Source organism: Podarcis vaucheri, assembly GCF_965113315.1.
Source record: "Podarcis vaucheri genome assembly, chromosome: 14".
Lineage (NCBI taxonomy): Eukaryota > Metazoa > Chordata > Lepidosauria > Squamata > Lacertidae > Podarcis > Podarcis vaucheri.
In genome coordinates, this window is record NC_138752.1 from 5136740 (window position 1) to 5425097 (window position 288358).

General features: G+C 46.8%; 1 protein-coding gene and 1 pseudogene across 6 annotated transcripts; one reads left to right on the plus strand and one right to left on the minus strand.

The window, feature by feature from the left end:
* Window positions 1-23381: 23381 nt before the first annotated feature.
* LOC309518676 (C2 calcium-dependent domain-containing protein 4C pseudogene) lies at window positions 23382-25664 on the minus strand (annotated as a pseudogene). Its single transcript, XR_014224616.1, has 2 exons — window positions 25581-25664; window positions 23382-24839 (listed from the first exon to the last, which is right to left on the minus strand). The product of XR_014224616.1 is annotated as a C2 calcium-dependent domain-containing protein 4C pseudogene (transcript).
* A 27710-nt stretch (window positions 25665-53374) lies between these two features.
* Window positions 53375-241151, plus strand: TLN2 (talin 2). 5 transcript variants are annotated; one of them, XM_082197996.1, is made up of 57 exons: window positions 53375-54132; window positions 117783-117954; window positions 121167-121264; window positions 123189-123318; window positions 125456-125608; window positions 135152-135294; window positions 137314-137441; window positions 142894-142957; window positions 145271-145375; window positions 156126-156281; window positions 157654-157755; window positions 158399-158475; window positions 160209-160389; window positions 161624-161737; window positions 162674-162782; window positions 164109-164317; window positions 166171-166269; window positions 167295-167462; window positions 168584-168876; window positions 170466-170637; window positions 170892-171020; window positions 172469-172582; window positions 175520-175633; window positions 176426-176560; window positions 177424-177552; window positions 179074-179176; window positions 183066-183274; window positions 185506-185625; window positions 186320-186517; window positions 188639-188778; window positions 189993-190086; window positions 197399-197488; window positions 198327-198449; window positions 198960-199103; window positions 200375-200536; window positions 202621-202761; window positions 203419-203600; window positions 205076-205208; window positions 206759-206860; window positions 207824-207994; window positions 210715-210861; window positions 211468-211569; window positions 211758-211877; window positions 213320-213466; window positions 213878-214044; window positions 217912-218095; window positions 219445-219570; window positions 219956-220072; window positions 221361-221546; window positions 222537-222644; window positions 225776-225881; window positions 226620-226744; window positions 233000-233125; window positions 233753-233815; window positions 234843-235025; window positions 236261-236386; window positions 237170-241151. In XM_082197996.1, exons 2-57 carry the CDS (start codon window positions 117819-117821, stop codon window positions 237296-237298), a joined length of 7632 nt encoding a protein of 2543 aa, XP_082054122.1. In that variant the 5' UTR covers window positions 53375-54132; window positions 117783-117818; the 3' UTR covers window positions 237299-241151. The 5 variants fall into 5 exon arrangements, with proteins under 5 accessions (XP_082054122.1, XP_082054124.1, XP_082054120.1 ...); XM_082197998.1 differs by lacking the exon at window positions 53375-54132 and adding an exon at window positions 54334-54571 and having other exon boundaries at window positions 233003-233125; XM_082197994.1 differs by lacking the exon at window positions 53375-54132 and adding an exon at window positions 54335-54571.
* Window positions 241152-288358: the final 47207 nt, after the last annotated feature.

The window sequence follows — 288358 nt, forward strand, 5'->3', positions numbered from 1 at the left end:
TGCTGTTCATAAGAAAAATCCCTCCACACTGCGGGAAAGATCTATGGGCCTGATAAGACGTCAGCATGCATCAGAAAACAGCTCTTCAGCTTGGCTCTCTAAGGGTTAAAGGGAGCGAGATGTGCTTTCTGAGAGAAAGTGAGGGCCTTTCTTCTTGTTTCAATCAGCTGGTGGAGAGAGGAGGGAGCTGGGATCAAAGCAGAAGGTGTCAATTCAAGGCCATTATCCTACCTCTCCCACAGGTTGCACAGTGACTGCCTAGGCATACTGTATTATAATAGGGCTGACTCCATGCAACTGCATTTCGCCCAGAAAGGAAACCCGGACATTTTGCCTAATTTTAAAATCCGCCCAGACACAATTTTTTATCCTGAAAAAGAGGATGTGGGGGGGCAGACATATGGCAGCCCAACACACAAACACACAGGCCCAGCAGGACGAAGCCACCCCTGGGTGCCCTGCCCTCCTTGCCACTTCCACCACCTGTGAAGAAGCCAGGCCAGCTCAGGCACTGATTTCCAGCAAGATCTCACAAGAGAGAACTGCTCTGCTGGCAGGGTGGGGGGCACACCATGGGGCAGGGCAGGGCAGGACTTCGCGTTTCACCTCAAGCAGCAAAATGGGACATGCTAGCCACCCACTTGGGACACGGGTGGCGCTGTGGTCTAAACCACTGAGCCTAGCAGTGGTGTAGTGTGGGTTGTCAGCACCCAGGGCAAGGCAAGTAATTTGCGCCCCCTAACCCGTGGATTTGCGCCCCCTAACCCTAATCCCCAGATGTTGCACCCAGTGCGGCCGGCCCCCCCTGCACCCCCCACGCTACGCCACTGGAACCTAGGACTTGCCGATCAGAAGGTTGGTGGTTTGAAACCCTGCAACAGGGTGAGCGCCCGTTGTTTCAGTCCCAGCTTCTGCCCACCTGGCAGTTCGAAAGCACTCAAAGTGCAAGTAGATAAATAGGTACCACTCCAGTGGGAAGGTAAACGGCGTTTCCGTGCACTGCTCTGGTTCGTCAGAAGCGGCTTAGTCATGCTGGCCACGTGATCCAGAAAAACTGTCTGCAGAAGTGGACAAATGGCGGCTCCCTCAGCCAATAAAGCGAGATGAGCACCGCAACCCCAGAGTCGTCCGCGACTGGACCTAATGGTCAGGGGTCCCTTTACCTTTACCCACCCACTTTGTGTTCAACCCAAGGGCCTTAGACTGCGGGTGCCACCATTCTGTCTTGCCTCCCGTTTTTAATACCTGCATAAAACCTGATTTGTAGACAGGAGGGACACAACTCTTTTGTGGTGGCTCCAAATCTATGGAACACTCTCCCAGGAGAAACCTGGCAGGCTCTCTCACTCCCAGCAGTAAAGGCTTTCTTATTTAGAGAAGGTATTTCATAATAGTTTACCTATCTTGCTTTGAAACAGCTTTCAGACTTCTTTTACTGCTGTTTTGTTTAAATTTTCTTTTGTAACTGAATTTTGTTTTTAAAGGGGGGAGGTTGTTTTTGTACACTGCCCTGGGTACATTTTTTTTCCTGTGTAGGAAAGTGGAATTTTAAAAAGTTCATTTATTCATTATGTCCCCATAAGAAAAAAAAATACAACCCAGAAAGCCTTCTGTGTATGATTTGAGCCCCTTACCTCATAAAGGCAGTGTGGTGTTGTGGTTAGAGTATCAGCGTAGGAGTGGGGAGACCCTGCTTCAAATCCTCATCCAGGCATTAGACTCGCAGAGAGGATCTTCAGTGGGTCAGTCTATCCCGGTCAGGCCTGACTCACAGGACTGTTGTGAGAAGAACATGGGTCGGGAACCGCACACAGTGTCTTGAGCTCCTTCCCCCCCCCCCATGATAAATTTTTATTAGTTTTACATATATATACATATAAACATATACAAAATCCATTACCTAACTTGCACATATTATATCCACTCCACAAATCATAAGTATTATACAATGTTTTTACAAATCATAAGTATAATACAAAATTGTTTTAGGCTCTGCCGAGCCTTAAACTTCCCTCCACTCCTTTGGTAAGTATCAGATAAATTTTACGGTCACGTATTTTGTCTCTTTTACCTAGTAATCGCTTGCTGTTAGAGTTAATCCAACCGTCTGAAATTTAGTTCCAATATACATCAAACATTTATTCCAATTATCATGAAATTTCTGTTCGTCTTGATCTCTTAGTCTTCCTGTTATTCTAGCGAGCTCAGCATAGTTTATCACTTTAACCTGCCAATCATTTATATTAGGTATAACCTCCGTTTTCCAATTTTGTGCTAATATGATTCTTGCGGCTCTTGTGGCATATAGGAATAAAGTCTTATCTTCTTTTTTAATTTCTTTACCCGTCATTCCTAGCAGGAAAGCTTTGGGCTTTTTGAGAATATATATTTAAGAATTTTTTAAAGTTCGTTATAGATCGATTCCCAAAAGCCTTTCACTTTGCTGCATAACCACCACATGTGGTAGAAGTCGCCTTCTACCTCTCCACATTTCCAACATCTTTTATTCTTCAACCTGTAAATCTTAGCTAGCTTCACTGGTGTGTGATACCACCTATAGATCATTTTCCACATATTTTCTCTTAGTGCCGTACACGCCGTGAACTTCATGTTAGTATTCCACAATTCCAACCACCTGTCAAAGTCGATGTTATAGCCGATGTCTATCGCCCATTTAATCATGGCCTCCTTCACCTCCTCGTCTTTTGTGTACCATTCCAGTAAAATATCATATATTCTAGACAGTATTTTATTCTTCCCATCTATAACTTCCACATTAAATTTAGAATTTTTGTCTTCAAACCCTAATTTCTTTTTATCTTCCTTTAACAAATCATTTACCTGGTGGTATTGCAGCCACCCTGTAAATGAGTTTTTTATCTCTTCGTACGGTCTGAGTTTAATGCCTTGATCGATTTTCCGCGTAAGTTCTTCATAGGTGGCATTCTTCCCTTCCATATTAGTTTTTTTAACAGTTAGCACCTCTATTGCTGAAATCCACCAAGGAGTTTTCCTTTCCAATAGGTTTTTATTTCTTTCCCATACTTGAAATATTGGTCCTCTAAAAATATGGTTTAGAAAGCCTCTGTGTACTTTCACCTTTTCGTACCACAGGTACGAGTGCCACCCGTACCTGTTATCGAAGCCTTCCAAATCCAAGATGTCCCTATTTTCCAATCTTATCCAATCTTTCAGCCACAATAAACACGCCACCTCATAATATAAACTTAAATCCGGTAGGGAGAAACCCCCTCTTTCTTTTTTATCTACCAGTATTTTCATTTTTATTCACGGTCTTTTCCCCTGCCAGATATATCTCGCCAAGGCTCTTTGCCACTCTTTACACTGCTTTAACCCTTTAAGTACAAGAATGGTTTGAAATAGAAATAGCATTCTGGTTTTTTTTATATAAAATATTTATTAAGAGTTTAAGCAATAAAACACCATTCACATACACAACCCACAAAAGAAAAAACACCATCACCGTCAATCAGTAAAGAAAAAAAAGAAAAAAAAGAAACGAAAAAAGATATACAAAAAAAGACAAAGAACAAAAAAATCATAAAAAACATGAAAAATAATTCAATTTCATAAATAAAGTTTCCATGACCCTCTTTTCTGACTCCCTCACATCTCCCTTCTCTGTGTTCCCATTTCAAAATCTTATTCAGCAATACTTCACCTTCTCTCAAAACTTATTTTAAATTATACGTTTCAACTATTATGTCTCCAATTTTTCCCTTTGTTATCAAATATTTAAGCTTGACATAATGTTATTCAAATTTCACCTTTGTTCTTATAAACCAATTATTTTCATCCTTTCAGCTATGTCACTAATGCCATATTATCTTTGTATCCTGCATCATTCTAACATTCATACAATTTACAATACTTTTGCAAATAGTCCTTAAATTTCTTCCAGTCCTCTTCCACTATCTCTTCTCTCAGGTCTCGGATTCTGCCAGTCATTTCTGCCAGTTCCATGTAGTCTATCAGTTGCATCTGCCATTCTTCCAGGGTGGGCAAATCTTGTGTCTTCCAATATTTTGCGATGAGTATCCTTGCTGCAGTTACTGCATACATAAAAAAAGTTCTGTCCTTCTTTAACATCATTTGGCCAACAATGCCCAAAAGAAAGGCCTCTGGTTTCTTAGGGAAGGTATATTTAAATACCTTTTTCAGTTCATTATAGATCATTTCCCAGAAAGCCTTAATCTTTGGGCATGCCCACCAAAGGTGAAAGAATGTTCCCTCAGTTTCTTTACACTTCCAACACTTATTGTCTGGCAAATGATATATTTTTGCGAGCTTGACTGGGGTCATGTACCACCTGTATATCATTTTCATAATATTTTCTTTCAGGGCATTACATGCCGTAAATTTCACACCGGTGGTCCATAACCGTTCCCAGTCAGCAAACATAATATTATAGCCAATGTCTTGCGCCCATTTTATCATTGCTGATTTAACCGTTTCATCCTGAGTGTTCCATTTTAACAGCAAGTTATACATTCTTGAAAGTACCTTAGTTTTTGGTTCTAACAGTTCTGTTTCTAGTTTCAATTTTTCCACCTGGAAGCCTATTTTTTTGTCCGCCTTATAGGCCTCCCTAATCTGACCATAATGTAACCAATCTCGCACTTTGTCCTTTAGTTTCTCAAAACTCTGCAATCTCCAAGTGTCTCCATCTTTTTCTACTATCTCCCAATATTTTGGCCAATTGGCCTCCATACTGAGTCTTTTCTGAGCCTTGGCTTCCATTGGTTAGAAATAGCATTCTTGGCAGGACGTTCATTTTAATAACCGCTATCCTCCCCAAAAAGGATAATCTCATTCTCTCCCAGATTTCTAAATCTTTCTTAATATTCTTCCAAGTGACCTCATAGTTATCCTTATATAAGTTAATATTTTTAGCTGTAATCCACACTCCAAGGTACTTCACCTTCTTTACTATCATGATTCCCGTCTTTTGTTCTAGATCAGGGGTCTGCAACCTTTAAGACAAAAAGAGCCACTTGGACCCGTTTCCGAAAAAAACAACAACAACTGGGAGCCGCAAAAACATTGCAACATTTAAAACAAATATAACACTGCATATATTGTTTCTGGCCTTAATGCTATATATAAAGGATCGTGCAGTCAGCTGTCAATCTCAAGAAAAAAGGACAAATTAATAGCTAATTAAAATATTTAATTTACAACCAGGTAACCAGGTTAATGGGACTTTTGCTCCTGAACCCCAGTGCTCAGTGTCTGCACATCAGGGCTGTAAGACGTCACCTTCATTTTCACACAGGCTTGCAAGCTGTCATCTGTGAGGCGTGATCGGTGTTTGTTTTTAATATAGTTCATGTTGGTGAAGACCTGCTCACATACATATGTGGAAGAGACCACAAGGGCCCTCGAGTCCAACCCCCTGCCAAGCAGGAAACACCATCAGAGCACTCCTGAGATATGGTTGTCAAGCCTCTGCTTAAAGACCTCCAAAGTAGGAGACTCCACCACACTCCTGGGCAGCAATTCACCAAACTTTCACCAAACTTTCCCCTGCTTCAAGCAACTAAAAAGGGGCTTCAGGCAACTAACTCTACGTGGAATTCCACGCGACCGCGACTGCATAATCAATGCCACAAAATGCCAAAGAAAATTAACCAGGGCCCCAGTGAACCATAAATCATAATCAGTGCCTGATGTAAATAATAATTAATAATGAGGGCCCAATGTCATCCTCGTCATTATAAAAATAATCCCTCTCTTCGCGCCGCCCAGCCTCCCAAGAAAAAAACCCCACTTCAAACGGTCACAAAGCACAAATTCCACGCGACCACAACTTGCTATGCCCAATAACCAATGCCCCAAAATGCCATAGAAAATTAATCAGGGCCCCAGTGTACCATAAATCATAATCAGTGCCTGATGTAAATAATATATAATAATGAGGCATTCGTCATTATAAAAATACCTTTTTTGGCACTTTTTATTATTTCTTTGTTTGACCCCTCAGAATTACTCCTCCTCATATAAATAAACATTAAATTAACAAGTTTCCTTTTTTTGAGTGTGTGTTCTTCACTCCCCTTCAAAACAGTGACCAGTGTATATGCCCCCTTTCAATGCAGCCTGCTTACAAAGGCGGGACGACAAAGACCAGCAATAAGCTGTTGCATAACGTTAAGGAAAACAATTCACCAAACTTCCCCCTGCTTAAGTTTAAAAAGGGGCTTCAGGCAACTAACTCCCACGTGGAATTTCCTATAGTAAGATGGCGGCCGCCTCAGAAGACCACATGGGCAGATAAGATGGCTGCTGGGACGATCCGGTTACCCAGCAACAGCACAGCTGATTCCGACGCTTTTGAAAGCAGCCGGCAAAGCAAGTGTTGGAGCTCCGAAGCCACACTGCTGCGCATGTGACCAAATAGCGAGGACTTACTTTGCTAGAGACAAGCCCCGACGCTACCACAAGCCTCCCTCTCTTCGCGCCGCCCAGCCTCCCAAGAAAAAAACCCCACCTCAAACAGTCACAAAGCACAAATCAGTAAACATAATAAACATTAAATTAACAAGTTACCTTTTTTTGAGTGTGTGTTCTTCACTCCCCTTCAAAACAGTGACCAGTTTTGAACAGTGGCTTCAGGCAACTAACTCCTCCGCCTCCTCCTTCCCTCGCGCCCTCCCCTCGACCCCACCCCTCGCCTCCTTCCCTCGCGCCCTCCCCTCGACCCCACCCCTCGCCTCCTTCCCTCATGCCCGCCCCTCGCCTCCTTCCCTCGCGCCCTCGCCTCCTTCCCTCGCGCCCTCCCCTCGACCCCGCCCCTCGCCTCCTTCCCTCGCGCCCTCCCCTTGACCCCGCCCCTCGCCTCCTTCCCTCGCGCCCTCGCCTCTTTCCCTCGCGCCCTCGCCTCCTTCCCTCGCGCCCTCCCCTCGCCCCCGCCCCGCGCCTCCGCCCCGGAGCCGCAGCAAAGGCTTTAAAGAGCCGCATGCGGCTCTGGAGCCGCAGGTTGCCGACCCCCGTTCTAGATCTACAATATCTTCTTTGGTTAAATTTTTGGTTAGCATTTTGGTCTTATTCTTGTTAATTTTAGGCCTGACACAGCACCGAACTCTTCAAATTTTTGTAAAGCTTCTTTTACACAGTGTCTTGAGCTCCTTGGAATAAAGAGATGTAAATAGTGAGTGGCAGGCCTAGAAGGGAGGGGGGCGAGCTTATGTCAGGATTTGAATTTGCTGCACTCTGAATAAAAACCTGAGCAGCAATTCAGTTGGTGTCCCCCTCCCCAAAAGACTCCAGCCAAAAGACGAAATTGTGGAAAGAGAAGTTGCCTGGGCCCTTAATGCATCACCAAAATAAGAGGAGTGAAGAGGACACATGTTTGCATATAATTTGCATATGCTAATTTCTACCAGAGATACAGATACAGAAAGGCTTACTGCAATGTTAAGTGGGAATCCAACACACACACACACCCATTGTGGAGAAGACCAGTTGAGCTGTGAGTTGCTGTGCCTGCTTTCAACCAGACTGGCCCTGGGCAGCCCTTCCAAGAAAGAAACTCTCTCAAACAGAGATCTGTCCTCTGTCAAGCAGGGCACATGGCCACCCTTCAGAAAAGCCACCCCAGCCAATGAAAACATTATTGCGTAGGTTGGCCAAAAGAGGCCACTGCTCCTCCCAGACCCTCTCCAAGCTGGCCCAGTAGGCTGAGAAGCGTTTGCTCAGAGGCCATTTCCCCCTCTGCCTTCCCCACAGGAGCTGGATGGGCAAGTTAAGAGGGATCTGGGCTGAGCCACCAGCTACTGGCCCTGCAGCACGTTCAAGATTTTGCTCTGGGCCCACAGAAAAGCTCCCTGGCTGGACATCCTCTCATGCAGCGCCCCCACCTCTCCCACTCCCTTCTTCTGATCCAATTTCGTTCTCTCCCACCCACACTTCTCATTTGCTGCGCCTCCAGCCAGCTCAAGCCCCTCGCCCAGACTCTCCAGGCTGTCATTAGTAGCCTGGCAACCTCCTGCATTGGCTTTTAGGCACAGGAGTATTTGTTTGTCAGGCTGCCCTATTCCTGGTTCTTCTGGGAAAGGCAGCAAGAACCCCGGTTATTTCAAAATAAGACACAGGGGAGATGCACCATCCATCGTCGCCCGCCCTCCCCAGCACGCTTGCCTGTTTCCACCAAGCCAAAGACCCAGAAAGAACGTGGGGTCTCACCTTCAGGTCACTTGTCAGGGGGATGATCTACGGCTCAGATCAGTCTTTAGAAAAGGTGCCCAGAGAGTAAAAGTGACTTACAATACTTTTAATCTATAAAATTATTTTTATTTTTATTGAAATTTTCTCAAATAATGTTATTATTTCTTTTTGTATATTAGAAAATGAAAATGAAAACAATTACAATATTTTAAAAAAACCATGAATTTGCTGAGTTTGTGGCTAATGAACTATAGCTCATTAATGTGCTGCCACCGTTCTGCTGATGGATGGTTTTCTTGTTTTAAGAACTGTTTCCTTCACTATTTATTTACAGCAATTTATAAACTGCCCAAAAACAAAAAGGCCTCTCTGGATGATTTGCAATAAATGTGTAAGAGAACAATTTGACTACACAGGGAACAAAAAATACCCTGCAAAATCAAAAGCAGCATAAATTCAGCAGGGAAACAAAACTCATGGCATTCCAAGAATTAAAATGAACAAACAGATTAATACAGCGAGAGGCTCAGCCTGCATCAGTTATTTCCAAGAGCTGGACCAACAGAAAGGGGCCTCCACAACATGGCAGCAGAGAAACACGACAGCTTATGGAAGTTCATGGAGTTTCCACTGATTTGTGCATGTTGACAATACCCACAACAACTGAAATTAACCCTTGCACAGTGGCAGTGTTTTTGGAGTACCAAGATAAAAGCATTTATCCATATCAAACAAATTCCACGAAGAGACACAGGGTTTCTGAGATCAGCAGCAGACAAATAGATGCCATGGAGCACTTCCAGCAAAATCAAACTGGGCTACAATGGCGAAGGCACCCTGAGCAAATTGCTGAAGCCCATGGATGAGTGAAGCCAAGAGCCAAGGGTGGGAAGTGGGGGTGACAGTGTATGTTATTAAAAGCAGCTGCAGTTGGTTTTATAGATCAATAGGCCATTTTACTGCATATTATGTAACTTTAATGTTTTTCAAATTGCTCTGGAGATTTGCTTCTGTGAACCCTTGAAAGCCTGTTTATCTTCCCAGAAAGGAAACCTACGTGCAGTTGCCACCGCTAAGCTTTCACCTGTTTACATCCTTTTGTCCAGCGCAACTGGTGCTGACGTACTGAGGACGCTGGCAGTCAAACAGGCAGGAGGGAACCTTTGCCCCTGAACCATCAACCCTCCTACCTGCATCTGAGCGTTGGTGATGGTGGCTCAGCAGAGCCCGGGATCAATGGCGTTTACATGGCCATTTCTAAGGAGGGCAGGGTGGAGATGAGCTGGAGGAAATGTTTTAATTCTATGAAATAATTATATCTCACCTCTAGGGTTACCAGACCTCCAGGTGTGCCTGACCCCCTCTAGGTGGCAGCAGGAGGGCTTTAGGTTCCAGGTGGGTGAGAGTGGCTTTAATTTAATAAATATATATTAAGAAGACTATATAAATATGTGACAATAAAATATTTGGGGTGGGGGGAGAAGACTGTGCATGCGGCTTGCAAGCTTCAGCCCAGCAGGAGCTAACTGCAGGTTATACCATAGAAGGGGGGGGGCTGCCCTCTCTGCTTCCCTCCCCAATTTAGCCTCTAGGGCTCAGTGGTGGGAGGGCATGCAGGGGAAGAATAATAATAATAATAATAATAAATTTTATTTATATCCCGCCCTCCCCAGCCGAAGCCGGGCTCAGGGCGGCTAACAACACTAAAATAGTGCAACATTATAAAAACATCATAAGAATTAATTAAAATCAGAATTGATGGCAACCATAAACTAAAGTATTGTAAGGATTGCCAAAGGAGGGAGTCAGGCTGTGCCCCAACCAAAGGCCTGGTGGAACAGCTCTGTCTTGCAGGCCCTGCAGAAAGATGTCAAGTCCTGCAGGGCCCTTGTCTCTTGTGACAGAGCGTTCCACCAGGTTGGAGCCGCAGCCGAAAAAGCCCTGGCTCTAGTTGAGGCCAGCCTAACCTCTCTGAGGCCTGGGACCTTCAAGATGTTTTTATTTGAGGACCGTAAGTTCCTCTGTGGGGCATACCAGGAGAGGCGGTCCCGTAGATACGAGGGTCCTAGGCCGTATAGGGCTTTGAAGGTTAAAACCAGCACCTTAAACCTGATCCTGTACTCCACCGGGAGCCAGTGCAGCTGGTATAGCACCGGATGAATGTGATCTCGCAGCGAGGACCCCGTAAGGAGTCTCGCTGCGGCATTCTGCACCCGCTGGAGTTTCTGGGTCAGTCTCAAGGGCAGCCCCACGTAGAGCGAGTTACAATAATCCAGTCTGGAGGTGACCGTCGCATGGATCACAGTGGCTAGGTCAGGGCGAGAGAGGTAAGGGGCCAACTGCTTAGCTTGGCGGAGATGAAAAAATGCCGCCTTTGTTATAGCTGTAATCTGCGCCTCCATAGAGAGGGAGGTATCGAAGATTACACCCAAACTCTTGACGGACGGTGCTGGCACTAATTGCACCCCCGCAAGAGATGGGAGTTGCCGCCTCAATCCCATATCGTCCCGTCCCAGCCAGAGGACCTCTGTCTTCGAAGGATTTAACTTCAACCGGCTCCCACGTAACCATCCAGCCACAGCTTCCAAGCATCTGATCAGTGTGTCTGGGGCCGAGTCAGGATGGCCATCCATCAACAGATAGAGTTGGGTGTCATCAGCATACTGATGGCAGCCCAGCCCAAAACTCCGGACAAGCTGGGCGAGGGGGCGCTTAAAGATGTTAAAAAGCATCGGGGAGAGAATCGCACCTTGAGGCACTCCACACACCAAGGAGTGGCGGGATGACAGTTCCCCCCCAAGCGCCACCCTCTGTCCCCGACCAGAGAGAAACAAGCGCAGCCATTGAAGGACTGTGCCCTGGATCCCCACGTCGGCGAGGCGGTGGTCCAGAAGTTCATGATCGACCATGTCGAAAGCTGCTGACAGATCTAGAAGAATCAGCAGCCCCGACCCGCCTCGATCCAGCTGTCTACGAAGATCATCTGTTAGGGTGACCAGAGCCGTCTCGGTCCCATGACCAGCGCGGAAGCCGGACTGGAATGGATCCAGAGCCGATGTTTCATCCAGAAACCTACCAAGCTGTTCAGCAACCGCTCTCTCAATCACCTTACCCAGGAATGGAAGATTCGAAACTGGGCGGTAATTGGATAGATCTAAGGGATCTAATGATGTTTTCTTTAAGAGCGGACGCACCACTGCCTCCTTCAGTTCCCCTGGGAATGTCCCGGTGCCAAGGGACAAATTGATGATATCCCCCAGGGGGGCCCGCACCTCGTCTGGACATGCTCTAATCAGCCAAGATGGGCACGGGTCAAGAGGACAAGTGGTGGGCTTTCCAGCTCGGAGGAGTCTGTCCACATCGGCTGGGGATATCCGGTCAAAGTGGTCCAGTACTGGACCCGAGGACAGTCGAGGGGCCTCCAGTTCCTTTATTGTATCCAAATTGGCAGGGAGGTCATGGCGGAGCGACAGGACCTTCTCCGCAAAAAAGCTCGCAAATGCCTCACAGCTGTGTGTCGAATTGTTATTTAAATTTGGCTGTCCTTCGAGGGACGTTAAAGACCGAATTATACTAAATAATTGTGCCGGGCGAGAGCTAGCGGATGCAATGGAGGCCGAGAAGTAGGACTTCTTAGCGGCCTTCACTGCCATCTCGTAGGTTTTCATAAAAACCCTATAAGATGTTCTTGAGGCTCCGTCACGGGCACCCCGCCATACTCGCTCTAGCCGTCTGAGGTCCCGCTTCATTTTCCGGAGCTCCTCAGTAAACCAGGGAGCCCGGTTTCTGCGGGGTCGCAGAGGGCGCTTAGGTGCGATCTCATTGATGGCTGCCAGGAGCTGGGTATTCCAGCCCTCAACAAGCTCAGTCAATGAGTCGCCAGGGGGAGAAAGGTCCCGCAAGGCTTGGCGGAATCTATCAGGGTCCATCAGCCTCCGCGGGCGAGCCCAAATCGGCTCACCACCTAAGCAGGGTGGGGGTGGAACATCAATCCTGGCTTTCATAGCATAGTGATCAGACCATGGCACCTTCATCGAAGGAAACATGATCACATCTATACCAGCGCCAAAGATCAGATCCAGCGTGTGGCCTGCTTGATGTGTGGGGCCCGAAACAAACTGGGAGAGCCCTAGTGTCGCCATGGAAGACACCAGGTCCAGAGCCTGTGAGGAGGGAGTGGCATCAGCATGGATGTTGAAGTCCCCCAATACCAATAGGTTAGGGAACTCCAAGGCCCAGCCGGCCACCGCCTCCAGCAGGCCTGACAGGGTGGCTGCTGGTGCGCTAGGTGGCCGGTACACCAGCCAGACAGCCAAGCTCACCTCGGAGCCCCACACTAGGCCAACACATTCAATGCCGGGGATCGATGGCGGTGGTAGAGCCCTGAAAGAACAATCTTCCCGGATTAATAATGCCACCCCTCCCCCCCCGGCCCACAGTCCGTGACTGGTGGAGGACGGAGAAACCCGGGGGCGCCATCTCTCGTAAGGTAACAGTTACCCCTTCGCGCACCCAGGTCTCCGTCACACAAGCCAGGTCGACCCCCTGCGAGATGATGAAATCTCGCAGGGTGGCGGTTTTGTTGCCTATAGACCTGGCATTGCACAACACCAGTGACGGAGGTGAGTAATCCTTTCTCACCCTACCCTCGTCTCTCGGGATGGGGCGCAGATTGGAAGGGGTACGAGCATATCCGTATCTCGATCCCCTTCGCCTATGCCATCTGCCCCCACCGCCATACCTCCCTCGCCCCTTCACAGTAGGAATCCCAAGCCTCATACTCGCCTCCATTTACAGAATATAAAAGCAAACAAAAAATACACCGAAACAAAACCAATCCCCACCCCACTCAACAAACCATCCCACCCCAACCCAAAATAAAACAAAACAAAATAAAAATACATGGATAAAAAACCACCGTTTCTGGTGGTACAGCAAAATAAAAAGTAAAAACACCTTTAAAACATTTTAAAATATATAACACGCTTAAACATTTGCTGCCACAGCAGCCACCCCCCCCCCAGGACATCACCAGGGGCCACCCCTAGATCTCAGGGTCCGGGATGCTCCTGACCAGGCAACCCCACCCATCATGACTCAGGGCAGTTTGCAACAACTGAAAATCTCAGTACTGTCCCTGGCGGAGCAAGTCCCATCGTTTCATTCTGTGCTGCGTAAAAAAGTCCTTTCTTTTATCTGTCCTGAATTTTCCCACATTCAGCTTCATTGGACCCCCAAGGTCTGGTGTGAGGAGAGAATGGGGTGCTAAAGGGGTCAACCTGGAATTTTGGTGTGCCAAACATGTTTTCATTTTTCTTGTGCATCCTTTCTGTGCTGATCATATTTTTATGATTGGCCACCTCACTTTTACCACAGACAAAAAGTACAGCTCCACCACCACCACCCAGTCAGGCAAAAGAGGAGGGTGCAGAGCACAGCAATGCCAAGGGGGAGAAGGCGAATGCCCTGGATGGCGAGGGTCTGGCTGATGGTCAGAGGCTTTGTAGGGTTGCGTTTCACCCCAGGAACCCTCAGGTTCCTCAGCTGTATTCTACAAGTTGCCTGATTTTCCAGGGATAGTCCCAGAATTACAAAATCAGAACCAGTGAAGGCGGTGAAGGTCCTGTGTGAGTGCCTGGAGGCGGTTGGAGGATGGACGGCGGCTAATGGATTGAAGTTGAATCCTGACAAGACAAAAGTACTGTTTTTGGGGGACAGTGGGCGGGCTGGTGTGGAGGACTCCCTGGTCCTGAATGGGGTAACTGTGCCCCTGAAGGACCAGGTGCGTAGCCTGGGAGTCATTTTGGACTCACAGCTGTCCATGGAGGCACAGGTCAATTCTGTATCCAGGGCAGCTGTCTACCAACTCCACCTGGTACGCAGGCTGAGACCCTACCTGCCCGCTGACTGTCTGGCCAGAGTGGTGCATGCTCTAGTTATCTCCCGCTTGGACTACTGCAATGCGCTCTACGTGGGGCTACCTTTGAAGGTGACTCGGAAACTACAACTAATCCAGAATGCGGCAGCTAGACTGGTGACTGGGGGCGGCCGCCGAGACCACATAACACCGGTCTTGAAAGACCTACATTGGCTCCCAGTACGTTTCCGAGCACAATTCAAAGTGTTGGTGTTGACCTTTAAAGCCCTAAACGGCTTCGGCCCAGTATACCTGAAGGAGCGTCTCCACCCCCATCGTTCTGCCCGGACACTGAGGTCCAGTGCCGAGGGCCTTCTGGCGGTTCCCTCATTGCGAGAAGCGAAGCTACAGGGAACCAGGCAGAGGGCCTTTTCGGTGGTGGCGCCCGCCCTGTGGAATGCCCTCCCATCGGATGTCAAGGTGATGGACAACTACCTGACATTCAGAAAACATCTTAAGGCGGCCCTATTCAGGGAAGCTTTTAATGTATGATATTTTAGTGTTTTTTGGTTTCTGTGGAAGCCGCCCAGAGTGGCTGGGGAAACCCAGCCAGATGGGCGGGGTACAAATAATAAATTATTATTATTATTATTATTATTATTATTATTATTATTATTATTATAAAAGCCATTATGACTTCCGATTTGATCCCGGAATGTCTCTATTTTCTTCACCAGACCAGCTGCTGAGCTTGGGGCTTGGCCTGAGTGGCGGCTGCAGCAGCAGCAGCAGCAGCAGCAAGGGAGCACCCTGTGGACACTAAATGGCTGCAGCCACTGACCTGCTCCCTTGTGCAGCTTGTAACGGCTGCTGGCGTGTGGGAGAGGAGGAGGAGGAGGAGGAGAGACCGCTGCCACGAGGCCCAGCTCCACATGATGCGCCAGCTCTGAGGGGCAGGCAGAGGGCAGGGTCGCCTTGGGCACAAATAATGGGGGAGTGGAGCGCAAGGAGACTCAAGCTTGTTTGTTTAAAAAATGCTTTGTGCATCCACATCTAATCTTGCCCCTTTCTAAAATTTACCGTATTTTTTGCACCATAACACTCACTTTTTTCCTCCTAGAAAGTAAGGGGAAATGTCTGTGCGTGTTACGGAGGGAATGCCTGCGGATGACGGGGGGATCTGCTGCAGTGGTGAGCAGAGGATCCATGGTTCCCCTTCCTTCCATTCTCTGAGGCTCACTTTGGAACAGCAAATCAGGAGAAGAGCCGCTGAGTGGGGAGGAGAGATGGACAGAGAGACTGCTTGCTTTAAAGGAGCAAAGTGGGAGAGGAGAGGAGCTGCTTACATGAGTGTAAGTGGCTCCTGTCCGGTTGGCTCCTTTAAAGCAAGCAGGCTCTCTGTCCCTCTCTCCTCCCCACTCAGCTCGCTAAATAGCAGCAAAGTTTTTCAGCTCGCTAAGCCGGGGATGAGCGGGGAGGAGGGAGAAAGGCAGAGCCTGCTTGCTTTAAAGGAGCAAAGTGGGAGAGGATAGGAGCCTTCTCCCTTTATACCCCTCTTCTGCATTATTAGCAGCATCCTTCTCCACCCACCCCACACATGCTCCTTGTTCCTTGAGTGCTTTTCCTCCCCTCCCCACTTAAAACATGGTTACAAAACACGGATCCACATGGATCCTCAGGATTTTTGCACTGGGTCACCCCAAATTCACCATCAGATCACATAGCATGTCCATCTTGCACCAAAAAATCATGCACCCACTGTTGCCTGGTGCAAAAACGTGGTTACAAAGCATGGATCCACATGGATCCTCAGGATTATTGCATTGGGCTACTCCAAACTCACCGTCAGATCACATGTCTGTGGCCACAGCATGAACCACAAAAATCATACTTCCACTGTTTCGTTTAGAATATTTTTTTTCTTGTTTTCCTCCTCTAAAAACTACATGCGTGTTATGGTCGGGTGCGTGTTATAGAGCAAAAATACGATATTTATTGTTGTATACTTTTCTTTTTGTAAATCTACCAAAAAATAAAATAAAATTGGGGTTTTATGAGGACGATGGAGGGCGTGTGTGCTGCATCCATGGGCATAGCCAAGGGGGAGCAAAAATACATAGCTAACTGAGGTTCTGCCCCCCCCCCCAACTCCCTGGCTACACCCATGGCTGTGTCCAGTTGGTGCAACGGTGGCAGCACTTGCCCTTCTTCTGATCAGAAATCCTCTGCTGGGGGGGGGGGGCAAAAATGTGAGGTCAAGGGAATAAGTTGTGGGAGAGTGAGAAATTTTCCTCTTTTCACCTGAGGACTGTGGAAGGGTATGAGGTTCCTATATACATACATACATACATACATACATACATACATACATACATACAGAACAAATGCTTAAGAAAAGAAGATAAGCAAGCAACAGGAGTAAGGGAAGAAGAATCGCTTTGCTTGTTTGCCAATGTTTTTCCTTTGAAAAGTTTGGGTTGTTTATATTTCTGCAGAAGAAACACTTCCTGCCGGCAGCTCTCTAAGGGACTGGTTGGATGGGGACAACATTTTTTCAGGAAGAGACTTTCCCTTTGCTCAGAGGGAAATGGGGAAGGTGCAAAGACAGATTTAATGTCTTTATCTTTATTACAGGAAGATGGTGATAGAGGATTTTCTGAATTCACTTTCTGCAGGACACCAGGCCCTGAATTACTCTCAGGAAGAGGAAACCAGCAGCCTTGGCTTCTTCACTCTTTAACATTTTCAGTTTGGAATCTATTTGTTTCAGCCCATATTACTGACCATAGTAGAATCAGCTGCTGCATCAAAAATAGCATAAAGTAAAATAAAAAATAATCAGCTTCACAACATTATAGATATACCATAAAGAACCATAAAATTGTAGAGTTGGGAGGGATTCCAAGGGTCACCTAGTGAAGTCCCCTGCAATGCAGGAATCACAACTAAAGAGTCCCTGACAGAGGGCCACCCAACCTCTACTTAAAAACTTCCAACCTGGGAACCAGTGAAGGCAGGTATGAGTGTCTGGAGGTGTCTGGAGGGTGGATGGCGGTCAATGGATTGAGGTTGAATCCTGACAAGACAGAGGATGGGCAGGTGTGGGGAGTTCCCTGGTCCTAAATGGGATAAGTGTGCCCCTAAAGGACTGGGTGCACAGCCTGGGAGTCATTTTGGACTCTTAGCTGTCCATGGAGACACGGGTCACTTCTGTGTCCAGGGCAGCTGTCTACCAGCACCATCTGGTATGCAGGCTGAGGCCCTACCTGCCCACAAACTGTCTCACCAGAGTGGTGCATGCTCTGGTTATCTCCCGCTTGGACTACTGCAATGCGCTCTACCTTTGAAGGTGACTCGGGAACTACAACTAATCCAGAACACGGCAGCTAGACTGGTGACTGGGAATAGCTACCAGGACCATATAGCACTGGTTCTGAAAGATATACCTTGGCTCCCAGTACATTTCCGAGCAGAATTCAAAGTGTTGGTGCTGACCTTTAAAGCTGTAAATGGCCTTGGCCCTGTATACCTGAAGGAGCATCTCCACCCCCATCGTTCATCCCGGACACTGAGGTCCAGCTCCAAGGGCCTTGTGGCAGTTCCCTTACTGCAAGAAGTGAGGTTACAGAGAACCAGGCAGAGGGCCTTCTCAGTAGTCGTGCCCACCCTGTGGAATGCCCTCCTGTCAGATGTCAAAGAGATAAATAACTATACAACTTTTAGAAGACAGTCCTTTTCAAGAAGCTTTTAATGTTTAATGTTTTGTTTTATTCCTTTATATTTTGTTGGAAGCTGCCCAGTGTGGCTTGGGAAACCCAGTTGGATGGGGGGGGGGAATAAGTAATGCTACATCATCATCACCACCATCATCATTAGTATAGAAATGCAGTGCATCTCTCTGTAACAGGGAAGCCTGTGACCAGGTGCCTGCTCAGTCTGCTGCCCAGATGGTGCCAGGGGGGCAACTTCAAGGTACCGCTTGCTCTCCCTTCATCTTTAAGCCTTGATCTTTAAGCCTTCCAACTGAGGACACTTTCAGACAGAGGACTCTCCTCCTCTCTCCTCTGTAAAGTACAGCACAGGCGCAAATCCCACTCTTTCTGCCTTGCTTGCCATCTGTGCAAGGGGAATGGCAGAGGACAGACACCCCAAGCCCAGAACACGTTAGAAGAGAACATAAAGTGTTATAAATGATGCAAGACAATTCAATTAAGTGCCGTCAGTGCAGTTTGGTACACCTCACAACGAGGCAGCAAATTTTACAGCCAACCTTCTGCTGCTTGCATTTAAGATTAAAACCTGAGTGTTTTTTTAATCCATTGCCATACCATACTTCTAATTTTACTACTAACTGGACCAAGAGACCATATTCAATAATAGGCAAGATCAGATTAAGTCAGGGTGATTGTAGCTTGTCTTTTCCTCATCATCTTCTGAAAATGGATTCTACTCCCATCGCCCTCAGCCTCATCACGTAGACACTTGGAAGCGTTATATAATTCACCAATAGGTGCTGCAATACAGTTGACAATGCTCCCCCCCCCCCCAATTAAGTGATTGAAGCTTTCCACATATTGTATTTTGCAGTGACCTAACAGTACTGGAACTGATTTATTTATTTTTTAAGCAAAAGACATACAGTATAGGGAAGTGCAAGCTGCAAAGTGCAAGTGACTCTGTCAGCCTGGGGTTGTTGCAAGGATTACAACTAGATCATGCACAAGAAATAGCTGCAACACTTTAAATAGGTAACTAGGAAGCTGCCATATCTCACCATCGTGCAGAAGACTATGTGACTGACCAGGGAGGTGCCTGCCCAGCTAGGCTGCTGCCCAACAGGTGCAGTTGCTGAGCAACTTCCAGGCCCCTCCTACTCTCCCTCTGAAAACTCTCTGGTATTCAGAGGCAAACTGGTCCTGGCAGTGCACGACCATCAGGGCTGGATTTAGGTTTGATGAGGCCCTAAGCTACTGAAGGTGATGAGGCCCTTTATATGTCCAGCTGTCCTTTGTCAACAACAAATTGCCACTGTTTTTTGTGTTGCATATATGCTATATGGTAATTGATGGACCTAATAGGTCCATAAAGGTGAAGGGACCCCTGACCGTTAGGTCCAGTCGTGGATGCCTCTGGGGTTGCGGTGCTCCTCTCGCTTTATGGGCCAAGGGAGCCAGCGTACAGCTTCCGGGTCATGTGGCCAGCATGACTAAGCCACTTCTGGCGAACCAGAGCAGCGCACGGAAACACCGTTTACCTTCCTGCCGGAGTGGTACCTATTTATCTACTTGCACTGCATGCATACACAACACAAAACACTGTTGTTGTATGTAGGTTTTTTAAAAAAATTTTATCTTATATTTTGGAAATGTACATCCAGGGGTTTTTTTCTTTAATTTTTTTTGGGGGGGGCAAGAGAGTAGGGCCCTAAGCTATAGCTTGTTTAGCTTATACGTAAATCCGGCACTGACAGCCATCGCAACCAGCAGCCCTTGAAAGCCTGGTCCTCTGTAAATTTGTCCAGTCCCCTTCTAAAGCGATCTTCATTGATGGCCATTGCTACAGTAAACTCCAGAGTGTTATAGAAAGAGTGTTCATGTGCTATGGGAAGGACTGCTTTTGGGGAAGGGATGTAGCACAGTGCGAGAGCATCTCTACTTTGAATGTAGAAGGCCCCAGGTTCAGATCCCTGGCAGCATCTCCAGGTGGGGCTGGGAGAGCCCCCTGCCTGGAATCCTGGAGGGCCACTGCCAGTCTGACTCAGTGTAAGGCAGCAGCCTCTGTGCGCTCCTGTTGCCCATCATGAATTTCCCACCTTTCAGCTTTACTTAGGACCACAGTGGAGTCTCATGTTAAGATGAGAGCGCTCCCTCCCTCCTCCTCATCCAGTTTATCCACCGCACAAGGAGGTGTCCTGCCCTGAGTGGCTGGCAGAAGGAAGACATCAGGCAGGGGACTAGAGAACGTATTTCAGTTGTATGCAGTGCTTTTTTCTAAAAAAAAATAAAAAAATGTTTAGGGGTATGCGTACCGCCAGAAAAAATGCATTGGTTGTATGTACCCAGACTTGGGAGGGAAATTGCGGTAAAGGAACGAGTGCAGTGGTGCCCCGCAAGACGAAATTAATTCGTTCCGCAAGTTTTGTCGGCTAGCGAATTTTTCGTCTTGCGAATCATGAAATCCCATAGGAATGCATTGAAAATCAATTAATGCGTTCCTATGGTCAAAAAAAGTCCAAACAAAGCCAAATTTGGTACAACAACAGTTTATTAACTGCTCTTTAAAGTCACACATACTGTAAAGAGCAGTTCAAAAATTGAAGGGAAAATAAATTAACTTTATAAACAAAACATGTCTTTGTTTTTAGACAAAGAAAACAAAGTCGCGAGACGTTTTCGTCTTGCGAAACAAGCCCATAGGGAAATTCGTCTTGCGAGGCAAATCGAAAACGGAAAAACCTTTCGTCTAGCGAGTTTTTTGTCTTGCGAGGCATTTGTCTTGCGAGGTACCACTGTACTTCCTAAGGGCAAACCTGCACAATACTCCTGTGCCCTGTCTCAACCCAGCTCCAGGATTTGGGGCACCCTCAGCCTCAGGCAAGACACTTAAGAATGTAAGGGCCTAGGCAGAGCCTGTTGCTGGATCAGACCATAGCACCCTGTTCTCACAGTGGCCAACCCAAAACCTGTGGGGAACTCTTAAGCTGGACCCAAGGGTAGAATCATAGAATTGTAGAGGTGGAAGGAACCACGACGATCAATTACTGCCACTCCCTGCAATTCAGGAATCCTTTTGCCCACCATGGGGCTCATGAGAGCGCTCTCCCTGCCCCCTGAGGCTCCTGTGGACATGTAGTGGCTCCCCTTAAGGTGGGGCTCTGCAGGACTGAGAGTTCTCCCACAGGACCTCTGGCCAGACTTCTAGGGTGCAGGTGCAAAGTTCATTGTTTTTGGGGATCTGACAATTAGCCACACTCACAACTTTCCTGATCTGGCCTGTCGCACCCCAGAACAGGGCTCTTTGGGGTGTGGAGATGGCACTTCCAAGTGGGAAATGGGGTAGTGACACATGGCATGGTTTCACTTCTTCTACAAATGTTGAGGCATGTGGTCACTCAGTGCCACCAGTATTTGCAATCAGGCAGGCTCATTTAGGACTATATAGAAACTTTAGTGTCAGTAATGATGGAGCCCGCAGATGGAAAATACTTTAATTTTTATAAATCTTCATTATCTTTAAAGGGAATCTTTCTGTCAGTTCATACTGTTTTAGGCCACCGCAGTCTCCAAGCAGTGTGAGATTCCAGGGGTTCCAGGCGCTTCCCCAGGGTTGGAATGAGGGACAGCAGAGACTGTGGTCCCTTTAGGATATATGGTTTATTTACAAATGTCTACAACCTGAGCCTACGATGGAGGGGTTCACAGCATTAACACCCCATAAGGGGTCTTGCTTCCCCCATAGCCACAGCCTTGGATTCAAGTAGATATCAGGGATGGTTGTCCCCTCAGAGACTTCAGCCTGCTTCTTCCTCCAGCTTCAAGCTCACACACACACACACACACACACACACACACACACCTGAGCTCAGGCCTTTGGCTTTTCTAACTCCCAGTGAGTTGAGGGAGCGGGCCGCATTCATTTGATGTCTGGCACAGAGCCACTTCCTTTGCTACCTTAATGACCCATTACCAGGAAGCTAGCCTGGATATTCCAGGAATTTGAATTATTGCTTAACACTTGCTGGATCCAGGAATTAGAAGGGTCTTGACAGACAGCCTACTCCTCACCCTCAGCTCATGACATTACATTATTATCCCTTTGGAGCTGTGATGTATTATTATTAATATTATTATTTGTGCTTTTGTATAATTGTGCTTTAGGATGGGAAGGTTTATTATTTACATTTTTCATTCTTTGTTTTCTTTGTTTTTGTTATGTGTGCACTTAAAAAACAACAACAAATCAATAAAAAAAATTAAGGAAATGGGGTAGTGGACCAAGTCAGCCCCTCCCCAGTTAGGAACCCACTCAACTGCAGCATTGGATTTTGGCTCAAAATACACGTCCAACCTCTCCCTTCCTGTTCCACTCAGACTCCCTCACAGATTCAGCAGGCAAGCTGCCATGGCCATTATCACATAAGATTTCCAAGCTGTTTGCTTCCTTAGTGTTCAGCTAAAAGCAAGAAACCTTTACATTCTGTTTGATGGAAGAGTTCTGTTCAGCTGAATGTTCACATATTGCCACAACTGAAGAAATGGGCTCTTGCTTGGATTAATTTGTACACGTTTCTTCTTTGATTCAATTCCTGTTGGGAACTTCTGGGTTAACTCTTCACATCAGTGCCTCTTACTGAAACAAAACCGAACAATCCAGCCAGTGCTATATTTACTCAAAATTACAGCCCCCAAACATTGTGGCACCCTCAGATCTAATAGATGGACAGTGCAATCCTTTACCCATTACTCAGAAGTAAACCTTCGTGGGTTCACTATAGCTATGTATTAGGTAAATCCCTTTGGGATTGTAGCCTTGTTGTGGCTTAAATTGTCATGGACCAAGGCCCACTTCATCAGAGGCACTGAGTGCTGGCCTCAGTTGGCAATTATTTATAATGGGTATGAACTATAAGCTATGATGCTATAGGGTCATGAAGTGCAAGAGGTACAGTCTGCCGTGTTCCTATACAAAGCTCACAGGCATTTGTATTTCACACTGCAAAGTAGAGCACTCTGTACTGGAAGGGTCCCAGACTGAGGAAGGCTAATGTACCCTGATGGCATGATAAAAATGGAGCTAGTTTTGTGTAACAGTGAACTAAAAAAAATTCCAGTTCAAATATCCTCTCTGGCCATGGACTCACTAGGAGGTCTAAGGTAAACTGCTGCCTTTCACAGCACAACCCTGTGTGTGTTTACTCAGAAGTAAGCCCCACTGCATTCAAATGGGAGAAAACTTTCATAATTTACATTTTAAAGCCACCCTCCGAGGCAGGAGAGGCCCTGAGAGAGTGAGCTCTGTGGCTGAGCAGAGATGACCTGGGACTCTCCAGTTGTAGGTTGAAACTAGCCAGCTTCAGCCACCACCACCCTGTCACCTGCCCTGTGGGGGTTGTTTTAAGGATAATGTAAAGCACTCTGGTTGCTACACAAACACTGAAGCTGCAAGTCTGTACACAGCTCCTTAGGTGCAAGCCTCATGGAGAGCTCAATGGGACATTGCCAAAGCACAGGTGCACAGGATTAACAGAACCATGAATTGTGCATTCCAGTAGGTAACTTGCAGGCCTTGCTCAAGTCAAACCTGACCTAACAGATACCAAAAGAGAAGCATTTGCAAGTTTCAGTAAAAATTATATTTATTTTAAAACAAAAAAAACCCACGAGTATGAAAATAAATAAATAAAGTATCTCAGGTTGCAAGGGAGTTCTTTCTCTCTTTTTTAACCCGCTAAAAGCTTCATCAAGGGAACCTCGCTCTCCCCCAAAAGGAGGTCCCTTTTCAAGCTGCTCCCCTTATTGACAGCCTTCATCCTGACGGCGAGGCTGCCCAGGTCGCCTTCGGCAATGCCCACGAAGAAGAAGTCCTCGTTGAAGATGGGGTCGCGGCTCCTCTTGATGACGGTGCTGCGCTGCTTCTGGACCTTGCCGGGCACCAGCGAGAAGGTGATGCAGCAGTTGATGCTCTTGGGCTCGGCCGCGGGCTCGTACAGTCCTTCCACGCTGATCAGGCGGACCCGCAGGCGCCGGTTCTCGGGGCAGTACTCGCAGGACAGCCGCAGCAGCCCGCCCCGGCCCAGGCCCACCGTGCTCTCCCGGCCCAGCCTCTCCGGCGGGAAGAGGGGCAGCGGCGAGAGGCTGCAGGCGCGGCAGCTCAGCGGCTCGAAGAGGCAGTCCGAGGAGCGCCGCACGGCGCCGGGGCTGCTGTCGGTGGAGCTGCTGTCCTCCGTGGACAGGGAGCTGGCTCGCCCCGCGCTGGACAGCTTGCCCCGGGAGCGCCAGGCCCTGCCCAGCAGCCCCTCCTGGCTGCGCGCTTTGGAGAGCAAGCCGGGCCCGCGCGGCAGCGGAGGGGAGCGGCCCAGCAGCGGGGAGCCGAAGGGCGAGGACTCGCTGGAGGAGGCCGTGTCGCTGTCGCAGGGCCGGCGGAGCAGCGGGGGCGCGCAGGCCGGCGGGCGGCCGGAGGAGAGCTCTCGGCCCGCGTAGCTGCTGGCTCGGGGCCGCGCCAGGCTGGGCGAGGAGTCGCGGTGGAAGATGGACTCCTTCCGGCGGGTGTGCGGGCTCTCCAGCAGCGTGCAGAAGCCGTAGGAGGTCTGCGCTTTGGGGAAGTGGGGCAGCGAGAGGGCCGCCTGCGACCGGGGGTCCGAGTTCGTGCCGCCTTCCTCCTCCTCCTCCTCCAGGTCCGGGATCTCCTCCACGCTCTCCACCTGGATGAGGTGGGGCAGCGGGAACGGGCAGGGGGTGCGCTCGGCCCCCACCCCGGCCGAGGTGGCCGCCTGCTGCAAGCCGGGCTCCGTCAGGCAGCGGTGGGGCTGGAAAGTTGCGCTGGGACTCTTGGCCGGAGGAGGATTGGCCAGTCGGGGAGGGATGCAGAACTCCGGGATCCGGTCCGGGGTCAGGATGTTGGCAAAAGCTGCAGCAGGCCCCCCCGGCTTGGCTGCGATAGGGACGGGGTGGCTGGGGGGCAAGCCCAGGAAGGACGGGCCTTCTCCAGGGGATGCCCCCACTTTCTCCAAGAACCACATGGAGTCCAGCTGACTTCTCGGGAGTCCCACAGAAGAGCTGAAGGAGATCAGAAGAACCTGCCAAAAAAGGGAGAGGCGAATACAAAGGCGTTAATATCTCTGGGTTGTTCGCAACTCTTAAAGACCTCTTAAGTGTAGGCAGCAGGTGATGGGGGGTACTCAGCTTCTTTTTACTCAGGAGTATACCCACTGAAATTAACAGCCATGTTTGTTCCTTCCAGTGGGTCTACTCCAAGTAGGACGTAGCTGAATGCTACTTTTGTATAGCTAAAGCCTTTTTGCACACCACAGCTGCAAAAATCCAGGCATGCTTACTTGCGAGTAAGCCTCACAGAATCAAGTGCGCCTTACTTCAGAGCCAACAAGCACAGGATCGGGCTCCAGCAAGCCTTCCCAGCCCCCACCAAACTCCTTCCCTTGTGCAAAAGAATTCCTGGTAGTTTTAGATAGAATTCAATACATACATTCCATTTACTAAAACGGGTTTCTTTACTTAACAAGGGAAGAACGAGAGAAAAGGGGGAGGGAGAGCCCCCATGAAGAGCTCCAAAGACCAGTCTGTCTTTGGCGCGTCCGTAGATTTCCATCTTGGCCGCCTTTTCAAGGCTGCGATCCCCAGCACACTTAGGTGCCAAGCCCCATCGGAGTCATAGCTGTCAATTTTTCCCTTTTCTTGGGAGGAATCCCAAGGGAATTTCCCTTTAAAAAGGGGAAACGTTGACAGCTATGACCGGAGTCCCCAGCCTCGCTTCTGAGGAAGCCCGTAGAGTCCGCGGGCACAAACAACCTCGCGCCTACCTTGCAGGGTCGGTCGCTTCCCAAGAACTGCTTCAGGATGCCGCGCACACAGAGCTGCTGCGCCCTGCCAAGCGCTCGAGCCGCTACTCCTGCGAGCTTGCAGCCCGGCGCCGCGGGCGCGCTCTTTATGGGCAAGCGGCGGCGCGCCGAAGCCAATCGCCAGCCGCGGAGGCAGAGGCAGCTCCCATTGGCCGGCAGCCCCGCTCCCGCCTCCCTCCTCCGCGGTGCCAGCAGCTGCCAGGCGCGTAAAGGTGGAGGAGCCGCGCTGGCGCCGCCTGCTCAGGGGCGCTCCTGCCCGGGGCACGCAAACAAGCAGGGCACTGCCAGCCAGCCGCCGCCGCCGGCTTTAGCAGCAGCCAGCACCACGTTTCCCCGTCTTGTGTCGTTTTTCTAGCCCGCAGCCCCTCTTGAATCAGGCTCAGCGCAAAGGGAGCCCATCCTCTTGTCCTGGCGGTGCCCACTGTGGGAAGCCCACGAGCAGGACGGGAGCCCAGAGCTGGGGATGCCCAGCCAATGGTGGGGGGAGGCACCTTGCCCGTTCCTGGATGCAGGTTCTGCCCATCATTCCTGGTAGCCTTGCAGTTCGAGCGCTTTGCCTTAGGAGAACAAGCTGATATTCTTTTCCCAATCGAGCGCCCTTTAGAACATCTGGACCAGTGGCGTAGCGTGGGGGTGCAGGGGGGCCGGCCGCACCGGGCGCAACATCTGGGGGTTAGGGTTAGGGGGCGCAAATCCACGGGTTAGGGGGCGCAAATTACTTGCCTTGCCCCGGGTGCTGACAACCCACGCTACTCCACTGATCTGGACCACAGCCGTGGGCCATGCTGGGGAAGAATGGGTTAGAGAAGTAGATCTGAATACCTGGAGTTTGATCCAAATTCAATCTCTCTCCCTCTCTCCGTGTGTGTGTTTCCTATTCTGCTGGTGACACTCACAGGAAGGTGCAAGGCTTCCCATCACACACTGAGATTGCATAGCCTTAAGGACTATCACCTTACAGCAGTTGTTTTAAAAACTGAAACCCCCAAGCAAGCACTGCTACTCTACAGCGATCAATGCAGCTGCTGCTGGAACCTGCAGGGCAATACAGAGAAATGGCCAGTGAGGAACAGAATCCCTGATGTCCTTTTCAGAAAAAAATTCTTGCAGGTATTAATTGGACTTCTAACACTCCCCCTTCCTCTAACCAAGCTAGCTTAGCACATCCCTGATGGTGCCAATTGAGAAGCAGGAAGTAATACAGAGAGATACCTGCAGGAACTGTACCTGTTTAACTTCCATCACTTCATTTCTTTCATTAATTCCTCACCTGAAGAACCATCTTCTGTTCACTTTTCCTTTTGGAGAGGTACGTTGTCTGAACTTTACCTCTGTATTCTGATTTTCTACTTGGTTACTTTAACCCATGTGGAACTGGACTCATTTTACATGCCTATTTTATAGTTTTGCTTTCCCCTTTTTGATTTTCATCTGTTGTTATAACTGTTCTTTCTGTTTCATATACATTTATAAAAGGAAAGGAAAATATTTTTTAAAAAGCTGGTTTGGATTTTCTTTATTTAGATATCTTGTCACTGGCTCTCACCAAATCTTAAAGAAGGTTGCTGTTAGCTTTGCTGACGAGATGGACCCTATGTTTGGCATTTATAAGTATATTATTCCCAAAGTACGTAATGAGGACGCATGGTTCACGTACGTATTTCCCATCCCCATGCGGTCTTTGGAATGTTTTGATTGGTTTATATCAGATTTTAAAGTTTTGTCTGCAACATTTTAAAAAATAAAAACTGTTATACTGTGAAGGATTCAATGAAATTTGTAAAAACGAAAAATTAAAATGCAACCGTTTCCAGAGCTGCCACACACTGGGTCCATGTTTTCACCTCTGTGCAGAGACTTCATTTCCAACTGTACCTGCTGAACTTCCACCACCCCCGTTTCTGACCTAGACACCAAAGCTCCTTCCTTTCCACCCGGCCTCCCAGGAGAAGTCACTGGCTCGCCCAGGCTGGGGAGCTGCTGCTCTAGTAGGTGGCTGAATTTGTAGGTGGTAATATCCAGTAATATGCTCGTATCAAGTATCCATCCCTCCTGTTGACAAGCACTGTGACCTCTGAGGCACACATCTGAGGGGAGCTTTAAATGTCCAGGTGGAAGCAAGGATTGCAGTCCCCTTGTGAAAAAAGTCATGGCCGTGTTAATCCACCCTGAGTCATCTGCTTTCTGAACAAGAAGCCATCACAACCTTCTATTAGGGTGATTTATAACCAGCATAATAAAATAAAACCATCTTTTTAAAAAAGTCAAACCATCACAACAATAAATCTCATTTCCATCACTGCACTGCAAGACAACAAAACATCACTTCCAGCTGACTAACCAGCCTCTTCCAGCCTGGGGCATCAGCAAACCTCTCTTGGCCTAATTCTGCTTGACGCTGGACCTGGTGCTGCCTCTGTCCTTGCAGCCTAGGACTGACAAGCTGCAGTTGTAGCTGCCTTCCAGGTGAGCCCAGTAATTGATTGCAGTGCGCCACCTATTGGCCACTCTTTCAGAGGAAACCACACCATTCTCTCCTACAGAATTATCCAGGGCTACATCCCCACTTGTGACTTTCGCTCCACCATCACCCCTTGTCCAAAGGCCTGCTCCCTCAAACAATTCCCCCCTTTCCTCCTCTTGCTCACCTCCACCTGTGCTTCTCAATCTGTCCATAATTCCAGGCTGTAACCCTCTATGCATTTAATGGGGCTGACATCTGAGCAGGCATGCTGAGGATTGAGTTGGCAAGAGCGCACACAGCATCATTATTACTTTCAGTATTCTCTGTGCTGTTTTGAGAGCTTTGTGGGTTTAATTTTAAGAAAACCACATAGAAGATTCACAGGGCACAGTCACAAGGTTAGACAGCTACAAATGGAGATTCAACAAATTCATGGGAAAGAGATATGGTAACCAGAGGTATGGAAACTACGGTATAGAACCTCCAGACTCAGAGGCAGTCTATCACTAAAAACAGAAATAAGTATTTACAGAGTTACTGGGAAATAAGAATGGGAAGCGCACAGGAACCCTCTTGTGCTGCTGGTGGTCTTTCCCATCTGGGTGCTGACTAGAGACAGCAAAGGGCTACCCTGATGTGCTTATACTGTACATCAGGGGTGGGGAACCTGCGTCCACAACTCCCTTCGTCCTTGATCTTTGGCCTTGCTGGCTGGGGCTGCTGGGAGCCAGGGGTTCAACAGTATCCAGGCGGCACCAGGCATCCCAGCCGCATGATGATGATTAATAATAATGATATTCGATTGATATACCATCCCTTATCAAAAGATCCCAGGGTGGTGTAAGAGCATGTATTTTACAGAGCATAATAATTAAAACATAATACAAAGCATAATAATAGACAGCATAATAATAAAAGAATCGTAACCGTGCCCCCCCCCCTTTAACAGGCCATAGATCATTTAATGACTGAAGGCCTTGGTAAAGAGGAATGTTTTTGCCTGGAACCTGGAAACACATAATGATGGCACCCAGCGAGCCTCTCTAGGGAGAGCATTCCATAGGTGGGGAGCCACCACAGGAAAGGCCTGTTCTCATGTGACCACCCTCCAAACCTCGCAGGTAGGAGGGACATAGAGAAGGGCCACGGATGACAAGAGCTGGATCCGGGCCATTGTATAGGGAGAGGCAGTTCTTAAAGTATTGAGGTCCTGAGCCGTGTAAGACTTTATAGGTCAGCACCAGCACTTTGAATTGGAACTAGAAATGAATTGGCAGCCAGTGCAGTCAGGCCAGGACTGGCGTTATCTGCTCAAACCATCTTGTTCTGGTAAGGAATCTGGCCATTGCATTTTGCACCAGCTGAAGTTTCTGAACCATCTTCAGAGGCAGACTCACGTACAACACACTGTAGTAATCCAACCTACAGGTTACCAGAGTATAGGCCACAGAAGTTAGGCCATCCCTGTCCAGATAGGGACATAGCAGGGCCACCAGCCGAAGCTGATGGAAGACACTACGTCCCACCAAGGCCACCTGGGCCTCAAGCGACAGTAATGGATCCAGGAGCACCCCCAAGTTATGTAGCTGCTCCTGAAGAGGAAGTGTGACCCCCTCAAGAGCAGGCCACCTCCCAACAGTGCCACTGTCTTATCTGAATGGAGCTTCAGTTTATTTCCTCTCATCCAGTCCACCACTGAGGCAAGACTCAGTCCAGCACTGCCACACCTGGAGATGTAAATGAGAAATAGAGAATTATACACACCACCATGCTAAAGGCACCTGATGATCCCACTGAGAAATCTACAGCCCTCCCCACTCCACAGACCCACCACTAAGACAGAGGCTGGCTCTTTTGGTGGAGAGGTTGTCGGCTTCCTTATACAGACAAAGGACTGGACAAGCCGTGACCCCAGTGAAGGACATGGCTGAGTGATGAATGGACATCTTGTTGTGCTCACTGCCCATCTCAAGGGAAAGTTCTCTGATTCCAAGCTGCACATTGGAGGCCTGGTTCTTCCTGAATTCTTTCTCCTGCCACTCCCCGTGGTCTGGAAAAGGAGCTGGTTGCTGTCCTCTTGAGGAAGACTCATTCTGATGTTTTGGACTACAAGCCCCATCAGCCCTGCCCCCGTGGCCTAGTGTCGGAGATGATGGGAGTTTACGTCCAAAACAACTGGAGGGCACCAGGTTGGGGAAGACTGAGTTTTCCTTCGGCAGCCTTGCTAGCAGAAGCTTTAGCAGCTCTGGAGATGTTTCTTCAGTTGGTAAGCCCCTTCTTTCATAGGAAAAGTGACAAGTGGGGGATGATCGCTGGTTCTTCCTTCCAAGAAAGGTCTCAACTTTTAGAGTTTCCAGATTTACCACCACCACCACCAGGGCCCCTGTTCCTTGAGTGGCTGGAGAGCAAGCTCAAATCACCGGGGCTCAGGACTACATTCCTTCATTCTACTTATATTCCCCTTTCCTCCAGGAAGCTTGTTTCACCCTCACAACAGCCCTGTAAGGTAGTTTAGGCCAGTGTTTCCCAACCGGTGTTCCGCGGCACACTAGTGTGCCGCCGGACGTTGCCTGGTGTGCCGTGGGAGGGAGGCGGGCGAGTCGGGCTAATCCTCCGACGAGCTCCACCTCCAGACCCATTGCTCAAATCCTTTAACCCAGGAAGGCAGGAGGGCGGGGAGGGGGGGGGAGAAAGAGAAAAAAGAAAGGGTGGAAAAAAAGAAGGGGAAGAGAAAATATTTTTTAAAAAAAAGGAAAGAGAGGGAAAAAAGCGAAGGATGGAGGAAGGGGAAGGGGGAAGAAGATGGGGGGTCTTTGTGTATAAACAGAAGGGGAGGACAATGAAGAGGGGCGGGGCTTGGCAGGCAGCAGATAACTGGGGAGGGGGGCGCGGCTGGCGGCGGCTCAAGGCAGAAAGGGAGGAGCTGCCTCGCGGAGCGTCTTGGGCTGCAGAGATTTCCCGTTCAGGAGCGCGGGAGGCCACACCGTGGATGGGAATCTCCTCCTCCTCTTCCAGGAGAGAGGGTGGTCCGCCCCACCGAGTCGGGCCTGCTCAAGCGTGGGAGCCTATAGTTAGAGCTCAGCTCCTTTTCTTGCCTTCCCCGCCCCCCCCCCCACGGAGCACATTTTCCTCGCCCCCCCCAACCCCCGCATGTAGAATAGAAGCCCTCCAGCCTCCACGGTGCACAAACTCTCCCCTCTGCAACGAAGCGCTTTGTTGCATATCTTTGGTGAGGTTTTTAGGCAGTCTTGGTGCACCTTAAATCAGCGCTAATTGCGCCTGGACGCAGTATTTACTTCCGAGTAGGCCCCCTTCCCCCCCCCCGTAGCACCTGACGTTGCTATTCGTATCATCAGGTTTGTTTGTTGATAATTTAATTGTTTTAAAAGCATCATGCTAAAGAGCTCTCTCCCACCCCCAGACCCTTGGGCAAAACAGAAACACACACATACACAAACACTGGGATTGAGCCCTGCAGGTTTTATGAAATGAATGGATTCTGAATGCCTGTTTCAGTGGCTTGTCCGCCTTAGGCTGCTGGGCCAGACACCTGTTACACTGTGCAGTCCGTAAGCTGTGAGCGCTGCTACCTGCCGCCGAGACCACGTAACGACAGTCTTGAAAGACCTACATTGGCTCCCAGTATGTTTCCGAGCACAATTCAAAGTGTTGGTGCTGACCTTTAAAGCCCTGAATGGCCTCGGCCCTGTATACCCTGTATATATCTCCACCCCCGTCGTTCAGCCCAGACAAGGAGGTCCAGCTCCCAGGGCCTTCTGGCAATTCCCTCACTGTGAAAAGTGAGGTTACAGGGAACCAGGCAGAGGGCCTTCTCGGTAGTGGCGCCCGCCCTGTGGAATGCCCTCCCATCAGACATCAAAGAGATAACCATTACCTTCTATGCTGTTACTATTTTTTTATTTTTTTTTACATAAGTAAAAAGTGACCTTTCCCCATCTGGCATGGTGGTGTGCCTCGAGATTTTTTTCATGAAACAAGTGTGCCTTTGCCCAAAAAAGGTTGGGAAACACTGGTTTAGGCAGAGAGACGGTGACTGGTTCTAGGTCACCCAGCGCGCTTCATGCCTAGAGCAGTAGGACGTGTCATTTTAGGGGGTGAAACTTATTTTTTGCAAATTTCTTCAGTGAGTGGTCTCAATAACATGGGTGTGGGGAATTCAAATCTGCTATTAGTACTGTGATTGGACAACATTTAATTTGGTAAGTCTACATTTGATTAAGAAGCACATAAACTGCTCTTAGAAAACCAAATAATTTAAATTTTACCTTCCGAAAGTCTCAGGTAATATACAGGTATGTATAACCAGGGTTTTTTTCCAGCCAGAATTCACCAAAACTCTGTTCCGGCCCCTCTCAGGTAGGCGCCATTGCCATTACAAGAGAACCAGGGAGGCGTCCACGATGAGTTCCAGCACCTCTTTTTCTAGAAAAATAGCACTGTATATAATACAGTGGACCATCTGGATATGAATGTAATTCATTCCAGGGGTCCATACGTATCCCGAAAAATCTGCAAGTAGAGGCGCTGCTTCTACACACATGCGCAGCGCAATAAAGCGCTTCTGCGCATGCGAGCATGGCGAAACACGGAAGAATACACTTCTGGGTTTGCCACATTCGCAACCCGAAAGTTACGTCACCCAAAGGTAACGTAACCTGAGGGTCCACTGTATATAAATAATATAAATATATAACTACAAGTACGTGACAATTATTTTTAATGATTTCTATACAATTTTACACACGTGTTATTTACCAAGCAAATCTAAATTATACTAATTTAACCTTTTTAATTCCCAAGTCATGTTACAACTTTTTGCACCCCTCATTTTTTGAATTTGAAAGTTGAAAAATTCAGCACGCCCTAACAAAACAGGGATTTGAAACTAGGTCTCTCTCAGGTCCTTGTCTGATGCTCTAACCACTACACTCTCCTTGACTCTCAGATCTGATTCTTCCACAGGAGCATGTGAACTACTCTGTCATGCAAACAAGAAATTTGCTAACACCCTGCTTTGGTAATTTGATCAGGACCTGCTTCCTCTCCCTCCCCCCCCCCCCGCCTGCTCCCTGAACATATGCATGGAGCCTCAGAAATGCAGAAAAGGTGTCACAGACACAAGGAGGCTGGTGAGTCTTCAGCCAGATGCTGAGTTTAGCCTTGGATGGGAGCAAAGTGTTCCGAACTCTTTCCCCTGCAGGCTGGGAAGGAAGGGAGAACAATGTTATTTTTGAAACATTCTAGAAAGGCTTATATAAGTCCTGAGCTGTTTGGCCACCAAAGTAGGCCAAGGACCTTCAGAATCACAATAACAGATTGTGCCGCTCCCTGAACTGAACAAACCATCCCAGAGACAGGTTGTGAAAGATCTGCAGGTGTAGAAAAGCACCTGTACATCCATGGTCTTCCCATGCCATGGCCAGAGACAGCCCCTGAGACAGCCCAGGAACTTTGGATTTTACTGGGATGCTCAAATTGTTGCTTTCATGTCCTGATTTCCAGACAGAAAGACAGGAATGGATTAAAATGGTTGGTCCCGTTTCTTCAGTAAATAGGGTGGGCAGGATCAGCTGGGGCTCCTTCACCAGAACCACTACAAAACCATGGGTGGGGCACCATGGAGAACGGCTGCCTACACATCACGGACAGAGGGCCTCCCCAGCTAGTCTTAGCTCTCTGGCAGGACTATGTCAGGATATACTGTATTTTTCGCCCCATAGGACGCACCGGCCCATAGGACGCATCAAGTTTTTTGGGGGGGAAATAAAGGGAAAAAAATTATTTTCCCCCCCCCCAGGCGCTTGTGGGGCAGGCAGCGGGGAGAAGCGCTCTTCTCCCCACTGCCCGCCTTGAGATCAGGTCCGGGGACAGTGGGAAGACGCGCTGCATCTCCCTGCTGTCCCCAGATCTTGTGGGGCAGGCAGCGGGAAGAAGCGCTCTTCTCCCCGCCGCCCGCCTTCAGATCAGGTCCGGGGACAGCAGGAAGACACGCTGCGTCTCCACACTGTCCCCGGAGCTTGTGGGGCAGGCAGTGGGGAGAAGCGCTCTTCTCCCCGCCACCCTCCTTGAGATCAGGTCTGGGGACAGCAGGAAGATGCGCTGCATCTCCCTGCTGTCCCCGGAGCTTGTGGGGCAGGCAGCGGGGAGAAGCGCTCTTTTCCCCGCCGCCCGCCTTCAGATCAGTTCCGGGGACAGCAGGAAGACGCGCTGTGCCTCCCCACTGTCCCCAGAGCTTGCGGGGCTGGCGGCGGGGTCTCCCCGCTGCCAGCCTCCAAACCACTTTGGGAGACAGCGGGATGGCGGTGTTCCACCTCCCTCTGTCCCCCGACCTTGTGGGGCTGGCGCTGCGGCTCTCCTGAAGCCTGGAGAGTGAGAGGGGTCGGTGCGCACTGACCCCTCTCGCTCTCCAGGCTTCAGTGAAAGCCTGCATTCGCCCCATAGGATGCACACACATTTCCCCTTCATTTTTGGAGGGGAAAAAGTGTGTCCTATAGGGCGAAAAATACGGTATATATTTGGATCAATAGCTGCACTAGCTGTCAGTTGCAGAAATAAATTTCTGCTTGGTTCATTCAAGTTCACCTGAAGTCGTGCAACGTACAATCATATTACCTGGCATTTGTAAGGAGCTTTTAGGGGGTTCAGTCCTTACAGCAATCCCATAATACCCCAATCCTTGAGAAACATTCCCCAATGCTCTCCTTTTAAGAGTGGGTGGGGCCCAGCTATACACGCAGTAACCATCCTTAGTCTTGGGACTGGGCAAGTAAGCAAACACTCCTCCAAGCTGGCTGAGCATGTTGGGGGACTGGTCTGTAGGATCACCTGTGCCTCTCCCAGTTCTTGGGCTCCTGTTCCTGTGGCGCATAAGGTATGAGAGCAAAAACGAGTCCCTTGGTCTAGTCAATGGTTGTGGCCAGCTAGTTAAGCACCATGATCAGCATTCCCAAGGAGTGAGTTGAGTTGCAAGAGCTACAATAAGTGATTGTGCCCTCTGGGCAAATGGGTGAGCATTTCCCCACCTCACCTGGTCTTGGGAGACAATGAAGGAATCTGCCTTTGCAGGTGAAGTTGAATGGTTTGAAGGTTCCAGCGCCTGCTGTGGCTGTAGAGCCTAATATAGGACAGACATGTTTTACTGCAGCTGTGGCAGATGAAGTCATCAGCTTGTGCTGCTGCAGATGCACCATGGCGTTTCTTCTCTCTGCACTGGTTGATAGGGAACAGTAGGAGAAGAGTTGTGTGTGAGCTGAGCAAAAGCAGTCTGCAGGCTGAGAAGAGACAGAGACATGTTAGCTCGGTGCTGGGCTCTAGAACTCTCCTGGAAGCAAGGTATGTTAGGGTGTTAATGCTATGAGCACCGCTCCCTTTGGCTCTGGTTTTTGTATTCATGGGTAAATAAACCATATATCCTATAGACACCACAGTCTCTGCTGACCTTCATTCCAAGGAGACTGAACTCGGGGGTAAGTGTCCGCAACCCTTGGAATCACTCACCACTTGGGGATTGGGGTGGTTCTAACAACACATTCACACTGGCACATCCTTGGAGATGGAGATGTCAAATTCACCCTAGCACCTCCCCTGAAAAGGAGGGCTCCCCACTGACAGGGGAAGGTGTCTGAGTCACCTAGTCTGCGCTTGGGAGATGTCATGGCACTGAGGCAGGCAGTTCTGCTGACAACCACTTGGTCCTCTCTCTGCATCAGAGTCTCCACCCCCAGGACCGCTGGGATCCTCACCAGGGGCGAACTTGTCCCGAGGTCCTGAATCAGCATACTCCAATCCTTTAGGACAGTGGTTTTCAACTAGTGTGCTGTGACACCCTAGGGTGCCTTGAATGATGGTCATGGGTGCTGCAGGCAACACTGGTCTCTGCCCCTCTTTCTTTCCCTCTTCCCTGGCTATAAGCTCTGCAGGTAAATGGTGCCTCTGGGAAGCACCTCTCTTTGGGGTGGGGGTGGGGAGGCAGCTCAGAGACAGCAGCAGCAGCAGCTGCTCAGAGGACTGCCAAGGAGAGAAGGCTGAGGGAACCCTCCACAAGGGAGGGGTGAGGGGCTGCCAGGTCTGCAGGAAAGGGGCGACATAACTGGGCTCCTGAGCCCCACAGGGATGCTGCAGAAAGAATGTAGTTGGTTAAGGGAGTTGTGGACTAAAAAGGTTGAAAACCTCTGCTCTAGGTGCTTCCCATGGGTCCGACTCCTGCGACTCCCTGATCTCCTCCCATTCCTCCTCATCTGACCCCCCTTTCCACAATTCCTCTGAGGGGTTCAGGATAGTGGCTCAAGGTTTGAACCTTCTGAATGCAAAGCGGGTGCTCACTCACCCAGTGATGGTCCCAGTGATGGAAAGGCAAAAGGGGAGATGACTTTGCTCCTCCTTCTGGACAGGGGATGGCCATGCTCCCTCCCTCCATGTTAATCAAGAACAGCCTCCAAGGGGGAGCTATGTGCATAGCAAATTGATTTATAATCAGATCCGATTATAGACGTGGAAGAATGTCCAGTTTGGCTCTGCTGTCCAAAAATGTTGGCTCCGTTGTCGTTTTACTGGCCACAGTGAACAAGTACGCTGCCCTGACTAAGGAAACAGGATCCCTTTCCTACATCAGTCACAGAGTTGAGCAGGGCAGAGGCACTGGAGAACCTCATTCACCAGACTCTGCAATGACAGGACAGATGGAAGCAACATTTGCTTCATATCTATGCACCATAAAAAGGGTTTGCATGCATTTAAAGTCTCCTTCCCCCCTTCCCCCACTCAGAAACAAATCTCTAAACAGCTTCTCAGAAAATATTACCATAGATAATGCGAAGGCCTCTCCTGCGGCAGCTGCCAACATCTGGAACAGCCTTCCTCTGCTTTCAGCAGCTCCACACCTGTTCTGGGAATTTAGCTGAATATGCAGCTTTCTTGCCCTCTCCAGCAGGCACTGGGTGTTTGGGAGACTTGTTGCCTTGATACTTCTGTGTCCGTGAGAGTCATTTAGAGCATAATCCACAATAGAGGTCTCCTGCAGAGGTCAAACTGAATCAAGGAAGCAGCAGTGGGCAGGTGGGTGGGGTTTGCACAACTGGAACTCCCCAGTAGATTTGATTCAAACTTATACAAGATTGTGCCCCCGAGATCAGAAAATCCTTACTTATCTCAACAAGACAGGTTATTTATATACATTTCTCTGATCAATCAGTTAGAATAGAACTATGCATTGTCTTTCCGGTTACTGAAGACAGAATATGGAAGCTGTGCAGAAAGAAAGCAAACCTCCGTGTCTTCAAAATAATTCCACTGAAGAGGCTTTTCTTTCCTCAGGCAAGAACACAGCACACATTTATTGATTCATGACATTTATACCTCACTTCTCCTCCAACGAGCTCAAGGCAGAGCACACGCTTCACGATAGCCCTGTGAGGTAGCTTTGGCTGAGAGAAAGTGACTGGCTTCAGGTCACCCAATGAGCTTGATGGCTAAGTGGGAATTCGAACCCTGGTCTCCCCGTATTAATCTGGCACTCTAATCACTATACCACACAGATGAGGGGGGAAATAAAGACACACACAAAATCCTGGAGCATCTGGGGCTCCAGTCCTGTCCAGCACAACCACAGACAACAGAATGCTAGACAGTCTCAGGTGCTCACATCAACTGTTTTGGCAGACACACAATGTCACTCAAAACCATGAACTCCAAGGAAACATTCCAAACACTGTCGAGAAAATTTATGACACCAAGACCTGGAATTTGGGAGGTGGAGAGCAAAGGACCCAATTTGCCAACTGCGCGTTAGACAGTACAAACAAACAAAAATGCTACTTCATGGTAGGCTTAAAGGTAAAGGGACCCCTGATCATTAGGTCCAGTCGTGACCGACTCTGGGGTTGTGGCGCTCATCTCGCTTTATTGGCCGAGGGAGCCGGCATACAGCTTCCGGGTCATGTGGCCAGCAGGACTGAGCTGCTTCTGGCAAACCAGAGAAGCACATGGAAACAGCGTTTCCCTTCCCGCCGGAGCGGTACCTATTTATCTACTTGCACTTTGACGTGCTTTCGAACTGCTAGGTTGGCAGGAGCAGGGACCAAGCAACGGGAGGTCACCCCGTTGTGGGGATTCGACGGTAGACTTAGGTGTGTTGTAATTGTAATGTCTGCACTTGGCTCAAGTTCCCATTCCTGGCAGATAATCCAGGCTAAGCTTTAGCCATTTCAAGTCTGGAAGATCCAGGCTGTGTCCCTCAAGCAAAAGGCCCGATCCCATTACTAATCACTGTAACCATCTGGCTCCCCAGAGGCGTGCTAGGCTCTCAGCAAGTCTGGGAGAATTATTCAGACTTCATATATTGGTATTTAAGGAACCAACACAGAAGGGACGTTTGGGATCAAAGGGAATATAGCTAATTTTAAAGATCTGCCAAGCCCTTTCCTCCACTCCATTATGGTCTCTCTCTGTGCTAAGAACGATGGGCTGAAACTAGTATCCTTGCTCCTCATTTTAATCCAAGAATGAGATCCTATGCTCCACTAAGCACAATGTGAGTAGGCTTAGTCTGCTCACAGTCATCCTTCAAAAAACCAGTCACCCTTCAAAATCCACACTTCCCTGAATTTTGCAAGGCAGTGCTCCAGACAAGAAATGGGTACAAAACCACAAATATTACAGGAAAGTGTGAAAATATCCCATGAAAACTCTTTATTTTCAGGCAAATTGCTTTGCAAAAATGTGCATGTCAGAAAAAATTGAATATAACAGCTTAGAAAACTGCACTGAAATGCTGATGAATTTCATGAGGACCTTTTAAAAAAATGTGGTAAAGTGGTGAACCAAACTTAAGACTGGAAAAATGAGAAGCTGTGAGAAACCAGAATTGATAGATTCAACCATCCTTGGATCACATTTGCCCTGAAGTTGGAAAAATGCAGTCAGGCCTTGTCTAAGACTAGGCAGCTAACACAGGTATTTGGATATTGGTCAGCAGCTAGAATTACAAGATTTGCGTTAAGGAGCAAACGTCACAGAAATCTGGGTCTTTCCTCCTTGCTTTTCTTTTCTGTAATATGTGCCATCCTTTCTCCACTCATGTCCAGCTGAAATATTTATGTGATTCATGAGTTGAAGCAGCAATGAAGATGAGCATCACTCCATAGTAGACGTTGCATTTCCCAGATAAATCTTCCAGCAGTGGACACAGCCAGCCCTGGCAGGAGATGCTGAGGACAGAAGCTGGGGCCTTCTGCAGGACAAAGAAGATGCTCTTCCACTGACTGGGAGGAACCCGGTGCCTCCTCTGACTCCCTAGTGCTTTATTGAGGAAGGTCTGACTAATGCTGTGGTTCCTGCTGCGCACTGACCTTAGAAAGTGATTTATTGCACAAGAGCAAATGAAACATCACAAAGTGGGTTTGTGTCACCTTTTCCTCTCCTAACTGTACAGAAGTACAAATAAATATTCATCTCAAATGGGATTTATAGGGTTTATGCAAAAGCAATACAGAGTGAGGCCTCCTCCTTCTTGGCCCTGCTGGAACCAGATGTTCACAGTTTATTAAACCTACACATACAGCAGGGCTTCTAATCATGAATCTCACCAATTAGCCCCTGGCAGGCCTCCAGGAATGAAAACCCGCATTTCTGCTTTGCAATTCTTTCCTTCAAAGCTGCTCAGGAACCAGACGATGTTCAAGTTGTTCATGCCTCCACCACTGTGGTGGGATAAATCCGAAGCAGGGTCTGCAACAAGGAATAATAAAACCACAAGACGGAAGGAAAGCCCAGATGTTGCACCAGCTACTGGAGCAGGCCTATAAATGTGCATCATCAGAACCCCAAGCTCTTGTTGGTAGCGGCTCCTCTGAAGAAAAGGGGCGAATGACGCAGATGCTGCTAAAGGCAAGGACTTTTACCCCAATGGTTTCTGTTTACAAATATATATGGCCAGCACTCCACTTTCATAAGGGCAACAAAAATGTAGTCCTGGTGAACATGGGGAATATAAAGTGGCTGGGAATAAAAGATGTGTGGTTGTAATACATCATCATTTATCATCTAAGCAAACAAACAGAGAGTAAATCAGACATTACATTTTTATGCTGGACTTACAAAGCATGCTGTTGGATGGAAGAAAGCTTACCATGCAGTCTGCATCACTGAGGGTGGTTGGACTTACTTCTGAAAATACCTAGAGAGGGTTGTATCATTAATTGATTAGGCAATTAAATGTTTTCCTGAAGAGGTTAGATCTGGCTACAGTGACACATGCTTTAGTCCAAGGTTCCCCAACCTGGTGCCTTCCAGCTGCTTTGAACTACAACTCCCATCAGCTGTGTGCCTGGCGGGAGTTGTGGTCTGAAGCATCTGGAGCGCACCAGGTTGGGCAAGGCTGCTTTCTGCCACATCTCTAGAGGTTCACTGTAATGCACTCCCCATATGAGGCTTCCCTGAAATAGCAGTGGCAACTTCAGCTGGTCCAGAATGAGCTGGCCAGAGTGCTCTCTGGTGAGGACGGTGGGTGCATACAAGCCCTTTACTGCAACAACGACTACAGCACTGGCTCGTCTCTCCAAAAGGGTAGGGAAGAATGTGGTGCTAACAAACCAATACCAAGATGAAGCTCTACCAGGCTTGCCTGCTGAACACGCTGCTTTATGGTAGTGCGTCGTGGGCAACTGACACCTGCCAGGAGCGATCCTCAATGCCTTCCACATGTGCTGCGCCAGGAAGATTTTGGGCATCACATGACAGGACAGAATCCCAAACAAAAAATCTGCTCTCCCAAGCCAACATTCCCAGCATGTTTTCCTTTCTGCCTCAGTGGCATCTATGCTGTCTTAGTCTTGTCCACAGCATGGAAGATGACAGTATTCCCAAGGATGTACTCTATGGGCAGCTGGCTTCAGGCACCAAGCCAGCTGGGAGACCAACTCTACATTACAAAGATGTCTGTGAATGTGACATGAAGGCTGGCAGCATCAGCCCCGCCAGGTGGGAATCTCCTGCAGACAACCGCAGTGCCTGGAGACAGACAGGTCGTGCGTCTATAGCAGTGACCAGAAGAGGAATGACCGCCAAGGTCTTAGGAAGCTGCTTTATACATCAGACCATCGGCAGGCAAACTAAGGCCTGGGGGCCGGATCCTGCCCAATCACCTTCTCAATCCAGCCCACAGACAGTCCGGGAATCAACGTGTTTTTACATGAGTAGAATGTATCTGTCAGGGAACTGACATCAGAGGAAAGGGAGGTGGTAGGGCTCCCAAAGACTGGGAGAGAGTCAGCAGCTAAAGCAGGGACAAGGAGGGGGAGCGAGGGGTCTCTGGAGGAGGATCTCAGTAATGCTGAGAGAGACGCAGCAGCCCAGGCAGGAAACAGCAGGGGAGAGAAAGGGGTGAGAGACACTTCCAGCGAAAATAGCGGGGAGGTGTCAGAAGCAACTGCAGGGAGACCCTTGCTTCGCCGGAAGCTGCCACGTCGTGAGTCCAGGAGACGCGTTTCCGTTAAGGAACTTCTTTGCTGGAAGCGCTTCCGCAGGCAGCCACTGTCAGACTCTACTAGTGACTAGAGCAGACATGTCTGAGGAGCTCTGTCACACACAGAGGTTTGTGGGGCCGCACAAACTCTGAAGGGGCACTATTTTAAGCACAAGCAGCTAATCATCCCCTGACAGCAGTCTGACAGTCTCTGTACGCTGCCTGTGCAGGAGAAAGCATCATGAGCGACCCAGCCGGAGACGGAGCCGGAGGAGCAGGGGGTGGAGCTGGTCCAAGCTTGGAGGAAAGATACCGAGCGTTGGAGGTCCAACTTGCGCTGCAGACGGCGAGGCTCGAGGAGAGAAGGGCTCAGGATGCTGACAAAAAGGGGAGAACCACTCAGTTCCCCAGAAAGGTACCAGGATTGGTGCAGAAGTTTGGGGGGGACCCCAAGGATTACCATGCCTTTAGGACTGAGATGCAATATGCCCTGAATGTGCAGTTTGATGAGTTCCCTGATGAGGAATCGCGAGTTGCTTTCGTAATTGGGCATCTTGAGAAGGGGGCGCGGGACTGGGTTCGACCCCTGATGGCAACGCACAACGATATCCTAAAGGACACTATGAAATTCTTTCGTGCAATGGATATCATGTTTTCCAGCGATATTGAGGAAGGGGTGGTGCGCAGACAGCTAATGGCTTGCAAGCAGGGAAGCAGATCTGTCCGTGAGTACTGGACTGAATTTACCATGCTGATTCACAGATTGGGGTGGGATTTATCGGCAGCACCAATTCAGATGCTATTTGAAGAAGGTCTTTCTTCAGCTGTGAAGGACGAGCTGGCCAGGAGCCCCAGGGCGGTGTCTATGGATCAGCTGACCAAATCTGCGCTGACCATTGGAGCGCGCCAGGAGGCAAGAGCCTTGGAGAGGCGGGAAGGGAGAGGGGAACGTTGGAAGGAGTTACGCATTCCAGACATTCCTGAGCCAGCTTTCCCGCCGGCAGAGCCGATGGAAATCGGAACAGCCCGCGCGCGCGCAGTTTCAAAGCCCAGTGAGGGGGCGAAGAAGGAGGGAAAGGGAGCCCGGAAATGCTATCTCTGCCAACAGCCAGGCCACTTTGCCCGAGTCTGCCCCCAGAGGAAGGAATGGCAAGGGATGGTGGGAGCAGTTGAGGGGGAAGAGCAGGGAGAAACGGAGCAGGTAAAAGCCAACGCCTGGTTGCCAGAGTCAGGGCACTGCAGCCAGGCCAAAGAGCAGTGAAAGTGCCCGTGCCAGAAGCTCCTCGACCTGCTCTAGTGATTGAAGTGTCGCTAGAGCTGCAAAATGGACACCCCCTAAAAATAAAGGCGCTGTTGGACTCAGGCAGCTCCTGCAATTTTATGAGCAAGGAGTTTGCTGCTGAACATCAGATACAGACTATCCCTTTAAGCAACCCCCTGCAGGTGACCACGATCGATGGCAGGGAACTGTTGGGAGGAGGAGTCAGCTTGCAGACCGTCCCAATGATAATGAGGGTGGCAAGGCACACAGAACTGATAGCGTTTAATGTGGCCACCTTGGGAGGCGCTCCCATTATTTTGGGAATGAGCTGGCTAGCCTTACATGATCCGCTGGTGGGCTGGCATCAAAGAGTGGTTTCCTTCGGTTCAGCACATTGCTTAGAACACTGCAGGGGGGAAAAGGGGTCAGCAGGGGCCCAAGCCACCCTAGCAGGGACTGAAGTAATGGAGAAGGGGAAGGTGCCACCACAGTATGCTGATCTCAGCGACGTGTTCAGCGAGAAGGAAGCTGACCAACTACCCCCGCATAGGCCCTTTGATTGCCAGATCAATTTACTCCCTGGAGCACAGCTTCCTGTAGGCAAGTTGTATGCCATGTCAGACAGGGAAATGCAGGAGTTGCGAGCGTTCATTGACAAGAACCTGAAGAGAGGCTTCATCAGAGAGTCCAAGGCAGCGGGGGGTAGCCCAGTGTTTTTTGTGGATAAAAAAAAACACGGACAAGCCGAGGCTGGTATGTGACTTTCGGCGCCTAAATGCAGTGACAGAGCCGGCGGCTTTTCCTATGCCCAGGATTGATGATATTTTGACCAGGGTGCGAAAAGGAAAGATTTTTACAAAGCTGGACCTAAGGGGGGCGTACAACCTGATACGTATAAGGAAAGGGGATGAATGGAAGACCACCATGTTCACCCCTTTGGGGGCATTTGAATACCTCGTTATGCCTTTTGGATTACAAACAGGCTCCGCGTGTTTTCAAGCCTTCATGAACCACGTACTGGGGCCTTTGCTCTACAAGAATTGCGTGGCCTTCTTAGATGACGTGTTGGTGTATTCGGAGAATGAGGAGCAACATGTGAGAGACGTCAGAGAAGTGTTGAGCAGGCTGCAAGCCAACAGACTGTGGGTGAAACTGGAGAAGTGTCAGTTTCATACCAAGGAGGTGGAATTCCTGGGGTACCGCTTGTCAGACAAGGGGTTGGCCATGGACCCCGGCAAGGTTCAAGCGGTGCTGGAATGGAAAACACCCAAGACCAAGAAGGATGTGCAGAGGTTCCTAGGGTTTGGAAACTTTTATCGTAAGTTCATCCGAAACTTCGCCCACCTGACGGCGCCCATCACGGACTGTCTCAGCAGTAAAAAGAAGTTTGTTTGGACGGGGGAGGCGGAGCGAGCGTTTGAGGAACTGAAAAGGGCCTTCGCCTCGGATGAACAACTTCTACATGTGGATTTACAAAAAAAGCTGAGGGTCGAAACAGACGCTTCTGACAGAGCCATAGGGGCGGTGCTTCTTCTGCAGCCAGGGAAGGAGGGGTCAGAGTGGCGACCGTGTGCCTTCTTTTCGCGAAAGCTGAACAAATCTGAGAGGAACTACACGGTGTACGACCGGGAACTTCTTGCGATTCATGAGGCCTTCCGGAGATGGAGGCACCTGCTAATTGGTGCACAACAGAAGGTGCAAGTGTGCACGGACCATAAGAATCTAGAGTATTGGAGAACTGCGCGAGTGCTCAACCAACGGCAGTTGAGATGGGCCCAGGAGTTCTCCAAATTTAACTTTGAGATTTGTTACGTACCAGGCCCGGAGAACGTTAGGGCGGACGCTCTCTCACGCAAACCTGAATATTTGGAGGGAGAGGGTGCACCCGAAGAGACCCATGTCATTCCCGAGGACCGCTGGGTGTGTGGGGCGGCATTGGTGGGGCAAAGGGAACTGGTAGAGGGAACGGTGCAGGATGAATACGCCCAGGACAAACTCAGGGGTCTCAGGAGGGAGGGAGACAAACCCGGGGGTTTTGAGGAGAGAGATGGGGCGTTGTACTACAAGGGAGCGTTATACATACCTGAAGGGGAATTGAGGGAAAAGGTACTCAAGCAACTGCACGATAGCCCCACAGCAGGGCATTTTGGGCAACACAAAACCATGTGGCTGGTTACCAGGGAATTCTGGTGGCCCAAGGTCAGGGAAGATGTGCGGGAATATGTGAGAGGGTGTGACCGATGCCAACGAGCCAAGGGGGAGAGGCGGGCACCGGCAGGTTTATTAGAACCACTACCCACGCCGGAAAGGCCATGGGAGGCAGTGGCAATAGATTTCATGACTGATCTGCCCAGGTCCAAAGGGAAAACAGCCATCATGGTTGTGGTAGACCTGTTAACCAAGATGGCCCACTTTATAGCCTGCTCACATGCGGTCACAGCGGAAGAAACCGCTAAATTGTTTGTGGAAAATGTGTTTAGGCTGCATGGCGCCCCCTTGAGGGTGGTTTCTGACCGAGGGAAACAATTTACTTCCAGGTTCTGGAGGAAGCTCATGAGCTTATTGCATGTAGAGGTGAATTTCTCTACTGCCCGTCATCCAGAAACCAACGGGCAGGCGGAAAGAGCTAATGGTGTCCTCCAGCAATATTTGAGGTGTTATGTGAATGACAGAGAGAATGATTGGGTGGAGAAGCTGGCGTTGGCAGAATTTGCCTACAACAATGCAGAGAACGTGTCCACGGGGATGAGCCCTTTTTTGGCTAATCACGGGTGTCATCCCCGAGCCTTCCCAGGGGGGGAAGGGGAGAACTGGAGCGTTCCAGCCGCAGAACAGTTCGTTGAAGAAATGGAAGCGATCCATCGCCAGCTCCAACTTAATTTAAACAGGGCGAAGGAGGAATATAAGAGGCAGGCAGACAAAACCAGAAGGGAAGGGGAAAGCATTAGGGTGGGGGACCAGGTGTGGCTGTCCACCCAAGGGTTACCATTTAAAGGAGGTTGTAAGAAGTTAAGACCCAAAAGACTGGGCCCATTTGAAGTCACGCAACAGGTCAACCCAGTGGCTTTCAGACTCCGGTTACCGAACCACATGAAGTTGCACCCAGTGTTCCACAGGTCGTTGCTGTCACCGTATATAGGGGACAGAGAGGGGAGGGTCAATAGGGGACCAGCTATGGAGGAAAAAGAACACAGCTACCATGTAGCGGAGATTCTCGATTCCAGGTGGAAGGGAGAGCAAGTAGAGTATTTGGTAATGTGGGAAGGGGAGCCGGAGTCGGAAAACACCTGGGTCAGGGCAGAGGATGTAGATGACGAGGTTTTGATTGAAACTTTTCATCAGAGATTCCCTCGTAAACCCCAGCCAGTGGCGAGGTTCCGGAGGGAATACTTCGCCACCACCGACGAAGAAGAAGAGTTGGAGGGGTTCTCTGATTCCGAGGTGGAGGAGGATTCAGCGAGTCGGAACGAAGACCGATGGAGGGAAATGTTCGAGACGTCTGAAGATGAAGAGGATTCTTTTCAGGGTTTCAGCTCCTCACCGCCCAGAGGAGAGAGTAGGGGCGGGGGAGAAGGGGGCCCTGGAGGGGAGGTGGATGTCAGGGAACTGACATCAGAGGAAAGGGAGGTGGTAGGGCTCCCAAAGACTGGGAGAGAGTCAGCAGCTAAAGCAGGGACAAGGAGGGGGAGCGAGGGGTCTCTGGAGGAGGATCTCAGTAATGCTGAGAGAGACGCAGCAGCCCAGGCAGGAAACAGCAGGGGAGAGAAAGGGGTGAGAGACACTTCCAGCGAAAATAGCGGGGAGGTGTCAGAAGCAACTGCAGGGAGACCCTTGCTTCGCCGGAAGCTGCCACGTCGTGAGTCCAGGAGACGCGTTTCCGTTAAGGAACTTCTTTGCTGGAAGCGCTTCCGCAGGCAGCCACTGTCAGACTCTACTAGTGACTAGAGCAGACATGTCTGAGGAGCTCTGTCACACACAGAGGTTTGTGGGGCCGCACAAACTCTGAAGGGGCACTATTTTAAGCACAAGCAGCTAATCATCCCCTGACAGTATCCTTTTATTTAAAATGCATCTCTGGGTTATTTGTGGGGCATAGGAATTTGTTCATTTTTATTTTTATTTTCAAAATATGGTCCGGCCCCCCACAAGGTCTGAGGGACAGTGGACCGGCCCCCTGCCCATGGGTCCGTCCAGTTCAGTATGGACATACAAACGTAATCTAGTCCAGCCTCTTGTTCTCACAGTGGCCGGCCAGGTGCTCATTCTGGAAGCCTGAAAGCCGGACCTGAGTGCAACAGCAGCACTCCCCCTCCTTGTGAGGTTCAAACAACTGGCGCACTGCGTCTGAAACTGGAAGAGGACTATAGCCACTGCAACGGGTAGCCATTGACAGCCCTCTCCTCCTCCATGCATTTGCCCAATCCTCTTTTAAAGCTGTCCAAGTTGGTGACCCTCGCCGCCTCCTGTGTCAGAGAGTTCCATAGTTTAACTCTGTGCTGTCTGTTTCCCCCCCTGTCCTGAATCTTCCAACATTCAGCTTCACAGGAAGCCTATGAGGTTCTACTATTATAAGTCAGGGAGAAGTTTTTTCTGTGTCCACTTTCTCCATACCATGTCTAATTTTACACACCTGTTATCATGTCTCCCCTTATTCAACTTTTCTTTTTTTAAAAAATAAAAATAAAAATGTGCAGTCCACCCCCGAGACCACTATCCATCGTAACTATCCAACCTCCCAACATTTCAACACCCCTTGCGATGGTTTGACCCCTTTCTGTTTTAACAGTACAAATTCTACAAATACCTTCCATATCTTCTCAAAATAATTTCTCCTCCATATTCTCCATCTTAGCTTGATAGTGCACGTTAATTTATCATTTATAGCTATATCCCACACCTCCTTATACCATTCTTCTATTGGATAGTCACCCTGCCCCTTCCACTTCCTAGCTATAGTATCTCGTGCCGATGTCAATAAATCTGTGAGCAAGTATTCAACTTTTCTGAGCACAGACTGGCAGCAACTCTCCTGGGTTTCAGACAGGAATTCTTTCCAAGTGCTGCCTGCAAGATTGGGGACCTTCTGTATACAGAGCAGATGCTCAGGCATTGAACTATGTTCTTTTCCTTATGGCCACAACCAAGATTTGGAACTCTGCACAGAGAAGTCTGCTTTTTTAAAAAAATATCCAGATGACGTTTAATCTGCTTCAGATGTGCATTTCATTATTGCTGCTTTTAAGTATTTAGAGTATTTAATCTGAGCTTGCTGATTTGTCTTTTATTGCTGTTTTTGAACTGGCTTTATATTTTGGCTTTTAAATATTTTTATTGTACTGAAAGTACTGCTCTGTTGCCCAGGAAAAGGCAGAAGACCAGAATCACAGGATGGTAGTATTGTAGAGTTGGGACCCCAAGGGTCTTCGGGACCCAACCCTCTGGAATGCAGGAATCCCTGGCAGGCGGCCATCCAACCTCTGTTCAAAAGGGGAGTCCACCCAGGGGCATAGTATCAGTTGTTGGTGCCCGGGGTGTGCATACGCGTGGCAGGGAGTGTGCACTGTGCACATGCACTGGGTGGTGGGGAGTCAGCCCAGCCCTCGCCTTCACGAGTGACCCCACCCCCACCCAAGCAAAGCAGGGCACACTGAGCTGCCTGGCTGCCCATGCAAGGGCCCCCCGGCTGAGCTGTGCTGGGGGTGCCTGCTTTGCACCCCCACAAAAACTGTGTGCCTGAGGCCACGGTCTCCCTGCCCCAGAGTCCACCCCCTTCTGAGGTAGCCCATTCCACTGCTGAATGGCTCTTACCATCAGGTCTTCCTAACGTTTAATATCCGAGAGGCCAACGCTGCTCTCTGCTTTGCCCTTCTGTACTTGAGGAGGGCAGTGCCACAATCGTTGCTTACCAGGGTAGGTTTCCCAGCTGTTCTTGGTAGAAGCCCCTGGCAAAGGAGCCAGGAGAGGAGGCTGCGAACAATATTTCACAAGGTTTGAGAAAGGCTAATCTAATTTAACTCTATCTTTGAACCTGCAGTGGATACTGTATCTGCATCAGTATCCACTGGTTTTGAAGCCATTATTTTCTGGACTGGTGATAATCTCTTGATTATATTTTCCAAGGCTATTCCAGTAGAAGGGTTGCAGTTTCATAGTTTCTGACCAGATAATTTTTCAGGGGAGTTTTATGAGTCGGAGCACACATGAAATGCCCTTTTAAGGGCCTAAATGCTTTAACGGTTAAACCCTGTTGCTCCCAGGGGCCCTCCATCTCTCCCATTTCTGTTATGCTGTCAGCTTTCTGACTGCTTAAAATCAGGCCCAGAAACAGCACTGAGCTTGTCATTTTTTTGCTCTTTGAAGTTTTGTTTTGAGGAAAGAAAATAAAATAAACCAGAGATAGAAAGGAAGTCTTCTGCAACTCCTGGAGTTATCTAGAATGATCAGCTGACTTTATCAAGGCCTCTTTGGTGCTGCAGAGAAGAAGTCATTATCCGTTATCCTTCCTTCTAATAACTGCTGCAAGCATCAGGCACTAAGCCATCTACCAGAAATAGGCCAGTCTTCCTCCGATAGGCAGTGGTCCTAGAGGAGGCCTGTGCACGTTGATCCGTAGCAGCCTTGGGCAACTGCCTCCTGCCCTGACTCCTGGCAGGAGTCTGCTGCCTGCTTTGACCCCTCCATGCCAAGAGACTGGACCGGGGAGCTTCCATTTAAATTCCCGCACAGCTAGGGCATCCACTCCCTTATGGAAAGTTACTCTGGAACAAGGGAAATAGAAATTGGACAGGAATTATGCTACTGGAGCAGACCAACCCTAACCCAAAAAGATGCCAAGGAAGTGGCGATACACATATGAAGGGTCTTGGCCAGGGATCCTTGTAACAAGCAAAAGTGGGGAAAGGGTGAGGCAGGAGAGACGAAAGTGCTGCAGGCATGTTGCCTCTTGGGGGTTCTTGGCACTGAGAGAGAACTGCTTTTAGAGACTGCAGGATGGAGAGCAAAGTCCTGTCCCACAGGATCCAGAATGTCATGGCCAAAATCCGTTTTCTAGGTATTGAAAAATGTCTCCAAATTGTCCTCTGTACATGCATGGGAACATCCATTACGTGGTCCGAGCATTTTTGCGTGCTGAAGCAGCAAAGTTCAGCTGCCTGTATCGCAGTTCCAGCTTGATCTTCACACCTGCTCACCCCACCCTGCCTCTTTGCTCTTAGTCTCTGAAAGCAAAAGAAAAAAAGGGGGGGATTCAAATATGCACACATGCAATGTATCCATTCAGCTATTTGGTTGTCAAGCAGTTGCTAAGGCTCCTCCTCCTCCTCCTCCAACTCTGAATTGCTTCTGCAGAGCTTCATTTAATATGCTAAGTTTTCATTCTCTCTGCCCATTACGGGAAGCCTGCCAGTTGGAAGTAAGGGCAACAGCAGTGCCCTCCCCACTTGCAGTCCTAAGCAACTGGTATTCAGAGGCATCAGTGGAAGGAGATAGCCTTATAATAGCCTTTCAGATTCCTTGGTTCAGATTCCTTGAGCCTCCCATCCAATCTGTTAAGTAGCTGTGGTCCAATGCAGAGAAGCCACACAAATGTAGCATCCCATCTTTCTAGGATACAAGCTACCATTACCATCAGGAAGCAGGTATTCATTACGTTCTGAATCATAGTTGTAGAGTTGGAAGGGACTATATAAAGGTCATCTAGTCCAACCCCCTGAAATGCAGGAATCTTTTGCCAAATGTGGTGCTTGAACCCACAACCCTGAGATGAAGTCTCACATGCTACCAACTTGCAAATATATTTTATTAATAATAATTTATTAGTTATACCACGCTCATGTGGATGGGTTTCCCCAGCCACTCTGGGCAGCTTCCAACAAAATATTAAAATACAATAGTGCATCAAACAGTAAAAGCTTCCCTAAACAGGGCTGCCTTCAGATGTCTTCTAAAAGTCTGGTAGTTGTTATTCTTTTTGACACCTGGTGGGGCGGGTGCAACAGGACAGGTGCCACTACCGAAAAGGCCCTCTGCCTGGTTCCCTGTAACTTGGCTTCTCGCAGCGAGGGAACCGCTAGAAGGCCCTCAGAGCTGGACCTCAGTGTCCGGGCAGAACGATCTGGGGGTGGAGACGCTCCTTCAGGTATACTGGACCAAGGCCATTTAGGGCTTTAAAGGTCAGCACCAACACTTTGAATTGTGCTTGGAAACGTACTGGGAGCCAATGTAGGTCTTTCAAGACCGGTGTTATGTGATCTTGGCGGCCGCTCCCAGTCACCAGTCTAGCTGCTGCATTCTGGATCAGTTGTAGTTTCTGGGTCACCTTCAAAGGTGGCCCCATGTAGAGTGCATTGCAGTAGTCCAAGCGAGCGATAACTGGAGCACGCACCACTCTGGCGAGACAGTCCGTGGGCAGGTAGGGTCTCAGCCTGCGTACCAGATGGAGCTGGTAAACAGCTGCCCTGGACACAGAATTGACCTGCGCCTCCATGGACAGCTGTGAGTCCAGAATGACTCCCAGGCTGCACACTTGGTCCTTCAGGGGCACAGTTGCCCCATTCAGGACCAGGGAATCCTCCACACCTACCCGCCTCCTGTCCCCCCAAAACAGTACTTCTGTCTTGTCAGGATTCAACCTCAATCTGTTAGCCGCCATCCATCCTCCAACCACCTCCAGGCACTCACACAGGACCTTCACTGGTTCTGATTTGAAAGAGAGGTAGAGCTGGGTATCATCATCATTTTGCTGAGATTGTGCTGCAAATTCCATTACTGTTTAGGAGGATAGTGGGTAATCATGCCCTATCTGAATCAATGCACCTATCACTTTAACTATCAGCAGGTGGTGCTGTCATTTCACTTTTAACTCCCTCCCCTTTAAGGAAAACTGGTTAAATGAATCTTAAATCCAGGTGCCCAGGGCCAGCCGGCCCGGCCCATGAAGCAGCTGCCTCAGGCAGCAGGATCTAGGCAGGCGGCATATCCAGCCTCCCCCAAGTGTGTTGGCCGCCACCATCTTGGTGACTTCAACCACTACTATGCTATAAGATCCACTATCCTGTAATATCACACATGAGCCTGTTCTACTGATGAAGCCTAGGATGGCGAAACAAGGCTAATATTCCGTAGACTCTGCGAAAGGATTCGGTGGATCTGTAACAACCCTGCATGTGGATTATTGGACTCTAAGAACAGACAGGTGGAATAGATACTTATACATGTATGGACCTTGTGCATGAACTGACTAAAGAATGAACTGATCCACTGGGTCTTCTGCTTTCTTTGTTGAACTTCATGAGACTTCCGTTGAAATCTACAATTTGATACATTGAATAGTATACCTTATTTATTCAAAAGTACAGCCAGTTACGTCTTGTGTGTTTACTGAGTATGTTTCACGTAACCATTGGTTTGTTGTTGTTGTTTTCCCGCAGCACACGGGCAGGAAGGCACTTTGGCAGCCGGCCTGGAGCATCACCTGTGCCACAAGAAGGAGGATTTTGGGGACAGGGGGCAGGATGGCAGCATAAAGAAGCCCTTGTGACTGAGCCTCTTTCCTCTCATTGATGATCTTCAGGGTCCCTTCCAGCTCTATGATTCTATGAAATATAAACTGTCCTTCCATCTGCCTACCTCATCCTGGTTGAAATTATTGAGGAGCGGTTGGCCAGGACTGGCCTCCTTGCTCTGACTAACCAGGCTCATGATGCTCCCTTGTGAGGGGGGAACAGTGGTGCCCCCAATCCCTGACTGGAGGCAGGGGGCAAGGGAGGGGCTCATCTCCATGGCTCCCGGACTACCTCAGCAAGCGAAGAAAGGAAGAAGCTGCCAAGTCAGAACACTATAGCTCAGAATTGCCTGCACGGACTGGCAGCAGCTCTCCAGGGTTTCAGGCAGGGAATCTCTCCCAGCCCTTCCTGGAGAGGCCAGGTTTGAACTGGGGGCCTTCTGCACATGAAGCCTGCGCTCCATCACTAAGCTATGGTCCTTCCCCTAAAGATGAACCAAGATTCCAGTCCTCATTGCCCTCTGAATAAAGAGCTGATTTCATAGAATCATAGAGTTGGAAGAGACCACAAGGGCCATCGTGTCCAACCCCCTGCCAAGCAGGAAACACCATCAGAGCACTCCTGGCATATGGTTGTCAAGCCTCTGCTTAAAGACCTCCAAAGTAGGAGACTCCACCACACTCCTTGGCAGCAAATTCCACTGTCGAACAGCTCTTACTGTCAAGAAGTTCTTCCTAATGTTTAGGTGGAATCTTCTTTCTTGTAGTTTGGATTTAAATAAGATCGTTGGAAGCTCCCCTGTACTAAGTCAAAGTCTTGGTCCTTCTAGCAGAGTCTTGTCTACAATGACTGACAGCAGTTCTCCAAGGTTTCAGACAGGAGTCTTTTCCCTGCCATGTCTGAATATACAGGGGGACTGAACCCGTGACCTTTTGCATGGGAAACAGGAGCTCAACTGCTGAGCTACAACCCTTCCCAAAAGAAGATTGCAGCCTCAATAAAAGAATGTTTTTTTTCTTCAATACCTGTAGTAAAAAACCTGTACACTTGGGTCCTACTGTGCAGTGACATAATCCTCAGGTGAGGATTTATAATGCCCTCCAAAATGTCATATAATAATGTGTGAGGTTTCAAGTTATCCAGAATTCTTCATTCAGTTAGGCAAGACCATGGGACATGCAGGGTGTCTGGAGAAACAGCCCTAGCTAGTAGTCAAGTCATCAGTTCCTGCATGTGCTGAGTCATCAGGTGGAATCTGGAGGAAGCAGACATTCAGGTGAGGCTTTCAGGGGCTGCTGTTCTGGTTTCAGGGTCTCTGGAGAACTCAAAAGCTGGAACGTTATTTGGTGAGATTTTGGTTTGGTCTCATATATGGATAATATATTGTTGCTATTTTTCCAGTGGGCAACCCTGACAAGTTTTGCTTTAAAAATATATATTTTCCAAAGTGCACCAAATCATCAATTACAGCATAGTTCAGGTCAGCACATAGCAAAATTACTCCATTTGGAAACTGATCAAGAAAGCATCCAAGCCAACACAGTGAGAGGTGAATAAGGTCGCCTGCCTTCCTGTCCACCAGCCTTGCTTTTAACAGGAAACTGAGGCGCAGAACAAGCAAGTAGCTGCAGCTTTCTTCCCTGCAAGGATGGAAAGAAGCCTCCCTCGCTTCACGATATTCTACACGTGGGGACCGCTGTTTGAAAGCAGAGGAGGAGCAGAACTAGTTTTGGGGAGGAGAAGGTGGCAGCTTGCCTGGTGGAGAATCACGCACAGTTCTCTGGCGCAAACGCATTTACTCGGGAGTAAGTCCTGCCCAGCTCAAGAGGATTGGAGCCTGCTTCGGCTGCAGCCTGGGAGATACCTTGGCTTTTGCTTTGGGAGAGGGATGAGCTAATTCTGGGGTGCGGCTCGCCTCGCCGCTGGGGAGCTCCGCCAGCAACGTGCAGCACAAGCCTGCTGGCTGGATGGTCGGTCCAGCCAGCTCGGGGTGAGGGGGAGGAGGAGGAGGAGGGGAGGAAGGCCAGCTGGCCGGTCGGTCCCGGGGTGATGACGCGCTTCCTGCTCTCCCTGGGCTGGGGGCTCTCAGCCTGGGAAGCAGAAGCGCCTTGCAAAAGGCTGGCAGAGACGCGGCGCCTCCGAGCAGGCAGGAGGTTGCTGCAGCCGCGGCGAGAGGAGGAGGAGGAGGAGGAGAGCGGCGCTCCGATGCCCCGCGCCATGCCCGGCTAAGGCTCGCCTCTCCCGGTAGGAGCCGCTTCCAGGCGTGCTTTTCAGGCGGATTCCCCTCCTTTCAGTATATATGCAGGTGTCTATTTATGCGCATGGTTTATGTGCACCTTTGCATTGAAATGCTTTCGGGAATATATTTGCACCATCGGCGCGCGCGGAGGAAGCAGGCGAGCTTGCCGAGAGGGCAGCGCCTCCTTGGATGGGCTGGATCGGACCGTCCCTGCCTCGCCCGCGCACGCCTCCCCCTCGCTTCCTTTCCCGGCCACCTGTCCTTTAGCACGGGAATGCAGCTGACTCTGCAAAAGGATTCCCCCGCCCCACCCTTGCTCCCTTGCATCTTGCTCTCTCTCTCTCTCCCCCCCCGCTTCCTGACCTGCTTTTCTGGCGGTCGGGGGCCCCAGGCAAGGCAGCGAGGCGATCGGAGGTGGGCCCAATCCTCACTGAGCAAGCCTGCCGACCCCTCCCCGCCGCTTGTTGCTTTCCGCCCCCGCCCGGCCCCCTTCGCAGCGTCCACAAGCAGGCTGGGCAACTGGGTGTTAGCGGGTGGGGAGCTCTAGAAAGGCAGCCGGGGGTGAAGCAGAATGGGATCGTGTCCATTTCAGATCCCCGAGAGCTCGGGCTCTTGCTGGCGCTGCACGGCACCCACCGCCGCACCCGCCCATCTTCCCAGCCCGGCTGCTGATCCGCGTCAGGTCCGACCCGCTTTGCAGATGGCTTGAGCTCAGTGCGGTTTGCCCAGACTTGAACCTTCTCCTCCTCCTCCTCCTCCTCCTCCCGTCCTCCTTCCCCAAGAATCCTGGTGTGGGAAGGAAGGAAGGAAGGGGGCTGCAAATCCAGCAGCCTCCAAATAAGCCACCCTTATCTGCTTGTGCGTTATCGGGGGAGCCTTTTTGGAGACACGCTGGGTCAGGGGGAAATTCCTTGCGCTGGGGAGCCATATTTGCTGCTTGGCGCGGCTTAGCCGGCTGGGTTCTCGCGGTGGAGGTGATGGTGGTGGTGATTTTAATAAACGGGTTGCATGTTCCCTGCAAGGGGGGCGGGGAGCCGCCTCCCTCCCTCCCTGCTTCAAATACCTCTGAAAGTTCAGTTCTGGGCTGTGGAGCTGGGCGAAGGCCCCGGCAAGGTGATCCTGGCGTGGCGTGGGGATGGGGGTCTTCTGGCGGATGTGACCTTTAAAGCACCACCGGCCTGGGGAGATGCGAAGGGAGCAGCCGGATCTCTGCAGAACTGGGCGTTTGCTTTAGGGAGCGAGGCGCGCCTTGGGAGATGGGCGGACGCGGCTGGGTGGCTGCCCCGCCGCTTGGCTTGGCTTCCCTCCTTGGAGGTGGAAAACAACCCGGCTGTTGGCCTGGGAGGAAGGCAGCTGCCAGGAGGCTGGGGGGGGGCGAGGAGGTGGCACCTCTAGGTGCAGCCTGGTTTCTAGCATGCAGCCAGAACAAGGTGGTAGAGCCCTGAGCTGGGAGGATGGGCTGTGTCACTTTGGAGTGCAAGCGGAGGGGACTGTTCCTTTTCTTAAAGTGCCATGACCCTTTGCAGGTTTTAGGGGTTTTTATTTTTACAACATCCCTGAAAGGGCTGGATTCCCCCTCCCCCCATGATATGCTTACTTTATATCTTTAGGGAGGTTTTCGTGAAAATAAAACAATTGAGGCTTAGGCTCAAAAGTAGCATCCCCCCCACCTGCATCCTGAAGTGGTACGCTCCATCCTACTCCGCCTCAGGGCTCTAGGACTTTGTTGCCCTGGCTTGATGATGCCCCTTTCACAAGTGTCACAGCGGAGGCAGAGCCAAGTTCTTATGGCACAGGAGGAAGGAAAATTCCACAAGTGCCTCTCCTTGGAAGTAATTATGATACAGTAAGTAAGGCATTAGATAGCTAATAATTTGATGTTCTTGCACATCACCTAAAACCAGCAACCTGATAAAGTCAACTTGCCTTGCCTGATGTTAGCAGCACCTAAGGCTTTTTCTGGATATGTTTGCATGAGGGCAGCATCAGAAGTGCACTTGAAAAAATGGAGAAGGGGTGCGCAAGCTTCATTTTAGAAACAGTAATTTTCTACCGTTTGTAGACTCTGAGGTATGCGGCAGAATGTACAGGCACTGTTCTTCTCAATTTTGTGTGTGAGTGAAGCTATCCTGCTCCATCACACTCCTTTCAGTGTTTTACTTTGCACAAACACCCAGATTGCAGGCTATTGCAAGGCATCACTGAAATGACCTTACAGGGTTTTAACAGCCTGCCTGCTACAGACAGGCCTCTGTGTTCATCTGAGAGAGCCTGGTATTTGTGCAGGAGCCATGGCTCTTGGAAGCTGTCAGTTCCATGACACGGTTTCTGTCCCTGCAGGTTGCTTGAGGAGGAGGAACAGGGTTTGATTCCCTGATGCCTGCTTGGGAAGGCCCAGGGCTCAGGCCTAGAGCAGCTGCTTTGCATGGAGAAAACTCATTGTTCAGTCTCTGCCCTCTCCTTTTAAAAAGGGTTGGGTGATGTGAAAACTGTTCTCTGCCTGAGGCCTTAGAGAGCTGCTGTCAGTTAGTGTGGAGGCTGCCCTGGGCTAGATCTGACTCAGTGCAAATGCATGGAGAGTAAGACTGTCCCTGGAGATGGGTTGTGGCTCCATGGCAGAACATCTGCTTTGCATCTAGAAAGGTCCATGTTCAATCTCTGGCATCTCCAGTTAGAGCTGGAGAGAGAGAGGCCCTGTCTGAAATCCTAGAGTGTCATTGGACACTAGTCTGTTAGATAATGCTGCTTGATTGGGTATTCCTGGATGCCACTTTTCCATAATGCGTTGCACTCAGTGCAGCTTACAGCAAATGTTCAAGGCATCGAAACACAGAGTGTTGGAAATACAGATATACAAAATACAGAACACATCAGTAAATTCAAAATTAGCAAAAACCAACAATTTAGCAAACACATAGTAAATTCAGCATTACTGAAAGAAAATAGTTATGTAGGTTTAAGTACATAAATAAAAAGCAAAACAAGAGTGAACCAACAATAATGTTTCTGTTACTGGTCTTGCTGCCCTGCAGGGAGCCTGGGTGGGTGATATGCAGCTGGCTGCCAGTGAGCCAGGTGGGCCAGTGGTCTGACTCCGGAGAAGGCAGAGTTTTGGGTCCCCATCGTCTAATGGCTGTTAGCCAACATGGCCAAGTATTTCTTCCTCTGTCAGGGGCTGTGTGCTAGGAATTGCAAGAGGAAGAGGGGCTGCTGCACTCATGTGCTGCTTCTGGGCTTCCCATGGCGGGGGGCAGGCTGTGGTGGAAAATGGGGTGCTGGCTAGATGGGTCTTTGGTCTGGGGGCCCTGGCGTGCTTGCTGGCCAATGTGCGGATGCCTCTGCTTGTGGTGGTAGGTTCATGTTGCAGGTGCCACCTGCTTTGCTCCAGCCAGTGAGTTTGCCTCTAAGCATCATGGAATGCGCTGCTCCCAGCCCGTGCTTGTTTGCTCTGACTGAATTTCTGTCTTCAAGTGTTATTCAAAGTCCTGTATGATACGTTGCATCTTGCAGTGCAGGGGAGGAGAACCACATCCTGCAGGTGTAGGGACCACAGAGGGATGGTGGACAGTAAGTGATTGACCTAGGCCAGAAGGATCTCTGGCCTCCCTGATGTTGCCGGGTTACAACTTCTGCCGCCCCTGACCTTTGGCACACCCAGACCGAGGCTCATGGGAGTTGCAGTCCACAACAGCAGCAGGAAGGTCACAGCTTCTCCATCCTTCACTGGAGGGTTTGCCCTTGGAACTAAACAGCCTAGATTTCATGTGCGGGGAATCTGTAAGAATGGGCCCACAACAGGCTCACAAAGCGCAGATCTCGCGGAGGTTGCTCTGTGACCTGTTGCTTGTCCCTGAGCCTGTTTAGTGGGAAAATGTGCCCCCCCCCAAACTGGGAGTTATCTAATTATTCCAGGCACAACTGAATTTCTTTTCTCCCCACCCCCATGCGCAAGCAAATCAAGGAAGGTGCTTCTCCCCCACACCCCATGTTTCTTGTCTAAACATTATCACAAGATCATGGTCAATGATCAGCAGTTGAGTGGGATATTGTCGTATTGTATTGTATTTTAATTTTCTGTACTGCCCTTTGTATGTCGATCTCAGGGTGGTTCACAACATAAAAATACAAGATAAAAACACAAAGTACACAAGGAAAAAAAACACACACAAACCAAAAAACACAAACCAAAAGTGGAGTAGATGGCTCTACTTTTATTCTTGCCTTAATAATGACATCGTCATGGTGTTGACATAGCTCTTTTTGGAGTGTTCAAAATGCTTCATGTCTGTCACCTTGTTATCCTAAATAGCTCTGTAAGGAGGAAAGGTTGCACAGTAAACCCATTTTGCAGATGAGGGAATGAGGTTGGGAGAGTGAGCCAAGCTCTTGCTGATTTGTAGCCTGCTTTCCTGACTACTCTGCCGTTCCTGTTCTTTGGCTGTGATCTGAGCAGCCCACCAAAGAGCAAAAGACTCTCATTCCCGCTTTCAGCAAGGCATTTTGCTTTGGAAAAAAGGAAACCAAAAGAACCCACTACACTGAAAGCTGGGTATGAATACCCATAAAAATATAGGACGCTGTTTTGTATCAGTTCAGACTATTGGTTCACCTGACCCGGCGTTGCCTCCTCTGTCTGGAAGTGGCTTTCCAGGGCCTTGAGCAGAGAAAGGTCTTCCCCCTTCACCTGCTACCTGAGGTTCTTTTAACTGGAGGTGTTGTGGACAAAAGGTAGCACCTGCGGCAGGCATAATGGCTGCTTTGCCACCTGGGCTTTGGCCCTCCCATGTTAGTTTTAAACCTTAATAATAATAATAAAAGCGCATCTAGCCACTATCCAGCCACCTTGCTGAAAGGCAAAAGAAGAAGAAGAAGGCTTTGTCATGTAGCCCCGATCAAGGAGGAAGCCATTTGTTTTGTTTGTTTTTTTTAAAGATATTTATTAAAGTTTAAACATTACAAAGAAAAGAAAAGAGAAACAAAAGAAAAATACAAGCAATAAACAATTACAAAACCTCAAACACACAAATAAATACAGTAGTACAAAACATCAACAATACAAAAAAAGAGGGGGGGAACAAAAGCATTTAAAAAACTCAAAAAAGAACAAACAAAAATAAAAAGGACCCCGTATTTTCATATCCTTATCTTTCATTTGCTTATTTCCTCGACTTCCTCACACCTCCTTTTTTGTATTCTAGTTCAATTAATTATTCCAGCAAGTCCTTTCCCTCTTTCTCAAACAAGGAGGAAGCCATTTGAATCTCCATCAGGAGAGAGTCGTGCAGTCTGGGTGCCACTGCTGTGCAGATCCTGCCTCACTTAGTCACTCACGGTACCTGATCTGAGGTGTTGGGAGTCTGCAAAGCAGGAGGGCTGGTTGGTTTCTTTGGCTGGGCCGCCTCTGCCTGTATCTCAAGCATACGGCTGCATTTCCTTGGTGTGCCTGTGATAGAATAACCTGCTAGGAAAATGATGGTCAGGGGTATATGGACTACAATTCCCATCATCCCTGAACATTGGCCATGTGGGCTACTGGGAGCTGAAACCCATCAGCATCTGGGTGTAGGGAAACAGGCTGAAATGGGTTAAAGATGCTCACATTGTATGCTTTTGAAGGTTGGCAATGGTCCAGGGAACCTTGCACAATTCATTCTCTGACATGTGTCCTGACAGTTCTCATATTACAGATTCGGCCTGATCCAGGTTCTTTCTAGCTATTTCTCTACACATTGTTCAAAATGCAAGTGAGAAAAGACAGTATTAGGAGCATCCCTCAAGTAACATAACCCAGAACTGACAAGGAAACAGTGAGGACAAAGAATTGATTTGCCAAACTACAAATCCTGGGCAAAAGCAAGAATTCTTGTGAGCGGTCTGGAGCCATTTCCATAAAGGCGAGGCCTGGCCATGCTTTGCCGCAGAGCACCCTGCCACACAGACACGGATCTCTCCCCCGCCCCCCAATAAATCATACAGATCTTGCAGCCCTTGTTAAACTTGCTTGAAATGCAAATCTCCATATTTCTAGACTTCACAAACCAACTTGCAGGCCAAAGACATGGTTTCCCCCAAGCAAGACCCATGGCAAAAGAAGCTAATTTGGAGTTCTACATCAGATTCCCCTTTTGCCCATCAGGAGCTCCTCACTGCAAGGCCTTGCGGAAAGGGTTATTCCCAAAGAGTGCTCAATAATGGCTCCTCATCATCCTGGAAAAAGTGACCAATGGAGTGCCACAGTGTTCTGTCTTGGGCCTGTTGTTGTTCAATATCTTCCCTTGGAGGAAGGAATTGAGAGGATGCTTATCAAATCTGCAGGTGACACCAAACTGGGAGGGGTAGCTAATGCTGCAGAAGACAGAAACAGAATTCACGAAGACCTTAACAGATTGGAGACCTGGGCGCAAGCTGAAAAATGGGTGACACATGCCTCGCAAGTACAGGCAGCCCCTGTTTACGGGCATTCAATATGTGTGCGACCATGTATATGTGCATCACACCAAACCCGGAAGTGACTTGGAAACATCATAAAGATGTCACTGAAATGTCACTAAAAGGGCGGAATGGGGTGGGGTGAACCAGGGTGTTTCCAGGCTTTTTCAATGGGTTTCAATTATACTCCATTTCACCAATGTACGCCTCAGAGTGTATCCCATGCATAAACGGGACTGCCTCTAGAACATGTGAAAAGGATCTAGGTGTTTCAGGAGACCATAAGCTGAACATGAGTCAACAGTGTGATGCAGCAGCAAAAATAGTGAATGCTATTTTAGGTTGCATCAACAGAAGTATAGTGTCCCAATCAAGGGAATTAATAGTCCCACTATATTCTGCCTTGGTCAGACCGCATTTGGAATTCTGTGTCCAGTTCTGGGCACCACAATTTAAGAAGGATGTTGACAGACTGGAAGGTGTCCCGAGGAGGGCAACCAAGATGATCAAGGGTCTGGAAACCAAGCCTTATAAGGAAGAGTTGAAGGAGTTGGGTATGTTTAGCCTGGATAAAAGAAGACTGAGAAGATAGGATATCTATCTTCAGATAAGTAAAGGGTTGTCACATGGGAGATGGAGCAAGCTTGTTTTCTGCTGCTCTGAAGGCTAGGACCTGAAGGCTAGGCTTCAAGTTATCACTCAATATCGGGAAGAACTTTCTGACTGTAAGAGCTGTTGGTCAATGGTACGGACTCCCACGAGAGGTGGTGGACTCTCCTTCCTTGGAGGTTTTTAAGCAGAGGTTGGTTGGCCATCTGTCATAGATGTTTCAGTTGAGATTCCTGCATTGCAGGGGTTGGACTCGATGATTCTTTGGGTTCTTTCCAACTCTACAATTCTATGGTTCTTTGATGGTGGGGTGGATGAGAACACAGTCGTACTACCTGAGGCTGATGAGAACTGTAGTCCAAAATATCTGGAATGGTTGGGGCGAGCTAATTTAAAATAATTGCATGTATCCAACCTACAACTTTTTTTTGGAAGAAAAATGTCTCCAGCAGCATGATGAAGGGTAACTGAGCTAATAAATTAAACTATCAGAGTTTGCTTTCATTTATCTATTTGAACTAATAAGACAGCTTCCATTCTAATCAAATAATCTCTGTTAATTAAATGGGGGCTCCGTTGGCTTTCAGCCAGTTCATGAATATGTATGGGGGAAACTTAACTTCATCTGTCATGGTGAATTATATGCCGGCAATCCTTATGGGGAGGGAGCCTGTTAATGGAGTGTGTGTCACTGCTGGTGTATTGATGACTCTTGGATGGAGATATCACATGGTGTGTACAGGCAGTCATATTCAAATTCCCATCTGGACTGTGTGTTTTTCCGTCCATCCAAGGAAGCTGGCTTGTGGAGCTCCCTTTCTACTTGCAGTTAGTGCAGAATGCTTCAGCACAATTGCTGTGCTGACAGGAGGGAGACCTTGTCAGCATATGGCAGTTGTGCTCTGAGATCTGCCCTGGTTGCTGATTTGCTACCAGGCCAAGGTCAAGGTGTTACTATTAGCAGATGACGCCCCTCAACAACTTGAGACTGCATTTGTAAGGAACACAATGAACTGCTGGGTCAAAATGTCCAATTTTCACCCAGTTACGAGAACTACTTTAAAAAAATTTAATGTGGCAGAAGACTGAGAGGTGACAGATAGCCATTTTCAAATACCTGAGGGCTGTCACATGGAAGACAGAGCAAGCTTGTTTCCTGTTGCTCCAGAGGAAAGGATTCAAACTAATGGATTCTAATGACAAGAAAGGAGATTCTGACAAAACACTAGGGAGCACTTTCTGATGGTGAGGGTTGTTTGGCAGTGGGACATACTGCCTTGGAGGGTGCTGGTTTTTAAACAGAAGTTGGATGGCCGTCTCTCATGGATTCTTCAGCTGTATTTCGTGCATTGTAGGGGTTTGGACCGGATGATCCTCGGGGTCCCTTCCAACTCTACAATTCAAACTGATGTGGAAATGTGGTGACCTGAACTTTCTTGGAAACAGGAGTTACTGAGATAAACTGGAATTGACAGATCTGCCCGTCCCAAATGCATTTATATCCTGCCTGGCCATGCCACTTGGCATTACCAGACCAGAGCATGCCTGTCCTCACACCCAGCAAGATCTGCCCAGGTGCCCTGCCACCCTCATGGCTCCTGTTGGCGTGTGCTGCTTTCATTTGTTTTGCCATGCACTGATGTGTGAGTCCTATGACCAGAACAACTTCCCATTACAAATAAGCAAGCAGAACTTTTAATTTTGTGATGGATCTGGTTCTTTTAATAGAAGGGCTACAGCACACCGTATATTGACTGCCATGAAGAGGTGAGAGGGTGGAAGGGAGTGAGGCCCTGGTATTTTCAGTCTCTGTTCCTACAACTTTCACACACATGCACAGCCATGTCAAGTAGCATCTCAGGGGTTTTTAATTTAAGGAGAGAAATGGCTTGAGCAGGAGGAATGCAAGTGCCCATTGAGGGGCACACTGGCAAAAATTGGGGAGGCGTATCCTCTGGAAGGGGTGACAAACCCGTGGCTCACAACCTCAGGGCTGTTTGTACTCTAGCTCTTCTTTCCATCAGACATTCATTTGATCTCCAACACTAAATCTATGCCCGTAATCTTCAGTGCTACCTCTCACTCTTTCTTCCACTATTTTGGAATATTTCTTATCAGTGATGGCCAGTGAAGTGGTTCAGTGGTAGGAACCACGAGCTGCTGATGCAAGGCATTCAAAACAATGTGAATTTGTGCTGTTATCAGTAACCAACTTGATGAAGTGATCATGCTGGGGACAAGGGGTGCCACAGTCAGAATCATGCAAGAGCTCAGTTCCTAAATGTTTTTGGCCTGCCTTAGATGGAGGATAGAGAAGCATCAGTGTGTATAGAAACTTGTCTACTGTCCAAAGGTAAAATTCGCACCTTCAGCCACTTTTGCCTCTCTGCTGCCCCTCACTGGCATGCTGCCCAGATGGGAATGTGACCCCTGGTCAGGAAAAGGTTCCCCACTGTGGGTTAGCTGATGCAGCTGCTGGTGCCAGATGTTGATCAGTGTAGGTGATTAGCCAGTCTGCAACCATGCACTTGCACAGTGCTGTTTGGGGTGCCTCCTCCTGCCAGCAGCATCCCAGGATAGCTGCAAAATCCATTTCTCGCCTCCCTTGATTAACCCAATGTGGCACCTAGCAATAAACTGGTTCCCATTCTTGTTTCTGCTTTCCCTCTTAACTTCTCATATCTTGAAAATGAATGCTGATAGATGTGCTTGTTTCACTCTCCCTCTTCTACTCCTCCATCAGCCTCAGCAAACACGACCAATGGTCAGGAAAGATGGAGGTTGTAGTCCAGCAACATGGGGGGGGGCACAGATTTCCCTGCCCCAATCAATCATATTTCATTTCCAAAGTTAAAACAATGCTCAAGGCTACTTACAACATACAAGAATTTAAATAACCACAAACATCACAAAACTAGTCACAAACAAAACATGAAAAAATATACAACCAAATTGAACAACCTCCACACAAATCACAAGATCCAAGATACAAAAAATCAACAGCAACATCTTCCCCAACAAACCCCCCTAAACAATGCCCCATCCCTAGACTAAGACTTCTGGGGAGTGAAGAAAGTGGAGGCTCCCTGCTGTGACTCTGAATGAGCTGCTTTTGTGTATTTATCAGGACTAATTAAACCAGGGATGGTGAAGCTGAGGTCCTCCAGATGTTGTTGGACTCCCATCAGTCCCAGCCAGTGTGGCTGATGGGGTGATGGGTGTTGTAGCCCTGCAAAATTGGGAGCATAGTTTGTGAATTTGGTGCCCCCAGATGTGCTGACTAGAGCGATGGGAGCTGTGGTGCCAAACATCTGGAGTGCACCAGGTTAGCAAATGTTGCTGACCATCGCCTGGTGGCTGGGGCAGATGGGAGGATGAGCTCACCAGCAGCAGCATCTGGAGGGCCATTCTTCTTCTTCTTTTGCTATCACTCGTAGCCGAGTAAGATTGTCTTCCATAAACATGGTTTTAACAGTGAGACCGTAAGTGACTGTGGAGACCAATTCTGGATCCCCACGCCCTTCCACAGTGGGGACATTGGTTTCCAAGCGGGAGTTGATCACGGTGTGGATTTGCCAAGCATGCCTTCCTCTTAGCACGTTTCTCCCTTGCGTCCTGAGTTTGAGTGTCTTCAAAGCTCATGACACCTTTGTTAAAGGCTGTTTTCCAACCGGAGCGCTCACTGGCCAGTGTTTTCCAGTTGTCACTGTTTATACTACATTTTTTTAGATTTGCCTTGAGACAGTCTTTAAACTTCTTTTGTTGACCACCAGCATTACGCTTTCCATTTTTAAGTTCGGAATAGAGTAGTTGCTTTGGAAGACAATCATTAGGCATCTGCACAACATGACCAGTCCAATGAAGTTGATGTTGAAGAATCATTGCTTCAACACTGGTGATCTTTGCTTCTTCCAGTACACTGATATTAGTACTTTCCAAGTGATGTGTAAAATTTTTTGGAGACACCGTTGATGGAATTTTTCAAGGAGCTGGAGATGGCATTTATAAGTGGTGCATGTTTCACAAGCATATAGTAAGGTTGGCAGTACAGTAGCTTTGTAAACAAACATTTTGGTTTCCCTGTGAATGTCCCAGTCCTCAAAGAGGACTCTCTCTTGCTTGCCCTACAGGGACAGTCCTGAGGAAACAGGAACTGCTCCTGGGCATTTGGGACAGTCGCAGTGACTTGTAGGAGGCAAACTAAGGCAAGGAAATAATCTGTGGTTCGATCTTGTGGAAGCTGCCCATGGGGTTGGCCTCCTGGGACGGAAATCTTGTAACATGGATTTGAGGAACAAAGCATATGCTTGTTTGCAAATGAATGTCAGCAAAATCCAGTTTGCTGCAACTCTTGTATGTGTGTGACATTTTATGCAGAGGAATTTCCATTCTCAAGAGAAGCGGGGGCGGGGGAGGCCATTGCTTTGTGGAAGAGCATGAGATCTGCATGCTGAGGGGTCCCAGATTCCGTCCTCAACAGCATCTCTAGGCAAGACCCCGGAAAGCTGATGCCAGTCAGTGCAACCAAGACTGAGAGCCTGGCTTGGTATAAGACAGGTCCAAGAGCAGACAAAGCTGTTCATGTACAGCCCCACTCAGCTCTGAGGATCTGGAGTCACCTCCTCACCCCAACATTAGTTTGGAACCCGCAAAAAGAAAAGAAAAAGCAATTTATTCATTCACACATCAGTATCCAACCCACCTCTCTCTACTACCTACACACACACACACACACACACACACACACGGTTTGCAAATTAGTACCTGCAAATGTGATGGGGAACTAGATGTAACTCAGTGGCTTTTAAGTTTACAGTCCCTATCAGACCAGCTCCATGTACTTGGCAGGAGTTTTAGGATGGGAGGTAGGAATCAGAAATGGTCTGAGTTCCCTGGATATCTCTTGATATAACTCACAGATATTCCAAGTCCTTTCTAAAGTTTGCTGGCATAGATTTTGTAGTTTGTTCATCACCTGTCTGTTATTACTTCTCTTGATTTCATCGTAGACTGATTCCCTGAGATTTGTTTTATTTCAGCTGTCTCTGTTGTTGTCCGTCTTATGTGCCTATCCCCAATGTGCGCTTCCTGCATTGAGAGGGTGGTCATGGGGTCTTTGTTGCTCTTTGGGTAGCCTGTCTGGGCCACCAGTGGAAGACGATCCTGCCTTCCACATAAAATAGCTGATTTTTTTTAGTAAATAGCATGTGACACAAAGATGTAATCCACCACACTGCCCCCATTCTTGGATATTACAGAGATTCTAGGATATCTTTTACAGAGCAAATAGCTCTACAATGTGTGATTTGCATGGTTTGCTTTCCTTCTGATGTGATTCTCTACACAGTGACTCACATCTGGGCCCAAGCACCTTGCCTTGTGTGCCAAAATTCTTGGCTTGCTGGGGCAGAGAACCATTGCGCCCCTGCTGCAGGTGGTCAGAGGAGGGCTAATGCAGCTGCCAAGTCAGAAGGGATCAGGTGATACAAGCAGTGTTAGAAACTCAGATATATAAGCTAATCATAGAGTTGGAAGGGACCCTGAGGATCATTTAGTCCAACCCACTGCAGTGCAGGAACATGCAGCTGTCCGATATGGGGATCAAACCTGTGACCTTGCTGTTATCAGCACCATGCTCTAACCAGCTGAGCTATCGCCAAATGGCACCTTAAACCTAGGTTACAGTCACCGCCATGGTATGTATAGGTGCCATTTCTACCCCCAATGGGGTATGGTTCATCATCATCATCTCATTTCTGTACCGCTTTATATTTTAAAGAAAAAAATCTCAAGGTATTTTACAACACATTAAAACATCAAATGAAACAATCCAAATAAAACAATTTCAAGCTTCCAGGGAAATATTTCAGATCCTTCTCTAATTGACATTTTGCTTTCCCCATATTTATTTACTTACTTAATTTCTATAGCTGCCCCATGGCAGAACTACTCTAGAAAGCCAGTGTGCTTAGACCTGGCAGATCAGGGTTCAAATCCCCACTGAGTCATGAAGCTCACTGCGTGACCTTGGGCCAGGCACAGCTATTAACCAACCTCACAGGGTTGTTATAGACCAGGCTTCCTCAGCCTCGGCCCTCCAGATGTTTTTGGCCTACAACTCCCATGATCCCTAGCTAGCAGGACCAGTGGTCAGGGATGCTGGGAATTGTAGTCTCAAAACATCTGGAGGGTCGAGTTTGAGGAATCCTGTTGTAGGGATTAACTGAGGAGGGGGTGAACCATATACCCCTTGGAGAAAAGAGTGGGATATAAGTGCAGTAAATAAGCTCTTCTACTTACCTGCTTAAGAAAGCTGGAGGGGCCAGCCAGACGGAGATGTCAGTTGGCAACCTGGCATCCATAGATCTCTATGTTGTTGCAATTGGACCCGTACCAGTCGCAAAATGTGCCTGGCACCTGGCTAATTTCTAACACTGGATGCAACGGACCTGTTGGACTCCATCTGGTTCTAGAAAACTGGTGGCTTCAAGCTACCTTGTCAATGTGAGCGACCCATCACTCAGGCTGCCTTGGAGTTCTTCTTCCTTTCTGTTCCTGCTGGCCAGTGTGGTGTAGTGGTTAAGAGTGGTAGACTTGTAATCTTGTGAACCGGGTTCGATTCCCTGCTCCTCCACATGCAGCTGCTGGGTGACCTTGGGCCAGTCACACTTCTCTGAAGTCTCTCAGCCCCACTCACCTCACAGAGTGTTTGTTGTGGGGAGGAAGGGAAAGGAGAATGTTAGCCGCTTTGAGACTCCTTAGGGTAGTGATAAAGCGGGATATCAAATCCAAACTCTTCTTCTTCTTCTTCTTCTCCAGACCAGTGGGAGGATCAGGCATGAGTTCTGTACTGGCAGAATTAGAGCAGTGTGGGATTAGCATCCTCATTGGGGGGGTGAGTTGTAGTCCATCATAACTAATTTACAAAATGTATCCCTGGGTGCCAGTTACTCCAGCTGTCCTTAGCTTCTAGGCTCTGCTTTTTTCCTTGCCTCTTTTTGGAATTCTGCAATACCAAGTCAGTTCCTCAGACCGCAGTGTCCTCAAACCTAAGAGCTTCAGTCTTGCAACTTTTTGGTGATGAATTTTGGAGAGCAGACTAGTGTAGAAAACTCTGCTGCTGTTTCAGCTCTTGCGTACATGCACAGATTTGGGGGAGGATTGTACCACGCAGCTTATCTCCCCAGTGCATGCTAACAGGCTTATTTGAACCGCTCTTTCTGCTCCAAGGAGACTGGCTTTTGCGGAGAGAGGAGCTTGTTAAAACCACAGAGCAAAGCCTCGGCTGTCTCTTGCGCACCCAAAGAGCAGAACCCGCCTGATGGACAGACAAGGAGAGTAAGCAGGCCTGATAGATTTTCGGGGGGGGGGGGAGAGGCAGGTTCCGTTGCAGCTGCTCAAGTCTTTGCCTTTGGCTGCAGATTTGGCCATTAGAAAAGGGTCTTGTTTTTTTTAAAGACAGAGGCAAGATTAAATTTCAGGTGCCTGTGGAAGTGTTCATTGCACCACGCATTCTTCTGCTGCCCATGTTGGCAGGGCTGGCCTTAGACATTTTGCTGCCTGAGGCAAAGATGGAGGAGACAGTGACTGAGGGCTACTAGCCTTGATGACTGTGCTCTGTCTCCACTGTTGGAGGCACAAATGCTTCTGAATGTCGATTGCTTGAGACCGGTTTCTTATGTTCTTACGCTCCAGCTCCATTCCATGGATGGGCAGTTGGCACTTGCGTCCACACTGGCGTGGGGTTGCCTTCTCCAGCCCACCTGATGCAACAGACTAGATGAAGGGCTCCAGAACAGGCCAGGGAGGCCACAGAGCCAGTGTGATGTCGTGGTTAGAGTGGGAGAGGCCAGAGTTTGAATTCCCACTTGTCCGTGAAGCTCACTTGGGTGTCCCAGCCTAACCTTCCTTGCAGGGCTGTTGTGAGGATAAAATGGGGAGGAGGAGAACAGTGTATGAGCTTTTGGGAAGAAAGGTGGGGAAAAGCTGGGCAGCTCAGGAGGAACAACTGGGGTTGGCCCTGCCACCCTGCCACCACTTGCCACCTGAGGCAGTTGCCTCTCTCTGCCTCATGGTAGGACTTGTTCTGCATGTGGGAACAAGATGCCAACTAAAATGCAACTGGGAGGCTTCACACACACATACCTTTTGTGTCTTAAATACTGTTCAGAGCAATAACATCATCATCATCATTATTATTATTATCATTATCCTCAGGATATGTCTGTAAATTACCTTGTTTACTTGTACCCAGGCTTTGCCCACAGGTGATACTGGCAGTAAAATATGAGGACTCCCACATGAGGACCAGCTTTCCTTTCTGTTAGGTTTGAGTTTTGTTGTTGTCTTTCCTCCAAGGTGTTCAGAACACTGTATTCAGAGTTCTCCCCTTTTTGCGCAGCAGCCTTGTGAGGTTGGCCAGTCATGCAGATGTGCAGGGAGGGGGCTGGTCCAAGGTTAATCAGCTGGCTTTATTGCTGACTGGGGGATTTGAACCCAGATACCGTTACTTGGAAAATCCCTGATGCACCTAAAATGTGGATTGAGCATTTGAACTTCTCACCCCTCTCATTCAAGCAAGAGAGGAACTGCTTATAATTTTCATTTTTTTTAAAAAAGTATCTTAAGCCCTCCCTTGAGGCAGTTTGCAATTTGCAATCATGCATCAAAAAAAGTTTAACCCCGGCTTGTAATTTTGACCATGTCATGGAAGTTCTAGCCAGTTTATTAAAGAGAATGGAATTATGTTTAGAGTTTGGTCTTGCCTCATTTTGAGTGGATGCAGTCGGGGGGGGGGGTTGATACTACATAACTGTAATTAAATTTTTTTTATACCGTGTCATGTTTCCCCAAGAGCAATCAGTTCTTTAATAACTTGATGAGCTGTAATTAAAGGGCAGCACACCTCAGTGTCCCTGGGTGGGCAAGAGATAGGTAGCCCTCTTTCTTCCTTTCTTACTTGCTTGGGAGAAGCGGGGGCGGGGGGAGCTGATTTAACTTGACACAACAGCAAGAACTGACGACTGGAATCCAGAACTAGCCTGCAAGTATGAATGGCACTGTGATAGGAATCTTCCCTGTTTGCCAAGGCAAGCTCATGACTGGTTGCTTTTTGCCCATATGACTTTTTTGCTTCGTTTTTCAAGCTAAAATAATGTTGCACTGCAACATGGGCTAAAAGTTGGTTTGTGTCATATGGTTGCTGTGTAACAGAGTGACTACAGAACATAAGAATGCGGCAGCTAGACTGGTGACTGGGAGCGACCGCTGGGACCATATAACACCAGTCTTGAAAGACCTACATTGGCTCCCAGTACGTTTCTGAGCACAATTCAAAGTGTTGGTGCTGACATTTAAAGCCCTAAATTACCTCGGCCCACTATACCTGAAGGAGTGTCTCCACCCCCATCATTCAGCCTGGACACTGAGGACCAGCTCCGAGGGCCTTCTAGCAGTTCCCTCACTGGAAGAAGTGAGGTTACAGGGAACCAGGCAGAGGGCCTTCTTGGTAGTGGCACCTGCCCTGTAAAATGCCCTCCCGCCAGATATCAAGATGTCTCCTCTTACTTGCCTTTTCTCTAAACTGCAAAGTCCCAAATGCTGCAACTGCTCCTCATAGGAGACTTGGGTAACATTAGCCCTGATCCAGCAAGCAAGGGAGCTGGGGAGCCGCATCTGCTTGAATTCCCTTCTTGGATCAGGACCCTCCCATGCAGGCTGGGTGTGGATAAAAGAAAGTTGTTCTTTACACAATGCATAGTTGAGCTCTGGAACTCGCTCCCACAGTGATGGCCACCACCTTGGATTGGATGGCTTTAAAAGAGCACCAGACAAGTTCATAGAAGCTGCTAGCCATGATGGCTGGCTATGCTTTGCTTCCACAATCAGAGGCAGCAGTGACTCTGCCTGTTAGTTGCTCAGAATTGCAGAAGGGGAGAATGCTCTCGCACTTTGGTCCTTCTTGCAGGCTTCTCATGGGCATTTAGTTGGTGAGAGCAGGGCGCTGGACTAGGTGGGCCATTGACTTGACCCAGTGGGACTCTGTGTTCCTAGATTCTTATTCAGGGCCAGATCCGTGTTGAGTATTCCCTGGTATGGCACAGATTGAGGGTGGCAGTGGCTTTGCACAGCCCTACCATAACTTTGTTTCAGTCCTCATTTAATACAAGAGAGCTAGGAGTTTATTTATTTATCCAGAACAGGAAAATCCAGCGAACAATGGAACAGCCAGGCCTTGTCTTGATTACTTAGGATTTCCTCTAGGTTGACTGACTTGCTGCCTCAATCGGCCCGCCTCCCTTGAAACGTTTTTAACAGCAATCTGTTGGAAGAGGCATTTTCAAGAGAAACAGCGCAGTGGCCCTTCCATCCCATTTGGCTTAAATTAAATCCCTGCTGACTACAATGCAAATGAGACTTGGAACTGATGTAAGTGGACACTCATTGCCCTTGTGAAGCCCTTGAATAATAGAATCAGCCCTCCAGAGCAAATGCAATTAATTGGAGAGCAGGATGGTGGTGGGTCAATGGAAGTTACATTTAATCAATAAGCCTCCGTCTGAAAAGTTATTGCACAGGCACTCAGGAATCAAGTGGGATCCTTGTCTTGACTTAGGGTAGAGCTACATAGCCATACCTGCCACACTGGCACAATGAAGGCTTTGAAACCCTCGGGACTTGGCCCATCGTTGTGGTCCTGTTGAGAGTGGTTCTGGTTCTTGTGCGGAAAGTGGGGTCTCCTAGCTGTCAGGGGTGGGATGACTTGAGGTACTTCCATTGTTACAGACTACAACTCCCATCAGCCTCCAGCCAGAATGGCCAGTGGTCAGGGATGATGGGAGTTGGAGTCAACCACCCTTGGGGTTAGCCACTCCTGTTTGGGCCCCCTGCCTTCAGCCACAAGAAAACCTCTGATGTGACCATTCCTAGGCTGCAGGCTTGATTTCATTGCAAAGGTTCTCCTTTCTTTTATTAATGGGGAGGGAGAGCTTTTCCCTAATTGCTCATGCAGGTTAAGTGAATGTGATTCTGCAAAGGGTAAGCGCTACTTATATATGAAACATGCTACACTGCATTTAATGCAACTTTTATGATGAAAATGTCATGCATTCTGAACAAATGCTCGCTAGGAAGAACAATTAAATAGAGCAGTGCTTCTTGAAATTCTGAGTTGTTAAAAGGAGCAGCGATTGAATATGGAGATTGAGAATGAGAATGTGAAGGTCTCTGGCAGAGCATGCGTAGTTCAAGAGTTATGTCTTGAGCATACAGGCTGTGTGTGTCTGTTTTGACAGCTCCTGATGGTGCAAAGCCCATTGATATACAGTGGTACCTCGGGTTAAGAACTTAATTTGTTCTGGAGGTCCGTTCTTAACCTGAAACTGTTCTTAACCTGAAACACCATTTTAGCTAATGGGGCCTCCTGCTGCTGCTGCGCCATCGGAGCACGATTTCTGTTCCCATCCTGAAGCAAAGTTCTTAACCCGAGGTACTATTTCTGGGTTAGCGGAGTCTGTAACCTGAAGCGTCTGTAACCTGAAGTGTATGTAACCTGAAGCATATGTAACCTGAGGTACCACTGTATAGATGTTGTTGGCATCTGTCTGTCTCGAGAGACAATGGAGTGTACCTCTGGAGGTGAAGCCAAACCTCTGCATTAGCAGCACTGAAGTGACCTCCCCGGGGTGCAATCCTGGCCAGTGTATGTGGAGGTTCTAGGTTGCCCTGAAAATGAGACACACACCCCAAGCCTCACTAATGTGGTTCAAAGAGAAGCAGAGCAAGACGTTCGGCTGCAGGAGTTGCTGGAAGCAGTGCTAGAAACTGGGGTAGAAAAGCTAGGAGCCAAATGGCTTCTAGGACCTGGGTTGTGGGCACCAAAACAGAATGTAAAGTTGCTGGGGGGGGGAGAGAGGTTGGCAACACTTTTAATTTATTTTTTTGATAAGCATGAATTAATACATGACACATTGTTAATATCAAATTTTTAGCAGAAATTGTTAATACGTGTGTAATTTGGTCTTTACAATAAAAACATTGGTACCATACTTTTCATAGTTTTCAAAACACTTTACTCTTTATTGTCTATCCTTAATATATAACAGATTTCATTATTAGTGAAAATAATATGCAGCGACTGATGCATCTAAGTATCTGGCCGTGGCTGTAGCAAAGAACTGAGTGGTCAAGCGCCTGGTTTGCAGGCAGGTCTCAGGTTCATTCCCCAATGGAATCTCTAGGTTGGGTGGGGAGAGCCTGACAGTGTTGATCCGATGCAGTATAAATCAGCTTTGTATGCTTTTAAGGCAGCCCTTTAGTCAAAACCATGAGGACTGGAGTCTTACTTTACTTCTAGCTCAGCTCCATGGTAGAGCTCCTCTGGCTTTGCCTGCGGGTTCAGTCCCTGACAATGTGGACAGTCCTGAGCTAAATCGGCCAGTAGTCTGACTCCTGGCTTCAAGCAGTGCTAACGTTTTAGTGGGAGCAGGAGAAATCCCAAATCTTTGCCAATGGCAACATTTTGACAGGTTCTTCTCAGTAAAGGTAAAGGTACCCCTGCCCGTACGGGCCAGTCGTGTCCGACTCTAGGGTTGTGCGCTCATCTCACTTAAGAGGCCGGGAGCCAGCGCTGTCCGGAGACACTTCCGGGTCACGTGGCCAGCGTGACGAAGCTACTCTGGCGAGCCAGCACCAGCGCAGCACATGGAAACGCCGTTTACCTTCCCGCTATAAAGCGGTACCTATTTATCTACTTGCACTTAGGGGTGCTTTCGAACTGCTAGGTGGGCAGGAGCTGGGACCGAAAGACGAGAGCTCACCCCGCCGCGGGGATTCAAACCGCCGACCATATGATCGGCAAGTCCTAGGCACTGAGGTTTTACCCACAGCGCCACCCGCGTCCCTTACTGTTCTTCTCAAAACACTCCTTTAATTTTCCTGGATTAGCTGTTGCATGCTGCAGGCAAGAATCAGAACCTCCATGGAATAGACATTTAGGTTCAGAGATATTTCCCAGTGGACCTTGAGAAATTCAGTAACAATGTGGGCTCAAGCAGGTGTTGCACATCAAGGTTCTCGCTACAGAAAAACCGAAAACACAGTCCTCCCAAGACCAACTAATCTGATGATTGTATATCCGGAACAGAGACAGTTTGGAATGGATTTCATGCAGCTGATGTTTGGAACAGCTGTGCTTTCTTGTAACAGTTGAAGCAGGAGGGGGGGGGAGAGAACAGTCCTTGCCAAAGAGCACCTGTGTGAAGCATTTAAACTGTCCAGAGAAGCATAAGCCATTTAGCAAGGTCTTTGCCAATGTGTCCATTTACCCATGAAGACGGTGTAACCTTAGGCTGCTCAACAACTTTCGGGTTTTGAATTATGGCAGCCTTAGCAGAGCTGCCCTTACAGCTCACAGAGATGTGCCCAGGCGGGGAATCTCTTTATTTGTGCCTAAGCTCTCTAAAGTCTGAAGACAGATTAAATTTTGCAAACTGGCAAATATGTTTCTTTGAACAACCTGCTTTGATTGCAAGAGTTGCTTTCCTGTGGCAACTAAGGCCTTTGTTGGCACAATACATTGAAAGCAGTATCATGTCACTTTAAACAGTCAGGGCTTCCGCCAAGGAATCCTGGGAACTGTCGTTTGTTAAGGGCAGTCTTAGAAATTAGCCAGGTGCGTTTTGCTACTGGCGCGGGTCCAATTGTGACCACATGGAGATCTCTGGATGACAGGTTAGCAACTGACATCTCCATCTGGCTGGCACCTCCAACCTTCTTAAGCAGGTAAGCAGAAGAGCTTATTTACTCCTCCAAGGAGTCCATGGTTCACCCCCTTCTCAGTTCATCCCTACAACAACCCTTCTAAGAGGTTGTAATTGGCTTCATGACTCAGTGGGGATTTGAACCCTGATCTCCCAGGTACTAGTCCAGCGTTCTCACCACTACACCCCACTGACTTCCTAGAGTCCTCCTGCTGTGCGGCAGCTCTATAAAGAAAGTAGGTAAATAAATATGGGAAAAGCAAAATGTCACTTAAGAGAAGGATCTGAAATATTTTCTGAGATTTTTTCTTTAAAATATCAAGCAGCATAGAAAATAATAGTAATAAATATCATTGCAAAAACAAAAACTGGGTCTAGATATTCAGTCATGGCAACCGTAACCTAAGGTGTCATTTGGCAGTTTATATATCATGAGTTTCTAAAATTGGTTAAGGGTGCTGAGGCTGGTTTAACAGCCAGGCCCTGTTCCATGGGACCACTGGGGATTGTAGCACTGTAAGGGGAACAGGGGTACATGGATGGCGCTGTGGGTTAAACCACTGTGCCACTTGGGCTTGCCGATCAGAAGGTCGGTGGTTTGAATCCCCGTGACGGGGTGAGCTCCCGTTGTTCAGTCCCAGCTCCTGCCAACCTAGCAGTTCGAAAGCACACAGTGCAAGTAGATAAATAGGTATCGCTCTGGCAGGAAGGTAAACAGCGTTTCTGTGTGCTGTTCTGGTTTCGCCAGAAGCGGCTTAGTCATGCTGGCCACATGACCCAGAAAAACTGCCTGTGGACAAACGCCGGCTCCCTCGGCCTTTAAAGCGAGATGAGCGCCATAACCCCAGAGTTGTTCATGACTGGATTTAATTGTTAGGGGTCCCTTTACCTTTACCTTTAAGGGGAACAGGAGTCTCTGAGCAAATGTTGGGGGTACTCCTAGCCACCAAGGACATCTGAACCTCCGCTGGCAGAGATGGAGCACCCCCAGCATTTGCTCAGAGACCCCTGTTGGTAAGGCAGCTAGCGTTGTCCCTGGGTCAGGATAGCTTGACCACAGTTGTCCATACAGTGGTAACCTCACAGTTGGATTACTGCAATGCGCTCTGTGTGGGACCACCCTTGGGGTTTGTCCAGAGGCTGCCTCTGATACAGAACACAATGGCTAGGTTGCTTCTGGGAAGCAAACTACACTCAGCATATAATCCCTTGCTTGTGGGATTTGCAGTGGCTGCCAGTCTCCTATTGGACCAAGTTCTGACACTAACATACAAGGGTCTCTACTTGAGAGACCCACTTATCAAGAACTCAGTAGATCACTGCAGTCTGCGGGAGAGTTTCTCCTGCAAGTTCTAAAGATCTCAGGCGCCTGCTCCTTAGTAACTCGGAGCAGGGCTTTTAGTGTGGCTGCCCCCGTTCTGTAGAGCAGCTTCCCTGTTGAAATATAACAGGCACCCACTCTCTGTACTTTCCAGAAACAGTTGCAGAAATTTTTGTTCCAACAGGCTTTCCCAGATGGATGGATGGGTCTTTGCCATGAGTGTCTGTTCTGAATTGGGGTTTGGTGGTTTTTAACTCCTCCCCTTTTGGCTGTTGTACATTGTGTTGAAACCATTGTGTAGAATGGTGAATTTATTAGTAATAATTCCAGGCTAGGCATGGAAGTCAGCTTCCACCTCAGTCATCTTCTATTTATCACTCTCTGTTTTTAGGTGCCAGGGAAAAAACATTCTTCTGCCCTTAGGTCTTAACTTCCTCTTTATAGGTGGAGTGGATGGGTGGAGATGTGTGTGTGTGTGTGTGTGTGTGTGTGTATATATATATATATATATATATATATATATATATATATATTGCATGTTTTAGATTGTTTTCTCTTTGTTTTTAAAGTTCATTTTTGTAAATCGCCTTGAGTTTTATTATATGTTTTAAGTAGGACAATTAAATAATTAACGTGAACTGGAGGGGCTCTATCCTTTTGGGGTATTTTTTGCCTCAGGCAGGAGTGGACTTAGGAGCAGATTTATGCTGTGGTTTTCCTTGGTTTCTAGTCGTTCATTTCAAAGCTAGTTGAATTGTGAAGTTCAGGGAAAGTGGATGCAGCTCAAAGTGAGGATTCACAAGGGTCTGTTTTGATTTGTTTTTTCTTAAGATGCTTTACTGGACGTGACGAGCCCCTGCAGGTTGCAAGAAGAGTGTCTTTCCAAAGTGCCATCAGTTCATATTTCCTCACCTCACTCCGATTGTCTTAGCATCTTGGGTCATTGACTAAAGCACATAATTGGCCCAGAGGTGCCTGTTAGCTTTATCCTTAATGGTGAACCAAAGACGACGCATGAGTTGGATTGCCTTTTATGGATGAAATTTTCATCTGCTGAGCTGGGAAAAAATTCAAAGGGAATAGTAACAGGCGGTGCTAAATCAGCTTTTTTAGAGTTTAAATGTTCAGTTTAACACCTATCAGTAAAGAGAACTTTCTTTATCTTGCTGTATCAGTTCTGTTGTTTTGCAAAATTGCACAGCTGAAATGTGTTTTTGTGTGTTCATATGCTGCCACTCTTCATGTGGAAATGAATAATGTAGGACTACTGTTGACAAGGGGTGAAGGCCGCATTTTTTGTGGGGGGACCAATTGTGCATCTTTTTTAAAAAAACTGTTCTTCACTGATGTAACGCTGTACTGTTTTTAACACTGATTGGGAGCCGCCCACAGTGGCTGGGGAAACTCAGCCAGATGGGCGGGGTATAAATAATAAATTATTATTATTATTATTATTATTATTATTATTATTATTATTATTATTATGAGCCAAGAAGAGGCTTTTTGCTAGCTCAGCTTTCTGTTTCTTAGATTGCAGCAAAATCCCTTTCTTGACCACTGAGAGATCACAGTGAACTATGACATGGGCATTTGAAGGACAAGTCTCTGCTTCAAGTTCAGCTGCTCCTTCTAACCAATTTCAGCGGTGCCAGGTGAGAAATTTTGTTGCTCACCAACAAATTAGTTGCGCAACAGGGGTTGGCACCTGACATTGGAAGCCCGCTGCGAGCTGTCAGTTGAGACCTCTAGCGAGGGTGGGCTGTCCCTCCCCCAACTCCCTGTTGGGTGGGGGAGGGGAATAAGCTAATGGCAGAGTGGAGAAGGGGGTTCCCCCTTTTCACTCTGGTCCCATGCACCAAGGGCTTCCCCCCTGCCCATGCTGTCATGGACTGGCTAGGTGCAGGGGAACGGGGTGGGGGCACCAAATGGGGAAGCCTCAAGAATACCCTTGGTGTTCCACTGCCCAAGGTGGCTGCCTCATGGGCGGGTCAGCCCTGAAGTTAGAATCCATCAGCTTCAGCCAGCATGGCCAGTGTTTAGAGAGGATGGCAGTAGGACATCGCGGTTTGGCGATAAACCGCGATGTTGAAACACGGTGCATTGGCCCCTGCTGACAAGGCGTGGGGTGAAACTGTCTTAGCTCTCACTGCCGGAGCTGAGGCACTTTCACCCCAGCACCTCGCAGGCGGGGGCCAATGCATCTGGCCCCCGCCTGCTGCTCAGCTGGGGGGGCAGAAGGCTCCTGCCTGACCTCAGTGTCCCTGGCGCTCATTCGCGAGCAGCAAGAATGCTGGGGCTCCCTTCACCGGCGCAGGGGGCAGGTGAGCTACCTCTCTCTCTCGCTCGCCCCCCCCCCATTCGCCAAAGACAGACCAGGCGTCACCTTCGTCTGTGTGGGTCGTTCACCCCCCGGAAGGAAAGACTCAGCCCACCCTCCCAGAGCAAAATCCGCAAGCAGGGCTGCCTGTCGCTGCTGGTGCAGCAGTTACACCGCCTGGCTAAGCGTGACCCCCATGCCAGGCCCTGGAGGCAGGGGCACGGGCCTTCCTCAGCCACAGCTGCCTTGGCAGAAAGGGTGGAGCTTAACGGAGCCCACAGCCCACTGCCGGCTTGTGTGAACCGGAAGCAACGTGGGGGATCCTTTAAACTTCTCCCTTGAGAAGGAACTGCCGCTGCCTCACTCAAAGGAGCAGTATGAAGGAGCTGAGCAGCCCCAATCCTGATCCTGCTGGTGTGCAAGCAGGAGCCATATCAGGGCCAGCTCAGCTGGGGAGAAGGAGCACCTTGATGGAGCCCCCACGCTGTCTGTCGCTGGCTCATGCAAGCCAGTGGCGGGTCGGGGGCTTTGTGAAACTGCTTCGCTGAGGCCAGGGCAACGGCACGCTCCTCAGCCAAGCAGTTTAAAGAGGCAGAGGGAGGAACAAGCTGTATAGGCACCTCGCCAGTGCAGCTTCTTTCTCCCTCTGCCGGTATGAGGGCAGGCGGTGGCGGTTTCACTCAGCGCTATATCGCTGGTGAAACCACCGCCTTCTGAGTCCCTCTGCTACCAGCGCCAAGGGAGAAGCAAGCTGCCCACAGCGGAGCCTTGCCAAGGAGCACCCGGCTGCAGCTTGTTTCTCCCTTGGCGCTGGCACTGATATGCTGCTGAGTGAAACTGTCATCACGGTCTGCCCCTCATACCAGTCCTGGGTGATACATTGCCCAGACTTGATGGGAATTGTGGTTCAACAACATCTGGAGGGCACCAGGTTGGGGAAGGCTCATTTATATAGATTATATAGATCCAGGCCACGCTTCATACTGGATGGGGGGCTCAGGATTTTTCCTCCTCCTCCTCCTCCTCCTCCTCCTCCTGCTGCTGCTGCTGCTGCTGGCTATAGGCCTGGCCTGGCCTTTTCTTATCTTCCAGGGTCTGACTTAAAAGCGTCATGGTGTTTCCCTGCACTGCCATTCTACTTTGTTGCATTCTCAGGAAAATATGCATGTCGGAAATGCTCTTCTCAAACTTCCTCTTTAAAAATTACTTTTTAAAGACAGACAATGCACAAAGCCATCTTTGACACTTGGCTGTGCATCTGGAATTACGGAAATGGGAAAGAAAGATCACATTGTTGGGATTCCGGAAGGCTGCACTTGGGCTGACGTCAGGATAACAATAAGGGGTCTTCGCCATTGTCCAGCCGTCAACAATAGCCTGTCTGTGTAGAGTGTGGGAGCCCCTGGCATGGCCTCCTACCAGGCTGATATTGATCCTTCTTGGAGAGTGTGGCGATCACACAGGGTTCCCTGGACATTTCACCGTCTATTGATCCCTGTGTCACCACTTTATTTCTCGCTGCCACCACCCAGGCCCTACCTGGTACAATACTGAGTCCAGTCAGGGTTAAATTGGAACATAAACTTTTGTTTATTTATTGCAGTTTAACAAGTGTGTGGTTTCATAAATGGTATCGGTCAATTACATTCATGGGCTGCCTATCCAGGCCTATAACTTCCGCTACCTGCTCTCACTCACTAAACCACCTCTCACATATTCTCTTGTCTTCCTAGCTCCTAACTGTTCCTGACTTAGCTTATTTCTCTACACTAACTCAACCTGCCCACAGAGACTCTCCCAATTCACTCCCACTCCAACCAGCCACCCAACGCACTCCTCCCTTCGCTCCTCCCAGAGCTTGTTTTATAGTTCCTCTGACTCCACCCCCTGGGTTCTGATATATATATTTTTTAATAAAATTTTTATTGGTTTGACAAAGTTTTGATAGACATAAACAAACAAACAAACAAACACACAAACAAACATGTATAATTTCATATCCTTTTTTCCCCTTAAACCTTACTTCATCGACTTCCCCATACCTCCCCTTTCTACATCCCAATTTCAAAAGTTATTTCAGCAAATCCTAACAAAACTTAATTTTATCAAATTTTTCCCTTGTTCTTTTCTTTTACTTAATCTTTTACAGCTGTAACCCCCATTTTCCCCTAGAACCTCGACATTTTAACATTCATTAATTTTGCTATATTTCTTAAGATAGATTTTGAATTTCTTCCTATCTTCTTCCGCCGTCTCTTTCCCCTGATCGCGGATTCTGCCAGTCATTTCAGCCAGTCCCTTATAGTCTATCACCTTCATCTGCCATTTTTCCAGGGTGGGTAGATCTTGAGTCTTCCAATGCTTTGCAATAAGTACTTTTGCTGCTGTAGTGGCATACATAAAAAAAATTCTGTCCTTTTTTGGCACCAATTGGCCGACTATGCCCAAGAGAAAGGCCTCTGGTTTCTTAGGGAAAGTACATTTAAGTACCTTTTTCATTTCATTATATATCATTTCCCAGAAAGCCTTAATCCTCGGGCACGTCCACCAAAGGTGATAAAAGGTACCTTCAGTTTCTTTGCATTTCCAACACTTATTATCAGGCAAATGGTAAATTTTTGCTAGCTTGACTGGGGTCATGTACCACCTATAAATCATTTTCATAATATTTTCCTTTAAGGCATTACATGCCGTAAATTTCAAACCGGTGGTCCACAACTGTTCCCAGTCAGCAAACATAATGTTATGACCAATGTCCTGTGCCCACTTAATCATGGCTGATTTAACTGTTTCATCTTGTGTATTCCATTTCAGCAACAAGTTATACATTCTGGACAAATTCTTAGCATTGGGTTCTAACAATTCTGTTTCTAATTTTGATTTCTCCACCTGGAAGCCAATTTTCCTGTCTTGTTTGTAAACCTCCATTATTTGGTAATAATGGAGCCAATCTCGTACTTTGGTCTTCAATTTCTCATGGCTCTGTAATTTCAATTTATCACCTTCCCCCTGGGTTCTGATAGGGTAACTTGTTTAACTATTTCACCTCCAGCACTCTCATATGTTAACGTCACAGAGAGATTCTACTCCACTTCTGTTTAGGTGCAAGCACTATGCATTTGAAGCAGGCTTCCTCCAAAAGCACCCTGGGAACTGTAGTTCATTAAGAATGGTAAGACTTCCTGTTCCCTGGGAACTTTGTGGATTGTAGCTCTTTGAGGGGGAAGAGGGGTTTCCTAACAACTCTGAACACCCTTAATGAACTACAATTCCCAGGATGCTTTGGGGTCCTGTCTCTTGCGCCGAGCCTCTTGGCTGCTTGAAGCAGGAAGGAGAAAACAGGCAAGGGGCAAAAAAGGCAGCTGATTTTGTGTGTGGGGGTGTCTATGGAAGGGGGTGAAGGAGGAGAATGATAAAGGTCAAATGAAGGATTTGTAGATTGGGGAAGACTCCAAGAAAAGAAAAATTGAGGGGAAAACTGGGCAGAGGTGAATGGGAAATGGAGATTTAAGAAGCCCTCAACTTACCTAAATACAGTGGTGCCCCGCAAGAGGAATGCCTCGCAAGACGGAAAACCCGCTAGACGAAAGGGTTTTCCGTTTTTGAGCTGCTTCGCAAGACAATTTTCCCTATGGGCTTGCTTTGCAAGACGAAAACGTCTTGCAAGTGTTCGGTTTTTTTCCGCTCCCCCCCCTTTTCTAAGCTGCTAAGCCGCTAATAGCCTTTTAGCCGCTAATCCGCTAAGCCTTTAATAGGCGCTAAACCGCTAATAGCGCTAATCCGCTAAGCCGCTAATAGGGTTGCTTCGCAAGACGAAAAAAAACCGCTAGACGAAGAGACTCGTGGAACGGATTAATTTCGTCTTGCGAGGCACCACTGTATTTCAAATAATAAGCTGTGTCTGCCTAATTAGAGATTCTTTGTTCATTGTGTCATTGAACAATCTGTTTGTGAGATTTTTGTTTTGCACGTATCTGTAGGAAGTCATTCCAGCATCACAGGTAATTTGACGTAATGATAAATGACTTTACTTAGAAAAGCCAGCAATTATAAACATTTTTTAAAAGTGTACTATGGAGTTTTCTTTAAGTCAGTGCTAGAAACTAAGATAAATGAATTAATTGCCAAATGGCACTTACACCCAGGTTACGGTTGCCACAACAGAATGGCTAGGCCCCATTGTTGTTTAAAATGACATTGATTTCTTTTACTATTAATTTAATTTCTATGCTGCTTGATATGTTGAAGAAAAAATCTCAAAGTGATTTACAACACGTTAATACATCAAATAAAACAATCCAGAATAAAAAAAACAAGCTTCCAGGGAAATATTTCAGATTCTTTTCTCTAAGTGACATTTTGCTTTCCTCATATTTATTTCTCTACTTCATTCATACTACTTCATTTTGCCCCATAGCAGAAGTACTCTAGGAAGGCAGACTAGTGTCAGACTAGGACCTGGAAGATCAGGGTTCAAATACCCAGTCATGCAGCTCACTGGGTGACCTTGGGCCAGTCACAGCCTCTTAACCTGCCTCACAGGGTCATTGTAGGGCTCAACTGAGGAGGGGATGAATCATGTGCTCCTTGGAGAAAAAGGTGGGATATACATGCAATAAATTAGCTCTTCTGCTGACCTGCTTAAGAAAGCTGGAGGGACCAGCCAGATGGAGATGTCAGTTGGACCAGCGCCAGTCACAAATGTGCCTGGTGCCTGGCTAATGCCTAACATTGCTTTAAATTCGTGAATTGTATGAAAATGATGTTAGAAAAGAATGAAAGTGTTGGATCCAGCCCAAAGTTGCTTTTAGGGAGCTTCTTCTTCTTCTATACTGTTCTATACTACTTCTATACTTCTTCTATACTTCATGGTTTACAACAATTACAACAGTTAAGCAAGTGTTTTCATTGTTCGTCTTTGGGACTTACCATGGATGGGCCCTGAAGGGGCGGAATGGGTCAGTTGAAGTCTGGGTCTCATAGGAAACTGTGTTTGTCTACAATTACTCTCCATGTGTGTATAAACTTTTTCCTTGCATTTTTCGAATGTTGATTTCCCACTACTCCTGTACAGTCATACCTCGGGGAAAATATGCTTCAGGATAAGTGTTTTCGGGTTGTGCTCCGCAGCAACCCGGGAGTAACAGAGTGTGTTACTTCCAGGTTTCGCTGCTCGCACATGCACAGATGGTCAAAATGCCGTCATGCGTGGAAGCGGCAAAACACGACCCGTGGGTGCGCAGTCGCATCTTACATTCTGTCCAGGATGCGAACGGGGCTCTGGAACGGATCCTGTTCGCATCCCAAGGTACCACTGTATTGCACTTCTGTTTTGCATATATAATGTAGACGAACCTCCTAACAAAAAGCAAACTTAAGAACTGCACCTTCCTACGTGCTCTTAGGTCACATCTTCACTTTGAGGGAATTTTCTTTGTTTCCTGGGCTGCCAGACAGTCTGATGCAAACAGTATTGCAAACTGACAGATGATCTTAAAGTGATATAATTTTTACTCTCTGGAGTAAGCCAAGCTGACATCACATTTGGATGCAAAATAAGCTGAAAGAGGCCAGCGGAGGTTTGGTCAGGCAGCTGGGTTGAGTGCAGCTTCGCTGCCCAAATTACTCCTTGATCCAAACAAGCAGAATCTTTGGGTGTAGATGATAATGTAGTTGTAGATAAGAAGTGCCTGCTTCCACTTTTCTGATGGTGGTATAGATAGTCATGCTTCTCTTTGTGGGGTCTCTGTGCCTTTCTGAGTGGGGTTTCTCAATCATCCTGTATCCAGATCTCTTGGCTTATCATCGTTTTTCTCCTCCTTGGCTCGAGGCCTTTGCTTTTAGGCCTCTGTTGTCATCCCAATAAAGTTGGCTCAAAGGGAGCAATCCTTCTGATGTCCTCTCCCATCCTTCCTCTTTTCTGGCACAGTCCTTCGGGGGGCCCTTCCACGCCTCGTTCTCAGAAGGTGAAAGGCAGTTGTGCAGAGACAAGATGGAGGAAGAAGCCAGCCTGGGAGCCTGGAGGGAGATAGTCCTTGACAAGCATTTTTCATGAGGCTCACCTGCTTGGCATTTCTGCAGCACCGTGAGGATACATGGTCTTTGGTTCTCCTCCTGGCTGTGTCAGGCTGAGAAGACCACATTTTGCAGTACGGTACTTGATTAGACAGGTGGTTTGTGGCTGTTAGCTATGGTGGTCTCAGCACCATATGGCCGTGTTGGCTTCAGCTGATGGGAGTTGTAGTCCAATTGGGTTGGCAAAGGCTAGACAGTGATAAGGAATGTGCAGAGGCAGAAATTTCTCCAGATCAAAGGTTGGTGGCCCAAAGGAGGGGAAGTCCATCTTGACTTGTGCTTGGACATTTTTATTTTTGTTTAACAAAATTCATATACTGTTTGATTGTAATAAAACCTCTCGGCGGCTTACAAATTTTAAAAAATAAAATGTTAAAATCACCCAAAAATGACTGTTAGAAATGGGTGTTGAAAACAAATAAAGGGCTGTACTCAGTAAAGCAGGATATGTAGCCACCCTAGAGTGGCCAGCCATGTCCCACCTGGTCAGCAGGTGATCAAACAGGGCTCCTCTGCAACCCACCCACTATTATGGCTGCTGCTTCATGCAGGATGAGGCTCACTCCACTGGGCTGATGCCTTTCCTACCAGACAGAATCCTATTTATTCCTGTCTGTCTCCGTGCAAGTTTATTTCCAGCTGCAGTCAAGTTATTCTGGGAGACCCCCTTTTTTGAAACAAGCCTTGGCAGACTCTGCTTCTTGACTGGTCCTATATCCATCCACCTTTCTTTGATTTCAGGACTGAACGTTCTATAACATAATGCACCAGGATGGTTTTTTCTGGTTGGGCTTTTCCCTTTTTGTTCCTGTGGTGCCTTCATCCAGCAGCTGCCATTAGGCCACCCTTCAGCATGACACCAGGTCCCCTCACACATTTTAGTTGTGTGAAGGGGGCTCTGTGACATTTTCACGTTCTGCGGGTGTATTGGAAAGAGAGGAGGCCCTCTGCGTAGAGGCTTTCTGGCACCCCGGGGTTCAGGTTTCAGGGAAGACGAATCATGCAGTGTGTACGAAGTTCTCCTCTCCAGGTAATTCATGGGCATTGGAAGACGGGGGGGGGCAGGGGGGCCAGTGCTGTGGGCAGAGTCAGTGGCTTGGCCTGAATCACCATTCTCAGTTTCATCTGCTTAAAGCCTTTTAATGGTGAAATGAAATCAAATAGCACATCATCATCATCATTTATTAAACTTACTAGTCTCCAAGCAACTTTCATTAAAGAAATGTATATGCACATAAATAACAGGAAGGAAAGAGGGAGGATAATATAATACATTAACATTTGGTATAACTTACGGAGAAACAATACACTAACCCCATAAACAGACGCAAACATTAACAGTATTCTAACAATAAAGCAGGAATTCCACCCACTAATCAGCAGATAAACAAAACCTCAATCTCCTCCCTAGGCCAAAAACCATTCACTTCGACCAATAAATTCCCCCCACCCCTGTGAGGGGCTCACAGCGCTAACCCTTCGAAAGATCTTGGCTTCACGTTAACAATCCAGCAGATGGTGTTGCCCTGTCCTGGGAAGCCCCGAGTCGCAGCTCTTGGGTTCAGCACAGAGCAAGACAAGCCTCTGTCTCTCCACCTTCCAGCATGAGCCAAACTCTTTCTCACACAGGCCCCCTTGGCCTATTGCTCTCCCTCCTAGGGTGGTGTGGCATCCAGCCAGGGGAGGGGATGGCCAAAATGCCCTCCCTCTTCCTGGGAGAGAACCATCACATCGTTGCCCCTCGGTAGCCTAGCTCACTCCTTCAGAAGCTGATGAGAGCACTTAACTGGCTGGTTGAGGCCCTTGTCTTCCAAAGAGACTAGTCTGAACTGTTCAGCAGGTTTCCTCTCATGGATTCTAATCTCACAAGTTTGGAAATGACCCACAGGCATCATACAGACTGACCCCCCACCCCAAAGTACCTACAGCGCTATTTCTCCAAGGAGTTCAAGGTGGCACACACTGTTCTCCTCCTCATTTAATCCTCGCAGCAGCCTTGTGAGGGAGGTTACACTGAGAGGCAGTGACTGGCCCACAAGGTCCCACCCAGGGAGCTTCATGGCTGAGTAGAGATTTGAACCCTGGTATCTCAAGTCCTGGACGCGGGTGGCCCTGTGGGTAAAAGCCTCAGCGCCTAGGACTTGCCGATCGAAAGGTCAGCGGTTCGAATCCCCGCGGCGGGGTGCGCTCCTTCCTGTCGCTCGGTCCCAGCGCCTGCCAACCTAGCAGTTCGAAAGCACCCCCGGGTGCAAGTAGATAAATAGGGACCGCTTACTAGCGGGAAGGTAAACGGCGTTCTGTGTGCTGCGCTGGCTCGCCAGATGCAGCTTGTCACACTGGCCACATGACCCGGAAGTGTCTTCGGACAGCGCTGGCTCCCGGCTTATAGAGTGAGATGAGCGCACAACCCTAGAGTCTGGCAAGACTGGCCCGTACGGGCAGGGGTACCTTTACCTTTTATCTGAAGTCCTAGTCCTGCTCTCTAACTGCTACACAATGCTGTCTGTCTGTGTCAAGGAAGTGATTGTCTGCAGCAGGTGACTGAACTGAATCCACAATTGCAGGCAGATACTGTTCAAAGGACCCGGCTGGTAGGCATGCGCTTATTGTTCTTTGTGAAACATGGTTGCGTAACCAAAGGCTCCGGTTTAGCTTTGCATGTGAATGTTATGAGTCCACACACAGCACTAACGTGAGCTCAGTAAAGAAACGGTCTGAGCGATGTATGTGTAGCATATCGAGGTGTGAGCAGGCCTTGGACAAGTAGGCCTGAGTGGAGTTCCGGTCATCTCTTCCCTACAAGATTGCACATTTAGCATAAGAGCTGAAACGAGCGCCTGCATTACTGAACAGACATAAATAGCATTGCAACCTGAGAACTGCCCCAGCGTACTGTAGTACAGCAGCTAAATCTACTTTGGCAGCTCCAGGACTCACACTTTGCAGAGGGAAAAGGGCACCCAGTGGAACTTCCTTAACACTGTGGAGAATATATCCACGATTGCTACAATATGTAAATGAATGTTATTGTCAGATTGGCTACCCAAAGCTGCTGAAGACCTGTGGGCTTAGAGCATGCAAGCAAAGCATCTTGATCCGGGGGAGGCAGCGCTGCACCAGAAGTAACTGATGGAATAGATGGCTGGGAAATCTTCTGAAGGGGTCTTACAAAAGCCTAGGATGCTGTTCTGTTGTTTTGCTCCTTTTGGATTCCTGATGCTCGCCTGAGCTTCTTATAAGAGGTAGGTGCTAATAGACTGATTACTTGGAAATTCCATAGCTGCAGTAAGATACTGTGTCACCAAAGTCTGATGAGCTGCATGATAATTAGGCAATTAAGTCCTGAGTGAAACTGTGTGTGTGTGTACAATAGCTGAGTGGCCCATTCAATGAGGGGGAAAAGGGGGGGTCTTAGTCAATTTGCATTTCATACAAACCACAAAGACACCAATCCGCCAGCTTCCTATTCTTTAACTATATTTATTTATGTCATAAAATATATACACTGCTTGATTATAAAGAAACAAAAACAAAACACCAACAACCTCAAAGCGGTTTACAAAAAATGATAGAACAATAAAATTAGCAGTAAGAAGAATTAACAATAATTTCAGACTTTTGGAAAGATAAAATAATAGACTAAAAATATATTAAATTTCGCATCAACTTTCTAAATATCTGGGTAGGCTAATCTAAACAAAAATGCTGTTAGCAGGTGTCAAAAAGCGTACAGTGAAGTTGCCTGCCTGATATCAATGGGCAGGGAGTTCCACAGTGCATGTGCTGCCACGCTGAAAGATTGAATTATTACAAATGTGGAATGGGTATTATGTGGCACCTGGAAAAGTGCCAGTTTTGCTGATCAAAGTGTTTTATTTATTTATTTATTTGGAGTATTTGTGCCCATAAGGCTGCCAGATTGGCTTATATACAATCAGAATAAGACAGTCCCTACCTGCAGGCTTAGGCTCTATTAAAAAAGAACATGACACACAAGGGGAAAGGGACAGGGAGGGAAGAGGGAAATCAAAACTCAGGCACCAATTTCTAAACAGTTGTTCCAATACTGACCAGCTGGCACAGTTCAGGGACAGCAGGTGCCCTGAAGGAATGGGTGCCTCCAGGTGACAGTGGAGGGGAGAGGAAATGAGAGTTACATTTCAGCTGCCTGAAGATGTTTTGTCAAAGCGGAAGAAACACCGCTGAGCTCAGTGGCACTTTCTCCCAGGTGACTGTATGCATAGGCCTGCAAAGCCATGCTGATCATAATGAACTGGGTGTTACGCCCTCCTCAGCTTTGCTCGTCTTTGGAATGGGTATAAGGGGGGCATCAAGGCAACTGCCTGCATTGGGGGCTCATTTTGGAGGGCTGGACTGTGGAGTCTCCTTGAAGTGTGTGGCTTTGAACTCTATCATGATGGACACTTCAAAATGTACCACTGGGGGTCACAGGACGAAATCCTCCCAGATGTGTGCGCAGCCATGCTTCCTTCACATGGAAAAACTAGATGGAGAGGTGTTCTGAACTGCACCTCTCCACTTCATGCCATAGTCAGAAGGCTATGTGTGGGGACATTTTTCCGAGGGAGAAGCATTTCATTTTGTGCCCACTTGACTGCAGTTTGAAGTGCTGCAGCCCAGATTTAGGTTTATATGTTCTCTGTGAGAAAGGGGGTCTTGGAGAGACGGTTGTCAGCTGTGTGTGTAGGTGGATTTTTGTTGGTACATCACTGGACAGCACAACATGGGTGTGAAGAAGGTGTCCATTGTTCTGGACGCTCATCTTTAAATTCACCTGATGGTGTGTGTGTGCGTGCGCGCGCGTGTGTGTGTGTGTGTGTGTGTAATTAGCTTCCAGAAGCCCACGCAGAATATACCTGCTTTATGAAATGGCCCTTGGTGACATCTGGCTCCCCATCCAGTTGCAGAGAATAGAAGGATTCCATTCTGAGGGATGCTGAAGCAAGATATTCCCAGGATACCAACATGGATTTTTTCGGAATTGTGTCTGGACTACTTGCTGTGATTATGTGTCAATGTTGTTTTTTTAAATGACAATTTTAACGCAGCACAAATAGGTTGCAGTTAGTTAATCTTAATTGAGTTAATTTTACTCTTTTAAAAATCCCGTCCCAATTTTCATACTTTTTTGAAAGTTGTGAGATGACTTACGAGCAACAATAAACATTAAAAATCATAATTTTATGAATACTAATTCAAAAACATTTTTTTAAAAAATCAAACAGCCACGCTAACAGCATTAGCACTAAAACAGTCCCCCCCCCAAACCTGATGCCCTCCAGATGTTTTGATCAGCCCCAGCAAGCACAGGCACCAGGTTGGAAGAGAGTTGCATTGAAAAATGCTTGACAAAAGAGCCCTGTTGGGTCAGACCTGAGGTCTACCTCCTCCTCCATCTTCCAGTGGTCAGCTGGATGCCTCTGGAAGAGCCCATAAGCAGGACATGAATGCCAACTCCTCTTGTGGCTCTCTACAGGGGGTACTTGGAGGTAGACTACTAATGAGGGTGGAGGCTCCACAGAGTCATCTTGATAAATAACCACTGATGGGGGGGGAGGCAGGTTACAAATAAATTCATCATCATCATCATCATCACTGACCTCTCTGCCCTGACCCCTTCCACTGATGGGTTCAATTTCCTGCAGCCATCTGAGTTTGTGGTCCCCAGCACAATAAAAAGCCTAGCTAAAGGTTGCTGAATGTCAGATGGAATGCAGAATTATTTCCAGGAGAATTCTGTCCCATTGTTAGTCCCTTTGGCATGTGGTTAAATCAGCAGTGACTGGGAATGCCGCCTCCCAGTCACTAAATTACAGCTCTGCTGCTTAAGCAAAAGACGCCTCTTGGGACCAAACCCATCTCCTATTAGTGTGTAAATATGGCCTGCGAGGGAGATGACTCATCCCAGCCACCTACACACAGCAGCTCAGGGCTTTGTTTGGCAGGAGAGGCCAGTAGCTCTAGGAGACAGCCCCCCTTGTCCAGCTGCCCTCCTGGAGCTCAGCTCACCCCATCCTGCAAGGGGAGTCAAATCCTTCCCTGTGAACAAGCAAGGAACTGGTGTAGCGAGAAGCCCTGTTTGCACACTTTCAATTCGCCCCCTTCCAAAATTGGGTGGGGGCAGGGGGGCCCCCAAACTGGGCCAAATTTTAAAAGGCAGGTAAGTGAATACGTTGGCGTAAAAACATCGTCTCTGCTCTTGGTTTGCCCTTGAGCCAGACCTGGTGAGCAGGAGCCCTGTGTGACTTGGAAGTGTGGCCAAATGAATGCGCTTCATGTAGCAAGTGGCAGATTGGCTATTTGAACATGCTTCCTTTTCCACCAGGACTGGATTACTGCAACATGCACTATGTGGGGCTTCCCTTGTGCTTGACCTGGAAGCTGCAGTTAGTGTGGAATGCTGCAACACAATTGCTTGTCAGCCTATAACGCCTTTGCTCAGAGATTTGCACAGGTTCCTGATTTGCTACCAGGCCAAGTTCAAGGTGTTACTATTAGCATATAAAGCCCTGAACAACTTGGGACCAGTTTACCTGTGAGATCGCCTTACCCCCTATATACCCTCTCAAACACTTTGATCTGTGGAACTGGCCCTGTTACAGCTGCCACATAATAACCTGTTAGAAATTGATCTTTTACTGTGACAGGAACCTACACTTTGCAACTCCATGCCTATAGACATCAGGCAGGCAACTTTCCTGTATTCTTTCAGCACCTGATAAAAACTTTTTCATTAAGACAAGCCTATCCAGGCATCTAGAAAGCTGATGAGTGTTTTAATCTGCTAATGGTATATTGATGATTTTAATTTTGGAATGCTTTATTTGGATTATTGTTTTTAAAATGTTTTTATTCATAATTTTATTTCCCCCCCCTTTTTATAAACTCCTTTGAGGCTTTTTAGAATGAAGCGGTATATACATTTTATGAAAGAAATGGAATAATAAATAAATGCAAAACAGGGCATGCCGGGAGGAAGGGAAAGGAGATTGTTAGCCGCTTTGAGACTCCTTAGGGTAGTGATAAAGTGGGATATCATATCCAAACTCCTCTTCTTCGGGGAAAAGAGTAACGTAGACAAGCTGGTAGTCTTCCCCCATCAGTGGTCTGGCTGCCTCATTCTGCGGCAGTTGGAGCTGCCAAGTCAAGCCCAAGGGCAGCCCCACCTAGAGCTCATCTCAGAAACCCAGCATCAAGGTTTCCTACACGCAAGCTTGATTAGTCAGGCTGTCCCTATCCAGGAATGTCTGGAGCTGACGAACCAGATAAAGCTGCTAAGAGGCCCATCTAGCCTCAGGGGACATTGGGGTATCAATGACAGAGCATCCAGGAGTACCCCAAGCTTCGAAGTTGCTCCTTAAGAGAATATGTGATGCCATGCAGAAGAGGAAACTCTCTTGTCTCCCAGGCCCAGGAACCACCCACCCAAAGAGCCTCTTCCCTCTCAAGGTGTCATTGCCCCCCCTGCATCTCCTCTCTCCTCTGAGAGAACCCTCTTCCCAAATTAGCATCTATTTTGAGCTGTGCTCTTGCTCTCACACTGAAACATGGAGAAGATCATTAGTACTAGGTGTCCAGAGCTCATTACTGCGTCGATAGTCAGCTACTGTCGCCTGTTTTAGAAACTCTTGTTTGTCTCCTAGACCTGGGGATGTGATGTTATGTTGGCATATAAGATTTTGATGCCTTTCCAGGCTATATAGTTTTGCTTATGGCGAGCATGCACCGTATTTTTCGCTCTATAAGACGCACCAGACCACAAGATGCACCTAGTTTTTGGAGGAGGAAAACAAGAAAAAAAATATTCTGAATCTCAGAAGCCAGAACACCAAGAGGGATCGCTGTGCAGTGAAAGCAGCAATCCCTCTTGCTGTTCTGGCTTCTGGAATAGCTGCGCAGCCTGCATTCGCTCCATAAGACGCACACACATTTCCCCTTACTTTTTAGGAGGGAAAAGGTGAGTCTTATAGAGCAAAAAAATACTGTAATTGTCTCTGCTTGTGCAGCCCCTCTCTGCCAGATTTCTTCTCCTAAGATGAAATTTCTCACTTGGAGAAACAAGGCAGAGCTTGCTTTTTTAAAAACAGGTTGCTGCTGATTTTTCATAGAAAACAGCAGAGTTAAACTAGCCGAACAGCCCATAAATGGGCCATCCACATGTTTCAAAAGCAAGTAATTTGCAATTTTTGTGTTTTGGCTTGAACATGCTGTTCTGTGTTCAAGAGATTGATGTGGGGGGGGGATATCTTCTGTGCCCCCTCAGCTGCCCTTAGCCATCATAACCACCTTTGTCCTCGGACAGTCAATCGACTTCAGATCCCAAATCGGAAGTCAAAGATCCCTGAATCCAGAGGTCAGAGGGCAGAGATGGTACAGTCCAGCAATGTTTAGAGAGCCATGGGTTTCCTGTCCACACATTGTGGGGATTGGCAGCAGTGGGCAGGATCCAGAAATGGCGAATATTCCTGCAGTGTACTTCTCACAAAGCATCATTTTTTACCTCCCCTTCCCTGCCCATGTAGGTAATTTCTGTTCAAAAACCAAAATGGGAGCAGATTTGGTGCCCTCCAAGATTGTGGTTGGGAAGGGGAAATTAAAGCACCCCAGGAATTACTTTGCTGCATTGCAGGGGGTTGGACTAGATGACTCCTTCGGTCCCTTCCAAGTGTACAATTCTATTATTTCATTCCTGATGTACATACTGCACAAACAACCACAGGTATCATTTATCTGTCAAGCAATGAGGCCTAGTATTTATTTGTAAATGAAAGCATTTATTCTCAGGGCTTGATGGTATTTTCCAGACTGAATAGAAAAAACAAACAAACCTTGGGCATTTTGAGTAGCTCAAATTATGGCCTTTTGGAATATGTTTGTTTGTTCCTTGAACCTGTGATAGGAATTTTTGAGGTCTTAGATATATGGTAATGTTCATAAGTGTACCAACCAAGCACATACATAGATCAGTACAGGAAGGCCAACCTGGAACCATTTTGATTCCTAAACTGAGCAAATGTTTTCTCTGCAAGGTCAAAGTGGGAAACCTCCCCATTGTCTCTTTCCTCACAAATCCTGTCTTAAGGGCACATTTAAGATAGGAATAGGGTGTGAGCCTGTGACATGGCCCAGGAACTAAGTATTTATCACTACAAAAGAATGGCCAGGCTCCCCAAGCAATCTAATCAAGTAACCTGCCAGACAGGAGATAAACAAGGACAGGAGAAAAACAACATTCAAATTTCTGTTTAGACTGCCTTTTCTGTGATGTAGGTATGATGTATCTGGGGGGTGGTCTTAGGTTACACCCCTTCTGTGATTTATGTATGATGTTTCTGGAGGTGGTCTTGAGCTACAGGTTGGCAATTTCAAAAGTCTTTAAAAGGCCTTGCATGCCATTTTTCTGGGTTACTCCTCCTCTCCTGCGGGTGAGGGGAGCACCCTGTTGCAATAGATAAATAAAGATCAAGCTTACTAGCTGTTTTGTTTCTCAATATTCTCTGGTTGGCCTCTGTTATTCTCCTACCAATAGGGAACCTATGTAAGGACTCTATATGGGCTCTTGGGTACCCCATAAGGGAAAAGGGCAAATTTTTGTTTACAACAAACCCTGAGTGTGTCGAAAGTTAAAAATTGAGCTGCATTATCAGCCTAATTCTGCTCTTTGTATTGATTCTGTCTTCAGCCCCAGCACTGGACGCATCTGCTGCCTTGCATTAGCTAAAAGGTGTGCAGCTCTCATGTTCAGGCTTATGGTGAGGCCTGCAAATGATCATTTTGAAATGAAGTTCCCCTTTTTATAGACAGGAATTCTAAATGAGTTTTTCTTGATCAGTTGCTCAGAGCAATTTGCTTGCTTTCTGGGAATGCCAGACTCCTGCCGAATAAGCTCTGGTGCACGTCGCCTGGCTCCCTTTGTTTGTGTGTCTTATCTTGAGCGAACAGCGAACATGCTGTCTTCTTTCCATTCTACAATATGCAGGTCAGGCTGTTTCCCCATCAGGGCAGCCAACATGGAACCCTTCCAGATATTGTTGACCTCCAGTTCCCGTCAGTCACAGCCAATGGTCCATCTTCTCTTCTCACACTGTAGGAAGCCTGCAAGCAAGATGCAAGCACTAGAACGCTCTCTCCTTCTGCGGCTTCCAGCAGCTGGAATTTAGAAACATTTGCTGCCTCACATTGTGGAGGTGGAGCATAGTCTTCATGGCTGCTATCTGCCTTATCCTTCTCCAAAGCCATCCAAGTTGGTGTCCATCACTGTCTGCTGTGGGAGTGAGTTCCATAGATTAACTATGCACTCTGCGAAGATGTACTTTCTTTTACCTATCCAGAACCTTCCATCATTCACCTTCATTGGTTATCTTTGAGTTCTAGTCTTATGAAGGAAAGAGAACTTTTCTCTATCCATTTTCTCCATGCCATGCAACTTTCTATACACTTTTGTCACATCACCTATTCTCGAAACTGAAACATCCCAAACGCTGCAGCCTTCCCTCCCAGCCTTTAAGGCAAAGTCTCACTGTGTTCATACGTGTGCTTGGGCCTTCTAGGAGCCTTGCCTGTTGTGCTGTTCCTAAGTCGCATGGTGGGCTTCATTATGGTCAAGTGAGATGTACGTGTTTGAGGGCTTTCAGGCCTTTACCTGAGATTGGGGGCAGCGGTCAGCCAGCAGGGCCCTGCCCTTTCCCCTGCCCCATCTGGATGATTGTGTGACTAGGACTTGCACCCCACCCTCAGTTGCACCAGGAGCGGAGCTACCTTCAGCCCTTCTGCTGGCCAGTTGCCAGCCATCAGATGGAAGTCCTCTTGCAAGAACTAATTCTACCAAGCCCTGATCTTCATTAAGCTGTCATAGACCCAAACATAGACTTTTTCTGGCCCTGGCAGTGCTCTTGTGAATTTTGCTACAGGCAGATTTACAGTAAGAAAAGCATCAGGCCCATGAGAGGTCCTAGGTTTGGCTCTGCGGACAATGCCAGTGTAGGTGCCAGTGCATCATTCCAAGATTGTTTTTTACAATCCAAAGGAGCATTGCTTTTGGCAGCCAGGCACGGTCCTTTCTCTACATTTTATGAGTGCTGCTGCTCAGCCAAATGTTCAGAGGGTAACAAAACACTTGAGCCTTGTGCATTGTTTGAAATTAGACACGCGCCAGGCACATTTTGCACCTTATCGGCTACTTGCAACCCAGTGAAGATGCCCGGGTGCAAGAGTGGCGCCTGACATCTCCACCTCTGAAGGTGCATGCCTGGGGAGAACTGAATCTGGACTATTTTCATGCACTAATACCACATCCTATAGAATTCTATCAGTTATATTTTATCTGCATAATTGACCTGAATTTCAGGAACGGAAATGCTTTTTTTGTGCAGCCTGAGCAGGCGCAGTGAACAACATTATACTTAATCGTTGTAGCTTGTCTTCACTTTACCCCACTCCACTGCCCTGCTCACAGTTGTGAAGGATATTATTAAGTTATGAATGGTCTGTGTCACCATTAAGAAAAGTAGGTAGGAATAGGCCAATATATATGTGGACTGTCGCTGGATCAAGTGACTTTTCTTCTTTAAGTTCTCAAAGCTCTTAATCTAGCTCAAGACCGTTATCTAAACTAGCCGGATGTTTAACTGATAATCAATCCCAGCCAGTTCATCCTTTGAAAAATAAAGACTTTAGAGCCGCTTTGCCCACAGAAGGCAACCAGACATTCCGCTTTGGTGACTGTAACCTTGGTTTAAGGAGCCATTTGGCACCTACTGTAGCTTACATATGAATTTCTAACACTGGCCTTGTGTGTTTGGAAGGTCACTGCTGGTAGCCCCCTAAAACAGCCAACTCATTTTTGTTTTTTAATTGTTTTGTTCACAGTGTTGACTTTCTAGGCAAATCTGTCTGAAATCCTGCCTCTCTCAGCTTTCTGGAACTTAACTTCCTGCTGGCCTTAGCAAAACATTTCTCCAGCTTTCAATTTCGCTTCCTTATTGACTCAACTGCTAATAGTTCCAGTTGACATGGTCTGTAGGATCATTTGAGATGCCACTCTGTATGCAGGCAGCTGTCAGTCTGCTTGGGCCTCCTGTTCCTGATGGCCTTGGGACTCTTCCACCATTGGGCATGTTGGATAATAGCAATGTCTAGGAGCTGGTAGATTACCCCTTCCCAAGAGGTCTGTGAGGAGATTTCACCCCTCCCATACCCAAGAATCTCCTGATGATCTCCTGATGGTCTCTGCTGACTCTCCAGAGAGGAGGAGGTGTGTCCTGCCTATCTACTTATTCTGCCCAGCAACATATCTCTGTGTGTGAGAGAGAGTCAGTCAGTCAGTCAGTCAGTCAGTGTATCGGAGAAAGTGAGAGTGTTGGAGATCCTAGAGATAAGATTGCTGCTAAGTGCAGCTGCAGACTCTCAGTGTAGCATTGATTTATGCTTAGAATATTCAGCTCTGTATATAGTTTTGTATCATAGTTGTAGTTACAGAATAAAAGGAAGATATTCTACAGAGCTGCTCTCCGAGTGGTTTATACTCTGCAAGACTCTGCAAAACTCTGCTGCGCAACGACTGTATTATTCAGACAGTGAATCCAGTGCTCTCAGCTTTAAGCTGTGAGTCCACAGCACTGTGACCGTTTCCTGTGAGAAAGGAGGTCTCTGGCGGTGCTACCCAGCTCGCCTAGCCCAGTCGGGGTTGAGGTGCACGAGTCCAGTTGGTGCACTGGCTCTAGGGCGATGCTGACAGTCTGGGCTTTCCATAGTGCTGCCTTTTTATTTGCACCTCCCTGAGTCTGCCCCTTTAGCCTCCCTGGCTCTGGAATTAGGTTTGAATACAAAGAACACTATTGTTGTCTCTGCTGTGACCGTGTTGGATCTTTATGTAGTTTTGATATGGCGGCTAGGCTGCCTTAATGACAAGTGTGAGATCACTTGGACGTAGAAGGGCAAGTTTGCAGAAAAGCTTGTAGGAATACCTATCATTGAAGGTCATAGAAATAATGAGTGAGTGAGTGAGTGAGTGAGTAATTCAGTCTTCACCAACTTGGTGCGTTCCTGATGTTTGGGGCTACAGCTCTCATCTGAAGGGAGGGTTCCAGTTACTTTAACTCCCCCCCCCCTTTTACTCAATATGCATGTATGAAGTTGCAATGTGAGGTTGTATAAAAATCTAGAAGGAGCGATGATAGCTGGTTCTACTTTGACTTTTCCATAGATCCTGGCTAGGTAGTGGTGTTCACCAGTGTCTGGCGGTGTTGGTGGCCTGAACAAAGACTTAGCAGACTGATCCTCTGCCTAAAAACCTCCAAGGAAGGAGAGTCTCACCACCTCTGCTCCGCTGTTGAACAGCTTTTGTTTTTGTTTTATTATGCATTTTGTGTTCTCATTTTGGATATATATATGTTGTAAACTGTTGTAAACTGCCCTGTGATCTTTGGATAAGGGTGGTATACAAATTTAATCACCACCACCAACAACAACTTGCAGTAGCCAATAAAAGATGTTGCGTGATCTTAGCGGCGTAGCGTGAGTTGTCAGCACCCGGGGCAAGACAAGTAATTTGCGCCCCCTAACCCGGGGCAAGGCAAGTAATTTGCGCCCCCCCTAACCCCTAACCTGCCGCGTCAGGTGATCTGAGGCAAGTTGCCGCTGGCGCTGTCGCCCAAACGACGCCGCTTGCCCGGAGGAGGAGGGGGGCAGAGAGGCGAGGAAAATGCAACATGGCCCAGCAGCTGCAGCAGCGGCGGCGGAGGCGGGGCTGTGAGGAGGGGCTGCCTGGTGTTTCCTCCGCGGCGAGCGCTGAGAGCCGCTGCCTGCCGGACGCCTTCAGCCCGGACGCGCGCACAGCTCGTCGGTTCCGCGAGACATGGGGCTCTGCTACAGCCTGCGCCCGAGGCTCTTCCGCGACTCCGGAGGCAGCGAGCGCGCCCCCCCAGATGTTGCGCCCGGTGCGGCCGGCCCCCCTTGCACCCCCCACGCTACGCCACTGCGTGATCTTTCCCCCAGTTGCCAAACTTTATGTAGCCCCTGATTTGGTATTCTGGTTGTGGGTTTGACTGGACATGTTGAGTCTCTTTATACAAGTAATATAATATGTCTGTCAATTAGCTAGATAGTATTTGATGCTTAACTTGGTTTGTCTTGCCTGACTAATTGAAGTACATCAAGTTGCTGCTTAGGTGGTGAGCCTATTTGGGCTCACCCATGGAGGCTGATGGACCCTGATAGATCACATTCACCCAGTGCTATACCAGCTGCACTGGCTCCCGGTGGAGTACAGGATCAGATTTAAGGTGCTGGTTTTAACCTTTAAAACCCTATACAGCCTAAGACCCTCGTACCTATAGGATCACCTCTCCTGGTACGCCCCATGGAGGACCTTACGGTCTGCAAATAATAACACCTTGGAGATCCCGGGCCTCAGCGAGATTAGGCTGGCCTCGACCAGGGCCTTTTCTGCGTTGGCCGCAGCCTGGTGGAACGCTCTGCCACAAGAGATCAGGGCTGTGCGGGATTTGACATCTTTCCACAGGGCCTGCAAGATGGAGTTGTTCCGCCAGGCCTTTGGCCAGGGCTCAGCCTGACTCCCCTTTTCTTTTTGTATAAGAACTAATACGAAAGAGGCCTCCCAGCATTCTCACAGGTCTTTCCCAGCAGTACTTGCGGACTCTGGAGAGTGAACCTGGAGCCTTCTGCATTCACAGCTGATGCTCTGCCACTGAACTGTGGCACTTCTCTTAAGGCTTGGGAGGTGCCTTTTACTAATTCAGACCATTGTTCCATCTAGCTCAGCATTGTGTACACTGACTGGGAGCGATGGCTCTCCAGGGTACCAGGAGGGAGTCTCTCCCAGCCCGGCCTGCAGGTGCCATCAGGGGCTGAACCTGGGACCTTGACTGGCTTGCTTGAAGTCAAACAAGACTTGCTTAAAGTCAAAGACTGCTTAAATATTTTAATTTCTTTATTGCCTTGCTTTTCAGCAGAAAAGGGCCACAGACACACTCAGACCATCAATAAAAAGAAGACACTCTCTGCCTGTAGGCTTGCAGTCTAAAAGACGCGGCACAGAAGGGAAGAGGGAAATAAGCAAACTCATGCACCAGTTCTTAAAGTTACAGAGCAGTTCTTACAGTGACCAGCTGGAATGGGAATAGTTCAGGTAGGCCCTCCCTATACAACTGGGTCCTTCAGCAAAGCCGGGGGGGGGGGGGTCTGCACTCTGTCCCTCCCCCTGGAATAGAAAGCTAACTTAGCTACAGTTCATGTATTAGTTAAAGCATGAAATCCTTCCATTTAAACTAGTTTCATCTGTCTTACTTCATTGGCTTCAGTTGTTGTAGCAGGAATTAAAACGAAGGCTGTAGCCGCGTGCAAGTTTACTTGGCAGGAAGCCAGCTGAACACAATTGGACCAACTTGGGAGTAAATATGCAGAGAGGGGACTGGGCTGTACATCTTCCAAGTTTTGTAGATAAGCATGTTGGGTTTCCATTTGCATGAAATCCTAAACTGAAGACCAGCCAATTCACAGAACAGTTGGTCTTCCTATTGGTTGGGGGGGTGCATTTTCAGGCAATGGAGAGAGGTGTTTTGCTTTGTTTTGTTTACTACATGCATATTCTTTTGCAAAAGATCACTTTATGCTTTATGCCTCCTTCCTCACTCTAAAGCAGGCACCCACATTTAATTTTTTGCATTTATCAATTAAACTGGTCAGAAACTGCATGACACTTTTTGGCGGAGTACTTTGGTTCACTTTTGCATGCTATATCTTCATCTTCATTATTAGTCTCTACATATTAGAATAGGGGAGGGATCTAAATTGCAACTATGAGCACAAAGCCCAATCTGTTTCCCATTTAGTGGATGAAATACTCCACTCAAGGAAACACACCCAAAATGTTACTGATTTGTTTGCTTAGAATAATATCCCAGAGATGATGGAACGTTATGCATTCCACACACACACACCCAATTAAAGACAGAAGAAAGCCAACAAAGTTTTGGGTTTGTCCTGGCAGGGTGTAACGTTGTTCTTCTTATTAGCATCTTAAATTCACATCAGTGGGATAAAATAAAGGGATTCTTAGAGCATCTCCTTCCAATGGTTTGAGGAATATGTTAGTTGGACTCTGTGGACTCCAAGGGTCCCTTGCTGGGCAGATGTCACCTGGAACTCATCAGAGGGCACCTTGTGTCAGGACTGGGCATATTCTGCCTGATGTGGAGTGGCACAGGGCACCGGATGAATAGAAGAAGCAGAACCTGTGAGGTTTTTTGGAGTGGGGAGAGACAAGAATATCTGGACCCAACTTCTAAAGGAGAAAGGGAAAGGAGGCCTCTGGGGAGGGACCATGACAGAAGTCCCTGGCTGCATCTCTAGAGTGGGTAGGGGGTGATGAGAAAGACCCATTTCTGCCTAAGACCCTGGAGCAGTGCTGCTAGTCAGCGCAGGGCAGCTGGGCAAGTGGCCCCATTTGGCCTAAGGTGGCTTCCTGTGTTCTCATGCAGATGTCTTTCCTGTCACTTTCTAGATGAGCCTTTTAAACTGGAGCTCTTTCCAGGAAATGAGCCTGGGTCCTCCTTCAGCATAAAAGCGGGTGCTTTGCCACTGAGACCATGGGCAGTTTTGAGTCAGAATCACCCACGGACCACCCCTGCCCACTTATTTCTGTATGAGTGGAGATCTGGGCATGCCTCAAGAACTGAAGGAGGCAAACTCAGGCACTGAGATGCACTGGTCACCGTCCTCTGAATCTGCCTGAATATTGGTAGAGAAATTGGATCAAATGGATCATTTTACTCAAATGCTTCCATGTTGGTGCTGAGCTTCTGCACACATTTTATTGCAGGTCTACACATTGCTCTTGTGATTTGCAGGTGAAGCACCCATGTGGCATGTAAGTCATGTAGCAACCCCTGCCCACACAGGTCTCCTTGTACACGTTGCAGTCCCAGCACATGCTGGGCTCAAGCATCTGATAAAAACATCTCTGCAGAAGTCTGTGTGAGCCCTAAGCTGTCAGAGCTGGTTAGAGAAACATTCTTCAAATATCCAGTTACTTTGCTTATTTTCTAGGCTACTACTTCATCTCTAAGCCCAATTTAAAAAGTTTAAAACCACTTCTGTTTTGGAAAAAGATCTTGTCCTGTGCTCATTTGTCCTGTGTACCAATGGGTAACCTTTTTTTATTTAAAAAATGCATAATCTGAAATGTTAGTCCATGCATAGTCTTTTAATTGGAGTGTCTGCACTAGTATGCATTTATAAGGAGATTTGCCATCCTCCAGTGACTTGCTCGCTCTTTCTCAGCACATGTAAGGGACATAAAATATTTACTCCCGGTATTGATTTTTATGTTGCTTCCTTCCCGGAGTAATCAAAGTGGCAGGGAATTTAAATCATTGTTTTCAGTGCAGCTGCTTACTTTTATTGCAGAAATAATGTCCCCTTTTTAAAATGCACATTATGTTTTGTCTGCTATAAGTGAAGAGAAATAAAAATAATTGCTTGACAGGCGGATTCTGAGATGTGGGAACAAGCCAGAGGGATGGTCTGTTTCCCTTGTGTCTCGCTTGTGGGCTCCCCAGGGGCCTCTGGCTGACCACGCACAGAAACCAGATCCTGGTCCAGTTGGACGCTTGCTCTGCTCTAGCTGGGCTGCTAAAGACCTAGTTACCACTGACTCCAAATAATTGGCCATAAAGTGCCTGGTGCCTGGCTTGCTGAAGAATGCAAGGAGCTCCTTCCTCGTCTTCCACCTCCCTGAGTGTGAGCTGCTAAGTGTGAGTCCCAAGTACGCCCTTACAACAGTAAAGAGTCTTGTGACCAGTGGTGGCTGGTGCCTTTGGGACTGGTAGGGCAGAAGGCAAGGAGCCCAGCAGTAGGTGGCGCCAGAGTCAGTGACAGGATAGCCCGGCTAATTCTAGATTTCTCCCTATCTTCCTGCCTGCTGAATTCTACAAGGGCAACGCTGAGACTCAAGAGGAGAAGCTGGCAGCCTGTGCCATTTCCTGATCTGGGTGTAAGGAAGAAGGCAGACAGGTGGTGGGCAGGCCAAGGACATCCTGAGATGCTTTGGATAGTTGCAAAACCTCTGGGTCGAAGCGTTGTCTGTCAGTTATCACTGACCTTACACCCAGATGGAACACTGACCTGACACCCATGGAGCATGATAAGGCTAACAATGACTTCTTGGCAGGATGGGTTTGTTCTGCCTCCCAGGCTGGAAGCACAATGCCTTTGAATATCAGTTGTGGGAGTTACAGATGAGCAGAGAGGGCTGTTGCCCTCAGGTCCTGCTTGGAGGATTCCCATGACGGGCATCTGGTTGGCCACTGTGAGAACAGGATACTGGACTAGACGGGCCCCCTTTGGCTTAATTCATCGTGGTCATGTTTATGTACTAAATAAATAGTGCACAAATACCATAAAGTATAGTAGCAATGACTGCCAATTGCCAGGATTTGCAACAAAACCTCCACAGAGGTCCTCATAAGTAGTTGATCTTCTGTTTGGGCCAGTATATCACTGTGAGTGCTGGAGCAACTCGCCCCCCCCCATGAAGAACTGTTCTGGTGGTTTAATTTGACCTGTGCACCTGTTCATGATACTTAGAAGGCTGCACTCCAGAACCGTGGGACTAGACATGAGCAAACCCAAGCAGAGAAACTTTACTACATCTGAAGGAGAAAATTAACAAAAGCAAGAGTGTTCTTCTTCTCCAACTTCCACTCCCCTAACAACTATGCTGAGTCTGGGCATCTCCTGTGTCCGGCTGTGGAGCTGCCGCCTCCTTCCCTGTTGGGAAAAAAACCCTTAAAATAACTCTTAGCTTCCTGGTTGGAAGCAAAGAGCTTTTACTTAGGTCTGAAGTGATTCGAAAGCAGCAGTGTCACACCACAACTGGGGAAAATATGTTGTTCTTCCCTCCTGTTGACTGCCATCCATCATAACAAGCACTCCATTTTCTAGATAAATATGTAGCTCTTCTTAGGCCTTAAAAATGCAAGCGATCATACAGTCTCATGCTGCAAAATGAGGAATTCAGAAACTGCCACTACCTATGAAATTGAGAGAATGGAGATTAATTGATTCGCTTTAAAGAGAGGGAACTACTAGTCCTTATTGTAAGGAGAAAATATGGGGGGCATTCCCGCCTTAAATGCTAATAATTCTACCTAGAAAGGGAAGACTGTGTCTGATTGGCACTTTTGAGTATTTAAGAGGTGGAAAAGTAGAGCGTGCTTAATGAAAATCTGACCACATTCCACCTGTCCCAACCCCTTCCACTCTTTACCCATTTCATGGCCATACTCCTTATAGCTTTTCTTTTCTAACAGCTATGGGGGAGGGAGTTTAAAGGGCCCCTTCAATTCCAGGTCTGTTTGCAGTCTTCACGTGTAATATCCTCTTCTTCATAAAATAAGTGTGAATGTTAGAAATAAGAGAGTAACTATTTGTCAATGATTACTCTTACAACAGGACTGCATCATCCTGTTTTGTCTTTGTATATGTATAATATGTAAAGATATATTAGGTTTCTCACCCATTGTACCTCAAGGTTGATAACTTTATTATTATTAAAAACACAAAATGGATATTGCCAACTCTTTTTTTAATGGTTGGTTGATCATCTGCATCCTAAACACTTGCATTTCAAGACATTTATATGTTGCTGGTGTGGGGAGAAAATATAAATCCCTGTGACCCACGTGTGTCGGGTAAATAATAAAAGAAATGGCTGTGTGCCTAGATAATAATCTCAGGGCTAAATTCTCTCTCCAGCAGGAGAGAGTCCCCAGCAGCCGAGTTTAAACTCACCAAGTCAAGCAGCACAATGAAGCATCAGGAATGTAAACTGTTAAACCTTTTGCATGTCCCTTTAGTCCACTTGCAAAGCACTCCCCACTTTCTACCCTTCTGGCAATGAACAGACCACACACTGTTAAAGAAGTTTAAAGTGCTTTACTTACAAAAAGTTCCAAAGGTCAGGTTCATGCATTTATCCAAGCAGAGGCAAGGAGAACATAGGTAAAATACTCGTGAATAGAAAATACAGAGAGATAACTTCAAATATGTACTCTAAGCTTGGAGCTCATTTAGGCATGCTTCCTTAGTCACTTACATGGTGAGGAGAGAGGGAGAGAACAGGAGGAGAAGAGGGCGTGTGACCTAACTGCGTCTAGGAACACAGGTCTGTGATCTTAACCCCTTCATGCACTAACTAGCACTCATTTATAGTTATGTTTGACTGCAATTTCCCACAGCCAGAATCTCATATCTAGGTGCCTTCTAGAAACATTAAAATAAGTACAAGAAAATTTAGCATTTAAATAAACAAAAGCTGCTGCACATTTTTTAATATACAGTGGTACCTCGGGTTAAGTACTTAATTTGTTCTGGAGGTCCGTTCTTAACCTGAAACTGTTCTTAACCTGAAGCACCACTTTAGCTAATGGGGCCTCCTGCTGCTGCTGCGCCGCTGGAGCACAATTTCTGTTCTCAACCTGAAGCAAAGTTCTTAACCGGAGGTACTATTTCTGGGTTAGCGGAGTCTGTAACCTGAAGCGTATGTAACCTGAAGCATATGTAACCCGAGGTACCACTGTATACAGAGGTACCTCGGGTTCCAGACGTTTCAGGTTACAGACTCCTAGAAATAGTACCTCGGGTTAAGAACTTTGCTTCAGGATGAGAACAGAAATCGTGTGGCAGCAGCAGCAGGACGCCCCATTAGCTAAAGTGGTACCTCAGGTTAAGAACAGTTTCAGGTTAAGAACGGACCTCCAGAACGAATTAAGTTCTTAACCTGAGGTACCACTGTAAATGGAAAAGCTCTCATTACCAACTTTAAAAATAGCCTTAAGAACTCGTTCCTTTAGTTTATGATCTGACCAGACAATCAGCGAAAACTTTTGTTGGTTCATATACAATTAAAGTTTGCACCCTTATTTAGCGAGTGATCAGAAATGTTCCTTTCTTCATCACCCGTGACATCTAATGCTTGGTTTTATATCACACATTCCTCGCTTGCAAAACTTAGCCCAGGAGCAGAATTCAAGGATATCAAGTCACCAAATTCAGCAGGATTCCAGCCCCCTGCTAGTTACTGTCAAGTCCGTAAGACCTGAGGTAGCTGTCTGTAGCAGTCCTTGCCAGCAGACTGTTCTGAGAGCGTTTTTTGCCACTGTCATGCTGACAGAAGCTCGGGTGCCTGTAGTGGCGCTTTGCATCCGCTGGATTCTTGGCCCCTTCATGGGGCACTCAAACGCAGCTGTAGTGCTATCACGGGGTCAGCTTTGTGCTACGGTTGCCAAGATAACATACCGTTCAGGGCAGAGGCATTCCAAAGGCAAAATCCCTTCTCTCCCTTGAATAGGGGTACTATCTTGCAAGCGTTGCTTTGGAACCCTGTCCAAGAATAATAATGATCTTGGTATATAATAAAAAAGTTAGAATGTCGTCACGCAGCCCTCGTTGGAGGATTTGTAGTACCTCATCACGATCCTGGATTGTGAGGGGGATGGCAGGGGGGGTTGGCAAGCAGAGCAAGCAGGGGCACAGCCCCCAGTAGTACCAGTGTAGCTCCATATCACACAGACATAAACGCCTGCTCTCTTGCTTGCTAAAGAGGAGGAGTCTGAAAATGGTAGCTAGACGAAGCCTTCACAAAAGATAGGGGACAAGGATCCCTTTCTGTCTTTCCTCCATGATTCAGGTCCTGAGTATGGGTGTATTTGGATAAGCAACGGAAACAAATGTAATTCAGGCTGCCTTCCTCAGCCAGCCTCAAAGATGTGGGGGAGAGATCCAGGCCTGGGGTAAGGGGACAGGTGGTCCTTGAAAAGAGGAGGAGGAAATGGTCGTCCCCCCCAGGTAGTCTTCTGAAACAGGAGCTAAAGGTGCTGCTCCCTTTCAACAAAAGCACTTTGCATGAACCAATGTGAGCTGTGATAAGATGGAACTCTTAACAGTGCTTCCTATGCTGTTTCACTGTCCTTTGAAATGGAGACAACAGCTTTCCCCAACACCACTGGGGCAGTCAAAGCTATCTGGAGGGCACTAGGTTGAGGAAGCTGCTGTGGAATTTGGTGTCTGTCTTACCAGTGCATGCCCCACATTTGGTGGGATTTTTATGGAAAGGTGGTGAAAGTTTGCAGTCGCTAGACCAGGGGAAAGCAAACTTTTTCTGTGGGGGGCCGGTTCACTGTCCCTCAGAACTTGTGGCAGTCCTTTTACGTGGACTCGTTCCTCCTAAACAGCTTTTCCCTCTTAGAATCATAGAATAGAATCATAGAATCATAGAGTTGGAAGAGACCACCAGGGCCATCGAGTCCAACCCCCTGCCAAGCAGGAAACACCATCAGAGCACTCCTGACATATGGATGTCAAGCTTCTGCTTAAAGACCTCCAAAGTAGGAGACTCCACCACACTCCTTGGCAGCAAATTCCACTGTCAAACAGCTCTTACTGTCAGGAAGTTCTTCCTAATGTTTAGGTGGAATCTTCTTTCTTGTAGTTTGGATCCATTGCTCCGTGTCCGCTTCTCTGGAGCAGCAGAAAACAACCTTTCTCCCTCCTCTATATGACATCCTTTTATATATTTGAACATGGCTATCATATCACCCCTTAACCTCCTCTTCTCCAGGCTAAACATGCCCAGCTCCCTTAGCCTTTCCTCGTAAGGCATCGTTTCCAGGCCTTTGACCATTTTGGTTGCCCTCCTCTGGACACGTTCCAGTTTGTCAGTGTCCTTCTTTAACTGTGGTGCCCAGAACTGGACACAGTACTCCAGGTGAGGTCTGACCAGAGCAGAATACAGTGGCACCTTGATCTAGATGCTATACTTCTATTGATGCAGCCCAGAATTGCATTGGCTTTTTTAGCTGCCGCGTCACACTGTTGGCTCATGTCAAGTTTGTGGTCAACCAAGACTCCTAGATCCTTTTCACATGTACTGCTCTCAAGCCAGGTGTCACCCATCTTGTATTTGTGCCTCTCAATTTTTTTGCCCAAGTGCAATACTTTACATTTCTCCCTGTTAAAGTTCATCTTGTTTGTTTTGGCCCAGTTCTCTAATCTGTCAAGGTCGTTTTGAAGTGTGATCCTGTCCTCTGGGGTGTTAGCCACCCCTCCCAGTTTGGTGTCGTCTGCAAATTTGATCAGGATGCCCTTGAGTCCATCATCCAAGTCGTTGATAAAGATGTTGAATAAGACCGGGCCCAAGACAGAACCCTGTGGCACCCCACTAGTCACTCTTCTCCAGGTTGAAGAGGAACCATTGATGAGCACCCTTTGGGTTTGGTCAGTCAGCCAGTTACAAATCCACTGAGTGGTAGCATAGTCAAGACCGCATTTTACCAGCTTCTTTACAAGAATATTATGGGGCACCTTGTCGAATGCCTTGCTGAAATCAAGGTAGGCTACGTCCACTGTGTTCCCTTCATTTACCAGGCTTGTAATTCTGTCAAAAATTCTTCTCTCCCTGCTTTCTATTCCCATTTTAATATTTATTAATAATAGTTTTTGAAATGAATAAATAATATTTGGTCTTACATTTTAATTTCCTTCCAGAGGAGACCTCCCTTCTTTTCTCCTGGCCACTTTTACTTGGCATGCAAAGAGTTGGTGCTGATGCTGCTCCAAACCAAAAAGGTCCAGGGGGTGGGACTGACAAATGAGGAGGCTGTGGAACTGAGGCCCATCTGAAAGTGTCCCCAAGCCCACTGGTGGCTCCCAACCCACTGCCCTGAGAAACACACTGCCAGACAGCTCTTGGTGGACTTGAAAAGTCTGTGAATACATTCTTGGCCGAACCCCGGCTAATTTATTGAAAGATGCGCCAAAGCTGTTAAAACATTGCACATATGGAAATGATGTGATTTCCCCAAATTCTTAACCACTCCCTAGCACCGGATTCTAAAGATGTTTGTGCCAAATCTTGCTGGGTGTGTGGATCGCTTTTCTTGGGCCAGCCCTTTGCTTGTTTCCAGCTAAGCAGTCCATGACCCAGAATGTGGGAATTAGCCGTAACTTGTCATGGAACAGATTACTCTCTTCAAGATTTCAAAGCGAGATTTCAATCAGAAGTTTTTTCCTCTTGAGTCAAAAAACAAACTCATTTCTTTCCCAAGGAACAATATTGTTGGTGTCAAGAAGGGTGCTGGAATGCAGAAATCCATTTCACAACTCTGGGTGGTTGAAAGGCAGTTGCCTTAAACTGAGTCAGACTATTGGTCCATCGTAGGGTTGCCATGTGTCCTCTTTTTCCAGGACACATCCTCTTTTTCATGGGTATGTGAAATGAGAGTTGTCATAGTGATCCATAGTAGAAGTCGGCAAATGTGTCCTCTTTTTTGCTCTTCAAAATATGGCAACCCCAAGAGTAGTCCTGCCTATGCAGACTGGCAGACTCTCCAGAGTTTCAGGCACAGGGTTTTTCCAGCCCTACCTGGAGATGAACCTGGGACGTACTGCATGTGAAGCAGATGCTCTACCTTAAGAGTGCTGCTTCCATCCCTGGCCTTCAGTGGGACGCCCTTCCAAGAAGAAGACGTGTCTAGGATCATCCTGTTCTTTTCTGATACTGCGGCACCATATTCTGTGGGCCGGCTTGAGTCAACTGGAGCACATGGCACCTACTCATTTTTATTTGTGACTTGCTGCCTTTACATGCACACACCTTTATTATTATTATTCCATGAGTTAACTATTCACTTTAAAACTCTAGAGTGGCTGGAATTCTCACACGCATGTACTCTCTGAAGCCCATATTCCCAGCATGTTTGCACTTCTGTCTCAGTGACGTCTATGCTGGCTTGGTCTTGTCCACAGAATGGAAGATGGCAGGATAATAATAATAATAATAATAATAATAATAATAATAATAATAATAATAATTTATTATTTGTACCCCACCCATCTGGCTGGGTTTCCCCAGCCACTGTGGCCGGCATCCAACAAAGATTAAAAATACATTAAAATGTCACACATTAAAAACTTCCCTGAACAGGGCTGCCTTCAGATGTCTTCTAAATGTCAGGTAGTTGTTTTTCTCTTTGACATCTGATGGGAGGGTGTTCCACAGGGCGGGTGCTACTACTGAGAAGGCCCTCTGCCTAGTTCCCTGTAGCTTTGTTTCTCGCAATGAGGGAACCGCCAGAAGGCCCTCAGCGCTGGACCTCAGCATCCAGGCAGAACGATGGGGGTGGAGACACTCCTTTAGGTATACTGGGATGAGGCTGTTTAGGGCTTTAAAGGTCAGCACCAATACTTTGAATTGTGCTCAGAAACGTACTGGGAACCAATGTAGGTCTTTCAAGTCTGGTGTTATATGGTCTCGGCGGCTGCTCCCAGTCACCAGTCTAGCTGCCGCATTCTGGATTAGTTGTAGTTTCCGGGTCACCTTCAAAGGTAGCCCCACGTAGAGCGCATTGCAGTAGTCCAAGCAGGAGATAACTAGAGCATGCACCACTCTGGCGAGACAGTCTGCGGGCAGGTAGGGGCTCAGCCTGCATACCGGATGGAGCTGGTAGACAGCTGCCCTGGATACAGGATCCCCAAGGACATGCTCTACAGAGAGCTGGCTTCAAGCACCAGGCCCATTGGCAGACCAAAATGTGACATGAAGGCTGGCAACGGCAACCACACTGCGTGGGAATCCCTTGCATACAACCGCATCACCTGGCGACAGACAGGCAGGTTGTGCATCCACAGCAGTGTCCAGAGAATGACTGACCACTGGGTGGGGCACAGAGAGAAGAAAGGCCATGGGGCATCTTCAGCAGCATAACCAGATACCTCCATTTGCCCCAGCTGCAACAAAATGTGTCTCTCCCATATCGGTCAGGCACTGTAACCTTCCAACAGTTTGACTTCACAGCTCCATTGTCTCCCAAGACAGACGGGTGCCAACTGAATGCTATGGGGAAGAGGTGCCAAAGCTGAATGTCTGATAACTAGAGATTGTCCTTGTTGCATGCTTTACAATTTCCAGAAAGAGTAATAAACAAGAGGAAATCATGAGCCATAGCAGGAGGCTTAAAACAGAGTCAGTGATGCTGGAGTGATCCCTCCAGATGTTGTGGACTGAAACTCCTATCATCCTGACTATTAGCCATGCTGACTGAGGCTGGTGGGAGTTGTGGTCCACAGCACCTGAAGGGAATCACATGGGCTATCTCTGCTTTCGCTGGAGATGCATGTGGGATCCTGATAGCATTCAGTGGCTCAGTTCGGCTAATGAATGTGGAGGGCAGGTCACACTGAAAATGATTTCTTCCTGTGGAAACAGGTAGAGGTATATGTGTCATACTCTTTGATTATGAGGTAGGGTATAGAGGGGGTGGAGAACCCAACACAGCTGGAGCATTATTATTTTTTAATATATGCTCTTTAATGCGCAGTCAGAATGCCTTTGCTATAGTGAGTCTCACACTGATTGCCAAGAGGGTGGCTGTGCAACACCACCTGGGACAACCCCAAGGCTACTGCAATTTGTTGAGCTGCCTAACCGTGAAATGATAGCCTGCAAAAGTAGCATGGGATAATGGGGAGAGAGATAGAGGCTACAACTGATTGAATTGCCAGCAAACTGAAGTGAGGGTTTTTTTGGGCGGCGTGTTATTGTTTTATTTCTATGCTACCTTTCACAGTTAGAACCATGTTCAAGGCAGCTTAATGCTCAAGGTTAATGTTGTGTGTTCTGGACGTTCACCACTTGGTGTTGGATTGATCACCATTGCCATTTGGATGGTCCCAATATGATTACTCCCTCTCCCTCTCCCTCCCTCCCTCCCTCCCTCTCTCCCTCTCCCTCTCCCCCCCCCTCTCTCTGTGTGTGTATTTGAAACAACCTGTATCAGAATAAAATGCAAATGTGTGTTTTTGTTCTGAATTCAAGTGGAAGCATCATTGACCACTAAGCCCAGTTGAAATCAATAGGAGATGTGGAGCGTAGAGGTGTTGGGGGTTGAATCTTGTACCTTCTGCATGCAGAGCAGATGCTCTACCGCTGAGCTATGGCTTTCCTTTTTTAAATCTCTGCCCCTCTCAAACCCCCAGCCCACTCCCTGCCTGCCGTGGCCTGGCCTGGCACAGAGCAGGCACTGCCTTCCTCAGCATCCTGTTCGGGAGCCTCCTGCCCCTTGCTTCCCTGCCGCTGCCGCCAAGGGGGAGTGTGTGGTGTCCCAGCTGCTGTGTGCTGCGTGCACCTTCTTCTGTAAACTTCAAGGGTGATCGCCCAAGAAAAGATCAACAACTTTCCACTGCTGCCGCTAATCATCTGAATTTTCACTACTATTTTAGTGTTTCGTTTTCTTAATTTGGGGTTCAAAAAAACAAGGGTCATCTTATACATGGAAAAATACTGTATCTTGGTTCCTGAATCCCTTTTACTCCCTTTTACAAACTTACACCTATTGTTACACAGAAGATGCTCTATTGACATTCTGTTTAACGGATACTTGCCAGACTGGTTTTGCAGGGAGGGATAAGCCCCTATATTACAAGCTGTTTATCTATTAGCAGGTTTTACAAATGAAAATAACTATTTTGGAGGAGGTATTTCCCCCCCCCCATCTCCTTCTTTCTACTGCAGAGGATTTTAGGGTAATTTAAGAGAGTCAAAATGGCTTAATGATCGCTCACCGATACCATTTCAGAATATGGTTTATGTACCTATGTATGTGTATTTTGAACAATTATCCTATTGATTTGACTCGTTAGAATCAGGGTGTGGGGGGTACACACAATGGCCATTTCTCTGGCAACACTTCCCAACTGACACTCAGCATTCTCTGGCTTTTCAAAGCTACTCCACATGCTCATTCCTCACTCAACTGTTCTTTAGAAGGGGTGGGGGTGCCCCAATTAAGGTCTTTAAAATACTTTCTACTTTTGTATACCTTGGGGGTTCACCCAGACCTACTGGTAACTTCCCAGTCTTTCTTCTTGATAGCCCCTTTTTGATTCCAAAAATCTGTCAGCACTCAACCACCTGGGTTTGCTGTTAGAGGGAATGATTCCTTTAATTCCTTGGCTCCAGTAGAGCTGGGGCTCTGCAGTGAGGAAGCAAGTTTCTGTGAATCTGAAAATGCACATCAAACTTTGCTCCCCTCACAGGGTCAGAGCTGCGTGCCTTTTTGGCAGTGCAAATTCCTGATTCATAGGAAGAAGAAGGAACCTCCTAGTTTCCTGCTGGGCTTCCTTTCCAAACACACTGGGCTGGGGAGAGACAGAAATTTAAGATGAGCAATGGCTGGCCTGGGAATTGAGAAGTGGCTTGTTTTTATTACGAAGGTGGTTCCTGCCAGCATTCCACACGTCCAGACGTCACTTTGGGATGAACTTGCTATGAAGCAGAACTTAGGCTTTTCTGGTTGTAATTGAGTTCATTTGTATTGCCTTTGGTGTTTGAAAAACAGGTATTTCTCCCCTGCCCCTGCCTCCATCCTTCCATTTCAAATGGATTGCTTTTCATATTTCTTGTTAAAATGTTCTCCTCTTCAGTCTTGGGTAAAATGGAGAGAGGGTTTTGTTTTTGTTGTTTTTGTATCCCTCCCCTGTTGGTGACTTCTTGTCTGGTTGGGTACCAGGATGGTATCAGGCAGACAGCTCATTTAAGGCTCTGAGAACCAGTCCAGGCCATTACTTTACTAGAAGTCTATTCAGCATATTCTACCCCTCCTCTCTCTTGCAGTTTGGGATTGGGATATGTTTTCAGTGCCTGAGGATATGAAGTAAAAATAGATTAAAGGTCTTGGAGCATGTACAGAGGGCACTGCTCTCACCTGCTGGCAGCAATTACATGTAATGATAAGCCAAGATTCTCTGCCTTTTATTTACTCTGAGCAAGTGGCTGATGCACACAGCTTAATCAATCCCATCTTGCTACTTCCCTGGCATGTGAACAGGATAACCCAAGCAGGAAGCCCCTTCAGCTAGGGAAATCCCTGCACAGCCACAGCCAGGAATTTGAGGCCAGTCGCTATTGACGCGGGTGGTGCTGTGGGTTAAACCACAGAGCCCTAGGGCTTGCCGATTGGAAGGTCAGCAGTTTGAATCCCCTTGATGGAGTGAGCTCCCATTCCTCGGTCCCAGCTCCTGCCCACCTAGCAATTCGAAAGCACATCAAAGTGCAAGTGGATAAATAGGTACCGCTCTGGTGAGAAAGTAAACGGCGTTTCCGTGTGCTGCTCTGGTTCGCCAGAAGCGGCTTAGTCATGCTGGCCACATGATCTGGAAGCTGTACGCCGGCTCCCTCGGCTAGTAAAGCGAGATGAGTGCTGCAACCTCAGAGTTGTCCGCGACTGGACCTAATGGTCAGGGGTCCCTTTACCTTTATTTATAAAGTATTTGCAGGAGCTAGGTACTTTTGCAAGTTGATGCAGTCTTGCTGCCAGATTCATGCCCTCAATAAACCATCTCTCTCGGCCCAAGCAACCTTGCAGGATTCTTGCAAAAAAAAAAAATTTAAGTGGGGAGAGGGGAATATTGTCCTCTCCCACCCATTTGTGGACCAGCTTCAGCCCTTTGGCAGAATTGCGTTACATGTATTACAGATGCAGTCAATATTTATGTTGTCTTTCAAGTCTGAACTCATTTGATGTCTCTTCATTGGCTGTGGGGAAACTCTTCTCCTCTGGCTTCCAAGAGGGAGTCAAGCCTGAATACTCCCTCTGTTTCTAGAGAAGCAAAGGCTGTTGCTCATCTGTTCCTTTCCTTGCAGGGCACGGTCCCCAGATCTGATGTTTGTTCTCGCAAGTGGTGGCGGCCATTCTGCCAGCTGTTGGAAATTATAAAGTGAATCGCTCTGTGGGGGGTGGGAGGGGGGACCCTGAAAACAATAAAAGCCTTCAGGGTTTTTTACATTCTTTCTGAGTAACAAACTGTCCTGGCATCTCATTCAGTCATGTTTTTAAAAGTGGGGTGGTATTTGGTTTCTGGCTTACATTTCCTAGGTAAGTGAGTGTTCAGAGATCAACATAAAAAAATATGTTCCTAGCTTGTTCCAGACAGGCCAGGGGTGGGTAGCTTGTGGTCCAGCAGATGCTACTGACTCCAGGTCCCATCAGCCCTAGCCAGTGATCAGAGATGATGGTAGGTGTGGTCCAGCAATATCTGGAGGGCCTCAGGCCTCCCATTCCTGTTCCAGACATTGATATGCTCCTGGCATTTGTGTTGCTAATGCATCCATGGGTGTTCACCTGCAGGACAGTGAAAATTAACCCCCAAATCATGAAGCAGGGCTTTGCTGAACTATCAGCTTTTCTGAACTGCCCCTGAACTGTGCCAGCCATTATGAGAACTGTTTAAGAATTGGTGCCTGGAGTTAAATATTCCACCCCCTTCTTCGTGTGCCACTTTCTTTAGATTGTAAGCCTGCAGGCGGGGACTGTCTTGTTTTAACTGATTGTATGTAAGCCACTCTGGGAGGCTTTCTGACTGAAGAGCAGGGTACAAATGCTCTAAAGAAATAAATTTTCCAAGCTTTTCTCTGTTTTTAAAAGAGTTAAGTTTCTAGCATTTGTAGGACCTGAAGTATATTAGGCAGAATGTACCTGCCCTGTTCTTCTCTTTGCGTGTGTGTGAGAAGCTAGCCTTCTATCCCTTTCAGGTGTTTTTCTCTTCACCCCACAAACAAGTGCATATGACACCCCCCAAAAAAACGAGTGCATATGAGTTGACAGTGCTTCTTCCAGCAAAGGTCTGGCCCTCCACTGCCTTCCCTCCTCCAGTGGAATCCTGTGAGTTGAGAGGGGGCCGGAAGGAAGTCTCAGTCCTCCAGGAAGGGGCATGGATAACTCCAAGGGCTCTTGGGACTTACCATTCTTCTGACAACATTGTTGTGCCTTTGTGCAGACTCCAAAATGACACAAAAGCAAAAACTCCATCCATCCTCATCAGAATCCAGCGGTCAGATCTGCAGCTGTTATGAATGGGTGCAGATTTTGACAGAGCCCGGAATGTGCTACAAGGACTACAAGTGATTTTTGGAGGTGTCCCAGGTTTCACTCCCAGGCATCTCAGGTTAAAAGGCTATCAGGGAAGTCACATATGAGTATGGGTAGGCAAACTAAGGCCCAGGGGCCGGATCCGGCCCAATCGTCTTCTCAATCCAGCCCGCGGACGTTCCGGGAATCAGCGTGTTTTTACATGAGTAGAATGTGTGCTTTTATTTAAAATGCATCTCTGGGTTATTTGTGGGGCATAGGAATTCGTTCATTCCCCCCCCCAAATATAGTCCGGCCCCCCACGCGGTCTGAGGGACAGTGGACCGGCCTCTTGCTGAAAAAGTTTGCTGACCCCTGCATATGAGGATCGTTTGTGTCCCTGTGGAGCCCTGTGGAGCCAATGAAGCAGTCAGAACTCCAGCTCACATCTTTTTTTAATGTAATCTTCGTAGAGAGGCTACTTTGGCCCCTTATGCAGAGGCCCCTGGAAGGAAACAGGAATGGTACCTAGAATATTTCGTAGCTAATACAAACAAATTAATAACAGTGTTGGTGGCCAAGTCCCTCTTCATTGTTCAAAGGTCTTGTAAGATGATACTCTCACTCTACTTGTAATTTGGAGCTCATGTTTTTATCTTTTGTATCATATATGACTGTAAAATTGGCTGTCTCGTTGTGAGGTGTACCAAACTGCACTGATGGCACTTAATTGAATTGTCTTGCATCATTTATAGCACTTTATCTTCTCTTCTAACGTGTTCTGGGCTTGGGGTGTCTGTCCTCTGCCATTCCCCTTGCACAATGGCAAGCAAGGCAGAAAGAGTGGGATTTGCGCCTGTGCTGTACTTTACAGAGGAGAGAGGAGGAGAGTCCTCTGTCTGAAAGTGTCCTCAGTTAGAAGGCTTAAAGATCAAGGCTTAAAGATGAAGGAAAGCAAGCAGTACCTTGAAGTTGCCCCCCAACAGCTGGCACCATCTGGGCAGCAGACTGAGCAGGCACCTGGTCACAGGCTTCCCTGTTACGGAGATGATGGTGGTGGTGGTGATGATGATGATGATGTACCATTACTTATTCCCCACCCATCCAGCTGGGCTTCCCCAGCCACTCTGGGCAGCTTCCAGCAAAATATATAGGAAGAAAATGAAACATTAAACATTAAAAGCTTCCTGAAAAGGAAGCCTTCAGATGCCTTTTAAGGTCGTTTAGTTACTTATCATCTTGACATCTGACGGGAGGGCATTCCATTGGGTGGGTGCCACTACTGAGAAGGCCCTCTGCCTGGTTCCCTTAGCATCGCTTCTTGCAGCAAGGGAGCTGCCAGAAGGCCCTCGAAGCTGGACCTCAGTGTCCAGGCTGAAAAATGGGCGTGGTGACGCTCCTTCTAGTAGACATGTGTGTATGTTTTATCCTTTGTATCATATTGTTTTTGAAACAAGCATATGTTTTAATGCTCGTGTTTTTATTCTTTGCACACACTATTTTAACGTATCTATGACCACATAAGAAATGATTGAGGATTTTAGGGAACTGGTGATGGGAATGCCCACTGTCTTCATTTGGAGAACCTCAAAGGCAGCTCCCTGTGTCCCCGTGATTTCAGAAGATGATATTAGCAGACACAGAAAGCTACCGTGGAAGATGTAGTCTGGTTGTCCTGTGATTTCAAAAGGATGGGGGTTTGTTGATTTTTTTTTTTTAAAAAATAGCAATCTAATGTGTCTTGTTTTGTTTCTGCCCAAGGTAACATAAAGAGAAACCTGCAAGAGATCTGGCAAGATGGTTGCTCTGTCCTTGAAGATCTGCATTCGCCAGTGCAATGTGGTCAAGACGATGCAGTTTGAGCCCTCCACGGCCGTGTACGATGCCTGCCGCGTTATTCGTGAGCGAGTGCCAGAGGCTCAAACTGGACAAGGTTAGTTTTGGCAAACCCCACATTTGAGTTATAGTCTGATGCATGATGCCAGGTACAGTCATACCGCAGGTTGAAGTAGCTTCTGGTTGAGCATTTTTGGGTTGCGCTCCGTGGCAACCCAGAAGTAATGAAGCGTGTTACTTCCAGGTTGTGCTGCTTGCGCATGCGCAGACGCTCAAAATGATGTCATGCGCGGAAGCAGCAAATCGCAACCCGCGCGGACACAGGTTGCGTTCGATTCAGGATGCGAACAGGGCTCCGGAACAGATCCCGTTCGCATCCAGAGGTACCACTGTATGGGGCAGATAAAGACTTGGCTCAGCTGAAGTGGGGTTTGCATGCACAGCCAACCTGCAAAGCACTCTGCAGCGCTTGACAAGACCCGCCAGTCAGCTGAATGGCCGCACTTTGTGGGCCGACACTGCTTGATTTCAAACTCTGTGGGCAAGGAAGGGTCACATGACATCACTGTGGGCACCCCCCACATGTTTCAAACTTGGCCCACGGCAAGTGGGAGAGATAATGATCTGGGCTGCCCCACCAGGTCCAGTTTTCCACCCCATCTCTAGATGCTGGACTGTGGCTCCCACCATCCCTAACTACTGGTCTTCCTGACTGGGGCTACATTTTGGGGGGCACATAGTTCCCCACCCCAGATAAGGCAGTGGGTGTCCTGATGAGCAATCAAGGTTCACACAATGAGCATGAAAAGGTCCTGGTGTCTCAGAGGGCCGCCTTAGCAGCTGTTTGCAGACTTTGGAACTCCCTCCCTAGAGAGGCCAGACTCTTTGCTACCTGTATTTTAATAGATTTGTTTTTATATTGTTTTAATTCTGTTACAGTTCAAATACTTCTTAACTGTTATCTGCTGTGTGTTTTTACCTTTGTGAGCTGCCTTGAGTCCTGGCTCTGGGAGAAACATGGAATGTAAATAAATAATAGTGCCAGGTATTTTATTGGACTTGTGGAGTGATGTCCCTGAAGTGAGGGCAAATGCACTGTCTTCACTCTGTATGTGTGTGTAGCAGGTGGGGAGGGAGAAAATGTGTCGCTGAGGCAGGCCGGCCTTGCTACCCTGCTGTTTGATTGCTCTCACAGCTTCTCTTTTTACATTGCCACCCACTCGGGCCCCCACCCAACCAGGAGCTTAACACTTTTGCCCTGTTTTTGCAGCACCACCCCCAGTGCAAAATTACCCAAAGGGCTGCCACTTTCTCTAAGAGGGAAAAAGTGATTGTGAAAAGGTCCTCTTTTGCTCATTTCCACTCGGAACAAACATGTTTATGTATTTATCATCTTCAACAAATAATGTCGGTTTCCAGGGCAATGGGAAACCTTGATTTATTTTAGGGCAACCAATCGCTCGCAAATTGCGGCAATGCTGTCTTGGGCGACCACAGGCAAGTTCATATTAACTTGGGATTCAAGATTAGCAATGCCGTAATGCATTGGGCCTTGATTGCGCCTTGATTGGCAATGCAGTCTTGGAGCTAATTGTTGCTTCCCGGGAGCTTTGAATCCAAGCTGGGAATTTCTGCCCCTCACTGTAAACCGTTTCCGTTGCAAACAGGCTCCGCAAGGGCATCTGCTGAACCGCCAGATTAATAGACACTGATGGAGTGGAAGCATTAGCTCTAAACTACTTTGTATTATTTGGTTCATTACGTTTGAATGCAGCCTTCATTAATTAGCAGTGAGTGATTAAAGTGCCGTCATTGGAGTGTTGCCTTTTGGCGTTGCCGTTTTGGCCTTCGTCTCCTGCGGTTCCAGCAGCGACATGTCCGTGACCTTTGGGCACCTCACCCTCGGGATGCTCCTCCGCAGACGTCCCTTGGGTCACAGCATTTGCTGCAGCATTGCCAGTTTCTGCCAGCAGGAAACCGTGGTGCGACCAAGCACATGTGGAATGCTATACGGTGGTACCTCGGGTTACAGACGCTTCAGGTTACAGACTCCACTAACCCAGAAATAGTGTTTCAGGTTAAGAACTTTGCTTCAGGATGAGAACAGAAATTGCGTGGCAGTGGGAGGCCCCATTAGCTAAAGTACCTCAGGTTAAGAACAGTTTCAGGTTAAGAACGGATCTCTAGAACGAATTAAGTTCTTAACCCGAGGTACCACTGTATACAGTTCTGGCTGCCTCACCTCAAAAAGGAGGTTGTGGAGTTGGAAATAGGTTCATTATGCATGGCATGGAGAAAGTGAATAGAGAATTTTTTTTCTTCCCTCTGTCATAGCAGTAGCCCTCATGGACATCCGAAGAAGCTGCGTTTTGTAAGCTTCAGGATAGATAAAAGAAAGTCCTTCTTCATGCAGCGCATAAACTATGGAACCCGCTCCCCAGGAGGCAGGGATGGCCCCCAACATGGATGGCTTTAAAAGAGGTTTAGAGACGTTCATGGAGGAGAAGAGGGCTCTCAGTGGCTACCCAGGATGGCGATGCTCTGATTCCACAGTCCGCGTCAGCAATGCAGCTGAATGCCAGTTGCTGGAAACCACAGGAGGGGAGAATGTTCTTGTGTCTAGATTCTGTTTCTGGCTTCCCCATTGGGGCATCAGGTTTGCCACTGTGAGAACAGGAAGCTGGACTTAGATGAGCCACTGGCCTGAGCTAAGAGGCTCCTACCAGAACTTTAGTCACAGGACTAAATACAGTGGTACCTCTGGATACAAACGGGATCCGTTCCGGAGCCCCGTTCGCATCCTGAGCAGAACACAACGTGCATCTGCACATCTGCATGTGCACGGGTTGCAATTCACTGCTTCTGTGCATGATGTCATTTTGAGCATCTGTGCATGCGCGAGCGGTGAAACCCAGAAGTAACCTAATCCGTTACTTCTGGGTCACCGCAGAATGCAACCTGAAAATGCTCAACCTGAAGCATATTTAACCCAAGGTATGACTGTACTTCAACCTTTGAGAATTCTTTACCTTTTCTTTTTAAAAATGAGCACTGTAATGGCCCCCTTTTAAAGATACAGTGTTCACTTTCCCTTCCTCTCCAAAGCGGTGCTTTGAACTGTGTTGAGGTAGGTGAGCCAATTATGGGAAAGAGAAAGGAGGAGGAGGAGGGGGTGAGGGGGAGAGAGCTGCAGGGAGAGGGCAGAAGCTGGAGGGGCACTTCATGGCTCTCTAATCAAGTGGAAAACCTTCATTTGGAATACACTCTATTTGCTCTGCAATCTGTCCATTTCTGCCTTTCATTTCCCAGCCTCTGACTATGGGTTATTCCTGTCGGATGAAGATCCACGAAAAGGCATTTGGCTGGAAGCCGGGAGGACCCTTGATTACTACATGCTGCGGAATGGGGTAGGGCTGAGATCTGCGTGCTCCTGTGAGACATCCAGTTTATGGAGAAGGGGGGTGGTCTGTTGGTGACTGTTCAGGGTGGCAGGGCTAGGTAGAGACTCCACGTCCAGGAGGAGGCGTATGGCGTTGGATACTAGTCACAGGAGACTCCTCTTATAACATTTGTGAGTCAAGGTAGAAGCGGAACCTCCATGTGCAGGGACAGTTGACCTCTGAACACAATGTGTTGCGAATATACTGCAGGATTGGGTTATTGCCTGCATGCCTTGCTTGGCTTTCCAGAGCCATCTGGGTAGCCTCTGTAAGGGGGGGAAAGGAGGCTGGACTAAGTGGGTCTTAGCATGTCCACTCTTACATTATAAATTCCCCACATAACTTCATTAGGGCCCATAGTTTTGGAAGATTTCACCAACATTATCAGAGTGTGAACGATGGAATGGAAAAGGTTTCAGAAAATACAGTGCTGATCATTTAAAAGAAGGTTGTGTAATCTACTTGGGGTTGTATCCACTGCTGCACCAGCAGAATTCTGCAAGGGCAACAGGACTTTCCTTCCTCTCTTCTTGCTGTGCAGCCCCAATTGTATGAAAATCTGCCCCAGAAGGTCCCCCAACCCTCTGGAGCAGATTTTGAGGGACCACAGTGATACGGGCCCAGTTTGGGTTGCCAAGTACACTAGTTGGCCCTAGTGCTTCTGCTTATTAGGGCTGCCGACTTCCTAAAACCACATTTAAAAGTACGTAACACATTTTAATTGTGGCAACGGGGGGCTGCAGGGCAGAGAAGAAGAGGAAGTTCTGCTGTGCAAGCACGGTATCAGTGTTGGGTACTACACTTAGAGCTGTAGCCAGTTCTAGTCCTACTCAGAGTAGATCCATTGAAGTTGATGGGCATGACTAACCTAAGTTCATTCATTTCAATGGCTCCACTCTGAGTAGGACTAGAATGGTACCCTTAGGGATTTCCCCCACTCTAGAGTCACCCTTCAGAGCCTGGTGCAAAAGATACAGACTTCAAAATTCTGAGGCCAGGATTTTGTTTGAATTCTGGGACAGGATGCAGTTCACAGCTCTTCCATACAAACATCCTCCAGGCTTTTTTCACCTTGGTGGTGCAATTTAAAGTGGTGGTGGCGACGGCGGGAAGTCATTTCATTGCTGCCACTGTTAAAACAGTTGTTACATAGAAACCCTTGCCGATCTACTGCAGAGCACCCAGAAGTCTGCCAGTTGCTCCAGATCTACCTTCTGCCCACTCCAGGTTAGAATGCTGGGGGTAATCTAGAATGGGCCAGAACAATCACCCCCCTCCCAAAATGTTGGTTGTGCTACAAAGCAGAGGCAACCCTGTTATGTGGCTGCTAACCTCCTCAAGAAGGCCGGTGAATCTGTGCGCATTTCCTTAAGGCGTCCCTGGAAAGCCCTTGTGGCATTGGGAAACTTCCTGGGAGTCAACCCGCTACAGCCTCATTTATTGACTTCATTTATTAAGATTTCTTAGTCACCCTTCACCATGAAGCCCCAGGCTGGGTTACAAGGAAATAATTATAATACTATGTTAAAATCAGTTTAAAACAGTTTACATCAGAAGACTAGGGTGGGATCTAAAATGTATGCCTCAGCTGTCAAAGGATAAAGATGTGCATCTGCAGCATATGACACAGTGCAGGTGCTGGAGAAACCTCAGGGAGAGGTCTGGGGTAGGAGGGGATTCCTCATATCAGAAATTGTGGTCAGCTGGAATGACTTTAAGCCGCCTTATTGTAGTCTGGTGATGCTTGATGTAAAGGGGTCTGCATACTGGGCAGTGCAATGGAAGAAGGGTCAAACCCAGCCCCTTTCAGAACTTCACTGGCCTCCTAGGAGGGTCGGCTGGGTCTGCCTCTGACATATTCTTAGAAGTGTCCCTGTGACTCACTTCCTAGGATATTTTGGAATACAAGAAGAAGCAAAGGCCGCAGAAGATCCGGATGCTGGACGGGTCGGTTAAGACGGTGATGGTGGACGACTCTAAAACCGTGGGAGAATTGCTGGTGACCATTTGCAGCCGGATAGGTGAGGCTGAGGGTGCCATTAACGCCATTTCCTAGGATAGATTTTCCTGTGAGGAGAAATAGCCATTGGGGTCCCCAGGCCTAAACCTCACCTTTTACTGCCTGTCCTGGTAGGAATAATAACTCCAGAACAAAAAGAAAGGGTGCTAAGTGAGTGTAAATGGAACTTGCTGGAGAATTTGGGGGGGGGGGGACAACAGTTGGGGTCTTGAACCTTGATGCATGATCTCCATTCTAAAAAAAAGGCTGTCCTGGAAACTTGAGCTTCTGATCCAGGTTTTGCACCCGAATATATGAGAAATGCCATTCTCAACTATGGAACACATTCTGGAGGTCTGAGACAAAAGTGGAGGGGGGGTCCATGAATGTGACTCTTTGTACAATAAGCCCACAACTTATTCAGGATTTACGTTCCGGGGGTCACACCTACAGCCAAAATCACATATAATCAAAGCCCATTGGGTTCAATGGAGTGTGGGATTGCCATAGTCATTTCCTCCAAAACCCTTACCTTTTCCACCTCAATTTTATTTTTGCCACATGCCCAAGTTAAAAGCACACAAGTCATACAAAACTTTCTATATCCCCATGCACCTCTGCAGTCGTCCATTCATGCAAGGAAGAGGCATTGCCCTGGTCCAAGGTTGCATTCCAACCAGGCAAAAGGCCTTGAAGATACGCAGAGCAGGTTGGAGGAGGGTGTGTGGCCTGCAGGCAGTTCTGGGGCCCAGATTGGCAAGCCTGGAGGGCCACATTTGGCCCTTGGAACTTAGGTTCCCCACTTGTACCACGAATTGCTTCAATTTTCTATTCTTCCAAGATGTGTTCCCCAGCGGAAGATTTGCAGCCAGCATGTTGGCCAACCCGTGACTCAGAGCTAAAACTAAAGGGCTCCTTCCCTCTGCCACTCTGGATGTTGCTGGGGTGTGTTCTTAGTTGTTTCTTTAGAGCCCCTGTACCCCACTCTCCAGCCCAAAAGCCTCTTGCGGAAGCTTATGCACAGTCAATTAAAACAACGTTGTCCCTGCCTGTAAGCTTACAGTCCAAAAGACACAGCACAAAAGGAAAAAAGGATGTGCAGGGGAGAGGGAGGCAGGAGCCAACTCAGCAGCCAATTCTTAAAGTTAAATATTAGTTCTTATAGTGAGCAGCTGGAATGGAAACTTTCAGGGATAGGATGCATCTGATGGAGCTGGTCTTTCAGCAGAGCTGATGGCAAGGGCCCTGCTTCCCACATCTCCCATTGTCCCAGCCTGAAAGAATGATTGCAGGCTGAGAGAGAGCTTTCGTGCCACAGGGGCTGCCTTTCCCAGCTCTGTGACTGATAAGATCCCTCCCCTAGTGATGCCATGGATGAAGTATGGCTTATCATTATAATGAGCTAAGCCACACCCCAAGCACTGTGGTTAGTAAAAACTAAGTGAGCTTCATAAACCATGGCTTGTTTCTAAGTGATTAACTCCTCCTTGTGGCTGTACTGGAGAAAGGAGGAGAAGGGATGAGCATGCAGGCCTTGTGGAGCACCTGGGCCCAGTCTCATGTTCTGGAGAGCCAGTGTGGAGAGCCAGTGTGGTGTAGTGGTTAAGAGCGGTAGTCACATAATCTGGTGAACCGGGTTCGTGTCTCCGCTCCTCCACATGCAGCTGCTGGGTGACCTTGGGCCAGTCACACTTCCCTGAAGTCTCTCAGCCCCACTCACCTCACAGAGTGTTTGTTGTGGGGGAGGAAGGGAAAGGAGAATGTTAGCCGCTTTGAGACTCCTGAAGGGGAGTGAAAGGCGGGATATCAAATCCAAACTCTTCTTCTTCTTCTTCTTCTAAATGGGCTTGCAAGGCCTTTTCTTTTTAAAACAGACTTTAGGACAGTGTTTCTCAAACTTGCGTTCCCATCTGTTGGTGGACTACAACTCCCATTATCCCTGACCACTGGTCTTGCTAGCTAGGGATGGTGGGAGTTGTAGGACCAAGTTTGAGAACTAGCATTACATCCAAACTAGGTCATGGAGATCCCCGTGGCAGAGCAGCAGCCTTCTAAGAGAACTGCATTTGGGGTTTTCTTGCTTGCTTTAGACGAGGATGTGGTTTCGGACCAAATAGCCATGTTGAATAAGCAGGCTTAATTTGTTCTTGCAATTCCAGGAATAACCAACTATGAAGAATACTCCTTAATCCAGGAGAGCAACGAAGAAAAGAAAGAGGAGGGCACAGGGACCCTGAAGAAAGATCGGACGCTGCTGCGAGATGAAAAAAAAATGGAGAAATTAAAGGCAAAACTGCACACGGATGATGACCGTAAGTTGTGTTCCCCAGTGAAGCTCTGTGGCCTTTCATAGTTTGCTGGACTCCAACTCCCATCAGCCCTAGGTAGTGTGTCCAACAGCCAGGAATGATGGCGTGGTCCTACAGAGGATGCCCAACATGTTCCCAACCTATGACTTGTCAGAATAAATAGAAACTGAAGTTGGTGACAGTCTCTGAAACCAGAAGTGAATTAACAGTAGCTCTGACTTGCAGAAAGTCAGACTGTGTGTGTGTTTAATAATTTGTGTTAAAAGTTTTCTTAGTTTACAAAAGTACGTGCCTTGTCTCTTTATCAGGTTGTGCTTTCTACAGATCAGTTACATTTGTTGTGAGACATTAGTGTTGTATGCAGTATAAGGTTGAGAAGAGAAGGGGGTGGGGATAGTGCCAGCGTCGCCTGGATATGTTCTCTTTCTATTCACTTATTACGTTTCCTTGGTAATGAGAAGGAGTGGGGGGGGCAGGGTGTGGTTGGTTGTCTGTGGTTGACTGCAGTGGGGGTTGTTTGCAATTGTGAGGGGAGGAGGACTTGTTGGGTCAAGTAAGCCAAATTGATTCATATGCTGTTGATGGGTTCTTGTTATCTTGTTGGGCTGTGTATGTGATAAAGGGGAGCCATACTGGTGTGAAGATATCCTCTTCTATTTCTCCCCAGATCAGTTTCAGTTTGTTGGTTAGCTTTTCTAGTAAGGCTGTTTCCCATACGACTTGGTACCAGTTGTCCTTGTTCACTCCTGACAGGTCTCTCCAGTCTGTGAGGCTGAGAGTAGGTGGGTCATAAGCTCTTTGTAATGTGAGTGGTCAATAGGATCTTGGAAAATCTTCAGTAGGGCCAGTTCTGGGGTGAGTTCTAATAGTTGTTTAGTTACTTTGCATATCTCTTGTAGGACATTTGTCCAGAAGGGTTGGATTTGGGAGCATTTCCACCACATGTGGAGGTATGTGCCTGTAGAGGTGCAGTCTCTCCAACATTTTTGTGAGGTTCCTGGGTGTATCAGCGCCAGTTTCCGTGGTGTTAAGTACCATCTGTATATGAGTTTCAGTGTGAATTCCCTTCTTTTGGCTGAGAAAGATTTAAAGGGAGGTTTAGACCACATTCTAGTCCATTGGGTGGGGTTACTTTAATGGCCTATGTCGTGCTCCCATTGTTTTTTTATTGTGTCAAGGGAGTTTGTGGGATTTTGGACCAGTATTTTGTTTATTGTGGATACCATCCCTTTGCCTTGTCCCTTTGTTGTTAGGAGATTTTCAAATGTGGTCAAGGGCCTAGTTGCTGCTGATTTTACTACTGGGTTTTTTAAAGAAGGCATGCAATTGGTGGTGTGTTAGCCAGGGTGTCCCCTAGTTTGTCTTGTATTTCTTGTGAGCCAAATTCTCCACTGTGAACAATCAATTTTAGACTTTAAAAACGTATATTGGCTGCCAAGGAACAACTACCAGAAAAGATTAGTTATCAAGTTTCACCAGAATAGAACTCCAACTAAGGTTTTGCACATGCGAGATCATTTGGCAAAGTACCAAATATTATTGACAAGAGTTTTTAAAGACAGTATGTGCCCTCCATTGTGCAAACTAAGACGCAAGGAACAAGCATAATGAACAATAATTACTTTGGTGCAATAAAGAGCTGAGCTAAGAACAGCAAATGCCAGAGGAGTGGAACCTCCCTCTCCATAGCAACAAGACCCGATTTAAATACCCCACAGAAAAAGGGGACTATGACTCAGTTAAGAGAGTCAGTAGACTTACAAGATTCTCCCCAGACTCCAAAAAAGATCCAGAATAAACAGTCCCTAGAACAGAAAAAGGACCAACAAAACAAAGAGGCTGCAGATAATGTAGAAGCTACAGGACGTAGGGAAATCACCCCACTGATAGACACAAAGGCCCATAACGTATCATGCTGCTCATGTGCCTCTATGCTGACCCTGGAATCCCCATACTGTCCATCAGTGGATGAACCATTAGGAAGATTCAAACTACTAATTCAACCCAACCCAGATAAAGAGGAGGGGACTCAATTTACAAATGGAACACACTCAACAGGAAGCGGAACATGTCCTGCTTCCAAGGCAAAGTTCACAATCCAAAATACCTACTTCCAGGTTTGCATTAAACCTAACAAGAAACCGTGGCTCCATTTCATTTTTTGTTTGCAATAAACAAACCGTAGTTAGGAAGGATTCAGATAAGCAAGCAAGCTATGGTTTATTAAACCAGTTTGCTAAACCACAGATTAGCACTGTGTGTGAACCAAGCTAGTGTTCTCCCTAAGTGCATAAATGTTAAAGAATGTCCGGTGTTGAAGAACATGGATGTTTGAATGTGTTGGGAAACTGGAAAATACTTTAACTTTATTTATAAATCTTGGTCCTGCTGTACAGTAAGCGCTGCTTCTGACTGCTGCTTCCATGAAGCCTTTTGCACAACCCCCCTAATCGCCACCCAAAGCCCTTGGTAGCTAAGCCCCCAAAGTCCATCCAACAGAAACAACTGCACATTGCTTCCATCGTTTTACCCCTGCCTTCATCGCTTTCTCTGATATTTTACCATGCATGCTCCTTGGGGTTGGGACCTATCCTTTGCTGTCCAGGGAGCAGATTCTATGGCTGTGATGCCTCATTAACATAGCAGCTGATGCGGCAGAGCCCCATCTGAGCTAGGTGAGGTCAGGACCCTGGACAGAGCCCTGCCTAGAAGGGAACTGTTGCTTCAGCAAGTTGCAGAAGCCTTCCTGAGGTCTTATGGAAGATGGCTGGCCTAGGCTTTGTGTGACCCCCATTATCCTCCAAGGAGCTAGCTGTTCTGCAGCTGTAGGTGGGTGATAAGGACTGTCCCTAGGACTGATTCTTTTGAGATTCAGATTCTAGCAACGGTATGGCTTCTGACCCGGAAGGACCTGTTGCAGGAATGGTGACACCTTGCCCAGGTTATCCTCCGAGCTTTGCAGTGGGTGGGTGGGCAAAATGGTTGAGGGTGATATCCTCTTCCATTTTTTACAATGCACTAGGCACACCCTGATGGCACCGTAAATATGTAATTGCATACCCAAGATCACACCATCCTTTCGCCTTTCACAGGTGCTCGTAAATCTGAGCATAAAAATACAGAGATGTTTCCCCACTTATTTGGTGTGTTCCTATAAGTGTGCACTAAACCTGGTTAGCGAATGAGAGTCCAGAATCAGCTGTTTGATTTGATAAAAGGCATGGCATGCAAGGGTAGGATCCTTTATATATTGCAATGGAACAACAGAGGTTCCCAGGCAACTACTACACATATTCTTTATCCTCCTCCTTTCCTCCTTCCTTGCCTCCCCCGCTGCCTTTCCCCCCTTCTAGAATTGGCTTTTGACCAGCCTGGGGTTCCTTGCTGCCCACTTCTCTTACTAGAGTAAGAAGTGCTATTTAGGTGTGGTGTGTGTGTGTGTGTGTGTGTGTGTTGCCTTATTCACCTTAGATGCTGGAGGGTCAATGCAGTGAGCTGCTTTCATATGCTGGAATCTGCAGTCCAAAATATCAATAGTGTTTGCAAAGGAAGCTAAAACAATCCTCACTTTGTTCTGTAACTCTGACAGCGACCCAAGATGATAGTTTACCATGAACATCTTGGCAGGGGCAAGGACTTCTTTATTTTATTGATTTTATTTTAATTCCGTAAGTGTATCCTAGCTTCACCTCCCATGCAGGTTTTAGAGTTGCTTGTCAGTTAAAAATCCAAACTGAGCAAAGGAGAAACAAAGCAATTTTATAATAGGTCAAATGAGACCAAAACAAGGCTTTTGCAGTGATCCTGTTCATTTTTAACTTTAATTCAGCGTGAGCTGCATATATGATGTATAACACTGATGCCCACTCAACCGGCGCTGGTACAGGTCCCACATAATACTCGTTGCACATTTGTAAGAAATTGATCTTCCAGTGTGGCAGCACCTACACTTTGAAACTCCCTCCCTATTGACACCAGGCAGGCACTTTCCCTGTATGCTTTTTTTTGCACTTGCTAAAAACATTTTTGTTCAGGCAAGCCTATACAGATAAGCAGAAATTTGACATGTTTTTTTTAATCTGGTTTTTAGTGTACTGTTGATTTTTTTGGAATGTTTTAAACAGCTGTTTTTAACTGTCTTTTTACTGATAATTTCATTGTTACATTCATTTTGTAAACTGCTTTGAGGCTGTTTTTTGTTTTTACAATCAAGCAGTATATAAATTTTATGAACTAAATAAATAAGCGTTCTCTAAAGGTTGGAACTAGTTGTGTTGTTCGTGGCAACCATTCAGCTGCTTTCAAGGAAGCTTGGAAGCTGCCGTATGTCCATTCAGACTGGCCGGCCGGCCCAGAATTGGTTGCTGCTCTCCAGGGCCAGGGACTCAGAAAGGTCCTTCCCATCGTTGACAGGCAACTGTCGTGCTGAATCAGCCTGGGCTGAGTGTTTTCCCCACATAACTGGAATCCTTCCAGCCAGGGAGGGCGAGGCGTCATGTAGTTCTGTGGGAATGCGGAGGAAGTGCTGTGAGGCTTTGAGTGCTCAGGCCAGCTCTCAAAGGAGCTTGATGACTGCAGAGTGAGACTGCGGCATTTAATGACCCCTTGGGTTAATTTTTAAAAAGGGCTTCTGAAGGCCAAATCCATTTCCCTATAATTCTTAGCACGTGCAGAATACCTAGATGCAATGACAGTAAACTATGCAATCTTGATAGTTCCTGGACAGGATATTGGCCCAATTCCATTTTCCAGACAAATGCCGTAATCATGAGGATTGCATAAATCAATATGTAGTTATGAGTCTGGGGTGTGGCAACTTTCCTCACAACAGAAAAAAACACCACTGCCGTTGGATGATAGAAATTATGGGTTGTATCCAACTAAGTTCTACTCAGGGAAGACCCACTGAAATCAATGTACTGAAGCTAGTCATGCCCATACATTTCAGTGGGTCTGCTCCAAGCAGGACTAACATTGGCTACACACCCAATGACACAGGTGTTTTAATCTGGTATTTGTTTGTTTGTTTTAATTGCTAATGTTTAAAACCATTGTTTTTAACAATGGTTTCATTGGTTTATTCCTTTTGTAAACTGCTTTAAGGTTTTTCACAATCAAGCAGTGCATAAACTTTATGAAATAAATAAACACCCACCTGCCAAAATATGAACTCTGTATGCTCTTAAAAATGCTCCTGTAAAGTATCTGTAGGCTAATAACATGCTCTCTGCTTTCAGAGCTTTCTGGTGGTGGTGATAAAACGTGTTACCAAGGTGCTCAACCTTGCTGGCATTCTGTTTAACTCCCTTTAAATGCCTTGACATTTTTGATTCAGTTGATTCAGTTTTGTCTGTGAAAGGTTGACAAAGCAGAAGGATACAAAAGTATTAGCTGTATTATATCGGTTAATGATGGGGTACGCTAATGGTGTAGGCATACAAGCTTAAGAACCCTGGGCATGCAAATTATCTTTCTTATTATCTAACTCCTAACTTAATCAAAGAATCCAGCCCTCTTGGAGCCCAGGGACAACAAAACACCACCTGTAAAGTATTGGCTCTGACCATCAATCTGTTGGTAACTATTTGCATTTCTTAAGGACAGGAACCTTCCACTGGAGATATACACAAGAAATTGGCCACTCTCTGCTCCTTGCACACCTGTGGCGACTCTTAGGAGCCCATCAAAGCCCTGCTCTCCTTTGCTATGCAGGGGTGGGGTGAGGAATCACTATTTAACTACAATTGACCTATAATACAGTTCCCCAGCTAGATATGGGGCACGCTTCCCCCAGGTCTATTTTGCAGGTCCAGGAGGAGGATTACATGGTGGGACACAGGCTGCCCCAACCCTCTTTACTTTAGTCCTCCTGCCCACCCTTCCTTCCAGGCTCCCTGGCATTTCTTTCTCTTCTCCATTTTTCTCATGGCAAGCTCAGTTCAGTTAGACACCTTTGCAACGGCACTGTTGCCTGCGTTCCCTCCCTTCAAAGAAACTTCACAACCTTACAGGCTTTCAGGGACCTGCAGAGTCCACATAGCCCACCTCTCCCATCGCAACCAGGCCTGGGAACTCTTGTCAGCCTAGTGCCAAGAAGGGTCTCTGGATTGGGCCCCTGCTTTTTTCTATCAGGCCTGGGAGAGGAAATAATGTTGCTTTTCCTTCCCCTTTAGCCTTCTCGTTTCTAAGTTTAGCCATGCTGATCCTTGAGGGGGCCACTTATATAATTATTCCCCCTCTGTCTACCAATTAGGCTCTGCTTGTTTGTCTGTTGCCTCCTTTGCATGCTGTGTTTTCTCTGTATTTGGTAGGTGATGCTTTCCAGGGGCGGTTTTAGGGTAGTGTAACCGGTTCAGTTGCACTGAGCGCCGTGCTGCAGGGGTCGCCACAGCAGTGGTGTAGAACGGAGCTCAAGAGCCAAAGGGGCGCTGAATTTTAGCATCTCGCAGGGCGCCACCAAAATTGGAGAGCTCACAGTCTGCCACTGCTCTTTCAACCTCAGACTGCCCCAGCTGTAATTCTGCTGCTGGTTCATTTTGAAAACTGTCTTATTTTAATGAATTCTTTTTCATTCTGCAACAATCTGCATAATAAACAATATTTCTACATCATAATAACAATGCACGATCTTTGATATTACTCTCTGGTCTGGCACCTGAGGACCAATTCCTCCATGCAGGGTGGTCAGAGTGATACAGTGGTGCCCCGCAAGACGAATGCCTCGCAAGACGGAAAACTCGCTAGACGAAAGAGTTTTCCGTTTTGGAGGTGCTTTGCAAGACGAATTTCCTATGGGCTTGCTTTGCAAGACGACAATGTCTTGCGAGTTCCTGGTGGTTTTCCCCCTCCCCCCTTTTTCTAAGCCGCGAAGCCGCTTATCAGCTGATCCAATCAGCAGATAAGCCGCTAAAAGCCGCTAATAGCGCTAATCCGCTAATCCTTCAATGGGCTTGCTTCGCAAGACGAAAAAACCGCTAGACGAAGAGAATCACAGAACGGATTCTTTTCGTCTTGCGAGGCACCACTGTACATCCCCACTCCAACATATGTTGTTGGACTCCAACACCCATCAGCCCCATCCAGTGATCAGGGATGATGAGAGATGTAGTCCACCCCATCTGGAGGGCTACCCCTGTATAAAGTGCCCAGTGTAATATCCTCATAGAACAGTGTGACTTCAAGCTAAAGATTTCATTGCACGTGTGTTCCAATACACAGGCATACATGTGTGCTTATATGTAATATGCAGTCAAAGACACGTGGCAACAAGCTGCCGCTAACTTGCTATAGAAAGAGAATTTGCTCGGGTATTTGATTAAAACAGCTTCAGTTTTGCTTGGGGCTGGGAGTTAGTTTTTGTATTGCTCTTGCCCCACCTTACAAGGTTGTTGTGAGGATTATATACAATGCTAACTAAGTGCCTGGCATTGTTATTGTTTTCAATATTTATAGATGGTTTTTCACCATAAAATGGTTTACAAATCAATAATAAAATGGCACATGTCAAATACTATGGGGTTTAAAACAATAAAAAGCCACAGGTAAGAATGTGAAATTGGCTTGGTACAACTTACTTAAAGTGCCTCCTGGAATACAGGTATTGTATATATAAATGATAAATACAGTGGTACCTTGGTTCTCAAACTTAATCTGTTGTGGAAGTCCGTTCCAAAACCAAAGTGTTCCAAAACCAAGGTGCGCTTTCTCATAGAAAGTAATGCAAAATGGATTAATCTGTTCCAGACTTTTAAAAACAACCCCTAAAACAGCAATTTAACATGATTTTTACTGTCTAACGAGACCATTGATCCATAAAACGAAAGCAATAAACAATATATTGCAGGCACGCACGCACGCAATCAATCAATCAATAGCTGAACTGGGTTCTACACAGTCACAAAAACTAAACAAAAAAGCCACAAAAATGCAAAATACAGACAGACCTCAGCCTAACACTCAAATCGGAGGTCTAACATTCAAAATGGAGCACATTCAGCTTCCGAAAAAGGTTCACAAACTGAAACACTCACTTCCGGGTTTGCAGTGTTTGGGTTTCAAGTTGTTTGAGTACCAAGGCGTTTGAGAACCAAGGTACCACTATACGATATATGTAGCGACAGTGGCCGCACCCCAGGAGTGGCTTCAACTGGCCAGTCTCAAACCTTCAGTGAGTTAATGACTTCCCCTGCATGCGAAGACAGGCTGTGGCAGATTGAGTGGAGAAGACCAATAGTGGGTCCAACAGTTAAGCAGGCAGTTTCTGCATGTGCTGTAGATGGAAGTAACGGCAGCTGAGGCTCATCAACGTGGGAAGGGAACCCATCTAGGAGAAGGAAAACTATGATCCTAAACCTCTGCTGCCTTGCGGGATATCTTCAGGAGGAGAAAAGACCAAGGAGTAAACAAATCTGGAGTGGAGTTCCTAAGACGGTTGGATGGCGCCTTGTACGCTTCCTTCCAGCAACTCCTGCAGCCAAGCTGCTGCCAAACATATTGCTCTGCTTTCCTTTGGACCTCATCAGCAAGGCCGAGAGACAGTCCCGGACCTCAGTGGACATTGCTAGACTTGTCCCCAGAGAGGTGCTGCTTATGCAGCGGTTTGGCTTTACCTCCAGAGGCGCTGTCTTGAGACAGATGGATGCAGACAATGAAGTTGGCTTCCTTTTGAAGAGTTATCCAGAATGTGTGTCTACCATTTGGACTCTTTTAGAAGTTTACATAATTGTATATCCATCGTTATAAGGGACGTGGGTGGCGCTGTGGTCTAAACCTAGGGCTTGCTGATCGGAAGGTCGGCTGTTTGAATCCCCGCAACGGGGTGAGCTCCTGTTGCTCGGTCCCAGCTCCTGCCAACCTAGCAGTTCGCAAGCACGTCAAAGTGCAAGTAGATAAATAGGTACCACTGCAGTGGAAAGGTAAACGGCGTTTCCATGCGCTGCTCTGGTTTGGTCAGAAGCGGCTTAGTCATGCTGGCCACATGATCCGGAAAAACTGTCTGCGGACAAACGTCGGCTCCTTCGGCCAGTAAAGCAAGATGAGCGCCGCAACCCCAGAGTCGTCTGCAACTGGACTCAACTGTCAGGGGTCTTTTACCTGTCTTATATATCCATTGTTAGTATATACTTTGAATTATAAACAAGACATTTGCCATTTCATTTAATGTTCTTGAATGTAGTCTAGATGTTGCTGGACTAGAGCTCCAGACACGCTCTCTAGTTGCTGGCCATGCTGGTTGGGACTGATGGGAGTTGGAGGCAAGCTACACCTGGGGCACCTGGTGGGGGAAGGCTATGTTACTGAAATACTGACTTCTCAGTGTGTGTGTGTGTGTGTGTGTGTGTGTGTGTGTGTTGGTTGGAATGCCTAGCTCTTGCATTTGCAAGAAGAGGGAGAAAGAAAGGGGCCCACCAGATGTTTTGGACTACAACTCCCATCAGCCCCAGCTAGCACAGCTGATGGGAATTGTAGTCCAAAGGGGATCAGGTTGGCAGAGACTGGGTGATAGTAATGTGCGTATTGTGAGTCTTTTTTTCTTTCTCCACTTAGTAAACTGGTTAGATCACAGTCGAACGTTTCGGGAGCAAGGAGTGGACGAGAACGAGACGCTGCTGCTGAGACGCAAATTCTTCTACTCGGACCAGAATGTGGACTCGAGAGACCCTGTTCAACTAAATCTGCTTTATGTTCAGGTATGCTAGAGCTGGAATCAAGAAATCCCTCCCCAAGCCCTACTCTCCTTGCCAGCTATCCCAGCTTCAGAACAGAAAGAAGCCTTTGAGCTACAGTTCAGACATACATGTTTATCACTTGTTCACAGCAACATCCAGGGGTGACTTACAAGTGTGAATACCAAGGGGCTGGATAATAGGCCAGGAAAGGAATGTTCTTTGTTTCTGTAGAATAGGCCAAATGGAAGGTGTGCTGCATTATATCTTTCTCTCCTTTATGTAATCCATGAAGGGTTAAGTTCATTCTTCCATTTCAGAGCTTCCTAGGAGGCAAATCAGACAATTTTAAGATAAGTTGACTGTTGGCTGGTATAGATAAGTTCTTCAGCTAATAAGGTACTTTTATTTCCGCTAGCTGCAAAATAAGATAAGGGGGCCTTTTTGAATCATTTTAATGCTAAATGTTAGGGGGAAGTGTTAAACTAAAGGAATTTTCTAAATCCTGTCTATTTGTATTCTGAGGGTTTATCCCTGCCGTATTGGACCAACCTTTTTTCCCTCTGTGTTTTGCATATAGGTGCTTTATGTTTATATTATAATGTCTGTTGGCTATAGACAATAAGACTTGACGACTGCGTGGATGTGTGAACATGCTGTCCCAAATCAAGTACAGATAGCATTTCCTCATGCGCGCGCGCGCACACCCCCCCCCCGCATATCCTCTCGCATTCCCTGAACCACAAAGCTATTGTCTTTGTTGTTGTTTCATCTTTATATTTTACAATGGTACCTCGGGTTACATACGCTTCAGATTACAGACGCTTCAGATTACAGACTCCGCCAACCCAGAAATATTACCTCGGGTTAAGAACTTTGCTTCAGGATGAGAACAGAAATCGTGTAGCAGCGGTGCAGCAGCAGCAGGAGGCCCCATTAGCTAAAGTGGTACCTCAGGTTAAGAACAGTTTCAGGTTAAGAACGGACCTCCAGAACGAATTAAGTTCTTAACCCGAGGTACCACTGTATTAAGATGTTACAATGGGGTACACAAAGAGAAGAGTGAAAACTCACTGGGGAAAGCAAGTGTGTCAAGCTAGAGTCCATATTTAATAGTACTGCATAGTACTATTTCCCCATGCTTTGGAGCCCCTGGGAAACTCAGCAAAACTGCTGCCCCCTGGAACTGGGAGTGGAGAATGCAGCTGAATGGGACACAACTGTGGGCAGCCTGAGGAAGTGCCAGCCACCTTGGGCCTCTCCATAAAAAGCAAGTCTAGACTGAGAGACTAGGGTGATGTCCTCTTCTCATTGTGAGATTTTTGTGAGATGAGAGTTTCTTTGGACCCTGGCTGAGAACCCAGAGGCTGAGAGGGAGTGCATGCCTGAAGATGATAGAGATGATAGATAGATGATAGATGATAGATAGATAGATAGATGATAGATAGATAGATAGATAGATATAAAATTTAGTATTAATGCAACACTTTTACATTTTTTGAAATATTTTATTTAAATTGTCTCTTGTAGCTTCAGTTTTTTGTACTCCACTTAGATATATTTTCAATATATTAAATGGTATAGAAATTAAATAATTAATCAAATAATAATAAAAAATTCCAGATAACACCTAATGCTCTTCACCTCCATGCCAGTATTTACAAAGCTGTGTACAGCTCTGCTGTTTCCCCAGAAACTACTAAAAAGTTGTTTTTTAAACTTGCTACGTGTCTTTCAGTGGTGCATTCAGATGTGAGCCATCAAGTGACATCATCAGATGATGCATTACCAAGCCATAGTGCTTTTGCACAGCCCCTGTTTATTTCAGTGGGGCTTATGTAGCAGAGCTTACCAGTAATCAAGAACCATTAGAAGGTGCCTTATTCCAGGACAGACTGTCCACTGAGGCCAATATCTAGCTCCATCACATTTGCTATGACTGGCGGATCTTTGGCATCCAGGTGTCAGAGGCCAGGAGTCTGCATTCTCTTCAGGTGATGAAGCAGACACATGACACAGACTCTTTCTTCACTTGCTTTCCAGGCTCGTGATGATATTCTGAATGGTTCCCATCCGGTGTCGTTTGAGAAAGCGTGTGAATTTGGAGGTTTCCAAGCGCAGATCCAGTTTGGGCCTCATGTTGAGCACAAGCACAAACCTGGATTTTTAGAGTAAGTTGGTCCAACGATCTTTAGACATTGGGTTAAACTGTTGTGTGCTGCTTCGATAGCTCTTCCAGCCCAGTGATTTTCAGGCTGTGTTCTGAAAAGCCGGGGTAAGATCCCACAAAAACAGATCTGAGGTTTCTTGTTGAGAAAGCAGGTAATGGTGTTATAAAGCTCTCGATGAGAATTTCAGCAAAGGCCAGCAGTTTCCGCTGCTCCTTCACAGTGTGCCCTCTCAGTCTAGACCTATGCACCCAGTAAAGTGAGGTGGTAGAGACCTGTGGTAGTGGAGAGGACCATATCAGTTTAGACTGGAGGCAGGGGATCATCCTTTGGAAGACCTTATATACATCCAGGAACCCAAGATTGAGGAGCACTGATTTAGGTACCTGGTTCCCTCCAGCTGCTTTGGATTACAGCTCCCATCAGCCCCAGCCAGCATAAACCTAAGATGCTGTGCTTGATAGGAATATAGCCACGCTTATTAAGGATTATGGGAGTTGTAGTCCAACAACATCCGGAGGGCAGAAGATTGGTGAAGGCTGCTCTAAACAGAACACTAGCATGGCAAGGAGAGAGGGATAGACTAGAACCTTGATCCTTCATGTGCTAATTTTTCTTCTTGCTGAGAAATCCTTGCTTTAGTTTTACTGTTATTTCACCCGTCAAGCTTCTGTGCAGTTGTGTGCTGTTTCTGTAGAAAATATTTCAGTGGAATGACTGAAAATCTTCTTTCCCACCAAGGGGAACACTGTGGCTCTCAATCCAGCATCTACAGCAAGAATAATATTCACAGCAATCTCTGCCAGTGGTGGTATTGTCTGTTGTTTCCTTTAAGAAATGACAGGCAGCACAGAAGGAAAAACCGAAGGGTCTGTTCGGATGAAGCAGGGAGCCTTCGTGAGCTATGAGTGGAGATTTGTCCAGAACAACTTGCCTCTGCCTTTTCCCCCAATGCAACTATTCAAAGGCTAAAGCAGTGTTTTTGCATGATCTGTGGGTTGGGTTTTTTTTCTCCTGAAAAAGAAAAACCAAGGTACTGTACCAGCAAGTACCCTTTCTTTCTGTAGCTGGCGAATGCTCCTTTGCACACCCAGAGTCTTCCCTAACATGCAAATATGAGTACTTCAGCAAACAATACGCAGGGTAGTGATATAATAACAAAATGCATGTGTGTGATCTTGCAAATTTGAGGCCTGCCTTAACTCATAGTGGAACTCCAGGTACCTAGCAGTGGTCGTGGGCTGCTGCTGCCCTGTGTCACCTTTTCGATTTTGATTGTTGCGCTTGAACAGCAGAATAATTCATATGGCTGCTACAGATGTTAAAACACTCTCTCAACACGGGAAGGAACAAAAGATGATGACATAGATTGCCTTTGTATTTAAATACATTTAAATAATGTAATTGCATAATAATTGAATTTTTGTATCTCTCTGAAGAGAAGTGGTTCCCTTCAGTGGCATAAGCATTCTGCTCAGAGTTCAAATTAAAAAGAGCTGATGGATGATTTCTTGGGGGCGGGGGTGTTCTCTCTGCCCTTTCCCCACTCTGTACAAATGATTTCCTTTTAATTGGATGGAGTCTCTTCTGAAGGCTGATGTTATACTTAACCATCATTTCCAAAGGAACAGAAGGCAGTTCATTGTGCTTTTCTGCTGAGCCATTTTACCTTAATGAAGGGGTCTCCCTGGGTTTTTCATACATCCCTTTCGGGTATGAACAGTAAGTAACGAAGCCTTGAGTTAAGGCAAAGCAACAAGGGACAGTGTCAAGAAGGGTCCCCTTCACAGCTTTCTTACCAGTCATTTATGGGCAGTGAACGTCTACAGCAAGGGCTGCTTCACACACACCCTTGGTTTGCCAATCAAGTGTACACACAACATAGACCAATTGCAGCTCCCTGATTATTGTATCTGTGAGATACATACATTGGCTTTCCAACATCCATTTGTTGCCCTCATAGAGCCTGAGAAGAACCTGACAGTGGAATCTGAGCAAAGGCCCAACTAGCCCCAACTGTTCTCATGGTGGCCAGCCAAAGGTCAAGCAGACCACAAGCTCGTTTGTGATTTCCAGAGACTGGTATTCAGAGGTAGAACATAGCCGCCATGGCTAGTAGCCATTAAAGGCTTTGTCCTTCTTCATGAATTTGTCTAACCCCATTTTGAAGACATCCAAGATGGTGGCCATCACTGAATCTTTTGGGACTGAATTCCATAGTCTGGCTTTTGACTGTTTAGAATTTCCCAGCATTCATCTTCGCTAGATGGCTGCATGAAGTATAATGTTATGAGAGAGGAGGAAGAACCTCTCTCCATCCACCATCTCCAATGCCATGAGTTATTTTGTACACCTCTGTCTTGTCCCCTCTTTGGTAAACAAAGTCCCAAACATTGATACCTTTCAACATATTCACACTTTGTATATTGCCATGCTTTTGTGCAGCTGCCATTCACATGAATGGGGCTCGCAGATTAAACCACATTGGTGAATTTTACCTTGTGTTAATTGATAGAAAAGGGGCACTATTTAGGTTTTCCTCATACAGGTACATGAATTATGAAACCAGTGGTGACGGTATCTACCTATTGGATGCATGCGCAATGACACACCCAGAGTTGTTGCTTGCTGGGAACTGCTGACCACTTCCCCCTGTGGTGAGCAGCGTAATTGCAGCCTCTTGGGGAAAAACCTTCTAGATCTGGCCGGACTCCACACACTCAGACTGGGCTAGTAGACAGGAAGGAAGATAAAGCTCCTCCTTTTTTTCTCTGAGCTTGTTTGTGCAACAAGGTCTATCTGAGTTCTAGCTAGTCTGGCATTTCTGCTCTTCAGACCTGACTTTTGGCATCTTCTCTGACTTTGCCTCCTGGTTGTCCTCAGATCCTGATTGCCATTTAGTCCTGGCTGCCTCTCTGACTCTCTCCAAACCACTTGCCAGCACCCAGCCCTGACATTACTGAGTCATTTTAAAGTACTATGGTTATTAAAATAACTTGGTCGTAGGCATTACTGTAATAGACATCTTCTCCCATACAAACATACCTCTGCTTTTAAATTGGCATCACGGGTCCTCCTCTTCACCCCCTTGTTGCATGAAATGAGATGGGCCGGGTACAAGAGACAGGTCCTTTTAGTGGTGGCCCCAAAACTGCAGAGTGCCCTCCCTGTAGCAGTCTGCCTGGTTCCCTCTGTGAAATAGCCATCATAGAAATTCACTGTCTTTGAATGGTGGATTATAAATATTTGAAATAATAAATGAATAGTTAATTAAAGAGAAAAACTCTTAAGAAAGCTGCAGCATGGAGCCCATCATCTTCCACCCTTTCAGTAATTATTATTAAGCCTGCAAAGAGAATCTAGTTTTGCCTTGAGCACTGAAGTGTCTTGAACCAGCCTGCCATTGACTTGCCGCCAAATTTCATCAGTACCAGAGTTCTGGCTGAATTTTGTTCTTCATCAATACTGCTATTCCAAGCCTGCAGTTGAAATCTATCATGTGATACAGGAGGAGGTCCTCAGTGTTTCTAGTGCTTAAAACCTGTGATAGAAGACACGGTCTGACTTGGAATTCTAATAATAGAGGGGTGGAGAATGAATTATCCACGTTCTCAGAGACCCATTCATTATCACAGAGGTCCTGTGGCTAAGCTGTAGTTCAGATGGTGGAACTGAGGCCAAGGGCACATTCCACAGGAAACAGTGTGTTCTCACTCATGCACGTCAGGTACACACACACGGTCAAGGCAGGTTTCTGGATGCAGCACCACGAATAGCTCCAACTGAGCAACAAAGCCTGGAGGTTAACTGAAGCCTGTGGAGTCTCCTTCCTCCAGCCCATTTTCCCAAGCTCCACCCACTTGGTCTGAAGAGCTTACAGGACTGACCCCAAGCCTTAAGATGAGCTCCTTTATATTACCTCTGCACTGATGGGCAGATATGGCAGGCATGTGACTCCAGTGAGTTGTGTTCAGAAGACAGCATGTCTCAGACTCTGCAGGCTCTGGGTTGCCAGCCTCAGCCTCCATGAAGTCCAAACCACTGGCCTCAGGCACTGTTGGGTATGAACCACCAGCATCAGAAGCCCTACCCAATTCCATAACTGGTGATGGAGCAGCCCCAGACTTGGCCAACTCTGCCACATCTGATTCTTGAGTTCAAGGCAGGGCCGTGACACCGTTCTGTCGCACAGCTCTGCTTCATTTTCATGGGACTTGTGTAGGCTTATAAGTGGAAGGAAGATGTACTTTGCATGTTTGACCTCAAGCACTGTCATGCTTTAGTGAAGACCTGCCACTGAAATTCAGCAGTTTAAGAATTCTGGTCAAATGTTGATGGAAATCCTAGCAATCATGCCGAAATACGTACATTCATCCAGTGAATTTGCTGTCCTGCTTTGGTCTTAATTGTGAAGTTTCTAATGCAACAGCCCATAAACAGGAAAAGTACCTGAGAGAGCACCTTCCCCGTTGCCAGCTGACCTCCTTGTTATGATCAACAGGAGATGCCTTGCTTGGGAATCCATCCATAGCTGAAGCTAGGCACATAATAGCACAAGACAGGGCCTTCTTGGTAGTGACACCCCACTTATGGATGTCCTCCCAGCGGATATTCTATATGCCTCCACAGTGGATACATTTACATGCCAATTGAAAACATTTTGTTTATCCAGGCCTTTGATTCATAATTCCTTTGGCGTGTGGTCCCTTTAGGTATCTACGCTGCTGCTCTACTGTATTTTAATGTAGTGTAACAGTTTTTCCTCAGACAGTTGTTTTAGTGATTTATTATGTGAAGGTGCCCTGTGCTCCATACTGGAGGAGGAGGCTTTTAATGACTAAACAAGTGAATAAAATTGTTTTTAAAATGGTATGAAAACAATATTAAAAAATAAAAGTTGCATTGGGAAAAATGAAGTATGTTATATGGATCTCAAAATCACAATACTCGTTCAGGTTCCTTGACGTTTTCTAATTGCTGTACTTCAGCTTCCCCCAGGAACCTCAAGGGGGAGGGGGCCACCTACGCAGTTAAATAATAATGATGATATTGAGGCCATGAGAGAACAGAATCTGCTGAAACTCCAATGGGCAGGTGGGTTTTCAGTGTCTCATGGCACTGGAACAGAATGGATCTGAATCCTTCCTGTGGGCTCCTCGCACATGGCTGCCTTGGTGGTGGCGACTTTGAGAGGTGTCAGGTGCCCACCGAGGAGCTGGGTGGGTGAGCTCCCTATTGGCTGCTTGCTCTCCTCCCCAACTCAGTTAGGTTTCTGAGGTGGATTCCCCTGAATGGCTGCCTTTGAAGGGGAGGGGAGGAGGAGCCAGTCAGGAAAGAGGGAGGCTGCCAAGGAGTCTAGGAGCCATATTAACAAATGGTTGACGTCCACTTCGCTTGGAAAATGAGGCAGAGGCGGTTGTCTCTTCATTAAACTGTGGCTCTTTGTTTTTTCCAGCCTAAAAGAATTCCTTCCGAAAGAATACATCAAGCAAAGAGGAGCTGAAAAGAGGATATTTCAGGTGATTAAGAATGCTTTATATAGATATGTGGTATTTCTCTTTTGCTTTCATAACCCTGTGTGTTCTCTTTGGCAATAAACTAGCACCAACTCAAGTGTAAAAGAAGCAGACGGCTTTTCCCCCTTTGGCAAACTTGCTCTCCTAATTCAGATTTTGTGTGTGGTTGGAAGATTTCCTTGCTTTTTATAGTGTGTTCTTCAAGAAATGAGCATGTTTTAGCAGTTCTCAGTTGTAATGTGGAATGGAAAAAGCAGAGCGTTTGAAGGGGGGAAGATGGTTATGTAAGGGCTTTTGTGGTCCTTTTGTCCACATAGCCCCCTCGGTCATTGCCCACTCGCTGAACCCTACATGCTGCTTCTTGTCTTCTCTCCTAATGAGGTCTGTGGGCTCATTGAGGACGTTCAGGTGGTAGGGCTCAAAAGGCGCTCGTTCAAATAGTAAACTTCTGTAATAGGTGGTGGTGGGGCAGATCTGGCTAGCAAAGCCCTAATTTGCCAGCATCAAAGGACATTTTAGTTCCAAAGGGGGCTTAGATCTTAGAACTTCTTTCTGTGAAGCTTTACTGGGAATGACCCTGGATGGAGAAACGGGAGTTAGAACTGTCCAAAAAGGAATGGCAGCAACCCAAGTGGCTTGACTACTATAGACCCTTTGGGAAAGCCCAGAGCCCATGGAGCTCTGGAGCTTAACTGCTGTAACATTACCCTAATAAAAGAGGTTTCCTGCAAATCTAGGCATACATTCCTGAGAGACCCAGAGCAGAAAGGGGGATAAGGTGCCAGAACTGTATAAATCAGCATTGACATATATATTGGGATGAGCCGTAGCTCTGCAGTAGAACACCAGCTTTGCACGCAGAGGGTCCCAGGATCAGTCTTCATTGACATATCCAGATACAGCTGCCGGGGGGGATGACGGGGACCCAGGAGAGATGCTGCCAGTCAGTGTAGTAGCCGATACTTGAGCTAGATGGACACAACAGTCCGACTCAGCGTAAGCCAGCTTCCTAATGTTCCTGTATCCTTTTTCTGCTTTTCATTCGGCACAGACATCATCCACCTTTGGTTAGTGGCATCCAGGAAGATGCCCAGTGTCAGTTTAATTTATTGCAGCCCGTTTTGGAAAGAGCCGACAGCAGAAAATGAGCGCGATCCTGCTAGCGTGAGAAAATGTCATTGCACATGCTAATATCTCAGCATTGGAATGTCACGGGAATCCCAGAGAGTAATGCAGGGTGACACACAAACACACACACATACACACACACACACATTCACAGATTATGGCTGTGCTTTTGGAAAGAAAAGGGCAATTCAGTGGAAGCAGCTGGGCTCCCCCCCCCCCCAATTGTTTCATTTCTGTTAGAATAAAAACAGCAAATATTTTTGCCGGGTCTTTCTCTCTGACATTGGTAGAAGAAGGGAAGGGGTTTAAGGGTGGTATAGGAATTGTGGGCTGGCAGGCAGAAGATCTTCCAGAAATGTGGGTGGAGCAAAACCGACACTTGGAACAGAGAGACGCAAGTGTGGAGTTCGGTCAGGTGAGTTTAGATTGTGCAGAAGTGGGGAGGCTTAGAAGTAAAGGTGGAATGGGGATTGTGAGTTTGACTGAGGGCACACTGGGGATTGGGATAGGAAGAGATTCCCCCTCGAGGGGCAGGGAAGGTTTGGTCCAGCCTTCAGTGGAGCTAAATTGTAGGAATGGCTGGTTTGCCATCATGGTGGAGGCAGTAAGACTACATCTAATAAATTGGAAGCTGTTTCATAGTTTTTCTTGTCCCTCTTCTGGGCCAGCCCTGCCATAAGGCAGAATGAGGCAAGTGCCTCAGGCAGCTGGCTTCGAGTGTCGTGAAATTAAATTGACATTTGACTTACGGTGTTTGCATTTTTACTCCCAGGAGGAGGTGTTTTGTGGGGTTTTCTGCTTCAGGTGCCAAAATAGCAGCCAGCCTTCAGTATGATGGTAGGGAAATGTGCTGTTCTGCCTCTGGCTACAAAATGACTTGGGCTGGGCCATTCGGTTTGCTGTTGGAAGCCGGGCAGGTGGAATTGTTTTTTCCATTTTGTATAAAACCCCAGCCAGCCCTGATCTCTTGAGGGACAGAGGAGGCTACAGATTGCGAATGAATAAATAAAAATGTCGAGAGGTTGGGCATTCTCATGGATGATCACTGTTTTGACTCCTTTCTGTTTCAAAACCTTTGGACGAAGGCTAAGAGGCCATCATGGCTTAACAACAACAAAAAGTGCATGTGACTTATTTTTCCTCATAGTTTTTTTATGATAACAAAAATCAATTGGCGGCTCTTTGCAGGAACACAAAAACTGCGGGGAAATGACAGAAATCGAAGCTAAAGTGAAATACGTGAAGTTGGCTCGGTCTCTGAGGACGTACGGAGTGTCTTTTTTCCTTGTTAAGGTAGGAGGGGCTTGTTTTCAATTCAGTTTTCATTGCTTATAATGAATGGCTGACCCATAGAAGAAGCTGGTGCATGATTTTTCCCAAGTCAGAAGACTTATGGTTCCCTGTAAGATGTAAGAATTAATGAAGATTAATGAATTGGTAGGATTGTATCTGAAGCGGGGGAGAATGTGTGTGTGTGTGTGTGTGTGTGTGTGTGTGTCTCTGTGTGTATATTTTAAAAATGAATTGTTTTTTGCAAAGAAGTTAAAATAAATCATGGCAGTGGTCCTTAAACATTGTGGTATTTTATTTTTTAATTAAATATTTTTGGGGTATGGCCAGGTTCAGCTCAAAGCTCATGGGCTGCTTCTGAGCCACTCATATAATAATAATAATTTATTATTTGTACCCCGCCCATCTGGCTGGGTTTCCCAAGCCACTCTGGGCAGCTTCCATAGAAACCAAAAATACACTAAAATATCACAGATTAAAAACTTCCCTGAACAGGTCTGCCTTAAGATGTCTTCTGAATGTCCGGTAGTTATTTATCGCTTTGACATCTGATGGGAGGGCATTCCACAGGGCGGGCGCCACTACCGAGAAGGTCCTCTGCCTGGTTCCCTGTAGCTTTGCTTCTCACAATGAGGGAACCGCCAGAAGGCCCTCAGCGTCCGGGCAGAACGATGGGGGTGGAGACGCTTCTTCAGGTATACTTGGCCGAGGCTGTTTAGGGCTTTAAAGGTCAGCACCAACACTTTGAATTGTGCTCGGAAACGTACTGGGAGCCAATGTAGGTCTTTCAAGACCGGTGTTATGTGGTCTCGGCGGCCGCCCCCAGTCACCAGTCTAGCTGCCGCATTCTGGATTAGTTGTAGTTTCCGAGTCACCTTCAAAGGTAGCCCCACGTAGAGCGCATTGCAGTAGTCCAAGCGAGAGATAACTAGAGCATGCACCACTCTGGCGAGACAATCCGCGGGCAGGTAGGGTCTCAGCCTGCGTACCAGGTGGAGTTGGTAGACAGCTGCTCTGGATACAGAATTGACCTGCGCCTCCATGGACAGCTGTGAGTCCAAAATGACTCCCAGGCTGCACACCTCGTCCTTCAGGGGCACAGTTACCCTATTCAGGACCAGGGAGTCCTCCACACCAGCCCGCCCCCTGTCCCCCAAAAACAGTACTTCTGTCTTGTCAGGATTCAACTTCAATCCATTAGCCGCCATCCATCCTCCAACCGCCTCCAGGCACTCACACAGGACCTTCACCGCCTTCACTGGTTCTGATTTGAAAGAGAGGTAGAGCTGGGTATCATCTGCATATTGATGGACACCCAGTCCAAACCCCCTGATGATCTCTCCCAGCAGCTTCATATAGATGTTTAAAAGCATGGGGGAGAGGACAGAACCCTGAGGCACCCCACAAGTGAGGGCCCAGGGGTCTGAACACTCATCCCCCACCACCACTTTCTGAACACGGCCCAGGAGGAAGGAGCGAAACCACCGTATAACAGTGCCCCCAGCTCCCAGCCCCTCTAGACGGTCCAGAAGGATGTTATGGTCGATTGTATCAAAGGCCGCTGAGAGGTCCAGCAGAACTAGGAAACAACTCTCACCTTTGTCCTTGGCTCGCCGGAGATCATCAACCAGTGCGACCAAGGCAGTTTCAGTCCCATGATGAGGCCTGAATCCCGATTGGAAGGGATCCAAATGGTCCGCATCCTCCAGGCGTGCCTGGAGTTGTTCAGCAACCACGCGCTCAATCACCTTGCCCAAGAATGGAAGATTTGAGACTGGGCGATAGTTGGCCATACTGGCTGGGTCTAAAGATGGTTTTTTAAGAAGCGGTTTAATGACCGCCTCTTTCAGCGGATCTGGGAATGTTCCCTCACAGAGGGAAGCATTCACCACCCCGCAGAGCCCATCGCCCAGCACTTCCTGGCTTGCTTTTATTAGCCAGGATGGGCAAGGATCAAGGAGACAGGTGGTTGGTTTCACGCATCCAAGCAGCCTGTCCACATCCTCGGGGGTAACGGATTGAAATTGATTCCATGCAACTTGACCAGACAGAGCTCTAGCACTCTCCCGCCCCAGCCCTGCTCCCACGGTGGTGTCTAGCTCCTTCCGAATATGAGTGATTTTATCTGCAAAAAACTTTGCAAAATCATTGCAGGAGATCTTGGGGTCTTTACAAAGCCCCAGTGGTAAAGGTGGTTCCATTCTCAACCAGATCTACCTTTAAGGCGTGATTTGAGGATGAAATTTGAGGGTGGGAGTGAGGATCCTGCATGCTGTCCTGAGCTCATTAGAGAAAGAATATGATTATTTTAAAAGTACTCAACATATAAATTAACTGACAGCCAGGGGTTCCTTTGGAGCTTCAATAGCAGCTGCTGACATTGCTTTTTAATTTTTATTTATTTAAACAAGAACATATACTTCAATAACATACAAGAATAAAGTTACAGATAGGTAGCCGTGTTGGTCTGCCATAGTCAAAATAAAAAAATTCCTTCCAGTAGCACCTTAAAGACCAACTAAGTTAGTTCTTGGTATGAGCTTTTGTGTGTATCTGAAGAAGTGTGCATGCACACGAAAGCTCATACCAAGAACTAACTTAGTTGGTCTTTAAGGTGCTACTGGAAGGAATTTTTTTATACAAGAATAAAGAAATGAAGAAAAGCAATACAGCTGAATGAAAATTAAACAAACACACACATGCGTATGAATTTGGACCATTTCATTCACATTCCCTGAAAAAACCTACCCCATTATTGCTGGGGGTGAGTGGTAACATTTTTTAAAAAGATGCGTTTTATTTTCAAATATTAGGATATATTCTCCCTTAAAGCCGAAAAGTCACTAGGAATTTCAAATAGCAGCATATTTCACAGCAGGCATTTGAACATTGTTCACCATGTTCTTTCAAACCAGCCTGCCAAGGGAAGATTTATACACAAAGAGGAAAACGTCTCTTGCAGGATGCTCAGTATTGTGACTTAATTAAGTGATGCTTCTTTCAAATACTGAGAATTCTTAGAGGTTCTAAAGATAGGTGGCTTCAGGCCAGCAGCAGCCCAGGCAGTAGGAACACAACCATTTGGATAATTACTTGTCTGCAGTGACATGCTGGGCTGTGTTAAATTAAAAATGCCTATTAAATTCCTTAGACTTGTTTCAGTACTGACGAAAGCAATTTGTCATTCAGTTGTTTCAGTAGCCATGCGGCGTGTGGTATAGCTGTGATAAATGTGTGAAGGAAGGCCATGGCAGTATCTGGGGCTTGAGTTACTGAAGCACAATCCAGCCCCTTGGGAGCGCAGGGATCTGCTGCTTCTGCACCCCTGATAGGTGGCCAACAACCTTTGTTTAAAAGACCAAGGAGAGCCTGCCTCCTTCCAAGACTGACTGTTCCACCGTCCAATACCATGGAAGGAGGGCTTCCAGCTGCCCCGCCCCCTTAGAACACAAGAAGAGCCTGCTGGATTGGGCCAAAGGCCCAAAGAGTCCAGCCTCCGGGTCTCACAGGGGCCAGGCAGATGATGATGATGATGATGATTTATTTATGCCCTGCCCATCTGGCTGAGTTTCCCCAGCCACTCTGGGCGGCTTCCAATCAAGTGTTAAAAACAATACAGCATTAAATAATAAAAACTTCCCTAAAGAGGGCTGCCTTCAGATGTCTTTTAAAGACAAGATAGCTGCTTATTTCCTTCACATCTGAAGGGAGGGCGTTCCACAGGGTGGGCGCCACTACCAAGAAGGCCCTCTGCCTGGTTCCCTGTAACCTCACTTCTTGCAATGAGGGAATCGCCAGAAGGCCCTCAGCGCTGGATCTCAGTGTCCGGGCTGAATGATGGGGGTGGAGATGCTCCTTCAGGTATACAGGACCGAGGCCGTTTAGGGCTTTCAAGGGCAGCACCAACACTTTGCATTGTGCTCGGAAAGATACCGGGAGCCTATGCAGATCTCTCAGGACCAGTGTAATGTGGTCCCGGCAGTCACTCCCAGTCACCAGTCTAGCTGCCGCATTCTGGATTAATCAGTGAGACCTACAAGCAGGACCTCCAGCAGCTTCCAGCAACTGCCACTCAGAAGAACGCTGTTTCTGACCGTGGAGGCACAGCAGAGCCATCATGGCTAGTAGCCACTAGTAGCCCTCCCTGCTTCTAGGAACCTTGTAAGGAATTTATTAAGTTGTGGGTTGACATAGCAGCCGGCACAGCGATTCCTTCAAGTAGCTCTTTATTAAGGTAAGCTGGAACAGAACTGACTGCGAACAGCTCAGCCGGCCTGTATTTATAGGCAGCCGGCTGTCAACATTGTAACCACAACAGCCCAGAGTTCCCGCCTAAAATAACTGCCGCGGACCTGAGTGAAAACTATCTACAGACCTGAGTGAAAACTATATACAATATCCCCCTGTTGGCCCAGGGTGAAACTACACTACATAACACCCCTCCCCACCGAGATAAGGCGTTAGTTACAATCGTAATGGTTTCCTTATATACAGCACTACGCGTAATGGTTCAATTAGGCACAAAAGCATATCGGTTACATTTCCCATACTTAGACCAACAGTGATACCTGTCCAACAACATAGTCCTTTAAATAAGTTGGGCGCTTGGAAACTCTGCCAGACCGCCGGGGACTGGTAGCCAAGTCCGGAGGGCCACACAGTTCTCGCTGAGGCTGTGGTGCGACCATAGGTGGCGTTGGAACCAACTCCCCTGGATCCGCTGCTGTGGGTGGAGCCTCCGCAAGTGGAGTGGTCTGAGTCTGTTCTGAAACGGCTTGGTTCGGCTCCACGCTGGCAGTTTGCGAGGGAGGTGTAGGTGGGGCCTCGCCATCTGTACGTGTCTCTTCTGGAGCCGCAAGCGCAGTTGGGGGCACCTCTGTAGTGTCCAAGTCGCCAACCCTGCGCCTAAGCTGGTCTATGTGCCGTCGCCACAAACGTCCGTCTTCGAGTGCCACCTGGTACGAGCGAGGTCCAGTGACTCCCACTACTGTGGCTGGCACCCAAGGGATGTCCCCCACATAGTTCCGGGCAAAGACCTGGTTTCCTGGGACAAATGACCGTGGTGCGTTGGCACAGCCTGGGGGTTCAGCCACGGCAAAGTCTGGGTGTAGCCGGTCGAGCGGTGACCTGAGGCGGCGGCCCATAAGCAGTTCAGCAGGACTCCTCCCTGTGGCCACATGAGGGGTGATGTGTTGCACCAACAAGTATTCGGCGACCCGCTCAAGCCAGTCTCCCCGGTCCAGGCGCGCCAGTGCCTCTTTTGTCGAGCGCACCATTCTTTCCGCTTGCCCGTTGCTGGATGGATGAAAAGGTGCCGTTAGGGCATGGCGGATGCCCAGTCCCAAAAGATACCGCTCAAACGTGCCTGACGTGAACTGCGGTCCGTTGTCAGAGACAAGGACATCAGGACACCCATGCGTTGCAAACAGGCCTCGCAGCACCCGGATGACAGCTTCGGTAGTGGTGGAGGGCATCAGGGCGACCTCCAGCCATTTGGAATAGGCGTCCACCACTACCATAAAGGTCCGGCCGTGAAAGGGGCCAGCCAGATCGATGTGCACCCTCGACCAGGGTGTCTTTGGCGTCTCCCAGGTGTGTCCCTTAGCTGCCGGTGGTGCAGGCCTCGACTCTTGGCACGCTTGACAGGCGGACACCCAGGCAGTGATGGCATCGTCCATATTAGGCCACCAGACGTAACACCGAGCCAACGCCTTCATTTTGACAATTCCCGGGTGGCCAACGTGCAGAGCCTCCAGGACGCGCTGACGGAGTCCCTGGGGAATCACGACGCAGTCTCCCCACAGCAGACAGCCGCGATGAGCTGAGAGTTCATGTTGTCTGGTTGCGAAGGGCTGGAACTCCGATGCAAAAGGCCCTTGTGGCCACCCCCTCCACACCCAGTTGAGCACCCGGCTGATGGTGCGATCCTGGGCAGACGCGGAGGCCACAGTGGCAGCCGATACAGGCGCTGCCGGAAGATCCTCAATCAGAAGGAGCGATGAAGCTGGAGCCGGGTCTTCCACAAATGCTGGAAGAGGGCAACGGCTGAGGGCGTCGGCATGGCCCATCGATTTCCCCGGGCGATGGATGAGCCGGTAGTGGTAGGCAGCCAGGAAAACAGTCCATCGCAGCATGCGTGGTGAGAGGACCGGTGGAGTTGGACGATCACCGGCGAGGAGGCCCAGGAGTGGCTTGTGGTCAGTGATGAGGTCAAAGGTCCTGCCATAGAGGTATTCATGGAACCTCTTCACTCCAGCCACAAGTGCCAATGCCTCCTTGTCGAGCTGGCTGTAATTCCGTTCCGTCGGAGATAGTGTCCTGGAAAAGTAGGCGAGCGGTGCTTCTCTTCCATCTGGAAAACGGTGACTAAGGACAGCACCGATGCCAAAAGGTGAGGCGTCGCAGGCAAGGACCAGCGGCCTGGATTCACTGTACTGTACCAGCACACTGTCTGAAGAAAGGAGGGCCTTGACCGCGTTGAAGGCCGCCGTCTCTCGATGACCCCAGGCCCAAGGCGTCTTAGTGCTAAGGAGTCGGTGAAGAGGCTCAGCCACTGTGGCTTTGTGGGGCAGGAACATGTTATAAAAGTTCAGCAGCCCCAGGAATGCCTGCAACTCCGTTTTGTTCTTTGGGGTGGGGGCCTGCTGGATAGCGCGGATCTTGGATGTGGTTGGATGAAGGCCGGAGGCATCGATAAGATAGCCCAGGAACTCTACCTGTGGAACGGCAATCTGGCACTTCTCCCTCTTTACCTTGAGCCCGGCCTCCTGGAACCTGGTCAGCACGGCACGGAGGCGTTCGAACAGCTGCTGGTGTGAGTCTGCAGACACCAAGACGTCATCAAAATATGGTACCACGCCAGGAAGCCCTTGCAGGAGACGCTCCATAAGGCTTTGGAAGATGCCAGGAGCCACACTCACCCCGAACTGCAACCGGCGGCAACGGAATGCCCCCCGGTGGGTGACGATCGTCTGGGCTTCAGCAGTGGCATCATCGACTGGCAGTTGTTGATAGGCTTGGGCAAGGTCCAGCTTAGCGAAGACCTTACCCTCACCCAGGGAATGCAGCAGGTGTTGGACAACAGGAACCGGATAAGCGTGCTGCGGAAGTGCCTTGTTGATCGTGCACTTGTAGTCAGCGCAGATTCTCACCGACCCATCTGGCTTGACAGGCGTGACGATGGGGGTTTCCCACTTTGCGTGGTCAACTGGCTCCAAAACTCCTTGGGCGATCAGTTTGTCCAGTTGTTCGTCCACCTTAGCCTTGAGCGCAAAGGGAACCCGGCGTGGCTTTAGCTTGATGGGGGCGACTTGTGGATCAAGGCTAAAGGAGATGGGCGTACCTGTATATTGTCCCAAGGTGCCGTCAAAAACCTCGGCAAAGTCTTTGACCAGACCCTCAGTCTCTGTGTTAGAGGTGCAGTTGATGCCGGTGACTTCCAGGCCGAGGGCATCAAACCAGTCTAGCCCTAGGAGGCTTGGCCGCTGACCTTCGACCACCACCAACCGGAGCAGGCCCGAAAAATCCTTGAAGGCGATCCGGAACCGGCCAACGCCTACCACGGGAACGTCGTTTCCCTGGTAGTCTCTCAGGTGTACGCGGTGAGAGTCGAGTTGCCTTTTGGACACTCTGGGTACCAGTCTTTTGATGGTGCTCCATGACACGATGGACAGGGCAGACCCGGTGTCGATCTCCATGTCACATGGAGCTCCTTCAATGAGCACCGTGACGTTCAGCTTGCGTCGCGTAGGCGAGTTGGTTTGGCCAATCGTGGTTCCAGACGGGCAGCGGCAGTTGGTGAGAGCGAAACAACTTTCCTTGGCAGACTGGAGTGAAGACTTGAACTTGCGAGTCGATGAAGGGGGGGTGTCAGACGGAGCCGATCAGCAGACCTTAGCGATGTGGCCCCTTCTGGAACACTTCCTACAGATGGCGTCTCTGAATCGACACTTGGCACGGGAATGGTTGCCTCCGCAGCCAGCACATTCCGGTTGGCCCTTGGACTTCTGTTGGAACTTCCTGCGCTCCCGCTTTGTCTGGTGCACGTCATCGTCTTCACTGGAGGATGCCTCATCACTGCTGGCCTCTTCATGATGCACCGGAACTGGCTCCCTAGCAAGATGCGGGCTGCTGGACTTGCGGATCTCAGCAGCTTCTGAGGCCACAGCCTCCTCAATGGCTTTCTGTAGCGTGAGGTCTGGCTTGGCTAGGAGACGCCGTTGCAGATGGATGTCCCGGACCCCGCAGACGATTCGATCCATCAGGGCATCGTCTAAGTCTCGGAACTCACAGTGCATTGCAGCCTGTCGCAGGGCGGTGGTGTAGTTGTTGATTGACTCCCCCTCTGCCTGGTTCCGGTGGTAGAACGCATGGCGGGCAGCAATCTTGGACGGCTTCAGTGCGTAGTGGTTGCGGAGCTTCTCTTGGATCGTGTCCCATGGTGTTGCCTGGACTGCTTCAGGCGCAACCAATGCTCGGGCCGTCTCAAAAACCTCAGGCCCACAGAGGCTGAGGAATAGGCCCCGCTTCCGATCCGTTGATACTGCTGTCAGCTCGTTGGCTTGGAGGTAGCAGTCGAACCGAGCGAGGTAGGAGTCCCATGATTCAGAGGCTGGCGCAAACGGCGGTAGAGGCACAAGTGAAGCCATGATTCCGATGCCGGCGTGAAGGGCGATGGATGGAACACAGTGCTCTAGCCAGAACAGTCAGCTCTGAATTGGTTCTGCCCAGTGATTTCGCTCAGTGATTTCGCTCAGTGATTTCGCTCTGTGATTCAGCTCAGTTCAGAGGCTGGCCGCATCTGGCTGTGCTCTGATGTCCATCCATCCCATCCTCGTCGCCAGTATTAAGTTGTGGGTTGACATAGCAGCCGGCACAGCGATTCCTTCAAGTAGCTCTTTATTAAGGTAAGCTGGAACAGAACTGACTGCGAACAGCTCAGCCGGCCTGTATTTATAGGCAGCCGGCTGTCAACATTGTAACCACAACAGCCCAGAGTTCCCGCCTAAAATAACTGCCGCGGACCTGAGTGAAAACTATCTACAGACCTGAGTGAAAACTATATACAATATCCCCCTGTTGGCCCAGGGTGAAACTACACTACATAACAGAATTGGTGCAAGAGACGTGTAACACGATGGGAGGAGTTTCTGTCTAATTGGCGCTGCCAACAGGGCTGTGACTCTTAGGGAAACTGAGGCAGACATTTGATCCAATTAACTTGATCCTTTGCTCCAGTGCTGGATTTTTGTATAAGCTAAGAAGAAGAAGAAGAAGAGTTTGGATTTGATATCCCGCCTTTCACTCCCCTTCAGGAGTCTCAAAGCGGCTAACATTCTCCTTTCCCTTCCTCCCCCACAACAAACACTCTGTGAGGTGAGTGGGGCTGAGAGACTTCACAGAAGTGTGACTGGCCCAAGGTCACCCAGCAGCTGCATGTGGAGGAGCGGAGACACGAACCGGTTTCCCAGATTACGTGAATACCGCTCTTAACCACTACACCACACTGGCTCTAGCTATAGCTTCGGGCCCCACTCTCTTGGGGGCCCCCCAAAAAATTAAAGGGAAAAAAAATACTGGATGTACATTTCCAACATGTAAGATAAAAAAGAAATAAAATAAAACCTACATACAGCAACAGTGTTTTGTGTTGTGTAGGCTCCTATGATGTAAGTCATGGGCCCTGCCTGCTAGCCTGCTCCCTAAAATATCACTGGTTTGCTCCTTTATGTATATGGGGTGCCTACATTCTGCATGGACTGGTTGCACGGCCACATGGGCAAATGGCTTTAGATACCTCTTAGGTCCATCAGTTAACATATAGCATATATTCAACACAAAAACAGTGACAATTTGTTGTTGACAAAGGACAGCTGGACATATAAAGGGCCCCATTACCTTCGGGAGCTGAGGGCCTCATCAAACCTTAATCCTGCTAGGCTCATTTGTGGCTTGAACATAGAGGACCAATTTGAAACTGACTAGACTTCCTTGTTGTTTTTGCTACTGCCAGGAGATGTAGTGATGCAACATTTGGAATATTGAATGTTGTTCTTTGTTTGCCGCTAGATTTCCTGTATGTAGCATGTTTATTGCCATTTTAATATTTTAATGTTTCAATATTTTAATCTTGTATTTTAATTTTGTTTTTAAGTTGTAATCATTCAACTTGTTTTTATTATTGCTTGTAAGCCACTCTGAGCCCGGCCTTGGCTGGGGAGGGCGGGGTATAAATAAAAATTATTATTATTATTATTATTATTATTATTATTATTATGAAATTATTCCTGCAGTTGTTGATTTTTATGATCTCTCAAACATCGTAAGCCACTGTGAGCATAATTCTTTGCAGAGAGGCAGCATGCGGTGACGATGGTGAACAGCTTAAGCTGTTGGTTAGTTCTTTCGAGTGTTTGATGGTTTGCTTATTTTTAATTTATTTCACAGAAATTATATGCTGTTGATTCAAATGAAAGACCCCTAGGTGGTTTGCAAAAGACAATGTAGAACATTAAAAAAACCAAACACAAATGAAAGCAGACATTAAAACCAAGTTATATTTATGAAATAGAGAATGGAATTTCTAATTTTAAAACAGGGATACTTACTAACAGGGCATGCAAAACTGCAGGGTTAGATTGATATGTTTATTTTGCCTACCAAAAGTTCAGCCCACAGGTTCCTTCCCCCCCCCCCAATTCTGAATGGAGACTTGCGTCAGCTGCTCAGTTCTTCATCCATTCTTCCTTCACAGGAGAAAATGAAGGGGAAGAACAAGCTGGTCCCTCGTCTGCTGGGCATCACGAAGGAGTCAGTGATGCGTGTGGATGAAAAGACCAAGGAGGTCCTCCAGGAGTGGCCGCTGACCACTGTCAAGCGCTGGGCGGCCTCGCCAAAAAGCTTCACTCTGGTAATCTCTTTGTGAGGGGGAAGTGAGATGGGTGGGAAGAGTAGCCTCGTCGTGATGACTCAGTTTCCACCCTGATGGTCAGTCTCCTCTCAACAGAGACCTTGAGGCCTCCAGGAAGGATGTGGAACCTGTGGTCATCCAGGTGTCGTTGGACTCCAACTCCAACGAATTTAGATTACAGTGGTACCTTGGGTTAAGAACTTAATTCGTTCCGGAGGTCCGTTCTTAACCTGCAACTGTTCTTAATCTGAAGCACCACTTTAGCTAATGGGGCTTCCCGCTGCCGCTGCACAATTTCTGTTCTCATCCTGAAGCAAAGTTCTTAATCTGAGGTATTATTTCTGGGTTAACGGAGTCTGTAACCTGAAGCGTCTGTAACCTGAAGCGTCTGTAACCTGAGGTACCACTGTACTTTAACATGTTATATGTGGGGCTGCCTCCGAAGATGGTTCAGAAACTTCAACTGGTGCAGAATTCAGTGGCCACTGCTGTCACTGAAGCAACAAGGCCAATACTGTCTCAGTTTTTCAAACCCATTTGGCTAGTGATAGCCAGCTTAGACCAATGTCAAGAACACCCACAGACAACTCTTTCTAAAAAGTCCTGTTACATCATTCAGATGCCAATTCCTGCCTTCATCTCTCCCTCCCTTGCAGTGTCACCTGAAGCAGGTCACTCCCAGGGGTCTACTCCCGGGAGTCTTCGGCACAAGGGTCTCCCCTGTCATCAGCTACCTGGTCCTTTTAACTGGAGACACTTCCAGGGATTGGACCTGGGACCTTCTGCATGCAGAGCAGGTGTTCTTCAGCCCAACAAGCTGTGGCCCCTTCCCACACCCCACTAGATGGGAATCTGATGTGCTTGGTATTGAGCCCCCAATAGAAAAATAAAATTACAACCTGGTCTGATTGCACCAAGTTCATGAAAACAGAGTTGGCAATTACTCTGGAGGACCTTGTTCTGCCTCCGCTGCCCATCTTCAGGCCTTTACACTCTGCTTCTGTTTATCATCAGTAGAATGGTACTAATAGAGAAGTGGGACGTGGGTGGCTCTGGGGTCTAAACCACTGAGCCTCTTGGGCTTGCTAATTGGAAGGTCAGCAGTTCAAATCTGTACAATGGTGGTGAGCTCCCATTGCTCTGTCCTAGCTTCTGCCAACCCAGCAGTTCAAAAGCATGCCAATGCAAGTAGATAAATGACCCAGAAAGCTGTCTGTGGACAAATGCCAGCTCCCTCAGTCTGAAGTGAGATGAGCACCGCACCCCATAGTCGCCTTTGACTGGACTTGACTGTCCAGGGGTCATTTACCTTTACCATTTACCTTACTAATGGCAAATTACTTTAGAAATAATAAATGTCTCATTTCCTTAGGATTTTGGGGAGTATCAAGAAAGTTACTACTCGGTGCAAACCACTGAAGGGGAGCAGATCTCTCAACTAATTGCAGGTTACATTGATATCATCCTCAAGAAGGTAAATGCTCTGATGATCTTCAGGAAAGAAACTATGTCATGCGGTTTTGTTGAAAGATTTCTGGGTGTGAAGCTGGGTCCGTGGTATTAGGTGGGTTTTATGTGTTTATTTACACTAATTCATGAAAGGCACAGAGCTCTGTGTGTTCTGTTTGCCAGTCCAGCGCCACTTCCTAAGATGTCCAGGAAGTTGGTATGCACTGCTGGAGTGTGGACGGGGCTTTTATTCCACAGCATTTAAAGAAAAATTAAAACCTCCTCAGCCCCCACATACAACAAAATAAGGTAAACAGCACAAGCCCTCCTGAGCTCACCCCCCTGCCCTTTTCCAGGTAGGGAGAAGGATAGAGTTGGCCAGAGGGGCAGGTGAGATGGACATACCTGGCCTGAAGATGCCATCAAACTTGGCAGCGCTCAGACAAAGCGTCTATGTTATAGTCAGGCGCTCCACCTCTTCCTGGCTCTCTGGCATAGCCTAAGAGAGTCTGTGGGCAAAGTGACTTTCTGAGTCACATAGTGTGGAGTCTGCAGCCAGGGGTGGATCCCAGTGTTTCAGGACAAGCAACTCTTAGCTTGGGAAATGGGCTGCATTTACAAAGAGGAGGTGATGGCTGAAGTTCTCTCTGGTGTCTCCTGTTCTGCAGAAGCAAAGTAAGGACCGTTTTGGACTGGAAGGGGATGAGGAATCCACAATGTTGGAAGAATCTGTATCGCCTAAAAAGTATGTTGTTCTGTATAACATAATTGCAAATGAAAATCTTTAATCTTGCTGTGTTGAATTACATAACCTCTATCCTGTAACTGCCCCAGGCTGTGTAAATGTGTCAGCCAACAAGGAGCAGCCATTGGTTGTGGAGCTTTTCCCCAGTTAACGCAAAACCAAGCAAAAACCCTTTACTGAGATGGTTCCATGGAAATTTGGAATTCCTTGGAAACTTAACAAGACTTCTTAGAGACCTTAGAAGATCATTAGTAGCAGGCAGGCAAAGCACCCTCAAAAGAGGCAGGCGGATGAAATATTTGGGGTACCACTTTTTATTTGCTTAGTTTAAAAATGAAAACAAAAAGTGGGATGCTGTCAATCTTCCCTTCATTGTGTAGCTGAGCTCGAAAAGTACAACACAAGGAATGCACTTTTGTTTATAAAAGCATTTGCATACCTTCATTTAAAAATCAGCATGGCTAATAATAATAATAATAATAATAATAATAATAATAATAATAATAATATATTTCTACCCCACCCATCTGATTGGGTTTTCCCAGCCACTCTGGGCGGCTTTTCAACAGAACATTAAAAACAGAATAAAACTTCAAACATTAAAAACTTCCCTAAACGCGGCTGCCTTCAGGTGTCTTCTAAAAGTCAGATAGTTGTTTATTTCCTTGACATCTGACAGGAGGGCGTTCCACAGGAAGGGCACCACTGTTGAGAAGGCCCTCTGCCTGGTTCCCTGTAACCTCACTTCTCGCAGTGAGGGAACCACCAGAAGTCCCTCAGAGCTGGACCTCAGTGCCCAGGCTGGACAATGTTTACAACAATTTTGCATAAACCATACGATGAAAACCATATGAACAAGTTAAAATCAGAAATCAGCTAAGTGTTGTGGAAAGACATATTCCAAATTGTCTGCACAGGCCTGGCAGAACAGAAGAATTTTCAGCAGGCATTTAAAAGTTGGCACAGAAGGCACCTGCTGAATCTCTCTTGGCAGGGCATTCCACAAGGCTTGGCCCATGACACTGAAGGGTCAGTTTCTTGTTGTTGTCAGATGAGCCTTGCCGGTGACATTCCTGCAGATGATATTAGTGATCTGGCTGGGATATAAAGGTTTGGGTACCCTGGTACCCTGGACCTAAGTTGTTCAGGGCTTTGTAAATTAATGCAGGGACCTTGGTAGTAGATGGGCAGCCAGTGCAAGTGATTAAACAATGGGGTCACAGGCTCTCCACCAGATGCCCCCATCAGCAGTTTGGCCGCTGCTTCTGCACCAGCTGGAGCTTCCAAAGAAGCCCAGATCTTCATCATTGACTGGGGTGGGGATCTTCAGCCCCTGGGGTCAATGTGGCCCTCAAGGCATCTTGGTTGAGACCCTCAGGCTTCTCCCTAGGCCCTGCCCCTCCCTGGCCCTGCTGTCCATCCTTCTCAAGTGCTTTTGCTGGGCTGGAATGGAGATGCCTCTTGCTTGCTTGGAAGGAGGTGCGTATGTGTAGTATGTGTAGTACTTCTGGCTTTTGATTGCTGGAATGCAGTGTACCCAACCCAATCTGGCTGGAAACTCTTGGTTCAGCACCCCATTAAACCACAAAGCCTGACCTACTTCACAGGATTGTTGCAAGGAAAAAAGGGCAAGAGAACGATTTTTCTGCCTTGAGCTTCTTGGAGCAAGGTAAAAACAAACCGGGGGGAAATCCACAACTTTTTGCAGTCGCATCCCATGCTTTCCTTTGCAGATCGACAATCTTGCAGCAGCAGTTCAACCGAACGGGGAAAGTAGAGCATGGCTCTGTCGCTCTGCCAGCTGTCATGCGTTCAGGCTCCACGGGGCCAGAGACCTTCAACGTTGGCAGCATGCCTTCTCCGCAGCAGCAGGTGACCGTTGGCCAAATGCACAGAGGGCACATGCCTCCCTTGGTAAGCAACCCTTTGGTCTTTTCTTATCCTCCCACCAACACGTAACCTCTTCCTGGTTTTTACCTGGGGTTTTCACCCTTCTGAAAATGTTCTTTCAGAGCTTCAAGACACAAATTGGGGAGTGGGGGGCAGTGATGCCACAGGCAGAAGGGTGCTAGGAGCACAGAAAGCAGACTCATAACAGGCCAGGCCATCCATTGGTCCATCTGGCTGGCTCCATGGCTTGAGCTGTGCCTCAGTTGGGGATACTGGCTGTAGAATGTCCTGTAAAGGTCAACTGTGCTTTGGGTTAGTGGAGCAGAGGAGTTAAAACTCTGAATAGCCTGATGTTCCCACCCTATTACTTGCTTCTTACAAGGACACATCCCTGTCATGTCATGCTGCCAGCAGCTAAGGCGCTGAAGACAGAACTGTAAAGGAACAGACTTATAAGTTCACAGCTTCTTACTGCCACTGCCAGCCAAGGATCATTATTCCCGGCTGAGTGGTACATTGAAGCATCAGGATGTTTCCTCTGTTTAGTTTTCCCTCAGTAAAACCTTTTATTCACATGTCAATCAGCAATTTAAAGCATTTGCTGATGAACCTGGTGTGGTGTCCAGGACTCTGGGAGGATTCCGGTCACTTATCCCAGAAGAGATTCAAAGCCGAGTTTGTGTCCTTCGTCTGTGGACAATCATCAGGCTCATCCATCACAACAACCTTTGTACTGGAAGGTGGCAACCCACCTCAGCTTTCCCCAGATTTATTTAGAAAGAGGAAAAGGTCAAGCCAGCAGTGGGGAGCCTTGGACTCCTGTGCCAAACCTGCCCCCGGGTCACAACCCTCACCAGCCCTGCTTCTGCCTGAGTACGATGTGACTGTTTCTAACTGAGGCAGCTTTAGATGTGACCCAATGAATAGTGCTGGTGGTGACAGGCCGCTCCCACCCACCTGCCCACCCTGATGCAGATATTATCTCTTGCTCTAACAGTTGTTGACAGATTTAGTTGTGGTAGAATCCCCGGCGAAAATAACCTCACTTGACTCTTCCTCCTCGAACTGCCCAGCACGGATCCCTCAGAGCACGCTCGGCTGATCTTTGTTGCTCTTAATTATTTGACCTCATTATGTTTGCTGCGCGCTCCTCGTCTTGGGGGATGAGGTGTCTTTTTCTGAAAATCTCTCCCAAGAGCTCAGAGCTGCCTGTGAACTGCCCCTGACACCTTTCTCCCCCCACCTTCTTCCTCCCTAGACCTCTGCCCAGCAGGCCCTGATGGGAACCATCAACACCAGCATGCATGCGGTTCAGCAGGCCCAGGCCGACCTGACCGAAGTGGACAGCCTCCCGCCGTTAGGAAATGACATGGTAAGTCCGGGGCCAGTTAAGCAGAGCTGTTATGTACTGATGTTCTCACCCTGGGATTCAGGTGTGCAGGAGGGGAGGGGGGGCAACACGCACCTGCCATTCCCCTCTGTTGCAGATTGAAGTCTTTTCACATGGTAGGTGATGTGCCCCAAAAACTAACCTGCAGTGGAGGACGCCATCTCATCCCATTGCCGGTACTGAACGAGGAATCAGCTGCCAGGCCAACCTCATTCTGAACATGAAATTGAGGGGTGTCAGGGAGGGTCTCATCTTACCCTTTGCCTCAGACAGCAAAATGTCTTGGGCTGGTCAAGCAGAAACCTAATGGAGGTGGGCTGTGTGATAGTTTGCTGATTTCCCCATGTATCCAGATGCCTGCGCTGCATTTTGGCAGGCCTTTCAAGAAAATGTTCTTCCGCCGTTATGCAAAGCGGTGTTAAATCTGGCAATTCGCAGCATGCAGTTGGGTGCCCCTCCCTGTAGGAAACAACCAGATTCATCAATCTGTGAACGAGCCCTTTGTCAGCTCTTGTTACAGTCTCACTGGCGCTCAAGTCATAGGTCTGCTCCGCCCCGTTCTGTGTAGATTTTCTGACAGAATCCACACAAATGGTCCACACAGATCTTCCCATAAGATACACATTTTTCAATACTTTTCGTGGCACTTTTCTGTAAAATAAACATTTTTCCTGTAAAATACACACTGTTACTGTTTTGCATACCTTGAATCTGGAGAAACGCATCATCAGTTGTGTTTGATCTGTGAGCTAATTTGGACTACCAAATCCGGTCTGTACACTACAAAAGCAGACTGATCAGATTCCTACCCAATCCCTGCCTCTGACTTGATCCTACTCACTTCACTGTCTCACGGATGCTTCTTTCAGGTGGCTATGGCTATGCATGTTGAAGCTGACCTTTTCCGTTGCTTTCTAGGCTTCCAGAGTTTGGGTTCAGAACAAAGTGGATGAATCCAAACATGAAATACACTCTCAGGTTGATGCCATCACTGCAGGAACAGCTTCTGTTGTGAACCTTACAGCGGGTGAGTTGGCAGTCGCTGGTGTGCAGGTTCCTCTGCAGTGTCATGCTGGCTTATGGGTCATTCAAGAGCCTTCCCTTCTGCAGATGGCTGCAGACCTTCATGTGGGAGAAATGGAGGACTATGGGTGGATTCAGATGACAATGCTAAAACATCATTTGGAACTCTACAAACAAGCCTAAGGAACGTAGGACTAGTCAGACAACTAGTCCAGATTGCTCACTTGTTATTTACTCTGACTGGCAGCAGCTCTCCAGGGTCACAGGTAGAAAAGAATCTTTCTCATCGCAAATTTGGAGAAAGTGGAGAAGGAAATGTTTTTCTCCCTGTCTCGTAACACTAGACTGTGTGGTCATCCAATGAAGCTGAACATTGGACTTATAAAAATTATTTTCTTGATTTACAAAAATATGTATGTGCAGTGCCTCTTTTTCAGGTTGTAGAGTCTTTTCTACAAATCAGTTCCATTTGATGTGAAACATTAGTATTGTGTACAGTATAAGGTGGGGGAGGGGGTGGTAAAGCTTATATTCTTTTACTTAGTGTGTTCACAAGGTTTTTGTCTCAGTGTCACGTGGGTAAGTTCTCTTTCTATTCATTTATTATTTTCCCTTGGCAGTGAGAAAGGTGGGAGGGGGCTGGCCATAGTTGGTTGTCTTTAGTTGACCGCAGTGAGAGTTGTTAGCGTGTGGGGGGATTGTTGGGTCAGGTTAGCCATGTTGATTCATATGCTTTCAGTGGGTTCTTGTTGTTGGGCTGTTTGTGTAATAAAGGGGAGCTGGTTTGTTTTGTTTTCTTCTTGTTTTTATTATGTACTTTCTGGTTTTATTCTGTGATTCTATGCTGTGCCACCACCCTGAGATCTTTGGATGAAGAGTGGTATACAAATATAGTAATAATAAAGTGTCAGTGCAGTAGCACCAAAACCTTAGTGCAGAGATGGAGACCCAAAGGCCATTCAGAAGTTGTTGGGACTACAGCTTTCATCAGCCTCGGCCAGCAGGATCAGTGGGGAGGGACAATGGGAGTTTTAGTACCACAAGGCACCAGGTTGAGTAAGGCTTCTATATAAAATATAGGCTAGGGACACAGAACCTGTGGACCTCCAAGTGTTTGTTGGAGTCCAACACCCATCAGCCCCAGCCAGTGTGTTCAGCTATCAGGAATGATGGGAGTTGTAGTCCAACAACATTTGGAAGGCAGCAAGTTCCCAAGCCGTGACTTAGTAAACAAAAGAAAAGAAAACATTGTTAACTGCTGGTCTCTGTGTTGACTTTAGGGGCTATTCATTTACTGACCCATCCGTGGCTGATCCTTCCTGTTTGGCAGGTGACCCAGTTGACACGGACTACACTGCTGTGGGGTGTGCGATCACCACCATCTCTTCAAACCTCACTGAGATGTCCAAAGGAGTCAAGCTTCTTGCTGCGCTAATGGATGATGATGTTGGAAGTGGGGAGGACCTATTGAAAGCCGCCCGCACCCTTGCAGGAGCTGTGTCGGACTTGCTGAAGGCTGTGGAGCCAACGTCAGGAGAGGTGAAGTCAAAGAACTGACTCATAAGCACAGAGTTCTGACACTAGATACTGGGGGAAGAATATGTTGAAATCTGTGAAAAATTGCGCAGTTGCATTTTTTTAAGGGTACTTCCCAATGGCAAGATTATGTAAAAAGGTAAGGGGACCCCTGACCATTAGGTCATGTAGCTCCTTATTAAATGGCTGGGTATAGCAGAGTTAGTCAATGCGGTGTGCTTCTTGTCAAGTGTCCCCAGCCTGGTGCCCTCTAATCGTCATTGGACCTCAGCTTGCATCACCTTCCCTCACCATTGCCCATGCTGGCTGGAGCTGATGGCAATTGTAGTCCAACTGGAAACCAAAGGAGGGCAGAGAGCTCTTGTGCTCAGGTCTTGCTCACTGGTTTCCCACAGGCAACTGGTTGGCCACTGTGAAAGCAGGATGCTGGAATGGATGGACCATTGGCCTGATCCTGCAGGCTCTTCTTGGGTTCTTATTTTCCACATTGACTACCCCTGGGGTAGATAGGGTTTTGGCCCTGACTAGTGGTTTGAATCTTCCTGCCTTCTCCTTAGCCCATCCCCTTAGAATGGTTTTCCTTGGATTTTCATCTTCCTAGGTCTTGTCTTGAAACCAATAATCTGTGCTGCTGTGTTCTGTGTGCGCCTTTCTCTTTCTCTCAATCCCCCAAATGACTTACCAGCTGTTAACACACATTCTGCCTCTCCCATGGAGCTCTCCAGAATTTCACCAACTGGGGCATGCTCAGAATTTGCTCATGCTCTCACTTCAGCACAGGGGTCCACACATGCAACCCAGCAAGGCTTCTGTTAAGCTACAGATGGCCTGAGCTGTGTTTTCCCTGCTGGAATTCAAATCCTGAGTCCTGTATGTGTATCACGATTTCATACAGGTGATGCTCACATTGATAACTCCTTTCCCAAAATTTTGCTTCATGTTTGCTGTTCTGAAAGATGTAAGGCTGATAGTCAAAACAGGAAGTGCCATATTAAGGTAGTATTATTATTGGCCAACCAGATGCCTGTGGGACACTCACAAGCAGGGTCTGAGCACAGAAGTCATTCTCCCCTCCTGTGGGTTCCAGCAGCTGGCATTCAGAAGCATCGTTGTCTCCAACAGTGGAGGCAGAGGCACCAATAGCCTTCTCCTCCATGAATTTGCCTTTTAGGCCAACCAAGACTTCACAAATAGCGTGCAAGCTTTGGAGTGCTCTGCAAGAGTTCTGGGAAGAGTTACTGAGAACCAGAAAGCTTACACATTATTTTGTGACATTTTGGTTCACCTAATAAAGGCACTGCAGGGATAAGGAGTTTGGAATAAGTACTAAGTACCTACCTCTACACAATGATAGTTTTCTCTTGCTTTCCTGAAAATTGATAATGTCTCGCACTTATGGCAGTGAAGTCTCTGGTGCTGACTGGCTAAAGTCATGTTCAGTTGTGCAAAGAACCATACAGTTTTGCAGTCTGGTTTCTATGAGGGAAGGGGAAGCCGTCCGTTCATTTGAGATTAAAACCTTGCACATTTGTAGGCTGAAGACCTAAGAAGTGATGTAGGGGCATTAATGGGACAAGGAAGCTCAGAGGAAAAGAGTCTGAAGAAAAGGTGTAAAGTTAATAATAGACTGCGAATGGGTAGATGAAGACTGAGACTTGAAGAAAGAATTTCCTGGCTGATGATGATGCCTTGTGTATTTAGGCTATAGTTGGATCAGCTCATTTTGGATAAGAGGCCTGCTCTGTGTAGCAACATGCTCTGTCAATGTTCTGGAAAACAAGTGATCTGAGAACCTCACCTCCTTATATTAGCCTAGTAGCTTAACTTCATAATCTCTTTCTCTTCCCCCTAACTAGCCTCGCCAGACGGTCTTGACAGCAGCCGGGAGCATCGGGCAAGCCAGCGGCGAGCTTCTCAGACAGATCGGAGAAAATGAAACCGATGAACGATTCCAGGTGAGAGCATCTCCTGTGCTGTTCCTTTTCCACCTTGGATCTGAGTAGAACATTGCTGTGAGCGTGTATAATTCAGAGCCACACCTCCCGTGAATAAGTTTTCAATTGGTTACTCCTGTGAATTTTAGCTGATTATTCCGTTACTCTGTTGATTTCAATTTGCACATGGGCAAAATTTGTGTATGGGTAAAGCAATATTTCTGAAGCAAGAAGCATTTTCATTTGCTTTTGTCTCTAGATGTTATACCAACACTAGGCAGTTAGGAGATTGGTCCAGGAGGTTTCGCTCCTGTTTATGACTGAGAATACCTCCTTTAAGATGGTGCATTTCAGGTTCGGACTTTTCAAGCAGTTCTGCTTTATATTTATCAGCTGCCCTATTAATCAGGAATGCCATTTTTAGTCAATTAAAACTGGTTAATGTAACCAATTAATCAATTAAATATTGTGGCCCCCATATAAATGTTTTCAGTACCATAAGTACATTTTCTGTTCTTACCTTTAGCTATATATTATTATCATCATCATCATCACCACCATTATTCCTAACTTCTGTCATTATTATTTTAAAAAGAGTGTTTTGGTGTTTAGCTTTCAGAACAGGAGAAGGGCTGTAGCTCAGTGGTTGTGCATCTGCTTTGAATGCAGAAGGTTTCAGGTTCAATCCCCGGCATCTCCAGATAGGCCTGTGAAAAGTCTCCTGCCTGAACTCCTAAAGAGCCACTGCCAGTCAGTGTAGACAGTTTGGAGCTCGACTGACCAATGGAACTCAGGGTGACTATATGTCCTCTTTTTTCAAGACACCCCCCCCCCTTTTTCATGGCTAGAGTCATCATAGCGATCCATAGTTAAAAGCAGAAGTCAGCAAATGTGTCCTATTTTATGTTCTTCAAAATCTGGCAACCCTTTCTTTGGTTCCTGTGTTATCATTGGCATACGCTTTGTGATGATAAAATGATGTGTTTATGTCGGAGATAAAACTGAACTAAGCATGAATCTCTTCCTTGACCCTCTGCCTTTTCCAGGATGTGTTGATGAGTCTTGCCAAAGCAGTCGCCAATGCTGCCGCCATGTTGGTGCTGAAGGCCAAGAATGTGGCCCAAGTGGCCGAAGACGCGGTTCTGCAGAACAGGGTGATCGCTGCTGCCACGCAGTGTGCCCTCTCCACTTCTCAACTGGTGGCCTGTGCGAAGGTGCGACTCTGGTGCCGGTGGGAGGTTGGAACCCTTGCAGAATAGTCCGTCAGTAGCTCCTCATAGACAGGAGTTCGGCACAAGGCAGAAAGAGACCCAGAGAAGTCGATAAAAAAGGCCCCAGGAGCTGTGATAACTGCATTGCAGAGGGTTGGACTAGATGACCCTCAGGATCCCTTCCACCTCTGTTGTTCTATGATCCATGAACACATCTGGGGTTGTGCTTTTTTATTTAAAATATGAGCATCACCGGAGAGTGCAAACTGTTTTCTCAATGGATGCTGACAATATCTAGCACAGCCTTCAACATTCTGATACCGTCCTAATGTGGATTGTAGCCATTGGACCTGCTGAATGACTGATGGGAGATGCAGTCCAGCAACATCTGGAGGCCCCCATTGGCTCCCTCTGGGTTGGGCTGCAAGACAGCAGTGGGCCCAAGACCTCCCACCGCCCCCTGTGTATCCTGTGTAGCAGGGTTTTATCCTGTTGATCCCACCCCTCAAATGGAGTGGCTTACAAAAAAACAGACACACAGGCCTTTTCTGCCATGGCTCCCCGTTTGTGGAATGCTCTCCCCAGGGACGTTCATCTGGTGCCTTTATTTAATAATAATAATAATAATAATAATAATAATAATAATAATAATAATAATAATATAATAAATTTATTATTTATACCCTGCCCATCTGGCTGGGCTTCCCCGGCCACTCTGGGCGGCTTCCAAAAGAATATTAAAATACTATAATACATCAAAAGTTTCCCGAAACAGGGCTGCCTTCAGATGTCTTCTAAAAGCCTGGTATTTTGAGGCGCCAGACAAAAACGTTCCTCTTCGACCAGGCCTTGGGCTGATCAGTATTCTGCTCTACAGCCTTTTGTGGGAGTTATTGTTTCTACTTATTTGTGCTTTTATCTTGTATTCTTATCTTGTGAACCACCCTGAGATCTGTTGATGAAGGGCGGGATATAAATCTGATAAATAAAATTCACTGGGTGTCCTTGGGACATTCAGTCCCTCTCTCGGCCTAAATTCCCACACAGAGTTGTCGTCAAGACTAAGTGAGGGCGGGGCGGCCAGCTCTCCTGTGTCCAACATGGTGGCTGTGCTTCCGTTGCAGGTCGTGAGCCCTACCATCAGCTCCCCTGTGTGTCAGGAGCAGCTGATAGAGGCCGGGAAGCTGGTGGACCGTTCTGTGGAGAACTGTGTCCGAGCCTGCCAGGCGGCCACAGACGACTCTGAGCTGCTCAAGCAGGTCAGCGCAGCCGCCAGCGTGGTGAGCCAGGCCTTGAACGATCTCCTGCAGCACGTCCGCCAGTTCGCCAGCCGGGGGGAGCCTATTGGGCGCTACGACCAGGCCACCGACACCATCATGTGTGTCACCGAGAGCATCTTCAGTTCCATGGGGGACGCTGGTAAGCTGCTTGAATGCGGCAGGTCAGCCTTGATTGGGGCCAAAGGGGTGGGGGGGTTAGTTTTCGTATTGCCCTTGACCCCCCTCGCAAGGTTGTTGTACGGATTATATTCAGTGCTCTCTAAGTACCTGGCATTGTTATTGTTTCCAATATTTGTAGATTGCCATTCACCATTATAGATCAGTAATAAAATGATGCCTCGGTCAAATAGTGTGGTGTTTAAAACAATAAAAGGCCACAGGTAAGAACGTGAAGTTGACCTAGTACAACTTACTTAAAATGCCTTCTAGAATACAGTGGTACCTCGGGTTACATACGCTTCAGGTTACAGACTCTGCTAACCCAGAAATAGTGCTTCAGGTTAAGAACTTTGCTCCAGGATGAGAACAGAAATTGTGTGGCGGCAGCGGGAGGCCCCATTAGCTAAAGTGGTGCTTCAGGTTAAGAACAATTTCAGGTTAAGAAAGGACCTATTGTATGCACACAATGATAAATACTATATATACAACACTAAATGAGTGTAAAGTCAGGAGCAATGTTTGTTACGGTACATTCAGGAACATTATTTATTTGGAAATGCTACATCCCTGTCCTTCGGGAAATAGATACATTCTCAAAGAACTTACGAAGATCCGACTGTGCTTTCCACAGTGGCCCACCAGGTGCCATTATGGGGAGCCCCCAGTGGGACCCGAACAAAAGAACAGGGCCTCTCCCCACTTGTGATTCCTCCCAGCAAGTGATATTTGGAGGCGATACCTGGAAGTAGTACAAAACCACTTGCCACCAATAGCTTCAAGAATTTGTCTGGTCCTCTTTTAAAGCTATTTCTGCACAGCCCATGTGAAGGAGCACCTCCTTTCATCCTCCTTAAATCTTCCAGCATTTGGCTTCCTTGGGTGGTCCCAGCTGGGTTCAAGAGAGGGAGAAAATATAGCATGTCTAGAATGGTGAAAGATTGAGTAACGGTCAGATATTTGTTAATATGAAAATCAAAACTTTGCACAATCTAAACAGAAATGAAATGATCCTGTCATGGCAAGTTGATTTGATGGGAGGTTTATGAGCTCTTGGGAGGTTCTTGTGAAGAGCCACACCATCAGATGGGGATGCCTCCAGGTGGTGCTGCCACAGCCTGTGGAGGTAGGGCCTTTTCTGTGGTGGCCCACCTTTTCCCTGGGATTGTTTCCCCTCAGAGCACAGTCTGGCCCTGCCTGGGTGACATCTTGGCACACTCTTGCATTCCCATGCCTTTGGTGGGGTTTCATTTATGTAGGTGCTTCTAATTCACTTCTCTCTGCCTAAGTTATTAGATGTGTTTTCATCTTATCATGGCAACACTTTGTGTTTGCACCTATAGATGTATCTTTGTACCTTGTAATGTAAAGACAGTTGTGAGGCGGGGCTACAAAAATGTTTCCATAAACAAATAGATGTGACTAAAACAACCTGTGGTGTTTTTGAAATGTGTTCCAAACATCCCATCACGATGGTCACAAGAGTTGGTCAGGAAGGACAGGGATGTGTCTGAACTGAACACTGAGGGATAAAGGAGAGATAAAAAGCAGATTTTTAACTCAATACTGTTGTAGGTGAAATGGTACGGCAGGCCAGGGTCCTCGCTCAAGCAACTTCGGATCTCGTGAACGCCATGAGGTCGGATGCTGAGGCAGAGATAGACATGGAAAACTCCAAGAAACTTCTGGCAGCTGCGAAACTTCTGGCTGACTCAACAGCCCGGATGGTTGAAGCTGCAAAGGTACTCAGCACAATTTGCCAGGTTGAAGGGGAATTATGGATTGATGAATTAGAGGGATGGCTGGATTAGATAGATAGATACATTTAGATGACATTTGCATACAGCATCTAAGTAGAAATCCCTGCAAAACATTGACGTTTGAAGTAGAGCATCAGGAGTGTTCCTTTTCAATACTGTAAGCGGCAGTGCTTCAATCTCTCTCTCTCTCTTTCTCCTATTTCCTCTGTGTATGTGCATGTGATCAATTCTGCCAGGGAGCTGCAGCAAACCCAGACAATGAGGACCAGCAGCAGAGGCTTCGCGAAGCAGCTGAAGGTCTGCGAGTGGCCACCAATGCAGCCGCTCAGAATGCCATCAAGAAGAAAATCGTCAACAGATTAGAGGTCAGAACACAGCCTGGGAACCTCTTCTTGTTTACCTTTTCCAATCAGGCATATCACAAATTTCACCAGCCTGGAGGCCTCCAGATGTGTTTGATTACAACTGCAGACTGTGGGGCTGATGAGGCCCCCACCCTTTCCCGCTTGACCTGTGGAGCTGTTTTGACCATAGCACTCCTCCCCATCCACCCCTTGATGTCAGGCACATGACAGGTAAAGCCACAGCTACAAACAGCTTTGAATTCAAGCAGCAGCTGCAAAGGAGCCCACCTTTATATCCATGGCTTTGCCTTGAATTTGGCACCTTAGCCTGCAGTGCTACTTTCAGCCACACTAGATGCCCTCTGTCACTCCTGCATGTGTCCAGTCCCTGTTCAAAGTTGTGTGGTATGGAAAGGTACAGTGGTGCCTCCCAAGACGAAAAGAATCCGTTCTGTGATTCTCTTCGTCTAGCAGTTTTTTCGTCTTGCGAAGCAAGCCCATTGAAGGATTAGCGCTATTAGCGGCTTTTAGCGGCTTATCTGCTGATCGGATCAGCTGATAAGCGGCTTAGCGGCTTAGAAAAGGGGGGGAGGGGGAAAAACCAGCAGGAACTCGCAAGACATTGTCGTCTTGCGAAGCAAGCCCATAGGAAATTCGTTTTGCGAAGCACCTCCAAAACGGAAAACTCTTTTGTCTAGCGAGGTTTCCGTCTTGCGAGGCATTCGTCTTGCGGGGCACCACTGTACCAAATTCAAACAGCACCAAAGGTAAAGTTGCAACTACAAAGGAGCAATCGCAACCACCGTCTGAAGTGTTCCTTTGCAGCCATGCATTTACATTTACTGTACCTGTCATGTGGCATCAGGTGATTGACAGGTGAGGGGCTGGCCACTTTCAGATCTGGCTCTGACCAAATGTGGTTGCCCACCTGTGAACTACAAATCACATGAGCTTCAGCCGTGATGGGCTGAAGGGGCACCATGTTGGCGAAGGTGTGCTCCAACGTAGCCTGGAGGGCAGAGAAAAAAGCATTTTGTTTTCCTGCCCAGCTGACAAAATCACCTTCTCTTATACACTGCAAGACTTTTATGCAGGTGTAGACAGACTTCAGGCTAATGGGATCTACTTTGTTCCTTAGTATAACCCCTGAATCCACCATAGGCAGCCAGGTGCAAAACAGCTGCAAAGGGGAGCTGATATATACTTATAATTAAGGGAAGGTGACTTCAAGCAAATGGTCAGCCCAGCATTTATTTATTTTCAATAACAGACTCCCTGTCCTTTTGCACACATATAAATGCCTCCAGGGCTTTCTTCATTTTGACAAATAAATATAAGTATGCATATATGTTGCAAGACAGAAACTTACAGGTGTGTTTATAGAAACTGGTCTGCAGCAAATCACACAGATTTTCCCATTGCTCTCAGTCTCTCTTACCCTCTGCTTAATTGCATTTCCTTTTTTCCAGGTTGCTGCTAAGCAAGCAGCAGCAGCTGCCACTCAGACCATTGCAGCCTCACAGAACGCAGCCATTTCAAATAAGAACACAGCAGCCCACCAGCATCTTGTCCAGAGCTGTAAGGTAGGCCGGCTTGAGATGGCAAAATACTCTCAAGCACCACTTTCCTCCTCCCCAACCAGAATGACCAGCACTCATCGATGGTGGGAGTTGGAGTTCAGGAACATTTTTTTAAAGGGCCACAGTTTCCCCATCCCTGGTCGAAGGAAATCAGGGCAAGAGGGAGCTGCCTAGGCCAGTCTTCCCCCAACCTGGTGTCCTCTCAGTGTTTTGGACTGCAACTCCTATCAGCCCTGGCCAGTGCAGGTTGGAAAAAGCTGGCTTAAGCTGGACTAGGAGAGACATCTGCACAACTTTGGTTCTTGATTCACAACTGAGCATGGACACTGTTTTTTCCCTTTGCTACTCAGTAACCACAACCTCACACCATTGTTTGTACCATGTGTAAATTTATGCACACCTAATAGGTGAATCCAGTTAATCCGCCAAGGTTTCTTTAACTGGGTGAGTAGCCCTTTTTCTAAGTTTTCTCATCCATTGTCCAACCTTGAAGCATGACAGACAATTCCATGGATTTCTGCATGCAACAGAAGTGGCAACAAGTCTCATCTTCAGGGCCACAAGAATACCCTCTGCTCACACTGGAGAGAAGTTGGCTTCTAGCCTAGACAATCAGAGGCAGCCTGAGGCTAGCTGTTGGCTGCAGTTGATTCTGCACTGGCAGCCACCACCTTTATCTCCGCTGCTTGGAGGTGAATTGCAAGATGTCTGGTAGCTTTATAAGGAGGCGGGAAGCAGGTCTGCTGGCTATTATTAGCTGTAGCTCTGTGGAATCCCCATGCTATATCTCTGGGGGTAATGAAAGGCCATTTGCTTCTGGGTGTCCGCTGTTGGAGACAGAAAGGTGGACTAAGCAAACTATTGTTATTGTTATCATTATCATCATCATTATTATTATTTCAAATGTTTCTTATCTGTTCTTCATCAAAAGTTTCCAGGGCAGCACACCAAAGTGCAGATAAAATGATTCACACCCAATTTACTGGGTGACTACTGTAGTCCATGTGTTGGTAGCCTTGAGGTTAGATTACTCTATGTGGGGTGGTCCTTGGTCCTGGTTTGGAAGTTCCAGCTGGTACTGAATGTGGCAGCCAGATGGGAGCTTCTCGGCCTTTTGGCCAAGATCAAGTGGGTTATGGGAGCTTCTGGCAGAGAACATGTGACATCATTGTTAAAACAGCTGCACTGACAGATCATCTACTGCTGAGCCATGTTCAAGTTTCTTGTATTAATTTACAAAGCTCTAAACAACTTGGGTCCAGGGTACTTTGAGGGCCACCTGAACCCTTCTATCCCAGTTTGATGACTGAGATCATTTGTAGAAGCATCACTGGTCATTTCCCAAGTTGGTGAGGCTAATCTGACAAGGAATTGAGCCATTAGTGTCATCTGCCCAGTCCTGTGGAATGCTCTGCCACTAGAGATTTGACAGGCGCCTTCTGTGCCAACTTTTAAACATCTAATGAAAATGTTTCTATGCCGCCAGGCCTATGCAGGCAATGAAGAATACATCCTTCCACAATGGTTAATCAACTTATGTCTTAACTTTCTAATGGTTTTCATTGTATGGTTTCATGTTTAAATGCTGTATGTCATAAAATATGTCATAAAAATGCATCAGTGTAAAACCAACAAGCAAACATAAAGATATGAGCTAAGCTTAAAATCAGAAAATGAAAGAGCAGTGGAAGGCATAAACACATCTCATAAAATGTCACAGTACCCAAGGGAGTCTTTACCTAGTGCTGAAAGGACTGCACCAGGTGTGTCTCTTTAAGGAGGGTTCTCCCCTCCCCCCCAAAAAAATCAGGGTTCTGCTGCTGAAAAGGCGTGTGCCATCAAGGCTGGTCTTGTGATATGGGAAATCCCATCAGCGCTCTCCCTCTCTCTCTCTCTCTCTCTCTCTCTCTCTCTCTCCCTCCCGCCCCCCAATGATCATTGCATGTGGTTTTCTTAAACTTCTTTTTTCAAGGAGTTACAGTATGGAAATTATGAGATGCTGTTGATCATTGTGCATAAGAGATTTGGTTTTTGTACTGCCAGAGGTCTGTCTTCGTTCCAAACAAATAGCTCATGGCGGAATTGAGGCAAAGTAGGAGAACGCGAAACATGCTGGATGCATATTTATAATCCCAGGGCTTAATGCTCTGACAGCACAGGACAGCTCTGCATTTATCTCAGATCCCTGGGTGGTACGATAGCACTGCTGTATCCAAACAAATCTGTGAAATGAGCTCATAGTGCACTCCAAGGGTAGCATTTTTTCCTTTTCTGGCGATGGTTGCCTGGGCAATTAAAGAAAATCCTGAGGCCAGAACTGATCATTGCAGAGGTGCAGAAAGAAGGCCACATGTTGTGCTGGCAATGTGCCACATCTTTGCCCAATCCATCTTACACAAACACAGCAGTCAGGACTGTACACACAAAGCCCCAGTCTCAAAACTGCTGATAGCTCGTCCTTAGCAAATCGGTCCCAGTGCAGCTTTTTTGAGGGGGCTGTTGAGCATCCAGTCGGAGTAAATAAGCTGGGGAAGGCATAATGTGTAACAGATGTACCTGTGCACATCGTTCTCTATTCAGTGGTGCATGCATATGCCCTCACTGGACTGGACCATTATAGGCAGAGTTTTGACTTATTTGCAGAAGAGTTGCCCTGGAGCTTTTGGAGCAAAATTAAGAGGACACTGACTGGTAGTAAAAAGAAAAAAACCCAATTTGTTCTAAAGCTGCTGCTTCTGAGTATGCAATTCTATTTTAATTTTGTTTATTTGTTTCAATTTTGTTGATTATGTTTTAAAGCAACAATTTATTTTTTTTCTACTGGTGAATTTTATGGTAGAATCTTAAATAACTATTTGGAACTTCCTTGCAGCAAATGTGTGTGTAGCTGGGGATCCTGTTGAATCCTGAACATTTCTTCCCTCTTTCTGTTCCCTGCAGAATGTTGCAGATCACATTCCACAGCTTGTCCAGGGAGTGCGCGGAAGCCAGGCCCAGGCAGAGGACTTGAGTGCTCAACTTGCACTGATAAACTCCAGCCAAATCTTCCTCCAGGTACAGTCAACAAGAGCACAGAACGCTAACCCCAGCTTGAGTATACTAGCTACCAATTCATTTCTGGGCCCAATTCGAAGTATTGGTTTGACTTGTGAAGCCTTACGCAGCTCAGGTACCCAGAACACCTCTCCCCACGTGAATCTACCCAGACCCAACATTCTTCATCTGAAGCCCTCCTCCGTGTACCCTTTCTGAGGATGGCGCAGAAGATGTCAACACAAGAGCGGGCCTTCTTACTGGTGGCTCCCAGCTTATGGAGTGCTCTCCCTAGGGAGGCTTGCCTGGCACCATCACTCCCTGTTTTTAGGTGCCAGGAAAAACATTTATATTTTCTCAGACCTTTGGCTCTTAATCTTCTGCTTACCTTCTAGTGGGGTGGGTGTAGCCGGATCTGACACAGGGTGTTAGATGGTTTTATGTTCATTTTTGTATGGTGCTTTGAGGAATTTTTGTGGGGGGAGGGAGGTGGACTAAAAATTTATTGTTAGTAGTAGTAGTATAGAAACCAAGAAAATATACTTTCATTCAGAAACAGTTTTTCATTTTGAAACAGTAATTTAATTCACAGAGGTTGCAATCCTATACCTGCTTACCTGGAAATAAACCCACTGTGTTCAGTTGGATTGAGGGTGGGCAAATAGGATTGCACTTTTAGGCTTTTTAAATCAGGTGCCAGATCTAATCTGGATTCTTTGAAATGTTTGTCTCCCTGGTGATGTTGCATGCATAAGCTCCGTGGACAAATGGCCAATAGGTACTCTGCCTTCTCTTCTGTCATTCTCTAAATAGCCGGGGAGCAAAATGGTGGCCTCTGCTAAAGCAGCCGTGCCTACAGTGGCAGACCAGGCTGCGGCGATGCAGTTGAGCCAGTGTGCCAAGAATCTTGCCACCAGCCTTGCCGAGCTAAGGACTGCCTCCCAAAAGGTATGTAGCCATCCCAACTCTTGAGTAAAGCATTTATAGACGGGATGGGGCACCTGTAGCCCTCCAGATGATGCCTTGACCCCACCTCCCATCATTCCCAGCCATCATTCAGTAATCAAGATGGCGGGAGTTTCGTAACAACAGGTTCCCCATCCATGTGACTCTTAATTCTCAAAGTAACTCTTACCTTTGTATCATAGGGTACATCTCAGCCACACAAATGTTTTATCTACAGACATAAACACACTCTCCATCCAGGCAAGCATTATCCCAGTTCATGGACACATTCCAGCCAGGCTTTAGATTATTAGTCTTGTGCTGAAACGTCTTGAATGTGCCTCTTTTCCATTGCTCACTCTTCATGTATTCAACAACTCATGGATTGTAGCTGAACACCAGAACTGGCTCCATTGAAGCAGATAAAACTGAAGAAGTGTCTAGCTCATGGGTAGTCAAACTAAGGCCTGGGGGCCAGATCTGGCCCAATAGCCTTCTAAATCCAGCCCGCAGATGGTCCGGGAATCAGCGTGTTTTTACATGAGTAGAATGTGTGCTTTTATTGAAAATGCATCTTTGGGTTATTTGTGGGGCATAGGAATTAGTTCATTCCCCCCAAAAAAATATAGTCTGCCCCCCACAAAGTCTGAGGGACAGTGGACTGGCCCCCTGCTGAAAAAGTTTGCTGACCCCTGGTCTAGCTGAAGCATTTGATCTGTGATGCCTTCTTTCCAACATGTGTCTGTTTTAATGTGGCAACTCTTGAATGCCACCTGTGGACAGGGTGAGTATGACTGTTAGTCAGAATGGTTGGAGAGCAGCTTTGATAATAAGCCTGTTTTCCGCTTCATCTTTCTCCTGCCTAGGCGCATGAAGCCTGTGGACCCATGGAAATCGACTCTGCTTTAAACACTGTTCAAACACTCAAAAATGAGCTTCAGGATGCAAAGATGGCAGCCATTGACGGACAGTTGAAACCACTTCCAGGAGAAACGGTAAACAGGACAGCATTTATCGTTTGTTGAATTTGTAAACCACCCTCATCTGAAGTTCTCAGGGCAGTTCACGGCATAAAAATACAAAATAAAAACACAAAAAATAATAAAAGCAAGAACAAGAGCAAAAAGTAAAGAAAATAACCCCTTCCAAGCACACAAACATATATTTTATTTAAAGGGGGTGCTAGATGGTTGAACAATTTCAAGTGCGCTTGAAACAGAATAAACAAAACAAACGAGTAGCCGTAGGACAAAACGGTCTTCATTTTCCTCATTTTTTATGGGCAGCCTTTCCTGAGTCAGATTGCTAATATGTTGTGACTTGTGACTTCTGCCGCCTCCTGTGTCCCAAGTGGCTTCAGTGACACGGAGTGGTTATTTATTAAATTTCATTACCATTCTTCAACCAAGGATAACAGGGCAGTTTACAGTTTATCACAGGGCAGTTTACAATATCAAAACCACAAAAATACGGTACATAAAATATTTCCATCTACAGCCATTCCTAGACCGGACCAGGCCACTGTTATGCTCGGTATTCTCACGACTGGATTTCTGCAGTGTGCTTTGCATGGGGCTGCCCTTGAAGGTGTAGCTAGTGCAGAATCCTCACAATTGGATTACAGTTTGGGCCTTGCCCCTGGGGACCATCCAGAACCTACATCTGATGCAGACTTCTGCAGCCTGTCTACTGTATGATGCTCCTCGGTGGAGTCACAGTACACTTTCGGGAAATACACTATCTGCCTAAATGCCACGGGGCCTGGTTTAAGGTTTTGACTTTAGTGCATAAAGACCTGAGCTGCTTAGGGCCCAAATACTGGAGTGTGCCTTCCCCAGTGTGTCCCAACTGGAGCCCTGGTGGTGGTACCACTGACAGGCATTGTCCATTTGGCAGTGATACAGAGCAGGGCCTTCCTTTAGTGACTCCTAAATAATAGAACTCCCCTCCATTGGAGATATGATTACCACCTCCCCCTAGAGAAGCAGGAGGATGAGAAATAAATAAATAAATAACCAATCACCTAGAATGGCCCACTCTGCCAGGTAGTACATCTCCAAAGTCTCAGACAGAGATCTTTGCATGCAGAGTTGCCATTCACACCATTGGTCCATCTATGCTTCCTTCAAGCAACAGCCCTTTGCTGAGCCCATCCATTTACTGAGGTTGTAATCTAGATGGCTCCCACCTTTGCAGGTTCCACGGGTGCCTACAAGTGATGGGGCTTTCTCGGCATGGAGCTTGAGCGGTGGAATAGTTTCCCTAGATCCATTTCTGTATTCCTTTTGGCTCCAGGTGAAAACTATTTTATTTGAAAGAGCTAATAGCCAGGATAACTTGAAAACTGAATTGTATCCCATAGTGTGGGCACTACTCCTAGAAAGCACTGCTGTGTGCAAGACTTCTGTGGTCAGTGACTGCAATGTTCCATGGGCTGAGGGACAGGAATGTGTGTGTGTTGTGGTGGGTTGTGATGTTACCTTTGCTTAATGTTCGCATCGCTTTTTTGCATTCAGCTTGAAAAATGTGCTCAGGACCTGGGAAGCACCTCCAAAGCAGTCGGTTCTTCAATGGCCCAACTGCTGACTTGTGCAGCACAAGGCAATGAACACTATACAGGTGGGCCTCCAATTGCAAAGCTTGGCAGAAGAAAACACACATTATTTATATCAGCAGCTCATTGACTATGGCAAATGTACTGGTGTTACTGTACAAGACAGTTTCTAAATTTTTTTCTTGCTTTGGGGGGCCCTTGTGGGGATGAAGAGTGTCATAGCAGTGTTTGTATAAATAAATAGCAGTATTATAAGAACATAAGAAGTGCCTACTGGATCAGACCAATGGCCCATCTAGTCCAGCGTCCTGTTCTCACAGTGGTCAACCAGATGCCTGTGGGAAACCCACAAGCAGGATTTGACCACAAGAGCCCTCTCCTCTCTTGGGGTGTCTCTCAACTGGCATTCAAAAGCACTGCTGCCTCCAGCCATGGAAGCAGAGCAGAGCCACAATGGCCAGTAGCGATCAATATCCTTCTCCATGAATTTGTCCAGTCTTCTTTTAAAGCCATCCCTAATAATCCCTAAAGTTCCCTAATAATATTTTATAGCACTACCCAGCAAAGCACACCCTGCACATTATCTCCAGGAGGAGAACTGACTGCCCAGCTGTTCTCATCTGTTTGCTCTTCTGATGGTTCTTCTGGTGATCTGGGGCTGTAGGCAGCTCATGTGCTCCCTCAGTTACTTTTCTGCTCTGAATGTAGCCTCATCTCTGATTGACTGTGTTGATCTACATCAGAGATAGCCGGGATAGTGTCCTCTGGATGTCGCTGGGCTACAACTCCCATCAGCACCAGCAAGGATGGTGGGGTTTGTAATCCAAAAACATCTGGAGGAAACCACATTTGGCTACCTCAGCAACAAGTCCAGCTCCTGACTTCGGTTAGCTAACTATCCTCTTTTTGAAACCCTTCATTTGAATTACTGGGAACAAGTTTCTGGCAGGGGGGGGGGGAATATGCATTCTCAGGAAGACTCGTGTGTGGTTCCAATGTGACATGAATATCCATGTACCTTGCTCCCTTGAAGGACGCTAGTTGTGTCTCTGTATCAAGAAATGAAAATGCATTCGATACCAAAGCGTCTCCTTCAGTATATGAAAGGCTTGGGGAATTGCAGGCTGAATGGCAAAAAGGCTCTTGTAGCCATTAAAATGCTCTTGTGTCAATTACATTCTGTCTTCAGTGCTTAGTCCAGTTGGGGATTTCTGAATCCAGCTGATACAACTCATTAGAGCAACTTTCCTTTTGGTAATGGGACTGAACAGATTTCGGTTGCACTTTGGCTTTGAAGTGGATATAATTGATTAAGATGGCTCTGTGTTTCATTTCAGATGCAGAGTCTTGGCACATGGGAGCTGACATTTGTGCATCAGTAACAATTCCTAAAATATGCAATTAATTCTGGAAGGGGAGGGACCTATATAACTTTCTTTTTTCTTGTTCTGAATTACCTGTGAAAGATCAAGAAACATTTTTTTTAAAAAAATATGGCATTAAGAAACCACTCCATTTTGGGAAATGCTACCAGACCACTTGGCTGGTTGAGAGGATATATTGATTAACATGCTTCTTGTCCGCTACATTAGCTTTGCATTGGCATCCAGCTATGTTTGGGAACATTGACTTGGCCAGACACCTATGCTTTGCTGACACCCTTAATCAAGGGTGGCTAATCCCCAGCTTGGGGGCTTGATTCCCCTCCCCCCAGCAATTTTTTTTTGCTACCCCAGTGACCTCACCAATTATGACATCAGCAGGAAAATTTACCTTATTTTAAAGTGGGCATGCAGTTTAGGCGGGCAAACCCCAGTGCCCTGATGCAGCTGGAAGTTGCCCCCTCTCCATTCAACATAATTTACTAGCAGAGAGGGTGATTTGCACAGCTCTGGTGAGAAGGACAGGCTGTGGACCCTCTGTGTGTGGGCGGTATAAAGTCATCAGAGGGTTGGCCCTCTTGCTAAAAGCTGTTCGCTATCACTGCTATTAATTTTTTCATTTGTTGTGATCCAGGTCAGGGATCACGTTTGTTTTTGTAAGCAGAAATGCTCAGCTTGGAGAAAAGCCAGCTGGTCGTACGTCTCACAGTGTTGGTGTAGGATTGCAGCAGTAAGGCTCCCACATGGTTTGAATGCTCTTCACTTGGGAGAGGACAGCTCCTATATTTGTTAGGCTGAAAGCTTAAAGGGTTTATAACTGTGTAGATATTTATCATCTGGAAAGCAAAAATGTACCCAAACAGGCCTTGTTATTTTGTCACCTTCCTCCTCTCTGCAAAGGAAGCATTTCCCCTTCTTTATTCCCTCCTCCTCCTCTTCACTTTCTCTTCCCTGTGAAAGCTCACCTCCAAATTGGGGCAAGCTGGGCAATTGGAGGCGAATTCTTCCCAGTGACCCTGGGGGTCGCTCAGTGCTATAACAGCCAGGGTCTCAAGAAACAATGCCATGACCCCAAAAGAGCCTTCCAGTAGATTTTTCCCAAATAGCTGTCCCTCTGTGCCGTGTTGCAAACTGCTTTTGAAACAGGTCAGAAGATTCAAAAAGCTGTTTACAATGTCAAGGGCCCTGGCTGGTTAACACAGGGTTATGGGGGTGTGGCGAGTGGAGCGTCGAAGCTTACGCAAAATCTCGGGCACTCAGTGGACCAGAGCGTTTATTCTTGATGAGAAGTCAGTTCCATGCAAAGCCCCAACAAAGCAGGCTGCTGGTATCTTTAGCTCATCACTTTTCAGTCTGTGATGTTGTGGTAGTTAGGCAAGCTTTTCAGTGAAACAGAAACTACTGTCAAGCTGGGTTGTTGAAGAATCTTGTTTAACCCAGAAGCTTGCTGTTGTGGAAGCTCAATTCCAAGGATTGGCAAGCACCAGGATCAGGCTGTAGGCAGGTAGAAGACAGGTGGTCCTAATCCTGGTGTCCCTGCTGCATCTGCACTGGGTTGGATCCAACTGACCTTGGAGATTTGTAGCAGGTGGGGGCATGGGATTGGCTCTGTGGCATCACCTGGTGACCAGAAGGCATCTCGGCTGTGGAGACAGTGGCCTGGCTTGAAGGACTTGATGTTCCTTTCTCTGGTCAGCAACTGCAATGGAACAGGGAACAAGCTTGGAGTCCCTACTGAGTCTGACACTGGCCATGTTCCATGAGCCTGGTCAACCACTAAGAGTCTGCTGAGGTCTGCACTCTGTGTCACTCTCAACATTTGAAGTATGGCAGATTGGCCTGGGAGGTGGGATTTTTCCTGTGTTAGTGAGTGAATCAGTGGACACAGGTTTTGCCAGCTGAGGCTTATGGAAGTTGCAGCCCAAACATCTGGAGAGTTCCAGGTTGTGGAAGAATTGAACCTAGCTGAATCGCTGGATTTTATCACATTTCAGACTCCTCAAATCCCATTTGGTGCCTTGAATATTTCATGAAATGAAAAAAATAATAATGAAAACTGAATACTTTTACGTCAAAAGGTGAAAGGGCATGTATAAAAAATCAGTCCACATCCCCAATGGGTTTCTATCCTCGTAGATGCTGGTGAGGAATTCTCATTGAAAATGAGGTTATTTCACTTGCTAATGGGAAAATTTGTTTTCTGTGATCTGGAAAGAGGGCTGGACCAATCTGTCAATATAAGTTTCTGTCTCAGCTCCTCATTTTTCAAAGTTGAAGTCCCGTTTCCCCTATTTTCTGCATCCACATGAAAATAGTTTTCATGTAATTTCTCATAACTTGCATTTTTGCAAGCAGTTTTTCCTAATGGAGTTCTCTGCATTATTTTTCACTACTTTATGCATTTTTGTAGACCCTTTTCGGCTGGAGAATACACCACAAAATCCAGAACAGTACAAATTTCAAAGACTAGCTGTGTTTTGGTTCTCGTTGTTTCGTGAAATGTGAATTAAAATGAGAAACTAGCTGGCCCGAGCTGAGTATTACTAATATGCTCAATGTGATCTTAATTTAGGGGTTGCTGCCAGGGAGACGGCACATGCCTTGAAAACTTTGGCTCAGGCGGCCCGAGGTGTTTCCGCATCCACCAGTGACCCAGCGGCAGCCCACGCAATGTTGGACTCAGCGCGGGATGTCATGGAAGGCTCAGCAATGCTCATCCAGGAAGCAAAGCAGGCTTTGGTGGCTCCTGGTGATGCAGAAAGCCAACAGAGGCTGGCCCAGGTGAGGCTGGGTGAAATGGAGAGGGATTTGGGGCCCCCCACTGTACTATTGTTCAGCCCCCATTCACTGCAGCAAAGTTTGTGCAGGAGACTGTCTCGGTGGCTTGTGCCCTGTGACACCCATCAATCCATTTATCCCTCTGCTGCCCTTAATGGTGCCTGGAATCTGCCACCCAAGGCAGATGCCTCCTTCTTTCTCCAACCTGTCTCATTCCCATGAAGCATTTGTCTTGGCTCCTTCAAATTGATCTCCATCTGTACCTACACCAGCGTAGGGATGGATGGAGGAGTTTCTTGTGGTTCCATCTTGCCAAAGCAGTTGCCAACGCCCACACCCTGTTTGTGTTGAAGGCCAAGAATGTGGTTTAAGTGGCTAAAGACTCGGTTCTGCAGGACAAGGTGATTGCTGCCCCCACTCCGTGTGCCCTCCGCTCCTCTCAGCTGGAGGCCTCCCTCTGGCGTCGGGGAGAAGAGCTCTTAAGGATGGTCTGTCAGTAGCTGCTCAGAGACAGGTGCTTGGCACAAGGCGAGGCCTGGAGAAGTCAATGAAAGAAGGCCCAGGAACTGTGATTCTTGCATTGCAGGGGGTTGGACTAGATGACCCTTTGGATCCCTTCCAGCTTTGTAGTTCTGTGATTCTTTGATTTCTACATTATTTGGTGAAATATTAATATTTAAATATGCACGTTGTTGCAGAGCTATGCTTTTAACACATGCTTTATCTCAGAGTACATCTTGCTTAAAGTACTTTCCCATATAATATGGTAGGGATGTTAACCCAAATTAATATATTTTTGAGCTAAGAAATGCATTGCAAAATTCAGAGAAGTGTGAAAATCAAAGGAGAATTGTGTTGTGATTCATATATTAGTCCAGTTGCTGCAAATTAGGTCAGTTGGCTTGAAAATCTGCTCCAATGCGATGCTCCTTCCTCTGTCCATCTGGGTGGTGTGTGGCTTCTGCATGGTTCTCTCCTGCCCTCCCTTTGCCTCTCCTCTGTTGTCAAAATTCAGATTGTAAGCAACATGACAGCAGGGATTTCTGACTGCTGATGCCTATCTAAGATGCGAGTACCACAACCTACTTTGATTATTATTCATTTAAAAGATTTTTTATACCCGATGGATGAAGACAGCCTGACAGCCCCTGCCTACAGGTTCACTAGCTGAGAAGGAACTCAGTTTCTGGTTCAGCCTTCCAAGGAGATATATATATAGAGAGAGGGGGGGCTACTATAGAGGCTACTATGGGGTGCAGCTCTCATCTCACTTTTCAGGCCAAGGGAGCTGGTCATGTGGCCAGCATAACTAAACCGCTTCTAGCACAACAGGACACCATGGCGGAAGCCAGAGCGTATGGAAACACTGTTTACCTTCCCGCCGCAGCGGTACCTATTTATCTACTTGCACTGGTGTACTTTTGAACTGCTAGGTTGGCAGAAGCTGGGACAGAACAATGGGCGCTCACCCCATCATGCACATTCGAACTGCTGATCTTCTGATTGCCAAGCCCAAGGGGCTCAGTGGTTTAGACCATAGCGCCACCCACGTCCCTTTAAAAACATACATATACACACAATATATATATATTCCACTATAGCATAGAAAAATCAGAGTGGTTTACAATAATGTCTATATGTATAATAAACATTTAAAACAGAGACCATCAACTAACCATTATGGAAAGATGTATTTTTATTGCCTTCGTAAGCCTAACAGGATAGAAAAAAAGTTGTCACAGAAGGCATCTGCTGAATCTCTTTTGGCAGAGTATTCCACAGGACTGGGCTGATGACGCCAAAAGGCTTGGTTTCTTCTTGTTGTTAAATGAGCTTCACCAACTTTGGGAACAACCAACAATGTTCCTGCAGATGATCTCAATAATGGAGCTGGGATATAAGAGTTCAGGTGGTCCCCAAGGTACCCTGACCTAAGTTGTTCAGGGCTCTGTGATTTAATGCAATGACCTTGAACTTAGCTTGGTAATAGATGGGCAGCCAGTGCAGATGTTTTAACAATGGGGTCATGTGTTCTTGGCCATGTGTCTCCACCATCATTCTGGAAGAATTTAAGTCTCTGAAAACTTTGTCCCTGTCCCACATCCTCCTGGAATGTTGAGGCTACTGGCTTGTGGGGGTCTGGTACTGGGGGGGGGGATGCACTGCACACATGCTCAGAGATTGTAGGCAGCATTAATTAAATTAATCAACTTTGCCATGTTTCCCCCCTGAAGGTGGCCAAAGCTGTCTCCCATTCTTTGAACAACTGTGTGAACTGCCTTCCTGGCCAAAAGGATGTGGATGTAGCGCTGAAGAGCATTGGTGAATCCAGCAAAAAATTGCTTGTGGAATCGGTGAGATACTTTTTAATATTTGTATGTTGTTGTTGTTGTTGTTGTTGTTGTTGTTGCTAAGGTGGTGGTGGTAGGTTTTTATTTTTGTTTTTAATGCAAAGCTGGCCTTAAAAATGGTTACTGCAACCTCCAATAAACAGAACATTACTCTCAAAAGAGTTGCTTGCTTGTAGACTTGTGGTAAGATGGTGGTACAGATCTGGCACCATCCATTCCATCACCTCACTCCACCTCATGTATAACCAAGCTTTCACAAGGCTCACTGCAAGAGAGTTTGAGCAGCCTGGCCTAACTTTGGGACAGTTGGCATAACCCTTGGGTAGTCCTTGGATAACCAGCCTGGTGCCCTTTCAATGTTGCTGGACTACTACAACTCCCATCATCCCTGGCCATTGGCCAATGCTAGCTGGGGCTGATGGGAATTGGAGGCCAACAACATCTGGAAGGCACCGGGTTGGGGTGCCGGAACTGCTGTAATTCCTGTCCCCTACTGTAACTAAACCCAGGTGCACATAACCAAAACAATTGCATTGTTCCCCTCTGTTCCATCCCTTCTGTGTGCTACAGTTTTTAGACTGTAAGTTCCATGGAGCAGGGACTTTGCAAAGTGCCCTGCACTGAGGTTACTGTGTATAAAGCCATTGGTAACTTACCCCCCAACCCCTCTTTCTCTTCCCCCGCCCCTGCCTGGTAGCTGCCTCCCAGTTCAAAATCATTCCAAGAAGCACAGAGTGAACTCAACCAGGCTGCAGCTGACCTGAACCAGTCAGCGGGGGAGGTTGTCCATGCCACGCGGGGCCAGAGCGGGGAGCTGGCAGCTGCTTCCGGAAAATTCAGTGAAGACTTTGACGAGTTCCTGGATGCTGGGATTGAAATGGCTGGGCAAGCTCAGGTGAGGCGTCTTCCTCCACCAGTTTGCTCTCTGGCTGGGCAGGATGCGGTGAGGGGGGAAGCGATTGGTCATGGTTGTTGGGGTGGGGTGTTTGTCAGCTCCTTTGTCAGCTTTCCTCAGAAAGGAACAGTGGGGTGTAAATGTTGAAATGAAAGGAATGTCCAAAGGAACAGGAGAGGAGAAGACAGTAGGTCTTTCCATGCACCTGAAGGTTGCCACAAAGGAGAAGGCAGAGTCTTTGTTCTCTGATGCTGTTCCAGAACTACAGTGGTGCCCTGCAAGACGAATGCCTCGCAAGACGGAAAACTCGCTAGACAAAAGAGTTTTCCGTTTTGGAGGTGCTTCGCAAAACAAATTTCCTATGGGCTTGCTTCGCAAGACGACAATGTCTTGCGAGTTCCTTTTTCTAAGCCGCTAATCCGCTTATCAGCTGATCCGATCAGCAGATAAGCCGCTAATAGCGCTAATCCGCTAATCCGTCAATGGGCTTGCTTTGCAAAACGAAAAAAACCGCTAAACGAAGAGAATCACAGAACAGATTCTTTTTGTCTTGCGAGGCACCACTGTAGATCTCATGGGATCATGTTGGAGGAAGCTAGACTTGGGTTGAACATTAAGAGAAACCTCTTGACAGAGCAGTGAGGCAAAGAGACCCATTTACTAGAGAGGTGGTGGGTGGGCTCTCCCAAAGCTAAAGGGGTTGGGGGTGGAGGATGCTCTAGTTCTAAATTTCCTGCACTGGACTATATGACACCCAAAGCCTCCTACAGTGTTTATGAGTCTATACATGGTGTATGATCCTGTCACATCTCAATCTGTCCAGCTCCCATCCCCCTGGCTCGTTCACTATCATTTAGCAGGGAATCAGCATGTCCATTATAACAACCTAAGAAGAGCTTGCTGGATCCGACCAGTGGCCCATCAAGTCCAGCCTCCTGTTCTGACAGTGGCCAGCCAGATGGGAAACCTGCAAGCCGCACCTGAGTGCCAGAGCCCTCTCCCCTCCTGCAGTTTCCAGCAACTTGTATTCAGAAACATTGCTGCCTGCAGCTGTGGAGGCCGGGGAGGGCCACAGGGCGAGTGGCCACTGATAGCCTTCTCCTCCATGAAGTTCTCTGATCCTCCTTTAAAGCCATCTAAGTTGGTGGCCACCACCGCCTCCTGTGGGAGCGAGTTCCATAGATTAACTACGGGCTGCATGAAGGAGTCGTTCTTTTCACCTGTCCCGAATCTTCCAGCATTCAACCTCTTTGGATGTCCACGAGTCCTAATGTTATGAGAGAGAGAGAAAAACCTTTCTCTTTTCACTTTCTCTGTGCCATGCATAACTTTCTAAACATGACACATCTTTTCTCTAAACTAAAAGGTCTCATATGCTGCAACATTTCCCCATAGGGAGTTGCTCCACCCCCTGGATCATTTTGGTTGCCCTTTTCTGACCCTTTTCCCTAAGGAACAGCAGCAGCAAGGAAAAGTTCTTCTCAGCAAAGGGCAGCATGAGAGTAACCAGCCTGTCCTCTGCCTTTGCTTGAGAGCTCCAGTCCACAGATCTCAAAGGTGTTGCTTCATCAGCACAGCCCTCATTCGCTCTGCTATTGTCTGGGCCGGCAGCTGAGTGACAAAGTATGTCTTGGTTTATCCAGGGCCACCTGCTCCAAGCTCTGAGTCGGCCAGAACCTCCCTGTGTATTGAGCAAAGACCGCTCTGCCCTTCCCTGTCTAGCAGGCCTGCCAACATTAACAGCTGCGCACCCACCCATGGTCGCTTGACATCTTGTCGTGCTCATGGAAATGAGATGCTAATTAAGCCCTTGCAGTCAAGTCATGCAAATTAGCTGCAGACCTTTTAGCACTTGCTATAATTTCCAGTGTAGCCTGTGGTGCAGAGTGAGCGGCCCTCTCTGCTGCTCGCCAAACAAGTTGCCTCTTCAACAAGTTGATTTTAAAGCACTCCCCTCCCCCCAACCACCACTTTTTCCGCAAAGGCCCCCTCTTGTCACAGCATCAGGGGCTTGGATGCGACTCCTTTTGTCTTTGCATGGAGAGTAACTCAGAGCTTAGCCTCCTTGCTGCCTTCCCTTGCCCTAAATCCATGCCATGATTTGCCTCTTTGGCCTTACAGACAAAGGAGGACCAAATTCAAGTCATTGGGAACCTCAAGAACATCTCCATGGCTTCCAGCAAGTTGCTTCTGGCTGCCAAGTCTCTCTCGGTGGATCCCGGTGCTCCCAATGCCAAGAACCTCTTGGCAGCAGCTGCAAGGTAAGGGCCAAGGCAGAAGTGCAGTTCACCTGAGTAGCTTCTGTTTTCCAAATGAACATAAAACCCAGGAGTGGTCAGCAGGGAGGGCCACTGCTGCTTACCTAACCTCCCAGCAGGATCAGCTCCACTGGTGCATTTACTCCCTGGTGCCCTGGTCCTCTCCCGCTCTCTCCTGGTTAGTCATTGTTACCCCCCCCCCCCCATGTTAGAATGCCAGGTGAGCACCACCAGCCCTCCCTTCCGAGGGCTCCTAATCAAACAAATGGGAGGAAGGAAATCAGGGAATATATAGATCTGTTTTAGATGGGACCCACATGCCTTAGAAGTGGCCTTTCTGTATGTCAGCTTTCCACAAGCTGGTACTTTCAAATGTTTTGAACTACAACTCCCATCAGTCCCAGCTTTGTACTGGCTAGGCCCGGTGGGATTTGTAGTTCAAAACATCTGAATGGCCCCAGCTACGGGAACCCCCTGCCACCTTTGTTCATCAAGGGGGGCTTTGCTTCTGCTGTCATCTGTACAGTGCAAAACAAAACCTGCCAGTGGAGGCAGTGCCATTACAGAAGTAGCCCTGAGGATAATTTTATTTTTATTATTTATAAAATTTCTATATCGCCCTTCATACAAGGATCACAGGGCTTTTTACAATATAAATACACAAAAATACATGCCATAGCAACAAATAAAAACAGTAACCTCCCATGGACTGTTTGCCTCTCAATCAGGCATTGTGCCTCCTTGCCTTGCTTTTTGTAAACTGTTCCTTTTTCCCACTAGAGAGATGCAGCTTTGGGTTGTGGGGGTTGTTTCCTGGATTAGAGAGATATTTTCTGGTTTGTTTTATCTTTAAAAATTGATATTGGTATTAATTGGCTGATTGGTTTTACTAGTGGAAGAGAATTTTAGGAGACTTTTACTAGCTTATTTTGAGAACTCTGTTTAGAGCCTGCCCTACCGTTAGACAGAATTAGGCAGATGCCTCAGGCAGTTGATTTTGGGTGTCGTTTATAATTATTGATTTCTTACTGCCAATTCAAAAATAATTTGGCTGCTCTTGGGTACCATGCATCTTAATTTCTTAAACTTTTCTGGCAGGGTGGTGGTGGGTTGCCACTTGCTTCTCTAATCAAGCCGGCTACCTCATAGCAGGTCCACCTGTGATCTACTCTGATTACCCACATTGTTGGTCTCTGAGATGTGCATGTCTCTTCTAGGGCTGTGACTGAGAGTATAAATCAGCTCATCACTTTGTGTACTCAGCAAGCGCCGGGCCAAAAAGAGTGTGACAACGCTCTCCGGGAACTGGAGGTAGGTCTCCACTTGATTGCAGGCTCACTGTTCTTGGGTGATATGACTGGCAAAGCTTTCGTGATTAAGGGTGTTTGTGGCTGTCCTCAAATCTTGCCCCATCAGGACTTGGAGAGTTGCTTGCTAGTCAGCTGACTGAACGCTCAGCAGGCTGGCACTTGAGTCTGCCAGGCTAACTGTCTAAACAAGAGTCCTGGAGGACTTCCGGTTCGGCGCCAGCGCTAATGGCTGCTCTCTCTCCGAGCTCCGGAGAGAGGAAGGCTCTGCGAGTTCGGGTCTGACCCGCTTCGGCAAGCGGGGGACCCCTAAAATCACAGGAACGGATCCTGTGAACAAGGAGATTCGGTGGGCACCCGAAGCGCCCCCTCTTTACCGCAGAAAGAGCCTTTTTAAAGGCTCCGGAACGACAACGGGGGAGCGCGGTGCTGAGAATCGCTACCCAGCCCGCAGAGTGAAGCCGCGTCGCCATTAGTGGAGAGCGTCGATTCCCTTCCTAAACAATCTGGACAAAAAGGACCCGTGAGTAAGACTGAACCTGTATTCGTGTCAAAATTATTTGAAATTAGGCTGAAAACGGGGAAGGCAAAAATTAAGGAAGTCTGCCTTCCCCCGACTGCATGACAATCGAAGCAACGAAAGTTATTAAGCTGCATCCGTAAGGGAAAATTGTTCTTAATTGCCTGAATCCGACATTTGGACTTTGATCATCCCCTCCAGCTTGCAGGGCAGAGGGGAGGAAAAAGTGACTTTACAAGCTGCATGATTAATTTAACGGAAAAGGAAAACTTCTGCAGCCCCCAACCTGGTACGAACTGCTCATAAAACAAAGGAACACTGAACTGACTTTAAAATTCTTGTGAAGGTTACAAAGTGGAAGCTTTACTGTTTATTTGATACAAAGTTTTGGGACTTGGTGGATACAATTTATCAGGGAAGGCTGGGACTTTATCTATTGGGAAAGTGCTGCAATATACATATAGGAGCCTCCTGATAAATTTGTGTTATAAATACTCGTAATTTCGGTTTGCGGACATTCTGATTTGCTCCCTCTAGAGGGTAAACTGAAAGTTGCTACGCTTTGAGACAGTGGAATTTTCCTTTTGGTGAAGGCTCCTGTGGGAAACGACCTTGGGACATGAGTGGCCCAGCAGACGAGATAACCACGAGAGCAAAGACAAAGCAGCTACAGCAACTTAAGAAAAGAGGCTCGATCTCAGGAATAACATCTACAGTGACAACAGGACAAGAAAGAGGTGCAGCAGTCTCCATGGATGCAGTATCGCAAGCCCTTCTCAAGATAAACCAATCCCTGGAGAATTTGACAAAGCAAACGGCAGAGAATACTAAGAAATTGACAGAGAATTCACAGAAATTGACAGACTTGACAGCTAGACTTGACTTGAACACAGAATCTATAAACAAGCTTACGCAAGAGAACTCTGCCACACGTCAAATTGCGGAGGAAGCTAGAACTATTGCTGGAGAGACGCAGGAAAAATTAGAACCGATTGCCAAAAAGGTTTATGATCACGACGAAACTCTGGCATTGTGGGAACTACAAAGAAAAGAAAGGAATTTGAAATTACGATCAATTCCAGAGGATGAAGGAGATAACCTTACAGACTTTTTAATGAAGGAGTTTGCAGATGCCTGGGAAGATCTAGAGGAAGACGAAATCCAAATTACAACGGCTTTCAGATTGGGCAGAAGACAAAATAGAAAGGTACCGAGAGACTGCTTGATTACCTTGAGATCAAAGGAGGAAAGAGATAAAATACTAAGACTGCATTTTGAAAAAGCCTTACAAATTGGAAATTCACCGATACAGATTTTTAAAGATATCCCCAAACATATCCTGGACTTGAGAGCTTTTTATAAGGACCTGGTCTACTTGCTCAAGAAGAACGATATTCGTTTTAGGTGGGAATTCCCACAGGGACTGTCCTTTGACTACAGGGGAAAGAAGGTTAAAATAAAGACGATACAGGATAAAGACAGGTTCTTGCATAAAAATCAAGAAGATTTACAGAAAGGAACTGTAGACCCAATTGCTGAGCAAAAGGGTGTAATAGACATCTTGAACCTTTCGTTTGGACAGAACCTTCCACTACCAACAGAGGAGGAACAACAATTGGGAGCAGTTGGAGGAATACCAGAAAAATAACAAGATGGCCCTGCAATTCCTCAGTTGGAATTGTAATGGGATGAACATGCCTTTGAAGAGACGACAAGTATTCCATATTTTGTACAGAGAACAACTGGACGTGACTTGCTTACAGGAAACTCACATAACTAGAGCCCACAGGAGACTACTTATGAATAAAAAATTGGGACAAGAATTTATCTCGTCGGATAAAGTGAAAAAAAGAGGAGTTGTGATCTATGTAAAAGAGAAATGGGCTCCAAAAATGATCTTTAAAGATGAAGAAGGAAGATATTTAGCGGTGGAGATACAAGTACAAGGAGAAAAATTTTTGATAATTGGGATTTACGCACCAAATGAAGGTAAAGCGGAATTCTTTAAAAAACTTCATGAAACTCTGATGGACTATTTGGATTACAATATGATAATTATGGGAGATATGAATGGTGTAGTTTCTACAAATATGGACAAGACACAAAGACTGATACTCACTAAAGATGGGAGACTCCCTAAGACTTTTTTTGAAATGACCGAGAACATGGACCTAATAGACATTTGGAGAACAAGGAACCCTCTTGAAAGAGAGGGAACCTTTTTCTCCCAAGCACAGATGACCTGGACCAGAATTGATCAAATTTGGATCACTAGTGGAATGGCTCCGAGGATTAAGACGGTAGAGATCTGCCCAAAAACCTGCTCCGACCATAACGCCGTGAAGATGGAAATGAAACTTACAACAACTGGTCAGTTTAGGTGGAGAATGAATGACACCCTGTTTCGAGATAGAGAATTCCACTTGAAGGCCCAAAAAACTTTAAAGGACTATTTCGAAATCAATCTAAGGGGCAATGTGGAAAAAAGAGTGGTCTGGGACGCAAGCAAAGCTGTGATGCGAGGGTTTTTGATTCAACAAAACTCAATAAAGAGGAGAAGGCAGAATGAGAAAAGAGAAAAAATTTTGGAAAAGATAAAAGAAGGAGAGAGAAAATTAAGGTCAAAACCAAAGTCCCAGGAGATTTTGAGGGAGATTAAATTATATCAAACACAATATATGGAATTGATGAACCAAGAGATAGAGTGGAAAATAAAGCAAATGAGACAAAAGTCATTTGAGTCGGCAGACAAATGTGGCAAGCTTTTGGCATGGCAACTTAAGAAAAGACAGAAATTAAATACAGTTACAAGTTTAGAAGTGGATGGAAGGACTATATCTAAACCAAATGAAATAAGAAACTGTTTCGTGAGTTATTTTAAAAAACTCTATTCTCAAGGAGCACAAAATGAAGAAGATATAGATAAATTCCTTAACAAATATGGATTACAAAAAATCTCCCCTCAAAGTAAGGTGGACTTAAACCAGAGAATATCAGAACAAGAGATAGAGGGTGCCATTCAGGACATGCAATTGGGCAAATCTCCAGGACCAGATGGCTTGACTTCCAGATATTACAAATCGCTAAAGGAATGGCTGATTCAACCGTTAAAGGATGTCTGTAATGAGATCTTAGAGGGAAAAAAGGCACCCGAATCGTGGAAGGAAGCATATATTTCACTCATACCAAAGACAGAGACTGAAAAGACTCAATTGAAGAACTACCGCCCAATCTCGTTACTCAATGTGGATTACAAAATTTTTGCAGACATTTTAGCAAAAAGATTTAAAAGAGTATTGATGGAAAAGATCCACAGAGACCAAGCAGGCTTTCTCCCAAAGAGACACCTCTCAGACAATGTTAGGATTATAATAGACATTTTGGAAAAGTTAGAGGTGAATATAAACACCAAAGCAGTTTTGATATTTGTGGACGCGGAGAAAGCCTTTGACAACATTTCTTGGAGTTTTATGAAAAAGAATCTTCATGGGATGGGGGTAGGACAAGGTTTTGAGAATGGTGTGGGTGCAATATACTCTGAACAAAAAGCTAAGTTGATTGTAAATAATGTGATAACGGAGGAACTTAAGATAGAAAAAGGAACACGACAGGGATGCCCAATTTCCCCATTGCTTTTTATTTCTGTCCTGGAGGTTTTGCTGAATATGATTAGAAATGACCAGCAGGTTAAAGGGGTACAGGTCGGAGCAAAACATTACAAGTTAAGGGCTTTCGCAGATGATTTAGTCCTGACTTTACAAGAGCCATACACTAGTACGAAAAAGGTGTTGGAGATAATCCAACAATTTGGCCAGGTAGCCGGATTTAAGTTGAATAAACAAAAAACTAAAGTCCTAGGGAAAAATTTGACAGATATAGAAAAGAACAAGTTTCAAGAAGAGACGGGTTTGACGGTGACTAAGAAGGTGAAATACCTAGGGGTTAACCTAACATCTAAAAATTTGAATTTGTATAAGGACAACTATGAAAAATGTTGGACAGAAATCAAAAAAGATCTAGAAATATGGTCAAACTTGAGATTATCAATGTTAGGCCGAATTGCAGTAATTAAGATGAATGTATTGCCTAGAATGTTATTTTTGTTTCAAACTTTGCAAATACTTGACAAGATGGACTGTTTCAAGAGGTGGCAGAAAGATATCGCGAAATTTGTCTGGCAGGGCAAAAAGCCCAGGATAAAATATAAAATATTAACAGATGCAAAAGAAAGAGGGGGATTTGCCCTGCCGGACTTAAAATTGTATTATGAAGCAGCAGCATTCTGCTGGCTGAAAGAGTGGATGCTCCTCGAGAATACAGATATCTTGGACTTAGAAGGTTTTAATAATGCATTTGGTTGGCATGCATATTTATGGTATGATAAAATTAAAGTGCATAGTGCCTTTAAAAATCACATTGTAAGGAAAGCGCTGTTCAATGTTTGGATGAGATATAAAGACTTGCTGGAAAATAAAACCCCTAGATGGTTGTCACCTTTAGAGGCGAAGGCCCACAAGAAACTCAATATGGAGGTCGGATGGCCAAAGTATTGTGAGATTCTAGAACAAGATGGAGAGAGACTGAAACTAAAGAGCCATGAAAACCTAAAACCCAAAGTACAAGATTGGCTCCACTATTACCAAATAACGGAGGTTTTTAAACAAGACAGGAAAATTGGCTTCCAGGTGGAAAAATCAAAACTTGAGACAGAATTGTTAGAACCCAATACTAAGAATCTGTCAAGAATGTATAACTTGCTGTTAAAATGGAATACACAAGATGAAGTAGTTAAATCAGCCATGATTAAATGGGCACAGGACATCGGTCATAATATAATGTCAGCTGACTGGGAAAGGTTGTGGAACACCGGAATTAAATTTACGGCATGTAGTGCCTTAAAGGAAAATGTAATGAAAATGGTTTACAGGTGGTACATGACCCCAGTCAAGCTGGCAAAAATTTATCATTTGCCCGACAATAAATGTTGGAAATGTAAAGAAACTGAAGGTACTTTTTATCATCTTTGGTGGACGTGCCCGAAGATTAAGGTCTTTTGGGAGATGATATACAATGAAATGAAAAAGGTATTTAAATATACCTTTCTTAAGAAACCAGAGGCCTTTCTCTTGGGCATTGTCGGCCAATTGGTGCAAAAAAAAGATAGAACTTTCTTTATGTATGCAACAACAGCAGCAAGAATATTGATAGCAAAGTATTGGAAGACACAAGATCTACCCACCGTGGAAGAATGGCAGATGAAAGTGATTGACTACATGACTTTGGCGGAAATGACGAGCAGAATTCGAGACCAGGGGAAGGAGACTGCGGAAGAAGATTGGAAGAAATTCAAGATTTATCTTAAGGACCATTATAAACTTGAGGAAGTTTAGAATGTCGAGATTCGACAGAGATAAAGGGTTGCAGTAATATAAGATTAGAATAAGAAAGGACTATAATAAATTAGAGTTGGAAAAATATGTATAAGTTGCTGTAAAATTTGGACATGAGGATGCAGAAAGGGGAGGTATGGGGAAGTCCGAGGAAAGAAGTCTACGAAATGACATTATGAAACCACACTTCTTTGTTTGTTTGTTTGTTTTTTTTTGTGTTTGTTTGTTATAAAAACTTTTGTAAAACTAATAAAAAATATTATAAAAAATAAAAATAAACAAGAGTCCTGGTGGATCAAGTGATAAAACATCAAAGCTTGGCTGCCATGATTTTTTGACGGCTCGATTGCCACAGCTTGACTGCTACAACCCAGGGAACTTTACATCTCTTACTTCCGTAGACAGTGAATACTAAACTGTATTAGCTGCGTAGCTTTGTTCTCAGCTAGTATCATTCAAAGATCCTGTTTTGTTTCCATTGATTTGTGATAGTGGCCACACTATTGTTGACATCAACCTTCCCCATCATTGAGCTCCTCATGTTGCTGGACTCCAAGTCCCATCATCCCTGACCCCTGGTCACCATGTTTGCTGGGACTGCTGGGAGTTTTTGTCCCATCTGCCTCTGGGAACTCAAGGCTGGGTTTCCCTGATGCCCTTTCCCCTGGATGAAACAGATAAAATATTCTATTTGTTAAGTTCTTGGATATTTATATATTCATTACAGTGCCTGTTCTCAGTTTATTGTCACTCACATGTGCAGATTCACATGTTAATGCCAATAGTGGTTGGCATTATTGTTAATTTCTGAAATTAGCTTTACTTTTCTCCACTTTGGGGCAGATTCACTTTGCCAGATTCATTTGGGAATGTTGACATTCAGCAAACCTCAGGCATTCCTTGTAACTTAACACACTGGAGGCTGAAGTGAGCCAGTGAGGTTTTTTCCAGGATAACTGCCTGGAAGATAAGAGTCACCTTGCATGTATTCTTCCAGCCAGAGAAGGGGCCTGATCAAAGTGTCAAAAATGTTAATATTGTTGACCACATATGTGATAATTTTATTTCTTCCTGCAACCAACCCAGAGATATACAGACAAAAGAAGGGAAGTTATTTAAATACACATATGCTGCTTTTATTGGGAGGGGGTATCATACAAAGCAGGGAACAAAACTAAAATCAATCCATAAAACTGCAATTCAACATTCTAATAAATATAACAAACCAGGCACAAAAAGCTGGTTTTCATTTCAAAGCAGTATATTTGAAATGGATTCATTCCCATTCCAAGAAGGGCTTTGCTTAATCAGCTCACCCAAGCACCCTAAGAAGGTGCAGCAAGGGCTTCATGGTCTAGGATTTTGACTGCATTGCCAACCATCACTTGTGCCCCTCTTATTTTCAGACGGTTAAAGAAATGCTGGAAAACCCCAACGAACCTGTTAGCGACCTCTCTTATTTTGACTGCATTGAAGGTGTTATGGAAAACTCCAAGGTAGCCATTGTATTTTCTTTCCATCTGCATGTTCGGTTTCATGACCAGTTGTAATAAGTCATATTTAGCACTCCCTGAAGTGGGGTACTGGAGCCTCCTGGCAGGTGAGTGGGGGGGGGAGCAAAATCCTGGAGCTACAGCTTTCTCCAACATCCAAAAACAAGGAGATTTTTTAGCAGTTATGTCAAAAGTACAGTCCACCCTCCCTCCCCAAAGAGAGTCCAGGCTGCTAATAGTAGTAAAAACACTATATAGAAAAACAGTGTAAAACAACACTTTAGCAATGCTAAAGGACCTGCAGTGAAACTAACCTTCATAAAACTAACCTCCAAAAATCTACAGCAGGGAAGGGGAACTTTTTCCAGCCAGCAGGCCAGATCCTGGCGTCTTCCAGCCCCCCATCTTCAGTGGCCCACTTGGGCAGGTGGGGGATGCCCACCTGTCAATCAGCTGATGATGTTGCTCCTGATCCACAGTGGAGATAAAATCAGTAGGAAGGTGATTGTATTACGGAGATAATGTGTGTGAATTGAGTTTGATGTGCCTTCTAGGTAGGGGGTGTTGTTTTTGCTTGTTACTATGTTATGTATGTTTGTGTTTTTATACTGTAAACCACTCTGTATTCCTCTGATGAAGAGCTGTAGAAAATATATGAATGAATGAATAATATTTTTATTTTATAGCATTGCGTATTATCAAATATTGATACTAATAAATAAGGCTTATTAGAAGTATGAGGTATTAGTAAATATTAGCATATGGTTATTAAGTGGTGTTGTGATTTCTAAAGCAAGGATTGAATTGAAAGTCTTGAATTGCTCCCCTCCTCCCCCCACAGGTTCTGGGAGAGGCAATGGCTGGAATTTCTCAGAATGCCAAGACAGGGGACCTTCCAGTCTTTGGCGAGTGTGTTGGGGTGGCTTCCAAGGCCCTTTGTGGCCTCACTGAAGCAGCAGCTCAGGTGAGTTTCAGGTGACTAATGTACTAAGCAAGGTTTTCTGCAGTGGTGGGTGACAGTGTTCATTGAGCTTCTGCAAGTGCATTAAGGTGTTTCAACTGCTTGCAAAGTGTGAGGATGGAGGGACCTTTGGTGGTCTTTTTGAGTGTTTGTCTTGATGGAGTTTCTGCTAGAGTGCTTATTATGTATTTATGAATAACCTTCTAGTTATCTAGCTTGCTGCTGGCCCAGTGAATGACCACAGCAGAGGCTGATTTGCCTGTGAATGACTTTAGTTGTGGGCATTAGCATTAGGCCAGTTTTGCAAATAATGCTTAAATGGCTTCTCTGCATTTTTCCGTGCCTGTAATTGGAATGCAAGTCCTGCCTTGTCTAGGAAGAACATTGGATGAAAAAATGACTCTCTTCTTCCACTCTCGGTTTTGCATGATCTCAAGTTAACTAATAGGCGTTTATTGTGTGCTTCTTGAAAACCACCTCTGAGTAGTCACAATGCCTTTGGTTTTTGCCTAGGCCGCTTACCTGGTTGGCATCTCGGATCCCAACAGCCAGGCGGGTCAGCAGGGGCTTGTTGATCCTATCCAGTTTGCCAGGGCCAATCAAGCTATCCAAATGGCATGTCAGAACTTGGTGGACCCAGGAAGCAGCCCATCCCAGGTAACTTTCATCAAGGTTGCCAGAGGCATTTTGCTGGCTCGTGCTTCACAGCCTGTAAGAGGTCCACCTTTGTAGAAATAGCAGTCTTGGGTTGCATGTGGCCTGAAAATAGGGGAGCACTTCATATTTTAATTGGGTGTGAACTTGGGAACTTCTGTATGCAAGGCATGAGCTCTTCCCTCTCAGCTATGGTCTGTTTCTTACTAAGCTTGCAGCACAAAAAGTTCTATTGCTACTGCTAAAGTATGGAAGCAAGCAATTGCTCCTGACTCTGTTACACAACAGAGAAAAATTAACAACTATTTCCCAAGGAGAAAATCACTAGTTTATTTATCAGAGGAAATTTTTCCCTCTCCCAAGTATCTCTTTCACTGATTTTTTTTTTTTTTTTGGGGGGGGGGAGGCAAGAATAAGGATTTGTGAATACCAGTAAAGAGGTTTAAAATGTGTTTGGACTGAATTGCGTTTGGGAATGCTTTGTTTGTACTTTACAGGTGAATGAATGCATTTTCCTCTTTTTTGTAAATATAAAGATGCATTTCCTTCAGCCATTAACAGAAATATATAAAGCATGTGAACAACCAACATTTTTAAAACTCTTGTCAACATGTCAGTGGCCATTCCTGTCTTCTCTTTATCTTACTTTGATCTGTAATCAAAGCAGCAATTCTCTACCAACTTACCTGGGAGTGAGCACCATTAAACTGAATGGGACTTCCATCTGAGTAGACATGGATAGGACTGAACTACAAGGAGGAAAAAAGCTTGCTGGTATCTCCCTAGATCTCTCAGCGCCCTTTTAATCAGCAATGAGACCTGGACCAGCTGCTAAGGATTTTGCCAAACATTTAAATAACCAAATGGCTCTTTAAAATGTGTCTACTTTCTATGCTGCATCGTAGGTCCAAAAGAGCTCAAGTTCCTTTCTTCCTAATCCACTGGTGCTTCAGAACACAGATGGAGAATTAGCAGAGCAGCCATTCCATCACTGAGCCAGCCCAAGACATTTGGCTGCCTGAGGCAAAGGGAAAAGATGGAGCCTGCAAAAACTCACCAAACTGTTTTATCCTATTTTGACACTGGCAGTGGAACAGCATCCTCCTCTGTACACCTGAGGGGCAGGCCTCATGGCATACGCAACTCTATCCACTCCCCACCCCTCCACAACTTCCGCCTGAATTGGCTGCCTCACTCTGCCTCGTGGTAGGGCTGGCCCTGTCTGTGGTTCTATTTCCGCCCCCTCAGCTATGTGTGTATGTTTCGTTTTCCAGGTCTTATCAGCAGCTACCATTGTGGCAAAGCACACTTCTGCGCTGTGTAATGCCTGCCGCATTGCTTCGTCCAAGACAGCCAATCCTGTTGCAAAGAGGCACTTTGTCCAGTCGGCAAAGGAAGTGGCAAACAGCACTGCCAACCTGGTTAAAACTATCAAGGTATGAGAGTCTCTTGCCGCTGTACTGTTAAGACAGCCTCAGTCAAACAAAGGCTTAAATACTGTTCATCTCTGGGTCCTTAAAAAAAAAAGTCATTTACAGGAAGTCGTTTCATCTGTGGGAAAACAGAGTTTGCAACCTACGCAGGAACTTCCATTTTGAATCTCTTAGGGAGCCATTATCCGCCTCGTTCCTGGAATGCTTGAGAACAGCTGTACTGCTAGAATGCAATTAACCTAATGTATTAGTGATCAGGGAGTTACATTTTAATTCTGTTGTTTCGTCTGGAGGTTCCTCCTGTCTTCATTACAGGAGAAAGAAGACCTTGCTCTTGGGAAAGTGCGGGTTTCAAAAATGAGGAAGGAGAAAACTGTTCAAGAGTTTGGAATTCCCAACGTTTATTTGAGAGAGCATATTATTATTATTATTATTATTATTATTATTATTATTATTATTATTTTCCCACCCGTAACCCAAGGTACCAGGACAGGATTCAGCAATTTAAAAACATCGTTAATAACACAATATTTAAAACTTAAAATTACAAAAACATAAACTTAAAATTATAAAAATAAGGTGAGTCCTGAAAATATACATCTCAAGTGTAATGTTATTAGAATATATCTTTCTCAATCCCTTCTTCAATTTGTAGCAAAGTAGCTAATTATTGTCTGATTGAAAATATGAAAATGAGTGATTTGTGTGGCTTTTAAAAAGTGAAGATAAGTAAAGAGCCAGCCATACTTCTAGAGCAGGGGTGTCAAACTCAAATTCATCGGGGGGGACGCATCAGCAGTTTGGTCACCCTCAAAGGGCCGGTTGTATCTGTAGGTCCTACCCCCCCACACACACATACCCCTCCCCCCCACATACATCATATGTACTTACAGTACAGGAGAGAAGGGTTCAGGCAGCCGTTGGATCTGTCACATCGCAGGATGGCATGCGCTCAATATAAAAACAAGTGGAGGTTTCCTGTGTAGAACGGCCGGCGCCGCTAGAGGGCAGACACTCTCTGGCTTGTAGGCTGCCGCGCATGCGCTGAAGAGGCGGCTTTCTTGTGTCCAAAAAAAAAGCGAGAATAAAAGGTGAAGGCTGGCGGCCGGCGGCAGCTACACGGGCCACATGACGAGGTCTGGCGGGCCAGATTTGGCCCGCGAGCCTTGTGTTTGACACCCGTGTTCTAGAGAGTCTCTTGGATCTCAACAGATCCCTGCTCACACTCATAGAATCATAGAATCATAGAGTTGGAATAGACCACAAGGGCCATCGAGTCCAACCCCCTGCCAAGCAGGAAACACCATCAGAGCACTCCTGACATATGGTTGTCAAGCCTCTGCTTAAAGACCTCCAAAGAAGGAGACTCCACCACACTCCTTGGCAGCAAATTCCACTGTCGAACAGCTCTTACTCTCAGGAAGTTCTTCCTAATGTTTAGGTGGAATCTTCTTTCTTGTAGTTTGGATCCATTGCTCTGTGTCCGCTTCTCTGTATGTTATTTGTATTATTAAATTTATTACCCACCTCCCTTCACCAGCAGGTTTTAGGGCTGGTGACAACAATTTAAAATCCAGAATTAAAAACTGTTAAAACATATTGCATTCGCAAGAATAGTGTGGGTCCTTAAAACACACATCTCAGCTGTCAAAGGGCAGGGTAAAGAGATGTATCTTCGGCATTTACCAAAAGCTGTTTCATGAAGGTGCAAGACTCGCCTCTATGGGGAGCTGACATGATCTCCGCTTTGCATGGGTGTCAGGGAATTCAGGAGCCAGCCAAAAACCTGCAGGATATGTTCCTGGGGAAACATAGACAGAGAACTCATTAATGGTTCTGGTGATGAGCTGGGAACCTGACAGGCCCTTGTAAGCATCATACAGAAATCTGGAGTCAAGCTGACTGAATGGGAAGATCTGGGTTATCCTATTTTACTGTATTGTGAGATGGAGTTAGGCTGGGATCTGTCATCCAGTGAACTTCACAGATAGGTGGAAGATTCAAGCCCAGGCTTCCCACATCTAAATCTGATGCTCTCTCTCAAGTTCACCACAGCACTCGAACCCATTTTTATTTTTCTTCACTAGGCCTTGGATGGTGACTTCTCAGAAGATAACCGGAATAAGTGCCGGATTGCAACTGCTCCCTTGATTGAAGCTGTGGAAAACCTAACAGCCTTTGCATCAAACCCTGAGTTTGTCAGTATCCCGGCCCAGATCAGTACTGAGGTAAGAGAAGTGCTGTATTAAATTAACTTTATAATGAGGCAGAGCCTGTCTTTAACTTACTGCAAACTGATCTCCAGTTTTCTGGTCTTTGAGGACATTACAAAGCATTTTGGAAGTTTGTTTACAACAATTAAGGTCACCTTTTCTATGCTTTAGAGAAGCAAGCTGCCTACATGATCTACGTCCCAATTGCCATGTCGGCTACATGGTAACCTCACATTGTTTTTATTTAACTCCCTCCCTCCCCTTTCCTGTGAAACTCTTGTAAGTAAAACTATAGCCTACTCCAGGGGTTCTTCCACGTGCAATTTGGATCAGGTCAGGATCAGCTTCAGCTAGCACAATTGTAGGATGCTGAGGCTGATGGGAGTCCAAAACCCCTGGACCCCTACATTGTCAAAGCCTGGACAAAACAGGTCAACGAGCTATGATCTGATCCTAGGTTTGCAGGGATTACTCAAACCATAGTCTCTTGGTTTGGAACCTTAAGACTTGAATTGAGGCGTGCTAGAAAAGGTAGGAACAGAAGGGGCAGCAAATGAGTTCACATGCCATTTCTAATCCAACAAACCATGGTGGTTTAGTCTGGGGTTATTACACCTGAACCCAACCTGGGAGTTGCTGTGGAACTAAAACCAGCTGCTTCCCTCTTTGCAGGGTTCTCGGGCACAGGAACCAATCCTGACTTCTGCCCGGACTATGCTAGAGAGCTCGTCCTCTTTAATCAAAACTGCTCGCTCACTGGCAATCAACCCCAAAGACCCTCCCACGTGGTCCATTCTCGCTGGGCACTCACACACCGTGTCCGAGTCCATTAAGAGCCTCATCACGTCCATCAGGTGAGTCCTTTCGTTTTTATAGGCACTTGCAGTGTGGGCACCTCTGCCCCTTTCTCCATATCACGTTCCCCCATTCTGCAGGAACACACACCCTGCTCATGCTTATTATTTCAGCAAGCTGGAATATGTAAAAACAAGTAGAGGGAGCCTTTCTCAGCCCAAGGGCTGCTTTCCCTCTTGGACTACGTTCCAGAGGCAACGTATCAGTGGTGGGCAGCAAAAGCAGGTGGAGGCAAAAGCAGGTGGAGCAGTGGAGGTGACATTTGTCTTTTATGCAGTAGGCTACATTCAAATGGGACGCAGGTGGCGCTGTGGGTTAAACCACAGAGCCTAGCACTTGCCGATCAGAAGGCCAGCAGTTCGAATCCCTGTGATGGGGTGAGCTCCCGTTGCTCAGTCCCTGCTCCTGCCAACCTAGCAGTTCGAAAGCACCTCAAAGTGCAAGTAGATAAATAGGTACCGCTCTGGCGGGAAGGTAAACGGCGTTTCCGTGTGCTGCTCTGGTTTGCCAGAAGCGGCTTAGTCATGCTGGCCACATGACCCGGAAGCTGTACGCCGGCTCCCTTGGCCAATAAAGCAAGATGAGCACCGCAACCCCAGAGTCAGCCACGACTGGACCTAATGGTCAGGAGTCCCTTTACCTTTTTACATTCAAACACTGCAAAAGTCAGGGGTTTCTGCACATGCACAGCCCTCTGTTCAGGCAAGCAAGAGGCAGTAACACAGTTCCAAGTCTGCAGCCCAGCCAGGCAAAAGCACTTGAGAGGTGCATAGATCAGGGGTGGTGGGAGGCGTGTCTGGGGTCAGAGAGAGAGTCCTGGAGCATTGCGCTCAGCTCCCGAGCTTCCAGTTTTGCAATAACCACACACTGCCTTCAGGGGTCAAGACCTTCCCCCACCTCTAGAATACTCTCTCAGTCAGGCCCCTCTTTGAGGTATGTTTCTCTCCCCACTCCCCTTTCAGGTCTTTTCCTGTGTGATAATGTACTATGTTAATGTAAGATATATGTTTTATGCTGTTTGTTTTAATTGTTTCTTTGTATCATATGTTATAATTATTGTTCTCATGTACACTATTCGGTGCTCTGGGTGCTCATTAGTAGAAGAGGGGGGTGAAAGTGAATGATTATCAGTCCCTTTATTTTCAGTGTTTGGGGTGTGAGTGCCGTTCCCTGTTTAGGCAAAATAGTACCATCCATGTTCAGGAAAGAGTTATCAGCTGGCTAGGGAATATCCTAAAGATTGAAGAAGCGCAAAAGAATCTGTGAGGGGGAGTTATTGGATGTGTATGGCGCATGCTCAGTAGCCACAGAATGCAGACTGATGGGTGGGGCAAGGATGGGGGGGGAGATGGAAAACCGGGGGAGGGGCTGGAATCCTCTGTTCTTTAATATTTTGTTGCAGTTCCCACTTGTTAATTATGGTTATACCCCACCCCTTCACCCTTGACATAACAATCTGCCATACATTCTCCAGAGACAAAGCCCCGGGCCAGCGGGAGTGTGACTACTCCATAGATGGGATCAATAGATGCATCAGGGACATTGAGCAGGCCTCACTTGCAGCTGTCAGTCAGAACTTGGCCACGAGGGATGACATTTCTGTTGAGGTAAGCAGAGCTGTGCATTGCCAGTGAAGGAAAAGCTGAGCCTCCTTCTCAGCCGGGAGTGTGTCTGTGTGTGCGGGGGGGGGGGAGAGAGAGAGTGCTCTGAATCAAATTAATGTAGTTGGCAGTGCAGGGTGAGGGGAAACAGGGAAAGCACCAATAAATCTTCTGCTATAAACAGACTAGAAGATTTTCCCATGATGCATTGCATTCCTCTTGCTAACTCTCTTCCAGGTGAGTGAACCTGGTCCAGCAACACAGGTGAGAAACTGACATAGGTTGTTTGCAAAATGACAGGTTGAAATTCTTCAGGGTGAGGCTCTTAAGTTTCCTTTTTCTTTTAATGCCCAGGGGAGAAAAGAGGGACCTTCAAACAACCATAAGCAGCTCAGCTTCATTCCCTCTTCCATTTTTAAGCAGGAAACTAGAATCCTACTTGGAGGGGGAAAATAACAAGTTTTCACAAACTTACTTCTCTTGTTTTTACAGGGAGAAGTTAAGCTTTGTGTCAAAAAATCTGGCCATCTGCATTTTGCTGTAATTCAGAAGGTCCAGGTTCAAACTTGGGATCTTCAGTTGAAAAAAAGATCAGATTGCAGCAGGTCATGGGGGGAGGGGAAGTCATCTCTGCCTGACCCCTTGGAGTCTGCTAACCATCAGAGTGGATCAGAGGGTGGCCTTTGGCCCTCCAAATGTTGCAACTCCTGCCAGCCCCAGAAAGTGCGGCCAAGGCAGCATATAGTTAAACTATGAACCTCCCTCCCTCAGGAGGCAATAATGGCCAGCAACTGGGGTGGCTTTAAAGAGGACTGGAGAGATTCATGGAAGGGGAGGCTATCAGTGGCTCCTAGCTGTGATGACTGTGCTCTGCCGCCACAGATGGAGGCATGAATGCTTCTGGATACCAGTTGCTGGAAACCCCAGGAGGGGAGACTGATGCTTGTGCTGCGGTCCTGCTTGCTGCTTTCCCCTGGGCATCTGGTCGGCCCCTGTGAAAACAGGATGCTGAACTCAACGGGCCACTTTGGGCCTAATCCAATAGACTTTCCTTTGGTTCAGCAACTTCTAGAGGGCCAAAGGTTCCTCACCCCCAAGGAAGATAACGCTGGACTGGGTGGGCAAACAACTTGTCCTGGCATATGGGCTGATCATAGGAGGGACAGAAATGGCAAAATGAATACATTTTTCCTGTTTTTATTCAGCTTCAAAAAATCAAAATCACGCTAATACATCAGATAATTGAAGTTTAGTAGGGAGCTCCAAGGGTCATCTAGTCCAACCCCCTGCAATGCAAGAATCACAGCTAAAGAATCCCTGACAGATGGCCGTCCAACCTTTGTTTAAAAACCAGCAGGGAAGGAGAGCCCACCACACCCCACATCAATAAATATTTATATATATATAAAACAATACAGTTCCCCCTCACCCCACAGAGAGAGCAAATGTGCTTTTCAAAATAGTGCCTCTGTGTGTCTTCCATGTCACCAAGCACCTCTGCATTGTCATTGCATTTCTGTCTGTGGTCCGACATGTCCATTTTGCTTGTTTCTCAGGCCTTGCAGGAGCAGCTGACGTCGGTCGTCCAGGAAATTGGGCATCTGATTGACCCCATTGCTACAGCCGCTCGAGGCGAAGCCGCTCAGCTGGGCCACAAGGTAGGAAGCCACAAAATGGCCACTCTGGGGGAAAGGGATGTTGTTGGTCTGAGGCAGATTCGTGAAAAGAACGCTGACTTGAGGAGGCAGCCATGTGGGATCCACTGAGGAGGACTTGGGAGGCATCTCTGGGATTCACTGAGGGCAGCAGAGGGCCTGTGAGGCACAATTAACCAGGCAGCCATTTTGGAGTTCTGCTGACTGCAGAAAACTAAGTACTTTAGAGCAATTAATTCTATTCATTATTTGGTCATTTGCTTCTGTATTTTTATTATTTTATGATCCTGTGCCAAAGCCAAAGGTGGAAAAAATGTAATTTTATGAAAATGATACACAGGTGGTATCTAACTCCGAGTAGACTAGTGTTTCCCAGTTATCAGTGCTTATACTACATTTTTTTAGATTTGCCTTGAGAGCGTCTTTAAATCTCTTTTGTTGTCCATCGGTATTTCGCTTTCCATCCTTAAGTTGGGAATAGAGTAGTTGCTTTGGAAGGCGATAGTTAGGCATCTGAACAACATGACCAGTCCAATGAAGCTGATGTTGAAGAAGCATTGCTTTGACACTGGTGATCTTTGCTTCTTCCAGTACACTAACATTAGTTCGCCTGTCTTCTCAAGTGATGTGTAAAAATTTCCGGAGAAATGTGCAGCTTATTGGTGCTCTTGAAGTACATAATGTCTGAGGCCTTCTGGGAAAACAAAATGGCAGCTGCCCAAATCCTAAACAGCAGCACTCTAACCACCCCGAGGAAATGGCTCATTGGGCAGCACAGAAATGCTTAAATAAGCAAATGAAATATATGAATTTGGAAAAACAAGATGAATTACATTTAAATGGATGACAAATGGTAAACAGATGCATGGTGGGTTTTTTTTTTAATGAATGCATGATGAAACAAATGAGGTCTTTGCATAGCCACACTGAATGAATTCCGTTGCCTTCTTTCCTTTCCTCCCTTAGGTGACGCAGGTAGCCAGCTACTTTGAACCGCTGGTTCTTGCTGCTGTCGGTGTGGTATCCAAGTTGATGAACCACCAGCAACAAATGACCTTATTGGACCAGACCAAGACTCTGGCGGAATCTGCCCTCCAGATGCTCTACGCAGCCAAAGAAGGGGGAGGAAACCCCAAGGTAGGCCACCCTCAGGATGACTACTTGAATGTTGATATTTAGAGGTGACGTCCTAAGAGAGGGTCCTGCTTGTTCCCTATTGCACTGTTCATCAAGCCACAGAAGTATTCCCTTTTTCTCTCAGGGATAGCAAATGTGTTACCTTCCAATTGTCGAAGGACTCCAACTCCCATCAGCCCCAGCCAGGATGGCCAGTGATCAGGCATATGATAGAAGGGGAAGGTCCATAGCTCAGTGATGGAGCACATATTTACACGTAGATGGTCCCAGGTGGAATCCCTGCTACCTCCAGTAGGTCTGTGAAAGACTTAGAGAGCCACTGCCAGACATTATAGCCATTGCTGAGCTAGATGGACTCTGTATAAGGCAGCTCCGTGTCTTATTATGTTGGAAGGGAAGCACATTGACTACTCTGTAGACTAATTTGGCACCGGTAAATTATGTGGTGGTGGTGATCTGATTTGATGGATCACAGCAACTGATGGTCATACAAGTTTCCCAAATCCAATTGAGTAAGTAAACAGTCAGCTTTGCAGCAGAATTTTAACCTGGGTCTTTCCAGTCTAAAGAGTCATCATTTTATCAGATTTGGATGGTGGATTTTAAGGGTTTTAAGCTTGCATACCTTTGTTTAAAAAAAGAGAAACTTGTGAGTATAAGCAGAGAAGAGTTCTGCCTGAACTAGGCAATATGGATAAGACTCTTGCACCACATTTCAAGCCATTAGACTGTTCCTGTTTGGCTGAGGCCATGTCATGGGATCAGTGGCAAAGCCACCACATTCCAGCATTCAGAAGGAACCACCAGACAGCTCAGGATTGCCCTCCTTTCCTTTCTGTGAGGCACTCAATAATTATTGCCTAGGAGGGCTTCCAGTTTCCTGGGCTGTTAAGCTGTGGCATGTTCAGCATAACAGTTAATCCTGCCCTCTGAATTCCTACACAAATGTCTATGAGTGTAAAAATAGACTGGTTTCAGCTTTTCCAGTCAATTAATTTTGAACTCCTTGCCCCATAAGCATCTTCCTGTTCAGCTCCCCTCAAAAGCTCTGCCATCTCTCCCTGCTGATGCTGGAAAAGGAGAGCCAAGGTTGGAACCACAGTGTGTTTAAAATTCTCCCAATGGCAACATAGGAAGCCACCTTTATGAAGGATTTGTCCATCTACCTCAGTATTGTCCCCTCTGATAGTCAACAGCTTCCCAAAGTTTCTGGCAGAGAAGAGTCTATTCCTTCGCGTCTTAGTTGGAGACTTTGCCAGGGACTGAATCTGGGACCTTCTGCCGTCGCGAGAACCAGAAGCTTCAACATTGCAAAGGCCCTGCTACTGTGCTATGGCCCTTCTGGTTGATTTTAATTGGTGGGAAGATTTTAATTACACAAAAATGTTGTCCTGTTAATCACACTGATTAAGCCACTGAAGCTTGCAGGCCCATTGGCATTGTGGTTTAGTGTGCTGTTGTTTTTCTTAAAGGATAAGTTCTGTAGTTTGCATCTAAGCATGGTCTCTTGAGGAGGTAGAATGGACTGTGCCGTTCCAGACCATGATAATGGCAGGGAGGAGGGGATCCCATTTTTGAAAGCTAGCCTATATAACAAACTCCCAGAAATGGAAAGCTAGCATGTCAGGGAGACAGGTTTCAGGCTAGCCTTTGTTCTTACAGGGGAGCAGTCAGGGATTTCAGCACTTTTACCACCTCCTTCTCCTGCCTGTGTAGACCAGCCATTCATCTTTCCCTCAGATATTTTTACTTTGTCAGAAGATGCTTTCAGAGAAGGAGAGGTGATTTGCATGTCTGGGGGTCTAAAAAATACAGTCCTTGTGAGCAATCAAGCATGAATGGTGATGGATGATGAGAGACTCGGGAGATATTCTTTAATGGTCCTTAGACAAACGTGTGTAATTAAAAAATCCTGCCTTCAGTAATCACCCCTGTCTGACAGTCGTCTCCCGCAATGAGATCATGAAGCAAACACTGTAATTGCCTTAATGTGTCAGTAGGAAGTCTAGTCTTAAAGTCTCAAATCAGGGGAGTGGAGACTGGAAGGGGAATGGAACCTTTTTTAAAAGAATTCCTTTTTACTTTTAAAACTAGGCTCCTTTCTCCTTAACACACCAAGGCTCACATCCCTTCAGTCATTCAGCACCAGCCCTACTGTTGAGCAGGCCTCCTCAGGAGGCAAATGTTGAGGGGCACAGAGGCCACATTCACACCATACATTTAAAGCATGATGATACCACTTTAAACAACCATGGCTTACGCCCAAAGAAATCAGAAAGCTGTAGTTTGTTGAGGCTGCTGTGAGTTGTTTGATGACCCCCTATTCCCCCTCACAGAACTACAGTTCCCAGAGTGGTTTAAGTGTCAGTCCCTCTTCGCAGGAAACTCTGGGGGTTGTATCTCTGTGAGGGGAATAGCAGCCTCCTCCTAACAACTCTTGGCACCCTTAACAGACAGCAGCTCCCATAATTCTTTGAGGGAAGCCATGACTGTTTAAAGTGGTATTGTAATGTAGGCCATGAACGTGGACAGAGCGGACAAAGCTGTGGGTGTCAACTCCTATTTTCTGTCTTCCCACGTGGAAAGCCTTTTAAGTCTCCATGCCGGCCATCACACGACAGTTGTGTTTTTCAACAGAAGGGACACTGGGATGTGTTTCAGTTGTGTCAAAGAAAGAGGGAGATGCAATGTTTCCTGTTTTCTCCATCAACTTATTTCAGGCTTCACACACTCACGATGCCATCACGGAAGCTGCCCAACTGATGAAGGAAGCGGTGGATGATATCATGGTTACCTTGAATGAAGCTGCCAGCGAAGTAGGGATGGTGGGCAACATGGTGGACTCCATAGCTGAAGCCATGAGCAAGGTCTGTACGAGTCACCTGGGATCCCTTCTCATTGCTGTTTCCCAAGGCCCCTGGAATATGTGATTATCCCAAAGCACCCAGGAAGACTCCAATTGAGGTTGCAGCTATCAAAAACTTGTTGTTGATTATATCAATACAGTGCTACCTCGGGTTAAGTACTTAATTCGTTCCGGAGGTCCGTACTTAACCTGAAATTGTTCTTAACCTGAAGCACCACTTTAGCTAATGGGGCCTCCCGCTGCTGCCACACCGCTGGAGCACGATTTCTGTTCTCATCCTGAAGCAAAGTTCTTAACCTGAAGCACTATTTCTGGGTTAGCAGAGTCTGTAACCTGAAGCGTATGTAACCTGAGGTACCACTGTAATTGCCTTCCTTGGTAGCCGTATAATTGTCTGTGATTCAAGGATTTGGGGGGAGAGAGGAGATAGATGCAGACTCCCACCCCTCAGTCCCAGGCACTAATGATACCATTCATATTTTGTGTAATTTATGCCAGTCAGTGTGGGTTTTCTGGTTACAGTAGACCTTTTCCACTTATGGGAACAGGGTCTAGATTTCCTGCCATTTTGATCACCTTTCTTCTTCCTCTTCAACCCCCATTGCAGCTGGACGAGGGCACACCACCAGAACCCAATGGAACTTATGTTGACTATCAGACCACCGTAGTCAAATACTCCAAAGCCATTGCAGTGACAGCCCAAGAAATGGTAAGATCTGTTAATGACAGCAAAATGCATTGAGGTGCACCTTAAGTGATGACCAACGGAAGCCTTTGGGAACCCAAGAAGATCCAGCTGCTGGATCAGACCAAAGGATAATCTAGTGCAGTATCCTGTTTCTCACAGTGTAGCACAAGTGAGGCATGTTCACCTCTTCTTTCTTCACATTCCTTCAGATGACGAAGGCGGTTACTAATCCAGAGGAGCTGGGAGGACTCGCTTCACAAATGACCACAGACTACGGTCACTTGGCGTTCCAGGGACGGATGGCAGCTGCTACAGCAGAACCGGAGGAGGTCTTGAGCCCTTGGTCTTGTTTGGGGTTAATAAGCATGCAGTGATGGAACCAACTTTGGCGGGGAGGGCCCAGGCAACATCAGAGTTCTCCTTCCACCCCCACCCCCCTTTCTGTTCTTAAATTGCTGCCCCAAAGAAACTAGTGGGCCTCCCATATTGGAACCTTGCTGCTTGTGCAGAAAAATCCTCTGCCTCTTGATTATCTCTGTTGTCATCACAGGGATACTGATTTGGTGTCACTGATTTGCACAAAGTTGGGGTTTTGCCTGCTGTCTTGAGCAAGCCAATAAAAAGGCAGAATATAAATTTAAGCAATGCTTGAATTTATTTATTATCTGTTCATTTATTGTTGTTTTTTGTCACATGTACATGCCTCCTTTTTCTCCAAGGAGCTCAAGGTGGCATGCATGGTTCTCTTCATTTAATCTCCACAACCACCTTGTGAGGTGGGCTAGGCTGAGAGGCGGGGGCTTGCCCAAGGCCACCCAGCGACATTTATGGCTAAAGGCTTCCTCAACCTCAGCCCTCCAGTTGTTTTGAAGCTACAATTCCTATCATCCCTGACCACTGGTCCTGCTAGCTAGGGATCATGGGAATTGCAGGCCAAAAACATCTGGAGGGCCGAGGTTGAGGAAGCCTGCTCTAACCACTGCACCGCACTGGCTTTACGGGTAGGAAAAGGAGAATGGCCTGTAAGCAAACAAAATTGTGCTAATTTTAATCAAAGTGCAGTACCGCATGGCCTGCTAACAAGCAGTAGCTAGAGGGAGTCAGTGGAAAGGGGGGGGCCTCTGAACCTGCCCTCCATCCTGTAATTCAAGTACTTGGTATAAGTAGCAGTAATAGCAATTCTGCAAGCAGGAACCTTCAGAGTCTCTCAGACCTGTGGAAAGACACACTTTTTGGTGCACCTGCAATTAACCAATTGAAAGTAAGAGACCCATGAAGACCAGCAGCTTTGATTTTGACTGCTATCAATTCATCATGGCATCCCTATACCTTCGTTTAGCCATTCCTCATCTGGCAGGATATTATTATTATTATTAACCTCAGCGTAGAACTGTGCAACTGCTAAAGAGATGGGGTCACTCCTGCTAGGTACTGAATGCATGGAAAAATAATTGAGTGTTCAGCTGTCTCCTAAAGCAATTAAAAGTGGGAGACAATTGGATCTGCACTGGGAGGGAGTTCTATAAAAAGGGTGCTGCCAGTGAGAAGGCCCTGTTACACTGAGAAGGCCCTGTCCCTCAAATAATATTTGTCATATGGGCATATTATAAACCTGTCCAGGAACAGTTCCATAATAGGGAAATGCATCAAAGTGGTGTGCTAAGGTTTGCCTAACACTGCTGCCTTTACCTCCTTTACAAATAACTTGCAACACTTTCTTTTCCTTTTCCTCCACTCTGTTCCTCTCCACACCAACCACTTGGCTATCCAGATAGGCTTCCAGATCAGAACGCGGGTTCAGGAACTTGGCCACAGCTGCATCTTCCTGGTCCAGAAGGCTGGTGCTCTACAGATATGTCCCACAGATAGCTACACCAAGAGGGAGCTGATAGAGTGTGCTCGGGCGGTCAGCGAGAAGGTGGGTGCCCTCAACGTCAGTGGTGTGAGCTTAGACACCTCCTGGTCCCCAGTGCGTCACTGAGAATAATGTCCTCTTCTAAGACAGGGTTGTAGCAATCCTTGATCAGAAACAGGGTTCAGGGTATCAAGACCCCCTTTTTATAGTGGGTGCTTGGAAGCATCCTCAAATACTTGGAAGGCATCCACAGAGACTTCTAGAAGGGAACCTCCTCAATATTAAGGGCAGGTTGAAATCTCTTGCTATCATGACATCCTGCTGGGTTACACCATAGTGTCGTTTATTTATTGTTATTATGGGTTGTGTCCAGCTATGTCCTAGTGAAAGTGAAGTGAACGGACCTAGGTTAATTGTGTTCATTAATTTCACTGGGTCTGCTCTGAGTAGGATTTTGCTTGTTCCTCTTGACAGGTGTCCTTAGTTCTGTCAGCCCTGCAGGCAGGCAACAAAGGCACCCAGGCGTGCATCACGGCTGCTAGCGCCGTCTCAGGCATCATCGCTGACCTGGACACCACCATCATGTTTGCCACGGCCGGAACACTGAATGCTGAGAACAACGAATCATTTGCAGACCACAGGTCAGTGTGGCCGCAGGATTTCAGATCAGGGGCATGTCCAAAGGGGGCAAGGCTGTCAGAGGCAAAACTGAACCATAGGCTGCAGGAACCCTGGAAGAGTTTTCAGGGAGGATGTAAGGTGCTCTGACATGAAATTAAAAATTGAGTTCAAAAGGGATCCCATCTAGACCAAAACAATGCAGTCAGTGAATGGTAGAAGAACTCAAAGCTTCCTGGTCAGAGTGAGGCCTGTCCACTCTTAACCTCAGCTCAGTCACCCTCCCCATGCATTAGCTCTCAGTTCAGCTGCCCCACTCCCACCCCCACAGCAAATCTGTATTCTGCAAATCTGAAATCTGGTTCAGGCACTGCAGCCTGCCACAAATGCATATATGGAAGTGCAAACGAACCTTCTTCTGAGTAGACCAATGTGTTACCATGGATTTTTGTACATATCAGGGTGGCCAGCCTTTGACTCTTGAGAAGTTGGATTCCCAAGTCCCATCTGCACCAGCCAGCATGATCAAGGATGGCTCTGTGCGGATTGTTTAGGCCTATCCCATTTATCAAATAAGTTGTACAGGTTTTTATTCAGAAGCCTTCCAAACCTGTCTAACCTAAAACTAAAGTGGAACAGATGAAACATCTGCATTTGCCAAGAGAAATGAAGTCTCTCCCAGAGCTCTTATAAACCATTGTCTGTTTCAAGCTCCAAACAGCAGTTCCTTGATGAAAAAGTGCCTCTGGTTTTCAAATTGCTTTCCATTACTTTTACTCCAAAAATAATAATAAATCCATAGTGATTCTGAAAGACACAAAACCGTACTGTGTCTGGGATGAAAAAGTCTCTTTGGGAAGGAGCCCAATAAGCGAATGGCTTGAAAAATCTATTAGGAAAGGCAGTTCTAAAATATTCTCTCTATTTATTTCCCTTCAATGCATAATTCCACTTTAATGAAAGCTTTCGACAGAAAGCCCTGAAGGACATTTGGGGTATTCTGAAACTTCCTCAGCTTTTTGGATCATTCTTAAATTGTACTTTTCAATACAAAAAGACTCAATAAGCTTTGTTGCTGTTTTTGAAAAACATGTTCCAAGCCATTGGTTTCAGAATAATAAACTGATTCTGTTCCAGGCACAAAACAAGATCTGGATAGCAGCAGCATTGTTTTTTGGATAGGATAAATATGGGCTAGAGAAAACTGATGCTAGAGGTATATTTAACCAGTAAAGCGAGGAAGATATTTTAATCTCCTTTTGCCTGTTAGGGTCCGTCCCCCCCATACACATATTTTATCAGTTTTTATACTACTTGGAACACCTGGTGCCTTGGCTGTAAAGAGAACTTGAATTACCACCTGACCCATGAAGTGAGCCTAGTATTTTGTTGCTCTCATGTGGGGGTGTATGGTCCACAGTGCAAAATACAGTCATGCCTCGTGTTGCGTTAGGTTCATGTTGCGTCTTCTCGGCTTGCGAACACAGCAAACCCGGAAGTGTATACCTCTGGCTTTCACCACGTGCGCAGCACTCTAGTTACGGACTTTTCGGGGTGCGAATGGCACCCCAGAACGGATTGAGTCCGTAACTAGAGGTATCACTGTGTACAGTAATAGCATTTTCAAAATGTCAGGAACCTTGGTTTTGACTTTTGAAACATGCCTCTAGCCCTTGTTGTCATGCTGAAATCCCTTAAAATAGTTTGCTTAGTTTCTTCTCATTTTCATCCTACAGAGCATTATAATTCCAGAGAACTGCTTTTAGAATTATTCTCTTGGCAGTTCTGTATCTATTTGGGGGAGAACAGTATGTATATGTCCCTGGCGTCACTACATTTTGCTTCTTGGCTCCCTATATGCAAAATTGCTCACAGGATTTGCACAACTCAATAAACCAGAAAAGCAGTGGTGTTCAGAGCTCATATCATAACAGGGACAGTGTCTTCTTCTTCACAGAACTTAGATGTGTCCTGCTAGTTGGAGTATCTGGTCCATTGGCTAGGACCCCATTTTGCCCTTCACAGCAGTGTCCTGCCTCCCTGCCTGTCTTCCATGAATGTTTGGTGGTGGGTTTTCTACTTTGGCCGTGCTCAGGCACCCATGGAACCTCAGCAAATGGCCAGCCCCTTCTCTTGGAATCGATGAGGGGTGGTCATGCTCTCACTGCTGTCAAAATGCTTCCTGCCCACATCTGCAACTTCAAAGTTCAGGTGAAATCTCTCCCTCTCTTCACATTCACCAGACGGTGGCAGCACACTCACAGCAATGAGTTGAGAAATGGCGGGACCTGATGGTTTTTAATGTTGTGTTACTAGTTCCACCCATTTCCATATCAGAAAGCAGGCCAGAATTCCCCACCCCACCCGCCTGCCAGCTAATCTACATTGATCCTGGAAACTGTTGTTTGAAAGTTACAGCATTTCACTCAAGAACCAGTTTATTATTTTGTGAACCATGAGTTTGTCAGAGACATAAGACTTAGCTTCCTAAGAATCTCAGCACCTTGCTTATTTTAAGAGCATGCTATTAGTGCTTGCAGTTGCAAATATGTGTTTTGAAGTTTGTGAGCAAAGTCTTGGGGGTTGCTATGCATCCTTCCACTGGGTGTTATGGACACAATGGCATAGGAAAAACTTTTTGTTATTGGCAGCCTACAAATGAAGTTAATATGCTAAGGACACAGTAGAGTCTAGTGAATATTGCAGCAGGCAGGACTTTATCATTTTACGTGTAAAACAACACGTAAAACAACTATTGGCTGATGATCAATTGGCTAAGGAGTAAAAAAATAGTCAAACACCAGTAACCCATCTGGCAAACTTAAGGTGCTGCTAGGGCAGCATTTTATTTTCTTTAAAATATTTTAGTGCTGCCTTTCAGAGCAAATGGCCTCCTTCCCAAGGGATTTTTTGCACAAAATATGACATAAGGTATAGACATTTCAATCACATCCTAAGACTTGGCTGGCCAGGAGCATCCTCTGAGGTAACGGAACACTCCTACTAGTCAGTGTGGAAGGCCACACATTTCACTGATCACCCCTTCACCCTCCAGCCCTTTTGCTCCTCGTAAACCTGCTCCAGGGGGTTAGAGAGCCCTCCAGAGCAGCATGAGATGGGCCACAGGGGGAAACGGCAGAAACTTCCCCTGGATCCCAGTTCCTTTATAACATCTGGCTCCATTGTTTTGTTTCCTTACAAAACATATGGTATGTATCGAATGACCATCCACACAGTCCACTTAAAGCCTTCTTATGCCATTTTAACAGCTGTGGCTTCCCAGAAAGAATCCTGGGAACTGTAATTTGGTAAGATTGCTGAGATTTGTTAGGAGACCAGGACCCCTAAGAGACAAGTGTTCCCAGGAACTTGAGGGGGAGCCATGACTGTTGAAGTAGTATAAGAGGGCTTTAAATGGATGGTGCAGATGTGAAGCAATACAGATATTTCCTTGGTCCATGTTAGAGTGTCTCATACCAGATTATTTAGTCAACAAAGAAGAATGGTGGGGCACACCTCCAGATGTTGTTGGGACTCTGCTCCTGTCAACACCTGCATGCCCAAAAGGTCGGGGAGGATGATGGGAGCTGTAGTTCAGCAGCAGCTGATGAGCCAAAGGTTCTCCACACTTTTTACATACAGCACATTCCAGGTTTGGCACAGCCAAAGCTTTTCCCACATTCCATGCACTTAAATGGTCTCCTCCCAAAGGAGAAGTCATTGCAACTTCTATACAAAGCTCAGAAAGCAAATCCATCTGCTCAAACTTTCACTTTGCAACTTTTTGCTTGGAAGGGTTATCTTAAAAGCTCTTGCAGGTCCTCTGCAACAGTGCAGATGAGTACCAATTGAGTCTTCTCCTACCTAACCTCCCTCTTGTCTTTTTCCAGGGAAAATATTCTGAAGACAGCAAAAGCTCTGGTTGAAGACACAAAGCTGTTGGTATCTGGGGCTGCCTCAAGCCAGGAGAAGCTTGCTCAAGCAGCACAGTCATCCGCAAGCACCATCACTCAACTGGCCGAGGTTGTGAAACTGGGAGCCGCCAGCCTGGGATCAGGTGACCCAGAAACACAGGTGAGAGGGTCCAGCGCTGGCAGTTTTCAGCTTCCTGAGATGCTCTGTTTTTGATTCAAGGTGTGTGTGTGTGTGTGTGTGTGTGTGTGTTACCTTCGACCTGGACAGTGGAGGAGAGAGCTGTTGATGGCTCCTAGCCATGATGGCCATGCTTTGCCTCCATAGTTGGAGACAGTAATGCTTCTCAGTACCAGTTTCTGGCTCTTGTTCTTGAATCCTCTTGTGTGTTTCCCACAGGCATCTTCTTGGCCACTGGGAGAACAGGGCGCTGGACTAGATGGGCCACTGGCCTGATCCAGCAGGCTGTTCTTTTGTTCTTATGACAAGGGAACCTTTTTTCTTTAGTATGAGGGCCAAGTATCCTCTTGAGGGGCCACATGCCAGTAGCAGGCAGGGCCAAAGGTGTAAATGGATGAAGCAACAGATGTAGATAGGTAGCCGTGTTGGTCTGCCATAGTCAAAATAAAAAATTCCTTCCAGTAGCACCTTAAAGACCAACTAAGTTAGTTCTTGGTATGAGCTTTCGTGTGCATGCACACTTCTTCAGATACACTGAAACAGAAGTTGCCAGATCCTTCTATATAGTGAGAAGGTGGGGAGGGGTATTACTCAGAAGGGTGGTGGGAATGGGAGATTGGCAGATGGCTGAGATGAGCCTGTTGACGACTCTTAACGACTGCAATAGGTCTTACAGGAAAAGGCAAGGGGTGAGAAGGTGAGAAATGGCTTAGTCATGTATAATGAGATAAGAATCCAATGTCTCTGTTCAGACCAGGTCTCTCCTGGTCTGATGTAGACATCAGTCCAGCCACATAAATGTCAGATGTGACACACACACATACACACTTCCATCATCAGTCCAGGCAAGCAAGAGGCTTTATGGTACTTCAAAGACAAATTTCATCCCTTCAGAAGTGAGGAAAGTGTGAATTAGGGCCAGTGGGAGACATGGCCTGGGAAGAGACCTGAGGCTTAGTGTGAGTAGAACCCCTTTCTATGAATTCAAAGCCACTGTCATATATTGGGACACACCCACTCCAATTCCTGCATATACAGATGATCACCTGGTACCTCCAGCCATAATGGATCTGGCATTAAAACATTTGCTGAGCAGGAAAGCAACATCTTAAGGAGCCTGAAACCATTTTATAACTAGTGTGGATATGAAGTCACCAGCAATTCAGACAGAAGCCAAGGCTTGAGAAGCTTGTGTGAATGCAACAACAGAAGTACCACTTCCAGGTTCATTTGTGTGCATCTTGAGATGTACACTCCGCTTACATTTCACCTCTTCTGAAGCTTGCAAAGTGCCACAGTATCTCAACTTTCTTTTCTTCCCATCCTTCCAGGTTGTGCTGATCAATGCTATTAAGGATGTGGCAAAGGCCTTGTCTGACCTCATAGGCGCAACCAAAGGAGCCGCCAGCAAGCCTGCAGATGACCCATCCATGTACCAGCTCAAGGGAGCAGCAAAGGTAAGAAGTGTGTTGGCTTTCCATTTGCAAGTTCCACACCTGGCCATCTGAGCTCGGTAAGGAGCTCACCTGTTCTCCAAGAACTCTCAAAGGTAGTAGACAAAGGCTCTGAAATTACATCCACACACTCAGTAGGGAGTCACCTATCATTACCACCACGTCTCTTCCTCCTCTGGGGAGTGGCAGGAATCATTCTATGGCCTGTGCCTTCCAAAGGCTGCTTGGAGTGTTCTGGGGTCTGCGCCTGCTTCTCCTGAGTTTTCCCCACTTGTCTATTGAAGCTTAGTTTGATACTGTTGGGATAATTGGCAAAGGCAGGATGGCTGCTTGAGCATTCTGTGATGAGAGCCGGCAGTTGAGCAGTTTCCTTCTCCTGACTTTCCAGGTAATGGTAACAAACGTCACATCACTACTGAAGACTGTGAAAGCTGTAGAAGATGAAGCTACGCGAGGGACAAGAGCGCTTGAGGCTACGATTGAGTACATCAAGCAAGAACTCACGGTAAAGGCTTTGTATAATGATGCTTGCAAAATCTCTAGAAGTAGCAAGCAAACTCTAGGTCCCCGACCCAATGCATTAAAAATAAATAAACTGAGGATTACTGCAGCTATTTTTCAGGTCAGCTCCTATTCTGTCCTCATACAGCACAGTTCGGTTTTTGTAAAATTTGCAGTGCAATGCTGTGCATGTCTACATTATAAAATATGTGCACCCCACCACCAGATTTAGTTCCAGGCAATTTACAAAATTAACATATCAATAACCATTTTTTAAGTAATAAAAACAACCAGCAAATTAAAGCAGTGTTCAGCACAATGTTAAAATGTTTAAACTACAATCCTAGAGCAGTTAATTGGAAGTAAGTCTCATTTAATTCATTGATACTTAACTTCTGAGCAGACATGCATAGGATTATGCTGTAAAATAGTTATGTCTGCGTGTTTTTTGCTGTACTTAATTGCTGTTTTATTGTAACTAAATATGTTTGTATGGCCATTCTCAATTCTAATTGAAAAGGCACCTACTCAGCAAAGGCTGCTTCAGAGGCTGTGATTTTATTTTTATTTTTAAATGAAGTCTGTGAGCAAGTCAACTCTAGCCAGCATTGTCAGTGGTCAGGGATTATGAGAGCTGTAGTCCCTCAGCATCTGGAGTGCCACAGATTTCCCATTCCTGATATAAATCATTATGCAAAGTTGTTGGGGTGGAGGGAGGCATTAGCATTTCATTAAAGAAATACTGTAAATCTGGTTGCTACAGTGTGCAGACTGGCTTCCTTCTGTCCATAGAACTGGAGCCATCATCCTGTGGGTGGCAAGTAGACATAGTAGGCTGTCATTGGTCCATGTCTAATATTACTCTGATTTAGGAGTGGCTTTCTTCAGCCGCTGTACATGAGATTCCAATCTTGGTACCTTATATGCTATCATGTTGGGGTGTAAGTCAGGTATACTGCTGAATGGATGTAGTGTAGGCCCTCTAACATTGGAGGAAGAGAAGACCCGCTTCTGGGAACCAGATTTAAGTGGGAGCAAAGAGAAGGGTGAAATAGACTGGTAATGATGGAAGTGGCTGGTTCCTGTGTCCAAATGGAGGCATGTGTGGTTTTGTCCAAAGAATATCAGGAACATAAACCTCTTCGCTGGGAGATGATTTTGTTTGAGGTTGGGGGGGGGACCAGCTGTTTTCCACTTAAATGCCTTGCTTTTTGACATTTTGGAGGCTGTTTCCATGCCAGAGTTTAACCCTTCCAAACCAAACGTGTTTGGGGCTGGGGGCTTGCTTGTAGGTGTTTCAGTCAAAAGATATTCCTGAAAAGAACTCATCACCTGAAGAATCGATCCGGATGACAAAAGGCATCACCATGGCGACAGCCAAAGCCGTAGCAGCTGGGAACTCATGCCGACAGGAGGACGTGATTGCCACAGCCAACCTGAGCCGCAAAGCTGTAGCTGACATGCTGACAGCTTGCAAGGTACAGACGCATCGCTGAGCTGGGTGGGAGCTTTGCTCTTCTCTTTGAACACCTCTCCCCCAAAAAATCATGGTATTGGTATGTTGGTCTGGGTTGCTTGGGTTTATCTTTCTGGAAAATACCTGAATGAAAGGATGTTGTTCTTGCAAAACAGATTTGTATTTAAATAACCTTTAAATAAGTGAAAATAAGTTTTTGTTGTTTGTTGACCCATTTTGGTTGTTTTTTTACTGCTTTTAAGACTGAAAGTTGAAATGAGGTCATTGGTGAGAGAGATAGAGAGATAGATAGAGATATAACATTATTTTAATTTAGATTTTAATTTTTAATCTTAAATTTAATATTGCAACCAGGGAATTATAATGCTAACACTTTGTTACAGGATTATATTTAAGGATTGCAACAAAGCTTTCCACAGTGTTGTGACACGTTAGTGTGTCGGCTGCAGTGTGTAGCTGTGTCACACGAATGCTCCCCGCGCTCCTCCTGGGGCTGGAAAGGGGTTAGTTTAACCCCGGGTTTGCTAGTAAAACTGAATTACTGCGTTGTGAAATGGTGCATGTCTGAAAAGTGTGTCACCAACATGAAAAGTTTGGAAATCTCTGGATTACAGCAAGATAACGTGTGAAAGGTGCTTTGAATACTCCAAAGTGCTACATAAATACTTAGTAGCAGTATTCTTAAATTATTTTAGTGGATGCTCTCTGCATGTGCCTACCTTGGGAACACTGACAACGTTCCTTTACATTGCTTCAAAAAACGGGGTTCTCTTTTTAATCTACCTGTCTATTGACTGTGCAATCTTATGCATGTCTACCCCAAGACTAGGTGACTATAGCCAGAGCTTTCCCTTTTCAAGTGCTGCTAGGGTGGTTATGTTTTCATATACCAGGTTTTCTTTTTAATTGTGTTGTCTTGTTAAATGAAGAATTTTAACATAGCATCATCACTGCCTTTCTCTTGCCTAAGCATGTTCTTTTGCATCCTTAGCAAGCTTCGTACCACCACGACGTAAGCGAAGATGTCCGGACAAGAGCTCTCCGCTACGGAACAGAGTGCACCCTGGGATACCTGGAACTGCTGGAACATGTTCTCATGGTAAGGGACAAGGGGAAAAAAACCCTCTATACCTCTGCCAAAGGACAGCAAAGGTATGTTGAGGCTAGTTTGTGATGACTGCTGTGGTTAGCATTGTGATTTCCTCAGTTGTTGTGAGAGGCAAAGGACCGGCATCTCTTGGTCAGAGGGTACCACCCTGGAAGGATTGTGTTCTTCCTCATCTTTGTACATTGTGCAGGGGAGCAAGTGGTAGAACATCTGCTCTGCATGCAGAAGGTTCCAGGTCCTCTTCATCTCCAATTAAAATGGATCAGGTGACAGAAAAAGTCTCATATGCTGGGAGCCACTGCCTGTCAGAGCGGGGGGAATGTTCTAAATTTGTTGTTTATTTATAAATTTGATGTATTAATTAACTTTGAAATATTTGTTTGCTGTCTTCCTGAATAAAATTCACTCAAGGTGAATTTTGAAATGCAAATTGAAACAGTAATAAAACAGATAAGTTTCAAAAGCTTCCAGAAGAAATGGCCACAATATGAAAACAAGCAGCACCAAATTACAGCAAATTTTAACAAGGCCATCAGCCAGAAGTCACTCCCAAGAGCACTCTTACAAAGGACACCTCAAACGGTAGAGGTCTTCGGGTGGTTTCTAAAAGCCTGGAGAGTGGTAGCTTTTCTGAGGTCAGCTATCAGTGCGTTCCAGAGTCGTAGGGCCATCCTTACTGCCTCTCTTACTCCCTGTTCCTTACTGACCTAGCTGGGTGGCAGCCAGGGAGGGCCTTCATTCGTCTTAACATTCAGGCAGTTTGATAGGATTGCAGGTAGTCCTTCAAATAACCCAAAGGATTTAAAGGTTAAAACCAGCACTTTAAATGTGGCCACCAATGCAGCTGATGTGATAATGGTGTCACACAGCCCACTACATTTTCTCTACCAGGACTTGAAGGGCTGCATTTTGCACCTGGTAAGATGTCTAGACTGTCTCTAAGTAGTTGAGTGCACTACAGTAGTCAAGACTGAATGTGATGAGAATGGATTACCTCTCCAGATAAGGCTGCAGTTGGCAACACCAGTCCAAGCTGGTAAAATGCAGTTCTAGACATCAGTGATCTGACTCAGAATAAGGGCAATTTCTACATTTCTATGATCCACGGCTGCCCAAAGTTATTTTTGGTGCGTGGGGAAGAAACCTCAAACAGTAGCACCATGTAACAGCTAGTATGGGTGCAAGAAACCTTGTTAAAACAAACCCAGGCATTGTTCAGCAGCAGATGGTTTAGTTTCAGGACTGGCCCACACATTAGGCTCAGTGAGGCAGTCACCTGAGGCAGACTGGGGGCAGCTGGGAGGGGTGGCAGATCCGGGAAGCACAAGAGTGGACCATTCACCGCCTCCTGCATTTGTTGCCCACGCACTGCCTGGGAAGAGCAGGACCCTGCTGCCACCACCGTCTGCTGCTCCTCAGCCTCATTTTTTATCCCCCGCTGCCTTCACTCCACGGCTTCCCCAAGCAACCTCCAGTAGCCTCAGGCAGTGGCAGAGGAGGAGCAGGCAGGGGCAGCAGAGGAGGCACAATTTTCTGGTTTGCCCCAAGTGGCAAAATGTATTGGGCTGGCCCTGATAGACTTGATGAGTTGGCTGTGCCTGACTCCCACACTGCCATTCCCAGTGGCGCCCAGAATCTCCCAACCGAAGTGATCACATTGGCTTATCTCTTAGTAAGGTCACCTCAGCCATTCCCCCTCCCTGAACATTGTGGTCTTCCATTGACATTCTAACTCTGAGCAATACAGGGTGTGGGTTCCAAAAAGCTGCATCTAAGTAATTTGTGAGTCCAATCACGCCAGTGAATTGCCAGAAGCTCCCTCTTGGCCATTAAGCCGTCTGAATAGAAACGTCTACATTGCCCACACAATGATGAGCACAGGCGGACCATGTATTTTGTATTTTGCTTTACATGTATTGTAAAGCTTCTTGTTAAATTGAATTAATGGGCATGTGTTGGAATAGAGATAAAGCAGAAACAAAAGGCACAGTTGTGTTATCACCTGTCGCTAACAAGGCAAACAGTGTGAGAAGAATGAAACCTTTTAAATATCATTACAGGAACCTACTTAGCAGAATCATTTATATTCAGGAGCTTGATTGCTCAAAAGGGATTTGCTAGATATTTTTAAAGCCAGCCTTCAATAATTTCCCTTTCTGCCTCAGCACTGGGACATAACCAAAAACTGATTTGGACCTTAAGGATACGAATGCATTTTATGAGATTGCTGTTGCTCAGTTCGCATATAACTTGGTTGGTTTCACCAAAGTGTGGTTTTCTTTGAATATCCCAACTCAGTACACTAGACTAACCATGGTTCGTTTTCTGGCATCAAATTGTAATGACCTACAAACCATATCTCACTTTAACAATGGCTTGACATTATGTCCAGACCCAGCTTAGCCATGGCTTGTTTCACCACCCCACCCCAGACTCTCACGAGGCTACAGAGGCACAAGGCAAGAACAGTTTGGAAATGAACTAAGCTTTGGAGAAACGAAGCCCAGGTTGTTTGCTTATCTCTGACATAATTTATGGTTTGTTGACAAAACTCTGGTTAGAACGAATCGTGGCTTAGAGTTATGCCATTGAATTATACCTAAGGCCCGGTTAATTATAGGGTGAGAGAAGCATCTTACATTCCAAACTAGCAGTGAGTTCCTTTGCCAGTTTAGGAGGTGAGGGCTGGGCAAGCCTTTGCCCAGAATACCAGGATCCCCAGGTTGTGGGTCTACTCATTCACTCTCAACAACCTTACTTGCTGTTGTATCAAGAGGAGGTTGGACCCCCTTCCTTATGAGGAGAGGTTAAAACATATGGAGCTTTTTTATTTTAGAGGAAAACACAACTAAGTGGATCTTCTTTGATAGAAGCTCCATTTGAAATAATTAGGAACTGTTCCAGGAAGGGTTGCCCTCACTCTGTATTGACACTGAAGTAGCAATGCTTCTATGGACCCTGATTGGCTGGGCTCAAGTACCCAGGAAGGAGGACTTGTTTTGCAAAAGGAAGAGCGATGGTGCCTAAGCAGCTGCTGTTTGGCTAGCAAACAAAGATTGAACATCTACAGACTTCTGGCACAGGACTAAAATGTTAGTCTCCACTCTAATTTGCACCTCCAGATTCTCCAGAAGCCCACCCCAGAACTGAAGCATCAGTTGGCTGCCTTGTCAAAGAGGGTTGCTAGTGCTGTCACAGAGCTCATACAGTCAGCCGAAGCAATGAAAGGTGAGTTTGGCTGCTCTGCTGTCATAACATGCAAATGATCTCACCTTCTGGGCTCAGAGATAGGAATCTACTGTCAGCCACATTCATTTCACTGGGCCTTATAAGCACAGGGGTTAATAAGAAGTATGGCTGCAAGGCTTAGTCTCTTAGATTAATGACTTTTGATAGGCTGCTCTGATAGGCTGAGGGTGGTTTTTTTTCAATTAACAGAAGTATAAAATGTGGCAACTATGAGCAGCATTTTAGAAGAACTCTTTCTCTCGCTATCCGTCTATCTCTATCACACACACACACACACACACAGCAGGAGGGGTGTAGATGGCACTTGCCAGGACAACCAAATGCATCATCTAAAAGCAACAAATGTGTGTGTCTGCTTCAAAATTATTCTTTTTAATTAATCAAGTTTATGTGATTCGGCTATATTTAGTACTGAAAATGCATAAAGGTGATAAAAAGTTTGCATACAATTCAACTCAGCCTCATACAATTAATCAACTAATATTTCTTTAACCAGGAGACACACAGCATAGATACTTACAGTGCAATCCAAACCCCTAATAAGCTAGAGGGGGGTTGGGTTGGAGGGGGTGGAGATGTCCCTCCTGACTCCACCTTTTCCTTTTTACTTCTGACATCATGTTTGGGGCATGGTGGCAGGAGCCATGGTCTGTTCCAGCTTCAGCTGCTACAGCAACTGGTGTGATGGTTCTTCTCTTTTAAAAAAACTCCATGCAGGCACCGAATGGGTGGATCCAGAGGACCCCACAGTCATTGCCGAGACAGAGTTGCTGGGAGCTGCTGCATCAATTGAAGCTGCTGCAAAGAAGTTGGAGCAGCTAAAGCCAAGAGCCAAGCCTAAGGTGAGCAAGAGACAGGGCAAGCTCACTTCACACTTATTATTATTATTATTATTATTATTATTATTATTTATTTGTACCCAGCCCATCTGGCTGGGTCTCCCCAGCCACTCTGGGCGGCTTCCAACAAAGATTAAAAATACATTAAAATGTCACATATTAAAAACGTCCCTAAATAAGGCTGCCTTCAGATGTCTTCTAAATGTCAGGTAATTGTTTATCTCTTTGACATCTGATGGGAGGGCGTTCCACAGGGCGGGTGCCACCACCGAGAAGACCCTCTGCCTGGTTCCCTGTAGCTTTGCTTCTCACAGTGAGGGAACCGCCAGAAGGCCGTCGGCGCTGGACCTCAGTGTCTGGGCAGAACAATGGGGGTGGAGACGCTCCTTCAGGTATACTGGACTGAGGCCGTTTAGGGCTTTCAAGGTCAGCACCAACACTTTGAATTGTGCTCGGAAATGTACTGGGAGCCAATGTAGGTCTTTCAGGACCGGTGTTATATGGTCTCAGCGGCCGCTCCCAGTCACCACTCTCCCTGCCGCATTCTGGATTAGTTGTAGTTTCTGGGTCACCTTCAAAGGTAGCCCCACATTGCAGTGCATTGCAATAGTGCATTGCAGTAGTCCAAGTGGGAGATAACTAGAGCATGCACCACTCTGGCAAGATAGTCAGGTGGGGTATCAGTCTGCGTACCAGATGGAGCTGGTAGACAGCTGCCCTGGATACAGAAGGTGGGGTCTGGAGTAGGGTCGCATCAGAAGATCTTAAGCACGAGGGTGACTCCCTTTTTTTGCATCTCCTCAAAACTCCCCTAGCAAGGTTGGTCCTTCTTGTGGTCCAGGGCTCCAGAGAATTATTCTGTCCTGGAAATATATCAAGAAAATGAGGCCCCTCCAGAAGGAAAGATTATCCTCACAATATTATCAGCAAAGGCTTAAAATAACGAAGAGATTTGAGGGACAAAGTTTCCAATTTTGCATAGAACATTTTAAGGGGGGACATTTGGCAAAACCCAAGAGGAGTGGCCAGGAAGGATTTCCTGGTGATCAGAGGCAGGTGCCCCAGCCCTTGCTAAATACATTGTGTAAAAATATCAGGTGAAAGGCATGCTGGTTTGAAAGGGAGGATTTCCACACCACAGACTCCTCACTGCAGAAGTATAGGCTATTCTATACTCTATACTGAGTGTTGAGTGTATTGAGTCAACACTCAATATAGAGTATAGAATATCCTATACTTCTGCAGTGAGGAGTCTGTGATGTGGAAATCATCCCTTTCAAACCAGCATGCCTTTCACCTGATATGCCAGCAAATTTGGAAAACTCAGCAGTGGCCAGAGGATTGGAGAAGATCAGTCTACATCCCAATCCCAAAGAAGGGAAGTGCCAAAGAATGCTCCAACTACCGCACAATTGCACTCATTTCACACGCTAGCAAGGTTATGCTTAAAATTCTACAAGGCAGGCTTAAGCAGTATGTGGACCGAGAACTCCCAGAAGTGCAAGCTGGATTTAGAAGAGGCAGAGGAACCAGAGACCAAATTGCAAACATGCGCTGGATTATGGAGAAAGCTAGAGACTTCCAGAAAGACATCTACTTCTGCTTCATTGACTATGCAAAAGCCTTTGACTGTGTCGACCACAGCAAACTATGGCAAGTTCTTAAAGAAATGGGAGTGCCTGATCACCTCATCTGTCTCCTGAGAAATCTCTATGTGGGACAAGAAGCTACAGTTAGAACTGGATATGGAACAACTGACTGGTTCAAAATTGGGAAAGGCGTACAGCAAGGCTGTATATTGTCCCCCTGCTTATTTAACTTATATGCAGAATTCATCGTGCGAAAGGCTGGGCTGGATGAATCCCTAGCCGGAATTAAGATCGCCGGAAGAAATATCAACAACCTCAGATATGCAGATGACACAACCTTGATGGCAGAAAGTGAGGAGAAATTAAAGAATCTTTTAATGAGGGTGAAAGAGGAGAGCGCAAAATATGGTCTGAAGCTCAACATCAAAAAAACGAAGATCATGGCCACTGGGCCCATCACCTCCTGGCAAATAGATGGGGAAGAACTGGAGGCAGTGAGAGATTTTACTTTCTTGGGCTCCATGATCAGTGCAGATGGTGACAGCAGTCACGAAATTAAAAGACGCCTGCTCCTTGGGAGAAAGGCGATGGCAAACCTAGACAGCATCTTAAAAAGCAGAGACATCACCTTACCAACAAAGGTACGTATAGTTAAAGCCATGGTTTTCCCAGTAGTGATGTATGGAAGTGAGAGCTGGACCATCAAGAAGGCTGATCGCCAAATAATTGATGCTTTTGAATTATGGTGCTGGAGGAGACTCTTGAGAGTCCCATGGACTGCAAGAAGATCAAACGTATCCATTCTTAAGGAAATCAGCCCTGAGTGCTCACTGGAAGGACAGATCGTGAAGCTGAGGCTCCAATACTTTGGCCACCTCATGAGAAGAGAAGACTCCCTGGAAAAGACCCTGATGTTGGGAAAGATGGAGGGCACAAGGAGAAGGGGACGACAGAGGACGAGATGGTTGGACAGTGTTCTTGAAGCTACAAATATGAGTCTGACCAAACTGCGGGAGGCAGTGGAAGACAGGAGTGCCTGGCGTGCTCTGGTCCATGGGGTCACGAAGAGTCGGACACGACTAAACAACAACAACATACTCTATATTGCACTTCGTGCTGTGCACAAAGTCTGCATCACAGCAGATCGCCACCTCCGTTGAATGTCAAAGCATTTTGCGCAGCAAGGTTGAGAGGAAGGGAGGCGGTGTAGGGCTGCTGCATTGCCTGTTGGTGCTACGATACGATTCTTCATTTATCAAGATGCTTCCTGACATGAAAGTCTTATAAGAAGTTATTCATGTTGAGTAAATGAAATCAGTTTGTCTCTGCTTTCTGTTCTGCAATAGGGATATAAATGGCTTTCCACGATTTCTGCTAGGATGCAGGTAGAGGGCAGTGATGCTCTGCTCAGGCGATGGGCTGCCCCCCCGCCCCCCCTTCAGACCGCCTTCCCGCAAGCACGCAGCCTGCTGCCCCTGAGGTTCCCATCTAGCTTGCCCTGCTGGCTTCAGTATTTGAAGGAGGAGGACCGTGTTTGAGGAAGGGCGGGGAAGGTTTTATCGAGATCTAGCCCCCTGTGGCTTCCTGCTGTTGAGTCTAATCCGTATTTCAAGCTGAGTCCAAACCTGGATGCCTTTTTTCTGCAGGACTCTGTGTGATATGTTTGATATATTAGGTTGTTATTTAGTCCAACTATATATCAAACATTCCTACAGTGTCCCGCTCTGTCTCCGGGGACTTTTTAGATGAGAGATATATAAATATATAGAAAACATAGCAGGAGGCAAAACGGAGTTTGCAAAGAGGCTTGTTAAAGGTTTAGAAGAACTGCCTGCCGCTTCTGCTGCTTCTTTCGATCTGGTTCAGAGGATACATGCAGTGGAGAAAACCAAGCTCCCTCTTTCAAGCATCGTGGGAAGATGGCGGACTTGGAACTCCCTGCCACTTGACATGGTGGTAGCGGTGGCCTCTGTAGCATAGTTGGTTTTGTAAAATAAACCAAAAGAATAAGAAAAACTGTGGTGGAGGGGTAGGCCCTTTTACGGCTTAACAGCTGTGACTGCCTGCTGGAACCCCCACATACAGAGGCAGTAGACCCTTGAGTGCTGCCTCCTGGGAGAAATAAGAAGGGAAATCCATCACTTACTTGCCTTGCTTGGAAGCATCTGGAGGCGCCTGGCAAATCATGGCCAGGCATCTAATACTGGTACCTTTGGTCTGGCCCAGCCAAACAGATCTTAATATGACTTCACTCTTGAGCTACATGTAATGGGCAGCAAACTTACAGATAACAGGGGTGACTTAACAAAGCTGAACTCAGTTTTCTCTGTGTGCTAATCTCTGCTGAGCCTATATTCAAATATGAGTTCCCATGCATTGCAAAAAAATAATAATGGCGGTTTGTCTACTGCAGGGCAGGGGAGACCATTTTAGAACCCAGAGAATCTCTGCCACCTTCCTTTTGAAAGTTAATCCTCAACCTCGAGTGACTGTTTCACAGAGGAAGTTTTTTTGGGGGAAAGATAGTACAAGTGTTTAAAAGATCCCTTCCCTGCAATTCAACAAAAAAACAAAACGGAGACAGAAAGATGGTCTGACATAATATATTTTCATTTCCCATTATTTCAGAGTCTGTATAGTAAAAGCCAAATTAATTTCCCCACATTTGTGATTGTTTCAGCTGGGGGGGGGGATTTTTCAAACCATGTCCTTGTATCAATAGCTCTTGGCCAGAGGCAACTCTTACCACTGATGATTCTTTCCCTCTCTCCCCCCCTCTTTTAATTACACCCGCTATCCCTCAAGTCCCGCACCTTCCCCTCCAAGGGGTCTTCCTTCCTGCCCTCTTTGGCCTTCTGCCCTTTCAGGTCCTGCTTCCCTCTTTTGCCTTCTCAGCCTCTCTGCACCACATATGGAAGGAACCTGGTCTCCCTCCAAACATTGTTGGACTCCCATCATTCCTGACCATGAGCCATGACAGATGGGGCTGGTACATCAACAAACCGTAGGCAGGGCCAACCATACCATTACGTAGAGTGACATAGCTGCCTCAAGCAGCAGTTGCTGAGGTGCATGGAGCGGACAGAACTCTGCACCCCCTGCCATGTGCCTTGCACCCCATGAACAAGCCTGCTGCATCCTTGGTTGCTGTCCTTGGGTGCAGTGGAGGAAGCTGTGCCAAGTGTCCCGCTGCCAGTGCTGAAGTGAGATTCAGCAGCCAGTCTGGTTGGCTTGGTGTGTAGTGGTTAAGAGCGGTAGTCTCGTAATCTGGGGAACCGGGTTCGTGTCTCCGCTCCTCCACATGCAGCTGCTGGGTGACCTTGGGCCAGTCACACTTCTCTGAAGTCTCTCAGCCTCACTCACCTCACAGAGTGTTTGTTGTGGGGGAGGAAGGGAAAGGAGAATGTTAGCCGCTTTGAGACTCCTTCGGGTAATGATAAAGCGGGATATCAAATCCAAACTACTACTCTTCTTCTTCTTCTTCTTCTTCTTCTTCTTCTTCTTCTTCTTCTGGAATGAATTTGCCCTCTGCAGCAGAACGACTTGGGCCAGTCCACTCTGAACGACCCACAGGTTCCTCATGCCTGCTCCAGAGCTGCACCACCCAAAGCCTGGCAGGAGCTTCACCACCCAACACCATCAAATCACTTGCTGCAATAGTCATCAGTAGATGCCAGACCCCCCCCCCCTTACCCCAAGCATTTGGAGATGTGTTTCTGGAACTTTTTTTTAAAAAACACACACACACACACACACACATATTCTGGTATGTGGTAGTATTGCTGTTGCACTTGGATCAGGCTGTGGCCCCATAGAGCATCCCAACCCCCCACCTGAACACCAGCACCTTATAGGCTACATGCTGGTAGCTTATCCTACTAGGTAAAGGTAACGGGACCCCTGACCATTAAGTCCAGTCGTGACCGACTCTGGGGTTGCGGCGCTCATCTCGCTTTGTTTGCCGAGGGAGCTGGCATACAGCTTCCGGGTCATGTGGCCAGCATGACTAAGCCGCTTCTGGCGAACCAGAGCAGCACACGGAAACACCGTTTACCTCCCGCCAGAGTTGTACCTATTCATCTACTTGCACTTCAACATGCTTTCGAACTGCTAGGTTGGCAGGAGCAGGGACCGAGCAATGGGAGCTCAGCCCGTCATGGGGATTCGAACCGCCAGCCTTCTGATCAACAAGTCCTAGGCTCTGTGCTTTAACCCACAGTGCCACCCGCGCCGCTTGCTTATCCTACTAGTGGTGTCCATTCACACCTAAGTAACATGGTGAGAACATGACCTCTGGCATGGGATGCCTTTTGAGCATGATCCCTGCCCTAGACCTGGGGCACATATCACCACTGGACTAACCAAGCAGCAAATCAGCAGAAATATGCCTGCCACATTTCTTTCAAATGAAGCCAGTATTTTGCTTAATCCTCCTCTCTTATTGCATTCTTCTTCTGGCACAGGAAGACATAGAGAGCCTTGTGTGGAATGTGCCTCTTCCTGCTCCTTTATTATTATTTTAATGGTATCATAGAATAGAGCTATAGAGTTGGAAGGGTCTCAAAGCGTCATCTGGTCCAACCCCCCTAGTTGAGTATTCATCAGGCAAGGGCAAAACTGCTGAAATTTCAAGAGAACTGTAGGTGACAGTCTCCTCTTCTGGTTACAGCAGGCAGACGAGACCCTGGATTTTGAAGAGCAGATCCTTGAAGCAGCTAAATCCATTGCAGCCGCCACCAGCGCGCTTGTCAAGTCCGCATCTGCAGCTCAGAGGGAGCTGGTTGCCCAGGGCAAGGTTAGTGAGCAAGACTCTGCCCATGAAAATGTAAGTCACCACTTTAACTATGAGAAGACACATCGGCTGGTGGAGTTCAGGGAACAGATGCCAGGACAGCTGTGCTGGAGTAACGTCCCATCATCTGCCTGCCTCCCGATACAGTTCAGATGCAGCATAGCTTTCTGTCTCTCATTTCTTGCAGCTTTACACACTAATGCAGCAGCCCTTATGGTCCCTGCAGCCATGAGGCAATTGCCTTGTGGCCTCACAGTTAAGCTAAGTGCCCCAAGGTGCCTTGGAATGCCTCGTGGTATAACTTTTAACTGCCATCAGGTGGATCTGGAGGAGCCTTTCTTGTAGCGAAAAGCATCAAGAGCTCCTGAGCAGATTTCCAGGTGCATTTTGGTGTAACCTCCCAGTCCCACCTGAGGGCAAGTTCAGCTGCAGCCTGTAATGCTGCCCAGCCGTTTGTCAAAGGCAGCTGCTGCTCCTGTCCCCTGTCCCATTTCCCCCAGATGTTGATGCAAGGCCCAAAGCCGTCTAGATGTTTTATGAAACATTGCTTCCATGCGCTCAAGCCCACCACATAAGTCATTAATCATTAATTATTCCTGCTAACTAATTTTGTCTGAACTGTGTTTCTAGGTTGGAGCCATCCCTGCCAATGCAGCTGATGATGGACAGTGGTCTCAGGGACTTATTTCTGCCGTGAGTTAGTCCAGATTTTTCTCCTTCCACCTTTTCAAAGGTAGCCACCACCTGCTCTCTGCTGGCCTGATCAGATCCGCCCAACCCCCTCTTGCTCTGCAGTTGGGACAGAAGTATTGCAGGCCCTCATATTTTGCAGGCTCAGGCCCTCATGTTTCCTGCTGAAGCAGAGGGCAGGGGACTGGATGCAGCCTCCCTGGGACTCCCTCATGGGCCATGGCCCTTGCTACCCCTGCTTTGGGGGCCCTTGAGCACTTTTGCCTGGCTGGATTGTGCCCTTTTTTATTTTCATAGAGTCATCTAGTCCAACTCCCTGCAATGCAAGAATCTCAGCACATGGTCCCCATCCAATTCGAAACCATACTGGGCCCTGCTTAGCTTTTCTGGTGTGCTACCTGTTATTTATTGTATAAATATCTCACCTTTTCCAGAAAGGAGCTCAAGGTGGTGTACATGGTTCTCCACAGCCTGTTCCATCCTCACAGCAGCCCACTAGGCTAGGGCCTGGGCTGAGGAGCAGGTGTGGCAAAGTGGGGATTTGAAATGGTCCACCCCCTTACCGACTACACCCCACTGGCTCTCTTGAACTGTGATAATGCTTCTTGCTTCTGTGGATGGAGATAAGGGCGGGTGGGTGTGAAACCTTTGTAAACTGCCTGGACTTGTTTTTACAATCAAGCGGGATATAAATTTTAGGGGGGGGGTTGAAATATGAAATAGAAACCTCTGGATTTTGTTTGACTGGGGTGCAGCATACTGTATAAAGGCAGAGAAAGAGACACACTTTTTGCCTCTCTCCCCTGCCCACCCTTCTCTATAGACCTTGAGGTCCTGGAATCAGACAGGGTCTCACTGGGAGGTCAAGGGAAGCAGAAGACCAGAAGATGGATTTTGCTGCTGGACATGATTCCAGCACAGATCCTGGCATTTTAGATTTTCTTTCACCTGACCCCGCCTGAGCCTAGTGGACCATTGGCCTGACCCAGCAATAAAGCCAGGCCTGATATTCTGTTCTTGCCCCTTCCAGGCCCGAATGGTGGCAGCTGCTACCAGCAACCTCTGTGAAGCGGCCAATGCTTCAGTCCAAGGCCACGCCAGCGAGGAGAAACTGATCTCCTCTGCCAAGCAAGTGGCAGCGTCCACAGCACAGTTGCTGGTGGCTTGTAAAGTGAAAGCAGATCAGGACTCGGAGGCCATGAGGAGGCTGCAGGTAAGGAAGGTTGCGTGGCTCAAATCGCTCACCTTTTGCGAAAGGACTTGATGCAGGAGGTCAGGTTTGGTATCCTCACCAGGCCTTGCATTGATTCAGCACAACAGCCTTGCAGTGTAGGCCAGTATTGTTACCTCCATCTTGCAGGGTTGGGGAGCCTGGGGCCCGGTTTAGCCTACCACACCTTCCTACCCCTTCCTGACATCACACATGGGGGAGGTAGAGATACAACTTAGATAGGTAAGCCTGCAGAAGTCAGGATTGAACTCCCTGTCCATCAGCTGATCCATGGGGAGTTCGGTCCCTCTTGGTCACTGTCTTCCCACAAATTTAGATGGGTTGGGGAGACCGCTGCCCCTAACAAATCACCTCACATCATTTTGACATCAGATGATTGATAGGTAGGTGGTCCTGTCCACTTGTGGAAGTAGATAGGACCACCCACCTGTCAATCATCTGATTTCATAATGATGGCACTCAAAAGTTGAGGTGAGATAAAGATCTAGCCCACAGGGCCAAAAAGGTTCCCACCGATTGCCTAAGGCCAACCAGCAAGTTCATGGCTGGAGTGATGCCTGAATAAGGGAGCTACCACCTCACTCTTGAGTTGCACTACATTATGTCCTCTAATGGTAGTTCCGAATGCTCCTCTAAAGCTTGCTATAAGTGGCAATGGCCTCGCTGCAAAAGTTCATTAAATGAACTGGATGCTTTGTGGCATTAATGGTCAGCAGGCTCAAGGGCAATGTCCTGGTGGGATCAAGATAGGGACTATTTTTCATGTGGAACTCCAGTGGGTTTATTTGCTATTCCTTTCTGGGCTCAGTTTTCGGTCCTCATTCTTATCCGTAAAGGCAGAAATGGCTTAGGATCTGGTTACCAACTTTCATATAGTGCCCCTGCCTGGTTTTAGAGTTGAAAGGGTGCAGAGATAAGGCTCCAAAGATGACCTGAAGAGACGGTGCAGGAGCATGAGACCCTTCAGGACCAGCCCCCGCCCCAAAAGCTTAGAACCGCCTTCCCCAAGCTGGTGCCTTTCAGGTGTTGCTGCACTTTCATCTGCCCCAGCCAGCAGGGATGGTGGGAGTCCAAAAACATCTGAAGCATGTCAGGTGGGAGAAGGCTGACTAACACCAGGTGTGCGGGACCTTTGGCCCTCCAGATGTTGCTGAAATGCAACTGTCATCATCCCTGGCCATTGATACTGCTAACTTCTTTATCTGCTGCTTCTGTAGGCTGCAGGGAATGCTGTCAAACGTGCATCAGATAATCTGGTCAGGGCAGCCCAGAAGGCGGCGTTTGGTAAGGCTGACGATGACGATGTTGTGGTGAAAACAAAGTTTGTGGGAGGCATTGCACAGGTCAGTAATAATCTTTCACCTGTCCGTCATTTTCACCTTTTCTCTCCTGTTGAGACCGTGTTGAGAAGAGTCCATATAATACAGTAGGTTATGTGACGGCAAAAGTAGATAACCTAAGGATGAGGGGCTGAATGTGTCCCGCTGGGCCTGGTCACTGCCTGGACGGAGGACCTCATGCCTGCCTGCCACCTTGGCTTCTATGAAAAACGAGACTCTGAATGGCATTGAAAGTAAATGAGACTCTGCATGACATTCTGAAATCTGTTGGGTTTCAGTTCCCTGCATGTGCAGAGCGATTGCAGTCAGCTTAAACGTATAGTATGATCACATCTAACACAAATATAACTTGTGCAAGTCCAACCGTGCACGATTGAAGGCCATCCAATTGAAATTGCAGGAATTAAATGCCTGCAAGGTTTTCCTGGTGTGAAAGGAGCTTTAAGTTCTCTGCCTTGCTTACCATGCAAGGCCCTCTCAGCACACCAGCTCTGGAAGCCTGGGGGTGGTTGTGTGAGCTCTTGGGGTATCTCAGATGGCCCCATGAGAGCATCCCAGACCTGGTGTGCTGTGTGGGGCCTTGCCCAGTAAGCAAAGCAAAGAGCACAAGAGGTCTTTTTGCACCACATTTTCCAGCTTTGGAGTCCCATTGCTTTGATGTACACACGTTTTCAGGTATATGTGGAACCCTTGGAACTGAACCCCCGGGTAAGATCTGATCGTACTGTATTTTATTTATGTCATCATTTATTTCTGTGGCACCATCACTGTCCTTTATTCTTCTAGATCATCGCAGCGCAGGAGGAGATGCTGAAGAAGGAGCGGGAGCTGGAAGAGGCGAGGAAAAAGCTAGCTCAGATTCGTCAGCAGCAATACAAATTTCTCCCTACTGAACTGCGGGAAGATGAAGGCTAACTTTTCACTGGTGGCTTGAAAGAAACCTGAACTGAAGGGGTAGAAGATGAAGAAACTACCAGGCACTTCCTGAAATAGGTTTTGGGGCAGGAGAGAAGCAGAGGGTGGGCTGTTGTTTCTCGACTCTTCAGCTACGGTGCGCTGGTCAACCTACTGATGGTACAGTGTTATGCTCTCCCCACCCCCCACCCTGCCCTTATTTGCTGTATCTCAGGAGAGAGAGCCTCACTTTTTTACACAAGGGGTTATAAAGTCAGTATTATATCATAATCAGAAGTTTTGATCTATTTATTATTCTCTTTGACTAGCGTTAAGGACTTTGGTATTATAATATGTAGGAAGACGGTGTTTAGAAGTCCATGATTCAAATAAGCTACCCAAATGAAACTGCTGGTGGGTTTTCTTCTTTTTCTTCTTCCTCTTTCTTTCTTTCTTTCTTTCTTTCTTTCTTTCTTTCTTTTTCTTGTGCCCTCTTTCCTTCCAAGACTGAGGCAGCAGCCATGTCCCAGAGAAACCAGACATTTGAATGTGTTGGCTTCATGGAGGGAAAGTATTTGTCCTCTCCAGTGTCATATAGGGCTGGTTCACTCTAAATGTCGGGGGAACTTTCTCGGTAACTGTTTGCACTAGAAGTATCAATACTGGCACATTGCCACGCATCACCCCATTCTTTGTACAGTGGTTTTTTTTTTCCTTTGGGGGGTGGATTCAGGTTTCTAGCCCACAAGGAATTAGAATAGTTATCCTTTTGGGGGGAATAAAGTAACCCAAGAAAGACAAACCGGCGTGCATTTTTTAAAAAGTGCAGAGTAGCAGGTTCATGAAGGAAAATGCCTTTTTGTTTAAGTATACCTCTTGCTTAAATCAGCCTTTGCTAACCTGTGGCCCTCTGGATGTTTGAGACTACAATTCCCATCAGCCCTGGCCAGTACTAGCCTGTTAATACAAAACACATCTCAATCTTAAACTCAACAGCTTTTCTCTCTCATTTTAGTGAAGAACTGGCTTATATTATGAATTTGTGCTTGAGCATCGATAGATGTGATCCATGAGGTGTAATATCAGAGAGGATGCTACCTAGCAGACCACTGCCCCACATTGCCCCCAAGCAGCCATATAGGTTTTCTGGGGTTTGTGCTACCACCTGCGTTCAAAAAGGAGGAGTCCATGAGGACCAGTGGCATGTACTTCCATTTATCCTTTTTCTGTGGAATCTCTCCTACCCACTGCCCCCTCCCCCATACTTTTACAAATGTTACATTTTGCAGGGGAAATCAAAAGCTGCTTTTATCAACTGTGAAGAAAAATATCTGGAAATTTAACGGCTGGCCAGTAAAACAGTATTTTTCTGGGAGATGATTGTTGTGTTGCTATCCAAGGAACAGCATTCTAGAAAAAATAAACTTAAGAAAATGCTGTTTCAAAGGTATTGCAATGCTCTTCACCCGATGCGGCATAAATCCTCAGACAAGATACCATTACAATGTTATGTTTCTCATACAAACAGACTTTGCCACATAACTGAAAATGGGGGAACTAAACTGGAGGTTGTGAATCATCATAATTATCTATCATGCTCAGACTGTGGCAGAAGTTTTCAGAACAAGCCTCCCAGTCTACTGGCTGGAAAAGAATTTCCTTCCCAAGTCCTCCTGAATGCCATGAAATTAGCACATCTGCTCCAAATTGCACCAAGCAGCCTTCCTGGCTTAGTTACACTTTTTGCAGAAATAATGCTCTCCGAATGCAGTTGAAATCTAGTGCAAGCCTTGGGCGCCAGGTGTGATATGCAAAGCTCCAGCGGAAGCCTTGCCTGCCTGTGGTGGGATGCAGGCTGGGCCTGAAGACATGGGCGTTGTGTTGCTCGGTTCACAGAAAGCTCTGGAAGAAATGGTAGAGCTGCCTGTGGACAGGATTATTTCAGACAGCAGGTGGGAAGTTGTGGGTGGGTGTCAGCCCCATGAAGACTGTCGCTGACTAAGCAGGAAGAAAGCTAAATGGGGGCTCTTCTTCCCTACCCTAAAAAATAGCTTTCCAAATTCAGAGAAGTGAGTGGTGGTTTTATTTTTATTTTTTCCTTAATATAGACTATTCCTCCAAATGCAGCCTGATGAGCCCATCAGAGCATCTTTATCATCTTATCACTCTCTTGGAAATGGGTGCATCATGTTTCATTTATTGTTCCCCAAGGGCTGGCCAAACGACTGTGGAACAGGCAGGAAATTGATTTGTTGGTGGTGGAATGCAAAAGAGGGCCGATGTTTCACCTTCCAAATCTGCAGTCTACTTCAGGCCTTGACAGGATTCTAGTTGCCAACAACTTGCTGTAAGGCTAGGCTATAATTTATGGTACAATTTTAGCCTCTCCTTAGGAAATGTCATTGTGCCAGCAGTTGTTTTTTTAAAGACTTTGTCTCTGATGCTGAAGCATTTTAAGGTCTGTCCGACTGCAGAATCCTTGGCAAATATAGAAAACTTTGCTAAAGTTTGGGGTACTGGCAGATTTGGACCCCTCTTTGAGGGAGGTCTCACTGTCAGTCTCTGAAGGCTTTGTACAGGGCAATGTATTTTAAAACGTTATTGAAAGTCTTCAACAGATTGAGTGCATTTCATAATTCGTTCTGTGAGATTAATTCCTTTCCATAATTTATTCCATTTCTCCAAATCATGGAGGAGGGTCCAAGAACTCTGTGGAACATCATTGTTACACTCCCAGTCACTGAGAAGCTTATTCAGCTGCCCTCACCTCCTCTGCAGCTTCTGATGTTTCAGCAAACATGGTCCATACACTCCCAAGAATATTTTCTCAGGGCTGGAAACTTGCTTTTCTTAACAATTGAAAGCTGAGGCTCTCAGAATGCTGTTCATTTGCACCTGCGTGTTTAAAATTTGAGGTGCAACCACTCAAAATGCAATGTTTGGAGTGGGGGGAGTTGTTTTGACTTCAGCTTGCAGAAAGCATGTTTATGAAAGTGAGCAGAACCAGCACAAGGCATTTGTGGCCTGTGAGAAGAAAACACCCATTGCCCTCCATGCAGGCAGGGCAAAGAATCAGGCAGGTCGCCTGCACAAGCCCCACTGAAATGAAGGGGAGACTTCAGAAAGGCTTGCACAGGAGGAGAGCATCTGTGTTGCTGTGCACAGAGGACCCTTTTGGGTCTCTGCCTCCAGCCCCCAAATGCCTTGGACCAAGCATAAAGCAAGGAGGTGGCCTTGACACCAAGAGTTTTAACATCCTTGGCTTTTATCACCTGCAGCAGTAACAAGAAAGCGAAGCAGACTTGGAAAATGTTCCACTAAAGAAAGGTGGTGCCCATTTTCACCCCATCACCTGATCTCCTAGCATGGCTCTTCTTGGGCAGTTAAATCCCCCCCCCCCAAGTGCTCTAAGAATCTCTAAAGAGAATTGTGACGTGGCAAACACCTGTTTAGCAACTGAGCATCTTTCCATGAGGAACCGCCGTTGCCTTTAACGTCTCCCCAAGTCCTCCCCTGCCTCCAATAAATGACCCAAATCCAAGCCTCCCCCCTGCTCCCTTTGGAAGAGTGTTAAATTTCTCATTTGCAAACAATTGTGATTCAGGACTTGCTTGTCAGCCTAGTTTCTGTTCTTCAACAAAACCACTATTGACATTGCCAAACTCTGAATGTTGGTGTGAGCACCGAAGAACTTCTGAATGATTCAGACACTTGTGTGGTGACAGAGACGATGTGCTCCTGTTTGCAAGGTCGCCTGCGCAAGGAAAAGCACGAGAGGAGCACACACTCCGTCTTGATGTTACACTGTATGTACACTATTTATCTGGCCCACAAAACTGTTTTGTATTTACCATAAATAAAACTTTTGATGGCACAGGCTCTCTTTTTTTTAGACATACATCTGTACTCTCACCAGCTGCTGCCTGGCAAGTCTGTCCCAAACCTGGGAAAGAAAGATATCCTAGTCAACTAGCACTGGGCTCTTCCAGGCAACCTCTTCATTGAGACTTCATGCTGATCTGTGTGCATGGAGGTGGTTTATTCTTTTTAAAAAATGTATACAGGTGTCTGGCATTTTAGGCACATCCAGTTGACGTGCAGCCACAACACGGGTCCTTTTGGATGTAGAAGAGGGAGGGGGGCCTATGCCTGCTCCACAGACACACACTTTGACGTGGAACGCAACCCCTGGAGAAACGGGGTTGCCTGTATACCACAATGCTATCTTTAAAATTATAAAGCTACAATGAACACCGTGTAAAACGTTTAAAACAAGACATCAATTAACCATTTGGAAGGTATTCTTAAACGCCTGAATAGGCAGGTTTTCAGCCCGTGATTAAAAGGTGGCACAGAAGGTACCAGCTTAAATGAAGTATCAAGTGGTGATTGTTCCATGGTTTCCAGTGCATTTCCCTGTCTCATTCCTTACTCATTCCACAAGTCCAGGGCTTGTGGTTTGGGGAAAGCTTTTGGAAACAGGTGAAGAGGTCACCCATAAGCGAGGGAACCAAGGCTAGGCCATGGAGGGCTGGCCCTGCCATCAGAATCGAGGCAAGAGAGTGCTTGGAGAGAGCTGTGCCCATCTGTGCTGCTCTCAACCACGTGGCTCAGGGCTGCTTTCATAGCTGAGCAACTCTGCTTTGAATTCTTGCCCTATGCTGCGTAACCTGAATGATCTTGTAAGCCTTAAACAGTGTTGCACACCCCTCAGTCTGAGCAGCAAGAGACTCCAGCGAGGTTTGTACATGTAATGTGTATGGGTTGCTCGTGCGTAAGTTGCCGCCTCTCCAGGCTTTGTTGCCTTGCTAAACCTTTCAGTCTGGGCAGCCCTTCACTTCGTGGCTGCCTCAGTCGCTAGCAGAATCCGTCAGTGGGCGTTTCTTAAATCTTTTCCAACATAAAAGTTGTTTGACACCCAGTCTCCTCCTACTCTCTCTGCGCGGAAGTCTTCTGCGCAGGGTGGGCGTGGGTAGCGGAGGACCTGTGCTCTCTCCGTTGGTGTCCGGTGAAGAGTCCTGGAGCCCTCTCACCGATTCCCCCATCAGCCCCTCTATATCCCTGGTGTTGCGCTGATTTGCTTCCCCATCTGCGGAGCTGCCTCTCTCCCTGCTGGGCCCTTCTCCAGCATCATTTGAGAGCCTTCCCTCCGCCTCTAGCTCCGATGTCAGTTCCCTGACAGTACATACCCAGGGTTCAGTTTGGTAAGAGCCAGTGTGGTGTAGTGGTTAAGAGCAGTAGTCTCGTAATCTGGGGTACCGGGTTCGTGTCTCCGCTCCTCCACCTGCAGCTGCTGGGTGACCTTGGGCCAGTCACACTTCTCTGAAGTCTCTCAGCCCCACTCACCTCACAGAGTGTTTGTTGTGGGGGAGGAAGGGAAAGGAGAATGTTAGCCGCTTTGAGACTCCTTAAAGGGAGTGAAAGGCGGGATATCAAATCCAAACTACTACTCCTTCTTCTTCTTCCTTGGAATGAAGACCAATGCAGACTGTGGTGTCCTTAGAATACATGGTTTTATTTACACATGTATACATCCTGAGCATAGCATGGAAGGGTTACAGCAGTAACCCCAACAGATCTTGCCTCACCACAGCTTGCGGTGGGGGGGGTGTTCCCACACAAGCAAGATGAGCCTCTGTGTCTCCAAGGTGACAGGGCATCCAGCCAGGTGAGATGAGGAAATGCCTTTTGTCCCTTGGGCAACCGGACTAGTTCTTTGGATATATAAATGGAAGTACTTAACTGGCCAGCTCAGGCCATTATTTTACAAAGAAACTAACCTGACCAGTTCAACAGGTTTTCTCTTGTAGTTTCTAAGCTCATATACACAGAATCATGGGTTTAGAATGCACCTACAAGTATCATCCAGACTGATTCCCGCCCCCCGCAATTTATGTTTTGAATACACAAGAGTACTGTGCTAAGTATGGTTAGATGCTTGAGCAGGGAAGCTTGGACATCCCATCACAGAAATGTCCAGTGGCACTATTCAGGTTTTTTGGTGCAGTTACTGAAGACAGATTCCATCCCTTCTTTTATTTTTTAATAACAGTATTACAAAATTAAGTGGCAGGAAATGGTCTACAATAATATGGTTTTGGATTCTCATCTGTAAAGGAAAGCCAAAGCAAACTATGGTTGGGACTACAAGCTACTCATTAGCTTACTTGGAGTCTATAATGAAACATGTGGGTTTTGTTTCTCCAAAATTTGGCAGCAAAATGTTAACATCTGCAGAAAATAGGGCAGAGGCACATAGGGCTCAAAAAAATCAGCTGAGGCCAAACACACTGGGAATCTGGTAAGTGCTGTTTATTTCAGGACCATATGGGCTTTAGAGGCAAATCCAGAAATCTTAGATGTGAGACAGAGTTCAACTCTAGAACCTTTCTGCAAACTTAGACCTCGAAAGGGGGGGTCTCCCTTTCCTCCTATATCCCAATCTTTATCTTCTCACATACAGTACATGCTCAAACCATCCCCCTTACCAGGGGTGGGCCAAACAGAGGAACACAGGGAAGCTTCCTTATACTGAATTGGTCTGTCCAGGTCAATATTGTCCAAACTAGCTTGCAGCTGCTCTCCAGGATTTGCAACCAGGGTCTCTCCCAGCCCTACCTGGAGATGCTCCTGGGACCTTCTGCATGCCAAGCCAGTGTTCTCCAGCAACTGGTGCTCAGAGGTGCACTACCACTGATAATGGAGGTTAACAGGTAATATAGCCATTATGAGTTGTCACCACTAGTGGCCTTCGCCTCCATGAATTTGTTTCACCCCTTCTTATAGCCGCCCAGGTTGGTGACCATCATCATACCATGTGGTACCAAATTCCACAGTTTGTTTATGTGTTGTGAGAAGAGGTGTGTCCTTTGCTCATTCTACAAAGGGGCGCTGTTTGATAATTCTCTTGCACAGCCTGTCTCTGATCTTATGCACCATGCAAAGTGGATAGGTGATCTATTTGTTTTTTAAAGCCACCTTGCCTGACAAAACAGGATTAAATGGAATCTAAGGGAATCTGAGAGGAGGCAGATTCCACACATAGATTGCTCAGAACCTGAACGGCTGAGCAGTTCAATAAAAACAATTCATTACCAGCTGGTCCCTCAAAGGATGCAGGAATTCAGAACATGTTTGGTATTCCTTTTGGCTCACTGAGGGGTGACATTCCTTAAATGCATGTTGGCATCTGCTGCCCTCCAGGTTTTCGTTCTTCGAAAGAAGCTTTTTGTCTCTGACACATGCTCCCACTTTGTTGGTCTACTTGCCCATATTCCCCCTCTTTAAAGAAAGTGTGAGAGTACAGCGAGGGCTGCTGCTGTGTTTGTGTCCTGCTGGTGGCATCTGGGTGGCCACTGTGGAGAATATACTTCAATGGGGATTTGGACTGATCCAATAGCCAGGTTCTGCTGACATTCAAGGCTGCATACCATGGGGTGTTGTTAAGGATTGGAACAGGAACAAAAGGACTTGATTGTTTGTTTATTTAGAGGAGGCTTCTGTGGCAGCAGGGCACTGCCTCTACTGTTTCTGCCACCTGAGGCAGCTTCTTCAGGCTGCCTCATGGGCTAGGAAATGAGCCAGCAAAATGGCTGCCCAGCTGAAGCTGAGGGAAGGGGTCAATGCCAGAGCACTGCTGGCTCGTTCACTGGTATTTGGCAGCTTGTCATCCACTCTGCTAGCATGCTAAATTTCAGGGGTTAGGAGCCTCAGGGCCATGTGTTAGATGTGGCCCTGCAGGCCTCTCTCCCTCCAGTCACCAGGACTCCCTTCCCTGGCCTTGCTCCGCAGCAATGCACCCAAGAACTCTGCTGGTGCCTTTCGCTTGCCGGGATAAAGCGATGAATAATGGGCGCATAGAAACCTCTGGCTTTAGTGGGACTGGAAGACAGTATCTCGTACAAAGTGAAGGACACCACCTCCTTTGCTCCCTCCCCTTTTAGCTCACAGCCCCCATAAGTTGTCCCCTACAGAATCCCAGGAACTATGGCCCTATGCAGTGCTTTTTTGGGGGGGGAGGTGCTCAAGAGTACTCAGTACTGACACCTTTCCCCCCCCCCAAAGTTAAAAGTGTGGTGCTTACTGTAACAACTTCATGTCAGCACCTTTTTTTTCTTTTTTTAAAAAAATACTGGCCCAATGAGAGGAATAGGGGTGTCCTAAAAACTTTAAGCACCCCAGGATTCTGTGAGGGGAAGCTATGACTGTTAAGTGGTATCATAGTGGTTTAATTGTATAACCAACCTCTCAAGCCAATGGCATTTGAAGGACTGGTGTCTAAATGGCAATTTCATTGCAGAATCTATGGATCAGAGTTAGCAGTTCATGCTCATCAAGTGGTCACTTCACTGACATGAGGAATATAACTCCACATGTTTATCTGGCATGGGCTTCTTTCTTTTTTGGTAATCACAGCGGGCTACAATTGCTGCCCTAGAAGAACTGTTGGTGGCTTTGAAATGAGTTCCTCTAAATGGCAGGAGCCAATACTGGACAAAGCTACCCAGAACTGGGCTGGCGTCCATCTAGCATCCACTTCCAGCATCAAAGAAGTTGGGTGGGTGCTTTGCTTTATATACTTGGGAAAGAGACACCAGAGTACAAAATACAATGTGTGGCACTTTCACTTTTAGAAAACATGGAAAGAGGAGCCAGAAAAGGGCTGGGCTCTCGGATCTGGGTTCTCGGGACTTCTAAACTGAACCAAGAGTCCATCTTGGCCAGCATCCACCTTCCCCTCCTGGCCAGACAGGTGCCTCTAGGAAGGCAACAAGCAGGGCTTGAATGGAACAACATTCACTTGCCCTTTGTTTCTTGTACCAGTTATCCAGAGGTATACTGCACTCGCACATAGAGACTCCATTTTAGTCATCATCGTGACTACATCTTATGATTTTTTCTTTATCCCCTTTTAAAGCTCGGATGGTGACAGCAAATGCCATGCATTGTGTGGAAAGCTCACACCCACCCACCACCCTCTTGCCTGTCCTGAATCTACTGCTAGTCAGTTTCATTGGATGACCCTAAGACCTGCTACTCCCAGAGAGGGAGGGAAGCATCTCTGCTCCTCTGGTGGGGGTGAGGATCCTGATGCCATCCAGCTGCTGTTGGATTGTAATTCCCACCAGCTCCAGCCAGCATGGACAATGCTCAGATGTTTCCCCATCCTGATCTAACCTAACTTGCATGAACCGTCTGCAGCTATCTCTGTACTTGGGGATCAGCACCAAAGGAGCCCAGGAGTGCTGCAAATTCTGTCACATGAGACTGTACCCTCCCTTTGCGTCCTAATAATGCCACTTCTGGGTGCTGGGAATGACTGGACACACCTTCGCCCGAAGCAGAGATGCCCAAAGAGCCACAAGCTTTCATTAAAAAGCAGCTGCTCCAGGCTTAGACATTGAGCAGACCCTCTGCCACTGGACAGAGCCAGCCCAAGACATTTTGCTGCCTGAAACAAAATACAAGATTGCGTCCCCTGCCCATTCCACAGGGTGGGTCGGCTGATGAATCTTACTGCAACACTGACAATGGGGTGGCCTCCTCGGCTGGACCTGAAGGCAGCAGCAGGTTAGCTTAGAGGGAGCACATGTGGGAAACATAGCTCTGATCTCCAACAGAGGAGAATGTCCAGGGGATCAGGAAGAAAAGTTTGATGGGGGCCATTGCTGCTCCCCCAGTATCTGCTGTCCAAGGCCATTGCCTCACTCTTCCTAATGGGAGGGCCATCTACTGGAGTGCACATTAGTCTCCCCAGCTTCTTTCTTCCTTTGAAAAGAGAAAGGGATTGTTCCTTCTGTCATCTGTCTAGTGGTTCCAGGGACGGGAAAAGCATCTCCCTGTGAGACCAGGCTCCTTGCAGGCCTGTGGGAATCCTGGAGCAGCTCCATATTTGGTGATTGCAGAAGAAGGTTTGCCTCACAAATGCATTCCAAAACTGCAGCTGAGACAGACATTTAGGGTGTTCTGCTTTCAGACTGCCACAGGATGCCAACTGGCTTTTAAAGCAGCAGCTTCCCTTTTTTTCTGAAAAAGGAATCCAAAATGTGAGCTTTCAAAAGAACCACTTAGGTGTTGCTGTTGTTTTCATCCAACCTAGAAATTATAAATGTCTTTCTCTTCTAGCATTTTCCAATTGTCATTGCTTTTCAAAACATGATCATTAAGAGCACCAATAAATTATGCAAAACCGCAGTCATATATCTATTTCCACTAAAAAGCACAAAAACCCCTCTTTCTTTTTCTTTTTCCCTCTGACTTCCTCTGGGGCCTGGATTGTAAAATTTTCAGACCTCTCAAGTAGCTACATTCCTTACAGCCACCTCACCATATTTTATTGCTGCTTCTGGCGAAGAATTCCTTCCTAGCAAAATCTGGTGTACTGAAGTGAGAGATAGGGAACTGGCTTCTTGATTTGTGATCATGATTGTTTCATTACGAGAGCATTTCATTTGTAGGCCACCTTTCCACGGTTCAAACCATGCTCAAGGTGGCTCACAACATGAAAAATATACTAAGTATAACATAAGAAAAATAACACTAAATAAAACATCAAAAATATACAACCAAATGGAACAATTTCCACATACATTGTACTAAGATCTAAACGAAAGATATAAATATAAAAAATAGCAACAACCCCCGCCAACAAAAACCCCAAAACAATTCCCCAGCTCTATGGATAGCTCCATGCATTGGTTTGTGTTCCCAGGGAAATGGAAGCGGGTGGCACTGTGGTCTAAACCACTGAGCCTCTTGGGCTTGCTGATTGGAAGCTCAGCGGTTCGAATCCCCACAATGGAGTGAGCTCCTGTTGCTCTGTCCCAGCTTCTGCCAACCTAGTAGCTGAAATCACACCAGTGCAAGTCAATAAATAGGTACCGCTGTGGCAGGAAGGTAAATGGCGTCTCCATGCGCTCTGGCACTTGTCACGGTGTCTCATTGTACCAGAAGCGATTTAGTCATGCTGGCCACATGACCCGGAAAGCTGTCTGTGGACAAATGCTGGCTCCCTTGGGCTGAAAAGTGAGATGAGTGCCACAACCCCATAGTTGCCTTTGACTGGACTTAACCTTCCGGGGGTCCTTTGCTTAACCTAGTGAAATTATATTAACTCGCTAGATCTGGCCAACCAGAAGTCACTTTTCAAAGGTTCAGAAGAATAAAAGCTCCTAGGATACTCCTTGGTACAAAACTCACCTCATCTCCAACATCTCAGTGGCCATAACAAAGCCCTTGTCCCTATGAGTAGTAGGCAGAAAGCTCACAAAAGACAAGCTCTTCTGATGGCACATAATTCTTCTCTGTCTGTCTGCATAGTGAATGGATGATCCAACCACGTCAGTGGCAAAGATGCAGCAGAATAAAACTGCATGCACATGGAAACAAACACACACTTTACAGGCAGCCCCCTGTTTACACTGGTGTTACCTTCTGAGGCACCACAAACGTCAGTGAAATTGTGTATAATTGAAACCCACTGAAGTTGCCTGCAAACACCCCACTCCGCCCCAGTTCCACCCTTTTAGTGGCGTTTCAGTGATGTCTTGATGACATTTCCAGGTCACTTCTGGATTCGGCACGATGCGCGTATACACAGTCACACACATATTGAACATTCTTAAACAGGGGGCTTCCTGTACTTGCGAGGAGATTGCAGTCAAAGCAGCAAATTTTGCAGAGGGACTGCAAAGGGAATAAGCTGAAAATTCTGACAACATTTCCAACGTTTAACCAGTGGGAGATCCTTTGCAAGAAACACACAGAGTCCAACAGCATTGGCAGGGCCACAGGTATAGGAACTATACTGAGTTAAATCGTTGGCAGAGCTAGCACAGTGTTGTCTGCACTGACTGGGTTTCAGACAACTCTCCTGGAGATTCCTAGCCCTACTAGGAGATGTCATGGGGGAGACTGAGCTCAGGGCAAATGCTCCGCAGCTGGACTACAATGCCCCCCCCCTCACGCTTTAAATAGTCCCTTCCTACTAATGACCACAACCCAGTGGAGAAGTTCTGCTATGAAAGCTGTATGAGAGTGCATAGCAACCATGTAAGATTTGGTGTGGTTTTTTTGAAGTGTTTTTTTAAGGGACAGGGAAGAGAATTGAGGAGGAGGAGGCAGCAAAGAATTAGAAACAACAGCCACAGTTCAGCCTCCCAAGAGAGGAAGAATAACCCCAGCTATGTGTGTACACAGGATGTAATTCTAAAATTAGAAGCCTGGAAGAAACTGTAAATTCAGTGCAAAAGGCACTTGGCATTCAAAGGGAGCACAATATAAGGCTGTGACTTGTGCCTTGCTCAACTGCAGATGGAGGGTTAAGACATTTAAATCTAGTTGCCATTTGTCAGGATTGGCTAACCTGTGACTCTCAAGAGGTAGCTGGACTCCAACTCCCATCAGCTCAGCCAGCATGGTCAAGGGTCAGGGATGATGGGAGTTGTAGTCCAACAACATCTAGCAGGCCACCCTTAGAATACAAGAAACAGTCCTTCACTGGATGAGATTGAGGACCGAATTCCACATGACACCAAGTATATATTTTCATCTTAAGTCGCAGTGTTTGCAAAGCACAGTAATCAAATTCAATTACAGGTTGTGGCCAAACCAAAATGCAAATAACATCAGCTGGGAGAGGGAGAATGAGGCTGATAATCAGCAAGAACAGAGCTGGGGAATTTTCAAACTTTCATCCTCTCCTGCAATCCTGAAGGAAATCCTCAGTTTGATTCCCTTTCTGCAGCAACAGCCCCGTGATGGAGGAAACTCTCTCTTTGCCCCGCAGCCTCCTCCCCACCCCACTGAAACCACCGCCCCTTCCATAAACCTCAGCTGAAGTTGCAACTCCACATGCATCTGAATACTTTGTTTGCAATGAAGCTTGGCAGGTCCGGCTCTGTTTCCTTGGCACGGGGCAGCCTAAATCTATAAAAGGCAAACTCCAGCCTTTGTTTATGTGCTAATAGATCTTTGGAGCATGCCAGGGTATATTAAAAACGAGCTCCTCATTTTTTATTTTTCCTTGATCATTCACAGGTCACTGGAAAGAACAGCCAGAGAGTCAGAGATTGAGAGAGAGGCTGTACCTAACCAGACTGCAGTACCGCCTCCATAGAGTGGTGGGGAAACGTTCAGCTGTGAAGTCAGGACTGCCCACATTCCTGAGCTTGCAAGATCACCCCAAAAGCTCAATAACGGTGGCAGAATTTAACATCCTGTGCATTTCCATTGTGTTTGTTTAAAGGGGGGTTCCTGCAGTGGTGAGGCAGGGAGTTTGACATTCACGAGATGGGTTCTGTAGCTGTACTTCTATTCACACAGGTGGGAAACCTGTAGCCCTCCAGGGGTGACTGGGTTACCTGTCTCCTCTTTGGTGCTGGTCATACTGGTTGTAAGGGCTGATGGGAGTTGAAGGTCCAACAACATCTGGAGTATCACATATGTTTCCCACCCCATCCTCCACTTAGATCCTCTCACACACTTTGGACTCCCTCATGTAGGGTTGCCATATTCTGGAAAGAAAAGTTGTTCAGCCTTTTGAGGGGGGCAAAGTTGTGGGTAAAAAGAAAACAGTGTTTTTGAGCTATTTTTATGGAAAATTGAAAAAAACTGGCACTGCCAACATGGGTTGCCATATGTCCGGAATTTCCCAGGCATTATCCTGATTTCCACCTGTTCACTGCTGCCGACTGCAGTATTCCAGATATGGCCTGGAAATTCCTGCTGTATGGCAACCCTGCCCTCATGAGCCTTGCCCCCTCAGGTATATCACCTTGTCCATTCTACCAGCAGCCTACAAGGTAGGCAAGGGGGTTTCTAGTATACATTTTTCTTCCCTCACATGTACAAAGTGAGCGTCTGAAGTGGGCTTTTGTGGGGATCAAGTTAGACACCATAGAGCAGCCAGATCTCTCCATGTGACCACTTCTTTCTAATGTTAGAAGGGGCTGTAGCTTCACACTTCTGAGGCTTTCTTACTAGGCCACAGACAATTCTCTCTTCAGATAGTAGAAAGAAGCCAGGCCAAGGCTAGGAGGCTAAAAAGCCTCAAGTGACAAGGCTGGACGGAGGTTGCAGTGAGGGACGTTTTAGCTCTGCACCCTTAACCGAAGTAGAAGCAGGAGGTGCCCACTTCACAGGCCTGAGGAGCAGAAGACACTGGGCTGGTCCACCGTGGCTCTCAGAGTGTTGGGAGCCTCCAGACAGCAGTAGCAGCAATGATCCCTGAGGCAATGTCAAGGCCCTCACCTCCACTGAGGCAGCCACATTGCCTCTCACTGCCAAAAACCAAGGGCCCATTGAGGCAGCCGCCTTGTGTCTGGGATGTTGGCCACCACTGAAAGCAGCAGATTTGTGGGGAGGGAGATGGAGCTGGCCCACAGAGAACAAACCACTGGGAAGTTCTCCTGTGTAATTGTCATTGAAAGAAATGGCCAGCAGAGTAGAGGGTGAATAGAAGGACACAGTGCCATGGAGCAGAGAAGGGGACAGCTTTCCTGGGAAATGGTCTATTGAAGTGGACATGATTGGTGGGGAGTATAGAGGAGAAATTTGATCAGTTCACATCTGAACTTACCTGATTTACAGTTTCCAAAATAATGTGCAAACCAAAATGCTGCCACCCACAGAGGTTTGTGCTTCTCTCAATTTTTCAGTGCAGTTATCCAGACAAGTGTTTACAAAAATGCAGATCCTAGGGCAAAGTATGCATAGCGATGCATAGTGCAAATAACATACAAAATGCACTATATTGGGGGAAATTGCTTTGCCAAGATGTGTAAATTAGGCAAAACTGCATCCAAAGGAGAAATTTGCACTAAAATGCTGACGAATTTCCAAGAGGACATCTTCTTTCTAAAACAAACTGATGTGGAAATGTGGAGAACTGAGCTTACGTTTGGAAAAAATTGAGAGAAACTGAACTTGTCAAATGTGCCCCACTCTCCTTGGGAGCCTCACACTTAGTGTTCCACCTGCCCCAGATTCTGCTCTCCTTCTGCCTCCAGCCAACCTGTGTCAGATGCTCCCCACCAAACCGTTCATCCCCACGTCTTGGCTCCATCTTGATCTGGGGAGCTGCACCCTGGAAGGTTGTCCCTGGAATTCTCACCACAGCTGAAAAGCCAGGATAGGGCAGGGGTGTCCCAAGCCTGGGCTTGTCTTGAGATGGGCACTGGCAAAACATGCCTTTGTTCGCTTATTCCAAAATCTCAACAGAGGGTCCCGATCTCTCTCTCTCTCTCTCTCTCTCTCTCTCTCTCTCTCTCTTTTTCCTCTTTCTCTCTTGTTTGTTTAGTGGGGCCTGTGCTTCATCACAAGGCACTCTTTGCTTATACATGCACGTTTGCCATCTGGGCCCCTCCTTGTATTTATACAAGAGCGGTTTTGTGGTAGCCATTTTGATTTGGCTAAAGTAAACTATATACTTTGGAGCTGGCAGCAGTAGCTATGCAGTGAGCAGGAGGCTGCTGCACAGAGCTGGAGAGTCGAACACATTGCTGGATTCTTGCCCGATCAAAAGAAGAGGTGGAGGCAGCAGAATGTGGATGCCACAAAAGGTGGCAGAGTGGGAGACAGGCAGCTGAGAAAGGGGCACTGATCTCTATGGGGCAAGCCCCACTGCAATCAGTGAGTGCCACGCAAGAATGCACAGCTTCCTAGGGCTTTTTTCAGTTGGAACTCCCTGGAACTCAGTTCTGGCACCTCTCAGATGGGCGCCACTGCCATTCTGAGAGAACGAGGAAGGTGTTCGAGAAAAATAGCTCTGCAGCTTCTATTCATTTCAATGGGGCATCCATAGGATTATGTACCACCAGCTTCTTCCAAAGTTCATTAGTGTTAGTGTACGGGGACACCACTTGGATTTTCCATCTCAGCAAACGAAACCAGAAATGAAGGCTTTGTACATGGTGTGAGCAAAAGTTACTTAAGTAACACAGGCAGTGTCCAGGAAGAAAATAAATCCTGACAACACTTTATGGAGGAAAATGATAAAAAATATTATATAATCTGAGGAGAAAGGGGAAAAGAGGTATTGTCATTCTTAGTTCAGGCCTTTCACATAGCAGGATGCCATTCAAACAAACACACAAAGGAATTACCTCTGCTTGGTTGCTAAGTAGCACTCCACATACCCCCCTCTTGGCTAGGTTGACTTTAACGCCAACAGAAATAACTGAATGATCTCTGCTGTTGCACTTCCAACACATGGAAGTGCATTTTCCCATACTTGTTCCCTGTTTCACCACTGCCTCTCCCTTCCTTTCATGTTGCCACTGCTGTTCACATCTAGATTGCAAGCACCTTGGAGCAAGGATCCCACCTTTTTTGCTTCTTTGTTTTGTTTACGGTACTCTGAAACACCAGGTATGCTACCTTGAGAAGTACAAAGCTCAGAGGCAGAGATGGGGCTTAGCATTCTGAAAACCCCGGAATTATTCCCTGGTTCCATTGCTCTCTGCCCTAGGAAGCAGAGTTCAGTTGTGAGCCCTGGTGAATCCTGATTTCAAACTGCACTCAAGCTGGATAGCATCTATTTCTTATTCCACCAATAAGCAAGCAGCCCCAATGGAAGCAGGTGGAGGATTCTTGCCTCATCCCACTAGAGGGCAGTGTTTGGTGCAGTAATGAGCCATGATTACTCTGATGATTTTGTAAGGATGCTTTGCATTAATACGAATATGATTTGTATTAATATGAATTAATACTCTGTTTCTGCCTGGCCTTCTGAAACTCTGGCCTCCCAGCTGTTAGTCCAACACTCTGCTACACAGCCAGGCTCCCTTCCGGTCTAGCAATACACATATCTGCTCCATTGATGACTTTCATTTTCTCAAAGCCTCTTAAATATGTATCTTTTGCAAGGTGCCCTCAGCCTATATGTGCCCCACTGGTGAGTGCAATTAGCAGTGCAATCATATGCATGATTACTCAGAAGCAAGTCTTTCCATCTTCAATAGGGCTACTTGCATCTGGAGGCACCATGCTGTGAATAGGCTGCTGTTTCACACCCAGTAGTTGTTGAGATACCTTTTGGATTCCTAGTAACAGATCCTAGAATGGTTTTCTCTGTAGACCTTTAACCAAAAGGACCACTGCCCTGTTTCTTTGTACTTTGTTAATCAGTAAAAGGCAGGCAGCTGCAGAGAAAAAGCATGCAGAAGGTTTAGAAGTGAACAGAAATGTCAATAATCCACAGGGCAGGTGGTGGTAGTTTTGTTGTTTTATTAAATTTCTTAATTTAATTAATTTCTTAATTTCTGATTTTATAAAATTTCTCAAAAATGACCCAGGGCAACTTACAGAAAAATAAAACAAATGTACTGTAAAACATACAGGGTTTGAAACCAAACAATAAAACAATGAATCCCTGCATGGATCTACATTGGAATTTGAAACATTATTTGAATGATATTAGATATATTGTTCTAGAACATCACCTTACCTTTAACATGCAGTTTCCCTATTGCCAGTGGCTCATTGCTCTACAGCACCCTTTGGTGCCACATTTTAATAACGCATTATTAACGTTATAAACCACAAGAGTAGACCTGCCCCCGTCATATAAAACAGATGCGGCCCATAAAATCAAACTGGCAGAGTATACAATTAACCAAAAGCAAATAAAAATTAATGGAGGGAAAAGAATCCCCCCTCATCCGATCAAATGCAAGTTTTAAATTAAACTTGCACCTAAAAGAGAGAAACAGCAAGTAGTGATCATTGGTAAAAGAGCCAGAGTATTGCACACCTCTCCATAATAATGTCTGTGAAAAACTGAAGGAGAAGGTTCAATATTCCCCAACTCTTATAATGATTTAACTCGCTGGATCATGTTCAGAGGCTTAAACTGGTGCAAAAGCTATATAAACCCATCATCTGGTCTCCTGTGGCACGGGGTGGAGGGTTGGGGGGGGATAGTTTCACAGCTCATCACAAGATGCCACTCTCCAAAGAAATACAGCTGAGCTTTTGTTTCTGAGCTCTCCACCCTGATGTTATGCTAAAAACATCAGTGTTTGCTTTGAACTCCAAGCTGCTTCTTGATTTTGGCAACTTCCGTCAGGTGGGTGTCAAATTTTCACACTCTAAATGCCATCTGGCTGAAATTTGCCTAGTCTGTCTGCTGCACTCTTCAGCTCAGCTCATATGACGAAAAGTCACTTTCATGATTCATAAAAATATAAACACCAAATTGAAATACCTTCCCAGTGTGACCACCTTCTTCCTAGATCCACTTTCAGTTAACTCCCATTGGAAACCTATTTTGGATGAAACCCTCACTCTCCAGATTCACATTTCAGAGCTCACTGGCCTGGCCCAGACAATAACTTCTGACGCCAGTTGAACTTTCATGTGCCAGAAGTCCAGTCAATGGGTGCTTGAGAGAGTCCTGCTTGAATTATGCTTGCAATGACTTTGTTATAAGTTGGTAAACAGCAGTCAAATGTTCCAGGAGCATCATCTGCAGCGCTGATGGTCTGCAATTCATACATATGCCCCTTTGCAAACGGGGGTTGGGGGGTTGGGGGTGCATTCAGATGCTTCCAGAAGGGTGTTTATTGTGATATCAGTGCTCCTTATTATGCATTCCAGTTTTTCACAGTGTCCACATATTGTTGTTGCCATCAAAATACCAGCCTGTATCTCTGTCTCCCCCCCACACTCCCCTCACAATTTAATCAGGATTTACTCTTTTAGAGGAAATCTGAGAAGTTAAAAGAAAAATGCAATGACCTGTTTGCAAGATATGAATGCAATATTAAGCCCACACATTTCTTTCCTTGGGTGTTGTGTATATTGTGTGGTTCCTATGTTTGAAAGAAGAATCTTAGAGCTTCACATTTTACCCTGTTCTTCCTCACTGTGTGCACAAGGAGAGCCAGGTAGATATTTATGGTCATTTGGCAAAAAAACCATCATTTGGCAAAAACAGAGGCAATTGTGCGTACTGAGAGCCAGTGTGGTGCAGTGGTCAGAGTGTTGGACTAGGACTAGAGAGACCCAGATTCTGCCATGAATCTCAGTGGAGAGTGTTAAGCTAGTGCATGGGTAGGCAAACTAAGGCCCGGGGGCAGGATCCGGCCCAATCACCTTCTAAATCCGGCCCGCAGACGGTCCGGGAATCAGCATGTTTATACATGAGTAGAATGTGCCCTTTTATTTAAAATGCATCTCTGGGTTATTTGTGGGGCATAGGAATTCGTTCATCCCCCCCAAAAAAATATAGACCGGTCCCCCACAAGGTCTGAGGGACAGTGGACCGGCCCCCTGCTGAAAAAGTTTGCTGACCCCTGCTCAGTCTGTCCTCCCTCACAGGGTGGTTGCGTTGATAAAATGGGGAGGAAAAGAACGATGTACACTGCCTTTTGCTCCTTGCAGAAAAAGTGAGATATGAATACAGCAAACCAAGTAAGTATTAATAGAAATATAGAACATAAAATAAAATCCATTTTACTCTGGATACAAAGACATATACACCTCATGTATCTGATGGACTGTAGTCCTTCCTTCCATTATTAAACAAGATACACATAATTTTTCATTTTAAAATAACAAAACAGTCCACATTCCAAATACATCAAAATAATAAATTTACAAAATACATACTTCCAACTCAACAATCCTATGATACATGCATCTGGTAGGGCAGCAGTTGAAGAAGGAGCAAAAAGGGTTTTCTTGTGTGTGTGTGTTTCTTTCTGGCTGATTAGCTGTTTTCCCTGTGTAAAGGTCAGAGGGGGCAGGGTTTCTGTTGAGGCAGGGGATTAGCTGTGGGAGGAGCTTATCAGAGTTTGTAGGGCAGCAGTTGAAGAAGGAGCAAAAAGGGTTTTCTTGTGTATGTGTGTTTCTTTCTGGCTGATTAGCTGTTTTCCCTGTGTAAAGGTCAGGGGGGGCAGGGTTTCTGTTGAGGCAGGGGATTAGCTGTGGGAGGAGCTTATCAGAGTTTGTAGGGCAGCAGTTGAAGAAGGAGCAAAAAGGGTTTTCTTGTGTGTGTGTGTGTGTGTGTGTGTGTGTGTGTGTGTGTGTGTTTCTTTCTGGCTGATTAGCTGTTTTCCCTGTGTAAAGGTCAGAGGGGGCAGGGTTTCTGTTGAGGCAGGGGATTAGCTGTGGGAGGAGCTTATCAGAGTTTGTAGGGCAGCAGTTGAAGAAGGAGCAAAAAGGGTTTTCTTGTGTGTGTGTGTTTCTTTCTGGCTGATTAGCTGTTTTCCCTGTGTAAAGGTCAGGGGGGGCAGGGTTTCTGTTGAGGCAGGGGATTAGCTGTGGGAGGAGCTTATCAGAGTTTGTAGGGCAGCAGTTGAAGAAGGAGCAAAAAGGGTTTTCGTGTGTGTGTGTGTGTGTGTGTGTGTGTGTGTGTTTCTTTCTGGCTGATTAGCTGTTTTCCCTGTGTAAAGGTCAGAGGGGGCAGGGTTTCTGTTGAGGCAGGGGATTAGCTGTGGGAGGAGCTTATCAGAGTTTGTAGGGCAGCAGTTGAAGAAGGAGCAAAAAGGGTTTTCTTGTGTGTGTGTGTTTCTTTCTGGCTGATTAGCTGTTTTCCCTGTGTAAAGGTCAGAGGGGGCAGGGTTTCTGTTGAGGCAGGGGATTAGCTGTGGGAGGAGCTTATCAGAGTTTGTAGGGCAGCAGTTGAAGAAGGAGCAAAAAGGGTTTTCTTGTGTGTGTGTGTTTCTTTCTGGCTGATTAGCTGTTTTCCCTGTGTAAAGGTCAGAGGGGGCAGGGTTTCTGTTGAGGCAGGGGATTAGCTGTGGGAGGAGCTTATCAGAGTTTGTAGGGCAGCAGTTGAAGAAGGAGCAAAAAGGGTTTTCTTGTGTGTGTGTGTTTCTTTCTGGCTGATTAGCTGTTTTCCCTGTGTAAAGGTCAGAGGGGGCAGGGTTTCTGTTGAGGCAGGGGATTAGCTGTGGGAGGAGCTTATCAGAGTTTGTAGGGCAGCAGTTGAAGAAGGAGCAAAAAGGGTTTTCTTGTGTATGTGTGTTTCTTTCTGGCTGATTAGCTGTTTTCCCTGTGTAAAGGTCAGAGGGGGCAGGGTTTCTGTTGAGGCAGGGGATTAGCTGTGGGAGGAGCTTATCAGAGTTTGTAGGGCAGCAGTTGAAGAAGGAGCAAAAAGGGTTTTCTTGTGTGTGTGTGTTTCTTTCTGGCTGATTAGCTGTTTTCCCTGTGTAAAGGTCAGAGGGGGCAGGGTTTCTGTTGAGGCAGGGGATTAGCTGTGGGAGGAGCTTATCAGAGTTTGTAGGGCAGCAGTTGAAGAAGGAGCAAAAAGGGTTTTCTTGTGTGTGTGTGTTTCTTTCTGGCTGATTAGCTGTTTTCCCTGTGTAAAGGTCAGAGGGGGCAGGGTTTCTGTTGAGGCAGGGGATTAGCTGTGGGAGGAGCTTATCAGAGTTTGTAGGGCAGCAGTTGAAGAAGGAGCAAAAAGGGTTTTCTTGTGTGTGTGTGTTTCTTTCTGGCTGATTAGCTGTTTTCCCTGTGTAAAGGTCAGAGGGGGCAGGGTTTCTGTTGAGGCAGGGGATTAGCTGTGGGAGGAGCTTATCAGAGTTTGTAGGGCAGCAGTTGAAGAAGGAGCAAAAAGGGTTTTCTTGTGTGTGTGTGTTTCTTTCTGGCTGATTAGCTGTTTTCCCTGTGTAAAGGTCAGAGGGGGCAGGGTTTCTGTTGAGGCAGGGGATTAGCTGTGGGAGGAGCTTATCAGAGTTTGTAGGGCAGCAGTTGAAGAAGGAGCAAAAAGGGTTTTCTTGTGTATGTGTGTTTCTTTCTGGCTGATTAGCTGTTTTCCCTGTGTAAAGGTCAGAGGGGGCAGGGTTTCTGTTGAGGCAGGGGATTAGCTGTGGGAGGAGCTTATCAGAGTTTGTAGGGCAGCAGTTGAAGAAGGAGCAAAAAGGGTTTTCTTGTGTGTGTGTGTTTCTTTCTGGCTGATTAGCTGTTTTCCCTGTGTAAAGGTCAGAGGGGGCAGGGTTTCTGTTGAGGCAGGGGATTAGCTGTGGGAGGAGCTTATCAGAGTTTGTAGGGCAGCAGTTGAAGAAGGAGCAAAAAGGGTTTTCTTGTGTGTGTGTGTTTCTTTCTGGCTGATTAGCTGTTTTCCCTGTGTAAAGGTCAGAGGGGGCAGGGTTTCTGTTGAGGCAGGGGATTAGCTGTGGGAGGAGCTTATCAGAGTTTGTAGGGCAGCAGTTGAAGAAGGAGCAAAAAGGGTTTTCTTGTGTGTGTGTGTTTCTTTCTGGCTGATTAGCTGTTTTCCCTGTGTAAAGGTCAGAGGGGGCAGGGTTTCTGTTGAGGCAGGGGATTAGCTGTGGGAGGAGCTTATCAGAGTTTGTAGGGCAGCAGTTGAAGAAGGAGCAAAAAGGGTTTTCTTGTGTATGTGTGTTTCTTTCTGGCTGATTAGCTGTTTTCCCTGTGTAAAGGTCAGAGGGGGCAGGGTTTCTGTTGAGGCAGGGGATTAGCTGTGGGAGGAGCTTATCAGAGTTTGTAGGGCAGCAGTTGAAGAAGGAGCAAAAAGGGTTTTCTTGTGTGTGTGTGTTTCTTTCTGGCTGATTAGCTGTTTTCCCTGTGTAAAGGTCAGAGGGGGCAGGGTTTCTGTTGAGGCAGGGGATTAGCTGTGGGAGGAGCCTATCAGAGTTTGTAGGGCAGCAGTTGAAGAAGGAGCAAAAAGGGTTTTCTTGTGTATGTGTGTTTCTTTCTGGCTGATTAGCTGTTTTCCCTGTGTAAAGGTCAGAGGGGGCAGGGTTTCTGTTGAGGCAGGGGATTAGCTGTGGGAGGAGCTTATCAGAGTTTGTAGGGCAGCAGTTGAAGAAGGAGCAAAAAGGGTTTTCTTGTGTGTGTGTGTTTCTTTCTGGCTGATTAGCTGTTTTCCCTGTGTAAAGGTCAGAGGGGGCAGGGTTTCTGTTGAGGCAGGGGATTAGCTGTGGGAGGAGCTTATCAGAGTTTGTAGGGCAGCAGTTGAAGAAGGAGCAAAAAGGGTTTTCTTGTGTGTGTGTGTTTCTTTCTGGCTGATTAGCTGTTTTCCCTGTGTAAAGGTCAGAGGGGGCAGGGTTTCTGTTGAGGCAGGGGATTAGCTGTGGGAGGAGCTTATCAGAGTTTGTAGGGCAGCAGTTGAAGAAGGAGCAAAAAGGGTTTTCTTGTGTATGTGTGTTTCTTTCTGGCTGATTAGCTGTTTTCCCTGTGTAAAGGTCAGAGGGGGCAGGGTTTCTGTTGAGGCAGGGGATTAGCTGTGGGAGGAGCTTATCAGTTTGTAGGGCAGCAGTTGAAGAAGGAGCAAAAAGGGTTTTCTTGTGTATGTGTGTTTCTTTCTGGCTGATTAGCTGTTTTCCCTGTGTAAAGGTCAGAGGGGGCAGGGTTTCTGTTGAGGCAGGGGATTAGCTGTGGGAGGAGCTTATCAGAGTTTGTAGGGCAGCAGTTGAAGAAGGAGCAAAAGGGTTTTCTTGTGTATGTGTGTTTCTTTCTGGCTGATTAGCTGTTTTCCCTGTGTAAAGGTCAGAGGGGGCAGGGTTTCTGTTGAGGCAGGGGATTAGCTGTGGGAGGAGCTTATCAGAGTTTGTAGGGCAGCAGTTGAAGAAGGAGCAAAAAGGGTTTTCTTGTGTGTGTGTGTGTGTGTGTGTGTTTCTTTCTGGCTGATTAGCTGTTTTCCCTGTGTAAAGGTCAGAGGGGGCAGGGTTTCTGTTGAGGCAGGGGATTAGCTGTGGGAGGAGCTTATCAGAGTTTGTAGGGCAGCAGTTGAAGAAGGAGCAAAAAGGGTTTTCTTGTGTGTGTGTGTTTCTTTCTGGCTGATTAGCTGTTTTCCCTGTGTAAAGGTCAGAGGGGGCAGGGTTTCTGTTGAGGCAGGGGATTAGCTGTGGGAGGAGCTTATCAGAGTTTGTAGGGCAGCAGTTGAAGAAGGAGCAAAAAGGGTTTTCTTGTGTGTGTGTGTGTTTCTTTCTGGCTGATTAGCTGTTTTCCCTGTGTAAAGGTCAGAGGGGGCAGGGTTTCTGTTGAGGCAGGGGATTAGCTGTGGGAGGAGCTTATCAGAGTTTGTAGGGCAGCAGTTGAAGAAGGAGCAAAAAGGGTTTTCTTGTGTGTGTGTGTGTGTTTCTTTCTGGCTGATTAGCTGTTTTCCCTGTGTAAAGGTCAGAGGGGGCAGGGTTTCTGTTGAGGCAGGGGATTAGCTGTGGGAGGAGCTTATCAGAGTTTGTAGGGCAGCAGTTGAAGAAGGAGCAAAAAGGGTTTTCTTGTGTGTGTGTGTGTGTGTGTGTTTCTTTCTGGCTGATTAGCTGTTTTCCCTGTGTAAAGGTCAGAGGGGGCAGGGTTTCTGTTGAGGCAGGGGATTAGCTGTGGGAGGAGCTTATCAGAGTTTGTAGGGCAGCAGTTGAAGAAGGAGCAAAAAGGGTTTTCTTGTGTGTGTGTGTGTTTCTTTCTGGCTGATTAGCTGTTTTCCCTGTGTAAAGGTCAGAGGGGGCAGGGTTTCTGTTGAGGCAGGGGATTAGCTGTGGGAGGAGCTTATCAGAGTTTGTAGGGCAGCAGTTGAAGAAGGAGCAAAAAGGGTTTTCTTGTGTATGTGTGTTTCTTTCTGGCTGATTAGCTGTTTTCCCTGTGTAAAGGTCAGAGGGGGCAGGGTTTCTGTTGAGGCAGGGGATTAGCTGTGGGAGGAGCTTATCAGAGTTTGTAGGGCAGCAGTTGAAGAAGAAGCAAAAAGGGTTTTCTTGTGTGTGTGTGTTTCTTTCTGGCTGATTAGCTGTTTTCCCTGTGTAAAGGTCAGAGGGGGCAGGGTTTCTGTTGAGGCAGGGGATTAGCTGTGGGAGGAGCTTATCAGAGTTTGTAGGGCAGCAGTTGAAGAAGGAGCAAAAAGGGTTTTCTTGTGTATGTGTGTTTCTTTCTGGCTGATTAGCTGTTTTCCCTGTGTAAAGGTCAGAGGGGGCAGGGTTTCTGTTGAGGCAGGGGATTAGCTGTGGGAGGAGCTTATCAGAGTTTGTAGGGCAGCAGTTGAAGAAGGAGCAAAAAGGGTTTTCTTGTGTATGTGTGTTTCTTTCTGGCTGATTAGCTGTTTTCCCTGTGTAAAGGTCAGAGGGGGCAGGGTTTCTGTTGAGGCAGGGGATTAGCTGTGGGAGGAGCTTATCAGAGTTTGTAGGGCAGCAGTTGAAGAAGGAGCAAAAAGGGTTTTCTTGTGTATGTGTGTTTCTTTCTGGCTGATTAGCTGTTTTCCCTGTGTAAAGGTCAGAGGGGGCAGGGTTTCTGTTGAGGCAGGGGATTAGCTGTGGGAGGAGCTTATCAGAGCTAGCAGGGCAGTTATACCCATCTTTTAGATTTAGGGGAGCTAATCTCAAACGTTTGTTGGGGGAGACCTAGGTGTTTTTTTTTGTGGGGGAAGTTATTTGTCCTGTCTTCAAGCTTTTTATGATGGAGGACCTCTGTAGCCACCCCCAACGACACGATCTCATGATGGAAGGGGAGGGAACAGCTGCAGTCGCCTGTGATTCCTGCGCAATGTTTGCCATCTTGCCAAAGGTTGCAGGCAGCTTTACCTGCAGCAATTGCATGTTGATTGCCCTTTTAAAAGACAAAGTCCAGCAACTGGAGGAACGTGTAGCTACGCTCCAAAGAATTAGAGAGCTGGAGCTCTTCTTGGAAGCAACAGAGCACACCGTCCCCACCAAGGAGGAGACAGGGGACTCCCCTGAGAAGGAGGCTTGTTCACCAACACAGGAGCCAGATATATGGAGAAACGTGACTCAAAGAAGTAGGAGGCCCAGGGTTCACTCTGATTGTTTAGAAATACACAATCGCTTTGAGGTCCTCTCCCCTAGCATGGAAGACGAAGAGCAGACTCCATTTGAGGATCTCTCCCTCATTACAGTCGATCAGGTATATGAAGACGAGCAGCAAAGTCAGTCCTCAGGGAATGTGCAGGTGACCTTGGAACGGACAGCTCACGGAAGAACCCCGACCAAACCCAAGAGGAGGCGTGTAGTGGTGATAGGGGATTCCCTACTGCGGGGAACAGAAGCAGTGATCTGTGGGCCTGACAAGATGTCTCGGGAAGTGTGCTGTCTCCCCGGGGCTAAGATCCAAGATGTAACTGAACGACTGCAAGGAATCATAAAACCCACTGACGAATACCCCTTCCTCTTGGTTCATGTGGGAACCAATGACACTGCAAGCAATAGCCTCCAGAAGATCAAAAGAGACTACGAGGATCTCGGCAGGAAATTGAAGCAACTAAATGCACAAATTGTCATCTCGTCTGTCCTCCCAGTTGAACGACGTGGCCCAGGGAGAGAGGGGAAAATAGTGGAAGTGAACAGCTGGCTTCGCAAATGGTGTAAACAGGAACGGTTTGGATTCTTAGATCACGGACTGCAGTTTCTTGAAGATGGACTTCTGGCAAGTGATGGGCTGCACCTCACAACGGTTGGGAGAAATGTTTTTGCCAAAAATCTCAGAAACCTCATCAGGAGGGCTTTAAACTGACTAATGTGGGGGAGGGAGACAGTGCTCCTGAAGGTAGGAGTCTATCAATTAATGAAGATGATCATCCAAATGTCATAGACCAAATGGAGCAAACAGCACGCGGACCTAGTGGTGGGAGGAAAAAATCCTTAAATAAGAGACACGGGGGAATGATTAATGGACTTCAATGTCTGTACACTAATACGCAAAGCATGGGAAATAAACAAGATGAGCTTGAGCTCTTGGTACAGCAAACTAAATATGACATAATAGGCATCACTGAAACCTGGTGGGATAAGTCCCACGATTGGAATGTAATAATGGGGGGATACAATCTATTTCAGAGAAACAGACCAGACAAGAAAGGAGGAGGAGTGGCGTTATATGTCAGGGATGTGTATACCTGTGAAGAGATCCAAGATTTAGAACCTCAAAGCCAAAGTGAGAGCATTTGGGTCAAAATTAAGGGAGAGAAGAATAACAGAGACCTCATTGTGGGAGTTTACTATAGATCCCCAAGCCAAACGGAGGACATAGATGATGCCTTCCTGGAACAGATGGCCAAGCATGCAAAAGGAAGGGAGATAGTAGTAATGGGGGACTTCTATTACCCGGATATTTGTTGGACGTCAAACTCAGCCAAGAGCATAAGGTCAAACAGATTCCTCACTGGCCTTGCAGACAACTTCATTGTCCAGAAAGTGGGAGAAGCAACAAGAGGAACAGCCATTTTAGATCTGGTCCTAACCAATGTTGATGACCTGGTTAGTGGGGTAGATGTGGAAGGATCATTAGGCGCGAGTGATCATGCTCTTCTGAAGTTTACTATACAGCGGAAAGGAGCAGCCAAGCATACTAGGACTCAATTTCTTGACTTTAAGAAAGCCGACTTCATAAAACTTAGGGAAGTGCTGGGTGAGATCCCATGGACAGCAATACTAAAAGGAAAGGGAGTTCATGATGGCTGGGAGTTTGTTAAGAGGGAGATAGTAAAAGCACAACGACAGGCAATACCAATGAGACGGAAACGTGGAAGGTGCCTAAAGAAGCCAGGGTGGCTATCTAAAGAACTTTTAACTGAATTAAGATTAAAAAAGGATGTGTACAAAAAATGGAAAAGGGGGGAAACCACCAAAGAGGAATTCAAACAAATAGCCAGCACGTGTAGACACAAAGTCAGAAAAGCTAAAGCACAGAATGAACTCAGGCTTGCTAGAGAGGTTAAAAGCAACAAAAAAGGCTTTTATGGGTATGTTCGTAGCAAAAGGAAGAACAAAGAAACAGTGGGGTCACTCAGAGGAGAAGATGGTGAAATGCAAACAGGGGACACAGAAAGGGCTGAACTCCTCAATGCCTTCTTTGCCTCAGTCTTCTCCGATAAAGAAAACAATGCCCGACCTGAAGAATTTGGAGCAAATGATTCAGCAAAGGAAACACAGCCCAGAATAACTAAGGAGATAGTACAAGAATATTTGGCTAGTTTAGATGTATTCAAGTCTCCAGGGCCAGATGAACTGCATCCAAGAGTATTAAAAGAACTGGCAGATGTGATCTCAGAACCACTGGCAGTCATCTTTGAGAATTCCTGGAGAACAGGCGAAGTCCCGGCAGACTGGAGGAGGGCAAATGTTGTCCCTATTTTCAAAAAGGGGAAAAGAGAGGACCCAAATAATTACCGCCCAGTCAGTCTGACATCAATAGCAGGGAAGATTCTGGAGCAGATCATTAAGCAAACAGTCTGTGAGCACCTAGAAAGGAATGCTGTGATCACCAATAGTCAGCATGGATTTCTGAAAAATAAGTCATGTCAGACTAACCTGATCTCGTTTTTTGACAGAATTACAAGCCTGGTAGATGAAGGGAACGCAGTGGATGTAGCCTACCTTGATTTCAGCAAGGCATTTGACAAGGTGCCCCATGATATTCTTGTAAAGAAGCTGGTAAAATGCGGTCTTGACTATGCTACCACTCAGTGGATTTGTAACTGGCTGACTGACCGAACCCAAAGGGTGCTCATCAATGGTTCCTCTTCATCCTGGAGAAGAGTGACTAGTGGGGTACCACAGGGTTCTGTCTTGGGCCCGGTCTTATTCAACATCTTTATCAACGACTTGGATGATGGACTCAAGGGCATCCTGATCAAATTTGCAGATGACACCAAACTGGGAGGGGTGGCTAACACCCCAGAGGACAGGATCACACTTCAAAACGACCTTGACAGATTAGAGAACTGGGCCAAAACAAACAAGATGAATTTTAACAGGGAGAAATGTAAAGTATTGCACTTGGGCAAAAAAAATGAGAGGCACAAATACAAGATGGGTGACACCTGGCTTGAGAGCAGTACATGTGAAAAGGATCTAGGAGTCTTGGTTGACCACAAACTTGACATGAGCCAACAGTGTGACGCGGCAGCTAAAAAAGCCAATGCAATTCTGGGCTGCATCAATAGGAGTATAGCATCTAGATCAAGGGAAGTAATAGTGCCACTGTATTCTGCTCTGGTCAGACCACACCTGGAGTACTGTGTCCAGTTCTGGGCACCACAATTCAAGAAGGACACTGACAAACTGGAACGTGTCCAGAGGAGGGCAACCAAAATGGTCAAAGGCCTGGAAATGATGCCTTATGAGGAACGGCTAAGGGAGCTGGGCATGTTTAGCCTGGAGAAGAGGAGGTTAAGGGGTGATATGATAGCCATGTTCAAATATATAAAAGGATGTCACATAGAGGAGGGAGAAAGGTTGTTTTCTGCTGCTCCAGAGAAGCGGACACGGAGCAATGGATCCAAACTACAAGAAAGAAGATTCCACCTAAACATTCGGAAGAACTTCCTGACAGTAAGAGCTGTTCGACAATGGAATTTGCTGCCAAGGAGTGTGGTGGAGTCTCCTACTTTGGAGGTCTTTAAGCAGAGGCTTGACAACCATATGTCAGGAGTGCTCTGATGGTGTTTCCTGCTGGGCAGGGGGTTGGACTCGATGGCCCTTGTGGTCTCTTCCAACTCTATGATTCTATGATTCTATGATTCTATGAAACACAATGACTAACCCATAATAAATGCAGTTGTCTTTTAAGGTGCCACAATACTCTTGTTAGCAAGAGGCTAACATAGTTACCCGTCTGGGGGGAAATAGGTTACTGATATATTGTTGAGACAGAAGTCCTTTTCTTCTGGGATGTACCTAATGCACATTCTTTCCCAGCTACTCCTAAAAACAAGCTGCTTGGTTTCTGGTCAGCTGGGAGCCATGTGCTTTTGCAAGTGTTTTCTTGATTGCCCGTGGATGAAAGAATTTTGATGGTTCCATCATCTGCCTATTGACTGTCGAATCCAGCCTTCCTCAATCTGGTACCCTTGTTCTGGACTACAGCTCATATCAGTCCCAGCATTGCACAGCCATGCTGGCTGGGACTGATGGGAACTGTAGTCCAGAACACATGGAGGGCACCAGACTTGGAGGTTTCCTCTAATGAATTGCACTTAAGTCAAACCTCTTTTTGAGAAAATGAAGGCTGAAACCATAGCTCAATTTACCTGGGAATAAGTCCCAGTGAATTAAATTCAACATATTTCCAAGTACGCAGGATTACACTTGTGCTGTAATGATTTTTTAAACACCTCCTGCTTATTGTAGGAAAGTAAGGTTATTTCCCCCTTTCCCTTCTATAGGATAGTAGCATACCTGAATCTAAACAGCCTCAAAAATACTGTGCCTCAAAAATACTGTGTCAGCAATTAAAATTGGCCGTCTCTATTCATTCACCTTAAGCTGAAGGAAGCTCCCAGTTGAACCTTTACCTCACAGCCCAAACTTACTAGAGAATTCCTTGTCTCTGAGCCTCAGTCTTCCATCTACAATTCAAATTATTATTCATTTATGCAACATGAATTATTCATTAATTTCTAAAACTATGTGCCACCTCTCAGCTCTAAAAATAGTCCTGCCCTAGCAGAAATGCTGTCCACCTCCTGCCCTCCAGCTGTTTGGGATTTGACCTCCCATCAGCTCCAGACAGAATGGCTGATGGTCAGGATGGGAGGACGCATCAAGGAAGACTGCCTTAAAGGGCTGTTGAAAGAATGGTTAAGTGGGACATGCATGAAATATTTGCTATATTCTGTATTCTAGGGCCTCCAAAACTGAGTTTATCACTTAGATAGTGCAATGTAAAAAAAATCATTAACTAAAAAGATGCTCCTGATTTAAACTACTTCTTAAAAATTGCAAGTAGCAAGTGCAATCCCTAATATGGACTCATCTTGTTCTTCTCTTTAAAATATTTTTTCTCATATGCAAATGCATCTAGATTTAATGGATGGATTGGTTGAAATCTCTGCTGTGAATTAACTCAGATTTATTTAATTTGGGTGCAGTGCTACTAATATAGCAAGCAGTTTCTGTCCACCTGCCCCGGCTTTCCAAGACACTGACAGAGTTCAGCCAATGCTGGAAAAGACCAAAGTCCTATTTGGACCCACAAGGAGCAGAGCAGAAGGGCAATAGCGCCCCCGCTCTTGTTCCCCAGCAACTTGTGTTCAGGGGCCTACATTTCATGGTGCTCAACAGGTGAAGCTTGGGAGGCCCTCTTCCTCTTTGGCCCCAGGGTTGCAGCTGCCAGCCTGGCACCGTCACATGACCAGAAGCATTCAAGACTTGCTCCCTAAGATGTGCCTCTGCTTTCCCCCTTCCCACACTACGTCTACCCTTCTGCTTGCTGTGCTTGAGCTTCTCTTTGAGGAAGAACTATTTCTGCGTCAGCTCCAAGTGCCTTTCTAAACTGGGGCTTGGCTCCTTACAGATGCTTTTATTTTGGGCAGTGCTTGAAACCGTATCCCTGGGGAGCTATCAGCCAGTGTGAACACACTGATGTTCCTAGCTTAACAACACTTGTGAGCCACTCAGTCATTCTGTTGGTTCTGGGTGCTTTTGAAGCTAACTCCAGTGGAAGGTGGAAAAAGAAGAAGATGCCCCAAACTGAACCCTTGTGTGGGCTGGTCTACTGGACTTGTGGGCATTGGGCTAAAATGGCACATCCATGATGCCTGCATAGCCATGGGACACCAAAGATGACATCTAATTTTTGTGGGATCACAGGAAGACTTTTTTAAAAACTCAGATACAAAGTGGGTTTCTAAGTGACAATAATAGAATCATAGAATCTTAGAAGGGATCCCGATGATCTAGTCCAACCCCCTGCAACGCAGGACTCTCAGTTAAAGCATCCATGACAGACGGCCATCCAACTCCTGCTTTAAAACCTCCTTAGGAAGCATAGGAGCCAACTGCAAGGGGCTGTGGGGGCTTCAACCCCCGCAATAAAATATTTGAGGGGACTGGGGGGCCCTAAGTTGATGGGCATTCAAATGGTGTGTGTGCACTGTCTCATGTGATTGATTATGCAGGATGGGGCTTACCTGGGCCCCCACAATATTTTATTCAAGTTGGCACCCCTGTTAGGAAGTCTGTTCCAGTGTCAAACAGCTCTTACTGTCAGAAAGATGTTTAGTCTGAACCTCCTTTCTTGTTACTTGAAGCCATTGGTTCAGGTCCTACCCTTCAGAGCAAGAGAAAATAAGCTTGCTCCATCTTCTATGTGGCAGCCCTTGAGATATTTGAATATGGCTTTCATATCTCCTCTCAGTTCCTCTTATCCAGGCAAAACATACCCAACTCCCTCAACCATTCCTCATATGGCTTGGTTTCCAGACCCTTGATTATTTTGGTTGCCTTCTTCTGCACACATTGTGGTGCCCAGAACTGGACATAGTAGTCTAGATGTGGTCTGACCAAGGCAGAATACTATGACCTCCTTTTATCAGAACACTATACTTCTCTTGATGCAGCCAAGAATAGTATTAGCTTTTTTTGTTGCTGTATCACACTGTGAACGCATATTAAGCTTGTGGTCTACTAAGGATAGATCCTTTGCACACATAATACTGGCAAGCCAGGTGGCCCCCACGTTATATTTTTGCAGCTAGTTATTCTTGCCTAACTGCAGAGCCTTACATTTGATGAAGGGCTGTGTGTGTGTGTGTGTGTGTGTGTGTGTGTGTGTGTGTGTGTGTAATTCATTTTTGTTAGCTTTGACTCAGTTCTCCAATCTGTTAAGGTCATTTTGAATTGTGATTCTGCCTTCTGCAGCATTCGCCACCCCTCCCAGTTTGGTGTCATTGGCAAATTTGATGAGCATCCATTCAATTCTTTCACCCAAGTCATTTATAAAGACTTGAACAACAATGGGCCCAGGACAGAACCCTGCAGCACCCCACTGGTCACCATTTTGCAGGATGATGAGGAGTACGGTAAGTACAGGTTCAGTCAGTCAACCAACTGCAAATCTACCTAACAGTAACCTCGTTCAGTCCACATTTTACCAGCTCAGGTTGTTTTACCAGATTATCATGGGGTACTTTATCAAAACCCTTACTGAAATCAAGATGCACTATGTCCACAGCATTCCCCTGATCCACCAAGCTTATAACTCTATCAAAAAAGGAAATGAGATTTGTCTGGCATGACTTATTTTTGAGAAACCTATGTTGGTTCTTAGTAATCACAGCATCCTTTTCTAAATGCTCATAGACGGTTGAATTATCTGTTCTAGGACCTTTTTTGTTCTAGGAATCTGGGAGTGTTGTTCCAGCTGAGCTCCTGTTCATTTCAATAGGGCTTGTGCAGAAGAACCTCCCAGTGGATTAGGCCCCATCAGGCAAAGGTGTCTTTGCCTGCCCCACCCCCCTCATTCAGTTGCTCCTCCTGGTGCCCCAGCAACACCCATAACCTGATGCAACTCCTTTGCCTTGCCATGTCACCATTACTCCATCACATTATTTCGAAGTATTCTTACTGCGCTGTTTGTCTGCAAAAAGATCATCAGAGTGGATTGCAAGAATTTAAGACAAACAACACGGTACTGTACAATATAATTATGAAACATTAAAAATGTCCAGTAAAACAGAATCAGGGCAGTCAAACAATTAAAAATAGTTCAATGAGAGGAACCAAAGGCCCTTTGAAATAGAAATATCTTCACAACATCAAGCATGAATGCAGCAGTCAGCCCAAAAATATTTTGCCATCCTTGGTTTATTTGGGAGACAGTGGTTCTCAGGGACCCAACCTGGATCCAGACTGTTTAGGGCTTCGAGGTTGGCATCAGTCCTTTGAATTGAGCTCAGAATCAGATCAGCTGCCAATGAAGAGCACTTAATGCAGGTGTAACATGATCCAACCTGATAGTCCCATCTGGTGGCATTTGGAATCAACTGAAGGCACACAATCCAGTCTTGAGAGGACTTGGGTGCCAATAACTGAGTCCTGGTAGTAATAATGCCTAGTACTTCCAGCAAGGGTGCCTAGTACTAATGCCTGGTACTTCCATCTATGTGGTGCACACCAGAGGCTGGAGTCCAGCTCCACCATCCCTGACTGCTTCCCATGCTGGCTGCAGCAGACCACCCCCAACTTAGGTTGTTTGAGTGATTGGTACTATTCACAAAGTTTCCCCCCCAAATCCTCACAATGGCCCTGTAAGGCAGGCCAACAATATTATTCCTATGCTGCATATGATGAGCTGAGGCTGTGGAGGTGTTGTGCTCAAGGTGAGATTTGACCCCACGATGTCACAGCCCACATTCTCAGCAGCTTGTCCTCTTGACTTCGCTCAGCCATCTCTCACACGCTGTGAATGGCCCCCAAATGACTCTGACTAACAAGGATTCCCCTCCCCTTTATTAATCAACAGTCATAAAAGTGCCAATTGATCTCCATGTGTAAAGAATTATTTATTGTTTTGATTCACACCCGTCATATCAAATGTCCCAGCGACAAGGAGCCCGGTGGATTCCATTGCGGACTTCGCCTGCCCAAGAAAAATCTCTCTTGCCTTTGATCAACCCTTTGCTTTGGAAGCTGTTTCAAGTTTACATTTAAATTTCAGAAGATCATGTTTCTTTTGAAAACCTCTCTGGGGCCACATAAGGGATCTCTTCCAAAACTGAAAAAATATTCTGCACAAAGCACATTTTGCTTGGTGTGCATAGGCTCGTCACGGAGTCCTGCAGTGGTTTATAGGCGATGCTGCTCCTTCCTCTCTCTCTCTCTCTCTCTCTCTCTCTCTCTCTCTCTCTCTCTCGGCTCTCCAAGTTTTGACTCCCCTTTGGAAGAAGATCCTTGCAAAGGAGAAACATTACCTTAAAAGGAAAGGAGTGTTATTTCATCACAGCCCACAACCATCCAAAGACCCAGAACCAGCCGGCTACCTTTCAAGCTACCTTTCAGAATGAGATTACATTTCTTGAGCGTATTCTTCATATTTTTTTTTTCTTAAGTGCAGTCAACTGCAAATGAGATGTGTGTGTACATAGCACGTGTATCTGGGATCCAGGATTGGTGGCAGCTTCCTGTCAGTTGTAATAGTCACAAAACCAGGTTTGCAGCTGTGTGCTGTGTTGAAAGGCCCACAGAAATACAGCCTTCTTTAGCCTTGCACCCCGACTCCATCCAGATGTTTTGGGCTGCAACTCCCATCAGTCCCAATCACCAAAACTATCTCAGAAGAAAAAAAATCCTTCCAGTAGCACCTTAAAGACCAACTAAGTAAGTTCTTGGTATGAGCTTTCGTGTGCATGCACACTTCTTCAGATACACTGTGTATGTGAAGAAGTGTGCATGCACACGAAAGCTCATACCAAGAACTAACTTAGTTGGTCTTTAAGGTGCTACCGGAAGGAATTTTTTTATTTTGACTATGGCAGACCAACACGGCTACCTATCTGTATCTCAGAAGAGGCATTCCCTCCCGTCTGAGAGAGACATGGCTTGCCACTTATGTTTTAAAAGGGATTTGCTTTAGGAAATATAACTTTAAAAATAAAGAAAAAGGGTTCCTGATTCAGAATCGAGGGCTCCCTTTTCTAGCCATGTCAAAAGGGCAGGGCTAGCCTGAGGCAAAGGAGAAGATGGGCCCTTCCCTCAACCCTGGCAATGGGGCATTGCCCTTCCCTGTGCCTGTGCTGTGAATCCACCAGGGCTGGCCCACCCATGAGACAGGCTGAAGCAGCCACCTCAGGTGGCAGAATCCCATAGGGTGGTGCCTCCACAGGTGCCCCACCCAGGCCTGCTGCCACCACTGAGGTCATATGGCTGCTGTGGCTTCTTCCAGCAAGATATCACAAGAGTTCAACAAGATCTCATTGGAAGCCATTGTCACAGAACCCCAGTAAGTTCAAGGGGGTGACCATCTCCTTTTGTCTCAGGTGGTCAAACGGGCTGGGCTGCCCCTGGAATCCCCGTAAGGACTGTCATAAAGAGCTCAGTCAGACCTTTGGTCTTTCTAGCTCCATAATGCAGCCTTCCAGGCTGATCTCCTCCAGCCCTACCCGGTGATGTTCCTACCAGTGACCTAAAGGGTGAAAAACAGAAATATACTTTTTTCCTTCACTGCTGAGGGCAGTTGATGATGTTGACCCAACAGGTGAGATGACAAATGGCGGGCTTAGTGACTTTGCTGTGGGCAATAGGAATCTTTGGTGGCAGGAGCACTGGCGGCCAAAGGAGCCATCACTTGAACTGGAGTCATGTGTGATGTGCTTAAGGGCAAGGGACCAGGTGTTCTGATGTGACGAATTGTAATCTAGAGTTTTGTATAAAGGCTGACCAAGTAGCTCTTCTTAATTTCCTGCACAGGAATTTGCACAGGCTCAGATTACTCAAAACATATTTACACCCAAACTTGTGGATAAACTTAAGGTCAGGAAAGATATATTTCACATAGCAGTTGCTGGCAGCTCTGGCACTGATCCCCTCCAGCTGACGAAGCATCATCCACATGGAAGGACATAGCATTGCCTCCATTCTCCAGAGCTAAGGAGGAGAGAGAGATTTATTGGTTGGGAAAGCTGGGCTCAGCCTTAGAAGATGCAAAGTGGGATCCCCACCCGCACCCCATTTTCAGTAGGGTATCCATCAAGCGGAACAGCTGGCCTCCACAATTTTGGGCAGAATCCGCTTGGCTCAGCTGCTGACCCCCACCCAGAACAGAGCAGGTGCTCCAGCCTAGGATTCTACAGCCAAATCCCTCTAGTAGCAACAGAGAGTCCAGGCAAATTCCCTCCCCAAGCACTGCTCTTTCTCCTTGTGTATCACAGACATATGTGAGATGTGTGGAGTCACCACAGTGGGGTCCTTGGAGACCATCTAGCCCACCCCCATGATCAATTCTGAGCCTCCCAAACCAGCCTCTGCTTTTAGACCTCCCCATGAGGGAGAACTCACCAACCTTTCTAGGCCATTGGCTTCATTGTCAAACTGCTCTACTGTTGGGATATTAGCTTAATGGTCAACTGAAATGGCCGCTCCTGTAAACTCATGCGCATCAGGTGGCGCATGCGAGGGTGGCAGTGGGGCGAGGCAGGTAGCAGAGAAGACGTCCTTTCCCTCCTCCACGTGACAGTCCTTCAGGTGCTTGTGAAGAGTGCTGCCATGTTTACCCCACTACTACTACTACTACCTTAGTCTCCTATCTAGCTCAGTTGGTTAGAGTGTGGGGCTGATAATGCCAAGGTTGCAGGTTCGATCCCGGTAAGGGACAGCTGCATAGTCCTGCATCGCAGGAGTTTGGACTAGATGACCCTTGGGTCCCTTCCAACTCTATGATTCTTTGAAACTTTGCTACAGGTCATAGAATCATAGAATCTTAGAGTTGGAAGGGACTCTAACCCTCTGTGATGCAGGACTCTCAACTCAAGCATCCATGACAGATGGCCGTACAATTTCTGCTTAAGGAAGGAGAGTCCACCACCTCCTAAGGGAGTCTGTTCCACTGTCAAACAGCTCTTACTGTCAGAAAGCACTCTCTGATATTTAGTTGGAATCTACTTTCTTATAACTTGAAGCCATTGGTTTAGGTCCTACCTTGCAGAGCAGGAGAAGACAAGTTTGCTCTATGTTCCATGTGGCAGCCCTTGAGATGTTTGAAGATGGCTCTCATATTTCTTCTCAGTTTCCTCTTTACCAGGCCACACATATGCAACTCCCTCAACCATTCCTCAAAAGGCTTGGTTTCCAGACCCGTAATCACCTTGGGCACCCCGCTCTGCACCAGAAATGGATGCAGGACTTTTTCCATACCCATCATCATCAGTGCTTTTTTTCCTGGCAGAAAGTGCCTGAACACAGTTCCAGGACCAAATCTGCTCACCTTCTCTTGTGGGCGCATCTATCCCCCAAGCGAAACCCTCTTCTCCCAGCCCTTCAGGTGGATCAGGGGCAAATCCAAATGCCAGAGCAAGTGCAAAGCAAAGCTGCTGCTAAGCATGGCCAAAGGATGGAGTAAGCCACTTGGCAGTCTGCTGTTCTGGCCGCACCTCGCAGTGTTGCCTGGCTAAGGGAGGAAGCGCAAGCAGCCCTCCACTTTCCCCCTGGAGAGTGCAATGGCGAACTGCAGAAGGGCAGCCATGGAAGGCAGCAGGGCAATGCCACTCACAGAAGGGGCGGACGGCAGGAAACACTGCTCTTCGAGCGGAGGTCAACCACGGCTGGATGAGGGCAAAAACGGTGGGTCCTCTTAGAAATGAGAGCCTCCAACCCGCCTGTAAACGATATTCTTCTGGTGACCTTTCAAAGCTGTTCCCAAAACCTGTGGGCCAGTTATGGTTGGCATGTTCGTTGGCATCCAAACAACAATGCCAGTGTTGGGAAAGAGTAGTGTGCCTCTGAGCATGTGCAGAGTGCCCCCTTCCCCTACCACCTACTTGCAGCTGAGCAGTACCAGCACCTTTTTTTTCTATTAAAAGGAGCACTGCCCCTCCTTGTTGTCCTCTGCATCCCTTCATTTACTGCAGTACTCCAGTCACGGTCCTCTGCCAAGGGCAGAGTAATGAACAACTGATGCCCTCTGCATTCCTATGCTACTTTTCAAATATTATTTTGATTTATTTCTTGGGAGGCTGAGCCAAAGCCTCTGCTGAACTGAAAGCCTTTGTCTGGGTCTGGTCAAACAGTGCATACCAAGCAACACCCAAGGGTATGGGACTGCTAGGAAATGTGTCTTCCACTTAGTGCCTGGCACAATGTTCTCCATGGGAGTTGCCAATCTCATCTACCTAGGAAGTGTTGAATCTTCTCCCAGTGACTGGATGGAGCCAGCTCCAAGTCTCCTCTCTGAATTGCCCCTTGAACAAATGCAAAGAAAGTTCTTTTGTCTCCCCTAATGTTTGAGCAAAATCTACCGTACCTTCCTGCAGCTTAAGCCACTAGTGAGTTGCACACTTCCCAAAGCCTCAAACTGCTTTGCTCCATCTCTTCAGTGCAAAAGAATTTGATCATGTTGGTCCCAAATGCTGAGACGGTAAGGGAATTACAAACCACTTCTGGGTCTCTCATTTTGACCAACACAACTGCCTATGGGTTGTGGTGCAGACACTCAAGGCTGAACTAGGTATAGCACGGAGGTCTGTGGTCTCTGGCAGCTTTTTAAAAAAATGACAGCACCTTTGAGGGCACCTGAATCCAACTGGGACCATGGCACCCAGGCAGCGGGCAGGAAGTCTAACCTTTTATCCTGACCATTTCCCCAATTAAAATTGCCTCTTGCTGCTATTTGCCCTGTGGCAAAGGAATACTTACTTTAAGATACAATACAAGGGAGCTGCTAGAAAACTTTTGATCAGGGCCAGCTCTCCCATTAGGCAGCAGGTGCAGGGGGGGGCAGCAGTGGCGCCCTTGGCCATTCCTCCCGAGCCTCCTGAAGAAGTAAGAATTGTGTTTGCACATGGCCAGTCACGAGCTCCATAATCTAGCCTGCTGTCCTCAGTTGCAGGGAGGATGCCTGTCCCATAATCAGTACTGAAATAAAAATCAGCTGCCAGCCTAATCAACTTCAGTACATGGATTTGAGGGTGGGGTCAGTTTGCCTTTTGCTTCAGGCACAAAATGTCTTGGGCCAGTTCAAGCTCCTGATCATATCTTTTGTGTCTCGTCTAGTTTATCCCTAAGCCTTGACCTGTGACTCATAAAGCCAAAGGTCACTAGCAAAGAGCCCTGTGTCATCGATGCCTCGGTGCAAGGAATGCCAAGCTGCTGGGCAGGACAATGGACCAAGGAAAACAGTTATGGGAAAAGGAAATGAGGGTAGCAGAGCACGGCCTGGGTAAGGAAAAGGCAACAAAATAAGAATCCATGTGCAGGCAGATAGCTAGATGCAAAGGGTAGATTTATATAGCGCTGTCAGATATTAAGTGCTGAGAATTTGGGTTCCTTCTAGATTTAGGGATGGAGGAGAAATGTGTTGCAGTTCACATTATAATGTGAACTTAGTTCACACGTGCCAAGCCCATAGGAAAAGCGGAAGTGAAGCTCCCTTTTGAAATTCAGAGGCCATTTCCCAAATTTTGTGATATACGGTAGTTCGCCAACCTAAAACACGCATAAAAACAAATGGATCAGGTGAAAGTGTGCACAAGAATGCATTAAGGAAACTGGTGTACAACAATGTGTATACCGTGAGTGATGTGTATGATAATGAATTAAAATTTTAATGGAGAATTTCTCTTTGATTCACAAACTGATACCAGAATAGAGGCAAATGGAATTTAAAATTAGAGAAATGAGAAACAGAGAGAGAAATGGGAATTTGGCAGATTCTTCTTCCATCGTTATTTCCTATTCTGGAGAGAGTTATGTTCCTGGTTTTGTGAGTGCCTCCTTGTTTCAGGATTTGCATTGTGATAAGCAAAACAGGACTGTGCTAGCAGAGTTGAATTTCTCCTCCCCACCCCCCACCTCTTGCCTAAAGTTGGTGCTCTGGGATGTTGAAAGATCCACATTGCAAAGTCACTTAATCCCCTGTCAGCTACTCAGGCCTTAAGCTAGAAGTGGCTTTCACAGGATCCTAGTTTCTGAGGCAGAGGAGAAGCTTGAACGTGCTAAGGCGCTGGCATTGCAAGTATTCCTCGAAAAATGTTGCTCTGACAGTTTCTGCCTAAGATTTACTGTGTGTTGGGCAGCACTGTATCATTATTCTAGAATATAAATGAAAACAAGGGTTGCAATCCTGAGCATCCTTGCATGAGAGTAAGTTGGACACGGACCAACTGTTCTGATGTCCAGATATCTAAATTCTGCTGGAGGGGGCTATAAATCAGTGTGTGGCATTCTTTTTCTTCCAGAGAAGCTTCAAAGAAAACCTTCTATGCTGGTACCGAAGGACTATCATGCTTTCTTTACTAAGTGACTGGAAGGCTTGGTGTTCAGCACTGCATGTTCAGCCTGAGGCATTTTGGTGCCTAAGGCACAAAACCTAAATACCAGGCACAATGCAATTTCCTATTAAATAACACGGGGAAGAATCCAGTCGCTGAGGTTCAAGCAGTGCTGGAAACATTCATGTTGGAAGCTAGATGTTGTTGCACTAGGTGGATTTTTAGACTTGGCCAGTTGGGCTCTATGGAAACTCTAATGGAGAAATCTATTAACTGCAATGAGCAATGGAACTTCCATATCCAGAGGCAGTCTACCTCTGAATATCAGGCACCAGGGAGAAACAGAAGGGGAGGGATATTGCCTTTGTGGGCTTTCTCAAGTCATCTGATTGGCCATGGTGGGAAGTTGGGCCTCTGGTCTGATCCAGCAGAGCTGCTCTTTACGCTCCTAATTCACTGGGCAGGTCTCATGTGTAAGCCACATTGAAATGAATAAAGATCCCTGCATTTGAAGATTGCTCAGGAGAATTTCCCTGTGGATTGTGTCCCATGAGCTGAATCTGCCTCCCACTCTGCCAGCCTTAAACATACCCAAAATCCACCCACCCTGAGGCTTGCTTAAATTAGCATCAATGGCCCTAGATGCCTGCTGTCTACTAAAAGGAGCCTTGATTGGAGCTGCAGAGAAGACCCAGGAGCACGCCTACAGGTGTCAAAACGTCCCTCCATGCTCACTTAGTACAACATTTGTGAAAGGCAACCATTTATAACATGGAAATGGTTCTTCTTCTGCTGAAATCCTGCTGTTGCTTATACCTGCTGGCCACAAGAGCCTGTTACTTGGAGATGGCAGATGGCTGAGTTTTGCAAGTTAGAAGCAGCTGTGGAAAGGGGTGCACTGCTGATGTTTACCTCAAATGGGGTCTAATTATGCTTTAAGGTCTAGCAGGGTGTTTTCCTGTGCTCAGGTTTATGCAGTGGCGTAGCGTGGGGGGTGCCAGGGGTGCCGGCCGCACCGGGCACAACATTTGGGGGGGGCGCGTTTGGCCGGCCCTCCTCGAGGAAGCAGGAACTCTACTGTCCTCGGACCTCCTCCGAAGCCTGGCGGTGGGGCGGAGAGACCTTCTCCCCGCGCCAGCCTTCGGATGGCTGTCCTGAAGACTTGTGGTGGGAGCAGTGGCGTAGCGTGGGGGTTCAGGGGGGGCCTGCTGCACCTGGCGCAGCATCTGGGGGCGCGCGGAAGAGACTCGAGTGCTAAAATCCACGGGTTAGGGGGCGCAAATTACTTGCCTTGCCCCGGGTGCTGAGAACCCACGCTACGCCACTGGGTTTCTGTATTTGTAAATGCACAAATACTACAAAGAGAAATGCCACAAAGGAACGTGGGGAGATGCAGAATGGGCTGCAGTCAGGTTGGGAGGGGGCCTCAACAAAAGACTTCCCTGAGGGGGGGGCTTCCATTCCCCTTCTACTTACACTCCTGTGACAGCAGCAGCTTCTGCTGATGCCTCCTCTCTGCATGAGGCCAGATATGGGTGGAGAATCTGAACACCCGTCTTGTCAGGAAATGTGGGGTCTCCCTGGGGCCTCTGCAGTGGAGAAATTTGGCTCCCAGTGGGGGAACACCAACCTCTGTATCTCTGCAGAGGAGCTGCAGTGGCCTTTGGTCTCCTTCCTCAGGTGTTTCCATTCTGCACTGGGCTCCTTCTGGTCAGTGGGGCATTTGCAGGTACCCAAACAGACCAACCACTGACACACACACCCCACTTAGCCAGGAAGAAAGCTGCAAAACAGCACTTGGAAGAATTTTATGGGCATTATCTCACTGGGGTACAATGCTGTTCATGTGAAGGCGAGAACTACTGAAAGCAGTGCAGGATGACTCAAAGATTCCTTTGGTTGTGGGGCAAGACAATCACATTCCTGGGCCCAAGTGATGTCAGCAAGTCAAAAACCCGGCCAGGCTTGTTGAGATTACCTCATTGTTAACAGGCAGGAGAGATTTAATGTCTCCTTCCAAGATCCCCTCATGCCTTCCTTAAACATGCAAGATTCCTCTCCAGGCCTGTCAGACGCCAGGAGGGCCCTCAACTTTCCCAAGGATGGAGTTTGCCACCTCCTCATTTGCTGACATAAATTAGTCCTCCAATGCACATTTCACTCCCGTTCTGGAAGCAAATCTTGATCCAACCTCAGCTATTTATATATCTGCTTTGTGTTCAGCCACTGTATCTGAGGCATTAATCAGGATTTCTCTTTAAACCCTTCGTACAAAAAACAGAGTTGAAACCCACCTCAGGTGTGCATTTCATTTTGTAATTTGCACAGAAGACTTCCAGTTCAGTTCTTCTGGGATAATGGCACCTGTGCAGCAGTAAAGGATGTCTCCAAATTTCAGACACTTGCCATTTATCGTTTCCTTTCTGTAAACAAAAACAGCCAAGGAAGGAAGGAAGGAAACCCCTATCGATTCTTTTTTTTAATGAAATTTTTATTAGTTTTTCACAATTTTTATAAACACAAACATCACACAATACAAACGAACAAACACACAAAACAAACATGTATAATTTCAAATCCTTTTTTCTTAAACTTTACTTCACCGACTTCCTCATACCTCCCCTTTCTGCATCCCAATTTCCAAATTTATTTCAGCAAATCCTACCCCTTGGTTTTATCAGATTTTCCCTGATTCTTTTCTTTTACTTAATCTTTTACAGTTGTAATCCCCTTTTTCTAAAACCTCAACATTTTAGCATTCATTAATTTTACAATGTTTCTTAAGATAAATTTTAAATTTCTTCCAGTCTTCATCCGCTGTCTCTTTCCCCTGGTCACGGATTCTGCCGGAAACCCCTATCGATTCTTGCTATTTGGGAGCCTGTTGTGTGTGTGTCCCAGTCACTGTTACTGGGTCGCCGGTCCATATTTCGAAGTGACACTTAAGGTTTGGGTAGCTTTGTTGAAGCAGCAATTTGAAGAAATCCAACAGATTACCTGCCAAGATGTATTACTGGTTCCCACCCTAGAGATTTTGAACATTCAGAATTGTCAAAATTTGAATTGTAAAAACAAAGCACTAGTTGGTTACTTGTGAATGGCAGCTAAACGGAACACACTTTTGGAAGTACATGGACAAAGCCATAGTGGAAATTTCTGGCTGTGTCAGAAAAGCTACCACAAAAAGTCCATTTACACAGAGGGGATATCAAGAAAGGACATTTTTTAATCTGGTCTGGTTTGACTTTATTAAATATATAAATAAGGGATCATAGAGTCATAGAATTGTAGAGTTGGAAGGGACCCCAATGGTCATCTAGTCCAACCCTCTGCAATGCAGGAATCTCAGCTGAAGCATCCCTGACAGATGGCCATCCAAGTTCTGCTTAAAAACCTTGAAGGAAGGAGAGTCCACCACCTCCTGAGGGAGTCCGTTCCACTGTGGCTCAGAGGCTGCAAATGCATCAGCCTGCTATGCAGCTATGGAACTCTCAACAGCTAAGACACTCAACGTCAAAGATCAGTAACCAGTATTGTTATGTACTGAAGTTCTCACCCTGGGCCAGCAGGGGGATACTGTAGATAGTTATGCAAATGAAGGATCGAAAGTGACGTTCAGTGATTGGATAGTTTTAGAAAATTGTTACAGTTACGTTGTACTGGAGCTCTATATAAGCAGGCTGACTGAACCCTTCAGCTCAGTTCTGTTCTGGCCTGTGAATAAACAAGAGCTGTTTGAAGAATCGCTGTGTCGTCTGATATGTTCACCCACAACTTAACAAGTATCTTGGGAGCTCTATGCTGCACACCATGGAGTCTGTGGAGAGGAAAAAATAATCAGACTCCATTCTGATCTTAGTTTAATATATTACATATTTTTACTCACCATTGTTGTAATTCTGGGGATTTTTCTCATGCGTTTATTGTTCATGGTTTGTAGCCTTACCTTTTACAAAATTAATCAAAAACAGAAACAGAAAATGCATTGGAATTTTTTTAAAGGACTGATGCCTTTTTTGGAGCAAAAAATTATTCCCAAAATAAGGGAAGTCTCATTAAAACTTCTGCATTGGTGGCATTATACATGGGTGAAGCCCACCCCAAATATGTAAGGAAGTCAATCCCAATGCACAGGGGATGCACAGGCAAAGGTACATATTTCCATATGTGGTGGTGTTGTGACATCACCAACCCCTTCTTGAATGCTGTCTTCAAAGAAATAAGCTTGATATACAATTGGAATGTTCCCTACACTAGCACTGCTTGGGCTTAAGATCCCGTCTGCTCATGGTTATCCTAAAGATGACCTCTTAACCTTTCTATTGACTGCTGCCCATATGGAGATCGCCAGTTGTTGGAAAACCAGTGTTGGGCTGAACATTGATTCTTGGTATAACAGAGTGCGGTCAGTAGCATTGGCTGAGAAACTAACATGCCAGGTGAGAGTGGCAAAGGGCAAACACAATCCATATTCCTTTTATAACATATGGCAAATGTTTATTGAAGACATAAATTGTTCAAAATAAAAAAAAAATCCTTCCAGTGGCACCTTAGAGACTCCCAACAATAATAATTTGTTGCCCATCTAGTCCATGACACCCCAATTATTGGAACATGGTATTGTTGTGCCCTCCCTCAAAATGGAGGACAATTGGTGTACACTAAAGCTGTTTCTGCGATTAAGGCCCACGTCAGCTGAATAATGGCTGGATAGGATGCTTCATTCTATAATGAGCTCAACAGCCTTAATTATTTCAAATAGCAGAAATTAAGGCTGAATTGTCCAAGCCAGAAAGAATAATTATTACTTCAAAGGACGGGGAATAAACTCTGGATGACTACCACCTTTGCTGATCACTAATCTTCTGCTGAGTATAGCTTCACAAAAATTGGAAGCCCTCGGCCTCTAAGGCCACTTTAAAAACTGTGGCATCGAAACACAATTTACTCTGCATTGTTCATGTCCTGTGAACACTAACCGTGACCCCTCCAGTAAAATTAATATTTTCAGAGCAGTGAACACCCCTTCTGTTGACAACCCTACAGGCCCTTTTGATGGTGAGGGTTAGGGCTGTAATTCATGATGCTGTTCCACTTTGCTATTTTTCATGAATTATTGAGCCCATCACACTTTGCAGCTTTGATGCCCTTTCATCCCTGTGTGCTTCACCTGCATAAGATTTTGTCATTGTTTTCTCCACCAGCAACACCTATTTTTGCATAAGGTTCCCTTCCCCACAAAATTACAGTCAGCTGCAACCACAGGCTCATTTTAGCCTGAAAAGCCACTGTGTTGTCCTCTTTTGTGTGGAGGGATCTCTAAGCCAGCTGGCATAGCACCAGGGTAACTGACGGACCCTTCTGGTTCTGGCAAGTGAAGGTCATAACAAGGCTTTCAAATCTGCTTGTGGCAAGTTAGCAAAGAGAAAGTCAAAGAATGAGAATAATCAAGCAGAGGCTGGATACTTCTTCTTTTTTCTTCAGTGGGGTTCCTACTTCATGAAAGCAGTTTAAACAGTAATATTTATTTGAAAGATTGATTGCGTTTCTAGTTAAGTTGAACCCATGTGGTCAGAACTAAGAACCATTAAATTCAAGAAAATTCATTTGCTCCCAGATAACTATGCATAGGATTACATTTCTGCCACGTGGCTGATAGGGGCTGTGAACTCAGGTCTCCGCAGACAGATTTCAACATACTAATCCCTACACCTGTCTTTGCCAGTTTTCAATTCTATGACCCTCAATTGATTTTAAGAAATTGGGTATTATGCTATGCTCTACTGTTCGTGAGGCAGGGGAATATGATAGGTAGATAGAGATAATGGATCAACACAACTGCCTCCATTTTTACAATTCTACTTAGACACATGGCTATGGGGACTTTGATGATGAGCTCCTGTCCTGAGATTCAAAATTTACCATTACAACACCACTGACAAGGATCCCTCTCCTTAAGTCTACCTCTAGAAAAATTAAACAAGGAATTTCAGATTCACATGTAGAACTTAGTATGTAAAATAGCCTGTGGGGATGTAGCACATGGGGGACATTTAAGTGAGAAACTCTCAAGAAATATCTGATTTCAAGTGTCAGTGTATTTAAATAACATATATCTGGAGAGAGGAATGGAAGAAGGAAGGCAACAATTACACATAAAGACTTTGTAGGTAAAATAAAACATCAATGTAGTTGTTGCTGCCAAATTTCACCTGCTTGAGTAAAGGCTTGGGTTTTAGAGCATGTGCAGAACGGCATGCAGAAAGGAGGGTCCAGGAGCCTTTGGTGGTTTAGATGGCATCAAAGAAACCAAAACACCACCGGAAGGATGCTTCAGTTTTTATGGACATTTAAGAGGAGGAAAAGCCAGTCTGTTCACCATGATGAATTGTTGTTTGGATCAGTGGTGAGAGAGGCTAAGTAGCCAATCAAAACTATATTTAGAAGCTGGTTCCACCTTCTTAATTATTCTGATCTCACAGTGCAAAAAAGACTTGCCACTTGCAGCTGGGTTATGGTATTATTTTATTTATTTTTATTTATTTATAATATTTTATTTATTATTTTATTTATCTTTTTTCCTCCAAGATGCTCAAGGTAGCATACAGGGTTGTCCCCCTCCCCAATTCATCTCTACAACAAGCCTGTGAAGCAGGTTAGGCTAAGAGGCCATGACTGGCACAAAGTCTCCCAGGGAGCTTCATGGTCAGGCGGGCATTTGAACCCTGGTCTACAGGGCCAACACTCTAATTGCTACACTACACTGGCTCTCACGGCTAAAAAGGAGATTAACAAAACCCAGGACATTATCTATTATTCTATTTGGTTCACCAAAGGGGTGCTGAATTCCAGATGCTCTAAGAGACACTGGTGGTTTACTTCAGAATATGTGGGTTTGTCACAGACGGCAATGCCGCTCTGTTCCATAGGGCAGGAACCTCTACCAAAAAGGCCCTGCCACGTATCGCCACCAGTCACACATCTGATGCTGATGGGAAACACAGCACAGTTTCCACTGGTGATCTCAGTGATGGCACTGATAGCTAAATAAGCACCTGTGATCAACAAGAACTACCGTATTTTTCGCTCTATAAGACGCACCAGACCGCAAGACGCACCTAGTTTTTGGAGGAGGAAAACAAGAAAAAATATATTCTGAATCTCAGAAGCCAAAACAGCAAGAGGGATCGCTGTGCAGTGAAAGTAGCAATCCCTCTTGCTGTTCTGGCTTCTGGGATAGCTGCGCAGCCTGCATTCGCTCCATAAGACGCACACACATTTCCCCTTACTTTTTAGGAGGGAAAAAGTGAGTTTTATAGAGTGAAAAATACGGTACTCTATTCCAAACTTAAAAATAGAAAGCGTAATTCTGGTGGTCAACCAAAGAGGTTTAAAGACTGTCTCAAGGCAAATCTTAAAAAATGTAGTATAAACACTGACAACTGGGAAACACTGGCCTGCGAGTGCTCCAGTTGGAGAACAGCCTTTACCAAAGGTGCCCTGGGCTTTGAAGACACTCGAACTCCAGACGCAAGAGAGAAACGTGCTAAGAGGAAGGCACGCTTGGCAAATCCACACCATGATCAACTCCTGCCCGGAAACCAATGTCCCCACTGTGGAAGGATGTGTGGATCCAGAATTGGCCTCCACAGTCACTTACGGACTCATTGTTAAAACCGTGTTTATGGAAGTCAATCTTACTCGGCTACAAGTGATCGCCAAAGAAGAAGAAGCTCAACAAGCCAATCAAGGCCTGTATTGAGATTACATGTCACCTAGGCGTGTCACCCAAGAAGTCTGTGAATTCAGAGCACATAGCCACATCCTTTCCTCATCTTCCTCTCCAAAACAGTAAAACCCCCACAGCCACCTGGGGAAGGCAGACTTGCAGACCCCCTGCACTGCCTCCACCCAAGTAAAAAAGCTCACAATAGCCTTTGTTCCTTTCTTACCTGAGGAGCTGCCAGAAAAAAAGAGAGGAAAAAGGTGTCCTGCAAAACACACACACAAAAGATCCTCCTCAGCCCAATTAAGATTTCACCATGTAAACATTTCATAGGTGTTGTTCTGCTAAGTGTGAATTGATGGGTGCTGATTAATGGAAACTCAAGGTCAGGGAGGAGTTCTGCTGCTCATGCCTTCTAGTAGACTGCTTGGCATGTAGAACGGCATCTCCTGGGGTTTTTTCCTTGCTTGTTTAAAAGGGGGGCCTCTGGTGACAGGGCTGGTAAAGACCCTCCTCTGCCTGAGACCCTGTCATTACTTTTGTGGGAGGGATCTAACCTCCCTCAGCTTTGTGCAAGCAAACCAGGATGAGTGCTCAGTTAAACAGAAAGGCTGGGCGTGGGCGCTGCAGAGCTGCTGCCTGGCAAGTTGGGTTGTAGCAGGAGGCAAAACAGGCCACTGGGCCATCTCAGTATAAAGCCAATGATAATATTCCCTAACTGGGTTTAGGGATGGACTTTGGTAATATAGCAACCGGAGCAAAAACAAAATTTAACACCACTTAGGCAAGGATTGGGTTCCAAGGGTTCATGCATAAAAGCAAAGTCGTGCAAAGTCAGGACCCCCATAACCACCACCACCCCGCCCCCGTGAAGCAGAGAAAAGTTTTAATCTGACAAGCAATTGTCAAAAGTGACAATGGTCAAGAAGTAAAGAAGTGACTCTGGCAGTGAAGGTGGCTGTTGCTTTTGAGGGACTAATAATGTACTCTAGCAGTCAGTGCCGGATTTACATATAAGCTAAACAAGCTGTAGCTTAGGGTCCCACTGTCTTGGGGGGCCCCAAAAAAATTAAAGGAAAAAACCTGGATGTACATTTCCAAATAAATAAATAAATAAACAAATAAATAAATAAAACCTACATACAGCAGCAGTGTTTCGTGTTGTGTAGGCTCCTATGATGTAAGTAATGGACCCCACCTGCTAGCCTGATCCCTATTAGGTCCATAAATTACCATATAGCAGGAATGTCCTACTCCCACTATAGAAAACCTGGCAGTGACCAAAGTTGTTGAGCATTTTTTGTGGGGGGGGGCAATGATCAGGATCACATAATCAACCAGGATTGACAAGGGACGCCCCACAATTGACTGATAGAATAGAATAAAATAGACAAATAGACAAACCACACTGCTATTCTCTTCCACAGCTCTGGGTCATTTCAAAGAAGCTTCATCCTTGTCCTTAGCTTCCGCGTTCCCTTTGTAAAATGCAGAGGATAGGAACCAACTCCTGGGGGCTGAGGTCCTTCATATTTGAGGGGCTACCTGCCCCCGTTGTCTTTGTCCATGGAGTTTTCTTGGCAGGGATACTGGAGTGGCTTGTGAAGTGATCCAATACTGAGGCTCCAAGACTTTGGCCACCTCATGAGAAGAGAAGACTCCCTGGAAAAGACCCTGATGTTGGGAAAGAATGGAGGGCACAAGGAGAAGGGGACGACAGAGGACGAGATGGTTGGGCAGTGTTCTCGAAGCTACCAGCATGAGTTTGACCAAACTGCGGGAGGCAGTGGAAGACAGGAGGGCCTGGCGTGCTCTGGTCCAGGGGGTCACGAAGAGTCGGACACGACTAAATGACTAAACAGTAACAACACCCGCCCCCAGTGGATGGGCACTGCCATCAAGTGATGTATGAGTGCCTTGTCCTGTGAATAATTATGCAGGGTGGGGCTTACCTGGACCCTCTCCATACATTATACCATAAGCATTTCATTTGTTCTTTATACCATAAGCATTTCATTTGTTCTCCAGCACCACCACCCTGCAAATACTTGCTGCAGCATCCCATCCATGCTAGCTGGGGAACATACTAGAGATTAATCCCCCTCCGGCCATTTGATCTCCGCACGTTATCAAGAAGCTTAAACAGATTCCATCCATGACTACAAATATAGTTAGGAACGCTCCACTGTCATGAACGCTTTCTAAAGTGCTTGTCCATCTGTTGGGGTTTTACTCCTGCGATAATCGAACATAATGACAGTAGGTGTTACTCATTACCTTGGCTTGTGCCTAGTGGTGTGTTGAAAGCGGATGCCCAGGGAGGAGCCCTGCTGATAGACAGGCATCCTTTTCTTCTCTGTCCGGTTTTGTTGTTTTCCTTTCAGAAGTGGCTGCAACAATTGGCCCTCCTTTATCCTCGCCAGCTGTTTGGTTTCAATAAACAGACAGCCTAGTTTACAGGGAGCTCAGGCAGCGCTCCAGACATTCTGTGAGTAACTGCTTAGAGTTACAAAAGCATTCCTGATAAGATGCATCCTAGGCAGGGGTCTGCCCAATATAGCCTGCTTCACTCTGAGTGAATTGTGGCCTACACACAAAGGGCCACCTGGGCACAAAGGAGGCTGGGAATTTACGATGGGAAAGCTGGACATCCAGATCAGCCACCCACCACCACCCGCCCTCTGGGCCTGATTCTTTTCAGCCTCTTGTTGTGTGTTGGCAGGGCCAGTCCAAGATGTGCGGCTGC

What these genes read in the sequence shown, in the direction of transcription:
- TLN2 (XM_082197996.1), top strand. Translation starts at nt 117,819, where the DNA reads ATGGTTGCTCTGTCCTTGAAGATCTGCATTCGCCAGTGCAATGTGGTC. An exon ending in TGTTGTGAACCTTACAGCGG is followed by an intron (nt 162,783 to 164,108) that starts GTGAGTTGGCAG and finishes CCTGTTTGGCAG; the next exon opens with GTGACCCAGTTGACACGGAC. An exon ending in CCGCTCAGCTGGGCCACAAG is followed by an intron (nt 206,861 to 207,823) that starts GTAGGAAGCCAC and finishes TTCCTCCCTTAG; the next exon opens with GTGACGCAGGTAGCCAGCTA.